This window comes from Diabrotica undecimpunctata, chromosome 2 (assembly GCF_040954645.1).
Source record: "Diabrotica undecimpunctata isolate CICGRU chromosome 2, icDiaUnde3, whole genome shotgun sequence".
NCBI lineage: Eukaryota > Metazoa > Arthropoda > Insecta > Coleoptera > Chrysomelidae > Diabrotica > Diabrotica undecimpunctata.
The window spans coordinates 30,713,741-31,002,098 of NC_092804.1; the positions used below are offsets into that span (position 1 = coordinate 30,713,741).

Genomic DNA, 288,358 nt, shown 5'->3' on the forward strand with positions numbered 1-288,358 from the left:
GTTTGTACCTTTTTGATCATCAATAAAGATCTATTGAAACTATGTCCATTTTTCTTCAGGGATAATGTCCATTTTTCTTCAGTGATGATAATTTTCTTCATATTTTGCAGTAAATTGGAGTTTAAATCGTACCTTTCAAAATAGTAAAGGAAGCTTTGGCATTTGTCGAGAATTTCACTACTTTCTTCAGAGAAAAAACATGAGAAAAAAATGTAGGCCTTAAGACATACATAAAGACTTTGAGGTTGTAAGCAATAAAATAATTAGTTGGAAAAAAAATGTCAGTAAAAGTTTCAAAGTACCAAGATCTTCTTTACAAAGATTACTAAAAATTTAGTAGACTAGAGGGTCAAATGTAGAGAAAATAATTTCAACTTCACTTGGAAGAAAAACAGCATTGGGAAAAAAATCGATGTACAGTTTAGGCCATTCCAGCAATGGAAGCTGCACATTTTGATCTAACACACAAATACATTCACAATATTGCATACACATTAGCTACAAGAAATGGACTAACTCATTAATTTAAAAATAATATTGCAGGAAGAAGCTGGCTGGACGCTTTCTTAAGGCGGCATCATACTTCCCTATCACTTGAACGACCCACTGGAACTTCTTATTCTAGAGCTTTGAGATTCAAGCAAACAAACGTACAAAAGTTTCTAAACAATTTGGAAACCGAATACATATCAATGTCAATTTATTTCGCTCATGTTGATTATCCCCCGAAAAAATCGAAATGACCAGTTACTGTAATGTGATCCATCTGGGTCAATATAAACGATTCACCTAAGTGGTTGGATACAACAGAACATGTTTACAGAATGAAGAAAACATCTTATAAATTCTGTGAAACCAACAAAAGGGTCTCCTGTTCTTCTAATACTTAATGGTCATTATAGCTACACGCACAATTTGGAAGTGATTGATTTGGCTCCAGAAAACTTTCTTTCTATAATCTCCCCACCTCCTTATTCTACACATAAGCTTTAACCTCTTGATAGAACCTATATAGGCAGGTTCAAGACGTACTACAGCGAGGAAATAAGAAATTGGATTTGTGTAAATTAACGAGCTCTCACATAATTTGACTGATTCGAATTGTTAGACAAGGCATGTTTAAAGCCACACTCGGGAAAAATTGCAGTAAACATATTTAGGGTAACACGAATCTATGTCTTTGACCGTAATACTCTTTCTAACGCAAAATTATAGCCAAAAAATATGAAGCCGAAAAAACGTGTAACATGACATCACTAAACGTCATTGTAACCGGAAATGATGCAGAGTTAGGAATCTGCGATGCTGAAAGCAACAAATCTTTGCTCAAAGGAGCAGCTGGTTCTCTGCAAGAGAAGCTGTTGGAACCACAACCTACCTGCTCCAAATTTATTAACAAAGAGTCCATGGAGCCATGAAAGACATGCTCCAGAGGGAGACTTCTGCAAGATTTGTGTCACCTTTTGAAATATTCCCTATATATCACTCGTGGACAAAAAGGTTCCAAATAACAAATAATTACCTAATTGCCCTAAAAAACTTACTAACAGGATTTTCTCGCTAAAACTCCAAGCAAAAGACTGAATAACGTAAAAAGAAAAACACTTGGAAATTCAGTAACCGAAAATTCAACATAGCCGAAAAGAAGAAAATCAGAAAAAATCAAAAACATCCGAAACCGGCAGCAAAGATAGTTCTACAGCATCTGAAGAAGATTTCTTCTCAGTTGACGATGATGTTGACTTTGACAAATTGGGACAAGACACAATAGACGACCAAGATGCAGAATACATATTTTGTGAGTTTTGTGAGGGACGATTTTCAGCAGACAGAAAGGGAAAGCTTTTGATTCAATGCCTTACGTGTAACTTGTGGGCACATAAACTATGTTCAGGAGCTAAGAAATACACTTGCGTTTGCCATTTTTGCAAATAGTTTATTTACTTCTGTTTTTCTGTGATTTTTCTCAGGGGCTCATATTTTTATTACCCCGAGCAATTTTAAAATTTGCACTAAAATATTTTATCTAATATATATTTTTTCCTAAGCTTTTTTTTAAATAAATAACTACTTAGTAATATTAACAAATGTTAAATCTATGTATATCTGCAATTTCACATAATTATCATAAAGGGGAGAAAAAATATTTAAAAAAAAGAAAAAAATGGGGGTCTATATTGGAACCTTCTCCTCTACTTTAAATAAGTTTTTTTTGCTTAGTTTAGAATATTTAGAATATATAGTTACTGCACAAGTCTGACTAAAGACAGATGAATGTTTTTTCCTTTCGGAGGTTCACCTGGTAATAATATCTATGTTTGCCTCAGAATATGATTTGTGGCCGAAGGTACAAAATCCAAATTTCCTGAATTTCTCAGCACTACCAAAAAGTCATGCATTAGAGATGTTTATAAATTGATTTAAAAGTTATTAAAACTTAGTTTATATATATTTTATATTAATTATTGGACAGAAAAAAAAATCAAAAATTGTCAAAAACCTTTTAAATTATAAAAGATGCCCATTAAAAATCGTCCCCTCACTACTCCCAAAATCGTTTGTGCAAAACGAAAAAGAATAAAAGTTAAATTTAATGCTGTTGCCTTTGGATACAATTTTAATAGAACAACACGAAAAAGCAATATCAAAAACGGCTTAGTAATGATGAGAAGCTAAATACCCACTGTTGATTTCGTTCATGGTCAGGAATGACTGGCAATTATTAATATGCACAGATTTTACGATAAGTGTTTTATTGTGTCACGATATGATGCTCACTGCTCTTTCTTTTCTACGTTCAGTCATAATATTTGACACAAAAAAATTGTGTTTCAATCGGCTTTTGTAAAATAAACTTAAATCGTGATAATGAATATTCCAGAGGGTTTCTAAGTATAACAAACATATTTTTAATGTAATAGGCTGGAACAAATCATTATTTGGAAGCAGATTCATTAAAATGTTAAGCATTTAAGGGAGAATACTAAACACAGTTTCACAGTCACAGTTTATTCGACTCTATAAATCGACGTAAAGTGGATTTTTCAAATCACCCATTAAGTTTTCCAAGATAACCTCGACTTGGATAATTATGCTACTTTACATTGGGTGATATAAACAAAACCGCAAATCTATGTATTAGTATTAAATAATATATTAAAATCTTACTGTTGTTTTTATTAAACAACCAAGCTGTATTTATATCATTGTCATAGCAATTATCAACTCTTCTTTGATTTAAATTATTAAATGATACTTTCTAAGAGCTTAACCCTATCTCTTGTTTTATCTAATAACTATGATTCTGATTTTACACTAGTTATTTCTATAAATGTTTACATAGATGTTTACATGACTATGGGGTGAATACTTGCCGTCTTCTCGATAACTTTATATACATCTTCCATATCAATATCCTTGTGGAGGTTGACATTTCTGATATACCAGGAAACATCAACAATGTTCCTTAATACTTTATTATAGAATCTCTGAATGATCGGCATATTTCTTGAATTGATACAGCCCCAGAGCTAGCAACCTTACGTCCATAATGGTCTTAGTAGTTGTTTGTATAACAGTTGTTTGTTATTTATGTATGACGTATGAACAATGTTGAATTTCTATCCATCAGCTAATACATTTTCGTGTAATGGATATCTAGTATTTTCCTTTTTCTTTTATATGAGCTTTCCAGCGAAATCTTGCATCAAGTGTGATACCTATCTATTTTGCGAAAGTTGCATATGGTATTTGGTATCATTTATTTTAATTGGAATGTTTTGGATTTTTTTATTTGTAAAATTTACGTGCATTAATGTAGATTCATTTAGTTGGATTCTTCATTTTTCTAGCTCAGTCTCTCATGTGTGAGAACGTTTTATCGTAAAAGTAAGTCTGAAAAATGAGTTTGCCTGGGACAAATAAACTAAGATATTAACTAATCATATTCATGTATAAAAAAAATAAAATTGAAATTTTAATATCGAATAAAAACAAAGCAAATCCTGCCTACAGCTTTACAGAAATTTTAAATTGATACTTTTGGCGTCATGTGGTTGACAGCATAACTTAGTGATGGCTTCTAATGTTGGTTAGATGGATTGTAGCTGAATGAGTGGATTTTAAGTTATTGGAGATGCCTGGATCGAGCTTGTTATAGTTTTAAGCAGGTATTGAGTTCGGCATGATATCTGTTATGCTGCTGTTGCTGCTGCTATGCATGTGTGGTGCACCACGACGCCCAAGAAAGTTTTACCCAAGAAAGAGAACAAAAATAATTGATTAAAGCCAAAAAAACAGAAATAATAAACCTTGAGTTAGTAACTGCATACGTTTTAAATTTCCTTGCTATGAAAAAAACTATTTTTTGAATAAACATAGCTGATGGCATGGATCACAGGCCTACAGAAAAAAAAAATTGTTTTGGTGCCGCGAATTAGGGACGATAAATCGAAATGTGGATTCCATTTTTTTGTACGAAATATGATTCCATATTTTGTTTTAATATTTGAGATAATGAAAAATATGCTATTCAAAGAAATATACTTTGTTAATTAAACCTCTTCTTCAGTATATCTGTTGTTCTCACTGTATTATGTCTTATTTATGCAAGAAATAATACTTTAATGTCGTACATTACTATTTTCTAAGGAAATAAAACATCTTTGAAAGTATTTTTAAACTTTTAAAATGATACATTTACCCCTTGTAAACCCATTCAGCCTCCACCTAATAAAATACTAGGTGCTTCAAAATCACTATTATTGCTGCTATCTGTCGATGACTAACCCCAGTTAGTTTTTATAAAACAAAGGAAAAGAAACTGCTACCATTCTTAAACCAAGAAGAAAACTTTACTTTTTGTTTGGACATTAAAGGGCTCTTGGAGAAAATGGAACTTTCACACTACGATGCAAATGAATGGAGTCTGTTTATTGATAGCTTCAAGCGCAGTTTGAAATGTGTTCTCCTTCACAATTTTAAAATAAGGTTGGCTCAATACCAATTGCTTATTCAACCGTGATCAAAGAAGAATATGCTACAATAGCTTTAGTTTTACAGAAGGTAAAATACCAGGAACATCGCTGGGTGATTTGTGTAGACTTAAAAATGGTAAACTTTCTTCTTGCACTTCTAAAAGCGGCTTCACGAAATATCCTTGTTTCTTGTGCCTCTGGGATAGTAGGGACCGAAAAACTACTGGAATAAAAAAGAGTGGCATAAGAGAATAAACTTGGTAGTTGGGAAAAAACATTATTGCCCAGTCTTTAGTCGAACCAGAGAAAATAATCTTACCACCCCTCTATATTAAGCTACTCTTAATGAAGTAATTCGTTAAGGCACTTGATTCTAATGGACCATGCTTCGCCTACATAGGAAGGATGCTGCCTCAGATACGTACGGAAAAACTTCTGGAAAAGCTGGAATCTTTGACGGACCACTGATCAGACTTGGGACAGGGACGGACCAGATCAATGAATGAGGTAGAGAAAAAAGCTTAGCTTTCATTTAGGGACATTACGAAAATTTTTCTGGGAAATCCCAAAAGTTAAAACTATGCTGAGCTGGTAAACCGTTTGCTGAATAACTTTTAATCACTTGGATGTAATATAAACATTAAAGTCCACTATCCTCACAGCCACCTGGATCGTTTCCCTGAAAACTTAAGTGAGGAGCAAGGTGAGAGATTTCTTACAAAGAGTTTTATTGTAGTTAAATGGCTTAAAATATACCTATTTTCTAATTGTGTGATTTTTATTTCAATTTAGTATACCCATATTAGCATATTCGTATTTTAATGCATAAATGCTGGCATGACCTACGTTATCTTAAAAACTAGAGGTGATAGGGCAAGACTAAAGCCATATTCGGAATCAGCACCCCAAATATACCTAAAATCAGCTTTAAACATTTTGGCACCAAAAACACTGTATATTGTTCTGAAGCTATTTTCTTGTGGCATTTTAAACACTGTAGGCATGTGGAATATAATTATTATTAAAATAAATTGGTTAAAATAATTTAAAGATTCTAACTGCATAATATAGACGATTAAAACAAGTAAAAGAAACACTTGGTTTGTAGATCAAGGTAAAAAGAAACAAATATAAAAATTACTAGAGAAAGACATTGGATATCCATGAAATATTAACTATAAAGAAGTATTAACTTAGATCAGAGAAGTTTTAACAATGTTAATAAATTTTGGAAAGAAAATCCAGTTTAATTAGATGAAAGATATTATAAAAAATAATTTCCCTTCCATACTGAAGTACAACTAACACGATAGAAGCCAAGAGCTCCCAACTGACAAATAACGTTTTTCTACTGAAGCGGACCATAGAAATTTATATATGTCTATCGCATAGAACATAATGGGTATGCATATAAGGAATTAGGATATAATTATTAAAAGGTTAAAATTAAAAATAAAGATTAAATAGGATATTTCGTTGATCGAAGAGTTGCGCGAACTATTTTTAGAATTAAAATAGTAAAAGAGAGGAGGAAGTTAATAAAAGAATAAATGAATCAATACAATCTAAAACAAAATAATCTATTTCAGTCAACCAAATCACGTCTATCTATATTTGTTCGTCCTACGAGTATACCCGTATTGTAATGTATAGATCACTACTTGTATTCTATTGAAATCATTTTTTTCGTTTCTCTAGTTAGAGCATTTTACTTTAGCACCGATAATAAATATATCACTATATGACATGATACCAAACTGTCCCCACTTGTAAACTTTATACTTCGCCATGTAAGTTACGATAATGCATCGGGTGTCTGGGATATTTGTGAAATATGAATCAAAATGTCAAAATGTGTATTTCTTGAAGTCGCAGGGTGCCAAAAGAATTTTAACGTAGTGTCTGAAAAAGGGTCCGGATGCTGAATAGTTATACAAAGTCTTATCCTCAAACCATTTCTCATTCTGTGTTTGTGTTCTGTTACATTCGACCTGAATTTATTTTTGAAATGTGATGTCGGGTGAACTTCGTTCCTTCTTTTGCGTACTTCGATGTTGGAGTTTTATATGAATGAAATTTGATGATCCCAAAAGGTATTAAAAGCAGGCACATTTTATGTTTTAACAAAATTAATGCTACATAGAACATTTTTTTTCTCTATGAAAGAACATACTTTGTCATAATTACAGGATAAATTTAATGAAAAAAAAATTAGGAAAAATAAAAGTGAATCGTTTGTTTGTTATAACTTTTATATTTTTATAGATTTCACGTGCGACAAGAAACTACCAGAACAAAAATAGTAAAACTAAACTAGTTTTCGAAAAGGATGTCAGAAAGAGATGAAAAAAACTTTGACCGTTTATTAAATAAAGAATTTGACAGCAAATCAGTTGAACTAACGGATATAGCAACAACAATTTTTAATGAAATAAGAAACTGGCAAGTTGCTCAAGCACTTTTTTTTTGGCATAGAGTTTTAGTCATTCAGCCAGACTCCTCAAGCACTTTAAAAAATGAAGAAAGGTGAAGACGAGATAAAACTATAAGATATAATAAATGCGGTGGTTCGTCATAGCGAAATGATCGGTTTACATCTAAACATTTCTTCTTCTAGTGCCTATTCGTTTCGGATGTTGGTGACCATCATGACAATCTGTATTTTGCAAACTGCGGCTCTGAAAAGATTTGTGGTTGTTGTGTTGAACCACGTACGTAGATTTTTCAGCCAGGTAATCCTTTGTCTTCTTGTTCATCGTTTTCTTTTTACTTTTCCTATCTAAAGGTTCCCAAAACTAGAATTATAATATTTTCAAAAGATAACAAGAAAGGTAAATTTGTGTGCGAAGGGGCAAATAATAGAATCTATCAAGAATAGAACAAGCGAGGAAAACACTCATGAACATGAAAACAGTTTTTATATGATCAGTCATTAGTCTAGAGCTCAGAATCTCAATGATCAGATGTTCAGTTTTCTCTCTTTTGTTGTATGGCTGTGAAAGTTGAACAATCAAGTCTTAAACAGGAAAAAGAATAGATGCCTTTAAGATATACATATACAGACAGATGCTGAGAATTTCATGGGTTCAAAAAGTTATCAACGGTGAAGTACTTCGGCGCATGCGTAAGCAGAAATAATTACTAAGCATATTAGCATAATCAAAGAGAGAAAAATACATTACTTGTCATGTGTTGAGAGGTGAAAGATATGAATTACTCCAAATCATATTCGAAGGTAAAGCACAAGCAAAATATCTGTTGAAAGATGCCAGAACTTGTGGCTGAATGTCTTAAGGAGATGGTTTGACCGGTCATCCGCAGAAATATTTTATGCAGCAGTTTTCAAAGTAACAATTACCTTTTTGGATTGCCAACCTTCTAAAGGAACGGAGAAATAATAAGAAGAAAGACGATTGCCATTTAACAATTCACTTCGTTCAACGTTTGTCTTCCATTCTTCTTATGTGTCCCTTTTTGGTTTATTTATCTATAAATTACGTCGAATTTTGTGATATTCGCAATAGTCTTTTAAGTTAAACGTTTTCTAGATTTTCCTATATTTGGTTATTCCTGCTAGCTTGAAAAATGGCGCTAACGCTTTTGGGTTTAAGGCTGCTAAAACAGGGTATAACACACAAGATAACAATTTCAAATACCGATATTAGTAGCCTTCCATTATCCCCGTTATTTCGGCATTTCTTTTTATGAAAACTAATAAATTATAGCTTATTTACTATCATTTGCACTCGGTAAGGAGGGGCTACTTCATTTTTTTGCAGGAGCTTTTGGGCGAGCAACTTTAGTTACAAGTTCATTGTTTTGGGCGAAAAGTAAGTGGTTTAGATATTCTTTATCTATTTTTATTCCATTTGTTAGCCAATTGCAATTCTTAAACACATGTTAGAGCACCGATGTCAACTGAATGGGTCTACTTGTCTAACCCCTGCTTAATTTTTATGCTATTACTATTACTATGTAATTTGGCGCTGGTTGTTGCTTGTAGGTATATATTATATAATAATTTTGTACACCTAAAATCTAGCCTGAATTCTTTAAGCACCTGTAGTATTTTGCTTAACTCAACTGCGTCAAAGGCTTCATGAAAAGCGATAAATATTAGCACGCTTATGTTATGCACTCATGATTTTTCTTTATCTCTATAAATCTCTTCTCTTCAATATTTTCTTTTCATATTACTTAAAGTCGTACAAACTCTCTATGGTCTTAACTTTCCAATTTTAATGGTTTTTTGTTGTTTAATACATTTTCGTTAGTTCTTTTGCTTGTTCAACTTATTCACAGCATGAGCTGATAAATTCACATTTCGAATGCGTTAAATCGTTTGATGCCATCATGCTTGTGTCCATAATTCGCCTTACATACTAAGTACCGTATATAGAATTTGAGCATTGTTAAATCTTAGTATAAGTAGTTTTATGCTGCAGAGCATTTTACGCAGATTCATATAGCCAGAACTTTTAGACCAAGCTATTTAGCTCCGCCTCCTAATTTCTTTAAAATAACCTAATGAGCTATTTATCTCTTTATCCAGATAGATCTAACTCTTTACGTTTTAAACCTGGTGATACCATCAACGTTTGTATTGGGTGTAGGTACTTGATTTGATAAAATTTGTATTAAATAACATACATTTTGTATTAATTTCCAAACCCATCTTGCGGCTTTCTTTCGATAGTATATTCAGTATTGCCGTTAGTAGTTGTTCTGATTCAGCTAATATCATAGTACCATCCGTATATATTATATTATTAATAAAGAAGGATAATTGGTACTACCATTTTCTGTTCTCACACATCCTGTGTGATTCCAGTACACTCGTATGTTACCAATGATCAGTATCATGCCCATCCAGTCATTTGCCCTTTAATACCTAATTGACGTATATAATTCAAACTATTTCAATCTAAAATATTTCAAAAACTATTGATAGGCAAAAAAAGAAAATAGTTTGTTGTATTGTAAAGACGTAGAAATATCATTTATGACAAGCCAAGAAGATTAAACGACATATCGTATAAAATTTTACATTTTATAATTGAGTAGTTTTTATATTGACATTTATATACGTTTTTGAGTTGTTCTTTTTCTTCTTACATTTAAAAAAAAAGAACAACGCAAAAAAGTAGTTTTTATATTGACATTTCTATACGTTTTTATACGCAAAAACGTATAGAAATGTCAATATAAAAACTACTTTTTTGCGTTGTTAACAATAATTATTCATGTATAACCATAAATATCTCCAAATAAATTTAAAAACATGTAATAAATATCTCTTTTAAATAAACGTTAAATTAATTTTTAAGAAACAATAATGTCTACATCATAAAAAAGTTGTTCAACCAGAGAATTGTCTTTCCAAATGAAGTTGTAGATATAGATTGATCAGCTAATTTTCTTATCAATCATAATCAAGGCAGTGGAGCGAATTTCTTGGTTAAATTGCTTCAAGAGTTGCGGGAAGTTTTATCTTCAGGAAGGGAGTTTCGATTCGGGTATCGCAACGTCTCATTCAACTCTCGGAGTTGTGAGTTTTACTATAGAGATAGAAAATTAACGACTCTTATCTGTAACAGTTATTTTTTAGAATAAGTTGCTTATAGAACTAGATCACTTTTAATACTAAAACGATTTTAAAATATATGTTAAGAAAACATACATTTTTATGTTTTGAAAAATTCAAAAACACAACAGGTATCTAGCGAAAAGGCATGTGTTACTCGGAATAATACGGAAAGTAGGAATTCAAAATGAAAAAGAAATATACCTGCAGTAGTTGTACATAAAAGACAAATAAGTATAAACAAACAATTTTGTAACAGTAAAACATCAGTAAAGCCTTCGATAAGGTTTGGCATAAAGGCCTACTTTATAAGATAAAGAAACAATTGCCATATCATTTCTTTCCACTCCTAAAATCCTACCTATCAAATAGATACTTCCTGGTAAAGCAGCACGATAAATGCACTTAGCTCCACCCTATCAAAGCAGGTGTTCCACAAGGAAACTTACTAGGACTTATTTTATTTCTGATGTTCACTCTTCCACCCAGCAGTAACATAGAACGCAATACTGGCCATGGCCTCTAATCCCACAAAAGCATCAGAAAATTTACAAGAAAACCTAAATAAAATAGAAATTTGGCTAAAAAATGGCGAATTAGAGTAAATGAGATTAAGTCAGCACATATAACCTTCACAATGAAACGAGGTGAATGCTCCCGTTTGCACTCAATGGCAAGTGATTAAGTAAGGCGAACGACACAAAATACTTTGGTATCAATCTTGACAAATGACTAATCTGACAGAAGAACATCTTAACCGAAAGAAAACGACTGGGCATTAAATTTAAACATATGTACAGGTTGATTGGTCGAAACTGTAAATTAACATTGGATAACAAACTGCTTATACTGCTACACAAGCCGATCCTCAAGCCCATATGAAGATATGGTTTTAAGCTATGGGGCACCGCTAGCAATCCTCCAACTCTTCTAGAAAAAGTGTTCAGGTCTATAGTAAATGCTTTATGGTATGTTACACCCTCCTCTATAAAAAAGATCTTGAAGTACCTTCTGTAAAAGAAGTTGTAACAAGTTACACTGTTAAATATGGTGAACGGGCACCCCAATGTACTCGCGAAGTACTTATTCGATGACATTAATGAAACACGTAAGCTGAAAAGTTTTAAACCAAATGATCTACCAAACAGATGTAATGTTTAACAAAAACGAACTGTATTTTAAATTCTACCTATATTATGTGATATGTAGTTGTGATTGTGTTTTATTATTTTATTACCTTTAACTTACATACTTTTTAATTAAACTATTCACAATAAATTAGTAATATTTACAGTTGCTGAATAAAGAAAACGAACTCTCCACTGGAAGAGGCTCCTCCACGCTATGCAAACAAACAAATTACTTATTATTGTTTATTTTTGGATAGATTGTAATTTTAATTGGAGTTAATAAAAAAATATTTTATTGAATGATATTACATTCTCTAAATGTAAGTAAAAACTAAAAGTATCAAATGATAAAACAAAATATACTGAAGGGTATGAAACTTATAAGTTTAGAGAAAAAGAAATGATGAAAAATAGAAAGAAAAATAACAAAATACTATAAGTTTTTTGTATTTTGGAAAATATCATGCTATCTTTGAATAACCACTATTCTTTAGAAAGTTGAATATTAGAATTTTTTAAGAATAGCAAATTAAAAATCCTAATATTTATGTTCGAGTATCAATGCCCATCTCTAGTCATATGCCCATTTCTTGTACTTCTCCTTCTCTAGTGATTGATTGATTCCCAATGAAAGTTTCTTCCTTAAATTTAAATCGCTGAGTGTTAACGAGAATGGGAAAATAATTTTATCGAGGGAGGTAAAGTAGATACTGAATAATATTTTATTTTAAAGTTTAAATATATTTTAATCTAGTTGATTAGATAATAATATGGTAGATCTGGTTAGCTGTTTTACACGTTTGTAATATTACACAAAAATGAAATCAATAAAAAACGTTTTGATGATCAAACTATTGCTCTAATTAAGTATACCATAACAATTTTTCTTAGAGTTAATTATAATAGAAAATTTGATAAATAAACGTTGGCTTTGCAATAAGGGATTTAGAAGAAGCATAGCAAACATGAAGACATGGGTCAATATCTATATTTAGCCACAGTAGTGCGCCTTCCAAAAGTTATCTCAAAAGAACTCATTCTAATGCCATTTTTTTATGTCGTCTGTTAACCGCATAAACCCATCTTATTGTAGCTAATTGGCTTTCTGTACATCTTCTATTCATTTATAACACTCACTCCAGAATTCTGGAAACCTGTACCAGCTTGTAGAGGTGTAGAGAATGGTTATCGTATGTTTTTGGAATCATTTGTTAGTAGTCACTATAATAATATTGGAATACTTATATAGCCAAACACTGCGCTTCCGAAAACTAAAGAGAAAAGGATGAGGTACCATTTGATTGCCCATTTTCCTCATGCGACATTTATTAAAGAATAAGCAAATATTGAAATTCTTAGTCGTTTAGTTTATTAGAAATTTAAAATACAGTTCTATGTTGAGTTTAGTACTCAACATAGAGATCGTCAAGAAAACCAAAGAGTCTAGTGAACAAAATAATAAAAAAAATAGAATCAAATGTCAAGAGAACATTATTGCTGCTATTATTTCATTCTCCAATTGTCAACTAACTGTCAAAGTGTAGATACGCATTATTAATTACTCTAAAAACTAATTTTATTTGGCTAGTTTTTTTTTTAATTGTAGTGTTTAATAAAAACATACTCGCATAGTGCTTAAAATTTGTTATTTTCCCCTATGGGGGAAAGCATTTACTCGAGGACGCTTTTAAGTGCCTCTAACAATATTATTAGGTCATCTGAAGTAATGGAGCCTGAAAAAAACAAACTTGGTACCCAATAGAGGATTTAACATCAATCGATTTAACATATTCGTTTATATTGAAACAATAGATAACACCGATCTTGGTCGCTTACATCCAATTACAATAGTCTATATTTTGTATAACTAAGGGGAATTGGTAGAAACAGAATTAAGATGGCAGTAGCTTCTTACATAATAAGAGAAAGAAAATTCTCTCTCCTGGTGCCAACCAAAATGTAGCTTCGCCTATTTTAAATAATTTTAAACTGTTTGTCCTTGTGTAGTTTAGTGTAATGTACAATTTTATGTTTATAACATTCTATGATTGTTGGATAGGCCAAAATTGACGAAATGCACCTGAAGATGCCGTAGGAAGCGAAAGTACTTGGGCAAGATTTAATTAATAAACTGTGCTCGATATCTGCCTTTTATTTAATCAAAGTTAATCAGTAATAGTAAACTAAAGAAAGAAAATTTAAAAGCCTTTATTCCGGGTCACTTATTAGAGAGCAAGGGTTTAATTCGGGATATTAATACTCAATTTAACACTATATGTTTACAAGAAAATATTGAATCTCCTTCACGTATCTTAACCAGACGACTACTTTCGAAGAATGGAGTTTTGTGAAACTCTAATCACGAAGGCTAATGATGAACTAACTTTTATTAAAAACATTTTATTTTTTCTGTTTCGTGAGCAGGGAGACACAATCCTTCTATTACGAGGTATTGGGAGCGGGAAAACCAGCACAGAAGTGTTGTTTACCAAACTCAACGTCCTCAAAAAGTTAAGGTCTGGACTGGCATTTTAGGAGACCACCTAATAGGTCAATTTTTTTGCTAAGGTCAACTTGAATAATAGAGTATACTTCGAATTTTTACAGAATCATGTTCTTCCCGCTATTCTTAATCTTCCTGATGTACATCTGGACAATGTTTGGTTTCATCAAGACGTCTGCTCGGTTCAAAACGCTCGAATAATTGTTCTTCATGTACCATGTCCTTTCAGAACGTTGGTTACCATCATAGCTATCTTAATTTTATTCACTGCCACCCTAAATAGCATGCTTATATTAACACCATACCAATCTCGCAAGTTCTTCAACCATGAGGTTCTTCTTCGTCCTGGACTGCGTTTGCCTACTATTTTTTCTTGCGTGATATTTTGTAGCAACCTATATTTGGGACCTCTCATTACATGTCCGAAATACTCCAGCTTTCTCTGCTTGATGCTTTTTACGATCATAGTAGTCTTGCTGAGACGTTCTAGTATCGTGGAGTTTCGAATCTTCTCCACCCAGGAAACTTTTAAAATTCTTCTATAGCACCACATTTCGAAAGCCTCAAGGCGATTTAGATCGATTTTATTCACAGTCCAGGACTCGTCACCATAAAGTAAGACCAAGAACACGTAGCAGCGAAATAGGCAGATTCTCAATGCCAATTTTAGGTCTCTGTTACATAACACCTTGGACTTCCTTCTAAAAGCCGCTTTAGCCTGCTCTATCCTAGATGTAATTTCGCCGTGACTTTCTGCGTTACAATTTAATTGCCGTCCAAGGTAAACGATTTTATCAACTTGCTCAAGTTTGGTATTATTTACATATATAGACGGTTTTATATGCTGTTGTTTACTTCTTACGGGTATTTTGGTTTTTCGTATGTTCAGATCCAGACCTGCATCCCTACAACTCTCAACAACACTATCAAGTAGTGTTTGCAGATCTTCTTGACTAGAAGCTAGGAGTACTGTATCGTCCGCATATCGCAAATTATTGTTGACTTCCTCGAATAATTACGGAGTACTTAAACAATACTTTCCCGAATCGAGTTATCAATGAAACAGGCGATAATATAGTGTAATAAGTGGCCTGCGCGATCTCCAGATCTTACACCCATGGACTTCTTTTTTGGGAACATTTAAAAAGCATCATCTACGGTCATCTGGAGGCTAAAACCCAAAATTTGGATAAATTAAAAAACCGAATAATAGAAGTCACCAAAACTCTTTCATCTATCCGCAGAAATTTTTGACATATTGAGATACTATTTAGCGGTAGAAGGTCAAATATTTGAATTAATTTTGTGGGACATAAAGAATTATTTCTTATTTTATTTGAAATTATTTTTTATTTTCAATAAGAGTATCTTTTTAAAGAAATGCTCTTGTATTTTAAATTCAACCACAAAAAATTGTTCATATTATTAAAAATTGATACAAATGCACCGCCTTATAAAGGTCAGTGTATTGTTATCGAGTTTATGGTATAAGAAATAAACCGGGTATACGTAATAAAAACTAAAATCGACAAACGGAGATGCATATCTCATGCTTTGTTATGTGTTACTAAATGGTTTTCTCGTTTTCTGCCTAGATGTCGGAGGGAATCAGAGAATTAGAATTACCTCGTACGAAGTAGTCTTGCCGATTTTAGCGCTTTATATAGTGTGCAATATCTAATCCAAAACTTAAAAGTGCAGTATATATATATATATATATATATATATATATATATATATATATATATATATATATATATATACTATATATATATATTTTACCTTGGGTAAAACCAGGGGTAATAATAGACGGTTGAAGCGTAGCACTGGCCATGTTACCTTCCTTGTATACTGTAGGCCCTAGATATAGCAGACTACCCTGCTATACTCCCAAAGCCGCGACAGCAGTATAAAACGGGAGACTATTATATTATATTATATATATATATATATATAAATATATATATATATATATATATATATATATCATTTAAATAAATATCCCAAATCTCCTTTGAAGATTCCAAAGTTTTCTGTCATCTTTTAAATTTTTTAAGACAATTTGAAACCTACCACTAATATTTTTCTATTACAAACTAATGATTTTTAACATTCTATTATACATGGCTTAATGCCGTAAGCGCCAGTTTGTATATTCCTCCATGAAAATATTCTAAAATATGCGGAAAAATAGAAAATTTCCACTAAAATCGGAGCGCTAACCGCTCATATTGATGAAAATTTTCATAAAACTTATTTTCGATGGAATCACAATGCAATTTCGCATCGAGCTCTCGGCGGTTCCCGTTATTGATATTCTGCTGGGTAAAAAACTTATTCAAATAGGGCTGTAATCTCTTTGAAATTGAAAATTGAACGCTAAATGCAAGCCGATATTATTATTCCTGGACAATATGTCGTATCGATCGTGCCGGAATTGGGGGAAGGAATTAAAATATTTGGAAAATGGGGAAAATATTAAACGAATAGATTAAACCTTACATTTTATATTTTTATTGGGGAAGCAAAAGAATTTGATAGTATTACGGCCAACAAAACTTCGCTTTTTTCTTAATTATTTAATAATACTCTAATTGATTTTCTTCAGTCACTGATCAAGTGTACGTTTTTAGTTTTGATCTAATTTATATACCGCACTTAGAAAATTCATTACTTCTCTGTAAACTTACAAAATAGGCCACTAAAAATAGTCAATCAAATATTTCAAATATTTGACATCACCACTTAGATTGTAAAAATGCTGATGTTAATTTTTTTACATGCGAGAAACCATGTCATATTTTCGCTGTATTAATTCCTATCATTCTCTACCTTAATTTTAAAATCATTACCCTACTTTAACTCTTCCTACTCTTACTTCAATCCCACTCCTTTAGAAATACAGACAGTTTTAAAATAGAAACGAAAAAGACACTCTCTCGACTGTTGACTGCCACTGGCAACAGACGTACTCTCTCTCTCTCTCTCTCGACTGTTTACTGCCACTAGCAAGAGACGAACTCTCTTTGACTGTTGACTTTCGCTAGCAACAGACGGCCTCTTTCTTGACTGTTGACTGCCGCTAGTAACAGACATTCTCTCTCTCTTATAGTAACGCGAAAAATACCGCAAATTCTCTTTTGAATCTACCGCGAGACATGTGTTTAAAAACCGATAAAGGCAACTCCCTTCGTACGAGGAACAGCCGCAAGTGAGAGCCTATAAATACCGCGATGTGTGTGTAACAGCAGTATTTTTAGGATTTTTTATAAACTTGATTGGGCTATTATCTGTACAACCCTTTACTCTTCTTCTTCTTTCAGTACCCTGTCCGATTATCGAACGTTGGCAATAAAAACTTTGTTTACGGCGGCTCTAAATAAATTAGCGGTGGTCTCTTGATACCATTCTCAGAGATTTTGAAGCCAGGATATTCTTCGTGGGCCTGAGCCTCTCCTTCCGGCGATCTTACCTTATGTTATGAGGTGTAGAAGGTTATACCTCTCTGGATGTCTCATTACATGACCGAAATATTGTAACTTTCGAATTTTTATCGTTTTTGTTACTTCTGTGCTCTTTTTCATTCGATGTAAAACTATTTCATTTCTTATTCGATCAACCCAACTTATCTGCAATACTCGTCGATAAATCCATATCTCAAAGGCCTCTAATTTTTTCCTTAATGTCTCTGTAAGGGTCCAGCTCTCCATACCATACAGCAATGTGGAGAATATGTAGCAGCGTATTAATCTGACTTTAAGGTTTAACGTAGTATATCTATTAATTAGAATTTTATTTAATTTATAGAAGGCGGCTCTGGCTTTTTCAATGCGTATTCTAATTTTTTTATCCCAGTTATGTTCGTTGGTTGTAACTCCGTTTTGCTGACAACCATAAGTTTTTTCTTAGAAGTATTAAGTTTTAGCCCATATTCATCACATGCTTCGGTTACCCTGTTCATAAGTAGTTGCAGGTCTTCTTCATTGGAGGCAATAAGTAATGTGTCGTCTGCATATCTGAGATTGTTGACATTAATTCCGTTGATTTTAATGCCTGTATCTTCAACTTCAAAGGCTTCTTTGAAAATAAATTCGGACTAGATACTAGAGTAGAGGCGATATAATATATCATTGCCTCACTCCACGTCGTATTTTCACTGCTTCCGTCGTGTTGTGTCCAGCTCGTATGTTTGCACATTGATGTTAATACAAATTTTTGATAATACGGAGGTCTCGGTCATCAATTCCCACCTGTTGCAAGACACCTATAAGTTTGTCATGATTAACTCGGTCAAAGGCCTTTTCGAAGTCGATAAAACACATATATACTGATTGTTTTATATCCCTACATCTTTTAACCATGACCTGCAAACTGAAAAGTGCTTCTCTGGTTCCGAGATTGTTTCTGAAACTGAAACCCTTTACTACCTATCCTAATTTATTTTGAACCAGCCCTATCTAATACAGTCCTCATACACTGAAATTGTATTAATAATTTCAGATGTATACCCTTTTTAAGGCTCTCTTCCTTCATAACCTTCTAATTTTCCATAACCCTCTAATTTTAAATATAATATATCCCATATATCCCATATGTGGCATATAATTAAAAAGACAGTTTAATTCAGTATTCAGGTATTCATTCTTCTTTGCAAATTAATTCATTTTGTGTGCAAAAATATTAATTTGTTAAAAGTGTTAACACCTCTTAAAAATTAAACATAACGCCGATGTTTCGGCAAGGTGTTAAAATGTTTCCATTAGATCAAATTACATTATCATTACATTAAAAATAATTAAAAAAAAAATGTAATAATTAACTTGTTATTTGGAACGTTGGTAGGTTAAACAGTGGCGTTAATTTAATAGTAATTTTTCTGTTTTTTTTTTCATGTTTTTCCATGACGTTTTGTGTATTTTATTTTGCGGAATGTAAATTTTACTTTTTACCTTTTATTTTATAAGGAATGGTTTAAGTTTTCGCAAAAGTGAAAGAAATGTCAAAAAGAAATTATGATATTGAATTTTTTCAGATTATGCCTGGAAAAACTTTTACCTCACAATCACAAAAACTCGTTGTAATTTTAATCAAGTTCTTTAAATTAGAAAAAAGGAATGGGGGACCGTTGAAACCATTGTCATGTGTTCAAGAGGTACAAACAGGACAATTTTCAAATGTGCACTATTATAATATTGCACATTAAAACAACAGCCCTAGCCAAACATTCTCTAGAAAGTAGTCAGTTCTTTAATTTTGAAAATGTAGGGGAGAGTTGTCCAAAACGGGGACGTCGGATCAAACGGGGTCAGGCCACCTCTGTCAAGTGATGCTACAAAGAGCGGCTTAAGTTGGTATTACTAGCAGCAGGCGTTCATATTGCCATTACAAGTTGGTTTTCGAACAGTTAGTAACCTCTGCTTGGTTCAGCGAGTAAACGGAAGTTTTTCTAAATTTATTTAACTATTTTCTTGTGTTTTGTGGGTTCTGTAGGCGGTTAATACTAAACTCGGTAAGAACTTCTTTAAATTTGTTAGATTTTAAGCTTTCAATTTTATATTTATGTTGCTTGATAATCTCACGAGGAGTGCGGTGAACGCCATGTTTTTACAATGTAGCACTGTCAGACAACACGGGGACATTTGAAGTTGTCCAGAACGGTGACGTCCCCATTTTACCCGACGCTAGACTATAAAATGTGTTGATTATTAAATAGTTTTACATCAATGTATAATAGTATTCTAAGATATCCTATGTCTATAAAACTTTATATAGGCATTAATATCAAATAATTTTATTTTTGTTAAATTTTAATTGTGTTTAATGTATGATTATGATTTTTATATATTTACTGATTTATATTATATGTGTTAAAGATAAAGCCTAAGTTATGTGGTTTTTTTTTCAGATCTGACAATGGGCCGGTACAAAAGGACGACGAATAGACAGAGCTGGAATGAAGAGAGCATGAAATTTTCTGTTCAAGCCGTTTTAGATGGGCAAATGGGGTACCGAAAGGCTTCTGCTAATTTCCACGTTCCTCAGACAACACTTGAGAGACGCATAAAAAAGGCTCGTGAACTTGGGTTGTCAGCTAGTGAATCGTCTAGAAAAATGCTTGGATGTTATAAAAGTGTTTTTTCCAAGGAACAGAAAGAAGAATTAGCCCAACATATTGTCAATATGGAAGAGAGGCTTTTTGGCCTTACACTAATGGATCTACGCCATTTAGCGTTTGAATTAGCTGAAGTCAATGGAATTGATCACACCTTCAACAGGAGCAAAAAAGCTGCTGGCAAAGATTGGCTGTATGCATTTCTAAAAAGGAATCCAAGACTTTCGCTGTGCTCTCCGGAGCAAACTTCCTTGGCGCGGGCTAAGGGATTCAATCGAGATGCAGTTAATAAATTTTTCGATCTGTTAGAAGATATATTAAAGAAATATAACATTTCCCCTAAGGATATCTATAATGTTGACGAAACAGGAATCACGACGGTTCCTAATAAGGCATCAAAAATTTTAGCGCTGAGTGGGAAGAAACAAGTAGGTGCTTTAGCTTCATCTGAAAGAGGAACACTAGTGACAGCCGAGACATGTATGAGTGCTGCTGGAAACTACATGCCCACAATGTTTATATTTCCACGAAAAAGGGAAAATCCTGCATTAATGGACGATGCTCCAGCAGATTCTTTGCTTTTTTCCATGAAACAAGGTGGATTACAACAGAAAGCTATTTAGTTTGATTCAAGCAATTTGTTGAGTTTTCAAACCCAAAACTAGACAAGCCAGTCTTACTTCTGTTAATATTGCGAAAGAAAATAATGTTATTATACTCTGCTTTCCTCCTCATACGACTCATCGCCTCCAGCCACTGGACGTTTCTTTTATGGCTTCCCTTAATACCTACTATGAACAAGAACTCAGAAAGTGGTTGATCAACCATCATGGATAAGCGGTTACAATTGCACAAGTCGCAAAACTTTACGGTGCTGCTTTTCAAAGAGCAGCCTCAGTTCAAACAGCAGTTAAGGGCTTTGAGAAAACTGGTATATATCCTTTTAACCGTGACGTGTTTCCTGATAGCCTATTTGCACCAGCTGAAACAACGGAGAGACCCTTAGATCAAAATCACCAACCTAACCTTGCTTCGACATTAAACAACTGTCCTACTCTTCAAACGTCAGTGTTCATGCCTGAACAAGATGGTCAAGGAAGTACCTCGTGTCTCAAATTACCCTGTTTGGGTAATGAGACCTCTTCGTGCCTCAAATCAGTTACCCTGGGCAAAAATACCTATTCGTGCCTCGAATCTGCTACCTTGGATAAAGATACCTCTTCTTGCCTTCTGCCAAATTCTGTGTCAAATACTTCCAATGCTGAAACATTGGTATCCCCAACCCAACCTGATTGGTTCAAATCTGGATTATCCATGGAGCAGCCTTCCACTTCTTTTGCTATAATATCACCAAGGTGTCTGATGTCACCTCCCCAAGAACAAGAAAGAATCAGAAATACAACACATAACAGAAGACGCGGCAGAACCGCAGTTTTGACGTCGTCACCTTACAAGAGAGAACTATAAGATGAAGAAAGAGCAAGCAAAATGAAAAAAGAACCTAAAAAGAAACTGTTTAAAACATCTAAAATGCTGAATAAAACAAGACTGAAGAAATTTGGCAACAGTAGCGATAAAGAAAACCTTCCAAAAACTGATGTTGGTCCCACATTAAAGAAAATGAAGTTCGAAAACCAGAACGAGTCTTCCTCATCTGAAGAAGGGGGCAGTGATGAGGCTTGTATATTTTACAGTGAGATTTTCTCTGCTTCTAAGGACAAAGAAGGGTAGATTCAGGATGCTCTGGTTGGTAACACTTAAAAACTCACAAAAAATTATTTTAAAATTGTTTTGTGTCTATGTTTTATCCTGTCACAAGTGTAATACGTATTTGTCATAAACTTAAAATGTGTGCTATTGTAATTAAAATGTTAAAAAAGATAAAAAAAAAATAAAAATAAAAAAAATCCATTGTTTTTAATGAGGTCCCCATTCTACCCAAACGGTGGTCTAGAACGGGGACATTTACATTTTTTCATAGGTTTAGATTTTGACCAAGTAATAAATAAAATAAGTCTGCCAAAACTTATTTAGTGATAAAGTAATAATCACTAACTCTATTGCGCTTTAAACAATGTTAATTACAGTATTCACTTCTTGTAAATCACTAAAAATACACTAGCGTCCCCATTTTGGACAACTCTCCCCTACAGATTTTGGAAAAAGAACAAAATTACAACAAAAGATGCATATTGGAGATGATTTACATAAGAAAACATTAAAATTTTATCAATAATAAGACTGACATCAAAGATCTTTCCAATATGTATTATAATTTAATAAATTGAGTTGTTTTTAAATGCACTATGGCAGATATTTAAGATACGACCCTGGACCACTCGTGTTTCGAGATACCTGCCAGATGTCATCTGTCAATGTTAGTTACCAATTTTTTAATCCATGTTAAACTTTTAAAGAATTTTAAAGTGAAATATAATTGTTTAATGTAATGTTTGTAAAATAAAGTGCTTATTGAAAATGGCAAATAGCCAAAACGTTTAAGCAATATTTATCCAATAGCAAAAATGTTTATATACAAGATACATTATTTTTTAGTTTTCTACTATTATGTATTTCTTAATTTGGTTTCGATTTAACCTTATCAGCTGCAGATACATATATTACTGACTATCCCCATTTCGTCAGCTATTAGAAAAACATTCAAACGCAGACAGATTGTACGAAGATGATTTATAGAGAGATAATGCACTAAAGCTCGTATCATTTTCATGTCAGCATGGAGTGCAATTTTTAAAGAAGGCGAGTTTCAATTACATGTAAGAGTATTATGACATTGATCAATTGTTTATCATTTATTTCGTATTACCTAAGCTTTAACCCAAAGATAAGCGGATTTCTCTTAGCTGAATACAAAAAAATCCTTAATTCATGAATATTAAGTAGTTACTGTAATACACTAATTGGTTATAAAAATAACACTTAATAAATTATGTAGCAGAGTGTATGTAGATCACGTAATACAAATACAAAAATATTATAGAAACTGGTGAAGAGTTGAACCGAAGAAGTAATAACGAAAATGAAAATAAACATTGAAACACATTTTGTAGAGTTAGAAATTTCAAAGAATTACCCTGAGCTTACTTTTTTCAACTCTACGAGTATTTTCGATCAACGAGTAGTAGGTTGTGGTAACTTTCTGCTTGGGGTTGGCCTGAAATATGTTTCTAGTGGGTTGCAATAATAGAAGATTAACGAAATACTAGTTTCTTATTTCGCAAAACTATCTGTTTAAAAAAACAGACAAGTTGCAAATTTTTTATTCCCTGGCACCCATAACAAAGTTATCTTCTAAGAAGGGTAAAATTGGGGTATATAGACCAGATAATAATAGATTTATTCCTCTATATGTTGATAGATATCGAGCAGCTGGTCATTTTAGCACCAATATATGGGGATGGATTTTATCTAGAGGAATGGGAATAGTATGGCGTTTTAATGTCAGGTTTGTTGGGCAGACTTATCTGAGTATTCTAGAAAACATCGTGTTTCCCAGTGTAGAACAGTTGTAACCAAAAAATAATTTTATCCTCCAACAAGATAATTGTCCTGTTCACGCTGCAAATACGAGGCATGTTTTTTAAGTAAGTACCGTTTTGCGATTCCGCCGCCGCAGCGCTACGGTCGGCGTTCCGCGCATGAGCGCTGGTTACCTACATCTCTTGTCTACGCACTGACGCCATTACAGTCTGATTCTTCATTGTATACTTGTTTACTCCAGTGTTTAAGATGCCTCCAACAATTGTGAGTCACGCTGATTGTGAAGTACGGGCTGTTATACGATTTCTTAGTGCTAAAGGCGTAAAACCGATCGATATTCATCGTGAGATCGTTGAAGTTTACGGACAAAACATTATGAGTGATGGAATGGTAAGGAAATGGGTGAGAGCATTTAAAGATGGCCGCACAAATGTGCATGATGAAGAACGGAGTGGGCGTCCTTCGGTCGTTAATGAAAATTTGGTGCAGAAAGTGGACGAAAAGGTGAGAGAAAACAGACGCTTTACAATTTCATCATTGTCCGACTGATTTCCTCAGTATTCTCGTAGTGTTTTGTATCGCATTGTTACCGAGAACTTAAATTACCGGAAATTGTGTTCACGTTGGGTTCCAAAAATGTTGACGGATTTGCACAAAACCCAACGTTTAGGCAGTGCATTGACTTTCCTTGAGCGGTACCACAGTGAAGGTGAAGATTTTTTAGACCAAATTGTTACTGGTGACGAAACGTGGGTGGCCTACGTCACACCAGAATCGAAACAACAATCCATGGAATGGCGACATTCATCATCACCCAAAAGAGTGAAGTTTAAGCAAACAATTTCTGCCCAGAAAATCATGTGCACAGTTTTTTGGGACAGAAAAGGAGTATTGCTAGTGGAGTTTCTGCCTCGTAACGAGACAATCAATGCAGCGTCTTATTGTGAGACATTGAAAAATCTGCGTCGTGCAATCCAGAACAAAAGACGTGGCAAGTTGACAAAAGACGTGGCAAGTTGAGTAAGGGTATCGTTTTGCTGCATGACAATGCCCGTCCACATGTGGCTAATCAGACCAAAGATCTCATCAAATCATTTAAATGGGAAACTCTAGATCATCCTCCATACAGCCCTGATCTGGCGCCCAGCGACTACCATTTGTTCCAGCACTTGAAGAAACACCTGGCCGGTCAGCGTCTTCAAGACGATAACGAAGTCAAAACATTTTTGATGCAGTGGTTAACAAGTCAGGCGGCAGAATTTTATCAGAAGGGTATTCAAAAACTGGTGCTACGTTATGACAAGTGCCTCAATATTCACGGAAATGTAGAAAAGTAGATTAAGGTACAGGCTTTCATGTAAAAATAAAATTATTGCCATATCTTTGCACGTCTTTTTTTAATTCCAAAACGGTACTTACTTAAAAAACACGCCTCGTATAATAAACCAGTGGCTCCAGAATAATAACATCGAAACCTTACCATGGCCCAGCTATAGTTCAGATTTAAACCCAATCGAGAATGTGAGGTTGCGTTAAGTCGTTTGTTTTATTGCTTAATAATAATAAAAATAATAACAACAACCCTATTTTATGTGAAAACTATCATTTATGTACTCTTTATAAAATGCAGGAATTTAAAATAATATCAAAATTTAGACCTTAATACTTATTACAATTTAAGAATTAAAATATGTAATCAATTATTTGTTGCTTATTTGTTTATTTTATTATTTCATAATAAATATAGTATAATGTCAGAACGATCAAATACACTGCTAAAAATCATCAAATCTTACTAAGAGTCGTATCAGTTTTTTTGGAACCAGCTGTACGTCCCCTAATAAACCAGCATTTATATGAAAATTATGAACTTTGAAGTCATCAATAATTTGCGATATGCAAACGAGACAGTACTTTTAGCTTTTACTCAAGAAGATCTGCAAACATTACTTGACAGTGTCGTTGAGAGCTGTAAGGAAGCAGGTCTGGATCTGAACATACGGAAAACCAAAGTACTCGTAATAAGTAAACAACAGAATATAATACCGTCTATATATGTAAATAGTATTAAACTTGAGCAAGTTGATCAAACTATTAACCTAGGATATCAGTTAAATTGTAACGCAGAGAGTCAAGGTAAAATTAGATCTAGAATTGAGCAGGCCAGAGCCACTTCTAGAAGGATGTCCAAGGTATTATATAACAGGGACCTAAAATTGACATTGCGGATCCACCTACTTAGCTGCTACGTGTTCTTGGTCTTACTTTATGGTGTCGAGTCTTAGAATGGGAATACAAATGATCTAAATCGCCTTGAAGCTTTCGAAATGTGGTGCTATAGACGAATTTTAAAAGCTTCTATTTTAAAAGAGAAAGCTGGAGTACTTCGTACATATAATGGGAGGTCCCAAATGTAGATTTGGAACATAACCACATAAGCAGAATGGGAGCAAGAAATAAATCACTAATCTGCAGAATAACTATCGGACGACGAAGCAAAAGATGGATTGATTGCCACGCATGCTTCCATAGCGGTATCAATCCGTCAACCAACAAACAGATTGTTTATAAAGACGAAGAAGAAGAAGTTTCTGAGGTATTTTTTTACTTTTTAGTACATGAAACAGTTTTACAAAGTCAACTTATTCCATTTTGACTCTTTTCTTATTTCCGTTGTCTGGTTGTCTTTACTCGTATTTAGTTTTACATGTTGGCCCAGATAGACGTATATTCCACGTTTCAAGACGGTTCCCTGCACTGTTATTACAGGCTTTTCATCTTTGTTTGACATAAGTTTTGTTTTGTTGAGGTTCATTTTATGTTCAAGATGATTCAAATATTTTTTATTTATAGAAATTCCTCGACTTCTTTATTTCAGCGATTTGAGAATGTCCTTCAGTGCTGCTGTGAATAATTATCTGTTTACACTACACATCCAGATGCTGAGCTTTAATTAAATGAAGTCCAAGTTAAAACAGTTCACAAACTTAGATATTTGTGAACTGTCATATAGAAATAAAACGAAGAAGAGCAATTACGAAAAGAACTTTTATGAAAATGAAGACATTTGTTTACAATATTCATCTTAGTTTATAACTAAGACAAAGAATGGTTAAGAGCTATATTTGGTCTGTACTTCTGTTTAGAGCAGAAGTGTAGACACTAAAAGTATCAAGTATGAACAGAATTGAAGCATTGGGGAAATGTAGATTCTTAGAAGGATGCTGAAGATACCTTGGACAGCAAGAACAACTAATGAGGAAGTACAAAGTAGGGTCAACAAAGCTAGTAAATTGCTAAAGACTGTTAAACATCGGAAATGTTTTATCTGGGACATATCGTAAGAGCAAATCGAAACAGGATATTACAACTGATCCTTAAAGGCAAAATAGAAGGCCGTAGAGGTGTAGGAAGAAAACAGATTTCTTGGTTAAAAAACATATGTGAATGGACTGAGATATCAAATGCAGGACAATAATTCCATGTGGCAAAAATCAAGAAGCCTTCGCAATGATGGTGATCGCCAACGTCGGATAACTCTGGCATGGCACGTGAAGAAGAAGAAGAAATTCGCTCACTTTTCATATACTTCGTACATATTTTAATCTGAAAGCAGTAATAATTAGGTTAGTTTGTTTTACGATAGCTTTACATAATAAAAACATAGATGACTTTATACATATACATAAACGACCATATTTACAACATATGAACGCTCTGTTGTCATGCCAACATAATTTAATTGTGGCGTCAATAAAAAAAATATAATGTAACAGTTTACCTTGACAATATATTTATTTTTTCAGATTATCAAATATGTCATTATAAATACTTTCTATTATGGAAAATCCATTTATTACACCTTACACATATTTCGTGCAAGATTTGAATCGAAGTCACGTTAAATTCTACGAAAAAGGATTCATCCAACTTTCCATATCCTGAACTGATACATCGAAGACATGTAAGTCGGTAACAAACGACGAATGGACCTCTCGTTGAATAGCAGGGCCTACTGGATGCATAGAGCCGCATCAGAGCATTGTTGAAAGTAAAAGAACACAATTATTATTCATTTGTAAATGTCAGTTGTGCCCGATATTCAATATGGTGGGAGTCACCGGACCACACGACATTTTTGATAAATGATGTTCGATTCTTAGGAATAGAAGTTCTGTTTTTGAACTGTTTTGCGATGCGTTCTTGAATATTTTAAGGCTTGTTTTGTAGAACAGGCTTCCGGTTTTCACTTGTATTAGCGGTGCAATTAACATAAGTGGCCATGCACATTTTGCATTTGCGGGAGTAGCGCAGTTCCATTAAAAAGGGTCGCGGCTAGTAGTGCCGCCAAACGTTTAATGGACTACAAGCCCATAATTACTGCCGTGTGATCATCATAGTAAAGATCAAGTTATTTTAAGGATATTCGTATATAAATTTATTCGCAATTTTAGTTTTATGTGACATATAGCTTAAAAATAATTAACAGGTACTATTAACCAATTATTACTGCCTGGTATTCGAAATAGTCTTGCGATTAAACAAATATAAAAACTGTTTGAATACGGGATGTTTTGAAATGTTTGTCTCTAGATGATCCATAAATATACGGATTGGAGATTGGCGGTTTAGTATTAATTCACTCCATAGTCATATTGAATTTACATAAAAATAGAACAAAGTTTATCCATTCCAACAAAGAAAGGAAAGAAAAAAAAATATAAAATAAGAAAAAGAAAAAAAAAAGAAAAACAAATATGGGTTTTCCGTATTTCATAGACTTATTCATACTGACACCACTGACACTACTAATATATATATATATATATATATATATATATATATATAACGAGTTTATTACAGCTGCCGCAGTTTCTCACAACCTAGCTTCCAACGCTTGCGATCGTTCCAGTCATCTACTTGTAGACCCCTATCTTCCATTGCACCTTTTACTTCTTGTCTCCACGATCTTCGTGGTCTTCCCTTTTTCCTGAGGTTGGTGGGGATCCACTGTAACATTCTCTTTGGCCATCGTTGATCATTCATCCTTTCTACATGGCCATACCATTTCAGCCTTTTGCATTCTATAGTTTCCAGGACGTCAATGTCTATGCCCATACGCTCTCTGATTTCAGTATTCCTTACTCTATCTCTTCTAGTGAGTTAGTCACCATCTTCTCCAATAATTCATTTCCATTGCTTTTATTTTGGATGCGTCATTTTTATTTATTACCCAAAGCTCTGAACCATATGTAGCAATGCTTTCTATGATACTTTTGTATATCCTAATTTTTGTGTTTCGGGTGATGTGGTTATTCCAAAGTATACTATTCAGTTGACGTATTGCTGAATTTCGTTGACCAATTCTAGTAGCTATTTCTTTTGTATTCCGACCATTGTTTGTAATGTTTACACCGAGATATTTATAGCTATCAGTATTTTGAATTTGTTTGCTTCCTAGTTCTAAGTGCTTTCCTTCACCTCCCACTACTACGTACTCTGTTTTTGATGGATTAATTGATAAGCCCCACTTAGTATATTCTTCATCTATTTTTCGTAACATGTAGTGGATATCATCTTGATCTTCTGCAAGTATTACTTGGTCATCAGCAAAATGCAAGCTGTACAGTGCATGGTCTCCAATTTTAACACCCATAGGTTCACATTTTCTTTTCCAAATATCCAAAACCCCCTCCAAATAAATCTTAAAAAGTGTAGGTGCAATGCAGCAGCCTTGGCGAAGTCCTTTGGTCACTTTTATCTTTCTTGTCACTTTTTATCCAATCTTTATTACACTCGTCATATCATCGTACAACTCCCTTACAGCATTAATGTAAATCGGTGGAATATTCTTGTCTTCTAGCACCTGCCATAGGTTGGCTAATGGGACACTGTCATACGCTTTTTGAAGATCAATAAATACCATGTGTGTCTCCATATTATGTTCCAAGCGCTTTTCTATTGTTTGTTTTAGGCAGAACACATTGTCTATACAAGAACGACCAGTACTTCTTCACTCTGATCTTCAGCGTCTTCCCAGCAATCTTCAATTCGACTTTTAATTATCTTCCCGTACACTCTACAGATTGAGTTAGTTACACTAAGCCCTCGGTAGTTCTTACAATCTTTTCTGTCGTCTTTATTTTTGTATAGATTGCTGATATATGCAGTTTTCCATTCTGGGGGTAGCTCTTCTCCTCTCAAGAATAAATTAAAAATTTAAGCCAATAGCTGAAATAGTTTGTCAGGGCCATATTTAATCAGTTCAATGGGTACTCCCCCCGGTCCTGAAGCCTTTCCATTTTTCATAGCGTTGGCGTGTTTTTTAATTTCTTCTGGTGTTATTTCAGTTTCTTCGCGGTAGGAAATATCATATTTTTGGTAGCCAATATCTTGGAATTCTGTTCGATCTTCTGTCAGCATTTGTTCATAATATTCGACCCATAATTCTGGGGCTATTAGAGTTAACCTACTGCATTCTTTTCTATCTGTTCTACTACCTCTTATTGTTTTCCAGGCTTCTTTACTTCTTGCTGTACCCATAAAATTTTCTACGTTATCGCAGGCTTTATTCCACATCTCATTTTTGGCTTTATTTACCTCTTTTTTTACTTCTTTGTTTAAGCTGTTGTACTGTTGTCGATAGTAAGGGTCCTTTGTTGCTAGCCATTTGTTATACATATTCTTCTTCTTCCCCACAAGATCTTCTATTTCTTTATTCCATCATTCATTTCTATTTTTTATGCTATCCACTTCTCCAATAGCTTCCATTGCAGCTTCGTCAAGAGCTTTCATAATTTCGTTGTACATATTAATTGGTGAGGAGTAACAAACATCGTGCAATTTCAGATTCAACCTCATTCGATACAGAAACTGGGTAGACTCATTTTCAAAACCTTGTAGATTATATCTCTTTGTTGAAATGTTTTGCAGTATCATTGAACTTTCGTTTTCATTTTGTCGTTGGCTTCCTTTAAATGTAAATAGTAGTGACGCTTTAAGCAAATGGTGATCAGATCCACATTCTGCTCCTCGATGGACTCTAACGTTATTAACCTTTATTGTGGAGTTTTCTTTGCATATACAGTAATCGATTATTGATTTCAAATTCCTCGTTGGCTGAATCCACGTGAATTTATGAATATCCTTGTGCTGATAATATCCATTCATTATCTTTAAATTCATATGATCGCAGAAACTTATTAATCTCTCACCGTTTTTATTTATTTTTTCTTCTCCAAATGGACCGACCACTTTGCTATTTACTTTTCTTCCGGTTCTAGCATTAAAGTCACCTAGTAGAATTACTAGAATTACACTACTAAACTATACACAATTCATCGTCCAATATAAATTAGCAGCCAACATAACTTAACATTGGTATTTTTTTGTTTTGGTAAAAGTAAAAAATAGAAATAACAATTCTTAAATCTAAAAAAATATTGCCCTGGCATGTCATTGGTCCATCTCTCCTCCACTGTGGAGACGAGATGGAGCACTAGGAGTAGAATAGATTGACCAAGCTAAAACTTTTTGTTTTTAATACCAATAGACTTTCCACACTTGTTACAGAGATTAGCGAAGCCAGTACAAGTTTCATGTAACTAGCGCTTAAAAAAAATATATTGTAACCAGTCATCTTTTTTACACGTTTGGCAATAGTCCTCCTTGCACCCAACACACTCATTGTCAACATCACTCATGTTTTCATCACCACTTGTATCGTTTAGAGTAACATCTTCAGATAGTGAAGATTCAGTTGGCTTTCTTTTACTTTTTCCTTTTTTTTTTTGGGTTTTGGACCTTTTTTAAATCAGTGCGTCCTTCTTTATTTTAATAAAGTCTTTTGCAATAATCTCTCCAGTTATTTTTTACGAACTCTCTTTACTGCTACTAACAATACAGTATGTTAACAATACGTATGTTACCTCATTAAGAGCCTTTCCGGGTGTTATATCTTCATCAGTAATTGATGACTTGTTTGGGCTACCATGCAAGGTTCATTATAAGTATCTAGACAATCCGTTGTGGATCTTGGTCTGCTCACAAAGAAATCGCCACTCCTGTCGATTCCTGGCAACTTCCTTTCATCTTGTGACCCTTAAAACCTGTAGGGTCTTCTTTTTCATCATCAATCCATGTCCTTCGTAGTCGTTCTCTAATTCTTTTGCCCTCTGGTTTTGAAAATGGTAATCTGATCGTGTATTCTTGATCTAAAATCCTAGAAATGTGGCTAGCCCATCAAGTCTATGCACTTTAACGAATTTCACAATATCTGTGATTTGAAATATTCACAATATTTCAAAAATCTTTCTAAGAATTTTTTTATACAAAGATATTGTTGGTCAATATCCGCATTGATATTGACCAACAATATCCTTTGTAAAATGTTTAAATCTTTTAAACAATGCATTGCCGAAGATTTTATACGCAGATGCTAACAGAGTAATGCCTATGGGCTATATGCCTTTTACTCCAGTTGATCACACTTTTTATGCAACGGATATATTATTCCATTTAGCCACTCTTTTGGTATTAATTAATTCTACCATATAAGTACTATCAGTTTATAGATTGCTGCAAAAAGGTGATCACTATCTTTTTTATACATTTCCTAACATATTTTATCGATTCCTAGGGCTTTATTGTCTTGGGATGGCATTTGACACCTCTTCTCTGGTTGGGTCTTCACTGTGTAGTTGACAATGTATATTTTGTTGATTGTCTATGATATAACCTTTTTCAATATCGTTTATATTTAGATGTTCGCTGAAATGTTGTGCTCATCTGTTAAGAACTGAGTTTTATCATGTAGAATTTCAACGCTAGTGTCTTTACAAATTTTTTAATCATACAAGGTTATTTACAGTTAATTTCAAAGGGACCAGATTGAGGAGATTCTTATCTAACTAGAGAATTCATTGTTTCTGTTTATGTTGGGGTATGTATCAAAAATGCATATTCTGGAATAATTTACGGATTATTTTGGACAGTTGCTAAGTTTTTCCATGCTCGACCTAAGAGTTTACCAAACTAAAGGCATTTAATAACCCTATTGTACCATAAAACGGCATTTAGCATAGAATTTGTTTTTAACTGACTTGAAAAAATAGAATATAGCAGGCTTTGGATGCCAATACTGAAAAAAAAGTCAACAACAAGACAATAACACCAATAGCGGAGTAATAGGAGATCGTAAAACATCTCCTATAATCTTATACACAATACATAATATTCAACACATAATACACAACCTAGTATTTCTGAGTTTACGTTACTCAACCACACTTACGATACAGTTTTTACAGAAACATATAACACAGAATACACAGAACTGTCAGAATTTGATGTTTCTAGGGTGAAAACACCACCCTCAGATTCTTTCAGCAATTTACATGCTGTTTGCTTACAAAATCGAGGTCAAGCAAATCAATTTCTGAAATGACATATTCAATAACAAACATCTTTCGTTATACATTTTACCAAAATTTGTGTAATAATCTTTTTTGAAAACAATTTCCGGTGGGAAATCGCTAGAATTTTGTTTTGAGCGTAACAAATATTTCACAAAATAGGTAAAATAAATAAAATAAGACTTACTCACAATCAATTTAATTTTACTACCAAAACGTCCGGTTTCACTTTCTACACTTTCCAAAGCATCATCAGGTCAGACTGTACAAAGTAAATTAAATGCTGAAATTATAAAAAGCCCATAATAGGGTGCTGTCTTATACAGATAAAAAATTACAGTGATTATGCCAATATTACATATCTGTGTTTATTAATATGAATAAAATTGATTAAGCAGACAAAGTAAAAACCCACAAATTGGTAAAAGATAATCTATTGAATTGTAATAAATTAGTAAAAAACAAAATACTACTTACATGCAGGTACAAGAATTATTAGTTAATGATTCGGGAAACATAGTTCAAACTATCCTGTATTGCTGATGATGGGTGATCTTCGGTTTTTATTGTAACTGTTTGATAGTTAGCGGGCAAGTTTATTGAGGGGAGAGATGTTAACAAATGAAATAGGAATAAGGTATTATGTGTTTTTTTGTTAAATGAAAGTGATGTTTTATATTATTTAAATTATTAAAAGTTATTTATATTTATTCAAGAGATATATTTTAGAAATGTGTGTTAATTTATTAAAATTTTATTTACAATAAGAGGGCAGTTGTATGACAATTAATAAAATTAGATGTACAATTTTGTGGGTGTGCAATTTCTTTAACTTGTAATTATGAAATTTTTTGATAAACTGAATTTGATTTCTGTTTTGGCAAAAAATTGTGATGTTAGATATAGTAAAATTATTAAAGCTAAAACAATTAAGGACACTTAGGGACAAACAGAACACAATAATTAAAAGGACAAAATAGACAATAAATGTAAAAGGGGCACTACATCACTTTGTAGGAGAGGAACTGGTAAAATTGAGTTTTTATGTTGTCTACTAGAATTTTAAAAGATAAATTTGACAATCTAATGTAGGTTAAAGTGTGACAGTTCTTCTTCCATTTCTTGGTATTGTAACTGAAGTTAACTAGTTATTGAAGCAAATATATATTACTGAAATAGTAATTAAACATTTAAATGGAAATTGTAAGCTAATATGTATAATATTAGCATACTTTTAACCATCACTAAATAAATTAAATTTAAATGTGACAATCAAAATAATTGAAATAATTTCTTATATAAAAAATTTAAAGAGTCAGAATTACAAAAATTTGTTACCAAATAATCACTTAATTTAAAGAAATTGCACACCCACAAAATTGTACATCTAATTTCATTCATTGTCATACAACTGTCCTCTTATTGTAAATAAAATTTCAATAAATTAACACACATTTCTAAAATATATCTCTTGAATAAATATATATAAAAGGTAAAAGAAATAATAAGTTAGACTTACTCACAATCAATTTAATTTAACTAATCGGACGACCGGTTTCGCTTTCTATAATATGCAAAGCATCTTCAGGTCACGATACAAAGTTAAAATGCTGAAAATAATAATCCCATATTAGGGTGTTGTCTAATAAAGATAAAACATAGGTAGGTGATATAAACTATATAAATTACAGTAATTATGCCAATATTACATGTCTGTGGTTTTATAAATGAATAAAATTTTTAAGCAGACAAGGTAAGACCCACAAATTGGTAACATAGTCTATTAAACTGTAATGAATAAATAAATAAACAAATAAATAAACATTACTTACATGCCGGTACTGTATTAATTGATGGTTGAAAAAACATGGTTCAAACTATCTTGTATTGTTGATTGGAGAACTCAGGTCAAGATTTTATGCTATATATCTGATATATAGCATAAAAAAACTCATTGCCTCCTAGTAAGAAATGTAGTTCTTTTTTAAAATATCCCCCTTTTAAATTAAATGTCTGTTTCGTTCCCCGTTTTTTAAGTGTTTTCTGTGTGTTTCTGTGTGTGTAAAAGTGTCTTAATTTAATTTTAACATAAAAATTTTTTGACTTTACAAAATTTGCCAGATATTGCAACAACTTTATCAAAGAAATTTGATAACTACAAGCTTATATAATTGCACACCCACACAATTTGTACATCCATTCTTATTCATTGTCTTACAACTGTCACCTTCCAAAACAAAACATAAAATCTCAATAAATAACACACATTTCATAAATATATCTCCAGAATAAATATAAATAACTTTAAAGAACTTAATGGTATAGAACATTACTTTCATCAAACAAACAATACATTTCACCTATCTCTACTTCATTGGATAAAATCTGTCTCCTCAAGAACTTCCCCGTTTACTGTTAAACAATTACAATAGTTGACCTGAGTTCTCCAATCAACAATACAAGATAGTTTGAACCATGTTTTTTCAAACATCAATTAATACAGTACCGGCATGTAAGTAATGTTTATTTATTTGTTTATTTATTAATTCATTACAGTTTAATAGACTATGTTACCAATTTGTGGGTCTTACCTTGTCTGCTTAAACATTTCATTCATTTATAAAACCACAGACATGTAATATTGGCATAATTACTGTAATTTACATAGTTTATATCACCTACCTATGTTTTATCTTTCTTAGACAACACCCTAATATGGGATTATTATTTTCAGCATTTTAACTTTGTATCGTGACCTGAAGATGCTTTGCATATTATAGAAAGCGAAACCGGTCGTCCGATTAGTTAAATTAAATTGATTGTGAGTAAGTCTAACTTATTATTTCTTTTACCTTTTGAAATGGACTCACACAAGCAACACATTCATGATTTGAAATATATGTAACTTTTAATAATTTATATAATATAAAACATCACTTTCATTTAACAAACAAACACATAATACCTCATTCCTATTTCATTTGGTAACATCTCTCCCCTCAAGAAACTTCCCCGCTAATTATCAAACAGTTACAATAAAAAGAGAAGATCACCCACCATCAGCAATACAGGATATTTTGAACTATGTTTCCCGAATCATTAACTAAAAATTCTTGTACTGGCATGTAAGTAGTATTTTATTTTTACTAATTTATTACAATTCAATAGATTATCTCTTACCAATTTGTAGGTTTTTACTTTGTCTGCTTAATCAATTTTATTCATATTAATAAACACAGACATGTAATATTGGCATAATTACTGTAATTTTTTATCTGTATCTTTGTAAGACAGCACCCTAATATGGGCTTATTATAATTTCAGCATTTAATTTACTTTGTACCGTTTGACCTGAAAATGCTTTGCAAAGTGTAGAAAGCGAAACCGGTCGTTTTGGTAGTAAAATTAAATTGATTGTGAGTAAGTCTTATTTTATTTCTTTTACCTATTTGAAATGGACTCACACAAGCAACACATTCATGATTTCACAAAATATTTATATGAAATATAGAATCACAGAAACGTACAAATATCTTGGATGCTTCTTATATATTTTTTAAAAATTTAAATGAGGAAAATATCCACTACCTTAGTAGCATCTCGGTATGTTGAAACCAGTACCGACCATCATTATTTATACCCGTGCGTAGATACTTCACGAACAATTTTTTAAATTGAATTTTCTAAGGTGTTAAGTTTCAACGAAATTTTTCGAACTACTACGCCGTAGCCTTTCTAACTGGTGCATCTTTTCACCGGTAATTAATCATGGATGTCGAGTGGTTCGCCAGGTAACATAAATTAATTTTACGTTGTAATGATATTACCGAACGTAATTTTATATATAGTAATTAATAGAGGTCGAAATATAATTCTTGTAGCTACCTGAATGTTTCGACATGTATCAATAAATGGAGAAAAAAGAATGAAACAAAATGAAATTAATAGAATAAGTTTTCATTTTTCGCACAGGTGGTGACAATTAGAATAATCGTGATAAAATTAAAAGAAAGGAACTGAACAGACACATCTAAAATTACAGCCCAACAAAAAAAATTGTCTTGCTAAAGAAAAAAAAATCAACTGATTTTGATTAATGTATCTGTGTTGATTCTAAAAATACAAACTTTTTCTTTGTGTAAGCTGTAGTTTTCGAGGTATAATATAATCATCAAATACTTAATTATTCTTACATTTCTGTATATTCCATAACTTGAACTTAGCGCTAATTGCTTCTTAACTATTGTCCGATAAGTAAATAGTATTTTCTCTGAAATGGCCTTAATAAATTCCTATAAAGTCGACTGCATTCCATTGTAAAATTAGTTTGAACTTGAGTTTCGCTGCAAAAGTTTGTTTTTGACAACTGAAAACAATGGTTTCTACAAGCAGCCGTTGTTGTGTGAATAACCCGGACGTTTTTTGGTACATATGTGGCAAATAAATTGTAAATATAAGTAGAAAACTTGTTTGTGATTTTGTAAAAAAGGCATATTAAGCCTATTTTGGTGTTTATTTAGGAGATCAAGATAAGTCGTGGGCTCCATATGTAGTGTGCAAAACTTGTCTTAAAAACTTGCGACAGTGGACGAAAGGACAACGAAAATTCTTAAAGTTTGGTGTGAGCGAAATGATTGAGCGAACCAAAAAATCATTTTGACGATTGCTATTTCTGTCTTGTAAATATAAAGGTAACAATTTGTATAAATCGTAACAATCGACAAAAGTGGGCATATCCTAACCTGGATTCAGCAATATGACCAATTTCACATCAGCTTGAGCAGATACCCATTCCAATATTTAGCAGTCTACCTACGTTACCAGAGGATAATGTCGAAACGTTATCTGACGAACTACAGACTAATAGATTGGAGGAAGAGCTAAGCGATCTTATTAGATATTTGAGGATTCTTCTGAGTTGCTTGCCTCCAGACTAAAGGAAAAAAATCTTCTTCACTCATACACCAAATTTTTTTTTGAACCTATTCTCTATCCTTCCATTGTTGGATGTAGGTCTCCCCAGTTCTCTCCATCTTTCCCTATCTTGAGCTATTCTCTGCCATGTGGGACCTCCTTGTTTCCTGATGTCATCTTTTCACCTCATCTGTGGTCTGCCTCTTGATCTCTTTGCATTGTATGGACGCCACTTTCCGATGGCATTGTTCCATCGTCCGTCTTGAAGACGTTCATTGTGTCCAGCCCATTTCCATTTCAGTTTTGCTGCTTGTTCTATCGCGTCTACTGTCTTTGTTCTGGTTCTGATCCATTGGTTACGTTTTCTATCTTTAAGTGATATACCCAACATTTGTCTCTCCATTGCTCTTTGTGCCTTCTTTAACCTATCCAAATTGGCCTGTGTAAATGTCCATGTCTGTGCTCCGTAGGTGAGCACCGGTATTATACAGGAGTTATATACCTTGCTTCGTAAGTATAGAGGGATTGTGTGATTTTTTAGAACGTAAGAAAGTTTGCCGAACGCTGCCCATCCCATTCTTACTCGTCTCCATATTTCAGCTGTTTGATTTTCTCTGTTATCTCTGATTGCTTGTCCTAGTTAGATATACTCATTTACCTGTTACCTGTACACCAAAATTACATACTACATAATAGAGAAAAAGATATTTTGCCTTTTTTTTTCTCAGCAGGATGATATGGTTTTTTGTAACAATATTAAAGGACTGTTAGAAAAATACATCAGATCACAGGGTCTTTTTATCAACAGTTCCAAACAAAGTTTGAAGTGTGTCCTTCTACATAATGGCTACAAATATGGAAGTATACCAATTAAGCATTCTACAAAAATTAAAGAAGAATATAAAGTAATATCGCTGGTGCTAAAAAACATCAAGTATGACCAACATCAGTGGGCGATCTGTGTTGATTTTAAGATGGTAACTTTCTCCTGAGACAACAAGGTGGCTATAGAAAATATCCTTGTTTCCTGTGTCTTTGGAATAGCAGGGTTAAGGACCAAAACTGGAGTAGAAGAAACTGGAGTTCTAGAGATGCTTTAGTTTAAGGAGAAGCTAACGTAATTAACGAAGCATTGATCGACCAAGAGAAAATATTATTCTACAACTCTATTAGATATTAAACTAGGGCCGATGAAACAATTTGTAAAGGCCCTAGGCCAGAATCGTCCTTGTTTTGAATACTTGTCCAGCAAATTCCCTGCACTTAGTAAAAAAAAAATTAAAAGCCAGAATGTTTGATGGGCCTTAGATACGACAACTTATAAAAGATTCGCATTTTACAGAATCGATGGCTGAAATTAAATGTAATGAATGGTGCTCTTTTGTGAAAGTTGTGGAAAATTTTCTTGGAAACAATCAATCGGAAAATTACCGGGATATAGTGGAAGAAATGCTCGATTTTAACAAACACGGTTGTCATATGAGTAATAAAATTCATTACCTCCACAGCCACTTAGACCGTTATTCAGAAAATCTTGGTGACCTTAGTAAGGAACAAGGGAAACGCTTCCACCAAGATATCAAAACGATGGAAGAGAGACGTGAGGACACTCGCATGATGACGGATTACTGCTGGAGTCTTCAAAGGGACCGTTCTTTTAAAGCCTTTGCAAGAAAATTCTATAAAAGGAATTTTCTAGGTTACGCCGAATAACAGATTTGTACTGCGATGCTGATTAGGTTAGATGAAAAGTTAAGTTTCTTTGGCAGATATGTGTGATGATTTTTGTAAGTATATTGTTGTACAATAAATATCTTACTTTTTATTCGTGTTTTGTTTATTTGATGGGTAGCAGCACTACATATATATGTATGTTAAATATATGTGATCTGTTGTATTTTCTAAAAACGATCTGATTAAGCAAATCTGGTGGCTTTTTTTGATTCAGCAGACCAAAATTACCTAGAAACAGTAAACAAATTTTCGGCACCAATCTGTATGTTTACCAGTTTATCGATCAATACCGACAGGATGGTTCTGAGTTTGTACTTGGACCTCACGAATATTGTGATAGAAACGAAAGAAGTCAGACTCTTAATGAAATACTTCTGCAACACAGGCTATATGTTATAAACACTTATTTTTAAAAAAGCCCTCAAAAAAGTGGAGTTGGCAATCACCAACCGGCTTAAACAAGAACAAAATTGACTCTGAGTATTTACCAACAAAGAAGACACTTCTTATTTAAATTTTTTTAAATATTTTAAATATTTCTTTTTATGGATCGAAAAGGTTTTATTTCATTAAAGCTTACCATAACCAGAAACAGATCACATAAAAATACTACGTGGAGTTAGACAGGGATGTATCCTATCGCCGTTGATATTTAATATGTACTCAGAAAAAATTTTTAAGGAGGCTCTTTACGGAATAGACGAAGGTATCCTTCTAAATGGTGAAAGAGTAAACAATGTTAGATATGCCGACAACACCATGGTGATAGCAGATAGTTTAGAGGGACTTCAGATGCTAATGGACAGAATAAACGAGTACAGTCAACAGTACGGACTAAACATTAATACCCACAAAACGAATCAAATGATTATCAGCAAGGAGCATATAAATGGGGCTTATCTATACATTAATGGGACGCAGATAGAGCGAGTAAAACAGTATTGCTACCTGGGAACTATTATAAACGAACAGTGGAGCAATGTACAGGAAATAAAGTGCCGCATAGGAAAGGCAAGAACGGTGTTTAACAAAATAAGCGCCATCTTCAAAAGTCACAACATATCCCTAGATACAAAAATGAGACATTTGAGATGCTATGTTTTCTCTGTGTTGTTATACGGAGCGGAGGCATGGACGCTTATAGACACCACTAATAAAAAACTTGAAGCATTTGAGATGTGGCTTTATAGAAGAATGCTGAGAATCTCATGGACAGCAAGGATCACGAACAAGGAAGTTCTAGATAAAATGAAGAAGGAACCAGAGATTGTGTTTACGATCAAACGCATAAAATTGCAATATCTGGGACACGTTATGAGAAATCAGCACCGTTACTCCCTGCTGCAGTCTATATTGCAAGGTAAAGTCAAAGGTAAGCGAGGACCCGGTAGAAGGAGAATATCATGGCTGCGGAATTTAAGAACATGGTTTAAGAAAACCTCAACTGAGCTACTTCGAGCCGCAGCGAGCAAGGTCATGATTGCCAATATGATTTCCAACATCCGAAACGGATAGGAACCAGAAGAAGAAGAAGAAAGCTTACCATAAGGTTGCTCTGAAAAAGCCAAGAGGCCAACTGTCTATTTTATTTTACATTTTACTCTAGTATGTAGTATTAGGAAATGGATTTACGAAGCGGTTTCTGCCTAGACGAATTGGTATGACGTGGTTTTCCTGCTTCTTTAAGGATTTAACATTAAGGACCAAAGGAACTTCCAGATATAACTAAAAAGAAAATTAAAACAGCGTTAAAAGGTTTGAAGAAAAACAAAATACCTATAGAAGATGGCATTCGAAGTAAAATAATAAAACTAGAAGGCAAATGCGTCATAAACGCTTTATAAACTCTTTATAATGCCTGACTCAGTCTTGCATAGCTCCATGTTAAAAGCTCCATGATTGATCATTGATACATAACTCTTCTTCGGAATGTATATAATAGCGCAACAGCTGTAGTGAAAATATGGCAGCTAAAAAGAAAAGGAAAAATATAGGAATCAAGTAATACGTTAATGTGATATTCAGTGTTTTTGAGAAGCGAAACTATCAAATAAAATCTGTACGAGTAATGGAGCTGGTAAAAAAGTTTATTTAGTAGTGATATACACGTGAAAAAGATATAAATACAATATTTATTTGGTTTATTCGATTTACATGACATAATACTGCCCTTTATTTCTATTTTTTATCTTTCATTTTTCCTCTAGGTACTCTATCATCCATTAGATACTATTTGGAAAGGGTTGACCATTCATGTTAATATATAGTAATCTATATAATAATTCTATTGTTCTTGTACAGATATTTTTCTACTATACCATTCCATCAGTTATACTGTCTATACTTTTCCTCCCTCCATCTAGCTAGCAGATTCCATTAAATCGAATTGGCCGAAGTAGATTTTCAGAAGAGTGCATTTAACGTTGAAAATGGTTACTATAAATACCTATGAATGCCATTCAGCCTCAAAACCGCACCCTTAACGTTCCAGAGAGTATTGGAGAATGGACTAAAAGGAGAAACGTGCCTTAGTTTACACGGATGATTTTATTTTATTCTCAACCTCTTTTAAGGAGCATATGTTAAATATTTAAAAGATATTTTATAGAGAAACCTGCAGTTATAGAATAAAACCACACACAGCAAAAATTAGAGGCATCATAGATTATCCTATACCAAAAAGAGCAAAGGAAATTCTAGTTTTTTTAGGATTACTTGGTTATTACAGAAAATTCATAAAAGATTTTGTCAACATCAGAAAACCGCTTACCACATATCTTAAAAAGATTCCAAACCTGAACACATAGAATATTACTTAAACTGTCTTAAAACTTACAAAAATTTATTGATTAGCGAATCATTTCTGCTATATCTAGATTTCACTAAACCCTTCAACCTTATGACTGATGCAAGTAACTTCGATATAGGAACCATTCTGTATAGGGTCCAATAGGAAACGATAAACCCATCGCCTATGCATCCAGAATCTTAAATGAAACCGAATTAAAGTATTTTACTATTGAAAAAGAATGTTAGCAATTGTTTCGGCTACTAAATACCTCCACCTATACATTTTTGGACGAAAATTCCATATTTTAGCGACCATCGACCACTACAATTGCTATTTTTACTCTAATATCCAAACTCAAAGCTTGTCAAATTGAGATTTAAGTTGGAAAAATTTGAATACTTCTATAGAATGGTATAGTATACAAGACCTTTTAATGGCCAAGAATGCATTAGTACAATATTATTCCATATAAAACACACTAGGAAATTTGAACCATGACTTTCATTATATAATGTTAAGTTGCTAATAAACTATTCACATAATCTTCAAAACCATAAAAAATAAAAAAAATCAATATGTTTCTACCAATCACTTGACTTGTAAATTCAGTTTCTCTTGTGTTTCCATGCCATCAGGTAGGTAAAAGATATTATTAAACAAATAATTTATGATGTTCGTAAATGTGAACCGAAGACCGTAAACCGCAAGAAGCAATCACTTTTGTTGCATACACTATGTACAGGAGTCAAAGGGTTATATTGCATTTCTATAATGATTTATTATCTTATTAGTTCCGGCTTTGGATGAATATTGGTCAGGGTTTTTCATAGAACTGTTTCGAATTATAATTTATAGTCAGTTCGACAGTGCCAATATTGACATATCCATTGATGACGAGATTTGCTAGTTGTATTTAAATTTATTGCAATAATTTTGATGCGCACACATAAAAAATTTCTTTTGGATTAGAATTTTATTTGGTATAGAAAATAAGAAACAGAAATACTTCATAGCAAAGAGGAGTGAAAAAAAAGGGAAAATAGGTAGAATTATATATTAACCTGTTTAAAAATTATTTTATATTGCTTTATATTCAGTGGCGGATCTAGAAATTTGCCTTGGGGAAACTTTCAATGTAACACCAACCAAAAAATATAAAAGAGCTAAACCCAAACTACATAAAAGACATTAAGTTCTCTTAATTTTTCTAACTAGCCTGTTTATTGGGTTGAATTTGTCTGGCTGTGGTTTAAATTTCATGTCAGTTAATATATTTTTATGTTTCAACAATTTTTGTTTAAATTTGGACCTTATAGGGGGGAATTGGGCAGTTCTCATAGGACAATTGAATGCTAGAGTGGGAAAAGAAGTAGAAAAATAGAATGAGGTTATATGACCATAAGACGTGGACAAAATCAACAATAATGGAAAACTATTACTTGAATTTTTTTCAGACAATAACATGATAACATGATGATCATAAATACACATTTTCAACACAAAGAGAAACAGAATATCACGAGTGAAGTCATTCACTCACAAGAACAATCAATATTTGACTATACTATAGTGCAAAAAAACAGAGAGGAGCTATATAAGAGATGTAAGGATAAGAAGAAGCTATGAAATAGGCAGTGATTACTACCTACTGGAAACTCCATTTAGCAGTAAAGGAATCGAAATAAAAAATATAAAAACAAATACAAGGAAATAATTAAAATCATAAACTAAGGAAAGAATCAACAAAAATCAGATATAATAAGGAGGACTTAGAGAAGGAAATGGACAAAGAAGAAGAAATGACAGAAATAGTAGACGAAGGATAAGGAAAATTTAAAAATGCTATAATGAATACAGCAAAACTAGTATGTGGGACCACAAGAAATAATAGGCACGAGAAACGGACACCATGATGGAATAAGGAGGTAAAACATCAAATTAAAGAGGAGAAGAAATTATGGAAAGGACATCTACAAGACAAAATCAACAAAAATATGAAAGATATGTAAAATGTTTCCATTTACAATGTATTTTATAAATGGAATTCTTTGTTCTTTCTTGTTCGTTGTTAGCTTTGGTTTTAGATAAAATAGATCTCACTGTGATTGTTCATATCCTTTCAAGTTTTTCTAATAATCCTTTTATGTATGGTATTGCCATTTTACTCTTCCTAGAAACGAATTTTAATCAGAACAACTAATTTTAGCTCTATCATATGGTATGACAGACGGATACAAGTATCTTTTACAAGTCTTTTAGCCAATCTTTGCCTATGTGATAAAGATACCCGAAAAGATAATGAGTTATTATATGCCTTTCCCATGAACCATGTTGTTGACTCTTCTTTATCGTGTTTATTGTTCATTAATGTGTTCAAGAATTTTTATAACTTAAGACAGTGCTGAGGATAACAAAAGTGGTGTAGGAATCGTGATTAAAAAACACTACAAGTTACAGTTGAAAACCCACCCAATAAACATAATTCAAATTTATACCCCCTTCCCCTATCAAGCAGCACCGATGGAATAGATTTCATTCTATTCAGATTTATAACATCCAACGATAAACATAAAAAACATTACGTCAGCATAATAATTGGCAACTTTAAAGCCAAAATCGGTATAGGGAAAGTAGAAGATATTGTAGGAAATTATGATCTAGGAATAATAAACAAAAGAGGAGACAGATTAGTACAATATTGTCAAGAGAAAGAGCTAGTCATGACAAACATCTGTTATGAATTACCACCAAGGAGACTTTATATATGAAGTACACCAGGAGACAACGAAAATAATCTAATAAGAAATCAAATCGATTATGTTCTTGTTAACAAAAGATTTAGAAATGGGATTAAAAGAGTGAAAACATATCCTAGTGCTGATGACGACTTTGACTACAATTTACTTTTTGCGAACGTTAACATTAAACAACAGAAAACAACAGAAAAAAAGTAAAATTGAGACTAGATTTGTTAAAGGTTGAGGGTGAAAAATGTCAACAGCAAATAAATAAAGCAATTGCGCAAGCAGTCACAGAAGCTTTAAAAAAAGATATTAACAACAGTGCCTGGAACGAAATGAAGGCGGCAGTACTCTTACCGCTGGCGAAACATTAATTTGTGGGTAGAAAAGAACCAAGTGTCACCAAAGACTGGATGACACGAGATGATGTAAAGCTCATAGAAGAAAAACGAAAATACAGAAACAAAAAACATGAAAAATACAAGCAAATGCAGAAACTAGTAGAAACGCAGATCAAAGAAGCTAAAGAACGCTGGATTGATGAAAATTGCAAAGAAATAGTGTAAAGCAATATTTTGCTTACCATATAGGGTATAATTATAGGCGGTTTAAAAACTGGGGACAAAAACTACTGGGGGTGGAGGAAAAATGGAGGAGAAACGGCACTTAGAGTTTGTTTGGAGAGCTGGGTCGTGGATAAGTGAATGGCAAGGGGGTTGGATTGGGGCAACTACAAAAATGAAACAAAGGGGTACTGACATGAATCTCCTGGAACAAATGGACAGACACAATAACAGGAAGGACTTCTAGCAATTTAAAATGGACGCCGCTTCGAGGTGCCAAATTATTACGATTACAATAATAAAAAAAGGGTTATAAACTTTTTTTTAAATAAATAAAAAAATGGTTTAAACAAATAAATCAATTATTTATGGTTGTGTCACAACAAACAGTTACAAAAATACAAATGACACAAAAAATATATATTAGTAGTTACAAAGATTTATACCAAAATAATAAAAAGGAAAACTTACATATGTTCTATTCATTTACAAACTCTGTTGCTACAAAACTTACAAATGTTACTGGGCTATAAACTGTGGCAAATAAGAAATTATTACAAGTAAAGAATTATCTTTTTAAATAAAACTATTCATAAAGATTAACCTTTTCTAAAAATAAAACAAGCTAATGTCAAAAATGATAAAACTAGCTGTCATAAGATTTACAATATTAATTATCAAAATTTAAATTGTTATGAAAGCAATTATTATTAAAAAAAAAATGTCTGTCGTTACTTCAGAATTAAAACACAAAAAGTTACCTTAAATTTCACTAAATTTCACTCTGCATAATGTCTGGGGTCGGGAACTGGATCTATTAAATTTTCTGGGGGTAGAACTGGATGGAAAATCTCTGAACACGAACAAATTTATCTCCAAACTGCCAAAAAGCCTGGGATGACAACCAGGGAGAAACAAAACGAGGATGGAAATAACGATTCTTCCAAACCTCACTTAAACTGCAACTGAACCGTTAAACTGATTAAACTGCTACACATTTTCCATGAAAAGGAACAAAATAGAAAACTTTCAAATTCGACATAGAATTTTAGACATAACGCTGAGGCCCACCGCTCTTGGCCGCGCCTCAGCGAGAGTGAACAATTATTTTTCCGGCAAAAACTTCTCAGCGATCTAAATGGATGTTTATTTGAAACGCAGAATATTTGTGATATAAACAAAGTTTAAAATGGTTTACATTAACTTCGGAGACGTAAAAAGAACGAAATACTATTTGGGTTTTACCTCGTACGATAGGAACAGAGAAACTTGGAAAACATTCTTCGTTATTTTAATACATATATGAGGGGATTTCAAAATATATATCAAGGAAAATGCAAATGCTACAATAAAGGAATTTATTTTGAAAAACGACACACATAACCTACATAAAAAACTAAAAGAAATTACGGATAATACACGAAAGAGAATACTACAAGTCATAAGAAACTCCAATGAAGGCTCCAAATATCAGTAGAACAAAAGCAACAAACTTGGGAAAAATACATCAAAGACTTATTTATAGAGGAAAGAAAGAGATACAATATTACCAACTAATGAAAATATACAAATTCTAATATCAGAGGTGAAAAAGGCAATTAAAAACTCAAAAAGTGGCAAAGCGGCAGGTCCTTATGAAAATCCAGTAGAAATATTAATAATCCTGAATGATGAAAATATTGAGTGTCTAATTAAATTATTTATTAAAATATACCACGACGGTTAAAATCTATTTTCCTACCCTTACCCAAGAAAAATAATCCTAAATCTTGCGATGAATACCGATTAATTAGCCTCATGAGCCACACTTTAAAAATGCTACTCAAAGTTATTTAACAGCGTATATATAAAAAATGTGAAGAACAATAATAAGACAATACACAGTTTGGATTTCGAGGTGGAATGGGAACAAAATTGTGCGAAATCACGGTACTATTACAAAAATGCAGGGAATATAATAAAAATGTATTTATATGTTTTATAAATTTTCAAAAAGCGTTTGACAGAGTTCAATATGGTAAACTCATACATGCATTGAAACACATATACCTAGATCACAAGGTTATTAATTTATTCAAAAATCTATACTACAATTAAACAGCGGTGGTAAGGGTGGAAAGACAGTGAGACAAACCAACTAAAAATTCAAAGAGTAGTCAGACAGTAGTATGTGTGGTGTCGCCACAATTATTTAATGTGTACTCCCAACTAATATTTAGCAGGCACTATGGGAAAGAATAGAAGGTGTAAGGATTGGAGAGAGCATCATTAATATCTAACATAAGATTTGTAGACGATACCGCAATCATAGCAGAAAATATAGAAGATTCAGAGAAAGCAAAAAGATGGGTCTAACAATGAATATAGATAAAACCAAATTCATTGTGATCTCGAAAATCCCTGTTGGCAACATACATCTGACATTGGAGGGTCAACCGTTAGAGAGGGTCGTCAAGTATAAATACATTGGAGCAACTATAAACTCACAGTACGATCAAGATGGGGAGATAAAGGTCAGAATTGAAATAGCTCGAAAAGGATTTATAAAATAGAAGTCAATGTTTACAAATAAAAAACTGAGTATGGTTATCAGATTGAGGTTCGTCGAGTTTTATGTATGGTCGCAACTGCTATATAGAGTAGAAGCTTGGACTCTATAAGCCCAATCCGTAAAAAAATTGGAGGTACTCGAAATGTGGCTATCTAGGCATATTCTTAAAATTCCTTGGACTGCAAAAGTCTTAAACGAAGAAGTATTCATACAAATTGGACATGGGAGAAAGCTTATATGAACACAATTAAAATAAGAAAAACATAGTATCTAGACCTCATACTTCGAACCGATAAATACTCACTTCTACATGTCATTATGCAAGAAAGAGCCGAGAGAATAAAAGGCTTGGGAAGAAAGAAGAAATCTTGGCTGAGGAATATCAGAGATTGGACTAATCACAGTGTTAAACAGATAATTCATGTTGCAAAGATAGGGAAGCGTTCAAAGAAGTGATCGCCAACCTTCGTTAGAAGCCGGCACAATAATAAGAGGAAGATAATACGTTAAGGAATGTAACTTTGAGGGTATAATTTGTTAAAATTATTTTTATAAAAAGGTCTGTAATATTGTGACAAAAAATATTAAACATATTTTTTGATTTGCAATTTCGATGCACACTGTTTTTTAGATAATTCGGTAAACTCCATTTAATGTACTACAATCAAAATTTTAACTTTCCGGGAAGAAATTCAACGGTGGTCTGCAGATGACAAGCTTTATTTAACTCCAAAACTTAACAGACACATTCGAAGTCTCTTGATGTGACTAATTAATTCAAGAAAAATTCTTTTGGACGAAATCCAGAACAGTCGTCAACGTTTCTACCGTCGAAACGTCAACTTCTCTCTAAGATCATTAATAACAAAACAGAGCGATATTTTCAAAAACTACGGTGTCTTTTCATTCAATACCACGCTGTCTTATTAAAATTCGTACCCTAAAATAAATGGAAAAAAGATAACACACCCAACTAGGTTTAGAATTATTAATGATCGGTACTATTGGCAGTAATCTTCGTAATTCCAGGCCTAAGTAAACACATGGTTTGTGAGGGAATTCAGACGTTTAAGAAATTTGGAATTTGCTTAAGCATAGGGGACGAACCGCATTGTGTCTCTTTTATAAAGACCACTCCCCATATTGAAAAGAATTTTGACTGTTTATGTTACAAAAGATGGCTTTGTGAAAATTAGAGCAAAATGGTTGGTGCAGATTTTTTAAAAATATCCTGTGTATAAACTTTTAATCCATAGGTATAAACTTAAATTGCTAGTAATCTCTTTCTGACAACAATAAACTTGTTTTAAGAGCTCTAATAAGTAAACATTCTACAAAAATCTATTTAAAAAAATACACAAACTATTTATTAAATGAAAAAACTTTTTAAACAATATATTACAAATATATCGTTTATAATAAACATTCTAATGGTTTGGTTTAATTTGAATAGAATATTGACGAATAAAAATAAAGGAAAATCTGACTTTTAGTTCACTGTATATAACGTATACACATATCAGCTGATGCGAAACCGCCTACTTCTGATTTTTTAAAGCATTTTTTACAACGGTCTCAGATATACCTAATTTGTGAAGAAAAAATAATTTACATGCCTTTATAATTTTACCAATCACCTCAAAATTATAATGAATCGTTTGTTTTCTCTGGTTATCTCTTCTATCATCTACTGGTCTTTTACGTTTTTTTGGTACACTATTCACCCTGGATAGTACAAATTGTTGTTTGAGATCCCATGTTTTAGTTTCATTCCAATAGTTATTAAATATCTGTACTCCCTAAAATTTATTAACTTTATCAGTACATTGTTGTCTGCAATATCTACAACCGGGTTTAATTTCCTTAGCGCTTATTATTTTTCCAGATTTTGAAACATGTTCTTTTCCAGCCAATGTTACTTTAATACTTTTTGTTACCTTCCAATTTTGTTTATTGCTTTCACGCTCTCTAGGCCTCACTGTATTATCTTTTGCTTATTTTCTATGACGTTTTCTTTACCGTCTTCATTTATTCCCTCAGTAAGTATCCTATTTTCTATATTTTTGTCTGCTTCCTTATGAGTACTAGCTTTTTTTTCATTAGATGGAGTATATTCGGGATCGTCATCACTAAAATCTCTGAATTGTTTAGGTTCACTATCAGATTCATATTTTTATTCATATTCAATATTATTTTCTGCTTCTGCACGGCTAATTGTCTGACAGCATTCGGTAATATTTGAACTATCATTGAGCATTCCTAGAACAAAACCGAAATACCTTCAAGTTGTGATATTTAGTTATTAGTTAGTAAGTAGAATGCAATAAAGTAAAAGTGATCAAAAAAATCAGTTTCTATGGATTTTATTAAAAATGTCGATCATCAGAGTGCCTACTACTTGCAGGCAATACAACAGGCAATTCTGAAAATGAATTAAATATTTTAAAGGTAAACAATCCCAAGTCCAACACGTTTTATTAGAGGGACATTAACAGAAACTTAAATGATTTTAAGGGAATATATTTGCATACTGCAGTTAAAGCAAAGCTAAATACTTACTATGTTCCTATTAAAACAAATAATATTCTAATAATATTTTATTAAATATATTTCAGATTATTAAGTAGGTATAGATATAATAAATTTCAAATTACCTTGAGTTGGAGAATCACTACTTGAAACCTAGTACAAGATTTACTAAATGTTTCCCTCTTGATAGCATTTTATCTCACAATTTAACTGACTATCCAGACCGGATGAATATACGATCGTTTACGACTTTTACCTCTACAACAATTGAGTAAACTTAATTTCCGCAAAAATGGGATTTACGATCCTTTATCTCTAAGATATAGATTATATATATATATATATATATATATATACATATATATATATATACATATATATATATATATATATATATATATATATATATATATATATATATATATATATATATATATAATGGTAAAAGATATCGGCATAGCTCGCAACAAAGAAAAAAAAAATATAGTAAAACATGTGTATAAGATGGAAGGCAACCGTATATACGTATTTCTGACTATTAGTCGTCTTCAGTACGGTGCAGCCAAGTTACAAAAGGGGCATATTAACTTGGAAATATATATATATATATATATATATATATATATATATATATATATATATATATATATATATGAGCAATTCCAATACTTTTCACCCACTTTTGTGGGAGGGGTCTTCAAATTTGCTCCAAATTATAGTATGTAATTATACCTTATGAAATAAGACTACAGTTCAAATTTCAGCCCTCTAGGTACACTAGGCAGCAGTACACAAACAGCTCGAACTCTGAATCTACTCAAACACCGTTTGTACAACGTGATATTTAAAGATTGAATCTTAAGATGTGTATGTATATACATAAAAAATAGATATCGATGTCAATAAGAAAGGATGATAATAATAGCGATATCAGACTATAAAACCTCGGACGAGAAAAGTGAAGAAAAATATTAAACGATAACTTGTAATGTAACGTTGTAACAAGTTTATAGTGAGTGACATTAGTGACAAGGAAAAAAACATACTATACGAGCATGCGCAAGAATTAAGAATGCGCGGGAAGGGAAATTCTTGTTGCAAACGTTGTCTTTGTTACTTGTTTAATATATAATATATTTTGTACCATATTATACGCTTTATGATGAAACCACAAGGGCCTTTCTTCACAAATTTCCACTCAGACTGCGGCAGTTGTTTTCACAATAACAATTATTATGTATCGTTCCAATTATACATTAGATGATTTTTTTAAAGTTAAGTTGGCATTGCACTGCGCCGCATAACCGCTGCATAATTATTTCATTCCCATTGCAGTTAGAACCTTATAAATAAGTACTTAAATAATATATATATATAACTATATACGATATAAATATTCTTATATTCTAATTAAGTTTAAAAATTTTCGTTTTATTGTTCGTTTTGAGAATAAACATTTCTGATAAAAAACTTTGATAAAAAGTTTTCCAATGTGAACTAAAGCATAAATGCTATATACTAAAGCATATACTAATGCTATATACTAAAGCTGTATATACTAAAGCATAAGGCATCTACTGTTCCACGCGGCATGTTTACATTATCCTAATAGATAGTGATATTTTTTCAATTTAAAAATTTTCGTTGATAATTAAAATCATTCCCTATTGGCGATTCAAACAGTTTTTTAGGCAGTGTCAAATTTGTAACTATTACTGCCAGGTTCAATTCATATACTATAATTTATTATTTTTTTCAGCGATTTTTGTAAAATAATACGGTAAAACTCTATTGTAAGCTTATTATATTTATTAGAATTCCAAAAATTATTAGAGAAAAAATATTTGTGCACATATGCGTGCACAATTCGTAATAGCATTAATCCTTACACTCTTGGCCGCTCGGCGGTACATTTTTTTTGTGGTTAAAAAACTGTTTCAATTGCTAATAGATTTGAAAAGTAACTAAAGAAGTTTTCTATATGCTACAAAATGAAAGTTGTTCAAAATTTTACATAAACTTACTAATAGGCAAAAACGACTTTTCACAGATTTAATACCCTGAATTATAAAAAAAAAAACGTTTTAACAATTCAAACTTTGGTTTTCGAGCAACCAGAGAATTCTACCATCACTTAAGTTAAAGCTCATGGTAAGTACTTTTATTATCTATATTGAGAAAAAGGGGTTAGTATTATGAAATTGATTCAAGAATGCCAAAACTGCCGAGTACTTTGGCTTACTTCAGATGCATGATACTCGATTTTTCCAATTTTTGAAGCAGTTAGATATGGTCAATAATGGCTAAAACACCAAAAATAAAGAGTTACAGGTTGTTGTACATATGAAGAACTATCATCACACCAAGTTTCGTTACTCTAAATGTTCAAAGATTTTTTTGCTGCTAGCTTGAAAATTCGAAAAAACGCGATTTTCACGAAAATGATCAATTTCAAACAGCTCTAACTTTGAATCTACTCGATAAATTTTAATTTACTAAGTCTCATTTTTAAGGTAATAAGAAAACCTTTCAAATAAGACCTATCAAAAGTATCTCTAATTACACATTCACTATTTATGATTTTTTAAAAATAACCAAAATCTTTAAATTTCGTCGGCACTAATTTAGTCCCCGACAATGTATATTGGGATCTAGGATTTTGAAAATTGTTTTGTAAAAAGCTGACGTTATAACAAAAAAATTAGCTATTATAAATTAAAATCGGTTTATAGGACATCGAGATAGCTTTTTGAATATAGGCTAAATAGGGCCTTTTTCAGGCCTTTGAGAAGATATTTCTGGGGCCCTAGTGTACCTAGAGGGCTGAAATTTGAATTATAGTTGTTTGGCAAACGACCTTTTTCCGTTTCAAACAAAATTATCAAAAAACCTTTGTTTAGAATTAGAAGACATTTTACCTGTAAGTTAATCTTTTCATTGTTTGTATAGTCGAGTAATAAATGACCATATTCTAATCTTTTGAAATATGTATAAATTGTGTATTGACAAAACCAATTTTAAAGTAAGCTATTTAGTTTTTCTCTGAAACCGAAATTAGGCTTTTCCAAAATCATGGTAAACACAATTTGAGCTTTTGATTGGACGGTCGTTTTAAATGGGAATTTGTGAGCCGATCAGGAGACCGGAGGGGTTAGTTATAATTTAGTCATTGAAAGAAAGAGTTTTTTGTCTCAAGATAGAGTGTGGTTCGTGAGTTTGGATACCGGCGTAACGAAAAGAAGTGAATAGTTTGCAGAAGGAGATAACAAGTAGATTAAAAGAGGTCCTTGTATCTACCGTGGGCATTTTGTAAAGTATATGTGAAAGTATTCTTACGGCATCAAGTTGACAAAAGGGGGTCCTTGTGTCATAAATAAGTAGCTGAGTTTGGAGAAGTGAATCAGGTGATTTTGTGTAGTCGGCAGGAGGTTTGCAGAGACGTTAGGAAGGAGCCGAGGTGCCAAAGAGGAGAGATCACATCGTTGAGGAGACTGGACTTTTTTGGGTATGTTCCAACATACAACTCAACAAGAAAATGAGCTGTAAGTGTTTGTACAATTGAATTTTATATCCGTGAAGGATCGGTTTGACATCATGGTCATTAGCATTCAAATTTAGGAACTGAGGTTTTGTTAGGCTAATCAAAAGTTTAAAGTTTTGTTGTTTTTTGTTTCCAGTAAAGAAAAATTTAAGTAAAATTGGTTTTCATTTAATATAAATGTATGTAGATGTAAAATCTTATTATTATAAAAATTTGATTAATTTTTTTTTATTGATAAGATAACGACAGAATTGGATAATTGTTTTATTCGTTCATATAAAATAAAGAAACGTAAATTTTTGTAATATAATATTTTTTATTCTTATCCTTCTTCTCTATCTCGATAAAGGACAACTAGAAAATTTTTGAATCCATCGAACACAGGTAATATAAGGAGTTTATTTTACTTTTGATAACAAATAAGTTATATTTTTTTATTGGCTCAATAAACTAAGATTAAAGTCAAAATAAACAATCATAACAATATATATATTATATATATATATATATATATATATATATATATATATATATATATTCGAATAGAATAGAATTCAGTGAATTCATTTAAAAAATTCTTTAAAAATCAGTAAAAGAAAGTTAGTAAAAGGCCATACTGTTTCATGTCGATAAAAATAGCACTCGTTAAAATCCACCACCTCGTCCTCCCTTAATTAGTTCCTTTCAACTCCTGTACCAAGCCAATATATTCAATATAACAAAATCGAAAACGAGCCATAAATGTATGTTATCAATATCTGTGATGTGCCACGTCAGTGGTGTCAGGAACCTTTCATAATTTCGCTCACCTGCATGACTAAACACTTTCCGTTGTGAAACATAGATATACATTTCAGTTGCAAGAAAGTGACTTGCACGAGTCTCTAGGGATCCATAACGTTTTTCGAGAGAAGTCTCGCTAGATCAATATCGCCGGTTAAGAAAAATTTCGCTTCCAAACGTTTGTTGTGGTGTGTGTTTGCAAACATATCCTTATCGATCAAATGTGTCAAAATATTTTCAAATTCCTTCGGATCAATTCTTCGTGGTTTTTGACTAGTTGATACGCTTAATGCAGGCTTTTATAAATAACAGCAATCAAAGGAGTTCCGCATATATATTAAAATAATAAAAAAAATACGAATCAAACAAATCAATTTGAATATTGTAGACTCTTCTGCACTTTATAGATGGGTGAAATCAAGCAATTTTTTAGAAACGTATTCAATATACGATATGAGTACAAGTTTTCAAAAATTGTCACGATTTTTCTATAAAATATTTCTCTGAAGCTATTGTTCCATATTAACAATTCGAGCTTTCGTAAAATTTATCTGCTTTATCAGGATATGCTAAAATAAGTTTAAAAATATTTTTTCAGTAGATACAAGATATCTACGTTTATACGAAAGTAGATTGTATCAAGGAGCAATAAAAACTTACATGGGGTTAGTTCATAACATTTTTAACACTATCACAAAATACTAAAATTAAAATTCTTAGTCGACCAACAATTATAATGTTTTAAATTTTATTTAGGTTGAGGAAGCACTATGTTTAAATAATTTATTTTTAAATTTAACTTATGTCACAAAGACATCTATATATACAAGGATTTCCACAGTTTTCACTGTATTCCTTCACTCAACCGTTTTCTCCAATTTTTCCTGTTTAGCCAGTCCCCTTCCTGTAGGTTTCTTCTACTCATTGCTTCGTCCACTTCATCTCTGAAAGATCTTCGGGGTCTGCCTCTCTTTCTTCTTCCTATCGGGCTCCACTCTGTTATTCTATTTATCCACCGATTTTGGTCTGCTCTTCTGACATGTCCGTACCAGGTTAACCTCTTCTGTTCGATGTAGTCTATTATGTCGGAGTTCATTCCCATTCTCCTCTTATTCTCCATTTATTCTATCTCTTCTTGTTACTCTGCAGCTTCTCCTTAGGAATTCCATCTCTATTGCTCTTATTTTGTTTTTGATTTTCTTATTTATTGTCCAATTTTCACACCCATAAGTGAGGATACTTCTTGTCATGGTATTATATATTTTTTTATTTGTTTTCATGCTGATGTTCTTATCCCATAGTACCGGGTTCAATTTTTGTATGCAGTCTCTTGTTTGTCCTAGTCTATTTTTTATATCTTCCTCCGTTGTTCCTTTGTTTGATATTATGAAACCTAAATACTTATACTTGTCTGTTCCTTTGATTTGTTTACCTTCGTCTATTTCCAGCTGTTTTATTTCTGGATTCTCCGTTGTTAGGTATTCAGTTTTCTTTACGTTTATTTCCATCCCATTCTTTGTATATTCCTGCTCCAGTTTTCTCATCATAAAACTGAGGTCATCCTCGTCTTGTGCGATCACTATTTGGTCGTCGGCAAACCTTAGCGTATATAGATATTCGTTCCTTACTGGTATACCCATTCCTTCGCACTTTCTTTTCCATGGTTTCAGGGTTTTTTCCAGAAATATTTTGAACAGGGTGGAGGATGTGGAGCAACCCTGTAGTAGTCTCTTTGTCGTCTTAAATGGACTGCATATTCTATTGCCCGTTTTGATAGCTACTTCGTTATCCTTGTAGAGTGCTTTTACCGCGTTTATTAATCTTCGTGGAACTTCAATGTCTTCCATTGCTTCCCATAGCTTGGTTCTAGGTATTGAGTCATATGCCTTTTTAAGATCAACAAAAGCCAGATGGACGGATCTATTTTTGGCCATTCTTTTTTCTATTAGTTGTTCGACCGTGTAAATGTGGTCTAAGCATGCTTTCCCCGCTGTGAAACCTGCCTGGTCTTTTCCGATTTTATCTTGTATATATATTTCTAATTTTTCCTTTATGGTCTTTCCATACAGTCTGTCTATAGACGATATAATGCTGATTCCCCGATAGTTTTCGCAGTTTTTTCTATTTCCTCTCTTCCTCTTCTAAAGACATCTGTGTTTATTATATTTCTCCTTGTTGATAACCAGTTTTCTATTGTTAATCATAGAATTGTGGAGTATGTAATTTGCAACTATTTAGTTTAGCAACAAATTAAAATGGTGCCAAAGAAAATTTACATTTTTGAGTTAGATGAGCAGGCTGTTCAACCGTACAGCGGCAGTGTCAGAAAATATGAGCCTAGAAGAATGATATTAGAAAACATCAAATTGGGAGCATTTCTAGTAGAGAGAGGGGGGTAAATACTGCTGTGGTTTGTTGTGCTAGTGCAGCAGGACAGTTTATACCACCCATGGAAATTCTTAAAAGGAAACATTTTCAACAGGAACTTTCATTAGGTGCTCCGCCTGGCAGCATTGTTACTATTAGAGATACTGGATATATCAGTCGCTATCTGTTTGTGCCATGGCTTAATAATTTCATTGAAACAGTTAAGCCAAGCCCTGAGGCCCCTGTTTTGTTATTGTTGGATGGCCACAGCATCCACAGTAAAAACCTAAAATCTCAACAAATTGCCAGGGATAATGTAATTAGATTATTGCAGTTACTTTATCACATCATACTATGTCAAATAAGGCTCCTTAAATGTTATGTGTACTCAGTGCTTCTGTACGGAGTAGAAACGTGAACATTGAAGCCGAAAACTCTATCAAAACTTCAGACTTTTGAGCTATGGTCATACAGAAGGATCCTGAAGATACCATGGACAGACAAAGTCACCAATGAAGAAGTACTGCGGAGGATGAACACAACTGCGGATTTGGTCAACATTGTGAAGAGCCGTAAGCTGCAGTACTTGGGACATATAATGAGAAATCGAGGCAGATACGAGCTACTTCAATGTATTTTGCAAGGTAAAATTGAAGGAAAAAGGGCCCCAGGATGAAGAAGAATATCCTGGCTTTGAGAACATGGTATAGAAAGACCTCAACACAGCTATTTCGTATAGCAACCAACAAAGTCATCATAGTTAGAATGATCGCCAAGGTTCGGAACGGACAGGCACCCTAAGAAAAAGAATGTCACTTCACACACAGACAATGCATTATGGTTGAGGAATAACGTGGGTCAAAACGTATCAATGTTTTAGGTTTCCGGGATCATTGGAGATGCTTATGGGCTTGCTAATACGCAAGTACAATAAGCAATAATATGCAAGTTACAAATACTTGGGGACTTCAATAAACGAAACTGGAGACCAAAACAATGAAATAAAAAGACGTATCGAAATTGCCAAGGCCACCTTCATAAAGATGAGGAAATTCTTCTGCAACAGAGATATAAGCATCCCTCTATGATTAAGAATGTTAAGGGGCTACGTATTTAACACGCTATTATACGGTGTAGAGGCCTAGACTCTCAAACAGAACAACATAAAAAATATTGAAAGTTTCGAGATGTGGTGCTACCGTCGAATGCTGAAAATAAGTTGGGTTGAAAGAGTCACAAACTTTGAAGTAATGCGAAGGATAGGAAAAGACCCAGAAATTTTGTCAACGATCAAATGAAGAAAACTCGAATATTTGGGTCACCTGATGTGAGGACATAAATACGCATTACTTCAAAATATAATGCAAGGAAAAATAGAAGGAAAACGGAATCCAGGCCATGGTTGCGTAATTTGAGGGAGTGGTTTGGCTGTACCAATAATAAACTCTTTAGGTCAGCTGTAAACAAGGTCAGAATAGCCTTGATGATTTCCAATCTCCGATAGAAGTCGCACAAGAGGAAGAAGAAGATGGGCTTGCTGCAACAGTGAGAAATGCATAGAATGCTTTTCGTGCTGGTGGCATTTGGCCTATAGATGGAAATGTTTTTAAAGAAACTGATTATGCAGCTTCAATGATGTTTGACGTGTATCAAACTGTAACCATGAATCTAACAGGAAGCATCCTCTTCTGAAGAAGATAATATTCCATTGGCAGAACTACGGAAATAAGAATTATCAACTTACCTAAATACTATTTCAGTTCAGGATATTTCGCCGTTACCTATCTTCTTCTTCCTATGCCGTTTCCATTAACGGAGGTTGGCGATCACATTTCTAAAAGTTTCTCTGTCTTTTGCAACGTGAAATAATTCGTCTACAGTCATGTTTGTCCAGTCTCGAATATTTCGCAGCCATGACTTCCTCTTTCTACCTATTCCCTTTTTGCCACCGACTCTACCCTGCATGATGACATGCAGAAGACTATATTTATCATTCCTCAGTATGTGTCCTCTGGTCTGATAAGAGTTCTAACATTGTATGAAGTAATATACATTTGTCGCTCTTTGTACTAGCCTTATTTTTTCTGGGGATTTTTAGCACCCTCTGCTCCAAATCTGTTCCAAGTAGTTTTGTCTTTCATGGAAAATAACTTTTGGGGTTTTAAGCCATTAAAACGCCACGCTTGGCTAGTGCGTGTTGGCGAGTTGGTTTGGAAGTGGGGGAGGAAAGGGTGGAAATGGGAATGCTTTAGGTTTGGAGATGGTTTCCCCGGGGATGGGAGGCTGGGGAAATCAATGAGTTCGCGTGGGCAGGTGTGCTATTCCTGAAGTAGATCTATCCCATGTCGGGATCGCAGAGAAATATCCACCCTCTACCCATTTAACATAACAACAGCATAAAAGTTTAACATGGATTAATAAATCGAAAATTGGCATTGACAGATGACATCTGGCAGGTATCTTAAAATAGGAGTGGTTCAGGGTCGTACCTTAAATATCTGCCATAGTGCATTTAAAAACAACTTAATTTATTAAATTAGGCTACATATTGGGAAGATCTTTGATGTCAGTCGTATTATTGATAGAATTTGGATCTTTTTTTATGTGAATCATCTCCAATGTGCATCTTTTGTTGTAATTTTGTTCTTTTTCCAAAATTTGTACGTTTTCAAAATCAAAGGAATGGCTATTTTCTAGAGAATGTTTGGCTAGGCCTGTTGTGTTTAATTCATTGGTCTCTACACTATGTTTGTGTGCAACAACTCTTCTACGTAGGTATTGGTGTGTTTGCCCAATTTATGTTGAATTACATTCTTTATAATTTTTATTGACCTTGGGTTTAAATTTTGAAAAATATTTTCGAGATGTTTTTGATGATTCATGTCCAACATTGATATCATACTTTGCCAACATTTTTGACATTTGTTTCGAAAATCGATTAATGTATGGTAAGGATAGTATTTGTTTGGGTTAGTGACATTATTATTATTATTGCTAGGTATGGCTTGGGTTTGTTTTGGTTTGGTATTGGAATTTTATTGATTTCTGATAATATAACTTCTTTTTTTTTTAATTAGAGGATTGTAAAATTCTGGCGGATAATTATTTTTTTCTAAAATATTTTTAAATTTTCTCAAATTTGCGGAATGGTATTGTGTACTATATATATGGAAGCACCTCTTTTATCGGCTATGGGTGCGTTGGTATTAAAATTTAGATACCTTCCGGACCAAATATCTTTTGTAAACCAGTTAGTTGTTATTATTCGGCTAGTGTTGTTATATTCTAATCTTAAATTAAGAAAAGTAATTTTATTGTTTTCTTCTAGTTCATAAGTAAATTAAATGTTATTTAAGTTATTGTTAATGCAGAGTAAGCAGTCATCAACATATCGTTTGTAGAAATGTATGTTGTAGGTACTTCAATTTAGATACATCTACTCTGAATTTTCAAAGAAGCCTTAGATTAGCATGCAGGCATAAAAATCAAGGGGGTTAATGTCAACAATCTTAAATACGCAGACGATACGGTACTGATTGCATCCAATGAAAAAGAATTGCAACGACTTATAAACAGGCCGAATATATAAACATATATGGGCCGTAATTTAACACTTATGTGTGTGTATGTGTGTGAGTTTGTGTGTGTGTTTGTATATTAGAGAGAGAGAGAGAAAGAGAAAGAGAAAGAGAAAGAGAAAGAGAAAGAGAAAGAGAAAGAGAAAGAGAGAGAGAGAGAGACAGAGAGAGAGAGAGAGAGAGAGAGAGATGGCATTAGACAAAGAACCTTTTTGCCACAGAAAATTGTTATAAGGATGATTAAGTTTTTATCTTAGAATCGTTTATAAAGTTGATTAAAATATTATATATAGATTTGTCAGAATAAGATAACAGATTGCTGTCGATAAACTGGTAGGTTAATATTGAGATCGATTAAATCTAAATATAGGCTCCGAGTCTGTTTTCCCTATGATTAAGACAATCGAAAAATAAGTGGTTCAAATCTCCGATAGATTTATTATTACACGGACAAAAGGGAGTTTCATAGATTCCAATCCTATGCAGATGTTCTGCAAAGAGGCCATGGTTAAGTTTTCGCCCGGTTATCAACGAGGAATGTATTTTATTATAGTTAAAATTAAAATTGGGAATATTTTTTGGTAAGCATGGATGAATAGAAAAGTAATGATTTCTTGAAGTCTTCTGAACCTCTTTATATTTTGACATCCATCTTTCCCTGCCAGTACTCCTGATAATAGAAAAAATATCTTTAAAGTAGTAATCGTTTGTAATTTCGGATATCTCAGATGTATTTTGTGTCATACTGTCCAAGCTTAACACTTCTAAGATAAAACTTATGGCTGTCAGCAAAACACAGTTAGAACTAATGAACATCAGAGCGTATGGAATAGAGTTAGAAATAATCCACAATATCACCTATTTGGGCGCCAATGTTAACGATAACTGGGATCTAAGCAAAGAAATAATAATACGCAATGAAAAAGCCATAGCCGGTTTCTATAAATTAAAGAAAAAATCTTATTAATAAAGATATTACAATAAACCTTAAATCAGATTAATACGATGCTACATATTCTCCATATTGTTGTATAGCATGGAGAGCTGTACTCTTACAGCAACACTAATGAAAAAACTTGAGGTATTTGAGATGTGGATTTACCAACTAATATTATGGATAAGTTGGGTTGATCGATTAACAAATGAAATAAAAAAATGAAATAGAAAAATTCGAAAGTTACATTCCGGCCATGTAATGAAACATGCAAAGAGGTATAACCTTCTACACCTCATAATACAGGACAAGTTCGCCGGAAGAAGAGAACCAGGCCGAAGAAGAACATCTTGGCTCCGAAATCTCCGAGAATGGTATCTCGAGACATCCGCTAATCTGGTACGATTTGTCGTAAACAAAGTTATTGTTGCCAATATGATCGCCAACGTTCGATAATCGGATAGGATACTAAAAGAAGAAGAGGTAATGTACACGAGTTAAATGGTAATCTTTATTCATAGAGTGGTTCGATTTGTCCAGGAATTATTACACAAAAGATAATTATATGATATACACAATTCATGATTTCAGTTATTTTACCATATACTGTTTTTATATCATATAATTTCCCTAATATTGCAATTATCGCTATATTAGCTGATAAATTAAAACAAATCACTCCACAAAATAGCCGAATAAGCTGTTGTTCATTATTTTGTACTAAAAATCTTAAAAGTTGCTTCTAAAATTTTTCTCCAACTAACTCCTCTATTTTCAATTAATTGTAATCTACCTTCCTACTTTTTCATCCAAAGATCAAAAACTCTCCTGAGACTCACATCGACAAGAAGTAAAGAGCTTTTTTCGATCTCTTTTTCTCCCACGAGACCAGAAAGAAGGATGCGTAAGAGAAAGGTAAAACTGCCTCGATAAGTGCCAACAAAATAAAGTGGGAGGAGTTAAGTGTTTCCAAATCCAATCCTTCTTATTCTGCTACCTCTACTTCAGTCCACAACAATCACTCGAAGTGAGCGGAAGAGTTATTCGTTGATGAATTTTAAAACTTGTGATTTTTTATTTAATTAAAGGAATTGACGAAGAGCGTTTATTTTAATTAAATAAATATTGTTAAAAGTGGTTATTAACTTTAAAATATAAAACTATATTTTCTATTTTTACAGTAAAACAAAGAAGAACTTCTGTGTGTGGATTTTTAGTAAATAATTTCAAGTTTACAAAACGTTTTTGTCATTGTTTTGTTTGTGTTTGAACGAGGCTAGATCCGAATAAGTGTATAAAACGGAAAACAGTGCGATCTGCCGCGTGTTGTGGCCTTTCCCACTCAGGCGCCAGCCAGCCGTCATCCATCATGAACAGTGACGTCACGGATCGGGATTGGCCTTCGTCTCGTCACGTGGTTAGTTAATTCCTCTCTGTGGGCGTTTACGGCGCTCCGAGTAAGAGAGACGAACATATAGTAGGGGATTGGAAAAAAGAACTCCAATGTAATACCTAGTATGTTATAAGTCCCCACCGTAAACTCCGGCGAAATTTATAGAGCTTTTACCGTAGAGCTCAGAAAAATTAATGATCATGAGTTCGTTTTTAATGAACCCCGTTTCTGGAGCTTTGCCGTCGAGTTATCAGCAAGCTCAGCATTTATCAGGTGGTGTAGTCGTCGATCCGAAATTTCCGCCTAGTGAAGAATATAGTCAAAATAGTTATATACCCTCGCCGACCGAGAATTTTTTCGGGAACCATCATTTGAATCAGCCTCAGCATCACCTGCAATATGGCTACCACAATCATCACCAAACTACGTCTTATGGATCAGGAGGCATGCCATTATCTGGAACGGGATATGGTAGTTACGGCAATTATTATCATCATCAACTGCATCATGCACCCCCTATACATTCGCACCAAATTCGACCGCCTATACTGCACGAGAATCAACAGAATCTCGTCAATTGCGGATCGATATCAAATAATCACAACCAATCCTCGGTTGGCAATTCCTCGAACATTTTACAAAGTATTTCGGACATTTCAACGAATGTTACGCAAGCCAGTGATGTGAACTCTAGTGTGTGTAGTCCTGCTTCCGTGGGCCACGGACAAGAATCGAGGGGATCGCCCCCGGGACATTCGTTGCAGGAATTAGGACTCAGATTAGAGGATAATGTGTCTGACGAACCTGATGATATAGATGATCAGGGTAGTTCTACAAACAATGATGAAGAAGAGGATGATGATGCGGATGGTGATAGGCAGATTTACCCCTGGATGAAGAAAGTTCACGTTGCAGGAGCATGTAAGTACCTGAGTTTGATTTTTGAATTGCAGATATATAATTATGGAAAAACTATTTGTTTTATCTTAAGAAAGCTAAAATATATATTTTATTAATTAATAATTGCACGGTTTACCGTAAATGTTGAAGTTTGGAGGCAAAATTTAAATTTTTCGTGATATAATTTACTTCATTTCGATTAATTACTATTTTCTGGATTTATAAACCTTTTCTACACTAATAATTTTTTGCCACATATCTAAAATTTAGTTCTTAACCAAATACATTGTTCATTTTATAAATTCTTCATTTTTTCTTTATGTGTTTATCAATCTGTAGTTAATCAATATTGCAAATAAGAGGGAACTTTCCCATTGTTTGATTGTAGAATTCTATAGGCACATACTCCTGAAACTGAATGTAATTACTGCCAATATTTGTTTTTAAAATTTTGATGTGAACCAGATCTAAAAACTTTCGGGGATTTGCATTTGTGATCACATCATCCGCGTAGCTGACGTAGTTTTTTTTTATAGTTATACCATCGTTAATATTTTATCGTGTCCTTTTATAAATAAAACATCACACATAACGACCATATAACCATATAAATATAATGAAACACTTTTATAAACGAAAGAATGAAAAAAAAGTATTTTTGAAGTGTGAAATTTAATTCCTATAGGAATTCTTTTAGTAAATAAATTTTTTACATACTTCAAAAATATTTTTCTTTTCCATTCTTTCATTTGTTAAGTGTATACAAAAATATACCAGTCTTTTTCAACTTTTATGAACACTTCATATACAAAAAAATATAATCCAAATGTATTTTAATGTCTCTATTATGTATTAGAGAAATACATTATTAAATGTAAGAAAACATATCTATAGATATTATTTGTTTTTAAATTTATCTGGAAAATATTCAAATTTCATAATAAACTATAAAAAATTTCTCATTAGCATAGGTACACGCAAACTCATCACCAGTTAGCATAAATAACCGCAATAAAACCAAGATTGTAAAATAGATCTGGAGAGATTTGCAAACTGATCACTGGTCTACCTGCACCCTGTGGTATGCAAAGACCATAAAACGATCTTTAACCGTTTCTAAAAGCCAGTGTACTTGAGCATTTTGTAGTATTCTGTCATAATACATAAATTGTGTTTACTGTGTCTTCTCAGCGCTTTCTTGGCTTTCCAATCGGTCTCTTTCCCTGCATTCTAGCATTCAATGCTTCTTTTGGTAGCCTCTAATCTCTAATTTTTATCACATATCCGGCCCATTGCAATCTTTGTATTCAACATAAATTGCTAATTACCTCAAATTTAAAACTTCCCGCCAATGATGCTATGAACTGTACGATTGTACGATGTACGTATGAACTGTAGAGCTTAGGGCGTCTGGAAAATTAAGTTTCTTTCGTCTTCTAAATAGTGGTGCACACTGTAGTTTTTTAGCTTTGCCTGTTTTTCAGATATTTTAAATTTACTTAATGTCCAACATTGTGTCTAATTATTTCCAAAAATGTTAATAACACCGAAACACTAACAGACCGAATGTATAATGAAGGCTCAACAAAGTACACCAAGAATTTACCGAGAAATTGAAAAATTTAACGTTGATGAAATAACGAAGTTGGGTACTATTTCCGGTATACCGTCAGTAGCATATGCTTAAAAATATTTTCATTAAAAGTTCACTATACATCAAATACGTCTAATAGGCCACTTACCGTGCGACACCTGATATAAATATATCAATTAAAGTTTTAATATTGTTCTGAAGCTATTTTCTTGTGGCATGTTAAAGTAATTACTATTTAAATGGAAATAAGCCACAATTAAAGGTTAAAGTACGTTAAAGATCCTACTGCATACACAAGAAATAATACGAGGAAAATAACAATACCATACATAAAAGGATTATCAAAAAAACTTAAAAGGATAGGAAATAAATTCAACATTCAAAACAACAAACACATTGAGATCTATTTTGTCTAAAACCAAACCTAACAATGAACAAGAAAGGACAAAGAATTGCATTTATAAAATACCTTGTGAATGCGATCAGTTTTATTTAGGTGAAACATCAAGGCCGTTATATGTTAGAATAAGTGAACATCAATCTTATATTAAAAATAGAGAATTTGATAGATCTAAATATGTAAACAGGCATGGGATAATGAACATAAGGTTCAATGGAATGATTCAAATATAGTCCTAAAAGAAACAAAAAGAGAAAAATCAAAAAAGCGGCTCTAATTATGCTAAATGAGACCAATTATGTCCATATTAAAAGAGGAAGTTATTAAAAGGAAAATACCAGTATTAGTAAGTCAGTAACATATAGAGGATACATCATTTATGTTTTTTTATTAACAAACATATAAAATCAGAATTTGGTGTTTATTGAAAGTAAACTAAATGTACGACCAAATACTTACCATGTCGGGATAGTACTATGAGGTTTTTTTCCTGGTTTTTCCCTCATAATTTACTATGGAATCACTAACAGGAGATTTTTACTGTCATCATGGGATGTGTTTGTCTTTTTAAAGACAAATTACATGCTATAATTTTTTCTGACGGATATTCTCAAGTCAAAGTTGATTTCATGTAATCGAATGAACTATCTTACAAGTAAAGTCGTCCCAGGAACGCAACTCAACAATATTGGCAATATCATTTTAAGGTCGTCTTCTTTAAAATATATAATGTATGTCTGAATTGTCAATATAAATGAGTCAGATAAAATTAAATTATTAGAAGAATTTAATACCAAGTAACAAAAAAAAACAAAATTTGTTTAATTTACTAATGTTTGTATTTTGAGAACGGTTTCCGAAGTGGAAATTGAAACGTCAATAAACGTACTTTAACCTTTAATTGTGGCTTATTCCCATTTAAATAGTAATTACAATTGAATTTTATTGCAATTTGCTTAAATTAATTTCTGAATTTAATAGATTAATTACCCCGTAAACAAGAAGTGTAGCAGTTAAAAAGTAATCCGTTTTAGGTTATACATGATGTGATACTCTATTCTTGTGTACAACACAATTTCTGCTATTTTTGTATATATTTTTCAATATTTTTACTATTCTACTGTCAAAGTCTCTTCTGTGTTTGATACCCTACATTTTTTTCTTGAAATCTTGTCAAAAGCTTTCTTAAGATCTATAAATCCAAAATATATATAATGTTATTCTGTTGTATACTCTTTTCTGCTATTTGTTTCAATGTGAATATATTGTCTTGCACGCTTCTTCACTTCCTAAATTTTATTTGTGATTTTTCTTGAGTTTACTACTTTTATCGGGAATCGGCCACAATTATACTTTAAAATAAGTTTGGTTTGACATTTCGATTTCCATTTTGGAAGTCGTTCTCAAAATACAAAACATTATTAAATTAAACAAATTTTGTTTTTGTTGCTTGGTAAAAAATTCTTTCAATAATTTAATTTTTTCTGATTCATTTGTATTGACAATTCAGACATATATTATATATTTTACAGTAAAATATTTGATTTTAAAGTAAAGATGATATTGTCAATATTTTTGAGTTGCGTTTCTGGACGATTTTATTGGAAGGTAGTTCATTCGTTTACATAAAATCAACTTTAATTTAAGAATACCTGTCAGAAAAATAATAGCATGTTATTTGTCTTTAAAAACCCACATGTATTGATGAGAGTAAAATTCTCCTGTTAGTAAATTTCATAGTAAATCATGAGGAAACAAACAGGAAAAACATCTCGTGATACTATGCCGACGTGGTAAGTGTTTGGTCTTACATTTACTCTATATTAACTTTCTATATTAACATCAAACTCTAATTTTATATGTGTTATTTTAATACATAAATGATGTATTCTTGAGCTGTTGGTAATGGTGGTATTTTATTTTCATTGATTTCCTCTTACAATATGGGTAACCAATTTCTACTACATTCTGCCGAGGAATTTGCTACGAAATTGATTACATTTAACAGTTAAATGAATAGCATAATGTCTAAATTGTCAATATTAATGATTCAGATAAAATTACATTATAAGAAGATTTTTCTTTATAACTCCGCAAACCAAGCATTGCTCAAAACTTTGAATACTCTTCAGAGTTCAGCCGTTAAACTTGCTCTTAGAGCATATTGAACCAGTCCGGTGGACAGTATACCCTCTGAAGCTGGAGAGCCACCCTTAAATCTAAGAAGAAAATACTTAACTCTATCGTATGTCTCGAATATAAAATCTAACCCAAAAAATCCAGCTCTCTATCATGCTGTTGCTAACAGGTTCCAGGAAGTCTATCAAAAAATAAATAAGAGTCCTGTACATTTCTATGAACGAGCTAATACTTAGCTCTTATATATATACTTATTAGATTTTAATATTAAACTACCTCCCATTTATCCTATGTACCTGTGAAATAAACTTATGTTTTCCTCTCCGCCTTGTAACCTTAAACTTACAGCATATAACAAAAATAACGTGATACCCAATTTTTTTAAAACTTACTTTCTCCATGTTCTTACACAGTACAAAAATTACCATCTTATATACACGGACGCATCTAAGACCATAAATGGAGTAGGAGCATCCTTTGTGATATCACATAAACATTCCATCTATAAATTGTCTCCTGTGACCAGTATTTTTACAGCAGAACTATTTGCCATAATTAAGGCCCTAACCTTTATTCCAAAAAAAAAAACTTCCCCAATCTCTTATAATATCTGATTCACTTGGTTGTCTGACATCAATTTCTCAGATTTATCCCTCTCATCCAACATTATAGCAGATTACGTTAATTTTATACCATGTATACCAAACCAATTTGACAGCAGAGTTTCTCTGGGTACCATCACACGTTGAAATATATGGTCACGAAAAGGCAGATAGTCTAGCAGTAACCAGTACAGCCGAATCAGTGAAAAATCTAAAGGTGCATTTAGATTTAAAACCTTACTTAAAAGAAAAATTGCACGTTGTTTTACAAAACCAATGGAATAAAAGCACCACTAAATTGAAAGAAATAAAATCTTCCTTTCTTCCATGGAACTTCTGGCCTTCAAAGCGACAACATCAAGTCCTAATAACACGTCTCAGATTAGGACACACTTCTACAACACATTAATACTTGTTGAAGAGAGAAGAGAAACCAGTATGTTTTGTTTGTGAATGTAAAGTGACAGTGAGCACATTTTCATTGACTGTCCAATATACGCAATTGAAAGACTATATCACCACATTCCAAAAACATTAAAAGAACTTTTAGGAGAATCTAAATACGTAGCTGACTTGATAAAATTTAACGCAATACATCAATAATTAAAATATATATTGTATATCTTATTATATAATTGATATTTTGTATAATATACCTATGTATGTCAAGCAAAATAAATAAAAAAAAATTTTTCTTATCAAGTCACACAACAATTTTTTTATTTAGCGCATCAACCGCTAAGGGTTATTAGCGGAAGGACAAAATATATAATTATAATGCAAAATTAGAAAGTAAATTACAATTTTAGTTGGTGTGTTAATTAAAAATTATAGTTCTATAATATTCTATTATAAAATCTATGAAACTTTTTAAGATTTTGATGTCATTTAGAGAGTTCCTTAAATTTTGAAAAATTACAATTCGGTCCTAAAGTTTGTCATATATTATTAGATATTGAGTGTTTGTCTCTTTCGTTGGTGCATTTAGGACAATCTACCATAATATGCGCTACAGACATACCGTAGTTACAGTAGATACTCACATAAAGAGCGATTTGAGATAGTAACAATTATTTATTATGCTGGGCACTATACGCAAACGAGCCACTTGAATGTATAGCTGACGGTCAATGTTTGTTTCAGAACATGAGTTTATTGTCGGCTTAGTAGTGTGTAGAAACTTAGCACTTTTTGTTTACGATGTACGTATGCTTCACGGGCATGATGATCAGCTCAGTATGAGAAGGGTTCCAAATGAAATTAACTTGTTGTTTTGCTCGTTCAGAAGATGTAACGATTGTTGAATTAGATAGCGTATGGAATACTTTGTATACAATTGTTTTATTGTATGTAATGAAATAAAACTAAAGGAATCAGTAATTATCTCAGTTTTGGAGATATTGTCGTCACTTACATAAGTTAACGCTTATAGAATTGCACATAGTTCCCCAGACAGGATACTACTATTCGATGGTAATTTAAATTGTAATATAGTATGTGAAGTAAAAACTGCTGAGCCTATACCATTAGTGAATTTGGGTACATCTGTATAAATGTGGTAACAATCGGAAAACAGAAAACAGAGAGTTAGGTCACACTGTATAGGGAAAATGGTCCAGGTTGGAGGTAGTGCTTGAGTTGATCCATCAAATAATTTTGGAAATTGGATACTACAAGATGATAACTCCTTTGAATTCTCTCGTAGAATCTGTTTAACTGTTTTCAATATAAGTTTCTTTAAAACGCTCCCTAATGGTATGATTTAGAGAGGGATGCGACTTTAACGCTTGATTGCTTGAAGCGTAAGCTAACGAAAGAACATTCTTCTAAATTTTATAAGAATGAAAAGGTTTAGAAAAAGGTTCATCCGTTAAACATTTTAGTCCTTCAATTTGGCTGGTTGGTAGAAAAAGCTCCTGTAGCTATTATATATGCTGTTTTGTATAATTTCGAGTTGAGAAAGTACTGCTTTCTTTGCAGAAGAGTAAACAATTGACCCATAATAAAGTTTTGATCTTATAAGTGATTTGTAAATGTGGATAAGGCTTTTAAAATCAGATCCCCAATAATTGTTCTTACACAGAGTTTGCACTAAATTAAGGCTAGTTTGGTAACATTTTTTAATGTGCGTTTTGAATAATAGTTTGTTATCAAAAAACATTCCTAAACATTTTTTGTGGTCAACATACTTCAAACTGTCCATATATACGAAGATCTGCATTTGGAGCATGCTCATATTTTTAGAATAATATACACTTTGTCTTGGTTGTAGAGAATTATACTCCCACACATTTAGACCAATTTTCTAGTTGGTGTATTGTACACCGCAGGTTTTTTGAATAGAATAATAACTAGAAAATAGAATATTAATCCCTCTTGAATCTAAGACCAAATCGTCAGCGCATAATTTTGATTTAACGGGTTGAGGTAGATATTCTAATATTTTGTTCATTGAAATCAGAAAAAGTGTTGCACTGATAAGAGATCTTTCAGGAATTCCATTTACTTGGTGTTGTGTGCTTATTACATTTCCATTACATTACATTACCATTTACTCGGACTTTAAATTCTCGTTTGCTTAAAGAATTGTAAATAAAAAAAAATATTACATTTGACGCCACAGTGGCTTAATGTGTTTAAAATATCGTGCTTCAACTCATATCGAATGCTTTTGTTTTGTCAAAAAATACAGCAACACATTTCTGTTTTATAGAGAAGCTCTCATGCATTTTTGATTCTAAATCTATTAGATTCTCCAGGGCTGATCTGTTTTTACAAAATTCACTTTGTTCAAATGAAATCGTAGGCTTCCACGGCCAGAGTCAGAATTATAGTTTATTCGTCTTCCGGGTTTGGACCGTGTCATTTGTGAGTGACCCAAAAGTGGGTTCATCTCGACGTTTCGCTACAATTGTATGTAGCTTCTTCAGGAGAACAAAAAAGAAAAAGAAACAAAAGACAGGAAGATGGGTAGTTAGCAACGGTAACTCAGTTACTCAACGCAACCAGAGGCGAATACTAACTACCAAGATGGGCATTTGGTCACAGTAACTCAACTACTCAACGCAGCCAGAGGTGAAAACCAAATGCCAGGACAGGGATTCACGTCCAACAGCTCAGAACACTAACGCGTCGAGAGGCAGGGAGTGAATCCCATTGAGGCAGGGATTCATTCTATTTCAAAGTTCAAAAACATTAAAATAATTCAGATAAGTAAGATAATAACCAACAAACATTTCGAAGAAGGAAAGTTATTAAATTCTTGGATTACCTGTACTAAACAAAATGTAAGCTATACATAAATTATTTCTTTGTTATACTTGAGTGACCCGCATAATTTTAAGTGAAATCCAAAAACAATTGAACCGGGTTTTCCAAATACATTAATGCAGTGATTAGAGACAATAGAAGAGATTTTAGAAAGAGGTTTTTGTTAGTTTTTAAGAATTATAGAAAAATATTATTTGTAAATAAGTTTTAGGAAATTTTATAATTATAGGTAAAAATTTGTTTGTTATCGAAATGAAAAAATGGGGGAATTGTGACGAGTTTTGATTGGCGGAGATTGAAAAAGGTGGGATAGGTATGTAGGAATGAAAGTTTAGCTAGATTTAGGAGAGAGAAAAGATAATGAGTTGGTTTTCCAAGTCTGTAAGACGAACAGTGATTGTTCTCTGGCGGTTCCCGAGAAGTAGCAAGCAGTAGTGTTGAATGTTAGTGAGTTTTTGTGGAGTTAGTGTATCTGACAAAAGCTGAAGCAGCAAAATATTGTAAGTCATATTTTTCTACTTATATTCCAAGAGTCACTGTTCAGGCCAACGAGAGATTCAGTTTATCGTAAAGAGAAGATATTCCAAGAGTCATTTTTCACTCGGGCCAACGAGAGATTCAGTTTATCGAGAGGAGAAAGGCTATCATAATTTGAATGATTTGTGCTTTTGAAGGAGATCATTAAGGACGATATACTTGCAACAATCTGTTGTAAGATTGCTGATTACATAGGGAGCGGTTGAGAGGAGATAATATAGTCTACAAGGAACAAGGATTTGGACCACTCATCATTGGAGAGAGATATTTTTGTTTTCTGCAGTTTTTTTTCTTTTATTGATAACACAATTTTTACACTAAATTTAGAAAGGATATAAATATTTTGATTAGGAGAGTTAGAATAGTTTGGGATTTTGAGATTTCAATTAATATTGTTTGTACCATTAATTTTGATTGTTCACGTACGTAGAAAAAAATTTTGAGAATCATTATATGAGATTTGATTATTGAAAACTTTTGAGTGTGAATTATTTCATTATTTTTATTTCAATATATAGTGTTAGATCATATGTGTTTTTTATTATTCCGGTATTCTTTGGACCTTACCTTTCACATGTAATAGCATAGATATTGAAGCACGAATTTAACCCTGAGATAAAAGAATTAAAAATTGTGATAGAGTCATAATCATATCATTTAAATAATTTTAATTAATCAAAAAATTAATTAGCTAATTATTGCTTGGCGCACCAAGACTTTAAATATCACAATAATATATATATATATATATATATATATATATATATATATATATATATATATATATATATATATATATATATATCCCAGCGAATTTAAAAAAATCTGCTGGCATCTGTTTGTCCCCAAAGCTTACATATTTTAACGCATCCGTTTTAAATTAAATAATTTAATTGCTGATTAACACAGGTTAGTGATATGTATTCTTTATTGAAATTGTTTTTATCGATTTTATCATAATTTCTAAGCGGGACCCTAGTGTCCCAGTAGTAATTTATACCGGGTCGTATTTATCCCATTCGTATTAATTGGTTGCAGTCTAACTATGGCACGTAGACGGTTTCTAACACAAAAAAAGCTTCAAGAAGAAATTGAAAACCTTTTAAATATTTCTGAAGTACTTGAGAATACTCCTGACTGTGTGGATGTAAACATCACTGCTTTAGACGAAGAAAGTTCTAATAATGCAGAAATATCTTAAGATGAGTCTTAAAGTAATGAATTGACTGCCCAATGGAATATACCAAAAATACAAATTTTTGTCGAAACAAAAAAATAAATTCTCACCCAGAGAAATGAAATAACAATACTAAATATTGATAAAGATTCTCGTCCTGTTGATATTTTTCTAAAATTATTTGTGCATAATTTATTTATGTATATTGCTTCCTGTACAAACTAAAAAACAGCAGCACATCCAAAAAAACATTCAGAAATGACAAAAGCATTTCACTACTTTCATGTCTACTGGGACTTCCAAAATTTCCCAGAGATATTTCTGATGCATCTCAACGTGTCTCAATTTTTACATTGAAGTTACCACGTATGAGAGTTTAGCGAGCATTGTTTTTTCTTATGACTTTAAACACATCTTCGCAAAATTGTTCTACCTCTTTATCACTATGGGTTGATGTTGGTGCGTAGACTTGCATAAACTTAACTGTACATCTTTTGTTTAACTGTATATTTATATAAATATATATTACTCTCTTAGACATTACTTTTATTTTTATTATTTTATCTTTATTATTAACGAAATAATTAATATATTAAAACCAAAAGAGGTTTGAGAACAAAGACTGCATGTTTTGGTCAAATTACAAGTAAAATTGGGAACTATGGGGGACGAATGATAGGCTGTTGGAAGTTGAGAGAAAGAGAGGTAGCGGAAAACCGAGAAGAACATGGAAGGACTGTGTGACGGGAATGAGTGGCGAAGCAGAGTAACGAACAGCGACCCCTAAAAAGGGAAAAGCTAGGGAAGAAAAAGAAAAAGACATATACAGAGTGTGCTTAATCACAGAATTTTAAAAAATAATTAAAGTAGAACCAAAAAGGTAAGCAAAAAGAAGAGAACCATGAAAGAGCTGGAGAACAGGCATCGACAAAAACAAGAAGACCTGGAAGATATAGACAAATAAACAGAAAGGGTGATGAGGAATTTTGATAATCTTCTCTCTTCTGTAACTTCCATCTTCTGTCGAAGGTTGAAAATCATCATGGCTATGCGGACCATGTTGACTGCCGCTCTAAATAGTTCTGCACTACTGCATTCAAACCTCAAGTTCTTAAGCCTCAATATTCTTCGTCCTCCCAAATGCCACTTTCCTCAAATTTTGCCTTAACTAATAAGCTACAGTAATGAGTATCTTTGTCCTCTCATCACATAACCCAAGTTTTCACATTTTTTTCTTTTGATAGTCAATATTATTTCAGCTTCATTTCCTTTTCTTTTAGTAACTTCTGCGTATGACATTCTTTGAGTCCATGATATTCGTACGATTCTTGGGAACAAAAAAAAATTCAAAGGCTGCCAATTAATTTAGATGCACTTGCTTTAATGTCCATGCTTCCAAGCCATAAAGAAAAGTAGTTAATACGTAACATCGAAGCATTCTTAGGCGTAGTCCTAACCTTATATCCCGATAACAAAGAAACTTTTTAAGTTTAAAGAATGATGCACGTGCTATTTCTGATAATAATTTTGATAATAGTCTTTGTTAAATCAAATATATTTTAGTGAACTTTTTACTTAAATAAATTTAAAAATAAAAATCACATCTTATTCTTATTGTGACAGAGCCATAACCATGGTGAATAATGCTATTACTTATTCACTTTTAAATTACATAGTCGAGTTCTTCAAAAGCCCTTAACTATCGAAGAGTATTGACAATACCTCCCAAGACGATTTAAAACGAATGACTAATACCTCTAATCCATCAGTTTCACTAAACCGTAGTCAAAACACACTCAAAACGAAATTTTTCTTCTCAAAAATCCAAACCTCAAAAGTCCCAGCAAGCCGCAATCGATTATTTTGAAACGCAGTCTTCTTGTCGAACATAAAGCTTGGAGCATCACCAATTTATAATCTTTTATTTGTGTAATGGCCGCTATTTGTAACCCACTGACCTTCAGGACGGTGTTTACATCTATCAAATAAGCATCCTATTGTTACAAATAAACGAAGGGATCTCTTTAAGTGGCTGTTAAATATGCCGAAGATCGTTCTGCTAGTGTTAAAAATAAGGCTCTCGAGCGTTGTGACCGAATAATCTATTGGAAAGGATCAAGAGACAAATGGCTGGCTATCAATTTTGTGGAAATCCGAGGACGTGTGAAAGGAATGCGAATTATATGACATAACTTCGGGTCCCACAATAGCTAAATATCTATTTATGGATAAGCCTAAAACGTAGCAGAATATCTCAAGTATTTTTAGGGTGTTCTAAAAGACTTTATTTTATATTATATTACTATAATGGTAATAAGCTTTTAGTAATAGAATACCAACGAACAATTTATATATTATTTATATCTGTCTAACATAGAATATAATAGAAATATGCTTTATTGTCACTGAAAATTTTACAATTTTATGGACAAAGCTTATATAAGTTAAAAAAAAGTAATAATAACAATAACAATTAAAATTTACTAAAATTACATGAATCGTCAATATCACAGAATAAAACATAAAATATACAATCCATTGCAAAATTTCGCTATATTGCAAATTGCAAAATAAAAACTTACGAACTAGTTTACGAATAAGTTTAAGCTGCTGCATATGATACCCAAATATTATATAAAGATACTTTGTTACTTGTACCTAAACGAACTGTACTTTCTTAATTATTCGTTGAGAAACTCTTCCACGGAATAATAAGGTCTTTCAGATAGATAGGCTTTTGTCAATTTACGGAACTTAAAAAAAGAAGTTGCAGATTTAAGTTGCAAAGGGAGATGGTTGTATAATTATATTTTTTTTTGCCGAATATAATATAAATTTCTTTACTAACTCAGTGGATGGACATCAAAGCTTGAATTTCTAGTGAAGTAGTCATGACTAGGTCTTGCTGGAAAAACATGTAGGTGTTTACGAATTAAGCAAACAGTTTTTAGGATATATAGAGAGGGAAGAGTTAAAATCCCGTGATTTTTGAAGTAGTTAGTTATACATATACTATATAGATAGTTTTTGAAGTTAGTTAGTTATACATATACTATATAGATAGTTCTATCTATGTATATAAGGATTTTTACAGCTGTCGCTGCCTTCCTTCTTTCAGCCAACATCTCTAGTCCTATCTGTTCCGCCATTCTCCATATCTAAGGTCTCGTCTTTCCATGGCCTCGTTCACTTCATCCCTCCATGATCTTTGGGGTCTAACTCTTTTCCTCCTTCCTATTGGGCTCCAATCCGAAATCTTTGCTATCCACCTTGTATGATCTGTTCTTCTCACTTCATCTCAAGTAGCTTTTGCAATGTGTTATTGTACTGAGGCCAAAAAGATACCGTATTGGTCTTTTTTGTAATTTAAAAATAACATCAGATTGGGCAGCTGTACTAGAACCCCAAAAAGGAAGGCCATATCGAAGATGAGACTCAAACAAAGAAAAGTATGTTATTTTGGAAGATGCTAAATTCATTTCCTTCGAAACAGATCTTATTGCATAGCAGGCTGAGGCTAGTTTCTTACTTAACAAATCGATATGAAGGGACCACTTACGGTTGCTGTCTATAAAAATACCAAGAAATTTTACAGAATCAATTATACTGATCTGGCTGTTATTAAGAAGAAAGGGTTGAAGAGCTCCTTTTTAGGATAATGCTACTGTCTTATCCACGTTAAAATAGAGTAAATTAGAGTCGGACCAGGTTTTTATTTTAAGTAGATCAGAAGTTATAATTGCATAAAGCGTTGCAATATTAGAGTTTTTCCAGGTAATACTGGTATCATCAGCAAAAAGAAAAATTTTTTCATCGATTTTTAAGTTAGTGATGTCATTTATAAAGATAAGGAAAAGTAGAGGACCCAGTACTGAACCTTGTGGTACTCCACATACAATGCTTTTGTGACTACAGTCAGTATCATTTGCTCGAACTAGTTGTTTTCTATTCCTTAAGTAAGATTGGAACCAATTCAAAGAAATAACTCGAATTCCGTAGAAATTTAGTTTTCTTATTAAAATGTCATAATTTACACAATCAAAAGCTTTGGCATAGTCACAAAAAACAGTGGCAGTATAAAGACTATTGTTTAGTGCTTGATAGACCTCATGTAGTACAGAAAACATAGCATCGCTGGTACATTTATTAGATATAAAGCCGAACTGACTTTGTGATAAAATATTGTTTTCAACGAGAAAGGACATAAGTCGGGCTTTTATAAGTCTATCAATAATTTTGGATAAAACAGGTAGTAAGGCAATAGGTCTATAGTGGCAGACATTAGATTTAGCACCACCCTTATGAAGAGGAACAATAATGGCTGTCTTTAGGCACTCTGGAAATATACCATTTTCAAAAGAATTGTTAATTCGTGAGACCAGGACTTCCAACACAATATTTGTGAGAAAATTGTTATGGACAGTCCACTCAGTACTACAGGAAGATTTGCTTTTGCTACTACTGATTGTTTGGATCAGTTCAGATTTATCAACTGGTTTTATAAAGAATGAATTCGATACCTTTTTTGAATTGGGAAGATAGGAAATAGGATCTTGTTGTGGCAAAACAGCTGATGTTATATTTTTACTCACATTAACAAAGTATTCATTTAGATTTTCAGGGTTTGCAAGAGATAATGTTTGAGCTGTGTTATTTTTATTTCGAAGATCGTTTATTTCCAAGTTTCCCTTGCAACATTTTTAGAGCTTCCCAGACATTCTCCCATTAGTATAATTGTGACTATATTAGTTAGTATTCTGACGATCAGAACGGAAGATATTATTAATGTAGTTGCCCCAAGAAACGTTTTTTTTTTTTTATTTTTTCATCCTACTTTCTCTGTTTTTATAGTGAAGTATAAATTATCCAATTACATAGGATCTTGTTTGAACTTAAATTTGCCTTCTTGTTACCTCTTTCGTCATTTACAAAGACGTTGTATACTTTATTAGCAATTTTAAACTAGAAGATTTTGAAATTGATTTGTGAGCATTTTTAAGGTATATTTTGCAATATTCTTTGAGTGAGGCACAGAAATCAAGATATAATATGATACTCTAGGAGCCAGGGGGGTTTAAGTATACACTTTTATATCCTTTTACTATCTTGACCGTTTTTATTTATTTAAAAAATATGACATGTTTTCTATTCCTATTGTAACTTAAACATCCTAGTCTATAAAGTCAAATAATGTAACTCAAATTTAATTTAATAACATTTAAAGGCATGTACAATGTACATCCAGATAGCACTGATGATGGAATATTAATTCCTAAAACGTTCTGTAATGTAACGCGATAGGGTTTTTAATATTATACCGTTTATAAAGGAATTTTTAAATAATTTTTTTTGATACATAATATACAGCCAGCTACAGGAATTTAGTTTTCTTGTGGATATTCTTCAGTAGGTTTAATACAGCATTGACCTGTAACCAGGAGTGCGGTGAAATTTAAAACAAGGGAAGCAATTTATAACAAAAATGTAAAAACTCACCTATTTATAATGTAATTCAGTTCTTCTACCATTTTTCGCAAACTCGTCTATAACTTCATTTTAAAAACTTGGATATTGTGACATTTCCTTAACCAGATTATTTTCAATTGCCAAAAAAGAACCATTAGCGAGTTGAACTTGTTCTGTCGAGTTTCTTAAGAAGTCTTTATTCGTTTTAGTGTTGAAAAACTACGTTCTACAGAGGCACTAGTAGCTGGAATGGTCAGTACTAACTCACATAATTTCACTACCTCCAAATATGCTTTGTCCAAAGAAGTTGTTTTTAAATACCAGTGAGTTAGTAACTCACTGGTATTATTTTTGGTGTCAATGCCCTCAGTTTCGTATAAAGCGGTTAGCTCCAAACGTAATGAAATCAAATCAAAATATTGTCCATAAAGACGTATCAAAGATTTTATTTGTTTTTCAGGAAAATGTGTGTTTTTAAATGCATTAGAATTGCACAGCTCAAGAAAGTCTAGGTCATGAAAATTCTTAAATCTATTTTCCATTTGTTATTATATTTGGTCTTAAATCTGATAATATAGTCGGCGGTGGCACTATTCAACATCTCCAGCATTATCAGTGCGTATATGTTTCCTTTTAGGTTCAAAACTTCTTGCCATCATATTATTCCAGCATTTTTCAAAGTCATCTCTCTTTTTGTTATTTCATATTTCAGAAAAGAGCAAGATTAAAAAATTAAAATTAAAATAATTTTTTAAATCCTCCAAAAATCCACTGGAGCTATTTATGGTTTCTGTATCCCACTTTTCAACATTCTACAAAATATTCTCAAATAATTCAATTAAAGAATAGCGGTGTTCTAAGACTGTTAATACTAGTCTGCCATTGTAATTCCATCGCGTCACTGCAACTTTTAATAGTCTTCGTTTTACAATTGTATCTAAAGCTTAAGTTCGTTTAGAGGATTTAGAAAAGAAAGCAGCCATTCCACTTAAAGTAAAAAAAAAACTTTGCATGCATTGATCTGCATGACCGATTGGGATAAAACTAAGTTTAGTTCGTTGGCAAAACTGAATTCTAAATTATATTTGAGGTGCCTTGAAACACACTCGAGTGTCTTCTAAAGGAAAGGAAACTTCTAAATGAGTTTTTAAACAAAGATCGTACTTAGAAATTAGTGAAACAAGATCCGTGTAATTGCCCCTATTTGCCGATGTACTGGTTTCGTCGTGACCTCTGAACCAACGTTTATGAAAACATAAAAAATACACAGCGTCAATAAGTCTTTTCAGCAAGTCTCTATTTTTATGACATGACATGTCGTTTTACTATCTTTAAAACTTCTTCTTCTTCATGTGCCTTATCCGTTCCGAACGTTGGCAATCAACATGGCTATTCTGACTTTGTTTACGGTAGATCTGAATAGTTCAGCAGATGACAATCCGAACCATTGCCGCAAGTTTTGGAGGAGTGTCTTCTCCTCCCTGGACACCTTTTGCTGTCTATTTTCCCTTGAACGATCAGTTGTAGTACTCTATATTTATTATGTCTCATAACGTGACCCAAGTAGTCCAACTTTCTTTTCTTTATACTTATTCCTACCTCTCTCTCTTTACCTATCCGGCGTAGTACCGTCCGGTAAGCCCACATAATATACGTCGGTAAGCCCACATTTCGAAGGCCTCTACTTTTTTCATCAATGTTGCGGTCATTGTCCACGCCTCCATTCCATATAACAAAACCGGGAATACATAACATTTCAGAAGTCGAATTTTGAGAGGTGGGGTGAGGCTTTTAGAGGTAACAATTTGCTTCATGCTAGTGAACGATGCTCTTGCCTTTTCTACTCTTATACGTATTTCCTTCGCTTGATCCCAATTTGAGTTAACTGTTGTTCCCAACTAGATGTACGAATCCACGTGTTCAATTCTTTCATTGTCTAATATCAGTTGCTGTGGTGGTTGTTGGGTTTTGCTTACTAACATCCATTTGGTTTTTGTGATATTTAGTCTGAGTCCGTATTGTAGGTTAAAACTACCTTAAAAATTTTTTAAATCGCCAAAACCACAATGGTTCCAAACACCATTTTTATTCACAAAGAGCAAACAACACCAGCAAAAGAGTTTTTTCCTAAATTCACAACCAGTTAGCCACTCGTATTGTTCGTAAGATTTTTCCGAATTATAATGTCTTATGCAAGTTTTTATTTCGGTAGTGAGATTTTTCATTTCAGGTTTCGACCTACCGTTAATTAAAAAAACAGTAATACCTCAGCTTCTTTTATCAATTATTTTATTATTTTTATTAATAATAGTAATTTTTTATTTCGTCCATTATTATATTAAAGAGAAGTGGACTTAACGAGTCACCCTGTTTGACTCCGCTTTGTTCTGGTATACACTGTGTTAATTTTTCATTTATCTTTGCGTGTATTTGATTATGGAAATAGATGTTTTCGATGGTTTGTATACTATTGATTGGTATGTTTCTTTTATACAGTAGGTGTAAGACGTCTTCAACTTGGATGCCGAAAGCCTTTGTCAGGTCTATAAAAAGTAGATATGCTGGTTTGTTGTACTCGATAGCCTTTTCTGTGATTTGTCTTAGTAAAAATACGGCGTTTACGCAGGATCTTCGGAATCTGAATCATTGTTGTTCATCTGATAAAGTTGTTAGTTTATTGATTTTGTTGGTTAGGACTTTTGTGGTAAGCTTAAGTGCGGTGTTCAGTAGTATATCTCTATAATTAATGGGGTCTTCTTTATCTCCTTTCTTGAACGATTCGTACAAGAATACAACACACTAGTCAATTGGTTTTTTAAAATAAAGATCAAGAAATCACACTTTCAAAATTTCAAAATTGATTTTAAAAGTTAATTATTTTTAACAGCTTCAGAAATATTATTAACAGTAGATACACTTAGTTTTAAGACTACTGCAACACACTAAAATACATAAGAAAACATTTTAATACAAAATTATATATTCTAAATTTTAAACTTACTTTTTTTAGAGCATTAATAGTAAAAACGTCCCGCCATTATTTCTGGTTCAATATTCTATTAAAGCTTATCAGCTTTCTACAGACTTTTTTTTTTCGTCTTTATAGAGGGGTGGATTGGAATCTTCAAAAGACATCTCAGTCCAGGACGCCACCTGACTAACTTTAGTGCAGGATTCGTTCTTCGTACTCCCGGCGATAGTTCCCGAGGTACTTTAAAATGCCCTCTCGTCGCCGAGTCTAAGCCGAACGCCTACCTGCTAAACCAGACCCTCCTCTGTCATCCAGCGATCCGGAAGCGGAATGGCCGCTGTAAGGCCGGCATCACTTCCGAATCACTACCTTTATTCATTCATTCTCCATTCATACACATCCACACTCTATTCATCAGCAAGGAGGTTCCCTGTCTCGTTCCAGGTAGCGCGTAGAAGACAGTCATTGCTCCTAGTTCGGCATTATTTCCAGATGGGCATTTCCTCCTTCCCCACAGTCTGACTCACGCATTCCAACTCATACAGTGTGACCCACTTTTCTAGCTTCACCTTTCAGCATCATTCACTCTTACCTTTAGCGTTGGTTTAGCAGTCTTTCTTCCTCTTCCTTTTTCTTGATCACTGCACGGATATAGCTGTGTATGTTAGTCCAAACTAATTTATTTTCAATCATTCTCTAAATCATTTCTCTCACTGTAACAAAATTCACACCTGTCTCTCTCTCCATTCTGTTCCTTTCCACTATCCATCTGCTGCAATCTAACATCGTATGTGTCACAGTGTCCGAGTATCCACAGTATAGGCATTCATCTGTATCAGCCTTTCCGATCCTATAGAGGTAGGCCCTAAAACACCCGTGTCCTGTGAGCACCTGCGTCAGGAAATAATCCAGTCGCCTGTGGCCACAGTCCACCCAATCTCTTATGTTAGGGATCAGCATTTTCGTCCACTGTGCCACATCTTCCGTGCTGTTCCATTCTTCTTGCCAACTTTCAACTGACCTTTCCTCTTTTCTCGGCCACAGTAAGGTTTGGACCTCTTCTGTCATAAATCTCTTTTCTTTCCACCGCCAAAACATGCAACGGAACACATCCAGTGATGGTCCATAAGGCTGCCGCAGACACGTAGCCGTACTATTCGCAGCTTTCTACAGACTATTTAGTTGTTTTGGCATAGCACAATCACAATACACAACACTTTAAACAATTTTGCCAACCGCTAAACTGTCATTAAAATATAAAATATTCCCGTATCAGTGGCGTACGATTGTCTGATCTATTTAATTAAAATTATTATTTTGTGGACTTATTACTGGACTATTAAACTTAATAGTTATTTCATAAAATTTATATTATTAATAATAAAATAGCAAATGTTTTTGGTTATTTAATCAATATAATTCTAAAATTCCTAATACAATCATGATTACATTTTTCCGTTTATTATCCATGTTGACGCCTATGAAACTTCGAGCAGTTCCGAATGGGTGTCGTATTATTAGCTGTGTTAGGGAAATATGAAATGTAAGGTTGATGTTCTGGAAATTTTAAATATAAGTGACGTCACTTTATAGATATTGTGACATGCAACGTTTTTACTTTGAAAAATGGTATATCATTATGCTGTTTCTCTATGCGTCTGTTATCTGGCACTGCAATATTAGTTTTTGTATTCTCTAAGGCTATACTTTCTCCTCCGTGTTTTAGAAGCTCGTTGGTTATTCTGTCTAGTCCTGCTGACTTTCCATTTTTGAGTGAATTTATGGCTATCTTTACTTCCTGAAAACTGATTCCTATATCGTGTCTTCATTTAGGTACGTTATTGTGTTGATTATTATTTTCTTTTTCTTTAAACAGTTCCGTCAGGTATCTTTCCCATTCGTTTCCTGGTATGTTATTGTATTCCTTCAATTTTGCCATTTCTACAAATAATAAATCAATAATAAATAATAATAAAAATATAAATTTAAAAAACATCTATAAACTTTTATGTACCGACCATCAACACCTTTTTTGGATGACGATGCAAAAGGAATATTCTAATCTACCAACTACAACTATACTACTAACACGTTCATAATGATTCAATATCCGTTATATATTCTAGCTGCTTATCAATAATTTGTCATCTATTCAATAAAAAATACCTGAACAGAAGACATCATAATCACTATTATTCAAGAAACTTGTTAAGCGTTCTATTAATATAATGAATGTTTATTGGTAATCCATTATTGTTGTTTCCAAAGCATTAATTTGTAAATGTTTTATGGATTAATTGAAAATTTGTGTAGGCCGAACCACATTTCTATATAACAATATAAAAAATATTATAATGGAATCCAGTGAAAAATTGTTTTCTTAATGCTAGTAATAGATTAAAAAAAAATAGAAGCAAACATTTTTATAGATTTTAAATATTTTCTTGTTATTGTTGTATTATTGCCTTGTATTGTATTATACTACAAAACAATAATATTATTAATATTTTTATTGTACAAAACAATAATACAATATGTAAGAGTATACAGACAAACATAATGTGCAAGTAACCACCGATTAGTAGGTACTAGGGAAATTTATATACACGGGAACACGACAAAATGTATATCCAAAGAGATGAGGAGATGCAAAAAATCGCAAATACGAGATATAGAATAGATTTTCTACAATAATTTAGTATTCCAACACTGCATCAGAATAGGCTGCAGAATATACTAGAATAAGAAGTAACCTCAACAGAAATGTATCAACACCCAAAAGAAAAAATTAACAGCGGCAAACAAAGTGCTGGTTATTAAACAATGCAAGAATAAATATTTGGAGAAATATAGCGATGACGTAGAAGAGATAATTAAAAGGAAGAAAAGATACGTTTTATAAGTAGGTAAACGACAGAATCCCAGGAACAAGAGATGAATATGTTATCCTCAGCCAATAAGCGAAGCAAAGAATAAGGTTTGAGAAGAACTAATACCGAGAGAGAATGTACAGAAACATAGACAACACGATCGTATAACAGATTAACGGAAACATGGAAAAAAAATAAACAAACACCAGAAATAATAAACGTAGTAAAAATATCATACAGACAATTACAACAACGAAGTGGATGCAGAAAAGGAAACGCTGAAATATACAGGTGCAAGGATCGTGCCCTTTATACGAGTGTTGTTCAATAAAATCGAAGCAGTAAAGGAGATTCCAAATAAGTAGAAGCTTTTGAGTCTTTTTTCTCCAACTTTATTACTACATTTTTGCCGTGGACTTCCTTTCATGTATTCTACACTCATTTTCTCAACAGAAATAATTTTGGCACTTCTTCATTTTTCATTTTTTTCTGTATGTCATAACCAACCTACTTTTCAAAAGTTTATAAGTTTATTATTTTTACAACTATAATTTCTGTTCTTTCGTTTTTCAGCTATTTTACCCCATTTTGAATTAGTTAAGTTTTCCATGTCTTCTTTAGTTCTACTCAAATTGCGAGCTTCCAGTACTTTATGACATCCAGCTTGTTTTAAGTCTTCTTGAGTACAGGTTTGTTGCAGCTATTTACACACCAGTAGATGGTTATTGGTTTGTACAACGCCACAGTCACACAAATCATCTTCAGCGTAGCTCTACTTTTTCAGATTATACTTCCAGCGAATCGCTCCCCTCCGCAGCTAGTTTAGAGATTTCCACATAGAAAAAGATAAGTTTTATTCGGCAAATAGTTTCTCTTATAGACGAATAGAGCCATATCCTATCATGCCAGCTGTAAAGTTCTTTCTTTTCCGTCTGCTTTGTTAGCTCTTCATCCCTTTTGTATGAAGAAGGAAGCTACGGCGTAACTTCGGTTCAGTGGGTTGTTCTATAATGGAGCTGGTGACGGAGGTCTTTGACTTGTTTGTTTTTCTCAGCCCCTGAACCAACACCTCTTCTGATCTAAGGTAAAGCTATTCCTGCGACTTCAGATTCCAGATTTCAGATAATACCTATTTTCAAATAATAATGAATTCTGTAAACAAATTTTTGGTCTAGCAATGGGTTCTAGTTTTTATCCATTTTTTGCCGATATATTTATGGACGATTTTAAAAGAAATATTATTTCTAATTAAAATTTAAAATCGACAATATAGTGAAGATATATAGATGATGTATTCTCAATATGGCCTCATAGATCAGAGTTCTTAAAGACATTCTTGAATGATATACACGATAAAGAAGAGACAATAACATTTACCATGAAAAAGGAGCATAATAACACACTTTTTTTCCAGAATGTTTTAATCGCTAAGAACAATACTGGATATGAGACTCAGGTGTATAGAAAACTAATACACACCAACAGATATCTAAATTACAAATCAAATCACAACATCAATATTAAAAAGGGAATCATTAAATCCTTTACCAAAATTACTTGTTCTAACAAAAATTGTTATTAGAGGAGAAACATCTGTTAACATCTACTTTATTAAAAAGCGATTATCATTTTTTCCAGTTATGGAGACCTGGACAAAGAAGTGAGAGATCAAGTACAAAAAGCAAAAAGACTGACAGGCGCCTTAACACTCTATGGCGAAACAGACACATTAACACTAAGATGAAGTCAAGAATTTATAAAGCCAGTGTAAGATCAATAATGACATATGCCTCAGAAATAAGACACGACACAGGCATAACACAAAGGCTACTGGAAACGGCAGGGATGAGAGTACTGAGAGGAATTACAGTAAATACGCTGAGAGATCGAAAGAGAAGTGAAGACATTAGAAGAAAATGTAACGTACAGTGTATAAATGAATGGACACAACATAGAAAAAAAGAATGGAATAACCACATAAGCAGAATGGAGGAGACCGGTGTTGTCAAAATAGCAAGAGATAAGTAACCAATCGGTAAAAGAAGTATCGGACGACCGCGCAAAAGTGACAACCTTCCATAGAGGTATAATTCCGCTAATGAACAAGAAGAATTGCTTATAAAGAAGAAGAAAGAATAGAAGTTTTCTTCAGGGTTGTAGATAAATCATTCTCATAAATTCGATTTTCATATTTGCATGTATATTAACATCTCTGAAATTTGTATATTTTTGATAAAAGATACAATCGTTTGTTCCCTTTTATTCACCAAACTATTGATAAATTCTGGTGTAATATTTCCGAACACAATCTCTTTTGGAATTGCTTGTTTATTTTTGTGCGTCGTCTTTTGTTGTGAATTGTAGTAATTGTTTTTGTAAAAGTTTCTTATAGTGGGTTTTCCAATCTTAATTAGGAATATATTCCAGTTTAAATTTTTCTTTTAAATTTTGTCTCTTTTCTGTTTTTCTTTATTTTTTTCTTTTATCAATTATCCTCATTTTTTCATTGTGCGGCTAAGTAGATCTATATGGCTAAACCGAATTGTATTTTAGTACATCGTTTTTGTTTTACTTTTTTCTTCTTTGTTTTAGGCTAGTTCTATGATTTAATTTAATACATCTACATATCATTCGGGAACAGCGCACATTCTGATGTGCTACTGGCCAATTATCTCGATCAAATATTTATCTCACCACTATTTAAGAAGCGTAAATCTCATACGCATTTTTCATCCTTTTAAACATATTTGTTTTAAAGGCAAAACAATTATGTCCAAAGATTTGTCTGTTGTATTGAACTCTTTTTTATCATCATCATGCAACCTCTTCTGTCCATTGCTGGACATAGGTCACTCCCATTTTTCGCCACTTTTCACGGTTCTGTGCTTCTTCTTGCCATTTCTTGGATATTCGTCCAATGTCGTCCATCCAGCGTGTTGGTGGTCGTCCTCTGCTGAGTTTGTCTTCTCTTGGGCGCCAGTCAATTAGTTTTCTGGTCCATCTTGTATCTTTCAGTCTAGCTATGTGACCTGCCCAATTCCATTTCTTGTATTCCATTGGCTTGTATTGTATTATACTACAAAACAATAATATTATTAATATTTTTATTGTACAAAACAATAATACAATATGTAAGAGTATACAGACAAACATAATGTGCAAGTAACCACCGATTAGTACTAGGGAAATTTATATACACTGGAACACGACAAAATGTATATCCAAAGAGATGAGGAGATGCAAAAAATCGCAAATACGAGATATAGAATAGATTTTCTACAATAATTTAGTATTCCAACACTGTATCAGAATAGGCTGCAGAATATACTAGAATAAGAAGTAACCCCAACAGAAATGTATCAACACCCAAAAGAAAAAATTAACAGCGGCAAACAAAGTGTATTAAATTATTAAACAATGCAAGAATAAATATTTGGAGAAATATAGCGATGACGTAGAAGAGATAATTAAAAGGAAAAAAGATACGTTTTATAAATAGGTAAACGACAGAACCCCAGGAACAAGAGATGAATATGTTATCCTCAGGCAATAAGCGAAGCAAAGAATAAGGCTTGAGAAGAACTTTACTAATACCGAGAGGGAATGTACAGAAACATAGACAACACGATCGTATAACAGATTAACGGAAACATGAAAAAAATATACAAACACCAGAAATAATATTGCACGAGAATAGACCGGAGTATATCTCACAAGAATATAAAAGGGAATATAAAAGGAAACGCTGGAATATGCAGGTGAAAGGATCGTGCCCTTTATACGAGTGTTGTTCAATAAAATCGAAGCAGTAAAGGAGATTCCAAATAAGTAGAAGCTTTTGAGTCTTTTTTCTCCAACTTTATTACTACATTTTTGCCGTGGACTTTCTTTCATGTAATCTACACTCATTTTCTCAACAGAAATAATTTTGGCAGTTCTTCATTTTTCATTTTTTTCTGTATGTCATAACCAAACTACTTTTCAAAAGTTTATAAGTTTATTATTTTTACAACTGTAATTTCTGTTCTTTCGTTTTCCAGCTATTTTACCTCATTTTGAATTAGTTAAGTTTTCCATATCTTCTTTAGTTCTACTCAAATTGCGAGCTTCCAGTACTTTACGACATCCAGCTTGTTTTAGGTCTTCTTAAGTATAGGTTTGTTGCAGCTATTTACACACCAGTAGATGGTTATTGGTTTGTACAGTGCCAAAGTCACACAAATCATCTTCAGCGTAGCTCTACTTTTTCAGATTATACTTCCAGCGAATCGCTCCCCTCCGCAGCTAGTTTAGAGATTTCCACATAGAAGAAGATAAGTTTTATTCGGCAAATAGTTTCTCTTATAGACGAATATAGGTAGTGGGTCATGCCAGCTATAAAGTTCTTTCTTTTCCGTCTGCTTTGTTAGCTCTTCATCCCTTTTGTATGAAGAAGGAAGCTACGGCGTAACTTCGGTTCAGTGGGTTGTTTTATAATGGAGCTGGTGACGGAGGTCTTTGACTTGTTTGTTTTTTTCGGCCCCTGAACCAACACCTCTTCTGATCTAAGGTAAAGCTATTCCTGCGACTTCAGATCCAGATTTCAGATAATACCTATTTTCAAATAATAGTGAATTCTGTAAACAAATTTTTGGTCTAGCACTGGGTTCTAGTTTTTATCCATTTTTGCCGATATATTTATGGACGATTTTAAAAGAAATATTATTTCTAATTAAAATTTAAAATCCACAATATAGTGGAGATATAAAGATGATGTATTCTAAATATGGCCTCATAGATCAGAGTTGTTAAAGACATTCTTGAATGATATACACGATAAAGAAGAGACAATAACATTTACCATGAAAAAGGAGTATAATAACACACTTTTTTTTTCCAGAATGTTTTAATCGCTAAGAACAATACTGGATATGAGACTCAGGTGTATAGAAAACTAACACACACCAACAGATATCTAAATTACAAATCAAATCACATCAATATTAAAAAGGGAATCATTAAATCCTTTACCAAAATTACTTGCTCTAACAAAAATAGTTATTAGAGGAGAAACATCAGTTAACATCTACTATATTAAAAAGCGATTATCATTTTTTACAGTTATGGAGACCTGGACAAAGAAGTGAGAGATCAAGTACAAAAAGCAAAAAGACTGGCAGGCGTCTTAACACTCTATGGCAAAACAGACACATTGATACTGAGATAAAGTCAAGAATTTATAAAGCCAGTGTAAGACCAATTAATAATTGTATTATACGTATATATGTAATAAGTAATGTAATAATTAAATATGCCTCAGAAATAAGACCCGACACAGCTACAACCTAAAGGCTGCTGGAAACGGCAGAGATGAGAGTACTGACAAGAAATACAGGAAATACGCTGAGAGATCGAAAGAGAAGTGAAGACATTAAAAGAAAATGTAACGTACAGTGTATAAATGAATGGACACAAAATAGAAAAAAAGAATGGAATAACCACATAAGCAGAATGGAGGAGACCGATGTTGTCAAAATAGCAAGAGATAAGTAATCAATCGGTAAAAGAAGTATTGGACGACCGCGCAAAAGTGACAACCTTCCATAGAGGTATAATTCCGCTAATGAACAAGAAGAATTGCTTATAAAGAAGAAGAAGGAATAGAAGTTTTCTTCAGGGTTGTAGATAAATCATTCTCATAAATTCGATTTTCATATTTGCATGTATATTAACATCTCTGAAATTTGTATATTTTTGATAAAAGATACAATCGTTTGTTTCCTTTTATTCACCAAACTATTGATAAATTCTGGTGTAATATTTCCGAGCACAATCTCTTTTGGAATTGCTTGTTTATTTTTGTGCGTCTTCTTTTGTTGTGAATTGTAGTAATTGTTTTTGTAAAAGTTTCTTATAGTGGGTTTTCCAATCTTAATTATGAATATATCCCAGGTTAAATTTTTCTTTTAAATTTTGTCTCTTTTCTGTTTTTCTTTATTTTTTTTTCTTTTATCAATTATCCTCATTTTTTCATTGTGCGGCTAAGTAGATCTATATGGCTAAACCGGATTGTATTTTAGTACATCGTTTTTGTTTTACTTTTTTCTTCTTTGTTTTAGGCTAGTTAGGCATTTATCTCGATCAAATATTTATCTCACCACTATTTAAGAAGCGTAAATCTCATACGCATTTTTCATCCTTTCAAACATATTTGTTTTAAAGGCAAAACAATTATGTCCAAAGATTTGTCTGTTGTATTGAACTCGTTTCATCATCATCATGCAACCTCTTCTGTCCATTGCTGGACATAGGTCTCTCCAATTTTTCGCCACTTTTCACGGTTCTGTGCTTCTTGTTGCCATTTCTTGGATATTCGTCCAATGTCGTCCATCCAGCGTGTTGGTGGTCGTCCTCTGCTGCGTTTGTCTTCTCTTGGGCTCCAGTCAATTAGTTTTCTGTTCCATCTTGTATCTTTCAGTTTCGCTATGTGACCTACCCAATTCCATTTCAGCTTGGCTATACGTTCGACGACATCACTGATACCTGTTCTTTTCCTTAAGTCTTGATTCCTTATTTTGTCTTTTTTTGTCACGCCGAGAATTGATGTTTCCATGCGCCTTTGTGCCACTCGCATTTTTACTGCTGTTGTTTTTGTGAGCGTGAGAGTTTCTGCTCCGTATGTCATAATAGGAAGAAGGCATAGGTCAAATGTCTTCCGTTTCATAGCTATCAGGATGTTACTCTTAAAGATGTCTCTTAGTTCCCGTATGGGAACTCGTTTGAACGTCTTTAAATGTTTCTCCATTCATGACAGTCTTTATGTCATTTCCATAATTATGCTTTTAAACAAGTCCATTATCCAACTTATAATTACTTTTCTTAACGCTTCACAATCTTTCACCCCTAGTTTTGAAACACTTTATTTATTCGTTTTTGGACACCGTTGCTGTTACTGTATTTTTCATTATATTAATCTATCTATTTATTGCGTAAATTGTAATATTCATATACATAATGTAATATATACAGGGATGAGTGCCTTAAGAACCGACAAAATAACGCAAAAGATAGAAAACATAATATGTTATGAAATAAAAAGAGATGCAAGTAGTAGAGGTGAGAAATTATCGATATAAACCCATGGTACAATGAATACACAAGGTATGATACATAATGTTCCAAAATCAGTTCGCTTTCGCGCATGACGTAGTCAAGCGTATCTAAAGTATCTAAATTATTTTTCTATTATAAAATAGATGACTCAGTCAGTACTGAGATACTTTAAAATATATTTATTATCTCATAACTTGCAATTTGCAATAGTCACCATTGATAACCGATATTATTGTTGAACTTTTGTTTTTATACAAGCTTCCTGTCTTGCCGGTGTAAAGTCGTCTGAAGTCGATATTTATTGTGTTTTGCGTTTGAACTAATTTGTGTCTTATTTTCATATTATTATATTGTTTGATAAGTAAATTTTGCATATAATAATCGGTAGGTTATAGTAATGTGTATATTTTTTATTTTACTAAATTTCATTATAACTCATCTAAAATACCATATTGAATTCTAAAACAGATTTTTCTCTATTGTACTCTATTTTGTTTTTATTTTAGTAAAACTGCTTGGAAGTGAGTGACAGTGAATCAGAATAAGCAAATCTACTACTATTTACCTATTCACAGTATTTCCTCTGCAGAAAATTTTTAAATTTCAAGGGATTTGCATACAAAAAGAGTACTTATATTATTAGTATATGTATGAAAACAAAAATAAATATTTCGCCTGAATCTCTAGGAGAAGTAAAGGTTTTACGCTACTGAAAATATATTTTTTATTCAATTATAACCAAAACAAAACATTTAAAAAAATTAGATCACTTTTTAACCATAATTTCAAAATTAATGTGTACGTTAAGCTGTAATAATGGGTTCGAGGTGGTTCCGGCGATCTTAACTACGTCACACTCCTGGGCCAGCTGTCAAATGTCATGCGCAATATCATACCTTGTGTATTTATTGTACCATGATATAAACCTATAATTTACTTTACATTACATTAGATCTATCGAAAGTTTCCCACATTTAGACGTTAGCTTATGAGCTGGTTGACTTCAGTCATAGTAATACGTATCACGTAATGTAAGTAAAAACCGTTTAAGTACGAGTATGTTTTTATCCAAAATCAAAATATTGATCAATAATAAACTGTGATTTGTGACGTTGCATACACTCTTCTCAATACAGAATTATCATAGCTTGTTATTCTGTATTCGTCAACACAGAATTAATTATCAAATTACTACTAATTAAACTGTTTACTTACATTTGCTTTATTGCCTTCAATCAGTTTTTACTTTATGCGAAATTTAAAAAATGTTAATGTTCGACGTCATACTTGTAATATTATGACTGAAGTCAACTAGCTCATAAGCTAACGTCTAAAGGTGGGAAACTATCGATAGTCCTAATGTAATGTAATGTAAGTTAGAGGCTTCTATCGATAATTTCCCACCTCTACTACTTTCATCTCTTTTTATTTCACAACGTATTATGTTTTCTATCTTTTGCGTTATTTTGCCGGTTCTTAAGGCACTCATGACTGTATAACTAAATATAACAATATATGTACTTTTTATTACCATTCGGAAGATACGATATAATTATAAAATAAAAGCTTAGCTCATAGTCATAACTCTCTAGGAGACCAATCCCACTCACAAACTAAAAAAAAACGAATGATGTAATAGTAATATTTTTACAAATTAACCTGAAAGGAAGATGAATAACAAAGAAAATTACCTGAACAAACATAAATTAAACTGACACGGCTATCAGAGTGCAATACAATGGAATTGCAGGCTTACATAAGCATATCACGACTCTGATGAAGAAGATAACTTGCCGAAAGAACAATGCTGGGTATTTTACCTAGTGAACCGCAGGGCTGTGTCGCGAATACCCTAACAAAAACTAAATGTATGCATTTTAGAGCTTAAAAATAAGAGTATTTAATTAATTCTGCATTTGTTTAATGCGTGTTTAAAAATATATTAGTATTTAAAACTTAAAAAAAGTAATTATAGTTTGGTATTATGTACTATTTTCAATTTCAGTTTATAATGTGTTTATTTTGACTTTTAGAAGTTGGACATTAGTTTTAATTTTAAACTGAAATTGTGGCTAATTTAAAATAAAAATGTAATGTAGTCCCGATAAGAATTTCCTTCCAAATGGAGAGAATCCATTATATTTCCTATCAAAAAAAAAACAGCTCCCTACCCAACTCTCCAGGTTTAGGCCTATCTCCCTAACAAGTATCCTTTGCAAATTATTGGAGAAACTGATCAACAAGCGATTAATCTGGTATATAGAAAAAAACAATATGCTTAACCCTGCTTAATCAGGTTTTAGACCTAATACAAGTACCCTTGATAATTTAGTGATCCTACAAAGAGATATAGCAAATGCTATGGCCTCCAAGCAAGACGTAATCGCAGTAATTTTTGATATAAAAAGTGCTTTCGATACAACATGTAAATTGGTTATCCTTAAAAAACTGGTAGAAAATAATCTTACGGGCAACATATTATGCTTTATAAACAATTTTTTAAATATTAGAAATTTCATAATCACAGTTAACGGAGTATTTATCCGACAACTATGTCACTGAAAATGGTGTACCCCAAGGTTATACTTTGTATTCTACCCTCTTTCTACTAGCCATCAATGTTATTTGCTCTCATAAAAAATCTCCCGTTAAATTAGCCCTATACGCAGACGACCTTATTGTATACTGCCAAGGAAAATCCACAGCCGCAACATCATCTTTATTACAAAATTCTGTCGAGTCCCTTACTACATGGTCCGAAAAAACTGGCTTCAGGTTCTTTTGCAATAAATCCAAAATAATTAAATTCATCAGGAGATACAGCAGCGCAGAAATACACAAAATAACAAAATAAATAGAGTTAATTGATCATTGCAAGATTTTAGGACTAACTGTCGGTAACAAACTCACTTGGCGTCGTCATATCGATGCACTAAAAGGCAACTCTTTAAGCAGAATGAATTTTTTAAAGACATTGTCCCACCATCAGTAGGGTGCTGATGAAAGTGTACTACTTAAAATATATCGAGCTATAATGCCATCCCAATTAGACTATGGTTGTATAGTTTAATGTCCGCATCCAATAATTTATTACAATCGTTAAACTCTGTTCACAATACTGCTCTCCGAATTTGTTTAGGAGCTTTTCGATCCAGTCCCGCTGAAAGTCTTGTGAATCTCATAAACTCTTCGGAGCAGCAACTACTCCTATCTTATGCTTGCAGAATTTCGTCGAATCCGACTAACCCTGTATTTAATGTTTTGACTTCGCTTACACCTGGACTCGTCTCGCCCGCTCATGTATAATTTCAATACTACAGATCCTACAACCCCGTTGTAAGTCACAAAATTATCTCAAACAATTGTATCTATAAAATTAGAATCCCCTCATGGTCTTGAATGCCTCCTTTTATAAACACTTCCCTCTGTAAATTTAATAAGTAACAAACAAATAATATCATTTTTCGACAAGCTTTCAAGGATATTGTAAATACATCCCACTATGATAAGGTGCTTTATACCGATGGATGCCGAAACGCAGATGAAGTTGGCTGTTCTATCACTACAGTTGATACAGTATTAGGACAATACCAAATATCCGACGAATGTAACGTGTTTTCACGAGACCTTCTTATTATTTCAAAAGCTCTCGAGTTCTCTTTTGATAATCATCAAAGTGTTGGTCTGTGTACCGATTCCTTATCCTAAATTTATTCGTTAAATAATATTTACAATCAACATCATCTAGTGCAAAAAATACTAGAATCGATCCATCTCCACACTTCCCGAACGACTTCAATAACAATAATATAACCTTCTCCTCTCGGTATCCGAGGAAATGAGATGGCTGATAGCGCTGCAAAAGAAGCATCTACATCCAACTTACAGCTCCAAGAAGTTTTAGAATCAAAATTCAAAAGGAATATCCATGATAAGTGGCAGAAACGTTGGAATACCAAAAACACAAAGCTCAGAGAAATACAACCCAATGTTAACAGCTATTTATCCCTAACATCTCTGAACAGAAAAGAGAAGATAGCAATACGAAGATTGAGAAAAAGACACACACGTTTGACAGACGGTCATCTTATGTCCTCTACAGACCAACAGTTATGCTCTTACTGCAACGATATTCCTATTACCATCAAGCACATCCTCACAGAATATCAACACTACCAGGCCACTCGCATTGCCAACAATATATCTCAGTCTAAAAAAACTTCTGAACTGTTCAAGCCGACTCAAAATCCTAATCGACTTTTTAAAGACTACACAATTGTTTAACAAAATATAATTTACATAGTATTGTTATTCTTTACTATTGTAAACTCTGTATAATAACTCTGTAGGTACTATTGTAAACCTTTGCTCCAGTGTCAATGACCTAAGATGCTAAGATGGTACATAATATTTAAATGCCACAAGAACATAGCTTCGAAACAATTGTTAGGTATATTTAACACAAAGAAATTTTAAAATTTTCGATGTTAACTTCATAATTTTAACTAGAAATAAAAAAACAGACATGAAAGTGATTCGTGTAAAAAATGGAAAACAAAAATTTTCGGCTATCTCTGGGAGAAGAATTTTCCTTATACATAGAAAATGAACCGCTCATTTAAATAAATACACATATTGGATTAATCTCTGCATAATTGTCCATCACGTTTATTGTCGTCCTCCTCCACTATTTAATAATATATGATGAGGATATCTTCAGTTAAGCGATGGAGAATAACAGTGGTGATATTTCTGTCAACGACAATAGAATAAACAGTTTAAATACTCTAATGATACTGATGTATTGATTAGCAGTCGTTTGAAGGAGCTCCATAATCTATTGACCATTGCTTATAAATACTATTAATGTAGAATATTTAATAAATCTGGACGTGCGTGCAGTATATCAGGGCTAGAATAGAACAACACTTCAGTTAACCCACTGCATAGTGTTGACAGGGTTGAAGTAACGCAGCAAAACAGACAAAAATTAGCTTACAATAATAGGCTTACTTACTGGATATCTGCCAAACAAGAAACATCTGCACACAATATATCTTTTTCTTACTAACGTAACCTGAGGCATAGAACCTAAATGTAGATATTGTACCACAGCGACGCAAGGTCTTTTGTCGAGATCGTAGTTGGCATGAGCTTTATGGAGAGTACCAAGTGAGTCTATAAACAAATAGTATCCATTCATTAGTAGTGGCCATAGTTCAGTAGTTGTAGAATGCTCAATAACAAACAAATTGGAAAAATAACTGCAATGGCACATCCTTTTTGCTTATCATGTTCAAAGAATGTCAGGTGGCCAAAAAGACTAACAAAATAGGAACTTTCAGAAATAAGACAAAGAAAAAGACCAGCTATAATAGCTATACCGGCTATAACTTCCCGTCACCCTCGGATAAAGTGACGGGAAGCATAGAAAGTGGAGGATTAAAAGGCAAACTCATAAAGAGAAAATGACAAAGAAGAATTTGCCACAACGATACGCATAATTTTGTTTTACAAAAAATCATGGATTAAGTTTAATTCATATTGTTAATGTTTAATGCTGGAACCAAAGATGAGAATTGAAGAAGATCTTTTCGAAAAATAATTCTTTCTTATTCTAAATTATTCAATTTATCAGGCATTCAGCATTCCAGGAAAATACAGTTTTTTATAAAATATCTAACAAATTGTTACTATGATTAGACAATTGTTAATTACAATAAAAAAGTATATTTAGAGTGATCTAATATATTAATTTATATACACATGTATTTGTTAGTAACAATTACTAAAACCATTAATAACGCCACACATGGAATAGATAAGTGTGTCATAATTACCATTTTTATTAATGACTGGTATCATAAGCTTAAGGTGAATAATATTATTTACAGAATTATTTGATAGATGCCATCGTAATGAAACGCATACCTGTAAGTTAGAGGTTCGTATTTCGGTCGGAAGCGAAAGTGGCCATAGGTCACAATAAAAAAATTTTGACACGTGTAATTAATCTAGTTTTTGTGTTTTCAGTTAGTACGACAACAGTCTAATATTCATCTCTTTCATATCTACATTAACAAGTTAGCTTCGCTGTTTGATATATTTATTCAAACCTATACGTGTCTTTAAACTAAAGTAATTATTAGTTTTTTGAGTATTTTTGAGTTTATTTCTTATATGGCAATAACAAAATTAAATGCTGCATTACTATCAACTATGTACAATTCCAACTGTAAAGCTATAAAGCAGGAGTAAAAATTATTCTTCTCTTGTTTTTTTTCTATTTTTCATTTAGTTGTTAATTATTTTACGGTTTATGAATTATTTTTATGTTTTGTTTCGCATGTCTATTACCTGTCCCATTATTCATCTTCTGATGTTATTTTAATTGTTTTCCAATATTCTTGTATATAGTTTATAAAAAATTGCTACGAAAACGTCACTTCTGTATGTATGATATCCTCTTTGCTTATTAGAGTTCCATTCTTCATCTATTTTCCGATCGCTTTGTTTTACCGATCCTAGATATCCAGAAAAATAATATTTTAGTAATCTTAGTTTTCTCCATTTAGTTTTATTCAACATGCCCTGTATGATATGCCTGAATTAATAAATATATTCAGCAAAATATACGTTACCTTTAATCATTCGTTTTTTAAAATTTTGTCATTTTTTGTGGTTGAAAAGGAAGTTTTTGTTAAGGTGATCTGGATAAATTGAATATTCACATATAAAACAAGCCTGTTAAATTGATTGTATTCGTTTTTGGTGAACTGTGGGCTGTGAACTACAATAAGACCAGATCAAGTAGTTCTGCCTAATGATGAGAATTTCAATCGCTATATCGAAGAAATACTTGGCGAAGTACCGAAGTATCGAAGTACAATATCCGATGCTTTAAAAGGGCTTCGAGAAACTGGTTCTTACTCAAGAAGACTTGGACAAGGAAGATCAAGTTCAAAAATCGCCAGGCAAGATCAGTTTCTTAGACTTTAAGTACTTTGAGAGCCAAAAGTTTTGACTAGAAGACTGGCAGAGACATGGTACAACAGTTTCATATGCTACAGGAAACGAAAGATTAAACAAAAAAAATTATCATCTGTACTCGTTACAGACCCTTCATTGGACGTTGCTTATCGATGACAACTCCTGGAATTCTTTAATAGTCATGCAGATTGGGATATGGAACGTTGGAGAAACGTTCTGTGTACATACGAGTCTCGTTTTACAAGATATTCACCTTATGGTCGCCAAAGGTGTGGAAAGGTTCAGGAGAAAGCCATTTTCTAGATGAAAATTTTCTCCTAGTGCTCGGTTGCACATAGCTAGTGTAACAATGCAATAATTTACAGATGTTGTTATTCGGGTAATAGCCTGGCCTCCTAGAAGTCCAGAATTTAACCCCATAGACCAGCTGTGGGACAACTTGAGAAAAGTAATTAGTCAAAATTATGACGAGATTGAAACTGTGGTAGCGTTAGAACATGCGCTGGTAAACGAGTTCGAACAAATACCGCAAAACGAGATTGCAACTTTGATCCAGTCTAAGTGAAAGGAGATAGGAGCTGTTATTCGAGCTCAAGAAGGCGATACTCCATTTTAATATCCATATTTTAAAATTATTTTATAATTTTGATTTAAAATATCTTACTCCGATAAACTGCTACTATTATTATGAGTCAAAGATTTTTATAAATTGTTATTTGTTGTTAAATTAATCAATATTTTAGAAGTTGTTTTTTATTTTGTGGTTTATTATTAACATCAAATAAAAAATATTGGAATTTATTTGTTTTAATAACTTTTGATTTTACGTAAAATAATCGTAGTGTCCGGTTAATTTTGCCGGATGATAGGATATAAAGCAATATGAAATGAAAATTTCATATCACTTATTTTTAAAGAAATGTACATAATATCGCCAGTCTTGAACGATAGAACGCTTTCAATAATATTCAAAGATACATAAGACCAGCTAAAAAAAAGTACATAATACTGTACGTAATTGAATGTTGGGCAGTTAAAAGAAAATAAGAACAACGAATGCATATTGCTGAAGCGGGAATATTTCAATGGATCAGGGAGTTGGTTAGTTCCAGAGTTTTAACCTTGTTTAAGCTTTACGCTTCTTCAAGAAAAGGGTACTCCTTTTGTGGAGTAGTGGTGGTGTAATAAACGTGACGAATGATGTTTGTGTAGAAGAGTAGTGGACTACTAAGGAGCTGGGGTTCAGAAGGTGGCGTGTTTGCGATGTGTTAGAAGCGCGCAAGAGGAATCTGGATGATTTGTGCCTAGCATGTCGAAGGAGGTACTTCAGGGGTTACCAGCCATACAGTGGAACTGCTCTTGATCAACGTTTTTGACGTGCAGTAGTTAGCTGCAACATTTGATGGGGGTTGATTCTAAAATTTCAACATACTCATCAGGGAGTTCATGTCCAGTGTTGTGTTGTGTTGTGTTGTGTCCAGAAGTTTAGCTGGAGGGAACGGAACTTTTCTTTGAGGAAGCCTGGTGAGAATTTGCCCTCGGCGATCGCAAGGAGTCTTTAGTATTCGTTTAGCTCGGTTGTTCGAGACGGCAATGGTTCTAAGGACATACCTTCTGCTGAGGGATATGATTCTGTCTTTAATTGGTGTTATGTTTGCAAGTGTATGTATGTGTGCTGATGGATATAGCCTTCTCCGCCTCATGCAGAATCTAAGGATTTTTCTTTCAGTTGCCATAATCGCGTTGATTTCGTAGGTCTTAAGAGAAGCGTAGATGCATGTCTTGTATTCGATGATGGGTCTGATGAATGTTTTGTAGGTGTGCAATAATGTTAATGTAGGAGTCCTGGTAAAATGAACTCCCAAATAGAAAATCGAGTTTTTGAGAATAAGGTCCTCTTCTCACAGTGTTATTCGGCCCCGGACATCGCGACAATTTGAAGTTTTAACTAAAATTAGTTATGTCGAATCAGGGTTGTAGTAGATCAGGGGAGTGATAAAAAGTGATATATGTACTTAAAACCTACTATGTAAAGAGAATAAACTATTATAAAAGTTTACGTCGTCTTTACGTTTACGTTTACTTTACCTTTTTACGTTTACGTTTACGTAAGTCCTCTCCTAACAGGGTTAATCGGCCCCGGACATCGCGACAATTTAAAGTTTTAAATAAAATTAGTTGTGTGGGATCAGAATTGTAGTAGATCAGGGGAGTGACAAAAATTGATATATGTACTTAAAACCTATGATGTAGAGAGAATAAACTATAATAAAAGTTTACGTATTTTCCATGTTTATACTCATTTTTTCAATATTTTGCAACACGACATACTTTTATTTATTTGCCCTTTTAGATTTTGCTTTTTTTTTTTAATTTCATAGTACCAACTCGTTGGCGTTTTCATGTCAAATATAAGCACTTTTATCCGTTTTGTCACCTCTCTTTTGAAATGATCTGTGTACTTACCAAATCAGTGATTCTCAACTTGTGAGGTGTGTCCTCTAGGTGGCTGTAACAAAATAAATGAAAGGACCAAATATATCAAGAAAAAGAGAAAACAATTAAAAAATTTATTTAATACCCTAAAAAAATTTCGTGTCTGCACTTGTTGATGGTTCACTATTACCTAACCGTTTGCTGGCACCAAGTTAAGTCATTGCAGGTAATATAAGTATTAGAATATATACACCTACGCAAAAGGTAATGTAGTGTGATAAGGAGTATTATTTGAAATGTAAAGTGATTTGGTTCATAAAGTCTTCGTCTCTACTGTGTAAGAAAGGTAAATCTCTATTTCCATTAAAATAGTGAAATATAGTCCAGACATACTGTTGGAAATGCTAGGGGATATTTTTACTTAACCCTTAATTAAAAGCCAAAATGTTCCTACACAGTGAAATTTAGCATATAAGATAAGTATGGGGGAGATGGCTGTAGCTTTTTTCACACTACAAAAATCAAACAAGTCATATTTTTTTCGAAATTCTTATTTTAAATCAATACTAATTATTAAAGTATTAAAAAAACATAAAGCAATTGACAAATTTTGATCGAATTAAATAAAAAAAAAACATAACTAAAACTCTCGATTTTTTCATCGGGAAAGATATCCACGGTAGTTAGGGAATGATCGCCAATCGCCAATAGTTTACTAAATTCTTTTTTCATAGTCATTTTTGTATCTTACGCGCGCGTTACGTATTTTCGGTGTATTTATTTATTATGATAACAGTTTCTGGATACGCGTGTATGATGTAAAACATATTCGACATAATATATAGTAGCATATATCGTCGCATTGATTTGTTTCTAGAGGACCACTAGAATTTTTTTACGAACTATTTTTAAAAAAATCGCATATTTAAAAGTATTAAATCTTCTTATAGATATCATCACCTTTATTTCTGTTGTTTTCCTAAGGTTTCTTGATTTAAGATACACACAACCAAACTTATATGGAATTCTCTGAGATTTTTTATAATTTTAAGCTAATTTAAAAAACCAACCTGTGAAGTCAAAGAATATTTATTTTAAAGCAATTTAATCACCAATACATAAAAATTAAACAAAACCATAAAATCTTAAATAATAAAATTGAAATTATTTGTTTAAAGTCAATAGCATACAAAATTTTAATTTACAAGTAATGATGTTTAAATTATTTTTATTTGTTAATGTTTTTTAGTAGTCACTGTTACTCACAATAGGCCTTATGCAAGCTTCAATTCGTGTGGGCATGCAAACAAATTGTCAACACTTTTTGTGGTAGGTTGTTTCCTTTATTCAAGAGCAGCTTGTACTATCTGTACGGTGTTTTGTAGATTATCCCGGCGAGCTCTAATTCTTTTTTAAGCTTATCCTACAAATGCTCTATAGGCTTAAGTTCGGGTGAGCAAGCAGACCACTACAGAATAGTGATATCTTCTGCTTTAAGGAAGTCTGTAGATTTTTTTCCACCGGACCTTTTCAGAGTCTAACTACAGGTTCTAGCACTAAATCAACATACCTGCGACCTATTAAAGTTGGTTGAATGGAAATTAAAGGAGTTTTTTCCCCGGCCATATTACTTACCCAGAACATAACACTTCCTCCTTTATGACTGAACAGATTGACTGTTTCCGTTTTTGCTTGTCTTCTTCTACCTCTAAGTACACGAATTCATCGGTCATATGATTTTACACAAATAATGGTTTCGTCTGAAAATAGCACATTTTGCTTTTCAATGTTCCAGTTTTGTTATTGAAGACACCAATTTAGGCGATCGATCTTTTGTTGCCTGGTTAACTCGGAAACTCGTACCTATCTACTGCTGTGTAGTACTTGGGCACGAAGTATTCTTCTTATCGTTTTAACTGAAACACTTACATCTGTACCTTCCAAAAGCTGGTTTTGGAGTTGCAGGTGAGGTAATGTTGGGTACCTTCTAGCTACTTGGACAATAAATTGTTACTTTTTGGCGACTTTATCTTGGTCTATTCTTAAGCGTTCCTAATTCCTGATACATATAATAGGTTTTTGACACAACTCCCTGTATTACGCCTACCACTGCAGCTATGTCCCTTTGAGAGATTCCTTGCTGCATAAAACCAATAGGGTTTCCCCTTTGCACATCCGTTAACTCCACATAATGCATATTTTCGTTTTTAAAAGCGAAAGTTAGTTTATTTATCTTTGTTCAATTTGCAACTAAAACAAATAATTTATACCATGCCGGACTATGTTCTCTGATTGTTTTATTGGTTTGTTTATTTTCAATAAAAACCTTTATTCTTCGCACCTATGACAATATTTTTCAGAAGATATAAATATTGGTTTGAAATATATGGTGATTTCATATAAGTTTGGTTGTGTGTATTACTTGCTCGATTAAAGCTGTATGTATATCTGAAGCTTTCACCTTCTGTAATGGGAATGTGTTCATGTGTTTTGCTTTTATTTTTTTATACCTTCGTGTAATATTTCTATTTTAAAACTATTCTCTCCTTTGCATTGCAATCACTTGCACCTCAACTCCTGAATTGGTTGAAATGTTTCAATTTTTAAAAATAGTTAACTATAATGAAGAAAAGCGAGCATGAACAATGTATGTACTTTTATGTTCTCTTGGTGTTGTACACGAACCTAAAATTCATTGCTATATCCTCATTAACTCTAGCGACAATAAAAATATGTCTAACGACCTACTCGTATTTGACACGAGAAGCGATATTTAGGGAATGTTTTAATAATATTTTATTTGATTTTAATTAAAGAAGTTTGGTAAGAAATACTTGTAAACTAAATTTGGCACCTTTCTTATGACAAAAATATAAATTCCATTTTCTATTTTACTGTGGTTTTTATTTGTCAGTAAAATATCGAATGAGTATGATTTTTTTCATTTTTTTGGAGGAGAATTTATGTATGATTTAAATTATGCTTATTCCAATTATTAAAAGCAGACCCGTTTGTTCAACAAAACTGAGAATTCTAGGAAGATTTAATTAGAAGAACTAAGATCATTAATATAAATTAAAAACTTAATTATCTAGTTGCATTTATATACAACAAGAGAAAAAAATATTGTGATTCCTTCTATAAGCCGGTATTCTGGTAAATTTGATAAAAAGTAATTATTTTTCACAGTCACGGTAATTTATGTGTAAAAGTAATTTAATATTCGTTAAAAAACGCGTTAAAGAACAAAAAGAGGAAGGCTTAGGCAACATGGCAATACGGAGTAAAATAGGTCTATGATAGAAAGAAATTCAAAGCGATTGCCAAGAGAGAGAGAGAGAGCGAGGGAGGGTGGGACGGAGGGAGGGAGGGAGAGAGAGAGAGGGAGAGAGAGAGAGAAAGAGAAGGAGAGAGAGATACGGCATTTAAGCATCGGACAAAGTTGAAAGACGCTTTAAACCAATACACACACACACACACACACACACACACACACAAACACACGCACTTATCGACCTCCGCTAAAAAAGAGTCACAACTCAAAAAACGTTGCTTTGAGAAAATTGATGTCAAAGATTTTAGATTAGTTTTGTCAGTTCCATGATTAAATGCAAGCTGATTTGTTATTTTATTGTAAACTGGAATATATTAGCTAAGTATTATTGATGCATTATTTTTCTTAGAAAATTCAATTTTTGTAGTTCGTAGTGAAAAAATAGAAACATGCTGATATTGTGACACTTTTTCAGAACAAGATATTATCATCTTAAAAATCACGTTGTTACAGTATAATAAAATAAACACAAAGAAAAACAGAAAAAACTTTTGTATTTATTATTGCAAAGAGTTATGGAATGCTGAATAACAACTGGGAATGTGATTATTCTTTACTAAATTCAAGAGATCTTTTTTCTTATTGATATTGTTTTTTCTTCTCTTCTATATCTTCACACAATTTATTAAGTAAATGAAAATCCAAATAACCGAATTTATTTAAATGGTAGGGTTCTTTCTTCTTTTTGCCAAACGAATGATTTGTGCATACTGACTTGGCACGTAGAAAGGTCTAGAGTTTAAACTTTTTTTATAGCCTTCTCAATAGTTGAATGAACAGAATCGCCTCCATTCTAACTATGAAATATTTATGGGTTATTGAATGTATTTTAGGGTATTCACTCAGAATATAAATATACATAGTAACTAAAAATCTATTTTTTTTTTGTTGGCCACAACAATTATCTGAAAAGAAAACGAAGTCAAGCCCAGCTTCATTATAAAAAGTACCCAGTTTTTTTTTCTATGAAATTAAGTACACATGAGCCTATTTATAAGCCCTAATAACAAATGACAGAGGGTGTGACAGAGAGATATGTAGAAGGTTGACTATTGCCAGAACAGCTATGATGAAACTTGTAACAATTTGGAAAAATTCTAGCATAACAATACACATAAAAATAAGGCTGGTAAGGGCACTCATTTTTCCTATATATGCATCCGAAACGTGGACCTTAAAGAGAGCGGATAAAAATAAAAACGACGCTTTTGAAATGTGGGTATACCGCCGCATGTTATGAATATCCTTAATTGATCATCGCACTAACGTATCGCCTAACGTGAAAGTGTATTAAGTTGTGTTGTATTGTGTTCTTATATTTGTATCTTTATTAAAAATTTTATGCCTCTCAAAAACTAAACGTAACACCTATATTTTACTAATGCCAATTTCAAACATTAATAGGAAACTATTAAATATAACGTAAACAAAATGAACTTAATTTTAAATTCATAATTCAAAACACTTTGCCAATCAGCTATAATTATTTAATTAAATGTTAAAAATGATATCTATTAACGTTTATAAAATCGCTTTTCGAAATTACGACGAACATTTTGAATCATTTCAGAGGTAACTCTACAACATTCATGCACTATTTGTGATCTTAGTTTTTCCAATTAAGTAGAAATGGTATTATAAATCTTGCGTTTTAATAGCCCTATAGAAAGAAGTTCAGGTGAGTTTAATCATGGGATCTTCCTGCCCATTCAATAAAACCTCTTTGTCAAATCCATTCCTTTTGGAAACCGTTAATTAGGGTATCGCCTTACGTTTATACTATAATGCAAAGATATGCCATCTTGTTGGAAAAACAAATCAACTTCTTAGTATCTGGTATCATTTTTATCATTTTCGATTATATCTGTCATTATAATATCAACTGTGTACTCTTATAATTCTAGACATGCCTTTCCGTTCAGATTTCTAACATCCCCCCAATAACACGATCCCCATAAGTTTCTGTACATACGTGTAATGTCAATGGCTGTTGTACGTCAAAATCGTATAGCCGATTAGATTAAGCATACTTTTTCTTAACACCTATTTTTACCTATGTTATACAAGAACAAACCTATTAGAAAACTCCATTAACTTCTTGTTATATAATCATAATAATTTACAGAGTACCTTTTACATAAAAAATGTCCTAGAAATTATACTTTCGTTATGCCACTGTAATACACCTTGTTCTTAAAATTACTTCTAATAACAATAATTTTCCTAGTAGCAATTTCCTCTTCATGACTGGTCAAATACACTAATTGAAATGGAGAATGTTGGTCAATATTAATTGAAATTGAAAACTCAAAGTAATTAATCAAATCGACAGTGTCACCATTAACACTGTTTACGCGGGTACATTACTTGAGTTGTGATACTTCGACGAAGCCGTTTTTTATTGACTCGAATGTTTTTATCGTCTTTGGTCCTGTACAAAAGTCCGATTGCAAAATATCTATTACATGGTATGTCGTAAGATTTACATATACCCAACAATATACATACAATGAATGAAGCAATTATAATAAAAATAGCTCAACAGTTTATACCCTTTCAGGTCAATTATTAAACATAGTTTTTCACTTACTTTATTAATACGTATGAAACTAATACGATACTGCCACGAGTCAGTCGTGAAAATAGCCGTCACCACTTTTTTCACATAAATAACAGAAACAATAAGAATAAACTTGGAAGAAAAAGTTGTAGTATGTTGGGAGACAAAAAAATCCAGTAAAATTGAAAAAAATCCATAACATATCCATAAGACGAGGTGTGATATACGGCACTGAATGTAAGGCAGTAAAAAGAAAGAAGAATAACGAATCCAATTGGCGAAAATAAGAATGCTTAGATGGATACAGTACGCCCAGGATAGCAATAGACGTGAGCTGAGCGCAAACCGGGGGAGGGATGTTTTATTTGGAGCTTAAATAATAGGGTTGCTACGGTTTCTACAAATATTGACTAATTTCTTTGATAGTATAGAAATGTTGTTTACATTAATCATTATTTTGCAAAATAATCTTTGTATAACCATTTGCATTTAATTATTTAAAATTTGTAAATTTTAAATGGTTATTTAACAATGTTCAGTTAATATAAATTCTGTATACTATAGAAATAGCATAGGACTCCCTAAATCGAACAATGTTATATAGGGCCATGAAAACATTAGAAATTCTACCAATACCAATGGATTAACAATAAACCAAACAAAAACGTCATATATGGAAATGAGAGGAGACATAACAAATAATAATAAATATATTAAAATAAAAGGAGCAGAGACTGTCTATAGTTTTGAAAAAGTGTCAGAATTTATATACTTAGGAGTAACTATAATGAACATGGAAAAAGAAGAAAAAGAGATAGATAAAATAATAATGAAGGGAAGCAGAGTAATAGGGTCAATAAATTCATTTCTGAAAGCAAATAATGTGTCAAGAACAGCTAAACTGCGAGTCTACGAGACAGTAATTAGACCCACAGTGATATAATATTCCAGTGAAACGTGGATTATGAACCAGCAGGAAGAGAAGAAAGTAGAGATCTAGGAAAGAAAGGCGCTCACAAAAATCTTCGGAGGAATAAAGACGGCAGATAATATTTGGAGAAGACCAACAAATAAAGAAATATTAAGGATGTATGGAAAACCAGCAATTACGGCAAAAATACGAGCCCAAAGAGCTAGATGGCTTGGTCACATTGTACAAATGCCAGAGAATCGAAATGTTAAAACAATACTGAATGAAGAATAAATGAAAAAAAAAAGAAGAGAACGTTCAAAGAAGAAATGGTTGGAAGCAGTAAAGCAAGACTTGTCAGAAATAGGTGTGAGAAATTAGAGAGAGAAAGCAAGGGACCCAAAAAAATGGAGGGAAATGAAGTTTTTAGAAGTCAGGGGGCTACAACGCCTGTAGAGTTGTTTTATAATAAATGAACGATTACAAAATACAAAATCATTATTATTAAAAATTATTAAAAATGGATATTTTACACAAAACTACGTCGCGAATCTTTAAAATCTGCTAGCGCGCATAGCGTGTTAACGTCTATTCGTATCGTGGTTTACCTGTAAGTATTGTAAAATTAAGGATGAACTTATAAATAAGGAGAAATTTAGGGGTGTCGTTAGTTCATGCCAAAGTAGGCAGCTAAGGTAAAACATAAAGATATGATCAACACGATTCAATACGAAGAATTGCTGGATTGCAAGTTCATGTAAGGAGTAATTTCAAAAAGACCTGGACGATTACCTAGAAGAGTAGAAAACTAGAGAGATGTTGACGGGCAATGCTTGTTTCATACCAAGAATTTAGTGTAATCTTAATAGTGTGTAGAAACGGTTGTGATTAGTGCCAATCATTTTCCCACACACTTAGCACTTTTGTTTAACGAAACACTTAAAATAGGAGACCGATATTATATTCACTAACACCGACGATGCACTTTATATTCCTTCACATGAGCAATGATCAGTTTTTTCGTTGCTTTGCATACCAGTATGACATGGAATCCAAATAAAACTAACTTGTTGTTTTACTTTGTTTAGAAGATGTAACTGTTATTGAATTAGATAGCCTATGGAATTATTTGTATTCAGCTATTTTATTGTATGTAATAAACTGAGGGAATCAGTAATCATTACAGCTTTGAAGATCATGTGTTCACTTATGTAAATTAATGCTTCTAAAATTGCGTGCAGTTCCCCAGACAGAATAATACTTATCGGTGGTAATTTAAATTGTAATATATTACTTGAAATAACAACTACTGATCCTACACCGTTAGTGGATTTGTATGTATCTGTATAAATGTGGCAACAATGGGAAAATTATTGCATGAGAGGTTGTTTTTAGTGAGATTTAGATCGCATTTTATAGGGGGTATGGACTGGGTTGGAGGTAGAGCTGTAGTTGAATAAACAATTTTTGAAATTTAAATTATTGGGACTATAACTGGGACTTTTCACTAAAAATTCTGCAGATAAAATAATACTCATAATTTATAAAACAATCTGTACCTATATGAAGCATGGATGAAGGTGTTATTTACAAATTTCTATGGAACGGAAACCACAAATTCAAAGAAAATTAAAAGACATTCTTTCGAAAACTATCTAAAATAATGTCAAATTATGCTATTTAGAAGGATATTAACCGCTTGAAATTAAAATAATATAGGTATGACATATTTTGTGTAAAAATATACACTTAATAATGATAGCAATGTATAGTTTTTTTATAATTAGAGATTTTATTTTTTAATCTAAAAATTACAGCATTTTTGCTTTTATATACCACCAACGGCTGTTTATGTACAAGCTCGGCTCGCTTTAATTAGATATGTAAAGTCGATCTTACACCGCGACCATACCTTTCTTGCATACATCAAATTCCGAGACATTATCCAGTAATCAAGGTTTCTCATTTTCTTCTAACGTGTAGTGTTCGTCAAAAACATTATGAATAACATTAACGTTGCAAAAATGAATTACACGCGATATTCACATGTATAATATGTTTAAAAACGTTGATATCTTATTTCCGACATACGTTCGTACTGAGCGGGACTATACATGTAGCGTAATTTAAATAATAATAACCTACACCTCACACTATCTATCATGTCAGAGGCGTGTTCAAGGGGAGAGCTTAACTAAACACATTTTTCAAAGCCCTACATTAAATTTACATTTTAAGAAAACTACCGACTTCCATGTATTGTATATAAAACACTGTTTTTATAATTATTATCGTGTTCAATTAACTAATGTAATGTAACGTGGTGAATATTAAAGAATATGCGGAATATGACAACTACAGGGATATACGAGTAATACAATTCTTGATATGGAACTGATATGGATTGACTAGCGCGGAGCTTAATACTGTGTTTTCTGTATTTTTTAAATTTAAATAATATGTTTAAAATTAAATTAAGTTATTTTATTATTTAGGGGAAAGTGGTACGCAGTGATACATTGTTCATAGTAAAACACCGAAATTTATTTTTAAATTTGGCGCCTTATGTTTTTAAAGCTATGTAGTAATTTAATAAGAGTAGTTAGCATGTATTTTTTATTTATTAACGGCGGATTTCAAGCATTCTTACTATTACAATGGCATTTTACCTATATATATACACTCAGGTGCAAAAAAATCGATCCATTCCTTATTTCTTATTTATTTGAGACATTAAATTACGTATATAAATTTAGGTGTACCTTCGTAAACGAGAAACAAAATAATATTTTTAATATTGCTTTTTATATTTCTTAAAACACATTGGTATTTCAGGTTTTTGTCAAAAAGGGTCTGAAGCAAGTAGATATTTATTGAATGTTGTTTTTAATTCAACAACCATACTAGTGTAGTGATTTTATTTTCAAAACGTGTTATATTGTTATTTAATTATCCTTCCTAAATGTCTCTAACTCTGACAGATGCTGCAAGGGCGGCGACTTTAGTTCAAGATGGTCGTAGCCAATATTATGCAGCTGAATGTTGGGTGTTAGTCGATCTTCGGTTCAAAGAGCAGTTCGGCGTTTTAGCGACACCGGTAACTGCACAAGAAGACCAGGATCAGGTCGTAGAAGGGTAATATCCGAAAGAAATGATCGATTTCTGGTCTCATCATGTTTGAGAAATCGGCATCTAACTTCAGTTGAACTGGCAAATCGTCTGAGCGAAGTGAGAAATGTGGATGTAAGCAGATGGACAGTTCGTCGACGACTTGTAGAAGGTAATTTATTATCCAGAAGGCCAGCCCATATCTCCAATACTATCCATAGAACATAGCAGAGCTCGCCTTGGTTTGCAAGAGAACATTAAAACTGGAGTGATGCAGATTGGAGCAATGTATTGTTCTCAGATGAGTCCAGATTTTGTCTAAGGTCACCAGACGGCCAAGAAAGGGTTTGGAGAAGACACGAAGAGCGATATTTTCAATGTAATATTGCGGAAAGAATAGAAGCCCATACTGATTTAGTTATTGTAGATAGAGGTTCTATGACTGCTGCAAGATACATAACAAGTATTTTAGATCAGCATGTGGTACCTTTTGCTCCTTTCATTGGACCTAATTTTATTTTTATGGACGACAACGCGCGTCCTCACCGTGCTAGAATCGTCAACCAATATATAGAGGAGGTGGGAATTGTCCGTATGAACTGGAAAGCTTGCAGTCCCGATCTCAATCCCATAGAACATCTATGAGAAATGATGGGAAGACGTCATCGAGCACGAGTACCCCGTCCAAAAAACTTGACTGAACTTACAACGACTCTTCAAGAAATATGGGACCAATTAGACCAATTTGATATCCAGAGGTTAATTACCTCAATGCCTAGACGTGTACAGGCTGTTATAAGGGCCCGAGGGGGAAACACTAGATATTGATTTATTATCAATGTTTTTCTTAATTTCAGAAAGTTTTGAATATTCTTGTATTTTTGAGTTTTGGTGTATGTCTATAAATAAATGATTTTTTTGGATAATCTGTAAAAATTATTTTAATCTAACATATACTTTTACATATATACCTGATTTAAAACTAATATCTTCAAACGTTTTCTTTTTTCAGCAAATAATACACATGGATCGATTGCTTTGCACCTGAGTGTATATATATATATATATATATATATATATATATATATAATATACATATATAATATACATATATATAAATATAACCTAAAACACAATTTGTAAGATAGTGATTTTTAATTTTATTGCGTGTTCAGGTTATTAGTACACACTGAAATAGTGTTATGTGATACACAATGATACTCGTTTCACTATGTACCGCATCATTATAAATTAATAAGATAAATTTTTACCAACAATTTGTTATTTCGGTATTTCAGATGGTTAAAAAGCCTAGGAAAATAAAGAATACGCCTGCAGATGTAATGGCTGTTTCCACAAAGTTGGTTTTAGAGGAAAATTATTCTCTACGTGGAGCAGCCGAGAGATATAATATTAGTTTTGTAACTTTACGACGATATGTGCTTAAAAAACGCCATAATTCTGACGCAGATATAAAAATGTCACCCAATTATTTCGTCCGACAAATTTTTACAGAGGAACTGGAAGTAAGATTAGCAGAGTATATTAATACCTGCAGTAAAATGGTATATGGATTGTCCACAAAAGGGTGCAGAAGGCTTGCGTGGGAGATGGTGGATGTAAACAAACGGGATGTTCCTGAATCTTGGACAGAAAACAAGCAAGCTGATGTTGATGGGCTACGACAATTTATAAAAAGACGAAAGAATCTTAGCATTCGTCAGCCGGAAGCCTGCAGTTCACTTCGTTGAACCCACATAATGTGAAAACATTTCTTAATCATCTACACCTAATATTTGAAAACAAACCTTAAGTAGCTAATGCATCTAGAATCATTAATCTTAATAAAACGGGTACTAGCACTGTGCAAAACCCTAGAAAAATTGTAGCCAAAAAGGTTCCAACCAAATTAGTCAATGTAGCAGTGTCGAACGTTGAACTCTAGTAACAACTTGCGCAATCATTTGTGCTGACGGCACATATCTTCCCTCAGCGATGGTGTTTCCAAGAAAATATTTCAAAACTCACATGGTAGCTGGAACATCTCCGAGTACACTGGGATTACCAACGCCCAATGGTTGGATGACGGCCGAACTCTTTTCACATGTTCTTGACCATTTCATAAAGCATTCACATAGTACACCTGACAATCCGTCTCTTTAGATATATGACAATCATGAAAGCCATATATTAGTTGTCGTTGTTGAAAAAGCTTGAGCTACAGGTGTGACTATTTTGTCGCTACCTCCACACTGTAGTCACAAAATGCAGCTCTTAGATATATCGGTCTTTCCACCATTCAAAGCACATTACAATGCTGGTATTGATTTTTGGCTTCTACGACATCCTGCAATTTTCATGACCATTTACCAAAAAGCCCAATGTGTTGGAAAAGCTCATGCAAAATCCATAACTCCTTCCAATATAATGAAAGGATTTCAGAAAAGTGGAATTTATCCAAGATAGATTACTCCAGAAAAAAGGGACACTAGACCATCTAACATAGAATTTCAAATAGAAACAACTATGGATAATAAGCTTATCACATTTGCTAGTCCAGAAGACTTCAGAGGGCATCCAAAAGCACCATCCCGTAAAGCTAACAGGAAGCCTAGAAAGCGAGGTAAAAGCACAAATATTACTGACAAATCCAAGACACATGCGTTCATAGTGACGGAAAGAGAAAAAGGGAAAGCACTAATTAGTAAATTAATTAAATGGCAAAAAAAAAGTCTGACTTAAGTGAAGAAAGTGATATCCAACTTGCCGACTCCTCAGATGATGATGATAATTAGATTCCTCAACAACCTGATGAAGAACCTGATTATTTTCGAAGTGCTAATAAGGGCGATTTCGTGTTGGTACGTTTTCCTAAAAAGGTTTACTATGTTGGAAACCTACTTACCGATGTTAATGGCCAAAATGATTATGACATTTCATATTTACGAAAATGTTAGAAAAAGGGTGGTTTTTTTCGCTTTCCTCTACAGCCTGAGTTAGCTCTAGTGAATAAAGTTAATATACAAATGGTTTTACCTCAACCAGTTTCCATGAAAAATTAAAGCTTGGCAGGTTATTACAAATTTAATATTGACTTTGGATCGTTAGATGTTCGATAAGGGCTTTACGTTTTTCTCTTTAAGTTCTATTTATTTTTCAATATGTGAGTTTTTAGCAAATTTCGCCCTTAGAATGTTAAAAAAGGGTTAGTGTAACATACTGCTTTGAAAATTTTCCTTTTAATTCAAAAATAAATTTTTTGAACTCAAAACCTTTTTTTCGTTTCACTGTGTACTACTCTCCCCTACTTATTTTTTATATTTAAACAAAATCAATAAATAACTATGTTTGCTCCTAACGCCATCTGTTAACGTTTTGACAAAGCATCCGTTTTTTACTTATGACAAACCTGTCAAATTCAGACCAAACATTAATAAAAAAATTATTAAAATTATATAAATTATTTTAAAACGAGAATAATTAAAAAGATTTAAACAGCTGTTTCAATCTTATTACTATTCGAATGACATTTGTGACTTTTATTAAATTTTGACAATCGTTACCAATCGAATCTTTTAGTGACAGATATTCTGTTAATTTTTTACTTCTCATACAATGGCTACATTTTGTTAAAAAATTTTTATGCAGTTTTTAATTTAAACCTGTTTAGAGTAAATATATGTGATGACTAAAACGAATTCGACCTCAAAAATCGCTATTATATGACGCTACGCGACGACGCCATCTTGTGGCGCTAGTTTTGTGACGCTCGCCTCAGAATTTTACTGTACAGAAAAAAAAAAGTAATACAATGCAAGTATAACAGCTTCGCTTCTAAAATTTGTTAGTTAAAAAGAAATTCAAGCAAATTAGTAGAAAAAATAATCTTCCGACTCCTAACATTACTACCAATGATGTCTATTACAGAAGACAACTGATTTTCTACAGCGTCAATATTCACATTCTATCTAGTAGAGATGCAGCCTTCTGCACCTAGGATGAAATTAGTTGCTTGTAAGAAGTCGAAAAATGTATGCTCATATCGGATGATACAATGTTGAGCGTGTATTTATATCTATGCTCAACAGTTTTGTGGTAAAATCTTTGCCTGACAAAATTCGTTAATTAAAATTTTTTTGTGATTCTTGCGGAGGGCAAAACAAAATCTATCTTGTCATTTGCTACCTCCATTATCACGTGACTAAAAAACATCGTTTTGACAGCATTGAAACATTTTTCCCTATTCGAGGGTACTCATATCTTGAGTGAGATAAAAATATCAGCTACATAAACTAAAATTCCTACGAAGAATTACCCAATGAAAGAAGGTATGTTATCAAGCACAGCAAAGAAAAGCCTTCGCCATTCGCTGTGATTGACTGTAAAAAAGCTTTTAAGTGCCCGAAGCAAGTACTTGGTACCAATTACCATTCGTAATTGGTACCAATAGTACCTGTTGAATGCACAAGAGGAATCCTTTTCCCTACCAGACCCATTGCTTTGTTTAAAAGTCGAAGCAGTCTATCCCACAAAAGTTTTTTATTGAAACACATTCTGCGGTACGTACTTGAGCGCAGATGTTATGTGGAAACCAATAAAAATAAAAAATAAACACAGGAAAACTTGCTTCATCAAGATGAAATCTTGAAAATCCAATTTCGATTTTTTTAACCCAAGTTACGTGACCTGAAACATTTAAAACAAGTTTTGATCGACCCAGATGCCAGGACCTTATAGGATAAGTTGCCTACATCTTAAGCCAATGAATAAAACAGTAAAGACCTGGATTACTTTCTAAATGAAGAAGATCGAACGGATATTAAATAAAAAATAAACCTGGTTCTACCCAAAATTGCTCATTTTGAATAATCGTATTTACCATAAGACTCTACAAACTTTATTGAATCACATGTGTACTGCTAGAGTACAGATATTACCAAATAATTAGTTTTTGAACTATAGTTAGGTAGTTATCGAATAAGTAACTTTGTTTTTCATTTTACCGAAAATGCGTCTGGATAGACAGCTGGTTCCTAAAAAAACTGATACGACTCTTAGTAAGATTTGATCATTTTGGATGTGTGACAGTGTATTGGATTGGTCTGACATTATATTATATTTATTATGACAGACAAATAATAAAATTAACAAACAAACAACAAACAATTGATTACAGATGTATATATATATATATATATATATATATATATATATATATATATATATATATATATATATATATATATATATATATATATATATATATATATAGCAAGCGAGTCTTCTACAGCTGGCGCCGCTTCTCGCATCCTAATTTCCAGCGTTTTCTGTCGAAGCAATCTTCAGTTGTTAGATCTCTGGCGGTCATTGCATCGTCGACATCGTCTCTCCAGGATCGTCTTGGTCTACCTCGTTTTCTTCTAGTTGGCGGAGTCCATTCTTCAATTTTTTTTTGGCCATTTATTTTCAGGCATTTTCTGAAGGTGTTCATACCAGTTAAGTCTTTTGGCTTCGACTGTGTTCGTTTCTCACCCTATCAAGTCTAGTGAGCTGGCAACATCGTCTCCAGTAGTTCATTTCCATGGCCTTAATTTTTAATTTGTTTCTTTGGTTTATTTCCCAGAGTTCGGCGCCGTATGATTACAGATGTTAATTCATAAATTATAATAATTATTAATGTCTAAATTTTGATAATATTTTGAATTCCTGCATTTTATAAAGAGTGTATAAATGATAGTATTTACATAAAATAGGGTTGTTGTTATTATTTTTATTATTATATAAAGCAAACGACTTAACTCAACAATATATTAAAGCAAGAATTGTTACCAAATTAAAAGATAACTCGGCACTATCAGAGGCAGCAAAACATATTAACATAAGCAGAACAACAGTTTTTCTATTAATAAAAAACGGAGGAAACAAGAAACTCTCGAAAGAAAGCGAGGGTCTGGAAGACCAACACCAAAACTGAATTTCGGTATGTAAAAATAAAATTCATATTTTGTAATACCTCCATCAGCATTGATAACAGCTTGCAGTCTTCGGTCTATATGCGTGAAGGAACTATGAAATTGTCTTCTTCAGAGAGCTCTTCCCAAAACCTGTTGTATACCGTGCCACAGCTCTCCAGCATTTTGAGGTATAAAATTACGCCTATACAACCGTTTTATAATAACCCCCCACACATTCTCGATTGGGTTTAAATCTGGACTGTAGCTGGGCCATGGTAAGGTTTCAGTGTTGTAATTTTGAAGCCATTGGTTTATTATATTTGTAGTGTGAAAAGGCAATTATCTTATTGGAGGATACAATTATTTTCTGAGTACAGCTGTTCTACACTGGGAAACATGATGTTTTCTGGAATATTTAGATAAGTCTGCCCAACAAACCTGCTATGAATACTTCATACCATTCCCATTCTTCTAGATGAAATCCATCCCCATACATTGGCGCTAAAGTGACCAGCTGCTTGATATCTATCAACATATAGAGGATTAAATCTATTATTATCTGGTCTATACACCCCAATTTTGCCCTCCAGGGCATTTTTACCTCTCCATTTTCTTACCTGAAATGTTACCCTGTCCCAAAAAGCTTGATTTTGTAGCTGATGGTTCAAAGCAAATATAAGTCTTGATTGCTTCTGTTGTGGTGTAAGTGCTTGTTTTTTTGCTGCAGTTCGGTACCTAAGACGAGATGCTTTAATTCACTAAGTTGTTGTCTTTTTTTCCGGAAACTGTGACATAATTCTTGCCGTTTTCGCATCTTCAATAGGATTTTCGTCTAATCTCTCCAAAAGCATGCGATCTTCATGGGCGATAAATATTTTTGGTCTTCCAGAACCTTGCTGTCTTTCGAGAGTTTCTTGTTCTTTGCATCTTTTATTAATATTAACACCTGTTGTTATGCTTTAGTTAAAATGGTTCGCTACGGCAGATAGTGACCAACCATCTTCTAATTTCAGTTCTTCAGAATTCTTGCATTTAGTTCTTTGCAAGCATGTGGAGCCATTTTTTGAGATTGGACAAAATAAGTTTTATAAGTCTAATAAATTTTAAGATTTGGCAGTGACAGTAAGAGTATGTAAATAATAAGTATTTATACCTCAAAATATACTGCTCAATTTTCTACAAAATAAGATTTAAGAGTCGTATCAGTTTTTTCAGGAACCAGCTGGAAATCGTTTTTCCCCTCCCTTGAAATATCACCTATACATTGAAAAAAACGATCAAAATTTATTTTTAATCTACTTACAGATGCTGAAATTAATTCGCTACAATTTGTGAATAAAATTTTATAACTATTAATTATCTGTATAGATAAAAAGTTGGTAAAATTTAATTATATACACTGACCAATATACTTATATTAAAATTTTGGTGAAGTTTTATTGATAAATAAAATAGACAATTTATCAAAGGTTTCCTATTCGATTTATTGTTAAGACTAACAAAAAAACGATCCTCTTCAAAATTGCTATCGTACGCTTTATTCATTCTAACACCTTCATCTATCATCTTATTTATGCATACCTTGAATAGGCGACTGCCACATAATACATCTGAAAAAAAACTCTCTATACGAATGTAATAATTATTTTCATTTTTACAGTTGCCAATTCAAGAGCATTAGCATCCAATGGAAGTAAGTTATTTTATACATTCAGTAACCTTCGATTGTTTGCTTGTTTGTGTCGATTTTTTTCATGGCATTAATTTAATTTGACACGGTCTTTAAATTTAATGAACAAAGTACTCGTTCAATACTAATATTGCTGCTGGAAATGTCGCTGTAGTTAATACAATGGCCAATGAATATTTATTAGATTTTATTTTTTTAGTAGTTTTGTAATAAATAATTTTAGAAAACAACTAATTAAATTAAAACTAGGAATATTTACAGAAGAAAAATGAAGAGTACAAGAATAGGTAACTGTGGCAGTGGCAATAAACATAGAAGCTCACTATTCCAAAACCAAGTCAGGAAACATCGCCCAAAACTGAAAACTTTTGAAAACAGTCCATAGAAGGATATATACTATATAACACTATTATGTATAAGCAACAAGGCTGAAGGTAATAAGTAAACACCTTTGCGACCCAAATTCTGTTTCAAAGTTGCAGGAAGCCAATATCAGAATAGGTAATTAGACAATTGAAGAGATATTTACATATAAGAAGGAGAAATTCTAGTAAGCCAAGGAAGTTCTCGGTGAAAGAAATATAAATAAAAATAAATGGTTCCCAACGCGAATAACACCATGGTTTTGAACAGAAGTAAAGGAAAAATGTAAAGAAAAGAAAAAAGCTTACCTGAAATACATGTCAACTAAAACACAAGAGGCATACCATAATTACAAGACAATTAGAAACGATACACATGTATTTTCAAGAAAAATAAAAAATGATCACTGCGAACGCTTTTCGAAAGAAATTTAACATGATTTTTACGGTCTGTCAAAGGAAATATGGCGCTTCATAAGAGGTGAAAGAACGGAAGTAAAGGAACTAATAGATCCAAAACAAATAGAAAAGGATACGTGGATTGACTACCTGAAAAAGCTCTATGCAGAGGAAAAACAAACGACACTAGAGTTGGAAACACAAGAAATTACAACAAATGGAGAATATAATATATATTCTTCATTAATATAAATGTACAGGAAGTTCGGAAACTACTATTTGAAACCCTGAAGAACAGAAAAGCAGCAGGTAAAGAGGGGGTACCAAACGAATTACTGAAATATTGTGGAGCAGCAATGACAGAACAATTAACAACACTAATTAATAAAATTATAAAACACAATAAAATACCAGAAGAATGGAGAAAGAGCGAACTAATTCTACTATTCAAAAAAGGAGATAAAAAAACAGCCAGACAACTACAGAGGTATAATCTTGTTAAATACTGCGCTAAAACTTACAACAAAAGAACAGATTAGTAGATGAACAGCAGGGTTTTCGTAGTGAAAGATCATGTAGAGGTGCAATATTCGTTATAAAGCAAATTACTGAGAAATACTAGAGTATAATAAACCAGCATTTCTGTTTCTGATTGACCTAACGAAAGCGTTTGACAGAGTAAAACTCAAAGATGTAATCCATCTTCTGTATAATAGAAAATATCCCCTAAATATCATAAAAACTAATGAAAATATCGTGAATATAATTAAACAAAGAAAGCTTGAATATCTAGGCCACATATTGAGACACGATAAGTACCGTCTACTGCAATTGATTGTCCAGGAAAAAATAGACAGTAAGCGAGGGCCAGGCAGAAGAAGACACTCGTAGCTCCAAAATCGGAGGAAGTGGTTCGGGCTCACATCGGTCGAACTATACAGAAGCGCCGCAAACAAGATCAGAATTGCCATGTTAATAGCCAACGTTTGCAACGGACAGGGCACTTGAAGAAGAAGAATCGAAAATATCTACCAAAACAACAAAATGGAAGTCAGAATGGATGGATAACTTACATAACCTATAGAAATAGGCAGCGCAATAAGACAAGGGGATTCATTGCGCCCCATGCTCTTCAATTTGATCATGAATGAAATCATCAAAAGCATTAACAAAGCAAGAGGATACAGAATGGAAAAGAAAGAAATAAAAATACTCTGTTACGCAGACGACGCAATATTGATAGCCCAAGAGGAAGATAGTCTGCAAAGACTGGTCCACAGATTTAACATAAGAGCAAAAGAATTTAATATGACAATCTCATCTCAGAAAACTGAAACAATAGTAGTCAGCAAAGAACCAATCAGATGTAAAATAGATATTGATGGCATCAGTATTGAGCAAGTAATGAAAATAAAATACCTGGGAATTACACTATCTAGCTATGGAGACCTGGACAAAGAAGTGAGAGATTAAGTACAAAAAGCAAATAGACTAGCAGGATGCCTTAATAATACTATATAGTGAAACAGACACATTAACACTGAGATGAAGTCAACAATTTATAAAGCCAGTATAAGACCAATAATGACATCACTCTCAATGACTCAGAAATCAGATCCGACATAGCCACAACGCAAAGGCTACTGGAAACCGCATATATGAGAGTACTTAGAAGAATTATAGGAAATACGCTGAGAGATCGAAAGAGAAATGAAGACATAAGAAGAAAATGTAACAAACAGATTATAAATAAATGGACACAAAATACAAAAAACGAATACAAAAGCCACATAAGCAAAATGGAGGAGAGCCGTGTCGTCAAAAGATGGAGTGACAACCTTCCATAGAGGTAATAATCCGCCAATGAATAAGCCAAATTCCTTATAAAAACGAAAAAGAAGAAGAATAAAAAGAAGAAGAAGAAGAAGAAGAGAAAGACAAGGAAGGAGTAATTCGGAGATTTGTATTGTCTTGTCCTAGCTTTTTTAATATTTATTTCAAAGAAATAGTTAAATTAGCAATGGAACGTCTTAACGTAGAAATCTTGGGTGACGGAAACAGCACAGAGCGAAGAAGGCTTGCAGATATTAATAACACGCATTTTCCAATTTGTATTTTTTAAGAAATGCATAGTGGTAATGAATGTTGCGGTTCTTCCAGGGATTGTATTGCTCTTTTCACGCTATCTCCTTATCTATCCCTATTCTAAGTGGCACGTGTCGCATTGACGAAGTTCATGATTAGTAATATTTTGACTGTATCCATTCATCGGGTTGGTAGTCACTCCCATCTTCATCTCAATATTAATATTTTTAAATATGAAACTGAAAAGTCTTTGTGGATTGTTAACTTCAAAAAGGACAAATATATTTGTTCCTTTGACTGTCCAATATATTCGAAGAATTCTTTTTAACACCACATCTCAAATGCATCGATTTTTTTCTGCCTGCTGTTCAGGATGGTTTACGTTTTATGGACATAACTATATTCTGGAGTCGAGGAAAGCTAGGTAAAACTTAAAGTAAACATCTCAGACTCACTCTGGGTAAAAGAAAGATAAATGAGAGACAATGAAAAGAAAAAAGCTAACCTATAGTACATGTTAAACAAGACACAACAAGCGTACGAAGATTTCAAGAAAATAAGAAATAAAACACATGCACTCGTAAGAAGAATTAATAACGAGCACAATGAATGCTTCTCAAAAGAACTGGAAAACAAATGGCGTTGAAACCGCAAACACCAGAAATTACCATAAACAAAAAAGTTCACATAAGCAAGCACGAAGTACAAAAAACACTTGAAAACTAAAGAATAGAAAATTGCAAGTAAAGATGGGTTACCAAAGAATTGGTGATGATTGTTACTAAATGAAATATGGCGGAGCGACAATAACAAATCAACTGACAACATTAATTAACAAGATTATAACACCCAATAAAATATCAGAACAATGGAGGAAAAGCAAACTGATCCTATTATTTAGAAAGGGCGATAAAAACCACCCAGAAACTACAGAGGTATCAATTTGCTAAATACTACCCTAAAACTTAAAACTAAAATTATTTAAAAACGAATAAATCAGCTCATCAACTTGGTCGTGTACAGATGCAATATTCTTCTTAAAATACATTACAAGAAAGTGTTATAGTGTGGTTATGTGTGTTATCAATAGATCGCAGCGTGGAAACTGCTCTACCAGGTACAACACCCTGCCAGGTACGTAAGTCGTCTACAGACAATTCCGAGTTCCAACATCGAAAAAATTATGATACGGCCTTAGAGGCATTCAGGCATAATCCCACGGATGGTAGCTTCGCACCATTACCCGCTCGAGTAAGTGCGTTAACCAAATGTCCGAACCTGCGGTTCCTCTCGTACTGAGCAGGATTACTATCGCAACGACGAGTCATCAGTAGGGTAAGACTAACCTGTCTCACGACGGTCTAACACTTAACACTTTAACAATAGACCCTCATTCCTGTGTTTGATCGACTGAAAGAAGGCATTTGGTAGAGTAAAACTGAAATATGTAATACATCTCTTGTATAATAAAAAGATCGTGCTGAATATTACAAAAACAATTAATAACGTCTATTACAACAATAAAATAAGAAAAGCCAGAATAGATAAATAACTTAGTTAACCTATAGCTATAGGCAATTGAATAAGACAAGGGAATTCACCAAGTCATATCTTATTTAATCTAATTATGAATGAAGTTACAAAGAGCGCCAATACAGGAAGAGGCTTCAGAATGAGAACCAACGAAATTAAAATTATCTCTCACACATATGATGCAATATTGATAGCCCAAGTAAAGATAGCCTTCAAAGACTAGTTCACAGATTTAATACAAGAGCAAAATAATTGAACATAACGATTTTAACTCTAGACAACTAGAACAATAGTAATCAGTAGAGATCTCATAAGATATAAACTGGAAGTCTATGGAGTTAGCATTGAACAAGTAATGAAATAAAGTACCTTGAGATTACATTTTCCTGTTATGGAGACATTGGAAAAGAAGTATAAATAAAGTATAAAGAGCAAATAGATTAGCAGGATGCCTTAATAATACAATAATACTAGAGTAAGTCCGGGAGAGATGGCTCATATTTTTTTGCCTCCCTGCAAAAACTGTATAGTGTGGCTCGGTAAACACAATAGAGTGATCTCATTTTCGTTTACATACTCTAACAGTTAAACGGAGTTGCAATGACATGCATGACCATCCAAAACCAGTAGGAGTTTTCCTGGGGGCTTGCTAGGAACACAGTTATGTGTTAACCAATTAATAAATTTATCTGTGTTTGTGTAAGCGGATTCTTCATTCACGTAAACCTTTGACCTGGGGGAATGATGTCTTCGAAGTCTTGTTTGCAATTTTCAGCAATGCAACAGGTGATACACGTAATTGTTTCCCCATTCTCCAAAGAAGTTACTGATACTTCATTTTTAGATCCCTTTTGGGCTACAACAAACTCAGGTTTATTATTCAGTTAGAGTCCTGTTTTGTCTATATTAAATAAACGTCTGGGCTTCTCTATCAACTTATTTTTTAGAATAACTTTCTCCAAGAGATCAAAGCAATTACTTACATCCTTTTTGTTCATGCCTTGACTTCTTGCTAAGGATACGCCTTTTGATTTTCTTATACTCCAGTCAGTGTTTCTTTTTAAGAATGTTTGTAACCAATCAAAACCTACTAGTTTATTTTTCTTGGTGAAAGTAGTTTTAATATTTAATTTTTCCGCTAATCTGAAAGCTATTTCTCTAACTTTAGCTCTTGTAGGTGCAAAACCAGCTTTCTGCAACTTTAGGATATGTCTCTTTATTTTATTTTCATTTTCTTCGCCGAGATCACTACTTGCTCCTAATGCACTTTTTTTAATTGTTACTCTTATTCCTTGCCGAAGCATTGATCCCCATTTCTTCATTTCTTGCGGCATGTATGACTGATTGGCAATTTCCTTTTCTTTGGCACGTTGGAAATTTCCTTTTCTTGCATATTTCATGGGCATTGCTGAAAAAAAAAATATTCTTTAAAAATATCCATATATAAGTAACTAAAGAGCTAGGCTATCTCTCCCTAACATTTGCGAGCCAACTCACCCGAATTGTCAGGGTGACATGACTTTAAGAGAATACTGATTAAAATAAGTGCACAATAGTTTTGACGATTACCGCAAAAAGTTTTAAGAAGATGTAAATAAGAATTTTTAAATAACTTACCTTTTAACATTGGGAAATTCACGGAAAGAACAAAGTCTTACTAATACCATACGCGTGCATCAAATAACGCAATGCAACTGACGCCAAATAGGATAAAACTGTGAGATATTTGACTGAGTCATCTCACCCGACGAGCTCTCTCTTCCGGACTTACCCTATATGGCGTAACTAACACAGTAAACTGTCAGATAAAATCAAGAATCTATAAAGCCAATATGAGATCGATAATGACGTACGCATCAGAAATAAGACCAGATACAGCCAAAACACAGAGAGTGCTTTAAACATCAGAAATGAAAATACTCAAAAGAATTACATAAAACACACTGAAAGACTAAATAAGCAGTGACGAGATTAGAGCAAAATGTAATGTGCAAGGTACAAATGAGTGGACACTAAATAAAAAAAGAATGGAACAATAATATCAGTGTTATATATCAGGACCAAATGTAGAAGAAGTGTCGACCGATAGCGCAAGAGATGGAAAGACAATCTTCCATAGAAAACAATCCGACAATAAACAAGCAAAACTGATAATATAAAAAAAGAAGAACAACATTTTTCGGATAACCCACAATGAGTAACAAAAGCCACTGGTTACACTTACCTGCACAAACATAAATGAAAAATGAGACCACTTAATAGATATAATAACAAAGAAAAATGTAAGGGCAGCAATTTACGCCGAAGGAAAAAGAACAAAAAAGTATCTAAAATACTAAAGATTGGCTAGCGGGAATATATCGAATATAATAAGACATCCACAAAAGTCTTACATTCTACACCTCACATGACAAAACATGATCGTCAGAAAAGGAGATTTACGGCAAAAAAGAATATCATGGATCAAAAATATCTGATATTATTAGACGTTTTCTGATCGATTTAAACTGCTAAACCATAATATAACCAATATAATCGCAAATAGAATTATAGGATGACAGTTACTAGACGAAGAAAAAGAAGAAGAACAAGAAGCATTTACCAGACTAAAAATATACATAAAATCAGATATCTACCTCTAGGCACAAAAATCTCACCTACTTATATGCTACGTGTTCCTATTTCTCCTTTACGAAATAGTAACCCAAACTTTCATATAGAATAAAAAAATTGACAATAATTATAAATAATGAAGAAAGAATCGGAAAACATTAGCGCAAATATAGCCTATTACTTATTGTTTAAGAAGAAGTCCACAGGAAGAACAATCTAGGAAAAACAATTTTTTCTTGGCTAAATTTTAGACAATAGTTCCCGTTTAGCACCAGTCAACGGTTGCATGTAAATGTAAATAAAGTGAGAATTATTATGCTGGCTGTCAATACATAAAACAAATAGGTACCATCAAAGAAAAAAAGAATAATTAATCATTACCAATTTAAAAGTAGAAAGACATTACGCAAGATACATGAAGGGACAAAGGACAATGACGGCGTATGGAGAAGAAGAACAAATAGAGCTCTACAACCAACCAAACATCATACAAAAAGTAAAATCACGAAGAGCACGTTGAATGAGATATATTTACAGGATGTCCACAAACAGACATGCAAAAAAGTATTAACAGGAGGAGTAGGTGGAAAGCGCAGACGAGGATGACCAAAAAATAAGTGGTTAAAACCGATGTAAGAAAGCTAAGAATACCGGACTGGGAGAAAAAGACAAAAAACAGAGATGATTGGAAACAAATAGTAAAGAAAATAGAAGCGATAGGCCTCCAGACCTAAAGAGCTGTTATATAATTTAAAAGGAGAAAGACCGAGAAGGAGTAAAATCGCCGAGAGTGCCTGATAGCTTCCTGACGATAAAGGTCCGGAGGGAGTGTGGTGGTTGTCGTGATGTAGTGTATAATCTCCATATATTTTGGTTTCTAGTCATTTATTTTATTTCGTGCATTGATCTTTTTCAAATTTATATAATTTAGTCAATTCATATTGTTGAGGATATTTTTCTTCGTGGTATTCGGCTTTCTAGCTTTTCTTGAACGATAAGCCTCTCGATAATTTCTATGTAAAATCTCATAGAATGTTCAATGTATTTTAATTGTTTTATTTGGACCTTGCCCTGATATTGACTCTTTAGTTCCCTTAAAATCGAATTATTTGGTCGTTTTACAGAATTCATACCATTTTTTGCAGCAGTGTATTTCATTGACGTCTATATTTCTTTTTTTCGATTGTCTTACTGCGCAAAATTCTCGTGCCTAGACGATTATTGGAAATATTAAACAGTTGACCAATCTCATATTTAGAGTTATTGAAATTTGGGTATCATTTCATCTTTTGCTTATCTTTCCTATAGAAAACTATGCTAGATCACTTCTGAGTTTTCTTCTTCTTTTTCTCTGCTTCTTCGTGCGACTAGAATTACTCCTGTTTGTCGGCCTCTTATACTGTTTCAGTCGTTGTTGACTGTACATTATCTTTCCACCTTTTTGACGGCCTTCCAACGGGTCTTCTGCTATACGGCTTGTTGTTGTTACAGATGTTCGCTAATCTATCTGGTCCCATTCGGCCTGTTAATATTTTGAATTTTGCATTGTTCGCGTATACTTTTGGTTTGTCTGTTTCTTAATTATATGCCCGCTATTGATCTTAATACTTTCATTTCGATATTGTTGATTTGTTGTTTCGTCTTTTTTGTATCGGTCCTTGTCTCCGCTGCATATGTTATAATTGGTCTTACTGTTGTCTTGTATACTTTCATTTTGCTTTTCGTGGTCAAATATTTGTTTCTCCATATGGTTTCTCGGAGGCAACCACTTACTCTTGCCGCTTTTGATGCTTGCCTTGTGGTCTCTGTTCTTATATCCCTGTCACTAGTAATCTCTACTCCTAGGTAATTGAATTTCATTACTTGTTCTACAATTTTGCCGTCTATTTCTAGTTTGCATCTACCCGGCTCTTTACTGATCACTATAAATTTAGTTTTTTCTACTGATATTCTCATATTAAGTTTGTTTCCTGTGATATTGAAGGTGTGGAGCTGCCTTTGTAGATCATCTTCGTTATCAGCAATTAGTACTGCATCATCGGCATAGCATAGTATCGTGATTATGCGCTCCCATGTGGTATCCGTGTCGTTTTCTTACTTCGTGAATTATTTGATTCATCACCATATTGAATAACAATGGGCTGAGCGAGTCTCCTTGGCGGATTCCTCCTTTTAGTTCTATGCATTCTGTTTCCCCTATTGGCATTATAACTCTGGTCCTGTTGTTCTTGTTAATTTCATTAATTGTCCTTATTATCTGATGGTCTATTTGTTTAGTTTTCTTCCTCCTCTAGTATTCCGATATTTGTTATCAACAATTTCAGATACAATTTTGAATTTACCACATCTAACTTGGTTATATGTTGATAATTGTTAGTTTGCCTGTTCACTCATCTGATTTTTGTCTTCAACATGTTTAACTGTAGACCAAATATTAAACTTTCATTTTCAATTAGTAGTATGAGATCATTTAAATATCAACTGTTTACAAGATGGGGACGTAGAAAGATCAAGTACAGAAAGCCACTGGAGAGACGTTTTCCGAGTCCATGAGAGCAGCCCAAAATCGCAAGAGATGGAGAGAATTGACAGCCCGCATTGTAGGAAATCACGATCCTCATCAATGAGGAAACGACAAGAGAGAGAGACAAGATGGGGATTTAACTATGTCGTTCGCAAAACGCCGATTATGATCAGCCATTTATTAAGATGCCCTTTTTTTAACCTTCAGTGCTCTTTTCACAATATGTTCTCCCTATATTGTGAATGGTTGTAAAGACAGTATGCATCCTTGTCCAATATCTTGTTCTGGATAGACCTCAATTGCAAGTGTTTCAAGCATGTTTATTGATTTATGGTGTTTTTATACCTCAGTTATAAGAAGAATTAGCAGTATTAGAGGTACGCGTATTTATTTTAGTATCCGTCATAAGTAATGACTTTTGATTTTGTTAAAGAAAAGTATAATGCAGGTGTATAAGGGGATAATAAACTTCTTTCATTCAAAATTGGTATTACTTTTTCTTCTTTCTCTTTATAAGCAATTCTGCTTTTTCATTGGCGGATTGATACTGCTTATGGAAAGTTTTCTATCTTTTGCGCGGTTATTTGATATTTCTTCTACCAATTGGTGATTTATCTCTTTATTTAGATCTTATCTGTCTTATCTGTTATTAGAGCCATGTGATTTGCCTATTTTCACTTTAGTGTTGCTATTCTCTCTACAGCATCCGCCACTTCTGACTAACTTTGTCGTGGCTGGTGGTTTGAGATCCTGTCTCGAAGTGAAACGCCTAATATAGCACGCTCCATCGCTCTTTGAGCCACACGGATCTTTTACACTGTTCTTCTTGTCATGGTCAGTTTCATATAAATACACTTTTAAACGTACATACATGCCTGAAGAAAACAATTTCACTACATCATTTTGTTTGGTAATTTATATCTAAATTTTATGCAATTTTAACACTTCACGCTACAAGAGCGAAAATAGAAATCAAATAATTTCTATAAAAGTTGTACCTACTGCAACTACCGCACTAAATTAAACAAAACATATACATAAAATTAATATCAGTTTAAGATTATTTCTATGTTAAATCGGTTAAGAGAATTATTTATTTAAAATATTATAATAAAACATCATAATAAGCAGAACATCGCATAAGTATAACGTTTCACACCGTATATATTTTTTGCCTGAAAATAAATTTTGTTCCTCATACTGCCACCATCTTGGATAGTTCTACCTAAATTATAATTTTTTACCTGCATAAACACCTGTCATAATTTACTATTTTTAGAAAGAATTGGGCATGGCTTGGATTTCATCCATCTTTGTTAGACATATTTTTGTTCCGCTTTTCTCTTAATAAAATTTCGAGAGTTTGACAAACCGTGTGTTTCTTTTTTTTATAAATTTATTTTTCGTTTTATCAAACGTCACTAAATTATATTGTGGAATTGCTTAAAATCGACGAATTGTGGGGCACAATTTTATATTTAAACCATCTTGTTTTTATTATATTTCGGTTAGATTACATGTTTTATCTGCTACGATCTCTCTATTTCTAAAGTTAGAATGATATTCTCTTAAAGTCTGGTTTATACAATTGTTTTACTTTTCTTTAAAGATACCTGCAAATATTTTGTATCAGACATAAAGTCACATATTCCTTATTTGCACCTATTTGATACACGGTATTACGAGTTTCAAATTTTCGTCCTTCCCACATATCGTTCGGTTTGAGTAATGGACGAGTTTTGTGATCGTTTTCCGACAGTTCACTATTCCTATTTTATATTGTAGATCGTACTTTTGATTCGCTAATTCCTAAAGCATCGCACACGCATTGCCGTATAGACGTTACCGATTTTAAAAGAACTCATTGTTTGTTCCGCAATAAAGTACTTATGTAGGTTACAAATTAGAGTATCTGCATCTAAAACACGCTTAGACATTTTCAGTAAAACAAGATAAGTAATATTTTTGGCGTTAAGTGTCACCAATTTCGTAGTTGTGAGATTTAAATCTGTTCATTTTCTAGAATTATTGAGATATCAATTGCCGCTAACCACCCAAAGCATCAACCTTAATATTGTTTTTTAGTTGATCATTTAAATCGTTGCTTTGATCATTTACTTATAATCCAGAAACCGTTTAAGTTGATCGAATATACAGGGTGTTTCAAAAAGGTAAGTCATAAATTAAATCACGCATTCCGGAGATGAAAATAAATTGATTAAATCTAACTTGCCTTAGTACAAAAGTGTACACAATTAAAGGTATAGTCCTTTGAAGTTACAAAATAAAAATTGTTTTTTGCATTATCTCCTAAACTACTTGACATTTTGTAATAAAAATGGACACGTTACTTTTTTGTTCTGAAAGCATTTTTCTTACAAAAGAAACAACAAAATCTAAGCGCACAGAAAAATTTTAAGGGGGGTGTGCAGCCCTAAATCCCCCCAAACTTTTGAGTATGTTCAAATCAAATGAATTTTGTGGCATCATTAGTTTAACACATTATTTTTAAAATTTTTTTACCTCTTATCACTTTTTTCAAAAAACAGTTTTTATTGAGTTACGGCCCTTTTCATTAACCTTTAAAAATTACGTGCAACTAAATAAATGGCTTAAATGAATTAACAATTTCAATAAATGTTCAAAATGACCCCCAGTTTCTTCAATACACATTCGGTATCGTTTTAATAAGAAAAACCGAATGCGCTGAAAAATCATATTTTTCTGAAAAAATTGATTTGCAGCTTCAATTATTCTAACCCTTAATTGTTGTTCGTCCTCTATTATTACAGAATACACTTCCTCTTTCATAAACCCCCAAAAGCGAAAGTCCATGGGGTTAAGACCTGGACTTCTGGGTGGCCAAGAAATAGGTGCGTCACGACCCCTTCCAATCCACCGACCAGGATACTGTCTACAAAGGTATTCATGGACAGTATTACTGTAATGCGGTGGAGCGTCATCTTGTAGATACCACATATTTTGCCTTATTGCAATATTCACTTCTTTCAAATACTCTTGTAAATCGTTTGCCAAGAACTGCAAGTAATCACCATTTAAATTGTTGGGAAGAAATACTGGGCCTATTAGATTGTTATCCACAATTCCTGCCCAAACAATATCTTTGAAAGTCCTTTGGTGATGAGCCGTTTTTTTTGGCGCGAAGATTTTCGTCGGCCCAAATGTGCTCGTTATGATGGTTTGTTATTCCATTTCTATTGAAGGTAGCCTCGTCGGTAAACACAATATTGCTAATATAATTAACATTTCGAGTGTTTTCCATTAACAACCAGCGCAAAATCCAATCCTTTTGAGATAATCTTCAAACAATAACTTTTGAACCGTTGTTAAGTGATAGGGTTTAAGCAGCTGATCCTTCAAACGTCTTTAAACCCTTACGTGAGGAACATTTAGTTGAGCAGTTATTACCCTTGTACTTGTTCCAGGGACTTTTTCAATGATTTCTAAAATGTCTTCATCAGTTGCATCCATTATTGGACGACCACTATTGCCAGCAACTTGCGGTTGGAATGTACCCGTTTCTCGTAAACGACGATCGATGGTCAAAAATAATCGTGTATCGGGTATAATATTTCGATTGGGGTATTTTACTGCATAACTCCTTGAGGCTGCTGCACTATTTCCTTGACATTCACCTACGATATTCCCGATAGTTTATTGAAATCATAATTTAATCTGATCCAACTTACCCAAAGTTAAATGCATATCTGGCATTTCCTGAAATGTATAGGCCATTGTAATATTATAACTTTTAATATTACATAATCTTATTCACACAATAAATAATAGCTTTAAATTATTGACTATTATTGATGGAACTGTTTGTAATTATTGTATCCGTAGAAACTAATTGTAATTTATGGTCAACTAGGAAAAAACTAGTTTTTCGAAAAAGTGATAGGAGGCAAAAAAGTTTTAAAAATAATGTGTTAAACTAATGATGCCACAAAATTCATTTGATTTGAACGTACTCAAAAGTTTTGGGGATTTAGGACTGCACATTCCCCTTAAAATTTTTCTGTGCGCTTGAATTTTGTTATTTCTTTTGTGTGAAAAATGCTTTTCGAACAAGAAAGTAACGTGTCCATTTTTATTACAAAATGTCAAGTAGTTTAGGAAATAATGCAAAAAAAAACAATTTTTATTTTGATACTTCAAAATGCTGTAACTTTTTTTGTGTACACTTTTGTACTGAGGTAAGTTGGATTCAATCAATTTATTTTTGTCCCCGGAATGCGTGATTTAATTTATGACATACTTCTTTGAAACACCCTGTATATATTAGTAGATGTACCTGCTTACATACAGACTTGACATGCTAGCTAATCTATCGAATTTCTTTTCTGAAACTAGTTTTTTTCTGTTTTAAATATTTATGGATTACTTTCGACACAAAGTCTTCACTTCTACAGTTTCCAGTGCATTTTACAGGGACAAAGAGACAGATAAATTAACTACTTTATTAATTTATCATACTTCTAATGTACATTATCCCATCGTATAATACATTTTCTGCGCTGGATATGTAGAATCTGAAGAATGTAAATTAAGTAATAGTTCTTTGAATCGTATTAACAATAAATTTTCCTATTTGTTTTCGTAACTGTTCGGTAATTACGGCTGTACGATCCTATCTATACTTTACAATAGTTGTTTTGTTTTTTTACTTTATTAAAGTAATATTAGTAGGTCTCTGAACATTCATATGGGTTAAAAGAACTATTATAATGAGAAGTATTCATATAAGAAATACAGTTAAAACAACATTTGCCGAATCATGAAAAGCTCTAGGCGGCAAATTATAGTCTTCTAACATTAACATTAAAACCATCTTGCTAACTAACCTCTAAACCTACCAGTCTTTTGCCGTAAATGGTTCGCAATGAGGGAAATTATATTACCAGCAAAATTTTTAACCTGCATGAGTAACGACACGACGGCATAAAAGCACACTGCAGCTGAGAAATCCGCTTGGTCATTGTCGGTTAATGAATTAAAAAAAAACTGACTAGCCAGTTCGGCACTTCGGCTGCTAAAGGAATTAAAGTTATACTTTGTATTATAATCGAACCATCAATAGTAGCGAATAAATAAACGTTACTGAATAAACATCTAATTAGGGAGTCAACAAATAAAATGAAATCATTGTTGGAGTAGTTTCTGTTGGAGTGTTAGCGAAAGGATATAAATGGTCGTAAATGAATGCATATGAACATGCCGCTGTTGCTTATGGGAGAGACTTCGCCGGCGTTTTTAAATTGTTGGGTGGAATAGGACAGCGGTTCTCAAACTTTTCTATATTCTTTAAGACGTGGGGGCTTCTGTTGATAGGACTATTTATATAAACAAAAAAATAAGAAAATGTTTGAATTTGATTTTTAATGATATATTATTATTCTTTTATATAAACCATTTCTGTTTGTTTCTTCATGAGCTACAATAATCTTGCCGTTATCAAGCTAGATCGAATTTGTCAACAGAAAAAATAAATATATAATATACAAGAATTATATAATTATATTATAAGTAGTTTTTCTTTTTGTTTTTGCCCAATATTCCTGTCAAGTACTGTTTTTGATAAAAGACATCCCTGTTTCTTTCTTCATGAGCTACAATAATCGTGCCGATATTATACTAGATCGAGTTTTTCTACAACAAAACTAAATGTATAATATATAAGGATTATATATTTATATTATAAGTAGGTCTTGGATTTGATTCTGAATCCCATTTCGGTTTCTGTCAAAATTTCAACGGAATTTTCCGTCACAAACTGTAGCCATGGTTAAGAAACTACCACCATATAGGTAATTGCACTGGATATGAAATTCAGTCGGCTGCATTCGGTTTTTCTGCAAACAGAGCTTCCCAAGAAACAGCATCGTAAGTACCACTAGGTTTTCTTCAGCTACTGTGTGGAATATTGGTACCGACGCAGTTTTTTATGCTACAAATGGACTGGAAGTATTTTAATAAGCATACTTAGCTTATTGCTGCTATGAAGTTCCTTCCGTATGTGTGGATTAATCGATTGCGATTCTTCGTCGTAGGATTAGGTCGATTAATGTCCATATTCTCCTAGATCTCTTTTTACCCAGTTTCATAGGACGAGCACGTTGGGTTAGTAATAAGGCTTCCAATAATAATATTCAGTTATTTTAAGCATTCACGGTCATCCATTACGAACCTAGGTAGTAAGTAACACCAAGACGCAAAACCTAACCTCCTGTTGTAAATATCATTTATAGGTCGATCCCAGACACGTGCGTCTTCTAGTAGCAGATCGATTTAGTCTTTTGTTTTCGAGCCAGGCCTTAAACCATAAATACACCATAAATACAGTAGATCAGTCTGTCTATCCCGTTTGAATATCTGACCAACCTTGTCAAACCAGGGAGCAACTTGTAGTCTAACTACAGCAACCGGCTTAGAGCCCAGGATTGCTAGGTGCTTCTCTCTGAGATCCTTTATTCCATTTTTTAAAACTGCTCTATAACCTCTAGATCTCACTTCTATTTTAAAAGATACGCCAGCATATGTTTGGATTCATAAAGATCTTTCGACATAATGTATAGATCTTCCTTAGTAGGTATATATCAACCAAAAAGCAGTTTGAATCTATAAATCGACTTGAAATATTGAGAATTACATGTAGCTGCGTTGATTAGTTCTCTATCTATATATTGCAGATATAGTGGGCACTACTATATCTGCAATTATTTTTCACCTACTTCATCAAGTATTTTTCAACCCCTCCTGAATGTAGTTCTCTTTTAATTGCTTTCGTCTTTTTCTATCTTGCGTCAATCTAATCTACTGTTTGCTTGTCACTGCTCCTATGTCGTCTTCTTATCTCTTTTGAGATCTTCTCATGCTCCCCGTCGTACTCCTTGGTCTCCATTCTCCATATGTCACCAGCTCAGGGCCATATGGGTAGTCCTTGGAAATCAATACACTTTTAATCTTCTTTAAAACAGTTTTAAAACTTCTACCATCAGAATCTTTTGGAATCTAAGTTTCTTATTCCACCTATTCGTTCTTAACTTCACTCTCTTTTGTCTTCCTATCGGTTTGTTTTCTTTTCTATCAGTTTTTTTATGACATCCTGTCTCTAAACATGCCACATTCACTCCAGCCTCCAAAATTTCGCATAGTTCAATTAATTAAATAAAGAAATCTAGATGAACAACAGTTTGGATTAAGGAATGCGATGGATACACGTGAGGTACGTTTTGGCTTAAATGTACTTCCCCAAAAATGCCCGGACCAACGTAAAGATATTTATGTGGCTGTAATCGATTACGAAAAAGCTTTCGGTATGACAGAGCATGAAACGCTTTTTATATATTATTACATATTAAAAACCAAAGACATTCATGATAGAGACCTAAGTATCATAGAAAACTTGTATTGAAAGCAGAAAGCAGTAATACTAGTCGATGTAAAAATAGCGACGAATAGTACATTCAGAGAGGCATCAGAGATGCCTTCTATTTCCGCTGTTATATATTAATTTCTACTCGGAAATAATTTTCAAATGGGCTTTGCAAGATAAAGTGTTTTGAGTGAAAATCAGAGGTGAACTGGTTAATAATCTTAGATACGTTGACGACACTGTTATCTTGCGATAGTCTTTAGGGTCTTCAAGTATTATTGGATTACGTAAACATGGCAGGAAGAGAAACGAGTCTAAAAATTAATGCTTTTTTACTTATGATACTTAGTCGCCAACTTCACGGCAATGCTTTCCTACAAATAGATCAACAAAACATTGAAAGAGTTATTAATTTAAATATCTGTGATGCTACATACGGACCAACTTGACCCAAGTAAATAGATCAAATGCAGAGTTGAAGCAGCTCGCAAAATGTTTCTAAAAATGAAATCATTGTTTTTTAATTACAGCTTAAACCTTAAATTGCGTCAAAGATTAAATGTTATATTTGGTCAGCGTGATTACGTGACACCGGGACCTGGATTCTAAAGGTTTATACGATCAATCGCCAAGACGTGGTTGAGATGTTACATAGAAGAATACTCTGAATATCCTGGTTAGCGATGCAGATGAACGAAGCTGTATTAAATAGAGCAAATGTCATTTGTAAGTTACTGAAAACTCTTAAAATAAGAAAAGTTTCATATCTATAGCACTTTATTAGAGGAGACCGGTACAGAATTCTTAAGCTTATCATAAAATGTAAAATCAAGAGCCTTAGCGGAATTGGAAGGGAGCAGATATTAGGGCTTGAGTACATTTGCTATTGGACATAAATGCGCAGTGCCGAACAATAATTCTAATTAGCTTAAGACCAATGTAATTTCCAACGTTATGGGGACCCAGCATGGCACCGAAAGTAGAAGAAAAACAAATTTTTTTTTCTTTAGTTTTGTACCTGATATATCTGATATCCCAGCACACAAAGAAATGAACATGCTACCTTTGCTGATGATATGCTTACAATAGTATTGACAATCCCCTAGAAAAATTATTATAAACATAATTTATAAGTAAAAAATTAAGGGAAACACTGACACATCATAATTTTCTAAATGTCTTATTGTTTGAATAATTTTGTAGGTACTACTGGGAATTGCTGGATTTGTAATTAAAAGCCAAAAACTAATAAGCAATTTTTACTCGAGAATAGTAACTATACCAGAAAGGATGCGACGGAAAGACTAAGAAACTCAAGTAAAAGAATAAGAAACCTCTTAATTTACACCAAAATCCCTAAGCTTCCTTTTTTAATAAAATAAAAATTATCTTGTTTTAATTGAAAAAGCTCTAAAATTATACATTTTTGTATATGCCTGTTGTCCATAAACCTCGTCCAATCTGAATGAAGAATTTAATGAATATTTTACCCTCCGTAAATAACAGAAATCGCTGTACATATAGAAACCCCACGAATATAATCAATAAAAGTGGTGGTGACTGCTTCCAGCAGTTTATTGATGGCTTTTTAAAAACCAAGGAAACAATTAACAGTGGTTGACTAATGTCCGAACGACAATCAGATACACGCAAACTGTGTATGAAGTATTGATATAAACAGGGAGTAGGCTCATGTTGCTACTATAATTATATCTACATAAAGGTGTATTTATTCGTTATCAGACTAGTAGGTAAATAACACACTTTAGGCAAATGTTTGTTGTTTTGACGGAATATATATTTGTTAAAGACTACGAAGAAGCTAGTTGTTTGGGTTCTTCTGGCCATCTAAGTAGTGCTTTTCTCTCCTAAGTAGGAGGTTTTAGGTATCATGTATTTAGTTATGGTTAGACTTAGGTAAATATGCAAATAAAAAAGTATAAAATATGCGCATAAATATGCAGTATTTTATGCAAAATATGCATATTTATCTAGAAAATATGCAAGTAATAAAAAATATTTACAATATTTTTTTATTTACAAAAATACTTACAATATTATAAATACAAAATATATACAATTATTTTAACATATAAATATTATTTTGAATTGTGGTAACAATAGATTATCAAATGATGTTCAAAAATTTTCTAATAAAAACTTATGGCTTCTATCTGAATACATATATTTGTAAATAGAAAAACTTCTTTCGACATCAACTGATGTAACTGGGGCATTTTTCAAATGTACTATAATAGATGGTTCTAAACTAAGTGGTTCGGAAAATGTCCCAGCTAGTACTTGAACCACTTCAGAAAGAACCTGGTAACCACTATTTTTTTCCATGGTTACTTTAAATTTTTGAAAAATTTCCTTGCCAATAGTACCTTTAACGTTTTGACACAATGACTCAAATTCTTTTATTAAAATGTACTCTCTAACAATGATAATTTGGAAGATTCTAATTGAGTTATAGTTTTCTGGACAAAACTATAATTTGATTTAATGAATGACAGTTGCTGTTGAAGGATATTATTTTGGAAGTCTTGCTTAGCTTCCAATAAAGATTGGCAACTATCATCCGTTAAAAGGTAAATTATTTTTTTTTCAATAAACAAAATATTTAGCATAGAAGTTATCTGCTTCCAATCATGTTCCCCAACGTGTTAAAATGGGTTGCGGTGGCAGTGGAACAGCAGGAAACATATCTCCGTAACATTGTATTCTTATAGGTGATTTCAGGAATACTTTTTTGACGCTCGCTATTAACTGTTCACTAGTGGAAATTTTTTTCTTACTTCCTCCGCAACTCTGTTTATTCCATGCGCTAAGCAAGTGACATGTATTAAGTTTGGATAAAATATTTTTAAATTTTGTCCTGCTTTCAGCATTTATCGTACGGTTTTAGATAAAATAAGCAATAATTTATCATTAGGCACAGCAGCAGGAAGAAAAAAGTTTGCTAATGCTTCTTGTAGAAACGGTGATATTATTAGAGCGTTGGTTTTTTCCACTTGCTTACAGGAAATTAAATACGATTTTGGAAAGGTTTCATTGCTAAGTACACCAATCAATAAGTGCACAATGTATCTTCCTGACGAGTCAGTGGTCTCGTCCACACATATGTAAAAGTAATTATTACCTATTTAGGTTTTTATGCTGTGGATTACTGAGGAGTATAACAAATTCACATTATTTCTTTTTAGAGTTCGTTCCCTGGGAATGTTTTGTTTGCAATATTTTTTTAAAAAAGGACTAAAGTTTTCATTAGATAATTTTGAAAGCGGTATATTAGAAGACACTAATGCACGACACAAGTCTACGATTGTAGAAATTAACTAAAAATGAACCGTTTTTGCATAACAATTAAAATATTTAAATTAAATCAAATAAAAATCGGTGTAGTAATCTTGAAAATGTCGAGAAATGACTGTGCAAGAAGGAAGAACCCCCAAATATTTACAAGAAGCTCTTGTTCTTTTCTGTTTACATTTAACGAAAAAATACTGTGAGCATAAATTAAAAGCACTAAATTAAGTCCAATATATATGTTTTTGTTTTTAGCAAAATTAAAGCAAACTATGCTATTGTTAGAAAAAAAATGTTAGCGAGACTATTGAATGATTTGAATATTTTAATAGGTATCCTATTTTTTATCGCAAAGAGTTTAAAAAATACTTGAACAAAAAATAACTCGATCTATTGCGGACTAGCCTTGTGTCGGTACTTTTCTTAAACATAATCTCCAATTTTAAAATCTTTGTTTGTACCACCGTGTAAGTGTTTAAAATAAAATAAAAAATAATATGTATATACTTTTTTTTTGCCACAACATGAGGAATAAACTTTATCCATATCCATAGATAGCTCTGTGTAAGGATTGGATCTTGGATTTATCCACGTTGAAACATTGCTTATTTTCGGCATTTTCAAAGCACAATAATTATTTACAATTAGAAATACACGTTTTTTACGCCTCCAATTTTACAACCAAAGTGAAACCAAGTGAAACTGACCATCAAAATAAAAATTTTTTACCTAAAGACGTAAACTGGCAAACACAAATCCTTAATTCAAGGACAAAACGTGACAAAACTATAAGCCGCTGTCTTTTATTAGCTACTATATCAAGAATTTAAATACCAAGTGATTATAAAACAAAATTAAATATTGGCATTTTCATGCTATCTGTAAGTTTGAATATAAAAATATATAGTTAACACCAAATTTTTACAAAAATATGCAAAATTTGACATTTTTGCATTTTTTATGCATTATATGCAAAATATGTAATTTGCATATTTGCCTAAGTCTATATGGTCTTTGTCTGTCGTTTCATCTGATGGTCTTTCAGGAAATTATAAACAAATCTTTACCTTAATAACCTTTATATTTAACTCTTGCGAGTGAAAATGGGGACAAGTCATAAAACTTGAAAACGAGAAAAACACTACGTATTTAAAATTTTACAAAAAAAAATGATTTTTTTACAGTTGTTTGAATAATAATCTACTTGAAATTTTGTTCTACCTGTACTTTTCTAAATGGATTAACATTTTTTTACGAGTATTTGGGAAAAAATGTGTTTAAAGCGATATTTGTTTGACTTACCTTGTTTTTCAGAAATAAGCATATGACTTACCCCCCTTTGTAATTGAACATAATAATAACATACAAGATAATCGCAAATTTTATTACGGTAATACAAGTTTATTTAAGTGCAACGCATATTTAAGTACTAAAAACATTAAACATTAAATACATATGCGTACTAATATAGCTAAAAGATACTTCATACTTTTAATCATCATCAGATTTTAATGATTCAGAGAGCACACAGTGATTCTGATATGTACAGCAGGAAGTCCATCTAGTGCTTTTTATTTTCTACTGTTATAGACACAGGCTTATTATATGCCTCCAGGGTAATAAATTTGTAGCGCTTTTTCCCTCTCTCCTAAATGTACGGTCTTGAAAGGTTCTTCTTTGTCAAAGGACAACTTGTATTGAAACTGTTTAGATTTTTCATACCGTAACCAACGAAACTGTCTCTTGTTATCTTGTTAAGTTTATCTTGTTATTCTGAGTATCAGTTTTGTGGTTAACTAGTACGGAATTAACTAATTGATGCTTTCTGCCAATTTGCCGAATTAGTTGAGGATAATCATGTGGATGTTCTATTTGACTACTAAATTTTTTCTCCTTTTTTTCTATTAAACTATGATCCGTTTCGGACTTCATATGTGTATGGCCTGGTACTAAAAACTTATGATCCTTCGTCAGAAATTTTGTCTTCTTCTTTGCTTTTATATCCTTGATCAACTTGTAAATGGTTATCGTTTAACTCTTCTTTTAGTTGTATTTTTCATCCTCATTCTTGCACATATTAATTTTTATTTTTAATTTGTCACTAAACCGCATACCGCATATGTCTTTCTTAGGTTTCTTTATACTGATGTTCAAGCTGTAAAACATATTTTCATATATTTTACGATTAATAAAATTATCTGTGTATATTTTCTTGTAAGCTTCATAAATAGCAGTGAGTGTGTAGTGTGTAGGTAGATATTAGAAGAGAACATCTCATGTAATATTTTTGGTCCATACTTTACCAACTTAATTGGGATGTCTCTAGTTCCTGCTGCTTTACCGTTTTTCGATCTTTTGAGGGCATCGCTTAACTCTTCGGTTGTTATCTCAATTATTTGTGTATGTTCGAATATTTCTTCCATTCTGCCAGTCTATTTGCTTTTTGTACTTGATCTCTTACTTCTTTGTCTAGGTCTCCATAGCTAGACAGTGTAATTCCCAGGTATTTTATTTCCATTACTTGTTCAATACTGATACCATCAATTTCTATTTTACATCTGTTTGGCACTTTTCTGACTACTATTGTTTTTGTTTTCTGAGATGAGATAGTCATATTAAATTCTTTTGCTCTTATGTTAAGTCTGTGGACCAGTCTTTGCAGATTATCTTCATCTTGGGCTATCAATATTGCGTCTGCGTAACAGAGTATTTTGATTTCTTTGTTTCCCATTCTGTATCCTCTTCCTTTGTTAACGGTTTTCGGCTCAATGAGCCTTGTCTTATTCCTCTGCCTATTTCTATACGTTCTGTAAGTACAGAACTGTATAGGTTCTGTAAGTTCTACAGGTTCTGTAGTTCTGTAAATCTATTCTGACTGTTTTGATACATGTTATCGAAAGTTTTTATAAGATTTAGGGAACTTCTCTATTATACAGAAGATGGATTACATCTTTGAGTCTTACTCTGTCAAACGCTTTCTTTAGGTAAATTAGACACAGAAATGTTGGTCTATTATACTCTATTGATTTCTCAGTAATTTGCTTTATAACGAATATTGCATCTATACACGATCTTTCACTACGAAAACCCTGTTGTTCTTTTGCTAAACTTTTCCTCTGATTTATTAGCACTTGTAAAGTTTTAGCGTAGTATTTAATGTGTAAAACAAGTTTACACCTCTGTAGTTTTGTGGCCGTTTTTATCTCCTTTTTTGAATAGTAGAAATAGTTCGCTCGTTCTCCATTCTTACGGTATTTTATTGTGTTTTATTATTTTATTGATTAATGTTGTTAATTGTTCTGTCATTGCTGCTCCACAATATTTCAGTAACTCGTTTGGTATCCCGTCTGTAAACAATTGTGAAGGTGGTAAATGAATTGCAAAAGCTTTGTAGCACACAGTGGTATTTAAAAATTACTTTTTTTATTTTAACCAAAGCTGCCACTAGTTAGTTGGGAGGCGAAAAATTAGTAAAAAGCGTGCAGAATCATGTGGTATTTCAAAATTTTTATTTGAATTAGCTAGCTTAATATTCGAGCTTCCGTTTAATAGCTTAATATTGACTTCCCACAAGGAGTAGTTAAGAAGTGAAAAATTAATAGGGTGGTAATAAATTTGTAAAAACCTATCAAAACACTGTGGTACTTCACAAATATATATATTTTTAATTCTGCTGGCTCGAATATTTAGCTAGCGGGAACGTTTGCAAATAAAATTGCTTTAGTGGTGGAAAATAATCAGGGTGGTGAAAGTGTAGCAAAAACTTACCAGAACACTTTTTTACTTCAATTATAAGTGGGATATAAAAACAATTCGCCATAAATTTTAAACTAACAGAAATATTGATTAATCGAGTACAATAAAATTGTAAAAATAGATTTTTCATCACCTTCAAATTCGTAAAAACCTAGCAGAACACTGGTATTTCAAAAATAATTTTTATTAATTCCGCTGCCTCGAATATTAAGCTAGCAGGAACATTTCCAAATAAGATTGATTTATTGGTGAAAAATTATCATGATGATCAAAGTTTAGTCTAAACTTAACAGAACAGTTTTTATTTCAGTTATAAATAAAGGAGAGTGAAATTGTAAAAGAATATTTTTTCACCTTAAATTTTAAACAAACAGAATTATTGGATTTCCATAAGAGGCAGTTAAGGGGTGAATAATTACTAGGGTGGTAATAAATTCGTTAAAACCTAGCAAAACACTGTGGTATTTCAAAAATATATTTTTTTCTAATTTCGCTGGCTCAATATTTTAGGTCAAACAAGGTTTAGAGGTGCGTGATTATCAAGGTGGTTACAGTTTAGTAACCATTTAAAAAACAGTTTTTTATTTCAGTTATAAGTAAAGGAGAGTGAATTTGAAAAAAAAAATAATTTTTCCTCTTAAATTTTAATTTAGACTTATGGACTTTCCATAAGAGGTAGTTAATGGGTGGAAAATAACTAAGTTGGTAATAAATTCATAAAAACCTAGCAGAGCACTGTGGTATATCATAAATATATTTTCTTAATTCTTCTAGTTTTAACCGTAAGCCAGTAAAATCGCTCCCCTTAAGGTGTGGTTTGGTGGTGAAAAATTATTAGGGTGGTAATAAATTAGTGAAAAATGGGTAAAAAAGCATGCCATAGGCAAAAAGTTTTTTTTCAGAATTCTGCTAGTTTGAAACTTAAGCCAGCAGAATCGCTCCCCTTAAGGTTGGTTCGGTGGTGAAAAATTATTAGTGTGGTAATTAATTAGTGAAAAATGGGTGAAAAAATATTACGTAGGTTAAATTGGATTCCACTCATTTGTCCCCGCTAGCTTAAGGTACCTCTCAAAACATGGACTATGTAAACTAATTTTGTGTAGTTATATAGCAACATTTTACAAGTATAAATACTTATCGTATTGTTTTTTCCACAGAAAAGTCATAAATTCTAATTTGGATGGTTTTTATATTGATTGTACACAGGAATTTCCAAATAAACAACCCTACATTGATCGAAAAATGATTGGAAACTGGAAACTGGAATTAATTATGTGTAATCTACTTACAAATAAAAGAAAATATAATTCTTATTTTTGAAAAATGTTTTCAAAAAATTTTTGGAAAACAATTTCCGGATTGGAAATCAAAAAGTCAATTACAATCAATTGTTGTTTAAGCCATTATAAATACAATATTTGGCAACTAGGATGATAATGAAATCTGGAAAAACTTTTATATTACTTGCAAAAAATTATTTTTCAAACACGAAACTATTTCTGTAAAAAACAATCCATGACTTAAAAATATAGTAGCTAGTCTTGCCTAACGATAAAAATATGGCAGTCGCTTGTAAATTAATTTGTGTAGTCATATACAAACAATTTACAAATACTTATTATGTTGTTTTTTTTACAAAACAGTCATAATTCTAAATTTGATGGTTTTTATAAAACATTCTAAAAAAATTTCTTTGTTACTGTAGTAAATATTATGGGTAATTATTCAAACACCTTTATACCTACTGTGATAACTTATCAAAAGCTAATCTCGTTTCTCATTACTACGTTTTGTGCCTATTCTCCCGCACGCTAAAATAGCACGCATACAATAGCTAAAATCATTTATATAATCAACGCTTTATTATCGATTATATAATAACCTCACACTTTTTTCAAAGTTATAGAAATTCTACACAATGTGATTAGTTGTATTTTTTTGATGATTATTTTTTAATAGAGACGTTGAATTGCTGTATTCATTCGACTGACAGTAGCTCTAAATTCCAGTGTTGTTGACGTAATTAACTCGATTCTAGACTTAAAGCTAGTTACTTAAGCATAAAAACATTGACATAGAAAAATAGAAAGAAATTGCAGCAACATACGTAAAGACAATAACTTTAACTGAGATTTGCACAGAAGTTTGCACCTTTTACTAGCCATGCAATAACTATCATTGAAGAACTTAAAGCATATCATAAACGGAGCCCGCAACTATCCTTATGGAAAACCGTTCTCGGTCAAATTAAACGAAAATTTGGTCAATCATAGTTCTCAATGCATAGAATAAAAAAGTCAATGAGATATAGGTCTGAAAAACTGTTATTCTGAAACTACAGCCTTCTAAAGTTATTGGATTCAACTGCTTAGTGCACATCAAGCGCACTAAGTCACAGTCAAGTGAACTAAAATAGTTATAGACGCATCATATTTTAGTCTTCAGAAAACTCCCAAAAAATCTTCGAAAAACTATAGAACATTGATAGAAAATGCGTTGCTAAAGCGAGAAAAGAATTATCATTTTTCACTAATGCTGCACACTTATCCAACACCTACGTAGCTGCTGTTTTGCCTTACCTTCAGAAAACTACTAAAGCTCCTTCAAAAACTGAGGAACAAACACATTGACATGTGCTGCTAGAGCGGCAAAAGACATCGTATGTTTTTACGCATGCAAAAAACATACCTGACAGCACAGCAACAGCTTTATTTAATTTTCAAAAAAACGCTGAATCATTATTAAAAAAATGAGGAACCGAGGCAGTGATCACGGTATTACGTATGCATAATTTCTTCAAGATTTTTTAGGAAAAAAAATCATCAAATAGACTGTTAATGCAAGAACGTTCTCAGTCCGACCAGTTAAGATCAGGCTATGCTAGATTTCAATCGTTTATAGCAAATTCAGGTTTAGTTATCTTTAACTTTCTGTATGTTAAGATTCTGCTGATTTTTGTTAGACGCATTATAAGTCGTGTTAAGTAATGATCCATCAGAATAGTTAACATTGTTGATGTCTTGCAAAGGCTAAAAACCATAACACACTAGTTATTTGGGCGCTAGTACCCACAGGACTTGCACCAGATAAACAGGTATAGTAGTATCTGATAATCGGGTCTTCTGCAGGCTCATCTTCATTATTATCTTTATCACCATGTAGGAAATGAATATTTGGTATTTTGTAGTTTGTACCAAGAAAATATCGACAAAATATAGCCATCAGGTGCTAAAACTAATGTTGGTTGTAAAATACGCCTACTTTTGTCCATTGAATAAGATTGTTAAAATACTTGAAAACGGTTGCTTTTGTGTAAGTAGGCATATGTTGCATCTAATAATACAATTACCTTTGGTTCATTCGGATTCGGATTGTACAACCCATTAGAGTAATCCGTTACATGTTGCTGAATGAATTGATTCCTTGTTATTGCTTGCCCAATGTTTTGTACAACAAACCTTTGTATTAGTAATATTATAACACGATCTACTATTATACTAACATATTGTCTGCTATTATAACCAAACAAAACCAAGAGAAAACTGTTACTCAAACTTTGTCTCAACTTGTCTAGACACATCAATAAATCCGTTTTGTTAATGAAACTGTATTGATCGTTTTCGAAAACAGACTCACAATAAGTAAATATGTAGTTCCTCAAATTATTCTTTTGTTATTGGAGCCAAACATTGAAAGTCTTTATTATCTAAATTATCAATATTAAGACATTTTATTTCTTTAGTAGCACAAATTCGTTCAAGTTCGTCTAAAAACGATGCTTATTTTGGACCTTTGATTTTATGTGGTCAATTAGTGAAACGTAGACCAGGTAATAAAATATCAAAAACTATTTTTTTTATTTAAATGTCCTACACAGACTCTGATCTTGTTAAGTTTAAAAGTATTTTTTTTTAAAAATGTTCACCCTACAAGACATTGATATTTGCTGAATATTATTGGTAGCATTGCAAAATAAGCATTCAACATTAGATGTTTGTTAAAACATTCAGCCTAAGGCAAGTTGCATCCTCTTCCAGTAACAGCATTTCATTTCTAATGACATTATTACAGTTATTGCACAACTTTGAAGTTTCAATCAATTCTAATGTTGGAAGAATCAGGAATTAATTAACGTACACTGAACACCTGAATACAATACCTTCAGAAGTCTGTAGCTTCCAAATAATAGTTTTTCTCACCTAGGTTCCCTTGAATTTTTTAATCTACTCACTGAGAACTATCATTGATCGAACTTTCGTTTAAAACCAATTGGTCACTTTCTACAGATTAAAAAAAAAGCTTTTAATAAATTAGTAAAAAGACGCATTAGTTAATCCGCTATCACGTTGTACCCAGCCTTGTTAGATTTTGTCTAACATTTTAACATTAAAAGACTAATAACGGCAGTGCGGCAACGTCAGTCCATAAAATCCTAGTTTATCTGTTGATGCACTTCCCTAAATAATTTGTTTCGCCTGCTGCCTTTGATAATATTTCTTTCAGTGCTATTAGGCAAAAGTTCCGAATCTGTTAGACGTTAGATGTTTTTTTGCATTAGTTATTAGAAAGTATCTGACTACGCCAGTAATCTTTGCGTAATGTTTAAAATTTTATTTTTACAAAATGTCATATGAAAAAGAACAACAAAAATTATTAAACCTTTGGGAAGCTTCCGAAAAACAAAAATCTGTTGCTTGCAGTTGAGTCTGATGTCTCAGGAATGGACAACGAACAATCCGATGTTAAGTGCCTAACTGCCTAACATGCAACTGAAACGGTGACATAATAAACTATATTACATTGGGAAAGATGGTTTAACGAAGTGGTTTAAGTACAAAGATGTTTTTCGAAGTGAAACATGTTCTAAAGACATATTAAAAAAACTAACGGGAGTATAAAGTACTGCTAAAAATGTAAAAATGCTAAAGCACATATGGATTGTTGGAAATTATTTTTTCCAAATGACATTATTGGCCTTATTGTAGACTGTAGAAATTTATAACTTGACTTCATGAGGCCTAAGTATCAACGTAAGAGAGACTTCGAAGAAATGCACGCATTATTAAGGGATCTGTACTTAGCTGGAAATAAAAAGCTCTTAACATTTAAATACAAATGAGCTATCTATGTCGGAGTTTTTCGGCAGTTATGTGCAAAAGCCGCTTTTACTTATTAGTACAAGCTATTCGATTTGATCATGAGGAAAACAGACCGAAAATAATCAAAGAGGATAATCTGGTCCCAGTGCGCTATATTTTTGATCATTTTGTTGAAAAATATGTCCAGTACTACTCGTTGGGGAATACATTACCGTAGAAAAAATATTTAGGGGCGCTTGGGGGACTTTGTCGATTAAGGCAATATTGCTAATAAACACGGGAAGTATGGTGTCAAAATATATGCAGCAGTAGATGCAAGAAAATTTTATATACACAGTTTAGAGATGTACACTGGAAAACAACTGAATGGTTAGTTTCAATTACCTAATGATTCGGCAAGTGTCGTAAAGGGTCTTCTCAGGCCAATACCAGAGATATTGTTCTCCAAAGATAATGACTTACAGAGTAAACGAAAAGCTTGCTAAACCTCATTTACTAAAGCGTGCTAGAATTCCATATTTTTCAATCTCCTTAAAGCAAAAAATTCGAAATAGCCTTGGTCGTGAAGAACCTCCAATAGAACGATACAACGAGGTACGAATGGTACTCAACGAAAACCTAGATGCTCTTTTTGTCCAATGCGAAAAAATAGATTTACAAATTACTATTATAGTATGATGTATGCTCCAAGCCTATTTGTAAGGAACATATAAGAAAAACTAGTTTTTTGTCAGGTATGCAAGAAGACAAATAAATTGCCTAATTTATTTTGATTCGTTTCTTTATATTAGGTGTCTTTTTCACTTCGATTTTGTTTATTTCATTTTTTAATACGGATAGATAGAAACGGTTAGATGCTCAATCTATAGAGAGATTCCACATATGAATTACAAACAAAGAAAACCAAAAAAAAAAAGGATCTTTCAGAAGATAGTGACAAATATTACCCTATATGAAGCAGAAGTATAGCCAATGGCAGCATGGATATGAAATAAAGTAAGAACAGTTGAACCTAACTCTATGAGAAGATGTCTTCAAATGACCAGAAAGAATAGAATAAAAACAGAGGAAATATGGAAGAGAATGAAAGTAAAATACTTTCAATACATCAATCTGGTGATGATCATAAGCCTTCTGTTTTTACATTTTATAACCTTACAAAGTGCGTAGTAGACGTTGTTAACAGGATGAAAACTGAATACTCCATGACAAGAGTAAGCAACAGGGGGCCACTTACTCTCTTTTGCTTAATACTAAACATTGGACGAATAAATTTCAGGACTATTTATACCAGCAATACCAGAGATAATGTTCCCCAAAGACAATAACTTACAGAGTAAACGAAAAGCTTGCTAAACCCCATTTACTATAGCGTGCTAGAATTCCATATTTTTCAATCTGCTTAAAGCAAAACATTTGAAATATACTTGGTCGTGAAGAACCTCCAACAGAACGAGCCAACGAGGAACGAATTGGCAATCAACCAAAACCTAGACGCTCTTTTTGTCCAAAAAATAGATTTACAAATTACCAGTGTGATGTATGCTCCAAGCCTATTTGTAAGGAACATACAAGAGAAACTAGTGTCATTAGTAGTTTATTTTGAGGCATTATATATTAGACTAAATCTAATACGCGAGTGACCGCGGGTTAAAAATTAAAATTTTTATTCTGTAAACCAAAGATCAAATAATAATAAAACGGTTAGATATTTAATCTATAGACAGATTTCACATGAATTACAAACAACGAAAGCAAAAAAAGCTTTCTTTCAGAGCATAGTGACAAATATTACCCTATATGAAGCGAAAGTATAGCCAATGGCAACATTAAGACGAAATAAAATAAGAACAGTTAAACTTACTCTATGAGAAGATGTCTACAAATCACCAGATAGGATAGAATAAAAACAGAGGAAATATGGAAGAGAATGGAAGTAGGATACTCAATTACAAAAAAGTTTGAAAACATAGCCCTACATTGGTAAGGACATGTACAAAGAATGCCAGAACACAGGTAACCGAAAAGAATATTAGACTGGAAGACTGGCTATAAAATGGAAAACGTACAAAGGAAGTGCTGTGATAGACATCTCAGAGAATGTGACTGGGAGAATAGAGTGCGCTGTAAAGGACGAAAACGACGATATCCTAATGGGAAAAAGCCGACGAAGAAGAAGATAAATAGAAGTAAATTTGAAGAAAATTTAAACGCAATACATTCCTCAAGGTACTATTTTTTACTCTACATACAGTATTCATAACATTATAGGTATTAATGTGACGAGCAATAATAGACAAGAATGTACCAGTAAAATTCCAAGCTTTGTCATTGCTAAAACAAGCAAGTTTATTGGCGAAATACTTTTTTGTCTTGGTTAATAAATAAACTTGATATTATTCAAAAGGTATTTTCTTATGGCATCTAAATACAATTTAATATTTTTATTGGAAATGAGCCACAATTTTACTCTAAAATAATTTGTTTTGCCGATTCGATTTCCACTTCGGTAATCGTTCTCTAAATACAGAACTATTTCTGAAGTGGAAATCTCACTTATTTTAAAGTAAAATTTAGGCTTATTCCTAGTAAAAATAGAAATTAGTAAATTTAAGTTTCGAACCATTGCAGTGCTGATCTATTAATCTAATGTTTTATAGGGTATATACCAGGTCAATTCTTAACTATGGTTGCTTTTTTTTATGGGTCTGCTACAAATACTAGACTTAAAAAAATTAGACCGAATCCAGTACAAAGCTCTGCGTTTGGTTTTAGGTGTACATAAATCTATACCTACCAAAAATCTACTAGCCGAATGTACGGAACCTCCCTTACACTAAAGACGTCTTTTTTTAGTTGAAAAGTTTATCCTTAAACGTCAAGGTAACCAAACCTACCTATTACAAAAAATATCCGACATATATGTGTCTAACTAAGTTGACAAATGGTGGCATAACAAAAATTCTATAACTTTAGCATTGTTTCTTTCTATTTAGTTATCCCAGCTGTAACTAATTTCTTCCAATCTAACTTCAATATTCTTTATTCCCAAACTAAAGTTTGTTTCCCTACTTTTGATGATAACAACACCATTCAATTTCAGAAACAACTTATAGCTCTATTTGATAAGCCATATAGGATTTTCACAGATGAGTCAAAATCCACTTTAGGAGTTGGTTGTGCGGTGTATATCGAAAACAATCAGGAACACATTATATTTAAATCAAACCAACAATGTTTCATTTATTCCGTAGAACTGTTTGCACTATATCAAGTTCTGGAATAGACTATTGAGAAGAAAATGTGTGATCAACAAATAGTAATCATGTCGGATTCAAAATCTGCGTTATCTGCTTTAGATAACAAAAACAGTATTATCGTTAAAATTTTAGAAAATCAACTAAAGCTACTTAAAAGAAATAATTCAGTTTCTTTTATTTTGGTAAAGAGACATGCTGGTAACTCGGGTAACACCAAAGCATACTATTTTGCTAAAGAAGTGACTTTAAAAGGATTAGAAATTAGTTAGCTCAATAGAAGTAATTTAGTCTCGCTGCGTAAACAAGAATTAAAAGAAAACTGGGAAATATAATTGAATACTTTCTGTAGCAGAAGTAACAACCTTTCTACAAAAGTTCATCTTGTTTTACCTACTTTACTGCAAGAAGTCATCCCAATATAAGAGTATATTCAATGTTTGTTAATCATGCTACTATGAAAGCCTATTTTCATAAATTTAATTTAAGTGTAAATAATTCTGCGATTGTAATGATAACACTGACGATATCAATCATTGGATGTTCGGGTGCATATTTAATATTGCTGCTATTAAGTATCTATTGGAAAATATGATAAAAGAACAAATACCTGTTCCTCAAAGTAAATCTTCTATTTTATATATCTCTCGTCGTAATATGTATTAGGCTTAATCAAATTTTTTAGGGATATTTAAAAAGGACTAAAAGTAAAAATAAGGATAGAATGTCTAATGTGAATGTATAAATCTAACTTTGTGTGCTCTGTCTATCCTTATGGTATATATTTACCTCCTAGCCATTGCCTGTCTTGTGTTGTAGTAAAGTCGCTATGAAAGGCACCATAGAGTGAAAAGTTTCCCTATATTATGTAATCCCTTGTTGGTTCTAAATATTCACTTGAAGTTGGTTAGGGTCCTGAATGTAACGAATGATAGTATGGTTTCTTGTTAATCTACTGATTCTTGTGATACTGATGTTTACAATATATTTTTAATTTACCTCTAGGCGAAGTTCTATTTTGTTAACAAATGCAATATGTCAATATATTATTAACAAATTCAAGTAGACAAATACATCATCGTGGCTGAATGGATCAAGTTATCCAAAGCCATTAATTTTATATAAAAAAACCACTGCGGCAACTATGGCTTATACCGATCAGACAAAGGTGAAAATTTCTATTTTTTAATAGAAAAATTTCCACTTCCGACTGGATTCGAACCCTTGACTTATAAGCTGTGACTCTGATTGAGCGAGAAAGGCTTTCAAAAAATATTTAATAGAAAATATATTTTTCTAAAGGTATTTACTTAATGGTTTTTCAAGTGGTCTATAATTTTGATTAAACTAGAGTACAGACTTTCAGCTAAAGTTTCTATTAAGCGTGGTGTCAGACAGGGATGTGTTATGTCACCGATGTTGTTTAATGCCTACACTGAACCAGTTTTTGAAATAGCGTTAAATAATCGCCGCGAAGGTGTTAAGATCTGTGGTGAAATTATTAACAATATCAGATACGCTGATGACACCGCAATAATGGCAAAGAGTCTAGAAGATCTTCAAACCCTGTTGAATGCTGTAAACAAGGAATGCACTGAAAAGGGCTTAACAATCAACCCAAAAAAAAGCAAAATAAATGGTGGTCGGAAAAATTAATATCGAAGACTCAGTACTAAGATTAGATAATAAAATCCTGGAAAGGGTGGAACACTTTAGATATCTGGGTAGCTGGATTGACTGCAGGGTTGAAAGTGAAGAGGAAATTTCGACCAGAATAGAACTCGCACGGAAAAACTTTATTAACTGGCGTTCTGTATTATGCAGTAGAAGTCTGTCGTTGACCACACGTCTAAGAGTATTGAAGTGCTACGTCTCGTCCACTTTGTTCTATGGATGTGAAACCTGGACAGCAAAAATAAAAAATCTTAACAAATTAAAAGCGTTTGAGTTATGGTGTTACCGTCGCATGCTCAGAATCCCGTGGACAGCACACATATCTAACGAACGCGTGCTAGAGACCGTGCACAAAGAGCGAGCATTGATCAACATCATCAAAATGAGAAAGGTCCAATACTTCGGTCATATAATGAGAGGACCTAAATATCACTTACTCCGGTTAATCATTCAGGGCAAAGTCGAAGGAAAACGTTGGGTCGGAAGAAAACAACTGTCCTAGCTGCGTAACATTAGACAATGGACAGGTCGAACGGTCGAGGAACTGTTTCATCTAGCTGCCGACCGAGAATCATTTCATCAGCTTGTCACTATGACGATAGCCAACGCTTGAATACAAGTACAACATACAAAGAAGAAGAAGAGTGCAGACGTCGCCATCAAATATGTTTCATAATCTATGTAAGTTATATGTAAAAATACTAAAACTGACTATAGATACTGACTGACTAAATTAAATATTACTAGGTATAATATTTTTTATCTAAATGCTTTTATGCTTTTTTATTATATGATTATTATAATTAAAAATAAAACAGTACCAATTAATATTATAATTTTTCAATCTTGTTAACTTGGAAGTGTATGGAAATAAAATGCTAAATTGGGTATACTTCTCTAGTAACATGTGTTAAACTATAAACATAATGTTAGTTTTTATTGTTCTTTCTACAATATGATTATGTGATCTTAAGTAGTGATAAAATCTCTTTTCACATTAAAAAAATAAAGCGTATTATAAACCCTTTAACTAATAGGAGCATACAAACACGTAATTAGATAAGGAATTCATTGAAATATCCTAATTATGACAACGAATAACAGACAAGGTACTTAAATAAACGAAGAAGATATTTCCGTTGAACTTTTTGATTTAAAATATGATCATTATTTAAAAAATATTTAAATTATATTTAATTAAGGAATCAACAGATCTTACTCTAAATTGTGTCGTTGTCTGCCTGTAAAGATTTACTTTACAAGCAAAACAAGAAAAATCAGTTAATGTTAGAAAAATGATACAAAAACATTATGATTTAAACTGAAAAAGTATTAAAGAATTAAGCTATTGTAAACACGTTTTAAAACGAGACAAATTTGTAAAACATCTACCTGCAGACGAAGTTCATAAATAATTAGTTTACTTTTAATTCAATTCAATTAAGCTTTTTTAAACACGTTTTAGAACGAGACAACTTACTAACACATCCACCTGTAGACGAAGTTCATAAATAATTAGTTTACTTTCAACAACAATAATAATAACATAAACAGGTTCCCCTGTTTTCCTGTTTATCGACACGATAGGAATCAGTATCTCTTTGTCAACCATTTTCCATCCACTCCGGAATGTAGGTCCCTCCAATTGCTTCCATTGGTTTCCATTCTAGAATTCTCCGTGTCCCCTTGTTGTCATTATATCGGGCTACGTGACCTGCCCAGCGCCATTTCATTTTTGTAATTTCTTCCACAATATCCCTAATCTTCGTTCTACGTCTTATCTCGGTGTTTCTAATTTTGTCTCTCAGTGATATTCCAAGCATGAGCAATGGAACGACCATTGCTCTTTGCATTGTTTCTAATTTTTTAGCAGATATTTTGTTAAGGGCTACTGTCTCCAAGCCGTAGGTACAAACTGGTAGTATGCCTGTGTTATACACCTTTTTCTTTAATTTTACAGGAATAGAGGTGTTTTTTAAGATATATGCTAGTTTGCCGAAAGTGCTCCATGTCAGTTGTGTTCTTCTTTTAGTTTCAGCATCTTCATTTGGTTTTCCTAGTTTGATGACATGACCTAGATATACAAATGTTCAACATTTTCTATGGTATGATTTTGTATTGTTATATTTGTCTGGTCTCGGCTAAGTATTTTTTTTACTGTAGTTCATTTTTAAGCCTACCGCTCCTGAAACTGCATTTAATTGTTGTAACATATCATTTAGTTGTCAAAACTATGTCATCTGCAAATCTCAAGTGGTTTAAGTATGATCCGTCGACGTTGATACCCTTGTTGTTCCATTCTAGTTTCTTAAAAATGTCTTCTAAAGCAAGGGTAAATGGTTTGGGAGATACGGTTTCTCCTTGTCTTACTCCCCGTTGTAGTCTTATGGGATTAGTTTTTGTGCTTTCGTCCAGCTTTATTTGCATGGTGGCATTTTCATATATGTTTTTTATTATGTTAGTGTATCTTGAATCTATAAGTGCATTTTTTAGAGATTCAAGCACTGCCCATAATTCGATGGAATCGAAAGATTTATGGAAATCGGCGAACGCCATATGAATTGGAACATTAAACTCGGTGCATTGTTCTATCAGTGTTCTTACGGTGTGCAAGTGGTCTATGGTACTAAAATGTTTTCTAAATCTAGCCTGCTCGATAGGTTGATAGAAATCGAGCTTATGTGTTAGGCGGTTGGTTATGATTTTAGTTAGTAATTTATACAGATGTGATAGCAAGGATATTGGTCGGTAATTCTCGATGTTTGATTTGTCTCCTTTCTTGAATAGTAGAATGACTTCGGATTTGTACCATTCTTGAGGAATCTTTCCTTCATCAATTACTTTATTAAATAAAATATTTAATACCTGTTCCATTTTTCTGCCACCAATTTTTAACATTTCAACTGTAATAATTTTATCCTCTCCCGTACATTTATTCGGTTTTTGTTAATTTAGGGCCATTCTTATTTCATAGTCGGTTATGTCCGGTATTTCTTCTGAGCCGGTGTTAATTATTGTTCGTTCAGTACGTCGTTGTTGTGGTTATGTATTTACCGAGTATGATTTAGAGTAGAATTTTTCAATGGCCTCGCTTATTTCCTTTCTGTCTCGGACAGTGACGTTTTTCTCATTTTTTATTTCTATGATTTTTGTTATACCGCTTGAATTTTTTGCTTTCAGTACTTTCATATTGCAGTTATCTTGTATTATATCTTTTATTAGATTGTTAGTATAGTTTCTATGATCGTTCCTAATTTCTTTCTTTACGTTTTTGTTTAAACTTTTGAAGCTGTCCGAAGTTCGATCTGTTCTGTTTCGTCTTTCTTGGAGTAGTTTAATTGTATTAGGTTGGAGTTTAGATGTTTTGGCTGTTTTCGTGTTTGAGCATATTTTCTTAACCGATGTTCTTACAGTTATATAATAAATATAAATAGTCACAAAAACGAATAGAAATATGGACCAGTTATGTCCTAAAATAATACCAAAATATACACTAATGCCCAAAATTAACGCACCACCTAAAATGTACCAAAAGTTTGAAGCTATTTTTCTTCTGAACGAATGATTAGATTTTGATGATGTTTTTTTTATATTATAGGTCTATTCCTAGTTAATCAACGTATTAATGTTTACTGAAGAATATCAACGTTTTTACGGGGTATTTTTACGTATACGGGGTGTAAAAATAAAGTTGTGTTTTTTTATCGTTTTTTGCAACACCCTGTGGAATTTATTAGAAATAAACGCTACATCTTATTATTATTTTGACATAAATTTGTTCTTTCTTAAGATTTTCGTGAAAAAATTATTTCGATATCTCTATTATCAAAGATTATACAGAACTTTAAATGTAACAAGTTTTTATCAACATTTAAAGCAAAGAAAACATTACTTACATAAACTTTATTGACATTTAATACAAATAAAGCCTAGAAAAATATAACCTAAATATTCTTTAACAATTGCCCTTTCCCAAAAACACTTAATAACGAGTATGTCTACCTCTAAATCTAATTACTTCTTCACAGCGGCGAGGTATACTTAAAATCAAGCAGCGTATTTGGTCTTGATCAATTGCATCCCAAACTTCACTCACAATAACTTCTATGTTGTCAAGAGAGACAAGAGATACAAATGCTCATTAAAAGAAAATTATTTCCTATGTAAGGAGCAAATGGAACTACATGGTTAGACAAAATGTCTAATATACCTTTCACCTGTTAAGAAATCTCTTCGTAAAGCAACAAGGTCCGTTTGCGCTGTAAGAGATATTCCTCTCCAAACCATTACAGATCCACCATTGAATAAAGTAATAGGTCGTATATTACACTGTGCATAGCGTTCTCTTGGCCGTCGATTAACTCTCACACTGAGCTATATAAGCAATACCACGATTCATCAGTGAACAACACGTACTTCCAGTCATCAACATTTCAGTCAATGTGCTCTCTGGCAAATTGTAATCTACTTCTACAATGATTTACGTTTAAAGCTCTGACTGGTATCCTTATTTGCAGATCTTGTTCAGCTAGACGCCTTTATATAGTGTTTCTACTAATTTGAATATTATGAACATTTCTCACTTGTATTTGTGAATGTCCCATTGTGAGAAAACGTTCTCTTATAGCACGAAGCCTGATAAACTGATCTTGTCGTGGTGTTGTAAGTTTTTCTCTTCCTTATCCACGCCGTTTCGTATGGTCGTTTGTTTCTCGAAAACGTTGAATAACTCGTGATATTGTAATATGAAATACCCCTAACCTCAAGCCTATTTCACGATAACTTAAGCCTACATCAGCTAAAGTAATTGCCTGAACACATTCATCTTGGCTCAGATTTCTTGAAATTGAATGTTGAATTTTAACAATTCAATAAAGTCACGTTACACTTTGAACGTACTTTTATTTTTTGATAATAAAGATATCGATGATTTTTTTACGAAAATGTTGAAAAAAAAAATGAAACTTTTTTAAAATATTAAGATTAAGATGTAGCATTTGCTTTAAGTAAATTCCACAGGGTGTTGCAAAATAAGATGAAAAATCAAATTTATTTTTAGACCCCGTATCTAGGTGAAATGTTGACACCTCCCAGAAAACAATAATACCGCAATTACTTAGAAATAGGTCTGCAATGAGCAAAAAAAAGTTATTGAAATCCAATCAAGGATACACAAGAAAAATAGCTTAATAATTATGGAGTTGAGGTCGGGCGTTAATTTTGGAGAGAAAAAAAACGCAATGCTTTGAACATACTTTTCTTTTTTGATAATAAACGTATCGTAATGATTTTTTTACCAAAATGTGAAGAAAGAATGAAGCGATCTTAAAATTTTCATAACATGTAGCGTTTGTTTCTAATACATTCCACCGGGTGTTGCAAAATTAGATGAAAAAGCACAACTTTATTTTTACACCCTGTATATAAGTAAAACGTTGACATTTCTTAAAAAACATTAATACAGTCATTAACTAGAAATATACCTACAATGTGAAAAATAAATCATGGAAATCCAATTAAGGGTTCAGAAGAAATATAGTTTTAAAATCATGGTCCATTTTAGGTGGTGCGTTAATTTTGGAGAGTATTATACTTTACAAGTAAAACAAAAAAACGCAGTTAACCTTAGAAAATTGATAAAAAAACATTATGATTTAAACTGGAAGAGTATTGAAGAATTAAGCTATTTTAAACACATTTTAGAACGAGACAACCTTAAAAAAATCCACCTGCAGACGAAGTTTATAATAAATTAGTTTAGTTTCAACAACAATACTAGTAAAATAAACAGGTTACCCTGTTTTCCTATTTATCGACACGATATGAATAAAAATAAATAGTCACAAAAACGAACATATGGACCAGTATTTTTTAAGCTTTTGAATGAATTTCTTTCAGATATTCGAAGTAATTTATCATGCAGACTATTTCTTTTAATTTCTGCAAGTTTTTTTGTTTTTGTCTTGGTTTTATGTAATTTTAGAATACTACGGGACGTATCCCTACTTTTTCAAAGCAATTAATGTATTTTTTTATGCAATTTTTTTATGCAACAGTATCTATTTCCTATAATTTATTGTTCAGCATAATTAAAAATAATTAAAAAAATATTGTGGATTGGAATAATTTTTATTGTTTTAAGACCATTCTCTTATGGCATACTAGTATTTTTATTAACTAGACAAATTGAGAATCACTACAGCTGCAAAATTTGAAGTTGTGTATTTGTCCATTCGATTTCTAAAATAAAAAACAGCATTTTGAAATCGCAAAATAATAATATCATGAAAATAAGAACGCTAAAAAAACTGAAATTTCATGATATACGTTTTAAAGATTAGCCTCTAACAATGAAAATTCTTTAGTGAACGGTCAATGAAAGTGATAAATTTTATTGATCTTGTGAGAATAAAAAAAAATGGGAAATATCGCGCAATGTGTATTTATTTAACAGTTTTATAAACAGCCACTTTATTTGCGGCAAAATACAAAAATTTCATGAGAAAGTTACACTTTTCACCTCTACAACGCATTTTGATTTTTGTCGATAGGACACTCTGTTTAAAAGAAACCGAATTTTTACCTTTGTGTTAATACAAATTTTATTCCCCTTTATCTGCAAAGAAACACTTGCTGAATATCTATAATAATATATGGAGACATAAGTTTCCAAAAATCTGGAATTCATCTATCGTCATCCCTATTTATAAATAAAATGAACCAAAATCTCTGTCACATTCATATAGATCTATTTCTCTAACTTGTGTAATGAGTAGACTTCGGCAAATATGCAAATAAAAATGTAGAAAATATGCGCATAAATATGCACGTGTTTACCCGAAAATATGCAAATATTTTACAAAATATGCATACAAATAAATAAAAAAATCGTAAAATAGTAACAATTTTATTTAAAAAAAAAAGTGTACATAACTAAATATTTCCTACTATTCATTAAGATTTACATTTATTTTAAGTAACTACATCATTTTTAAGTATGAATAAACTTATTTAGAATTATGGTAACAATAAATGACCAAGTGGTGTTCAAAATTTTCTAACAAAAACTTGTGGCTTCTGTCTGAGTACATATATTTATATATGGAAAAACTTCGTTCAACATCAACTGATGTAACGGGAGCATTTTTCAAACTAACCAAAACATTTGGTTCTAAATTAATTGTTTCCGAAATATTTCCAGCTAGAACACTGACTACTTCAGAAAGAATATGGTAACCTTTATTTTTTTCCATAGTAGCTTCAAATTTTTTTAAAATATCTTTTCCAATATTACCTCTAACGTTCCGACAACATGACGCAAATTCTTTTATTAATGCTGTACTTTCGAACAATGACAGTTTTGGTGATTCTAACTGAGTAATTGTTTTTTGAACAAAACTAAAATTTGATTTAATAAATGAAAGTTCTTGTTGAAGCAAGTTACTCTGAAAAGTTTGTTTAGAATCCAAAAGAGATTGGGAACTTTCATCTGTTAACGTATCAATTATGTTCTTTATTTTAACAAAATGATCTGCATAAAAATTAGCTGCTTCTAACCATGTTCCCCATCGCGTTAAAATAGGTTGTGGTGGAAGAGGAATGTTAGGTAGCATTTCTTTATAAAGTTGAATTCTTATAGGAGATTTAAGAAATACTTTTTTGACACTGGATATCATGGTATTTACAAGAGGAAACTTTTTTCGTATTTCCTCTGCAACTCTGTTTAATCCATGCGCTACACAAGTAACATGTATTAAATCTGGGAAAAATATTTTTAAATTTTGTCCTGCTTTCACCATATAAGGAGCAGCATCCGATAAAATAAGCAGTAATTTATTAGAAGCAATAGTTGTCGGAAGAACAAAAGCTGATAATGTTTCTTGTATAAAACACGAAATTGTTAAAGCATTTGTTTTCTCAAGTTGCTGGCATGAAATAAGATGAGATTTTGGTAAGGTATCTTCTTTAAGAACACCAATCAATAAATGAGCAATATACTTTCCTGAGGAATCAGTGGTTTCGTCTACAGATATGTAAAAATAATTATCTGCAATTTCTTCCTTAATATTAATTAACACCGACGAGTATAGCCCGTTCACATTATTTCTTCTTAGAGACCGATCACTTGGAACATTAAGTTTGCAATATTTTTTTAGAAACGAACTAAAACTTACATTTGCTAATTTTGAAAGCGGTATGTTTGCAGACACTAATGCGCGACAGAAGTCTTCATTAAAAGTTTCTTGCTCATCTAATTTTTTTGAAGTAGATTGGAAACATTTAGCCATTGAAGTTTGATGTTTTCCTCCTATTTTTCCTTTTTTTGCAATGTGTGAAGCAGTTCTCACATGTTGGTCTATCTGAAATTTCTTCTCACATGCTATCTATAAATAAAAATAAAAACCTTTATTTTAACCCAACCTTTAAAATATAAAAATATACAAGGCGTTTTTGGTTAATCAAATAACTGGTTTGGAAAAAAAACACTCGCTAAGTGTTTTAAATGCAGTATTAATCCACAAATTAGTTTTTGTTACTAACCATTAGTACATCATATAACTTATTTTAAAATTCAACAAAAGTTTTTTTTTTGTTAATTCAATTACAATAAAAATAATTGTGTTTTAGAATAGCTGACTTCATAAAAAAAAGTAAAGGTGAAAAATTTTTCTAAATACACACCATTGTATTGTACCATGGACAATTTTTTCTCACTAAAGGAAGCTATTTTTCATTTAAAAACAACCTACGAGTACTAAATTTCAAGTAAATACGTTTATTGGTTTTAAAGTTATTGTTGTTATTAACTAAAAGAATTTAATTTTTTTTTAATTTTAACACCCTGTATCTCGAAAAGTAAATAAGTTTGACCCCTCATTAACTATATCGTTTTGTTCAATTTTTCGAGAAGTATCTACAGTCAAACGTTGTAAGTGTCATTTGGAAACACCCTGTATGTATGAAATATTAGATATTTAATAGAAAATATTAGATACTTACAATTTTGCCACAGACTGAACAGTAGATTTTTCCCATATCCATAGACAGCTCTTTATAAGGTTTAATCCAAGTTGAAGCACTGGTTGTTTTAGGCATTATAAAATCACAATCTTCCTTTTTGTTACGCACAACGAGTGTTTACGCTTTGAATATCAAAACAAAAATGATTTACAAATCTGAGCATCAAATTAGAAATGTTTAGGTACCTAATTCAATAAACTGGGAGATTTTGGAAAATCCCTAAATTAGGAACAAAACTATTAGCCGTTTACCTGCTGTTAAGATACAATAAATTGTAGATATATTTGGGGATTAGATCATAAAATGCAAATGAGCGAACCCTTAGCGATTATCCAATAACTGAATGCCTCAGTGACCGAGACTTTCTAAGAATGTTGAGGGCTACTTAAATTGATCTTCTTTGAAATTGTAAATGTTTTGTACCTGTAGAGATTACGTACTTAGATCATTTCTTGATTAAAATGATTACAAAATTTTATACAAGAATTGAAATAAATTGGTATGTTTAAAAATTTTCAAATACAGTATAAAAATCTGAACTTTTATGCACTTTATGCAAACTTTTATACAAATATGAGAAAATATGAAAGATTTGCATAAAATATGCACAATATGCAAAATATGCAATATGCATATTTGCCGAAGTCTAGTAATGAGTAAAGTTCTCGAGAAAATCGTATCCAACAGACTAATGTGGTTTTTAGAAAGTAATAAATTACTTGCCTTGGAACAAAGCGGATTCCGAAAAAATCGTTTAACACTGGACAATCTTATTAGTTTAGAGTCTGAGATTCATGAAGCAATGGCATGTGGACAAAAATGTATCGCAGTATTTTTTGACATAACTAGAGCATACGATACGGTTTGGCGACATGGTATTATTCAAACACTTAGTAGATGGGGAATAAAAGGTAATATAGCACAATTCATAAAAACATGGAACTTTTAATGTACGAGTTAACGGTACTTTATCTAATACAAAAATTCAAAAAAACGGAATTCCCCAAGGATCTAATAATATTACCTCCACTTGTGACTTACCAGTACAAGCTAGACTCTTTTCAGATGACTTAATCATTTTTGTTAAGGGGATAAATGATAAAACCCTTTAGACCCATCTACAGAAAGTGCTATGGAATCTCGAATTATGGACAAATTCCACAGGTTTTCAATTATCAACAACAAAATCAAAGGCTACGTTATTTAAAAAAAAAAAGAAGTTATATCACTCCAAAATTAAAACTATTTAATAAAGAAATAAAGTATGTTGAGAAAATTAAATGTCTAGGCATGATATTTGACAAGAGATTATCCTGGAACCACCACATTCATGATCTAAAAAGTACGTGTCAATCTGCACTTAACATTATAAAAACTGTTGGACACAACACGTGGGGAGCAGATAGTAAAACACTGACCCTTATGTACAAGTCATTGATCAGGTCCAAACTCGACTACGCTTGTATTATGTATGATTCAGCAAAACCATATATCATAAAACAACTCGATCGAATACAAAATAGTGCTTTGCGAACTATACTAGGTGCCTTTTTTACTAGCCCTACTGAAAGTTTACACTGTGAAGCTGGAGAAGTTCCCCTGGAATTCCGAAGAAAACAACTTTCGCTAACATAATCGTCATGCTAGGCTTGACCTTCCTTTTTATGAAAGGATAAATAGATACCTCAATGAAATGATAAATTTCAAGATACCTATTGTGTACCCGATATTAACACTGTTCCCCCTTGGACTGTTCCCATCCCATCTATCAATACCAAACTCTCCATATATAAAAAAGCAGATAACCATCCCAAAGCATTATATCAATATGTCCTCCAAGAACTCAAGACATACAGTAACCATAATCTTATATATACCGATGCCTCTAAAACTATAAGTGGGAGCAGCATTTATGTCTAATAAAACAAAAATATTAATGAAACTCCCTAAATTAACATCCATTTACACAGCCGAGTTAACCGCTATTCTCAATGCAATAAATTTTGTGGTAGAAAATAGTATCAAAAACCCTGTCATTATTACGGATTCCCTAAGTTCTGTAATTGCCCTAAATAACTTATATCCTAGTTATCCAAGTGTACTCCTTATTAAACCAGCATTAAGCCAACTGCAAACTATGAACATAAATGTCAACTTTGTATGGATTCCTTCCCATATCGGAATTGCTGGTAAATGCTAACAAACATTTTTGTTCAAAATTATCTCAACTACATTTTTTATTTGAAACATTTTTTTCTAATCGGCGTACAGATTATTTTAATTATAAATCGATTTTTTCCTCCCGAAGGGGTCCTAGAGAAAAGCCACCGGTAGGATTGGTAAACGTTTTTACATGGTGTCCCAAAATTGATATTTTTAGCAAAATTCTGCTTATTCGTATCATTTTTAGACGCTAATTGGCATTTTCGTCTGACGACTCAAGAATGTAGACTACGAAAATGACATGAAGACGAAGAAATACTCGTAATTATTGTAAACGAGTATGAAATCGAGAAAATATTATTACAGAACAGATATATTAATTGAGGCGTCTGTAAACATTGAAAAGGAAATAGTTATACTAAGTGACATAGAAATCCGAACACCCAGTTTAAATGATTTTATTGTAATAAAATTTTGTATAAGTACTTAATGAAGCATAATAAGTAAATGATTAAAATTTCAAAATGATTGCATTGCTTTAAAGCCCTTTTACCTTTAATAATGTGTGGATGCACCCCGATGTGTTAAGCATTCTCCAACGTACCTAGGCATGCTTCTGGTCAGGTGGTCAATGTCCTCTTGTGGTATCTCATTCCAGGCAACCACCAACTCCTCTCGAAGTGCTTGTAGAGTCTGAGGAGGACGTTGCAAATTGAGCAATCTCCTACCCACCATATCCCACACGTGCTCAATTGGGGATAAGTCGGGAGATCTTGGTGGCCATGCTAACAATGTGACATTATTATGTTGAAAGAAGTCTATTGTGACTCTTGCAACATGTGATCGGGCATTATCTTATTGGAAAGTTGGATTTGCCAGGGTGTCAAGATAGGGTAAAAGGTGGGGTTCTAGAACTTTTTGGATATAACGCTGCGCGTTCATGTTACTTCTGATAAAGATTAAAGGTGACCTGGAACCATAAGCTATAGCACCCCAAACCATAACTCCAACTGTGTGATGAACATGTCTTTCAACAAAAAACTGTGGATTTCTCCTTTCCAAAATCGAGACTCGTCACTAAAGACAATACTGTTCCATTCCTGATTCCAGAGTGACCGTTCTCTGCACCACTGAAGGCGATTACGGCGGTGTTCTGGAGTTAAAGGGAGGACCCAGTGTGGTCGGTATGAAAACAGGCCAAAACTTCTCATTCGTCGGTAAACACTGTGCATGCCAATAGGTCTTCCGTGTTTTGCAAACCATTCATTTGCAATGGAGCTGGTAGTGGAGAAACGGTCTCTTAAGGCCAATAATCTTAGGCGGCAATCTTCACGGTCTGTTGTTCTACGGTGGCGTCCAGTGCCCCTTGCTCTTTGCGTACGGCCTTCTTGAAGCCATGCCTGATAACACCTAACCACGGTGTCTACACTTCTTTGCACTCTAACTGCAACTTCCCGAAAAGAAAGTCCAGCTTCCCGAAGTCCCATTATACGGCCCCTATCAAACTCACTAAGTTTACGAAATCGTACAGGTCTCCGTACTCTAGGCATCGTAACCAATCGTAAAGAATGTTAAGAACACAATCCGCCAAATTTGGATCTTTACTGCGGCTGAAATATTCATTTTTAGATTATTAGTGAATTTAAAAACAAAAAGTATAAAAACCGAAATCTCCAATTGATAAGGCTAAAAACTTTATCACTTGTTTTTTTCAGTACGATAAATAAATTACACCAAATTTTATTGAAATAAAATCATTTAAACTGGGTGTTCGGATTTCTATGTCACTTAGTATATAAACCATATCATGCCAATACTCGAAAAATAGAGTATAATGGCGTAACAACCTTGAAAATATTGTAACCATTTGGTAATGATTGGGGATTTAATAAGATTGCAATGTGGTAATAATGATTTTTTGATAGAGAAACCAAAATTTGCAACTTATATCATAGAGTTCTATAATAAATTTTCCTTGAAAATATTTTTTCTTTTATAATAGGCAGAAACTTGTGGGCGGTAAGCGTAATTGTTCTTGACCTAATAATTCAATAATAAAATCATTGATTTGCATCATCAATTCCTCGACCTTTCCGCTACGCACCGCCTCATAATATTTACAATAAAGTATCAAGTCTAAGCCAACACAGACCAATGAACCATATAATCTTGACTATTTTTTTAATCTGTCTCGATCGTGAAGTTGAAGGAGCCCAGACCACACCAAAAATATCGTTCGGTACTGACCTTGGCTTAACCTAGAAGACTGAGGATGTCGGTGCAATTGTTGTTTACATCAACAATGTGCACAATCATCGTTTGGGTAATAAAATGATGTAGGTTCTTTGAGATCTTTTTCGCCGACCAGTGTCGTATAAACGTTATTTTTGTATATAAGACTGCCTGTCAACTGCTTACATCAAGAAAAAATTGATTAGTAATACCAGAAAAAATTGGAGCTGTTATACCGAAAGGAATCAATAGAAAAATCTTTTAAAAAGCATTATACACTGCTGATAAAAGAAAATTAAGACAGTTAAATTTTTTGTGATTACCACTATGGATTGAACTTTTTGTAAAATATTTATATAAACAAAAAAAATCTTTTATTCGTTAATCGTATTATAATTGAAGAGTGTCCAAGCTAAGCGATCTAAGTGCCAAAACATAAAATTTTGTTTTTATTCAATCAATATGATCTATGTTCCTATGCCAATGCCCCCCTATGAGATCTACGTACTAACTTCACTCTAGTGATTGCAAACGAAGCCCAAAGATGGAGCCGCCTGTAAGTCCGAGATCATGTGCTGTGCTAATTGATCTAAGTGCCATTTGCAGGTTGACGTATTGTCGTTAGAATCGATTGATGCATTTGTGTTTTAAAGTAAATACAATGGATTCTAGTGCGTTTGATGATAAAAAGAAAACAATATCGTCAAGAAAAAAAACAGAGTGAAGCTAGATTGAGTGGAAAACCCTACATTACACAAAAATGTAAGCTGCAAAAACTTGGAAAGGCCATTCCAAAAAATGAGGTTAGTACGAGATTTTTAACAGATATTTCGCTTGAAATTTGTGAATAGCTACCTAAAACTTTTTTTATTGCTACTTTGGCTTTGTTGATATGATATATTATCATGAGATTTTTCTGTTTTAGATCACGTGCAAATGTAAATTCAGCTGTAGAGACGTGGTTGATATGAAAATTAAGCTTTTCGACTTGTATCATGGCCTTGAACTCAACGAGCAAGGCAGCTATCTCATGGGATTATTGCAAGTTTTACCAATCCAACGTCGCCGCAATGGTAGTTCTGGTGATTCATGGAAAGTAGACGACAGTTTACCGTAGCTTTTTTTGTTCCAGATGGGGAAGGTAATGTGAAAAGAGTTTGTAAAAAAACGTTTTTGGAAATATTTGCTATGAGTCCGCAAAAGATTACTACGCTTGTTAGGCGTAAAAAGGAGGGACATACAACCTTTAAGGATAAACGAGGAGGTGTTAGAAAATTTAAGTATACTCTTCATGACAGACAGATAGTAAATAATCACATCAATAGCTTCCCGAGGGACGAGAGCCACTACAGTCGTTCAAAAAGTGAAAAGGAATATCTCAGTCCAGACCTCAATGTTAATAACCTATACAACTCTTTTGAAGAGAAAGTCGAAGATGCACTAAAAAATCTAAAAAGTCGAAAAGCATTTGGGCCACAAGGTATATCGAATGAATTACTAAAATATAGCCAAGTACTATAGGAATTACTAGCGTATGTTTTCACCTTATTTTATAAACGACAAGTGCAACGAAGTGGACAAAAGCACATATTAACAACATCTACAAAAAAAAAATAAAAAAATTACAGGGATTAAAAAATAAAATAAAAAAAAATGACAGATGATGTAAAGGAACTAAATAGCTCTCGTGCAGGCTGATTCTGCAGGGATATGATATTTTCTCTAAAGCAGGGTATTGAAAAAAGATTAGCCCACAACCTTTCAACTCATGTAGTCTGTAAGTATAGATCTGATAAAGGCATACGATAGTATACCACTTTCAATGCTCTGGGTAGTTATGAAAAAACAAGGAACAAAAAAATATATAAAAGCAGTACAACAGCTTTACAGAAATATGACGGTAAACATTAAAACTGAAAACAAAGTAACTAGAGAAATTCCTATCAGTAAGGGTTTAAAGCAAGGCTGCTGCATAGCACTTACACTTTTTAAAATATATCTGAATGCGGTGCTCTCAGTGTAGAGAAGCAAATGCTCCCAATCGAAGACGAGAGATTGTACACCATATACTTTGCTGATGACCAAGCCATTCTAGCTTAGTAATGACGAGAGTGAGATATACTATATGCTAATAAAACTAATAGAGGAGTACACCAAGTAGAGCCTTACTATTAGTATACAAAAAACCGAGTACTTGGTTGCAAGGGAAAAACCAGAAAGCATGCAAATTAAAATAGAAACTATAAAATCAACTGAAAACTTCAAATACTTGGGAGTCCAAACAGCATCAAAAGCAGGAAGTAATACATTTCAAGATTGGACAAGCAAGATTAGGCACCAGACAGCTACACGAACCGTTAATAAAAAAACAAAAGAAAATTCATAAAACAATAATAGAAAGTATTGGGTTGTATGACTCCGAACTCTGGGATATAAATTAAAGGATACAAATAAAACATGCAGGCCACGGAAATGGACTATTGAGGACAATGTTGCTGGCTTACAAGATTGATAGGATCAGGAATAAAGTTATTAGGAAAGAAATGATAGTTAATCTAGACATAATAAATACAATCGAAGCCAAAGATCAAACTGATATGGATACCTGCAAAGAATATAGAACGCCTGCCTGAAAATAAATGGCTGAAAAAGATAGAAAAATTGACTCGCTCACTAGAAGAAATCATGATAGACCAAGACTGTGGATATTAGGATGCGAGAAACGGCGCCAGCTGTAGAAGACTTGCCTATTATATTATATATATGTACGTACCATTACTTTTATGTTGGATATTTATAAGCTAATAAGCGAAACTGCAAGACCGAGTTCGGTAGAACACTTATTTAAATACATTTTCTAAAATATCTTTTTTTTTTTTTTTTTTTATTTACAAAATTGCTTCAACCACTAGGGGTTATTAGCATGGTACAATAAATTACATAAATGTTAATATGTTACACTATATTTTGTGAAGAAGTCTTGCATTTTGTAAAAAGTTTATAGTTTTGTCATTATTGAAGCCGTTTAAGCACTCTTTGGATGAAGTGGGTAATCCAGCTTGAAGTCGTTCTAGGGTGTACAAAGGGCAGTCCACTAGCACATGGTCCACTGAAGTTACACAATCACAACTGTAGCACATGGGAATTTGTTCTTTACTTAGAAGGTAATCGTGTGTTAACTTCGTATGGCCTATACGTAATCTAGAGATGCATACTTGGTCTCGTCGCTTGAATGGGAGTTTGTATACAGCTACCTCTTGCTTAATGTTTTTCATGGATGTCTCTGAATTGTTCCAGTGTAGTTGCCATTCCTCGCTTATTTTGTTTCTAAAATATTGCTTCAGGTCGCTATAAACGCATTTAGTGAATAATGTTGATTGTGGATTCTCTGCTGCTTCCCTGGCCAACTGATCAGCTTTTTCGTTTCCAGTTATACCACAGTGTGACGGAACCCAAAGGAATTTAACAAATCGGTCGTTTTCTTGACATCTCATTAGTTCTGACTTTATAAGCAATAGAATGGGGTGGTTTGTGTATAACTGTTTCATAGAGCTGAGAGCACTTAAAGAGTCAGTTATTATTAAAGGGTTTTGTATGTTTTTATTATTTACAAATGTTATTGCTTGCAAAATGGCAAGAAGTTCTGCGGAAAATATGGTTGATCGTAGGGAAAGTGAGAAGGAGTAGTCTTGGTGTAAAGTTGTAAAAGAAGCCCCTACCCCATTGTCAGATTTAGACGCGTCTGTAAAAATGAGGCAGTTATGAGAGCAGTTCAATTTCTCTGCTGCTTTCTTTTTAAATATACTACGTGGTGTGTCATATTTGTTATTGATAGTAAGACTTGTATCACAAATAGGCAGCTGTATTCTCCAAGGAGGTTGATGATTAAGGTTAGTTACATTGTATATCTCAGGAAAATGTTTAAACTATTTTGTAATTTTTGGATCCGGATATAAAACGGGGGACTTAATCTTTGTGAGGTGTTAAATGTCGAAGTGAATCTGTCAGCAAACGTGTTTTTGAATGTCGGTATATGTGGATTGGCTGACAATTTAGCAGCATACACAAGGCTGAGGTAGTTTCTTCTTAGTTGAAGGGACGGTTCACCTGATTCACAATATAAACTTTCAATTGGGCTAGTATGATGAGCTCCCAGTGCTATTCTTATTGCTTTATTGTGTATTGGGTCTAGTAATTTAAGTATTGATGCTTTGGCTGAATTATAAGCAACTGCGCCATAATCTAGTTTAGAACGGATTAGAGTTCTATAGACAGTTATGAGTGTTTGGAAATCAGCACCCCATTGATTGTGAGATATGCTTTTCAATAAATTTAGACCATTTTGAGTTGTTTGTCGAAGATGAAAAATATGATCTTTCCAGATTAACCTCTGATCTAGTTTCATTCCTAGGAAGGTAGTTGATTCAACATAAGTAATAGGTAACGAGTATAAGGTGAGATTAGGTGGTAGTATAATGTTTTTTGGGCTCTTGCTAAAGAAAATTGCTTTTGTTTTGTTTGGAGATATCTGTAGACCACATCTGTCTGACCAATTTTCTAGTTGATTGATAGCGGCTTGTATATATCTGGTAAGCGTTAGAACATTTTTCCCTCGAGAAAATATGACGAGATCATCAGCATATAAGCGTGCTTTTACTAATGAACTAAAGGATTTAGAGATATCATTAATCGCAATAAGGAACAATACTACGCTTAGTGTAGATCCTTGTGGGATACCATTAATTTGTGTTGTTGGCTCTGAACAAACATTATCTACACGAACTTTAAACTCACGAAATATTAGAAAATTTTTTATAAACTTAAGGATGTTACCTTTGATTGACCATCTGGATAAGTTTTGTAATATGTCGGATCTCCAAATTGTATCATACGCATGGGTTATGTCAAAGAAAACTGCTAAACACTCTTGATTGCATCCAAATGCTTCGTGAATTTCGGATTCTATATCAACTAGATTATCTAAAGTAGACCTTGATTTCCTGAAACCACTTTGAATAGGGGTAAGAAGTTGTTTGTCTTCTAGATACCACAGTAGTCTATTGCTTACTATTTTTTCCAGAATTTTACATATCGAACATGTTAGCGAGATCGGTCGATAAGACTCCGGGTCTGATTTTCTTCTTCCCTGCTTAAGGATTGGAATAATAATTGACTGGTGCCAACTATCAGAAAACACATTTTTTGTCCAGATAAAATTGTAAATTTTTAGAAGGTATTGTTTACCTTCTTCGGGTAATGATTTTAAAAAGGCAACTGGAATGTTATCTGGTCCAGGACTGGTATCTTTTGTACAGTTTAATGAATATAGTAACTCGTCCATTGAGAGTTCGACGTTAAGAGGAGAATTTGTATGATCTTCTAAATCTATATAAGTGTTCTCTAAATTTTGTCTGTGTATTTTGGAATTTGTAGAGATAATGTCATTGCTGGAGTGTCTTTGATACGTATCAGCAAGTATAGCAGTTATTTGTTCTTTCGTCGAGCAAGTAAGATTGTTATGTTCTAGATAATGGATTGTATTGAAGGATTTTTTTCCATTCATTTTATTAATCATTTGCCAAACTTCGGAAATAGGAGTAGATGAATTTAAGGACGAGACATACGCTTTCCATGCTTCTTTTCTGCTTTTCTTCAATATATATCTACAGTAGGCTCGCTTTTGCTTAAATTCAAGTTGGTTTTGGAGTGTGGGGAATTTTTTAAATTTGTAAAAAGTTCTTTTTGACTCTCTGATTGCCATCTTACATTCCTGGTTCCACCAAGGGACTGGAGGATGTTTTTTTGGGAAATTTATAAAACCTACGGACAATTCTGCAGCTGTTGTTATAAGCTGAATAAAACTGGAAACTATAGAATTAATATTTGCACGGTCATCACTAGGAGGAGTTAGCTCTGATACAGATCGAGATATTAAAGAAGAATATAAAGACCAGTCGGCATTCTTTAGATGCCATTTATTAGACGGAGCGGAAGAGGGAGCTGTATTGTTATTCGTTATTAATATTGGGAAGTGGTCACTTCCATGTAGATGAGATGTGACTTGCCAAGACAGTCCAGGTTGTAAAACTGGGTCACATAAAGTTAAATCAATTGCTGAACCGCCACCTGTAGAGACATTAAATCTTGTAAAACTACCATCATTAAGTAAGTTGAGATTAAGGTTAGTTAAAATTTGTTCGATTTTACGCCCTAAACTATCGGATTTATTTGATCCCCATAGAACATGATGTGCATTGAAGTCACCTAAAATAATTCGTGGTTGAGGAATTTGATTAAAAAGGTCTAATAGTTCGCGAACTGAAGGATCAGTACCAGGAGGAATGTATATATTGCAGATGTTTATTTTTTGAGGTCCTTTCAAAGTTATTGCTGTAGCCTCTAATTGTGTATTTAAATCAATTATTTCTGAATCATATTGGTTATGTACATAAATAGCTGTCCCTCCACTAGCCTGGTTTGCATTAAGTCTATTTTTAATATATGGTGTGTAGTTTTTTAGTTTGTAAAATTTCTGCTGTTTAAAGTGTGTCTCTTGTAGACATATTATGGACGGTATGAATTTGGACATTAGTAATTTAAATTCTTCTAGACGGGTGTAAAACCCGTTCAGATTCCACTGAATTATGGAGTTGAATTTTTAATTAATAGGTGTATCACTGCAATCTGTAGAGGAATAGTCATCCTGTAGTTTACAAAGTTTCTTCCTTAGTCTTGTACATCGTGTTTTCAAGTATCTTTGTGATAGCACTGGGTGAAGTTTTTTTAGGAGATCAATTAACCCTTCGATATCTTCCGTGTATGTTTTAGCAATACTAAGCGGATCTGCAGCTCCATGGGTGTTTTCAAGTAAATCTATTATCTCTTCTTGACTTAAACAGCTACTGTTTGACTTGTTTTGGAAAAAATCAACTGTACAGTTAGTAAGATCTTCAGCTAAGTTATGGTGGGTTTGGACGTCTGTTTTTGTTCTTTTGTGTTTTTTATTGGGTTCTTTAAAAGGATTTCCACCCTCCGGTTCAGGAGAATTTGCTATATCAGAAGCATTTCTTTTAGGTGTTTGAGCTTCTGTTTCAGTTTCATTTATAGTTTTATTTATTTTAGTTCAGAAGCATTATTTTTAGGTGTTTGTACTTTTGTTTGAGTTTCTATTTTAGTTTCATTTATTTTATCTGGTACCGTCTCCATTGTTTGGGAGTTATTGAAAGAGGTAGAGTTTTTTGGTGTGGGTGAAGTGGTGGTTTCAGTAGGTTGTGGATTACTGATTTGTTTGGTAAGTACGGGAGAATGTACTGTTGTTTGAGTTGTATTTTGTTGTGAACTAACAGTCTGGTCACATTGTGATTGAGAAATGTGTGTTGTATTGTCTTCGGTGGATTGATTATTATGATTTGGGCATCGAGATGCTAAATGATCAGTTTGTTTACAAATAAAGCACGTTTGTTTTTCTAGTGAGAGAAATATTCGATAGTTCGATTGATCATGGTGAATTAGTATTGAATCGGGGATATTTTCAAGATTTGTAGGGGCTATATAAGTAAAACGTCGAAAACTAATGATATGTCTAAAACTAGGATTTGATGTTCCGATTCGTAAAAAATCTATTGGTGTTATTTGATAGATTCCTATCTTTTTGAGTTCAGTTTCTATTACGTTATGTGGTATAGAAGGGGATACATTAGAAATAATTAGTTTTTCATTTGGATTAATTAGTTTTCTAGCTTGGATACGATGTTGGTTTACAATTATTATCCCATTGTCTGTTTCCAAAAATTTTTGAACAATATTTTCCGAAGTGAAGTAGATACATATACGATCATTAACAATTCTGGATATTGCAAGTATATTTTTGGGGTCAACTAAGTTGGCTACAGCATTCAGGTAATCCTCGATTTTTGAATTTGGAACTGTATTTACTACAATTGCTTGTTTTTTGGAAGGAAATATGTTGGTAGGTTCATTTAAAACTGTTGAATATAATTTTGGTGCAGTAGTATCATTTTTCGGGATTTCTTGTTGTGAAAAAACATTTGATGATGAAGCTTGATTCATGTTGATCTACGGAACCTGAGTACGGTCCTCGCACCAATACGAAATCATTGATAATAACTCGATGTAATTAAATAAACTAAATTACTTACAGTTAATGACCAAAAGTATCAACAATAAATAATTATTGTCAATAATTTACACTTTACTACACTTTTAGCTTTCAATGTTTTTAAACAAAACCACAAAAACTAGGTGCGATTAAGGTAATTAGGTGTTACTTCGTTGAACGCTCGAAGTCGAATCTAAAATATCTTTGTTAATTACAAAGTTAGGAATTAAACTTTGGGCATATGATGAAGTGAAGTACCAACAAGTTCGGGTTATTCTGAAAAAGGAAAAAAAAGCAAATAAATTACAAGATGTAGAAGGATTTTGTGGATGAAGAATATCAAAGAGTGCCGAGTATGACAACCATGCATTTATTTAAAGTAGCTGTCAACAGAGTCATTTGGACTACCGTGACTGCTTAGATATATAAAGAAAAAAAACCAACAGGAAGAAAAATTAATGGAGGTGTCGCCAGAGGTGCTTTGATATATATATTTTTAATTTTATTCCTTGATTCTTAACAATCAAGAGATAGAGGTAGAAATAGGATAGAACGTTTATAATAAAAATTGACCTTCTCTAATTTCTGAGTTTTTAGCCCCTAATTCTTCGAGACACTCTGTATTTGCTACTGAATACTACTTGTTTGAGTATTAAAAACTATGAGAAATATATCAGATTATCTGTAAGATTAAACGATAATTATACAGAAAAACATATGAAAACGTCTAGCAATTCTAGACGATACATTCTTGTAGTCGTGTATCCGGAAGGTTATCATTTTTTATTTATCAATTTATAACACGTCTTTGTATTTTATTAGTCACCTTCGTAATTAATAAAATATCTTACCTAACAAAAGAAAATACAATATACCATTACTCATCAATATTTCCATAAAAATTATCCTATTAAAATTAAAAGTCAAAGAGAGTTTGTAAGTCTTCTTAAAGAAACTAATAGGACCACGCTTTTATCGATTATTCAACCAGGGTGGTCCTGCCTGTCACCTGTACGTGTATCACATCTTTTTCTGACAGCCACTTATTTTAGAAGTGTATAGATAAAACTTACATAACCTTGATTGTTTCTTAGAAATACTAAGATCAAACGTGTATATATTACTGTAAAAGTCCGAATGATGAAGTCACATAATACAAGAGGAAGGTTGTGAAAATTATTGAACAAGTAGATATTATGGTTTCCCGTTCATCAAAAAAGAACTCAGAAACACGTGAAATTTTTTATAAAAAATTAATTTTACTTACGAATCTCACAATACAATTAGATTTACTTAGAATTAGATTAGATTTAATATAAGTCTAGACCGTGCAGTTTTTATACTCACTTATGAGATGTTTGTTATTTCTTTATTCTGTTTTTAAAGTACGCAGGAAAAGGTAGATACTTAATCCAAATAACTAAGGTACTATAATATCCGTATTATATAGCTAAGTTGCCGATATGTACATGGCTTAGAAGTAGACATAGCTTAGTACATAGACGTATAAAGATAAATCATCGAAGATACATTTTTACGAACACCTGCAGTAAACATTAAGAAAATAAAATATATTAATATTAATAAAAGTGTAATGAAAAAAGTTTGTTGTCTTGATAAAATTTAATAAGTAGACATTTGAAAATGTGAAGAATTTAACATAAGTATTAGGAAAACCTGATAGCTATATGTCGAATTCCACAGAAAATCGTCCTTTTTTTGATACCAAAAAAACGCTTTTTCAAATTTGAAGGCACACTCCTCAGACCAATTTTTTTCGTTTTTTATAGCTTAAAAGTGAAGAAGAAAAAAGTATGCCGTCCGCCGGACGGAGGGTACCCATCGCTTTTTAAGCGATTTTTTAAAATTTGCTCATCGAAATTTTACCGTATTTTCAAGAAATACTTAAAATAATTGTGGTATCGCTTCTATAGCACCTATAGAACTCTTTAAAAAATCAAAATCAAGGTCTTTTCTTAAAATTACAAGAAAAGAGCTTCACGTTCAAGCCATAAGGAACGAAAAAAAATTGATCTGAGAAGTGTGACTTCAAATTTGAAAAAGCGTTTTTTTAGCATCGAAAAAAAGGACAATTTTCTGTGGAATTCGACATATAAGATAATAAATTATGAAAACCAAAGCAAATAGGGCTGCTGTGTACAGGCATTGGTAAACTATATCGTATACCTTAAGATCTAGGTTTATAATCAACATATGTGGCTCAAGCACATATATTTGGCAGAGAATTGTTCATATGTTCATAATTATTATATTTAGTTCCGGTTTCTTTGCAAAAGCTCTTTTCAAGTGGATTGCCAACTTTTTCACATCGTTGTATAAATTTTCTAGTAAGTCTTCTTCAATGTAAGACTTTGATATGTTTGTACTAATTATGTAAGACTATTGGCATTTTAAACTGATCTATCTCTAATATATAGTCATGCAAGCAAGACTACACATATGGCGCTCTATCAGACATCTTCAAAGGCAGCACACAAATTATTTGAAAAAGAAGACGTTCGAACAATGTGTGCTTCCAGTCTTGACTTATGGCACCGATTTACTTCCCTTAACATAGGCGGCAGCAACTAAATTTAAAGTAGCCCAAAGACGAATGGAACGCTCGCTTCTTGGATTGCCAAAGTTAGAAACAAAGAAATAAGAAGAAGGACAGGCATCACAGATATCATATAGCATGGCTGAAGTGAAACTGAGTGGCAATATGGCCGAAATGAATGACAGGCGGTAAAAACGAAAAATTAGAGTGTGAATACCACGAGCTGACAGAAGGAGTAGAGGTAGACCGCATACCCGATGGACAAACGATATCAAAAGAGTCGCTGGCAATTGTTCATTCAAACAATTTTATTCCAAAGTTGTACATATGTGCTTCACTTAACTGTTGAAGCGTATTCACATGATTATCTAATACATTTAGTTGTCGTGTTATAGCAGTCCACTCTATTCTGACCGTGATGCTGTAATCTTTAGTACACAACTCTTGCAAGGTGAGGACGGGCATTGTCGTCAACAAGTACACAACTTACTCCGATTGCACCCGCAAATTGTACAATAATTGGTTTTACAACCATATATTTATATCTCTGAGCCGTCATCGTAGTATTTGTCAAAACCACAACTCGGTGCGGCCATCAAAACAAATACCACCCCAAATGCAAATAATGCCCCAAAAACAGTTGTAGGCACCCTATAATGTTCATTATATCTCTCTCCTCGTTCACTTAAAACCAAAATACGACCACCGGAATTGTTTATACGAAATCTAGACTCATCTGTTAACGAACATTTTCTCCATTCGTTGATTCTCCAGTTGCTGTGTACTTCAGCTTATAGTCTTCTGAATCTTCAATGTTCTCTGGTTAGTATTGGATGAGATGAACGTCTTCTTGCTCTTAAGTCAGTGATATGCAACCTTCTGCTAATGGTTTGGTTGAAGTATATGTTGGGTATATGTTGGTAAATGAAGGGGAACTGGAACTGGAACTTACATCAGGGGTTTATCACCACAGATCACAAACCTTTTCAGACAGTTCAACATAGTGATAGCAAGTTGAGTGTACAAAAGATTAAGGACATACTTTACTCACCTGACAGAAAGAGTTAAGAAACTGGATACCTTCAATGTAGTGTATTCTATTTCATGTAGTTCCTGTTCAGAAGTGTATGTCGGTCAAACCAGCCAGAAACTCTCAAAAAGAATAGCTTTGCACAAGAGTGATGTTGTGAGGAAGCCTACTAGTACAGCGTTCCTCACCACTCGGACCAACTGAACATTTTTAATGTAGGTTTTTAAATGTTAACTTCCACCATTTGTACTAAATAAGTTTTCCATTTAGGTGCTGATAAAGGTGACAGCCTATCACCGAAAATTTCACATTTAGAATAAAGTTCTACACCAAACTGGCTTATACCATCTCTAGCCGATCCTTGACTTGACGCTTTCCCGAAAGTTACCTACCAAAGAATTGTATTCTTAGCGTCGTTATATACTCTATATATACATTTAGTAAAGTTAAGTGAATAATAAATACTTGACTAATTCTTTATTAACTAGTTAATACAATACCCACATTATAGCGGGAAAAACTGACTTCCTTCATTTTGCGGTGATTATTAAAACTTTATCCTTACCTTTGCCCTACTACAAATGGTTTCTTCTTATTTTCGGTGATATTTACTATTACAAACCACCAAAGCTAGGTGTCCCTTTTTTATATTTATGACACTCATCATCCTTAAACCTTCTATTTGGCTTTATATACCACCTTTTTACCACAACAATGGCAAACCATACTGGCATACTCATTCTACTTAGCTCGAGATTTAACTTTGTTAACTTTTCTACACTCTCCTTTTTCTGCTACCATCTAAGATTCACTCTCTGCTAGTTCCATGGTTTTGGCAATGGTAGCAGCTTGCTGAAAGGTGAGATTGGCTTTACTTTAGTGAATAACTTTCTAATAATTGATTGATTTCTCAACCCGTGGACAAATCTGAAGGCTCTATCTAGATAATTACTAAAATTGCACGTGTTGGCCAAAGCTTTTAGAGCAGCTACATATTCCGTGGCTCTTGACTCCGTGGCTATGACTCTTTCTGGACCCTGAATATGAATTTATAGGTCTAGCCATTTCAGAATGGTCAGGTTCAACAAGTTTCTGCACCATTTTCACTAATTCTCCATAGGTTTTATCCTCCATTTCTTCTGAGAAGCATAACTCATTATTATACACTTTCATTTTGTTCTTGAAAACATGAGTAATTGCCACGTTGACTTAGTACTATCAAACGCTGACACATATAAGTTTCCTACGGAATTCACTAATTAGTATACCAATGGGTCGCCTGTGGGACCAAATAGTCCTCCTTTCCGTTTTCAGACATATTAATAAATAGGCGTGACACCGGTTTAAAATAATAAGACTGCTACGTAAAACAAACTTCACTGCACATGGATGCTTAATACGGACTTAACTTGTGATATCCTTGTCGCCAATTTTCTACATTAAGTATTTTGTGGAATTATAAGTAGAATATTTTCCACCACCAACAACAACAACCAACAACAATATAGTACTTTATAAAAAATTACTAAATAATGCAAGATTATTTATTGTTAATACTGATATTAATCATTATTTTTGTTTCAGCAACGGGAGCTTTTGCCCCCGGCATGGAACCGAAACGTCAAAGAACCGCCTACACCCGCCACCAAATCCTAGAATTAGAAAAAGAATTCCACTACAACCGATACCTGACGAGGCGGAGGCGCATCGAAATAGCTCACACGTTAGTCCTCTCTGAACGACAAATCAAAATCTGGTTTCAGAACCGCAGGATGAAATGGAAAAAAGATAACAAATTGCCGAACACGAAAAACGTTAGGAGGAAAACGAATCCTGCAGGGGTGACAACTACCACGCCGGGGTCTGGTGCTAAGTCGGCGGGCAAAGTTCGAGGGAAAACACAGAACAGCACTCCGGGAAATAACAATGATAAACGGAAAAACAACAACAGGTCAGTGCATTAGAGTAAAAAAGTTTATATATAAGACGGAACTTTTACCCTGAATTCGAGATAATAAAAAGGCTATTTAATGCATCTCAATACTTTTTTATATAAAGACAGATTACTGTGGTACGTAAAGTATACAGTGAATATATTGTTATTTATTTTTATGGAAACAGTTTACAAATAGAATAAAATTTACAAATATATCTTTTAACAGTGGCTTGTACTGGCGATTATTAACATTATTTGTATGTTTCTAGTCAAATATACACATAATTAATATATTTTTAAGATAGTTTATTCCGTTAACCAATATTTGTATTCCATCAACCGTAACCTTTAAATATAAGAATAATAATAAGGTTACGCTATTCCGTGGCAGTACCTGGTCAAAACTTCCCTTTAGTTTTATACCAATACCATTATATCACAGTGGAGGACATTGTGTCTTCTACATGTTAAAATTTTTCTTTTCCTGGCGACCTCAACTCAGTTATTTCGAGGATTTCTTCTCGAAAATTTCGAGTATTTTGAGGAATAACCTGCCGTGTATAACTCCTTTTTTCATTTAAATTTTCACTGTTTGGAGGTTTTTCTATGCTAGGATTCTTAGCATACCCTGACCATTAAATATTTGCCGCAGACGTGGAGTTATCGTGTTGTCTTTGCCATGACTGCTTGTTCTATAAAAAAATAGTGCAGTAGTTTCCTCTTATTGCCTGCATTGCTGTACAAACACCGGTTTTGTATTTATCACTCTTTCGCTGATTGTCAGTTTAACAAAAATCAACTAACAAAAAACAAAAAAAATACACCTATAAAGAAACGTCACTTTCTCTATGTTTCTCTTCTTTGGCATTCATCGGCTCTTCAGGGCCCCTGACCAACTGCCACTAATGGTAGAAATTTTCCAACACTAGTGTCTAGAACCAAAAATCTGATACCCGCCTTGAAGGGACAAAAAAGTTTGTCTAAATGGTGATGCTTAGACATGCATCCACAACATTCAACACTTTGCTGGATGTTCGGCTATAGTATGGATTATAACTTGTTTATTCATTGCTGGAATGTTGGTCTACCTTGAATACTTGAATAACTCGTTACAGTCCATATCTTGAAGGTATTTTCTCATCCTAAACTTTGGGAAGGCTCTAACGTATTTTTATTTTTTTTTAATTGTTAAAAAGTTTTCCTATAAATTTTTAGATTAAATGACATATCTCCTTAAGAGGAAAAAGAAAGAACTAAAGAGGTCAAGTACCAAGAAATAATTCTGGATTCCAAACTAAATTAGAACACTCATAGTAACCACACAACCAACAGGGCTACGCGATCCTGAAACTACTGCAAACGAGTTGTAGGTAAAACGCGGGAGCTGAAACCAACGGTAATCTGTTGGTTATTCAAATCAGTGATATGACCGACAGTTACATATGGTTAAGTACATTAATAAAAAAGACGGCTTTGCATTCTTGTGTAACTATTCTATAAATACAAATGCTTTAAATTATATCAGAAGCCTAGAATAGTACATTAACTATACCTTTAGAGGTTATCACAGCTGGAATTATATATTTCGGCGGTAGCCTTTATGACTATCCTGACAATTATAGCAAACAATACTTGTAGGCCGAATTATATATTAAATGATCACACAAATAGCATTGGGACTATATTGAGGAACCCACCTTTAACATGAAATCAAATATAAAGACACCAGAACTAATCTTCACTGAGAATATAAATACAATTATACCATCTAACGAACAAAGAAAAACATGTAATTATAACAAACCTTACAGCCGAAGTCAATATAAAAGTATGTTATAGAACAAACAGAGAAATCAAACGATTTCTACCTGGCGAAACCGAATTCAAATTTTTACCACTGCGCTTTCTAAAACTTGCAAAGCAAACAGCTTGATAAATTACTCGGCAAGGGAATCTAAAATTTACTTTTTTCTTTGGTGGCCCTCATTGATAAACTTCTGAATTAAGACGTTAAACGTTAAGCAAAGAGAATCAAAAATTTATACAGATACCCAAGCAGATATTACGGCCGAACAGAAACCTACTCACAAAATCTAAATTGCAAAGTGTCTTTACTGTGGGTGCTGGGCCCTAAAGGGGTGTTTGATATTGAAGGAGCAGATGTGTTGGTAAAAAAAAGCTTGAGAGAAACCTTTGTAGGCCCAAAACAATTGTGTAATATCATCAAAAATACTGCAGGAAACGAGGTTCAGAAGTACCAGTGAAAAATCATCAAAAGAAATAAACATCCACCTAAAAGCAAATCCAAAGTAGGAAAATATTTAAGAATATTAGTAAAAACTCTCGGATAATTTGATGAACCTCAATAAACGAAAAATTAAACACTCACCAATATGGAGACGGAAATTGTCATTTAAGAAAACAAGAAATACAAAATAGTTAGTGAGGTGAATGAACCATAGTGCAGAAAATGCGAAATGGAAGAAAATACTGTCCACAAATATCCATTGCAATAATTGCAATATATGCCATTGCCATGCCCGAAGTGATATTGTATAATCAATTGAGGATTAAACTAGAAGAAATCCCAAAATTACTAATAAGGAAACTGTTGGCCTTTATTTACCATGGAAAAACTACAGAACTTATTGGAGTTTAATGAAAAAAAGAGTAGGTACAAAAGGCTTATGACCAAGTACCAGAGAAAAACACTTTTGCTTAAATTAAATACAAGACATATTTTTTATTGACATTTTGTTAATTTTTTATTTTAAATTTTATTACTTTTCTTGATTTATTCCATAATACCTTCTTCTTCTTCTTCTACTTAGCCTTCTCTCTTCCATTTTTAAACATAGGCCTCTCTCAACTCCTTTCATCGATCTCTATCCTAAGCAACATTCTTCCAATTTGTTCCGGCTATTGTTTGATATCGTCCACCCATCTCATCTGTGGTCTTTCTCTTGGTCGTCTACCTTTGTAAGGTGTCCAATGTTGTATTGTAGCGTTCCAACGTTGGTCTTTTTGTCTGGCGGTGTGACCTGCGAAGCTTCATTTGAATTTTTTCAATTTTTGTTGTGATATTCTCAACTTGTATTTTTGATCTTACCAAGTCGTTCCTTGCTTTTCATTGCTTTTTCCATTGCCCTTTCTATTGTGGCTAGTTTATTTATATTTGCCTTATTTAGGGCCGAGGTTTGACATCCATATGTCATGATAGAAAAGATGCATTTGTTGAACACTTTGCTTCTCAAGTATTGAGGTAACCCTGTTCGAGTTGCTATGAATTATTTATAATTGATTTTTCTTCTAGTTGATTAAGAAACCTATTCCACCGTATGTATAATCTTCTTTGCGTTTGCAGTAGAGCATGTTGCCTAAATGCAAGTCCATACACGCTTCACCTCCTCTTTTAACTTCTGATAGTACCATTATGTCCAATTCAAGTTCCTCAATTCCTCTTCTAGTTCATAGAGTTTTTCATCTTTTGCCATTGCCCCCCTCCCAGAGACCTTGCGGCAGACCGTTGCTTCGGTGTGGAATAAATTTCCTACCCACCTAGGGTATCTTCCGTGTCTCTGTTAAAATTGACATTTTTGATTTTTAGAGGTTTTGGTCACCAGGCTGGCTGGATTGGTTGGTGGGGTAAAAGAATGTGTAATGTCGACCGTTGTATCTAAGATTAGGCGACCTACTCAGTTCAGCTAACACCCCTCGGTTGATACAGTTATTCCCGGTCGTGAGAGCCTGTGTCGTGACCACAGGGTTCACCAAGGTGAAGGTGAGGTTGACGTGAGTAGAAGAGGCTATTTGAGATGCATCCCTACCGCATTAAAACTCTATCATACCTTAAAACTTCATTATTTTATGCCATGAGCATTATCTAACAAAAATAGAAAATATTAGGTAATTAAAGCATTAATTTGAATCTGAAACATTTTAATAAAAGCTACATTTTTCCTAGCTTAAAAAGTAAATTACACAAAAAGTACAAAAAATTATACCTCATTATACGAGTATACTGTATAATACATATTATTATTATTATAGTGCTTATAAACTGTGCAAAGCTTCTTTCCTCAAGTTTGTTCTTTCTTTCAGGGATATGGACGGACTCGGTGAAAATATGCTGGACATGTCACTGAGCGGTCAACACCAGATTTCTCACGGACATCCCGGCCTTCACCACGGAATGTTACACAGCGATCCTAGTATGCATATTGGCTCGTTAGGATCCTCACTTACGCCCCTTTCGTCCTCGCCGGGATGTGGAGTTCCGGGAACACCGCAGCCAGTTATTAAATCAGACTATGGACTCACTGCTCTATAAAAGTGAGTGTAAAGCTCAATGTGTAGGTGTTAAACAGAATTGTGTTGCGTAATGGGAATTTTTATTTGTTTGAAGTAATGTTGTTTAAGTTGTGTAATTTTTTTATTTTAAATTATCGTAGGATGTGGGGGAAAGTAGTCTGATAATAAAAAGCAGATTGATTTTTATAAATTTTGACTTTTTTATATTAAAATATTTAAAATTTATATATGACATACAATTGACTTTTATAGAAAAAAAGAAGTATTTTATGCTGTAAAATAGATCGATCACAAGCCGTTGAAAAAATGGAGCATTACTTACAAGTCGTATGTTTTTTTTAATATATTTTTTTACATTTTCACTTTGGTAAATCTTTTTTATTCTGAACTAAACTTCTAACTAAACCTTTTTTGTGGTATACCATGCAAGAGGGACTCGCATAGCAAGAGAATTGCATGGTCTAAATGAAAAGCTATCTTAAATAATCCATACATTTCACACTGTCAATCGATAACATATCAGCAGTATTTATTAACCCGTAAGTGAAAGTAATGAGATCAGAAGAGTACATATATAATAATTTTGGGTATAAGTGAAATGAGATGGCTCGTGTCTGGCCAATTAAATGTGGATAATTATGAAGTATATTCATAGTCTTAAAGGAGGTTAGCAAATATGTTAGAGCTCTATGTCAGGTATCTGAACAAGTTATTTTGATTCAGTTGAAAGAAAAACTCAGAAACATAAACTTAATACAAGTGGAAAGTAAACTAGAAGAACTTAAAAAGTTTTACACAGATATATCCACCATTGTAAGGAATGACCTTGATGCTAAAATAGGAAAAAACAGACAAAGTAACATTATTGGACATTTTGGACTAGGCGATAGAAATAAAAGGGGAGACTATTTCGCAGATTTTTGCAAAGAATGAATAAATACCTTTTTTAAACTACCTAAACGGAGATTTTATACGTAAAAATCTCCAGCATATACGTTTCGTTGTATCGTAAGAAATTAAAACTATATAACCATCAGTGAGCGCTACAGAAATGCAGTAAAATCTGTAAAAACTTTTTCTGATGCCGATGTTCCATCTGATTAAAGTCTGTTGTTGGTCGAATTAAAATTAAAGCTTAACCGGATAACGGTTTTAGCCTAAAGTAAAGAGCAATTTAAAGAATGACGAACTACAAGAATCCATCGAGGGTCATTGGAACTAAATCAAAAAAATTATGAACAGCTTAACTCCAAACTTAAACGATAACAATCGAAAAAGCAATAGTAGATGAAGGATGAGATTTAAATATAATGGACAAAATACGCAAATTTAAAAATCAAAACGTTGAAATATTATATAAAATAAGGAGATAAGGAATAAAATACGAGCTGCAAAAGAAACATACTTCAAAAATAAATTTAAAAATTGAAAAATTACAGGAAAAACATGATGCATTTAATATGCATCTGAGCATCATGAGACAACAAACTGATTATCACTGATTTTAAAAAACTAGACAGATGGAAAGAATATATTGAGGAACAGTTTCATGATGAAATGCCCAATCTTGAAATTAAAGATATAGAGTTAGAACCTCATGTAACTATGGACGAAAATGAACGAGCAACAAGATTACCAAAGACCAGAAAAGCGACAAGGCCGAATGAAATACCGAGTGAAATAATAAAGCCCTTCGAAAGTTTAGGTAAAAGACATCTGTTTCAACCCTTTGATAAAATTTATGAAACTGCCTATATACCAACGGATTGGCTGCTGTGACGATATCTAGAAAAGCGAATGCGAAAAGATGTAGTAACTAACAATCTACTCTACTACTACCTTGATGGACCATGTTTTAAAAATATTTCTTTGAATTTTTGCACTCAAAGATATTCCAAAAAATACGAATAACTTAATGACACGCAGTGTGGGTTCCGCAATAACCTTGGAACGAGAAAAGCATTATTTAGTGCTTAGGTTATGGTACATAAATAGAGAGATGTCGGTCATCCAGTTTATATGTGTTTATTGATTTTGAGGAGATTTTAGATTAACTAAAACATAGTGAAATTATAGCCATTCTTTAGGAGGTATTGATGATAAAGACCTACGTATCCTTAAAAATCTTTACTGACATAAACGTGCGAATATCAGGATTGGCCAGGGTAATTCTAAAAAGTTTCAAATTCTAAGAGGAGTAAGGGCTGCATTTTCAATGTGGCATTAAAATTAATGGTATCAATACTAATTTGAGGTACCCGGATGATAGAGTGTTAATTGCAAATAGTTACGAAGATCTTTCACATATGATTAATAAGATTGCGACAACGAGTGTTGAATATGGATTAAAGCTAAACACAACAAAGACAAAGGTAATGGTTGCCAGTAAAACGCCAATAAAACCAGAAGTTATAACAGTTTATGTAGAACCACTGAAGAGAACCAATAATATCACTTATCTTGGTTGTAATCTAAATGAGAACTGGGCAAAGAAATTCATTAAAATACGTATAGAGAAGGCCAGAGCTGCAATTTTTGAGATAAAATAAAATCTTATGTGGAAACAAGACTTTGAGACTGAAAATTAGACCAGTAATATGTTAAGTGCGCTTTATTTTTTATATGGTGTCAAAGAATGAACTTTTACAGATACACTTTCTAAACAGACTTGAAGCTTTTAAAATCGGGATGCATGAGAGAATTCTGCGAATAATTTGGGTAGATAAAGATCGTAACGGGGTTGTTATGCAGCGGATGGGAAAAGTTACAGAGGTGGTAACAGTTAAGTAAGAACAGTTAAAAATTGAAAACTGGCAATATAGGTTAACTGAAACAAGATAGATGGAAGAAGGGGGCCAAATCGAAGAAAATAGTCATAGCTTAAAAATCTAAGGAAATGGTTTAACAGATCCCCTGCATCCCTTTTCCAAGCCGCAGTCAACAAAATTACTAAGCCAATTTGATAGCCAACTTACGATAATCGAGCATGGCATAGGAATAAGTAGAAAAATGACATTGTTAAGTAAAAGAAACCTGATCAAAGAGGTATGAACGCAAGATATAAATGTTTTAAGAATCAGCGGACCTATCAGAGATATTAAATGGAAAATCTATATAATTAGTGCAAGAAGCAAAGAAAAACTTATATCAATGATTAATTTTTAGGCAATATATGATATAAATAAATATCAGAGAAGAACTGTGAATACTGCATATGCTGAGGTGGTTTAAATACCACGCAAACGGTTTTAAAGAAATTACGTTAAGAAGATGCCATAAGAGAGGGACAAGGTGAATATAGGAACCCAACACAGAATACATAAACGTAAAGTAAGAAAGTTGTAGTTTGAAATAAAGCTAAACATAAATAATCAAATATTCAATACTACTATTAAATCTCTAGGAAGAAAATTTGTCGGTCAAAGGCGGAATCCTTGGTTGAAGAATCTACGTCATTGGTATCAATGCAGATTGACTGATATGTTTAGAGCAACAAGTTAAAAAATATAAATAGCCATTATGATACCCAATCTCCATAGAGAGACTGCACTCTGAGAAGTGCTATTAAAAGAACAAAAAGAAAATATTACACCACTGACACCAGATAGAGTAGGAAATGTCAAAAATAAAACTTATAAATTTGATAAATAAAATAATAATTGAATACAAATTATTTAGAATCCTTCCATCCTATTTTTCGCTTCTCTATATAGATTAATGTTGAGGTTCCTTCCTAATGTCTTTATGATACTGGTTGAGTTCATTTTTTCCAAAAAGCTTAGTCATTTGGGTCTATAAGAAAAGTAATATTTCATATATTTACCTTGTCTGGAATTCCCTTGTCTCCGCCTCATACTCTACTATTACGTTGATTTTCAGTTTTTAATGTCTGTATTTTTAAAAAGACTGATTGATACGATTTACAGTTTTGTCAAAATCAATGGTCTAGCTAGAGTTTTTTGCACTATCGTCATAATTATGTTGAATACATTCTTGAACTAAATATTCTAAATTAATTTTCAAATTAAAAAAATATTTTTAAAATATTTTATCAGTATAATATTTTCTACAGGGTGAGTCATAACTATTGGGATATAGACTAAGGACAGGTTATTTGGACCAAAATATGGCTATTGGGCCAAATATGCCTTAATAAAATGTTGTTGAGAAAAAAGATACAGGGTGTTAAAGTTAATTTTTGTTTTTCGTTTTTTGCTAATAGTTTCCCTGTATATTTATACATTGCGATCAAAATTGACACAGAGGCATAATCTGAGACAAGAAATAGTATTTTATTTACAATTCCACTATCAAATACCAAACTAATAAACAAAGTTGCAACTAACGTAAGGTTTCCGTTTTTACAATAAATCAAAACTAAACACACTTTAACTTAAAAGAACTCACAAAAACTCAAACCAAATGTTCTACATGGTCTCCTCCGATTTCTATGCCTTTTCTAATTCTTTTTATAAAGGATTTTCGGATGTTAAAAAAAATATTATTCTGTTCCCTTATAAGATTTGCTGCATTTTGAATGTATCTCCAAAGTTCGTCTCGTGTATTAATTTCATTGACATAAACTAAGGACTTCATATGTCCCCAAAAATAAATATCTAGCGGGTTGTACTCAGGACTTCTTGGTGGCCATTGAAAATCACTGCCTCTGCCAATCTATCGTTGAGGAAATACGTCATTAAGATGATTTCTAACAGCTAATGAAAATGAGGTGGCGCTCCATCCTGCATAAACCACATTTTTCTTCTTACATCCAGTGACAGATCATCTAAAATATCACTAAGAGTATTTTCCAAAAAAAAATAAATAAGAATCTTCATTTAAAATCGGAGGAAGAACATAAGGCCCTAGTAGTTGGTCGCCTATAATGCCACACCAAATATTCAATTTAAACTCATGCTGAAAATGTCTAGCGATAATAGCATGCGGGTTTTCTTCTTCCCAATAATGACTATTTCGCCAATTAAAAACCCCTCGTCTGGTAAAAGTTGCTTCGTCGGTGAACATAATATTCTTAATAAAGTGTCTGTCATTGCGATGTTTATTCAGAATACGTTGGCAAAACTGTAACCGTCGTGGAAGATCTGTTGGAAGTAAATTTTGAACAGGAGTGAAGTGATAAGGATGGACGTTCTCTTTTTTTAGAATTCTAACAATAGACGACTGACTTACTCCTGTTGCTACTGACAGATGTCGTAAACTTATTTCAGGATTTTCATCTACTCGAACCAAAAGTTCATCTTCTTGATTAGGTGTGATTTGTTTCGGTCGACCACCCCGATTTTTAGTGTGAAATGACCCAGTTTCACCTAAACTACGATATAATCTTGCAAAAGTTTTGTGATTTGGTTGCCTTCTGTTTGCGTATAACATTCCATACCTTCTGGCTGCCGAGCGACCGCAAAAATTTTCTTGTGCGTATACGCAAATCATATCTCGCATTTCTTCATTAGTAAACATCTGTCACTAAAAAGTTTCATCAGAAAAAGTTTAGACTCAATTTGATCATTAGGAATGATCCACGTGGCGCCCTCTATGACAAAACGTAAAATTGTAAATAAATACTATTTCTTGTCTAAGATTATGCCTCTGTGCCAATTTTGATAGCAATTTATAAATATACAGGGAAACTATTAGCAAAAAACGAAAAACAAAAATTAACTTTAACACCCTGTTTTTTTTTCTCAGCAACATTTTATTAAGGCATATTAATTTGGCCCAATAGCCATATTTTGGTCCAAATAACCTGTCCTTAATCCATGTCCCAATAGTTAGGACTCACCCTGTATATAACGTTAAAAATACTTACGTCTAGTTTTTATATGAGAAGAAAATAAATAATATATACTGTACTATCATATGAACTAAAATGTAATATTTGGAATTTTTGACCCAACATTTATAACAAAATAATCAATGCCGCTACGTTGCCCTCATTTCCCGTTTCAATCAGCATGGCTATAATTTTACAGTCGACTATTACTTCAATATAAAAACAATTAATTATCCCCATTATGCAAAATTCTATTTAATAATTAATTTATAAATAACTCACTGACAATATGAAAAATTATTCGCTCTGTAAACATGAACCATGAATTGTGTCACGAAGAATTATGTAGGTTTGTTCAGTATTTTTGCTGTGAAGTCTAAAACTTTTTTATCTAAAACGAATAATGGGCTGTATCTATAAAAATTATACTGAAACTAATTTTAGGTGACAAATTATATGATTGGGAATTAACTTTCGTGCTGTCTCCCATAATGAAAGCTAGCGACTTAAGAGCAAACTCAAGCAAGCAAGCAAACATCAAATAACGTATCTCTGTTATCAGCTACTATCATTATTCTTCAAAATACGATTTTGGCGCAACAAGAATAAACTCTTTATTTTATATTTAATTATTAAACATGGTATCCAGGATATTCTTAAAATTGTGTGATGTATTACTATGTCAAACTTCAAATTGCTGTTTTGTGAATCACCGTAACTTTAAGAAGCTTGAACAATTCTTCTCCTCTTTTTGGGATTTAAAATCAGTAAAGCGTTCTAGATACTTCTTTTTGTAACTTTTGTGCTTGTTCCAATATTTTTGCTTTTTTCTATCATAGACAATGGAACATAATAGTTAATATACGACGCCCATATAAACCATTTGCTTGTAGTATGATCAGTGGAAAAGAGATGGCTCTTAGAGAAGAAAAACATCTAGGGATTTAGGCAGTGTTACAATAGCAGTATATTATAATAACAAAGTAAAGAAAGAAGAAAGAAAGAACACTAGAACTTTAAAAGAGCAATAAGGTTTTAGAACATACCGACCAAAAGAGTTTAACGTAATACAAATACAAGTAACTATACCTACTATATATAGCAGAAGCACATCAGTAATCATAACAAAATAAATAAAGAGTGTAAAAATAAACAAGAAAAATAAAAGACGGGACAAGTCTGAGAAAATGTGACTTTACAAAATGTGACTGCGCTTCAAACTTACGCTTATAGAAGAATCTAAATTTAAAAATAATTCGGCCTTTAAGCTAGCTAGAGAGGAGCTTCTTCTACGTCAATAATTCTATATTGCTTTCACCTAATTTACAACATTAAAACCAAATGGTGAAAACCTTGAATTATTTATATTCGTCTGTCCGTCCATCTGTCTGTCCATGAACACAACTCCCTAGTTATTGGAACAGATATAATGACAAACGAGATGTCGAATAACAGCTTATAAACCAAAGATGATATTAAAGGTGAGATATGACCTCAGACTTCCGGTTTCAGCTTTGCAACTGGAAGTACTGTTTTAAAGTCGACTAAATAGTACAAGCGATATAATATTCGACGCCCTTAGCAAGACAAGGACAAATATATTATTCCGATTTTTACTACACTTCTGGTTAAGAGGTTATTACCGGAAGTTTGGCAAAAATGAGTCAAAATTAGTGAAATCGTATATAAATCGACGCGAAACTACATGAAGAGTTCAAATATCGAGTTCCGGTTTTACGGTCACGATGGGTAAAAACGTAGGACTTATGGAGTCCAATTGCTTGTTTGTTGATCAAACAACAAACAAACACAAACGCAAAATAAATATATACACCTTAGAGGACGGTGTTGAAACTGTAGAAAGTTTGAGATAATTGCATTTAACGATGGAACAGAAGAACCAGAAATTCAAAGAAGAATAGCAAATAGAAACAAAGCTTATTATTTACTGGCCCATGTATTCCACCCCAAAATCATATACTACATACTTACCTCTACAAATCTATTATCAGACCAATGGATGCGAGATATGGGTGATGACAAAAGACACAAAAAAAGGATTAAAGTTTTCGAAAGAAAAGTCCTAAGGAAGATATTTGCATCTATTAACGAAAACGGAGTATGGAGATTTAGGTACAACTATGAACTCTACACGAACTGAATTTGTTAAACTTTAGAGACTTTAATGGGCTGGTCACGTACTGAGAACTAAGACCAAAAGATTGCCAAAAAGATTCCTAGATAGTGAAATGCATGTAAAACTTGATATACGTGAGAACCTGGAGAAGATCGGAGCAGCTTATATATAGCATCTGCCGAAGTTCCAAGGACTTGTATAATAGTTATTAAACGATGCCTATATAAACGATTAGCTTCAGTGGAAAACAGATTGCTTCCTCAGAAGAACAATATCTAGCTAGGTTCACTCAGATTTCTGTACAAGCTTTATTTATGAATAAGTTTAAAAAAAGAACAAATTATTCCGCATCGTATTGATAATATGAATATCTTTATATATATCATCATCATGTGCAGCTTTATCAACCGTTTCCAATTACGGTGCAGCCTACCTTATTTCAATGTTATTCTATGTTCTTATTATTCTGTATGTATACAGATATGTATTCTCATATGTTTTATGCTGCACAATCCCGAGAGCAAGCAGGCTTTAGAAGTGGCTTCAGCACAATGGATCATATTCAAACATTAAGAGAAGTAATGAGCAGAACAAAAGAATGTGATCTACCACTGGCGCTAGCATTTATAGACTTCGAGAAGGCATTTGAGTCCGTGTACCCAAGAGCAGTCATAGAAGCTCTTGTCGACCAAGGAGTAGACAAACCATATGTCGAAACGCTAGCAAATATATACAAAGAGGCCACAGCTAGAGTAAGCATATATGAAATACCCCAGAATTTCCCACTCAGAAAGGAGTCCGACAAGGAGACACCATATCCCCTAAGCTCTTCACTGCAACCTTAGAAAATATCTTCCGGAAATTAGACTGGAACAACCAAGGTCTATGTATAGATGGAGAATACCTAAACCATCTTAGATTCGCTGATGACATCATTCTAATTGCTAGAAATCCTGAAGAATTACAACTACAAATTAATGACCTTAATACAGCCAGCAATGAGGTAGGCCTAAAAATGAACCTAGCAAAGACTAAAATAATGTGCAATGATCTGCTCGCCAACGTGGAAATAAAAATTAATGAAACCTCGCTAGAAGTAGTAGACGAATACATATACCTGGGACAGCTCATACATAAATCGGGATCACTACTTCCGGAAATCAACAGACGAATAAAACAAGCATGGTCTTCAAAAATTCCATAGTCTTTAAGTCCAAAATGCCACTATATCTCAAGAAGAGAATATTTGATCAATGCATATTACCCGTCTTGACATATGGATGTGAAACTTGGATATTAAAGAGAGAAATAACGTCGAAACTCCAAGTAACTCAAAGAGCAATGGAAAGATGTATGCTAGGGATAACAAAGAGGGATCGTAAAAGAATTGAATGGATACGGAGGCAAACCCTGGTGACTGATGTAATCCAAAGAATAAAATCCCTGAAATGGCAATGGGCAGGACATATAGCAAGAAGAACAGACAACAGATGGACCACTAGAACAACTATGTGGTACCCCAGGAACGCTAAGAGACCAAAGAGGCGCCCGAATCTCAGATGGGATTATGATATAAGAAAATTAACAGGAACAACTTGGTCTCGAATAGCACAAGATAGAAAAATATGGGCGCAAATGAGCGCAAAGAACAATAAATAACTAAGACATCGTCGAATAATCTTATATATATATATATATATATATATATATATATATATATATATATATATATATATATATCAAAAAGGGAAAGATATAAGTACAATGAAATCCAACACACTGACGTTATATGGATCTACTTGGTACTTAATTTTATTCCTCATACCCGTACATACTATTGTTGTTATTGGACTATTATATCATCACATACTGGCACTTAGGTTACTGGCATCATAGTTCATTCCCTTAATTTGCTGATTTTTCGTTGTTTAATTTGTTTGTTTTGATGGTCACTAAATCAATAATTTAATCATCTGCCTTTCATACTAAGTTTGTTAATTCTGCCCGTGCAGCATTCCAAAATTGCAAGATTTAAAAAACAGTTTAAAAATTTAAATAGCAATGAAAACCTGCATGTAAATAAATATAATCAAATATTGTTTATAGACTGTTTCATATATCAGCAAAAATTATTGAATAAACCTTTTTTAGTGTTTACTAGAGGGATATAGGTACATTATTTTATTTATACATTGAATACCCCATCTTTGTTGTTTTATCATTTCTATGTATTGTGTTTTTCTTAGAATGAACGTGTTACTTTTATGTGAATACAAAACAAAAGTATGTTGAGAATACACTGGAAACCAAAGAAATAACTTAATAATATATATTTCTATGTTTTTATTGAAATTAAGTTATAAGAATATAAAGTTATAATTATAAAGATCATAAAGTTATAAGATTAGCACAAACACTTTAATTTAAATAGGATTATCTGTACTTGGTGATATATTCAATGACAAAGATGTTGGTAGTAAATTTCTTAAAGAACAGTAGTGAACGCATATTCGTGGCTGATATGCGGACATCTTTGTTAGTCCAGGATTTGTGATTTTGGCTTACCTGTAATTAACGAAAACGCTTCTTTGAAAATAAAGACAAGCTTATCCAAAAAATTGCTCAAAATATAGTCCACGTCCACAGAACTAAACTGCCATCCAGAAGTCAAGCATAAATTTAGAAATTTATTTTCTGAGCGGGAAAAAACCTACCTAAACCTCGGGTTTTTGGGGAGGGTTTGCTAAGAGTGTAAAACTATAAAATGCTTCATGATCAAATAGTCCCGCATTACTAAGTGCAGAACGGACATCAAAGAGTGAGAAATTTGAGACAATATAATCAATTGAGGCCATCCCCGGAAATAGGGCATATATGCCAAATTGCGCTTTTGAGAAAAACGCAATTGAAAATTTAACAAGTATTTTGAAAACAAAGATTAAAACTTTCAGCTTTATTGAAAGCGAAAATAAAAGTATTGTATTTAAACTAAAGTTACAATAAGATGTTTCAAAGATATAGACACATTTTTATGTAAATATAATTTTTTTACATTAGCTTGTCATGGGACCTTTTTCCACAGATCATTTGCGAAAGTATGAAACTAGTTTAAGAAAATCTTTATTTGGCAAATGACGTAAAAAATTAACATTAAAACAAGTTATTATCATACAAAGAAAGTTATACAGAAACTGTTTCTAGTATCCAACATATCCATTGTTCATCTTCTTGGGACAAAAACAAAAATAGATCTCTCACGTGTTTTTCCTTCGCTGGCTTTATTCCAACCACTGGGACAGTTTGAAGAGCAATGTTTATGTTTATGTTTCTTCCTCTCCAAATTGTCAATGGTACGTTATTTTCTATGTATGTTTGAGAACAAGCTAATATTCCGTCTTTTTTGTATTTCATTTGTACATACTGTTGAATGCTGAAAACAAGTCCCTTTGTTTTTGGCTTATTTAGAACGAGTCCTTCCAAACTTTCAGTCCAATTTTTGATTAGCGTTCTGTCCATGACAACATTAAAATGAGATGGATTTTTCCGACAATGCACTATTGCTTCCAAATATGGCTTTGCCGTCCCTATGTATTCCTTCTTTTTTAAAGATGACTTTACCAGCCCAAAATTGCGATCGCACTGGTTAAAGGAATGGCCACGAACCGGAAATATATGTCGAATATTAACGTTAAACTTGTGTGCTAGCCACATTACAAATTTTACCATTGAAATGTTCTTATTTTGTCCTCCGCACGCATCCGACAAAAATACGATTTCAGTTACATCGCCATTAATTTTTTTGCACAAGCAGTCATAGACGAATGAAATAACAGAATCGGCGCCTTTTTTTCCTTGTTCTTCCATAAATGTATACATAAAAGACGACCCATCATTGTGAATATGTATATTAAAGAGATAACACCAAAGTAGACGTTTATAAAACTGCACTGTTACATTGAGTTTCGGAACTGGTAGATTGTGTCCATAGTCAAATTCAATAACAAGGCAACTACTGTCAATTTTACTTCTTTCTATCAGATTCCTTCTCATTGCTATATGTCGCTTTACTTTCATATTGTGAAGGCGATAGGAAATTGCACAGGCATCGCTAGGATTAATAGAAAGTTTTTGTTTACATTCTGTGCAGAAATCACATACCTCTGTTTTGGGATTGTTAAAACTGTATGAACGCAGTGACTTAAAATACTGAAAGTATGTCTTGTATTTCATCTTTAGATTTGTGCATGTCTTTTCTTCCTAGTATTGTACAAAAAGCTTATACAGTTTTTTAATATTTAATTCGGGATTCGGATTCGGGAAAATATTTTAGTTCGGATTTGTGTTGGGAATAATGACTTTTCTTAAACGGAATAGTTTCCAAATGCTCTTTAAGCCAGTCATGAATGTTGGGAGCCAATTTGTGGGATCTGTTGGCATGTGTCCCTCGCTTTTCTGTAAATGAATCCCCCTCAATTACCTTCTTTTGTACTACACGAATGCGCTCCACAGATACTGGAAAAAGTTTTTGGATCATGGTCCGATACGTTTTTAATCTGTCACCCTTTTGAGACACGAAATATTCCCATGTATACGCTCGTAAAACTTTTGGATTATTCTTGAGTCGTTTACGGTCCACATTAAGTTCTTTCATACACTGAACGAACAAAGAGTCTTGTTGAGGCTTTGCTTGTAAATAAAATTGTCGAAATAAATGTTTTTGATCATCGACACTTAAACGGGTAAAACATTTGTCCAGGCAGTATTTTATGATTAACTGAAATGACTTAGCTGCAACATCGCGACCTACCGAAGTGACGTATATTTTACCTGATTGCCTTTTAACTTTTCTTTTTTCTCGCGCCACATTAATCTTCTTACATCTTGTCAGTTTTTGTCTAACTACCTCTTCGTCAGAATCCATTTTTAAAGCTCAATAAACACACTTACGTTAACGACAAGCAACCGAACAACATACGCGAACACAACTTTGTTAAAATGGTAGTTAAATGTTTTGTTTATCGAATGACACAGGTTTGAGACATTGTTGCCAAACTTGGCCGGAATGAATTTTACATCATGGCGGATTGATTTAAATGATCTGCGGAAAAACGGCCCATAGGCTTATGGGCTCTTTTTCCGGGGATGACCTTAATTATGGTTTTAGTAATTCTTTTAAGAGAATTAACGTGCATTGTGAGACCATATGATTCGAATATAATACCCAAGGACAGTCGATAGAGACCAGCGAAGAAGATAAAGAGATTAAAATGAAGCAACATAGGATAAGAAAAAATTATATTATCAATGTTCTAATAAGGGATCTATAAAAACTTTAAAAATAATAGAATTACATTAGTACAACAAGTACAACATTCACTGCAAATGAGCTGGGTCTTAAATACTGTGCTGTCGATAATTTTTAAACAGATTAAAGACAAATTTGTTTTCTTGTTATTCTGACTTTTTGTTGGTAATTTACTATTTTTTATAAATTAAGCATAATAATAATACAGTTTAAAATATATAGAGAAGGCGTATTGCATGGGGGTACGCAAATATCATTCATGAGAATCTTAGAGACAATTTGGTTAAAGTCAATTAATTTTGTTAAGCGTGGTTTCAAAAGGTAAGATAGCTATAATAATTTTCAACGCTTATGACATAGACAACAACCTTTATTCCAAAGTATGTCGATAAAAATCATGTTTTGAATAATACAAATCGATTTTTAAGTAACTATTATCTTATAATCTGTTACACCTATCATAATTCAAGGTCTCGAGACCGCGCGTTTTAATTTGACAAATCAAAATTTGATTGACGAATAGTTACTCTCGTCTGACGGTGTAATTTCGTGATACGTGATTGCCACTGTCTAGTTGCCGTAACAAATTTACCGCGCGAGTACATTTAGACAGACTGTAAAATAAAATATGAAACGTATTTTATGAGCTGTCTAAAACAAATGTCACAATTATTTAGTGTCTACATATACTTATACATGTGCTATTTGAATAAGTTGCTAACTAACTCCTTAATCTAAAACTACATCTCTGTTGCTATCTGAATCATGCATATAAATTTTTAAGCCATGATGTTTTGCTTATACATTCATCACATCGTCTTAAATTGTGGCTTATGTTATTAGTTAAAATAGTTTTAATTTTTTATTTTTCTTGAAAATATTCTATTTGCCTCTTATAAACTTCCATTCGTTTATTGATATAGCATAATCATACACATGTACACAATTTTGTTCAAAAAATCATACTTTTATGTGTAAGAGCATGAAAGAGCTCATATTCTTTTACACGTAACATCAGCTAGAGCCCATGCTTCAACATAATGAACAATATATTATGAATATGTTAAGGTATCTTCTTCTTCCTATGCCGTCTCCATTAACGGAGGTTGGCGATCACATTTCTAAAAGTTTCTCTGTCTTTTGCAACGTGGAATAATTCTTCTACAGTCATGTTTGTCCAGTCTCAAATATTTCGCAGCCATGACTTCCTCTTTCTACCTATTCCCTTTTTTTCATCGACTCTACCCTGCATGATGACCTGCGGAAGACTATATTTATCATTCCTCAGTATGTGTCCAAGGTATGCAGTCTTGCGTACTTTGATTGTTCAATTTTTACTCAACAATTTTTTGTCTCGACCCATCCTTCTCAGCACTTCCTCATTGGTGACCCTGGCAGTTCATGGAATTCTTAATGTTAAGGTATAATACAAACAAAATAGCATAGAAGTAAATATACAAGAAGTGAAAGTTTCATATCATTATTATAAATACTTTTTCCAATTTAAAAAACCAATTCTGCAACTCTTTAAGAGCGTCCAAATTACCTAAAAGTTATTACTGTTTTGATAAATCATTATATATCTTAATTCTTACATAGGAATTCCTGCAAACTACAATCCTTCTATTGATACCATAGCTAGAAATGTAGATTCTCCATACTAGTAATGAATAAAATAGTATGCCCGTATATTTTAAATTTTTAATTGTACAACCACACATATATGCCTAGTTTGTTTTTGATTTCACTAAAAATAAATTAGAAAATAATCTAGTTCCAACTTATCAAAAACTTATCACTGATTTGGTTATAATCCATCCAACCCTTCATCCTGTCCCATCTTCATATACATTTCCGTAATATTGTTTTATTGATGAAAGAAACATCATAATTTTTGAAAAAAAAATTTTTAAAACCCATTTAAACCCTGTGCAATTTTTTTGTATCCATCGATGTTTGCTTATTTTAAAATTTTTATAGATAAACTGATTATGGATAAAGTAGCTAATATTTTTTCTTTTATTTTTCAACTGTTGACTGAGAACCTTCCACTATCATAGCGAATCACATTTATTATCCAGATTTAGCCATACGGCTCACACTTCCTCTAAAGGGAAAATTCACTTATCCAAGATACCTACGGTATCCAAAGGATTGAGCTGTGGTGGGACTCTTTCCGTATTATCGAGCCCTACGTGACTTAGAATGCTGATGTATCTCCCAAAAATTTTGGTAGCCATCTGGACGTCGCTACGTGTTAAGTATCTCCACGTCAATAAGTGTTATTTGCCTAGTAAATTGGTTAATTAGTATGAGATCCGGTCTAATATGTGCCACTAGTTGGTCTGTGAGCACAGTGTGGTCCCAGTAAAGCGTGTAGTTGTCATTTTCAAGTATTCTGTCAGGGACGTATTGATAGTAAGGAAGATGGTCAGTTTGGAGAAGTCCCAGTTTGTCAGCTAGTTTTTAGTGGATAATATCTTATACTGAGTCTTGGCATTCTTTATAATCAGTACCAACATACGCCTGGTAGCCCCCGCCCGTTAAGATGTTGGATGGTTTCTTGGGTTTGGCCTCCATATCGGCATTTGTCATTTTGGACTTGAAGATTTTTAACAATATATTTCAGGCAATTTTTAGTTGGAATAACCTAATTCTGAATGGCAACTAGGAAATCCTCAGTCTTGGGAAATATCTTTTTTGATGTCAACCAAAAGTTCGACGCTGTATTGTTGACATCTTCTTGGCTGATCCCATTGAGATGTCGCTCATGCAGAGGTTTACCCATTTAGCTGCGGATTTTTTCTGCTTAGTCAAGTGGTTTATGCGCATTTCTTTTTCCGTCAGTTTTAGCTGCGTTGTATCATCTACTGTGCAAATTGCTTAATGTAAAGTAAAGCCTGTACCTGAAAATAAGTTTTTAAATTAGCAGCCTAGTTATTTATTTGCTCACCTATGTCCATATGTCATTTATCCCTTTGATATCTCGTTAATGTTGTTCTCTTTACTGCATTGCGTGGATTGTGTTTTTGCGCCTTTGTGAGAAGTGTTCTTACTTTCCTATGGAGACTTTCTCTATCCGTTTTTGACCACTTGATAATACCAAATGAGTAGCAAAGTGTGGAACAGGTGTACGTATTTATTGCCTCAAACAAATTTTTAATATTAAGATATGACCGATTTAGCTCTCTTACTTTTTGTACAAACTCAGAAGTTAGTTCGGTTTTTATTAGTTTATGGTCAATTTTTCGCGCTGGCTGTACTCCGAGATATCTGTACATATCATTTCCACCCATTGCCTTGATGTTTTGGTCATCTTACATATCGAAACCTCCAGGCTGAACCTTAAATCTGACTATATTTAGTATACGGCAGTCCAAAGTGCATAATAATATCATTTGAGAAAGTTTTTAGTTTTTTAGCATCTGATCTAGGTGGTTTCGAGTGGAAGCCATTAATTTCAAATCATCCATATACAATATATGATTAAGCTTCGCCACAACCCTATTGTTATTTTTTTGATTCTAAAACCCGAGTAAGTAGAGTTCAGTAACTGAGATAGTGGGTTCATCGATAGATAGAACCAAAGTGGACTCAAGAAGTCCCCCTGAAAAAGGCACCGGTTAATTGGGATATCTTCAGTTTCGATATTATTTTCACCAGCTATTTGAAGGTCAATTTTAGTCTTTCACTTTGCCATTGTATATTTAAAAAGGTCACAATATTATTATCGACTTTATATATTTGCAATATATCTATAAACAATTCATGCGGCACTGAATCAAGGCCTTCTTGTAGTCAATGAAGGCATTAAAAAGGTTCCTTTTTTTTGCATGCCTAGTTAGAAATGACTCGATAATAAGTTGTTCTTTGCAATTGATGGAACTCTTAGCGCATCCTTTTTGTTGAGGCTCTATGAAATTGTTTAGAGCACAGTCTTGGTAGATACGAAGGGCTACACAGGATGTAACCAATTTATACAAAGTTGGAAGTCAAGTAATTGGGCGATACTTCGCTGGATCTTGGGTGTTATTTTGATCCTTTGGTATTAAATAAGTGGTTCCTTGTGTAAGAAATGTTGGTATTTCCTGTGGATTAGAGATAACATGATTAATCAACATCGAGAATCTCTTACGAACACTCCAAAACTTCTTCAGCCAGAAGTTATGAACTCTGTCTGGTTCTGGAGATTTCCAGTTATGAAGCTCTTTGATAGTTTTTAGGACCTATTCAGTGGTAAAGAGTTCGTATGAAATAATATTGTAATGCTTATAGTTGTTCGTTATGACTTCCATCTTTTTAGCATTGGTGTTATGAGTAGCTGGCGTTGAAAGTTGACTTCCCCTAAACTCGTGAATTTCTTCTTGGTTTGGATATGATTAATTTTTAATTTCCACAGTGCAATTAAATTTCCTATAAAACGCCTTCTCCGCATGCTCAAAAAGTATATTGTCGCATTTCCTTTTATTGCTAACTTTGTATCTCGTCAGCCGGCCTGAACAAACAGAAAGTTTTTGTTTTAATGTGTCCAGACATTGTTGAGGTGTGTTGTTTTCTGGATCATGTCGTGAGTGTCTTAGAGTGTTAAACAATATTTTTTCAGCTCTCTTGATGATCTTTCTACTTCTTACTCCTCGTATGTTTATAGACTACAAGGCAGCCTACGACTCTGTGAATAGAAGAGAAATGTTCAAAGTAATGAAAGAGCTAGGAACACCAAATCAGTTGGTAAATTTAACAAAACTAACTCTTAAAAAAGTTGAATGTGGAGTACAAATTCAGGGGAACTGTCTGAACCTTTTAAAAGAAATAATGTACTGAGCCAGGGAGACCCTTTCTCCTGTATACTGTTTAATCTGGCTCTGGAAAAAGTAAAACGTATGTCACAAATCACAACTACTAGTTCAATATATAATAAATCAGTGCGAATCCTGGCCTATGCTGATGATATCAATATTGTTGGGAGAACGGAAAACGCTGTACGGGTGGCGTATGTAGCAATAAAAAAATCAGCTACTAAACACCAACAAAACGAAGTATATATAAATCACGCAACCACAAATCCTACGACCACTCGCTATAGAAAACGACGTCATCGAAGCACCTTAGCTCTTTAACACTAAAGCTCCTACTACCGCAAAGATAAACCGTAGAATTTGCACGGGCAACAGATGCTATTTTAGGCTTAATCTCCTCCTTAAATCCCTAATTATATCGAGAAATACAAAAATAAAACTCTACAAAACAATAATACGCCCAGTCCTAATGGTTCAGAGACCTGGACTCTAACAAAAAATAATGAAAACATGTTAGGATGTTTCGAAAGTAAAGTACTAAGGCGAATCTATGGAGCAGTGAATGACAATGAAGTGTCGAGAAGACGATACAATTTTGAACTTTAGAGAATATACCAGGAACCTGATATCGTTAAACATATTAAAATAGGACGTCTGAGGTGGATAGGACATGTAATGCGGATTGAACAAAATGACCCAGCTAGAAACACGCTCCTGGATAGACCCATTGGTCAGAGAAAAAGAGGAAGACCCAGAACAAGGTTCCTTGATAACATCGATGAAGAGATGAGAAATATGGAAATACGTGCTTGGCGGAGAAAGGCGATAGATAGGGACGACTGATGAAAAATTCTTGAGCAACCCATGCAGGTTTGTAAAGCCAGAACGATATGGATGACTCCTCGCATGTATTCCGTTAATTCCAATGTGATATAATTGGGTAGGACTTCAGTATTCACTTACTCACCTATATTTACAGTATTATTGTTACGATTTGTTTATAATTGACGTTTCAACTTCCACTTTAAAAATCGTTTTATTTTTAGATATATACATAAATATAGATCCTTGTCCACTAACAAATAAAGTTTGTGTTAATTTTGATTTGTTTATCTCAAAACTGTGGTAAGTTCCGTAACGAAAATTAATGAAAATTTTAAAGGATTTCACAGATTTTAAATTCCATATGTTGATTATCCATGCGATGGGCTATCAAACTTTGTGCTTAGCGTATTATTAACGAAATCTTTGGTTTCCAGTTGCCTGTAGAGTGCCATTTATTGACTAAGTATATTTGTTTTACAATTTTGTTACCTATTTTTTGTTGAAATTTTGTAGACCTGAAATACATGTCCTAAATCACAATCACGCAATGTTGAATAGAACAAGTAATATTTCACACAATGTATATTTCACATTCGCATTATATATTATATATTTCTCAGGGTATATTTAATTTTTTGTATAAATCGGTTTCTGACTATTTGTTTTTTCAGTGGTACTATTATTATTATTATATTTTTATGTTACCTATTTGATATTGTGCATGTATTTTTGAGGTTATTTAAACCAAGTGTGATCATATGAAATTATAAGTTATGTAGGAATAGATATTGTATATATGAATATTAGAAATAAATATGTATACTTCTATTTTTTGTTTTAATCGACTTAGAATTTCCTTGTAATCAAAAGAAATATTAAAAATCAAGATCTTCTTTATATAATTTTAAAAAAGTTGCTCATTTTTCTGAGTTCTGTCCATTTTTTTGATGTGCTTATTACTACCTGTGCACTACCTATGTTGACCAATATCTTTTTTCCTAATTTTTTTGTACTTCGGAGTTTACTATGTTGTCATTATTAATAAACACTGATCATTTCGTGCAAATTTTTGTTTTTTTGTATTAAACAGTTTTGCAATTTGAAAATGTATCCTTCTTCTCTGACAGTGACATAAAGAAACCGTGACGGCAGCAATGTCTCCAGCAATGTCTCCCCATCTGGTCCTAAATGTGTTTCCTCCTCCTCCTCCTCAACTTCTCTCCTTCGTAACGATGTAGTGGCGTCATGTAATTTGTTTGACTATTTCTGTCCAATCATCTTTTTCCTGTGCATGTTGTTTTGCTTCGGAGAATAAGTAACCAGTCATCTCCTTTATTTGGTCCGAATATCGTACTGGAGATCTTCCTCTGGATCTTTTACCCGCTACGTTACCTTCAACTATCACCCGCTACATGTCTTCTCTTCTTCTAGTTATATGTCCAAAATATCTCAGTATATTTTGGTTGATAGTTGTGATAAGTCTAGTTTTTATGTTAAGTTCTGCTACAATTGAGTTATTTGTGCGATGGGTGATCCATGGTATGCGCAACATTCTACGGTAGACCTACATTTTAAATGCCATTACACGCTTTAAATCTGCTTTTTTTCTTGTCCAAGTTTCTAAAGCATAGGTGGCGATAGGAAATATCAATGCTTGATCAAGGCATAATTTTGTGTTTTTTGTGATGTCAATGTTCTTCCAAATTTTTGTGCACATATTTAGATATTTAATAATTAGATATAATAAATATATTAAATATATTTAATAATTAGATTCTTAAATTGCCTTTTGAAAGCATTCATGTATGGGCAGAAAGGATCCAATAGGAGGTCATTGCGAGAGCTGAGCATTCTCGACAAGGGAAAATGACGAACATAATCAGTCCTATAAAAAGGAATATAAAATATTGCAGTGTGTCGAGTTCTATGTATTGTGTTTAAGTGTACATTGGCTAATAATGAGGGACAATTAATAACGTTGTTTAGAATTTTAAACAAAAATAACATATCAGCTCTTAACCTGCGGTTCTTCAATGTGGCAATGTTAAATTGAGACATTATTATAGAATATGCTATAAAATAATTTTCAGTATTTTTTATAATAATATGTGCTTTAAAAGCTAAATATCTTAGAAACTTCCTTTGAACGCTCTCCAATCCATCAATGTATACTTGATGAAATAGGGACCAAACAGCAGAGCAGTATTCAAGACCTGAGAATACCAGAGAGCAATACAATAATTTGAATACAATAGGTGAGAGATCATGACTGTTACAATAAATAAAACCAAGATTACGAAATCCTGTTTCCTTAATTTTAAGAAAATGGCTTCTAAATGTCAATGCACAATCCAATAATAAACTAAATCCCTAATCTCAGTAACTGAATTCAAGAGTACATCATTAAAAACATATCTGTTAGCTATTAAATTATGTATACGACTAAATGTAATACAAGAATATTTAGTTGGATTTAAGCTTAAACCATTTTTTGACTATAAACATATTATTTACATCATCTTGCAGGAGATCTTTATCCGATTTATTATGTGTATAACAAAATAACTTAAGACAATCAGCAAATAGCAGGAAGTGTGAGTTTTTGATAACCTTACTAATATCGTTAATAAACAAGTTAAAAAACAAGGGACCAAAATGAGACCCTTTTGGTACACCAGAATAACAATGGAATTCTTTTGAAATATAATTGTTAATACGAACTTGCTGTGTACGTCCCATCAGAAAACTTTTATTCCAATTAACAATGGGGTTACCAAAGCCAGATGCATGAAGTTTGTGGACCAAAAGATTATGATTTACCTGGTCAAAGGCCTTTGAGAAATCAGTGTAAATGCTGTCGACCTGAATTTTATTCTCAAATGCACCCAACAAGTATTGTTGGTAATTGACAACGTTTGTTACTGTTGACTTCCCCATAGAAAATCCCTGTTGTTCATCAAGAATTATGTTTCTGCAAGCCCAGGTGAGATTTATCGATACCAATTTATCAAGAAGTTTTGGGATTGCTGATTGAATAGTTACATCTCTATAATTGTTAACACACTCGCGATTGCCAGATTTATAGATAGGTGTAAGAAAACTATTTTTCCAATATTGTGGAAATACAGATGATGACAATGATAAATTGAAAATTTGTTGTAAAGGTTTACAAAGGAAAAAATACAGTTCTTAATAAGTGCTGCAGGTATACCATCAGGCCCTGAATATTATGTAGTTTTTAAACTCATAATCCACTCGTAAACATTAGTCAGACTAAACTTCAGAATCTGAAAATCCACACTATAGTCCAATTTAAAATTAGGTACATTAAACTCACTATCGTTACATATATCTGACTTGATTGACTATTTTATCACCATTCTGAGCTATTACATCCCCACTTTTATTAGACATTACATTAGGATAAGCACTAGACCCACGTGTAGTACTAACATACCTCCAAAAAGAGTAGGGATTACTTGAAAAATTTGCTTGAATATTCTCTAAATAGTTCTTATAACATACTGCTTGTAATGATTTACATGTTTCCCTTAACACCGAAAATTCCTCATATGAGTTGCCTGATGCTTTAAAATTCCTGTGAGCTATTTTTTTCTGTATGACAAGCTCAATTAATTCTCGCAAAAACCAAACTGGAAAGTTTAATGATTTAAACCGTTTGATAGGAACAAACATATTGATGGAATCATATAAAATATGGTAAAAAAAATTTTTTTTAAGCAGTAATTTATATCTGATTCATCTAATACTTTGTTCTAAGAAATTGAAGCTAAATAGTCATTTAAAACTTGATAATTACATTTTTTTAAATCATGATCATCATAAAATATGACAAGACATCATATTTAAGAAACAAATTCAAATTGGCTGCATGTAACAATATAGTATAAGCTGAATGATGTTGCGAAGTATTCAATAGAATATCAGTTGAAATTGACACAACTGCATCCCTCTGAGTACAGAAAACTACATCAAAAATTTATTATTAAGGTTATGCAAAGCATTTACTTGTGATATATTTTGAAAATAGTAGCAAGTACAAATAATATTTGCTGGAGAGTGATGCGGACACTCAACTGTAACACCATTACTAAGATTATCCCAGGATGCTTCAGGTAGGTTCTAGTCACCACAAATACAGAATCTGGAAATAAAATATGTTTAAAAAAAGGAGCAGTAGTTTATTCTAATTTTATGCTTACTATGTCAGATATTGGGAAAAATCGCAAGTAATATTATTAATTGCTAAGTAAAACCACAGCATCTACTGATGTTATGTTTTTGTGGTGTTTTTTCTTAGCATAATGTTAAAGAAAATATAATTAAAAAACAAAATAAGTTTTTAAATAATTTATTAAAAATACATGTTTAATAAAGAAAAAACACATTTATTAGACCGGATAAACCCTAACAAACAAAATTTAATGCAAAAGGGAAAAAATTAAATATAGAAAGAATTTATCTTGTTAATCCTTATTTTCCTGAAGGTTTTGCCAAAATTGTAATCTATTTGAAGGCATTGTGGTTTTAAATTTTTAATAAGGGTTTATTTTTTTATTTTTTGATACTTCACATGGACATGTAAATAAATGCCTGAGGGCTGGGAAGTTTTTTATTTAAAACTTTGTTTTGAAAAAAATTCATTCCAAACATACTATCCGAGTTATTTGTTTACTTGTACTTTAGAGAAAATGATCTCCTGTTTGCAACAATTTCTCCTTTTTCCGTACACTTTAAATCGATTATTAGACTTAGTTATATCATCAGATACATGTCATGTAAGTCGCGATAATGCACCACTTGTTCAAGAAGATTTACATCATCCAGCATTAATGATAAATATTAATGATTTTCAGAAAAAGGAAACCAGTTTTGTGGCTCATTCTAAAACTAAAAGATATATTTTTAAAAAAGCAAATTTTCCTTTACTGTACTCAGAATTTCTTAATTGCGACTGGAATTTTTTAGATATGTCTGATGATGTAAATACAGTCCTAGAATTATTTTATGCTAAGATATATGAATTATTTGATATGTGTGTACCAATATACAGAAATTATAAACATCAATATCCTACAGGGTACAATGCGGAAATAATTAGAATGATAAAGTTTAAATCAAAAAATATCACAAATTATAAGAAAACAGGTAATATACTTTATATGCATGAATTTAAAAGGTTGCGAAAAATAATTAAACAAATGATTAAAGCTCAATATAACGTTTATCTTGAAAAAATATTCGGAATAATATTTCTAACGAATCTAATAATTTCTGGGCATATGTTCATGCAAAGAATAAAACTTTTAGAGTCCCAGGTGAAATGTGTTACAACGGCGATAAATTTAATAATCCTCGCGATATAATCCATGCTTTTAAGATGTTTTTTGAAAAAGTTTATTTACCTGTCCACAACAATGTATTAAATAATCAAGAATGTAGTGATATCTACTTACCCACTATTAATTTTAACGAATCTCAAGAAAACGAAATTTTAGTAGCATTTAAAAGAATTAAAAATAAAATGACGTCCGGACCGGATAATATTCCAGCATTTTTAGTGAAAGATTGTTCTCGGGTATTTGTAAAGCCACTTCAAAAAATTTTTAACTTATCAATAAAAACGGGAACTTATCCCGAATTATGGAAAAATGCAAAAATATGCCCTGTATTCAAAAACGGAACGAAATCTGATGTATCCAATTACAGACCGGTATCTTTGTTGTCCAATTTTTCAAAGGTTTTCGAAGTAACTCTATATAATCGTATTTACCCTTCTGTTAGGGGATGGATATCACCTTATCAACATGGCTTTATAGATAAACGTTCTACTGTATCAAACTTAGCTGTAATAACTCAATATATTTCAGATGTTTTGGATGTACAAGGTCAAGTAGATGTGATATATACTGATTTTTCTAAAGCGTTTGATAAGGTTGATCACAATTACCTTCTCTTTAAATTATCAAATTTGGGATTTGCTGGAAACATTTTAAAGTTACTGGAAAGCTATTTAATAGGTAGGAACCAATTTGTATCCTATAATGGTTTCATATCAGAATTAATCTGTACTACATCCGGTGTTCCACAGGGATCAAATTTAGGTCCATTGTTGTTCCTATTATATATCAATGATTTATTTTTAGATATCAATAACAGAAAATTGTGTTTTGCGGATGATCTTAAAATATACTGTGAAATTAAAACAATTGCTAACTGTATAGATTTACAGAACGATCTAAATTATATAGATACTTGGTGTGTAAAAAACAAACTTTTTCTTAATGTCAATAAGTGTAAAGTAGTAAGTTACTCTAGAAGGGAAAATAAGGTTGATTTTAATTATGTAATTCAGGGGTCAGATCTTGAAAAATGTAATAGCATTAAAGATTTAGGAGTTATATTTGATTCAAAATTAACCTTCAACAACCATATTGAGCAGAAAGTATCCGATGCTATGAAAATGTACGGTTTTATCATCAGAAGCTGTAGAAATTTTAGCAATATAAGACCGATTAAACTGCTGTATCTATCGCTGGTGCGAACAAAACTAGAATTTTGTAGCTTAATTTGGTATCCCATTTATAAATGTTATATGCAACAGATTAAAAAGGTACAACGGAAACTTTTAAAATATTTAGCTTTTAAGGTTGATGGAGTATATCCTGTTCATGGTTATGATTACGATTTGTTATGTAACAGGTTTAATATTGTAAGTTTAGAGTTAAGAAGAATTATATTTTCGGTTTCATTTTTATATAAGTTGTTACACAACTGTATTGACTGCAGTGATATATTAGGTCAAATTAGATTTAATGTGCCAAGAATTACTTCCAGGTCGACTATCGTGTTTACTTGTCCACGTGCGAGAACAAATATGTTACTGAAGTCACCCATTTATATTATGTGCAATAATTATAACAAAATATGCAACCATTGTGATATTTTCTCATGCTCAATTAATCATCTGGTTGATACCGCACTGGTTTATGGTACATTAGATTAAAGAAAATAGCTTCAGAACAATACATTAGATTGTTAATTTTTTTTTTGTTAATTTTTTTGTGTATTTTTTATTTTTTATTTCTTATATACGTAGTGATTTGTTTAATTATATTGTTCTCACTCTTTATTTTGTTTTTCACCTACTTATTTTTTGCACTTATTTTTTTACTTGATATTTTTGTATCACCTACTAATGATTGTATACTAATTAAAAATGTATCTTAAATTTTTACCCTAGAAACGGGAAACTGTTGGGTAATAACGCTATTATTTATTTATTTATTTATTTATTTATTTGTATACTGCATTGTTTTTATTGGAACCTTTTTTGAATTTTCATTTCCAACAGCTGTCACAAAATCGTTAAAATCGTAGGTTTTTTTTTAAGATAGTTTCACTAAATACTAAATACAAATACAGAATACTAAATACAAATATCTTGAGCCGATATAGCGTCCGAATTTACAATATATACAAGGAAATATAAAAAACTCCAATTTTTACTTTGACCTAAGCAGTTATCAACCCAAGGGACAAAATGTTTGGCATACCTGTAATGTAAAAAGAAAGCATTATATGAGCTAATTATTCCTTCTTTTCCCCGTCCAGTAATACCGTCATACCATAGGCATGCAAAAGTTTTTTGTTTTTTTTTTCTTCACCCAGGGGTACAAAGCTTTCGTTGAATGTCGATATTCTTTGGGTGAATATTACTTTCTTAAACATATCGATTCTTAGCAACATTATAATTTTTTGTAAGTCAACATAGACTTTTAGGGTCTTTGATGTATCTGGTTCATTTGTATCCAAATTGTATAATTTTCTTGAATCTCTGGAACGTTGGATGTGTTCTTTCCAGCTATTATATTCACTACAAGTTCTCAGAATTATGCTCTGTATTGTGTAGTTAGAATGCTTCACACAGTTCGCACTCTTCATGGCCCAGATTTGCGAAAGATACATTTTTTTGAGCATTGAGTAGGATAGTAAGTTGCTAAATAATTCTTGTGCATGACCTGTATGGTTAAATCACTAGACAGGTATCTACGATACAGGGCGTGTTCAGGGTTGTAATGGGATATACTGGGATTAAAACTTTCTATATACGAATCAACGTTTAGAGTAAATATTTTGCTTTTACAAGCCGCCTTCACACGTCCATCTTTTTTAGAGCAGATAGGAGTAGACGATTGAAACACATTTTGTCTGACAAATGCTTTTTCCAATCGCGCCAATTACATAGCAAAAACACCGCGATTGTGTATTGCTTAGAATAAACATAGCAACTGCAGGCTCCTTCAAGTATATGTGGGGTTTTACCTAAGTAATGTTGTAGTTTTGGGGTTCTACCTTAGTTCTACGCATATTTTCGTAGATGCTAGGTTTAGAATTTCTTTCAGAATTTATATTTGGGATTTTAAATACTGTACTTTTCTTAAATAATCATGTAATATAAACTCTCTAGATCTAATTTTCAAACCCAACTAAATTTTTGCATATGCGGTGTTTTTCCTAAGGACGGCAGTATAAACATGTTACATAAAAGTTAATTGTTACAAAATGTTATAGAAATGTCGCTAATAAGCAACAACCAACTCAACAAATCCAACATTAAAGGTTATTTACGAATAAGAAACAATGGACATAGGTTGATGGTTACTGATGTCTTTATAAGACAAGGAATTACTTTGATAAATCCATAGCTAAACCTTTGAAATAAACATAATATGTATTTGATTGTATACTGGTTATAAAAAGAACTAAACATATTCAGTTTCGTAATAAAAACAAAGAAAATTCAAAACACACTCTGTATATAACTCCTTTACTTACTGTTTCAGTGGTAAATTGTATAAATATATTAAACGAATGTTACAATGTCGCATAATTATCATGTTTATATAATTACAGACTACAATTAAATTTCTCATGAATCAATCACGAAATATTAGTCACTATTAAATCAAAATTGAGCATTATTGGAGGAAAATAACCAAGACCAATCGCAGTGATAGAAATTCCAGCAGGTTCTACAGTAGAGACACAGATCTGTTTTTCGTATAAACTGTTTTGTTTGAAACTAGCACACAGTTGGTAGACAATATTATTTATCGGTTACCAAGAATATTTCTTAGAATTGTTTTTGATTATTTAAGTACAGCGGGCCAACATTTTGCACACCACAAATAAACGACTGCTTTATACTTTTCGCATCAATCTTCATTTCGTTCTGACAGATTGATAATTTAATGTAATTTCAGGTTAATACTTCCCATCCCTGACTTGGTCGCATCTGTTTGCGGGTTCCTAATTTAAAACGAATCAGGGTACACGGAACAAACTTGGGGATAACTTAATAATATCACTCAGGACTAAGCAAACTGTTATTTTTTATTATTTTAGTAAATATGCTGTCTTATTCTTATAAAATGTGAGAAGAAATATCCAAATAATGACTAAAATTACAAACAATTGGAGATTTCCAGTAGATTAAATGGAAATATGTCTGTCTACATCAGAAAATGGTTTAAATGGTTATAAATATGTCTAAAAACAGAAACAAAGAATATAGTTAAATTTTCTAAAAAATAAAGTAGATAAAATATACAAATTCAACTAAAAATTTGAATAATACTTTCTTTTTCAATCTAGGCATCATATATAAGAAAATGTATTGTGTGTTAATCCAGTCGTTAGATATTTGATGTCTAAAAATGAGACAAACATGCTGAATTTTGATACATTAAAAAGATGCAAAAAGTTTGCCACTCCTACGCGCAAGCTTCTTCTCAAACCCCTTCTCGTAGAGGAGAAAACGGAAACATCGATCTACCAAGAATCTTTACGCCGTAGAAAAAAATGTTTCAAACAAGAAATGTAGCTGAGATAACTTTAAACAAAAAGCACTTATTTATTTGCAATTTTTCTGTAGAATCAACAACTTTGGAAACTACCGACGATTTTGATTCTCAGTTAGGCGCGATAAAATTTGTATCAACTCGGCGGTAAAAATTCGATATCTTCTGATTAGAGTGTCCTATCGACAAAAACTTTCATATTATATTGTGATTCAAGATTTATTTAAATACGTTTACAAATTTTACATTTGTTTGAAGCAAGTCAATTATATGTATAAATAAAAAAGATAATATATAACATACACAAAATATAATAGGAAATGAAAATACATTAATGCGCATAACATAAAATATACAAAATAAGACATATACCAATATAGTGAGTACATCCATGTTCATTTTACTGTCTTGAAGTGATCAAAGTATTCGCTAAATTTATTTATCGAAAGTTGTTTTAAATCCTTAGGTAGGACATTGTATATATTATAGTCAATTGAGTTTTTTGTGATTAACTCAAACGATACTTAACTGTTCTGATGTTATTTGCACCTCTTGTGCTATAGTTATGTAAGTCAGAGTGTTTAATTAAAGTATCAGCGTTTTTATGTATTTCTACATTAACGGTGTATAGCCATAATTTTGCAAGATTCCAAGTAGCAATATTTTGCAATTATTCTTATTGCTTTTTTTGCAATTTAAATATTGTTAGGGTATTTCAAGAGTTTCCCCACAGAATAACACCATAGCTTAAACATGAATGGAAAAGAGAAAAGGACGTTATTTTCAAGGTACCTTAGTTAGCTGCCTAAGGTTCAACCTTAGTACCTTTTAAGTTATCAACTTTCTAGTACCTAGTATAAAAAATAAGGTACTAGAAAGTTTACCTTTGAGATGGTCAATATGGTTATACCAAGTCAATGTGTTATCAACTGTTATGCCCAACAATTTGACATTAATTTTTCTAACACTCACATCGAAGGTAGACGAAAAAATTAAATTTTGAGTTTTGTTATCATTTAGTTTAAGTTTATTTGCTAAGAACCATGATTGAGCATTGGAATTTACATACTCAGACGTAGTTTCTAAAACTAAACGATTTTTATGAGAAAAAACAAAAGTAGTTTCATCTGCAAATAAATCTGTTTTAAATGGAGTCATGAAATTGGGCAAGTCATTAACGTATATTATAAATAATAGAGAGCCCATAACTGATCCTTGTGGAACTACATACTTTATCTGCTTAAATTCAGAGAGACAATTTCCGTACTTGACTGCTTGGTATCTATCCTTTAAATACGATGAAATTAGTTCCAACAGAGTACATCTTATACCGCAAAAAATGGAGTTTTTTGGCAAAATATCATGAAAAACACAGTCGAAGGCCTTTGAAAGATCACACAGCGTTATGGGAGAGTAATTATACTTCTCAAGGCCATCAACTATGGCACTCATCACATCTAAAAGTGAATGTGTTGTGGAACAATCCTTTCTAAACCCATATTGTGAACTAGTTAAAAATTATTTGTTTCGAAGTACGATATAAGACGCTTCTTTAGAACTTTTTCTATTATTTTACTGAATATCGAAACGATGAAAATTGGTCTATAGTTGTCTACAAGGTCACGATCGCCCTTTTTAAAAATAGGAACAATCTTGGAGTATTTAAATGAAGTTGGGAATATCCCGATTAAAAAAATACTATTATTGAGATGTGTTAAAGGTTTAGTAATTATTTCACTAGTAGTGCTATAGTGCTTTTGATAAAAGATGCGTTTAGCTCATTAGTTTCCAAACAATTGGAATTTTTTAACTTTTTTATAACTGCGGATACTTCTTGTTGATTGGTTGGAGACAGATAAAATGAATTCGATGAAGCTGGAAATTTTTGATAGTTCAAAATTGTGTCGTCTTGGGTATTTGGAAGGAATTTTATAATATTCTCAGCAATTTCAACAAAAAAGTTATTGAAATAGTCACAAGATATGTTGGTTGTTGAATTGGTTTACATTTGTTTTATTTCGCTCATATTTAATTACCAGCTTTTTCGTTCTTTTCAACACAGCATTTTTATATCTTTAACGTTCGCTGTAATGTACTCGGTTTTTAGTAGAATCAGCATGTATTTATATGTTTGCAAATGATTTCTCATATTTTTTAAGTTGTCATTGAACCAGTTTATTGGACATCTTCTGTCTTTGATAATCAGTTTTTTTAGTGAAAAATATTGCGATACTGCAAGATTATAATTATGTATTAGAAACGTTGCTAGGTAATGTACATCAAGATTATCATTAAAACTGTTCCAGTCTAACACGGATAAAAAGTTCCGCATTTTTAAGATACCCTTCTGCGTAAAGGCTCTTGTGCAAACACTTGACTTTTGCAGAATTGATGTTAAGCTTATACTGATATACTGGCAGCGATGATCAGAAAATCAAGAACATTTGCCCGAAACTGATCTTCTCCAACATTTGTCATAATATTGTCTATAATCGATCTTTATGTATCGGAGATCTGATTCACTCTGACAGTGCTCTGAGAAGCAAACAACATCGAAGGTAAATTACAATTTACCTTCTCTATTCAAAATATGAATTAGTTTTTCAGGAACTTCTAAACTTCCTAGGTCTCGATCTAGATTGTTTCCATTTGTGCAGACTGCTGCATCTCCACTACAGTTTTGTAAAGTCCCGATATGTTTGATTACAAAGGAGTTTTTTCCCGTGTCTCCGCTGCAGGCATATCTATAGCTGTAATCAAAGTTATGAATTGTCTGCTGACTGAGTTCTTTCCCGAAAATTTTTAATGAATTTGAATCTTCTTACGACAGATTCATTGGGCCATATGGATGGGTTGTATACAATGTATAGACTTTCTAAAGGAAAGGACACTTTATAAGATGATTGCTTATCAGTTCTATTCCATTCCTCACAATCAAAACATATTTCAGGTGCCGTTTCTTTTAAAAAAGCATTTGAATTCATATCGGCACCGACACGTGAAACATGCAGATGCCCCCGTCGAGGGAGTGTATTAAAATTAGAAGGAATTTTGAAAAAAGAAATATTAGAAGAAACTTTTAAGGACGATCTAATGCATATGAATTGTATTTTTGTGATAAACTCTGCACTAACTTCTTGCTTTTGATGGATGGTTCGCAGGTAAATGGGCGAAATTATCAAGTCAAACTTCTTTTAGCACTCCCGGAATATTTCGATAAGCTGGTTTGTTTTGAATTTTGATCAGATGGTAGGCAATATATGATTTAAATTCTAATTGCAAAATTTCAGATTTGTTGACGTGGTGTTGAATTTTCCAGCAATTATCAATAGTTATGCAAAAAGAACACCCATATAACCGTTACATTTGTGAGATAACGTTAGGCTGCATACCTTACACATTTTTCTTTTCCCTTCTGTTACAACGATGTTATAAGATGTGAGCCTCTAAGATCTGTTACACAGAAGATCTTGGAGGCTCACAAGTGGACAATGATTTGTTCTGTTTTCGTGGATTGTACCAGTAGAAAAAAATTCTTTAGATTTTAGATGTATTGTAGAGCGTCGATTATCCGAACTAATTGGGCGACATAGGTGTTCGGAAAACCGATTTGTTCCGATAATTGAACTATATTGATTATAGTCATACATATTTATTCACAAGTGAATGAAAGCAATATTTATATATCTACATATTAAGTTATATATTTAAGAACAAATAGGAATTAAACAAAAAAGTGTAGTGTTTGGAACAACATATTTTTAGATACAACATTGAAGAAGATTCGTTAAAGTGCAGAGACTTAGATGGGCTGGACACATTGCTAGGATGTCAGATCACGAATACACAAAGAGATTAACATTTTCAAAACCATAGGGCACAAGAAGCAGAGGACGACCACGAAGGGTTAGAAGATGGAGGGAAGTTGCCAGGAATCGACAGGAGTGGCGACTTCTTTGTGAGCAGGCCAAGATCCACAACGGATTGTCGAGCCACTTAATTATGATGATTGAAGAAGATTAAAGATATTTTAAGCTAATTTTAAGTTATTTATTAACCCCTTAAAAAAATCTTAAATTTTCGTCTGCCAAAGCAAGCCTATCTATCCGTTTACGAACAGGCTTGCTTTGGCAGACGAGCAGATTAGGTGCCGCTAATTCACGCCGTGATGCAAGAGTTTTTCGTGGCAAAACTTTCCAATTGAGCCCAGTTTCGTCTGCATTGTAAACGTTTTCGAGTGCGTAATTTCCTTCCTTCAGTAATTCACTTAGTTTTATTTTTAATGACTCTGCTGCTCATGAATCAGCATATAGTTTTTCTCCTTATATTTGAAGCTCACGAATGCCATGCCTCGACTTAAATCGTTTTAACCAGCCTGTGCTTGCTTGAAAATTTCACGAACCTCCGAGTTTTTCATTGAATTGAACTGCTTTTTCAGACAGAATCGGACCAGAAATAAGTTCTCCCTGGGATCTTTTTGAGTAAACCACTTATATACAGCATCACCTAAATCCGTGTTTGGGACAATTTTTATAGTTTTACGACATGTGGATCATCAGAATAAACAAGCTGGGACATAAAGTTACTTATGCTCGTCTATTTTTTTTATATCCATAATGGTAAATTTACAAGCTTCATACTCATTAGACATCTTGGTTGCAGATTCACCTTCCTCTAACAGTTTATTAATATCGTATTTATCTTTCACAGAAAGGACATCACGCTTACGTTTAGGCATTTTCTATCAAGAAGTGTTTGCTTTTGACCCGACAAAATTTCGTTTATTGCCTATCGGCTACTCAGAAGTAACTAATACATCTATCTATCTATACAAGGATTTTTACAGCTGTCGCCGCCTTCCTTCTTTCAGGCTTCGTCTCCAGTCCTTTCTGTTCTGACATTCTCCATCTCTAAGGTCTCGTCTTTCCATGGCCTCGTCCACTTCATCCCTCCATGATCTTCGGGGTCTACCTCTTTTCCTCCTTTCTATTGCGCTCCAATTCGAAATCTTTGCTATCCACCTTGTATGATCTGTTATTCTCACATGTCCATACAAAATTAAACGTTTTTCTTTGATGTAGCTGAGTATGTCTTGTTCTACTGCCATTCTTCGTTTTATTTCCTCATTTCTGATGCGATCCATTTTTGTCACTCTGCAGCTTCTTCTCATGAACTATATTTCAGTTGCTGTGATTTTGGACCTGTTTCGTTTATTTATTAATAACCTATAATCTATTATTAATTATAATATATTATTTATTATAATTAATAAATAATATATTAATATTTTATTAATATAATATTAATATTAATTATTAATATTAAATTATTAATATAATTAATATTAATATAATTAATATTAATATAATTAATATTTATTAATATTATAATAATATTAATAGTAACTAATACATATATACGAATATTTACAGCCCAAAATAATTTCAAGTATGTCGCATACACTATTTTGACCGATATTAAATGACTCTCTTATCTATGTTAAATGCCGAGTGACAATAAATTAATAAATCAGCGTCTTGTAAAAATTGTGGGGGTCGGGAGTTCGGATAATCTGTCGTTCTGTCAATCGACGTTCCGATAATCGACATTCTACTGTATAAATAAATCTACAGAAGAAAACAATTGTCAAAAATAATATGATAATTGCTTGGTTTTTCTATTTTTGATAGCAGCTATAACACTGTATCACCACCAAAACCGTATTCAAATTTCTTATCATTTGATACTCCTCCATACGGTATGCTATAAAATATAATATATGGTCATTTGATGAACCAAAGTTTGAAGTCAAATCTTACAGGCTTTTCTTTTACAAATATCTTGCACGAATGTCTTCCAAAATAGAGGACCATCTATTTATCATTTGATAAATTGTGTGCAAAATTTCCCCACTGCATGTTTCCTTCGCTTATTATAAAGGTCTGATTTTAAGATATTTATTATTTTTATTTAGATTTAAATTATCAAAAATATGTAAATATTGTTTAATTTGATAAAACTTGTTCCGGCTTATACAGTTTTGTTTTCTATTTTACATCCGTATCTTCTTGGTTTGTGGTACCCGGAAAATAAAATACTCCCAAGAAAATTGAAAAGTTCGCGTTTGGTAATTTAAAGATCTTGACGATTATTGTCATGAGCATGAGTGTATATTGGCGTAAATTTGAGCACTAAATCAATTAGCTTATCTTCAAAAAAAAATACAGAGAAAAATTCTAGTGGTGTTTTTCTGCAATATCACGTAATGCTCTCTTATTTTCAGCATCATTATTTCAAATCGGCACATTGCTATATTCAATTGGCCCTTTTGTCTTTTATACCTGTCGTATCGGACGTCGCGAGTTGTTTCTATATTTAGATAATAGACGCTGTCTTTTCTTTTTCAAAAACTATTTGTCTGATAAGTTAAAATCAGGTGACAGAGTTGCACTTTAGTACTCATCAAAAGTTTCTGCACTCTTCTGCGAAGCTCTGGTATCTTCAAGATTGGTATACCTGTCGAAGTCTTCTTCATCGGTAATTTCGTCTACTGCAGGAGTGATGTCTACGGCATCAATTACAACTATAAAAAAAGAAAAATAATAAATAACTGTAACACAAATATCATGAATATATATGTTTATCACAAATGATGATATAAAGAAAAAAATATACTTATCGTTAACATTGTTTTAATTTCCTCTTTAAACTTTTTGTATTACGTTTTTTCCCATATAAGTATTTATTCTTGTACAATTTTCTTCTCGTAGGTTTTATATTTCTTTGGCATATTTTTCCTTATTGATTAACTAATAAGATTAAGTAAATACACTGCGCTCCAATATTAACGCATAATTTTAAAATTCTTATTTTGAGTTGTAATGAAAAAATGTTGTTTGTTCTTTTCTGCTTTATGGTTGATTTAGAAGATCTTAAATAAAAAACTTTTCTTTTTTTACAAAAAAAATGTATTGAAATTAACAATATAACATAAATCTAAACATCTAAACAAACAACTGTTCTAAACAAGCTAACATTATAAATTAATGACGAAATTGAAATTTTTAAAGTTGAAGAAAATACTAGTACCGTGTACTTGTATCGAGTATTGCCTTCTCTGGCATTTATTACTGCTTGACAACAATCTCTCATACTGAGAATAATCGTTCTGATTTCTTCTTGATCAATTTGATCCCAAATTTCAACCAACCGCAAAAACAGTTCATCTAATGTGTTTGGTGCATTAGGTAGTTGTCGTAGTCGTCTGCTATGATGTCTCAAACACGTTCTATTGGGTTCAGGTCAGGACTTCTCGCAGGCCAATCTATGGCAGGACTTCCAACCTCCTGACGATACTGCTGCACAACTGTTGCCGTGTGTGGCCTGGCATTATCTTGCATAAGCATGAAATTATCCCCAATAAATTTTTCAAATGGCACGACATGCTCTTCTAAAATGTCTGTTATATACCTCTGCGATGTAAGCCGACCGTGATATATTCTAACTAATTCCGTACGAGCCTCTAAATTAATCCCACCCCACACCCTTACAGTCCCTACTGTGTTACACTATGCGTAGCATTGCCCAGGCCTTCTATACACTCGGTTTCTCCTGTCATCAGAAAAAAGACAGTACCTGGCTTCATCGGTGAACAATATTCTTCCCCAATCGTCATTATTCCAATCAACATGTTCACGAGCAAAATGCAATCTTTGCCTTCTAAGGTCTCTTGTCAATAATGGGCCAATTGGTGCCCTTTTAGGGTGTAGGTCGTTTTCGGCAAGTCTTCTTCTAATCATATTTTGACTGATTCTAAAGTTATAACGATCCAAAAATTCATTTTGTAGAGTGTGGAAGTGCTGGTAAAAAACCTTTGTCTCAATGTACGAAGTGTCAAAAACCGGTCTTGATTAGGAGTTGTAACCCTTCTACGGCCTTGACCGGGTCTTCTCGAGTTACTTCCAGTAACAGAAAAACATGTTAACACTCTTGAAATGGTTGACTGTGAGCTAGTTCTACTTGAGTGTATCCTTCTTCGCGAAGAGTAACGATTCTAAAACAGTGACTTTCTGACAAATTTCGATTTTCTTGCTGCTGGTGGTTCATTTCAAAGAAAAAACACTTAATAAACTTGAAAACCCCCTTTAAACGTTCAGCACTAGGTATTCCAACCCAACTAAATTCGAAATAAAATGAAGCACAATTAGCATGTTTTTAATTTTTTTGCAAAAAATGGTAAAAACATCAGCGTTTTTTACCGTTCTTTCGATAAATTTTACAATATACCGGGGGTAACAATAATATATTAGCACAAAAATCGAAACATTAAAATTATTTGATTTACCAGGGTTTTTAAAATTATGCGTTAATTTTGGAGGGAAGTGTATATGCAGAATGGAGGTTTTTTATTCAAAATATTTGAAAATTATCAGGGCCAAAAATGTGAATTTCGAGTAGAAAAATAATTGCATTGAAATGAAAAACTTTGTCTGAATTTTAATTCCGAACTGTACTTTATATAGTTTAAAATTTGTTTGGAAACAAAATAATTATCGAATCATAAAAAAATCGATTTAAGAATTTATTGTTTTTGTTTTATAGTTAGTCCATCAGATATAGACAGCTTAATTGACACACAGAGTTAAAAATGTAATGATTCTATATTAAAAATTAGTATAAAAAGTCTATAATAAAAATTAATTGAACAATAACACTCATATTTTATTATTGGTTGAGATTTCTTTTGAATTTTAAAACTAATGTTTTTTTTTCAGATTGGTTTTTATTGAAAAAGGTTGGTAAAATTGTTTCATTTCTCTCTTGGAATAAATTTAGCCCTCTCGTTCTCCCTTTTGTACGTTCTTGATCGGATATGAAATTGCCATCGCCGACAAAAAACGTCTTTGTTCCTAACGTCATACCGCCATTTTAGATTGCGTCCTTGTTGTGTAAAAATAGTTCAGTGAAGCATGTTCCCCTAGATTGGCAGTGTGAGTAGGGTGAGAGGGCCCAGAGCAACCCCCTGATTCGAAAATAGCCTGGCTGGCAGACCGAAAGGACGGGGACCGGGAAATCAGGCAAGCGGAAGGGCCGGCAACCATTGTGAATGATTTTGTTGAGTTGAAATGCACATACATAACAACCCGGGGATGACAGCGGCGTAGGATTTGAGTGTAAAAAATGCATGAGATATACATATTTTTAACCGAAATTCAGACTGATATTTCAACCAATACGAATACATACTGTAAAATAATTGTTTGCTAAAAACTGAATAAAATTGTTAATGATATGGTTGAGTAGTATCAAAATATATTTCATCGTTGATGGTGAAAATTAAGAGATCAGCAAAGGTAAGAAATAAAAAGTGACAAAAATTTGGTATAGGGTAAACCATACAGTTATTGGACACTTACGAAAATTTCAACTTTAAAAATTCGTAATTCACATTGTTCTCTCTCTGTGTTTATTACAATATGGCTAAAAGGATTTAAAGAAAGTGTTAAATCTTTTTTGTCAATATACTTATATTTATTAAAAATAGTTACAAAAATTATAGTTATTGGACAGTTTATTTAGTTACAGGACACTCAAAATTAATTATTGGACAACTTCTTTAACACAATAAAAAAACAGAAGCAAATGAAAATTACAAGAAAACCCAAAGATTTCTTTACTGTATGGGGTACCTATATACAGTTGACACAATTAACTTTTATAATTGGTTTTGTGCTTCTTTGTATTGAGTGAAAAGTTCTCACTGTCTTGGTTACTGTTATTAGCATCGGAATCACTATCCTGCAGATTAAAGCAGCTGTGACATATAAATATATACCATCGTTAAGTATATGCTGTCTAATTTTTTTTTTTAACCTATTCTTTATTTTTCCATTGTTGTATGTAGGTCTCCCCCAGTTCTCTCCATCTTTCCCTATCTTGAAGTGTTCTCTGCCATGTGGGATCTCCTTGTTTCCTGATGTCATCTTTCCACCTCATCTGAGGTCTGTTTCTTGATCTCTTTGCATTGTATGGACGCCACTTTCCGATGGCATTGTTCCATCGTCCGTCTTGGAGACGTTCATTGTGTCCAACCCATTTCCATTTCAGTTTTGCTGCTTGTTCTATCGCGTTTACTGTCTTTGTTCTGGTTCTGATCCACTGGTTACGTTTTCTATCTTTAAGTGATATACCCAACATTTGTCTCTCCATCGCTCTTTGTGCCTTCCTTATCCTATCCAAATTGCCCTGTGTAAATGTCCATGTCTGTGCTCCGTAGGTGAGCACCGGTATTATACAGGAGTTATATACCTTGCTTCGTAAGTATAGAGGGATTGTTTGATTTGTTAGAACGTAAGAAAGTTTGCCGAACGCAGGTTGTATTCATTGGTTTTCTCAATTAAGATTTTATGCGCATGTAGATGGTCGATTGTGCTGTATCCTTTCCTGAATCCGGCCTGCTCCATTGGTTGGTAGTTATCAAGTTTATAGGTTAGTCGGTTGTTTATTATTGTTGTGAAGGAAGGAAATGCTGTCTATGCTTAACAGAAATACAACATTTTTGATAATAAAGACTACAGTCATCGCATTATAATTTACTCGATTGAATATCATTTGAACAAATAGAACATTTGACTTTTTTTGAATTCTTTTCCTTGCTACACTGGTTTTTGGTTAATTTTTCATCTCTTTTCCGTTTCCTTTCTTGTTTTTGTTTTTCCTGCTCTTCTTTTAACTCCCCCTTTTTTCGTAACATTTTCTGATATCGTGCAGATGTAATAGCAAAAGAAAGTCGTTCCGTGTTACGTTAATTTTTTCTTTTCGGTACAGTAGGAGAAGTTAAAAAATTACCCAACAATTCGTGTTTAACAATAATTTTACTTGTAGAGGGTAAGTCATTAAAATTAGTTTTATATTGTTAAATATGGATATAATTGGTAATACTACTCTCAGAAATATTTACATTTTCAATACCACTTTATTCTGATTTTTTATTTCAGTATTTTTAACGGGAGATGTGATAGCTATATTTTGAATAATAAGAATGTTTGTGTCTCTATTTTTTAGAACCATTGGGTTATCCGAATGTTTTGGATCATGTTCAAAAAAATTCCAAATTTTGAAAAACAAATTCAAATTATCGTCGCTAGGTAAATTATTCTTTGGATTTTCTTTTAAATTCTCTAAGCTATGAACTTTGTGTTTCTTTCGTTGATCTGAAATGACTAAATTTTTTACTACTTCTTTACCTAAACATTTTGTGTAGTCAATAGCATCTGCTTTAAATGGAAACAATCCGCAAACCTTGAAATCATTTACTACTGTTTCAGTTTTACATTTTTTTTTGTAGCTTGCTCCAATATAGAAGCAAATACAACCTTATTCACTACCCCTCTTGCTGTTCTTCCCATTCCCTCACTGACTGCCGCCAAGCTTTAAGTGGACGGAAATGTGACTCTTGTGCCCATCTACAAAAAGAATAACTGGAAGTTGAATGAAAGAGACAGTCAAGATTTGATTTCACGTACAAAGCGTCTATGTATGTGTTTATACGTATTTCGCCTTAATAAGGCTCATCAGAACAGCTATTCATAGACGTTCTCAACGTGAAAAATAAATCTTTCCTGTCTTTAAAAAGCAACACTAAAATGGCTTCGAAACGGACGCAATAGCGACATCTGGTAATAAATCCGTAAAATAGTTTCGAAACACAATTCAGATTTCTGCCTAATCTTAGCCTTCTCAAAATGGCAAGGCAAAGCAGATACATAGACGCTTTGTACGTGAAATCAAATCTTGACTGTCTTTTTCATTTTATTCGGATCTACTCTGTATGAGTACAAGAAATCAATTCGCTAATGATTTCTGCTTAGTTGAGGAGTCATGTCGTGGAATGCAAATTTTAGATTCCCCATGTCTCTATTAACATCTTTATCAACGTCTGCTTTGCCTTGCAATTTTTAGAAGACTCAGATTAAGGCAGAAATCTGAATTGTGTTTCGAAACTATTTTACGGATTTAATAACTGGAAGTTTAATATTATTTTTAATTAGGTGGGGGTAAAAAACATTCGCAATATACTGATAGAATCTCTCTGCCGTCATCCAACCATTACCGTTTCTGCCCACACACCATTTAGGATTAATGCGTTTAGCAACTTTTTTTTAGATAAGGATAAATAATCACAAATTTTACCGTCTGCTGAAACAGTGACGTTTTCTTTTGAACAGCTTTTTTCATCATTATAAACATTTTTTAAACCTTTCATAGCAAATACTTTTCCAGTAGATGGACATATTTAAAATAACGACTCATCTCCATTAAAAATTCTTAATGGATCAGTTAAAACTTCTTCTAGATGTTTTTCTTTAACACATTTTTCAATATTTTTAAACCAGTTTTTGATGTCTCGTTCAGATACACAAGCGCTAGCTGCCGTCACACCTTCACTTGTCCTTTTAGAAATCTCTAGATGTCGCTTAAAAATCCCTAAAAAAAAAATCAAACGTAAATACAGATTAGAAAACATTTTTTTGGTGGCTTACATTTAACCATCCATCTCCAGGTCGATTATCTCTAAAATTATTCTGGCGCGGATTTTCGGTTAAAAATTTTTGCACGCTGCTTTTTAAATCGTTAGCCTTTTTGGGGAAACCTTTTGAAGCGGTTTCTTGTATCCATCTGGAATATTAAATGTAAAATCAAATAATGATATGGATTCAGATAAATTTAATGAAGTACCTAAGACGGTCCAAATGTATCTTTATGTTCAGGATGTTTTAATTTAAATTCTATAGTGGACTTCGGAATTCCATATATTTTTTTAGCTGTTCTATACGATTCAGTGCAATTTTGGACATTCTTAACAGCTTCTATAAGTTTAATCTTATCATATTTTCTAAGTTTAAGCATTTTACTACAATCCTAAACTAAATTAATTTTACTGCTATCTCCAGTTAATTATACGTAAACCCGTTGAAAATTGTAGAAATATGTGGTAAGTATGATTATCTAGTGATTGGACAGGTGTCCCATAATAGAATTTAGCAAGTTTTCCAGTTTAGTTATTGGACAGCCGTAATTAAATCTGAATTAAAATCCCTATTACTGTACGCGATCTACCTTAGGGACTATAAGTGTCTTTACTACACTCTTCTGAATAAAAATACAATCTTACCTTAAAAATAACACGTAGTTTTGAAAAAAAAGTCAGAGCAGATGCTTAACACAATGCTTAAATGTCACTTCACTCACATAACCTAAAAATATTTACCGCCAAAATCACAGAACCCGTTAAAGGCATAACATAGACATAAGAATGTACGTAATATAGAAACAAGTAGTCCCACCTAGTGAAATATACTCTTGTTAGTACTTGCAGAAATCTTATAATCGTAAGTTAACACTGTAATGTCCAAAAAGAAATTCGACGTAAAATACGAGAAGCAAAGAGTCAACATCTAGCCAAACTGTGTCATGACATTGAAGAACTTGAAAACAAATACGACACGTTTAACATGTATAAAAAAGTGAAAGAATCGGCTGGTATCTTCAATCAGAAACAAACTGCATTGCTACAGGATGAACATGGTAAAGTAATATTTGAAGTAGAGGACAAACTTAAAGAATGGGAAAATTACGTCACGAACCTATTCGAAGACGAGGATTCAAATATATTCCTAAAAGAAATGGATGGCAAGAAGAGAAAAATCAAAGAAGCGGCTCTAATTATGCTAAATGAGACCAATTGTGTCGCAAATTCCTCGGCAGAATGTAGTAGGATCTGGTTACCCATATTAAAAGAGGAAGTTACTAAAAGGAAAATACCAGTATTAGTAAGTCGGTAATATATAGAGGATACATCATTTATGTTTTTTAAATATCAAACATATAAAATCAGAATTTGGTGTTTATTGAAAGTAAACTAAATGCACGACCAAATACTTACCATGTCGGAATAGTATTATGAGGTTTTTTTCATGGTTTTTCCCTCATAATTTACTATGGAATCACTAACAGGAGATTTTTACTGTCATCACGGCATCTGTTTGTCTGTTTAAAGACGAATTACATGCTATGATTTTTTCTGATGGATATTCTCAAGTTAAAGTTGATTTCATGTAATCCAATGAACTATCTTACAAGTAAAGTCGTCCCAGGAACGCAACTCAACAATATTGGCAATATCATTTTAAAGTCGTCTACTTTAAAATGTTTATTGTATGTCTGAATTGTCAATATAAATGAGTCAGATAAAATTAAATTATTAGAAGAATTTTTCACCAAGTAACAAAAAAACCAACATTTGTTTAATTTACTAATATTTATTTTTGAGAACGATTTCCGAAGTGAAAATTGAAACGTCAATAAACGTACTTTAACCTTTAATTGTGGCTTATTCGCATTTAAATAGTAATTACTTTAGCTTCAGAACAATATTATGAAATATACAAGCTTATAAATGATAGCAATGTTTTAGAGGCTTTAACTTCGTTTTTCAATAGCATTTATACCAGCGGACAACTACCTAATAATTGGTCTAATTCACTGTTTATAGCTCTACCTAAGAAGACAACAGCAAAAACCTGTGCTGATTATAGAACCATCAGTTTGTTAAACGACTTATTGAAAATTTTTCTGAAGGTAATACATGGTCGTATCTACAATAAATGCGAGGAATACCTGGATGACGTACTAAGATCGAGTGACGAAAGACTCCTGAACGCCACATTCTGGGAAAGGCCCGATAACAGAAGGTCAGTTGGTCGCCCAAGAAAGAGATGGAAGGACGCAGTAGCCAGTGATCTACGCAAAATGGGAATACAGCAATGGGAAATAGCTGCTCAGGACCGACAACAATGGAGGGAAATAGTAAACGGGGGCCAAAACTCACATAGAGTTGTAGAACCAAATGATGATGATAAAGATGAATACCTGGATGACACACAGTTTGGTTTCCGTAACGGGTTTGGAACGAGAAAGGCACTGTTTAGAATGAACGTACTTGCTCAAAGATGTCGAGATATATCTGTAGACATATACTGTTGTTTTATGGACTTCCAAAAGACATTTGATCGTGTTAAGCACTCTATATTGATCAAAGCTCTAAAAGACATTGGCTTGGACATCAGTTTTAGTAGAAGGTGTGAAATAACAGGCTCTTAATATGAAAAGAGGAGTACGGCAGGAATGCCTCTTGTCACCCCTGCTTTTCAACGTTTACTCCGAAAGAATTTTCAGAAAAGCACTTTCTGAAAAACAAGAAGGAATAATTGTGAACGGTGAAATTAAATTCATCATTAAATTGCGATATGCGGACGATACAGTACTCCTAGTTTCTAGTCAAAAAGATCTGCAAACACTACTTGATAGTGTCGTTGAGAGTTGTAGGGAGGCAGGTCTGGATCTGAACATACGGAAAACTAAAATACTCGTTATAAGTAAACAACAGCGTATAAAAACCGTCTATATATGTAAATTATACCAAACTTGATCAAGTTGATAAAATCGTTTACCTTGGACAGCAATTATATTGTAACGCAGAAAGTCACGGCGAAGTTAGATGTAGGATAGAGCAGGCTAGAGCGGCTTTTAGAAGGATGTCTAAGGTGTTATGTAACAGAGACCTAAAATTGGCATTGAGGATCCGCCTACTTCGCTGCTACGTGTTCTACGCATACTACGCATACTTTATGGTGTCGAGTCCTGGACTGTGAATAAAATCAATCTAAATCGCCTTGAGGCTTTCGAAATGTGGTACTATAGAAGAATTTTAAAAGTTTTCTGGGTGGAGAAGATTCGAAACTGCACAATACTAGAACGTCTCAGCAAGACTACTGAGATCATAAAAAGCATCAAGCAGAGAAAGCTGGAGTATTTTGGACATGTAATGAGAGGTCCCAAATATAGGTTGCTACAAAATATCATGCAAGGAAAAATAGCAGGCAAAAGCAGTCCAGGACGAAGAAGAACCTCATGGTTAAAGAACTTGCGAGATTGGTATGGTATTGATACAAGCAAGCATGCTATTTAGGGTGGCAGTGAATAAAATTAAGATATCTATGATGGTAACCAACGTTCTGAAAGGACATAATACATGAAGAAGAAGAATGTTCCATAACTGTCTCATGTCCAATAACTGGCATTTTACCCTACACAACTACAACTAAAAAAAAGCAGAAAAATATTTATAATACCTTATACTTGTGCAATTCTGCTTTATCCCTTGTACCGGTATATTTACTTTAAAAGATTTTAGTCCTGTCTTTTTACTCAATTCTTTTTTCATAAAATTGGATTGAAAAGCACTATCCAATAATGCTCTACCGTCAATTAATTTTCCGACTTTCCTGTGCCGTAGATGATAAAATTTCCCTTGAATCTGTATTTTCCGGTATCCTAACCGATTTGTAACTATGAACAATATCTTGCTCACTAGTCCGAGTAACTCCCTTATTCCCTTAAGCCCATTCATTTGCATTATAATTATTTCCCGAATTATTTGCTATGTTAACAGTTCCCCTATTATTATTATGAACCGTGTTACTCCCATTAACCGTATTATTTGCCGTATTGTTATTGTTAACCGTGTTAAAAATACGATTTACCGTATTAATTGCCGTATTGCTACTATCAACTCTATTTCAGATCAGAATTATTTCTGTTGAAATTCCCTGGAAAATGTAGAATATTACGGTTTCTACCAGAAGCACGGCAACCTGGTATATTACAGTTCTGTGCCCTATGATTCCGTTTTAAACAATTCCAACATGCGGTTGAGCGCTTAACCTGGTTTCTAGAATCAGACATAAACATATTTGGGAACTTCTTGCACTTAAATAAATAGTGAGATCTTCCGCATATCGAACACTCATTGGAAGCCGCAAAATATGTATTTTGTACTATTGCTTAATGGTCTTCTTTTTGTTGGAGCCCGATTTTCCGCAATTTTACTTAAATTCGGAGTACGGCAAGGAGACACAGTCTCTCCAAAGCTATTAACGACGTTTTTAGAACATATTTGTAAGAAGGCATATCTGAAGGAGCATGGTATCAATATAAATGGAGAGAAGCTTAGTTATTTGAGATTTGCAGATGACATCGTCCTTATATCGGGTGCTAAATCGAAATATTGCTGTTGAGGGAAGGGATATTGTGCAGACTACATCGTATAAGTACCTAGGACATGAAATTTGGATGGGCAGAGATAATTAGACATGTAAGCTCCCACGTCGCATTGCATTAGCCTGGGCAGCGTGTGATAAATTAAACTATGTATTTAAATCGGATCTACCCATATACCCCAAAAGGAAAATCTTTGACCAATGTGTGTTACCTGTACTCACTTATGGAGCGGAAACATTAACACTCACAAAAAAAAGTAGTCAATAAGATTCGCGTGACTCAGATGGCTATGGAGCACCAGATGTTAGGTGTCTCTCTGAGAGATCTAATCCCAAACGAGAAAATACGTCATAGAACAAAAACAACAGACGCTATCAAAAAAATCGAGTCGTTAAAATGGAGTTGGACAGGACACGTCCTCAGATTATTAGACAACCAATGGACAAAACGTATTTTAGAGTGGAGAAGAAGGCAAGAAGCAATACGGAGCAGAGGACGCCCACCAACTAAATGTACTGACGACCTGAAGCGTGTTAGCAATTATTGGATGCAAGCCGCACAAGACAGAGACAGATTGAAAAAGCTAAGGGAGACCTATTTTCAGCAGTAGACGCATACAGGTTGATGATGATGATGACTTAAATCCGCATTATTTGCCTGCATCATATAAAGGCTCCAGATCTCTTATCTTTTTTTTAAGAAATCCAAGAGTTTACTCTCTTTAAGTGATTCTGTGGCTTTGTTATTTTTTTATTTTTAAGTCTTTTCCAGCTTTACCCGATGTTATCGTTTTTTATATTTTATTCTTAGCAATCTTTTCTGATAGCATTTTTCTGTATAGGTAATTATTACGTGGATTTCGTATTTAGTCCTTCGATTTTGATTTTTGTTTTTGTTGGTGCAGCTCTCTTGGGTTTAAAGTATTTCATATTAATACTTATTTTACAAAATACTACGATATTGTCGCTCCCTACATCTGCTAATTTCAGGCATCTTACGTTGATTTTACATGATCCTACTTTGGCGTCAAAATCTTCTTATATTGTGACTAGATAACAATTGGGAATAACGCGAATAGTTTCTTTTAGACGACCATGGCATCTGTTAGTGTCTTCATCTTGTACAACTGTTGTAGGAGTGTATACCTGTACAAAATGTAGAGTATTGGTGAATATTTGGATTTTATTTGATATTATTCTGTATTCGACATTATCATATCTAATTACACACTCGTTTAGTTTCGAGAGTAAAATTATTGCGATTCCATTTATACTTGCATTATCCAAACCCATAAAGTAGACGACATTTTCAGCAGTTGTCTTAAAATCTTTACTTTACTTTAAGTTTTTAGTGAGTTTTTTAAAGTCCCAATACCAAAAGATTGTGGTTATCCATTTCTTGTTTAATTATTTGTAGCTTTTTAGGGTTTTCGATTAATCCCTGAACGTTTCATGTTCCAATTCTTTGACACTTTCTTAAATTTAGTTTAGGTTTGGATTAAGTCCCATAGTTTCTGCAATATGCCCGATTTATCACACCTTGGCAGCCGGTAGTATATTTCCCACCGTCCAACCGCAACCGAGAGAGACTCGTGAAAGTGATCCGACTTACTTTAAGATCAATACAGTGGTTTCCCTTTGCCTTCTGCACCGCAGTATCACAACCATTCAAACTGCGTCAGTTATGCTTGTTGTATTCCAGATTCAAAGGATCATTTCCTTTGCACTTTGAGCTGGTACTGATAATCGCTGCTGTCATTCTTCAGAGAGGGGTAGAAAATAGGTAACTAGATTTTGGAAGGATAAAGGAATAAAACATAGTTTCTCTCAGTATGGAGTTGAGAGCAAAGCTCACTTCTTTTTCTGAATCTATTAATCACGAAGAAGGATATAGGATACTCTTACTCTTACTCCGTGGCGTTACAACCCTTCGTGGGTTTTAGCCGACTCGACAACATGCCTCCACTGTTTTCTGTCTTGAGCAACCTCCATTCAATTCTCCACGCTTATAGTGCTTAGGTCTCCTGCTATATTATCTCGCCACCGGAGACGAGGGCGTCCTTGTGGTCTCCTTCCAGTTGGGACTTCCTCCCACACCAGTCTTACTGTTCGTTCGTCAGAATATCTTCTGAGGTGTCCTGCCCATTGGAGTCTTCTGGACTTTATTTCTTTTATGATGTTGGCGTCTGGGTAAAGTTCTTCGAGCTCTTTGTTAGTTCTTATCCTATATTGTCCTGATGCTTCATCCAGCATAGGACCAAACATCTTCCTAAGGATTTTTCTTTCCCAAACACATAGACTCTCTTCGTTTGCCTTTGCTATCGTCCACGTTTCCTCTTCCATACATCACAACATGCCGTATGATTGTTTTATAGACCTGTATCTTCGTACGTCTTGTTAGTTGTTTCGATTTTATAAGGTTTTGGAGGGCAAAAAGACATCTGTTGCCGGCCTGGATCCTGTTGTTTATTTCTTGTGATCCGTGATTGTCTTTAGTTATTGTTGTTCCAAGATACTTGCATTCTCTAACGCGGCTCATATACATATATTTCGTCTTATTTTTGTTGATTTGGAGCCCCATCTTCTCTGCTTCCTTCTCGAACCTCACGAAAGTCTCCTTCATCCTTAATCGTGTGTTTCCTATTAGATCGGTATCTAATAGGATCACCTAATCACTTCTGATTATTTGTTCCAGAGCTAAGTTGAAGAGTTGTGGTGAAAGTGCTCTCTGTTTCAGTTTATTGTTTATTTCAAATGTCTCCGAGTATTGTTGTCCAACTCTCACCTTACATCGTAACCGTTCCATACACATCCATATCAACCTGACTAGTTTTTTTGGAAAGCCAAGTTCCTGCATCGCTGTCCACAGTCTAGCCCTGCATACTCTATCAAATGCTGGTTTAAAATCTATGAACATCTGATGAAGCTCACGATCAAACTCCCATATAGGATATGTAAGCAAAATCTACAGAAAACTAACCCACACCAACAGATATTTAAATTATCACTCAAACCATAACGAGCATGAATCAATCATACATCAAAAACAGAGACTTTGACAGATCTCAGGTATGCAAACGTAACTGGGACAATGAGCACAGCGTATAATGGAAAAATGCACCAATAGTTACAAAAAAAAACAGAAAATTAAAATAAATCAAACCAGCAGACTTTATCTTTCTAAATGAAGAAAAATGTATAGCAAACCTATCAACAGAATATAGCAGTTTGTTACCATTCTCTTTGTTACATTGCTCTTTGTTTTCATACTGAAAGAAGTCAACGATCAGAATATACTAACAATAATGGGTAATTAAATGTCTTGGACATATTATAAACAATTAATTACTTCTCATACATACCCCCAGAATATCAAAGTTGTTCTATATGCTTAAAAATCGAGATCAAAATAAGTCAACTGTAAAATTGGCAGCTACTTAGCCAGTATATACATATTTACAGGTTAACAGAATTTATTAATTTATATGTCAAAACAAATGTAAAATGTAATTTTCATTACAATCAGTTGAGACTTAATCGCATATAAATACAATACAATAAAAACGTCAATATACGATTCGGAGAAATATCGAAAAGCCGCACAAGAAAAAAACATCTCAAAATAACACTCTAATTCGATCAGGATATTTGTATTTCTATTATTTAAAACTTAAATGTTTATCGTTCCGGTCAACGTATCGATAGACCATTAAATATTTATAGACCAAAATTACAATTGACAACATTAATAAGCCTTCAAATAATTTAAATCTTCAAAAGAGACAACACTATTAAAACTCCTCATTCTTTATTAAATTCAAAGTTTAGATTAACATGTTCATTATTTCTCCTGTCTTCGAGGCAAATGTTTTTCAAAGAGTGATATCCATTACTGCTCCCATCAGGAATCCATTACTTTATTACCTAATGACAATGTTTAAATACACCTTAGAGTTGCAAATGCAGTTGTAGCGGTCATTAAGATTAATTAATAAACAGATATTGAGTGGAAATGTTGAATATCGAGGATAATGGGTATTTTTAAACGTAATTGGAAATTAGGTATTCAATTTATGTAGCCAGATAATGTAATCACATTAGGGGCAAATAATTTGTAGGATTTTTAAATATTTTATCTAGTTAGACATTTTTTTTATTTACAATAAAATTCTTTATTCAGTAAACTGTTCAAGGTGTCGCCACCAATTATACTGGGATGAAATAGAAAAATGGAATTCAAATTCGGAACCTGGAATGTGCTTATCCTCTTAAAGGCAGGATTTATGATTAGTCTGTCAAAAGAACTTGGAAAAATGGAGTTGAAATACTGGCACTGCAAGAAATTAGATTGAAGAGCCAGGGAGAAATTCGTAAAAATAAATTCTCACTATCCTACCCCGGAAACAAAACTAGAAAAGGTGAAAGAAAAGTAGAGTAGAGTAACTTAACAACAGAAAATCTATAATCGGTTCCACTCCCGGAAACCACCTAGATCAGATGCTAAAAACTGTATAAAATTTCTCAAAAGATATCAGTATGCATTTTGGACTAGACAAGTGCCGTATATTAAATATAGTCAGAGGAAAGGTTCAGCCCACAGGTTTCGATAAGCAAGATGGCCAAAACATCGAAGCAATGTGTGAAAATGATATGTACAAACATTTCGGGGCAAAGTAAGCATGGAATATTGGCCATAAACAAATAAAAACCGAATTAACTTCCAATTTCGTACGAAGAGTAAATCGGTCATATCTTAATAGTAAAATTTTGTTTAAGGCATTAAATATGTACGTTTGTTCCGCGCTGAGCTACTCACTTGGTATTCTTCTTCTTCTTCATGTGCCACCCCTATCGGAGATTGGAAATCATCAAGGCTATCCTGACCTTGTTTACAGCTGACCTAAAGAGTTTATTAGTGGTACAGCCAAACCACTCTCTTTTGATATTACAAAGTGGGTAAAAACGAATATAGAGAGTCTTCAGCGGAAAGTAAGAACACTTCTCAGAAAGGCGCAAAAACACCATCCACGTAGTGCAGTAGAGAGAACAACATTACCGCAATATCAAGGGGAAAGAGGACATAGGTGAGCAACTGTATAAACATATTGCTATTTTAAGAACTTATTTTTAGGTGCAGGCTGAGACATCTAACTTACTTCGAGCAATTTGCGCAGTAAATTATACAACACCGCTTAAACTAAGAGAACAAGAAATGCGCATAAACCACCAGACTAAGCAAGAAAAAATGCGCACCTGGATGAGTAAACCTCTGCATGGGCGACATCTCAGTGAGATCAGCCAAGAATATTTCCACAATACAGCGCCGAACTATTGGTTGACATCAGGAAAGACATTTCCCGAGACTGAGGGCTTTCTACTTGCCATTTAGGATCAGGTTATTTGAACCAAAAATTACCTTAAATATTATTGTTAAAGATCCTCAAGTCTAAAATGACAAATGCCGATATGGATGCCAAGCCCAAGAAACCATCCAACATCTTGCCGGGGCTTGCCAAGTGTTTGACGGCACTGATTATAAAGAACGCCATGACTCAGTAGGAAAAATTATCCACCAACAACTAGCTGACAAACTGGTAGTTCTCCAAACCGACCATCTTTCTTATTGTCAGTACTTTCCCTACAGAATGCTTGAAAATGACAACTACAAGCTATGCTATACTGGAACCGCACTGTGCTCACATACCAACCAGTGGCACATAATAAACTGGATCTCATACTAAATAATAAACTTACTAGACAAACAATACTTGTTGGCGATGTGGCTATATCTAACACCAATAATTTGCTTGTTAAATATAACGAAAAAATCGCCAAGTACAGAGATCTAGAAATACAAATTAGGAATACACCTACAATTCTATCTACTACTGGTGTTATTCCCAAGAACCTCCTAGAGAACATAAAACAACTGGGTCTAAATTAACATTTCTATAAGGATATGCAGAAAGCTGTACTCCTCTCGACGTCCAGATGTCTACGAAAATTTTTGGGAAATACTTACCAAGTCACCTAGCGCTCGATAACATGGAAAGAGTTCCACCAGATCTCAAACCTTTTGATACCGTAGGTACTTGGGATGAGTGAATTTTTCACTTAAATTATATTTCCCACAAATCTAAATGGCAAATAGAAAGAAGAAAATAGCTCTCAGTTCGGAGCCCCCCGTTAAATGGAGAATATTCCCGTTATCTACTACTGATGCCCACGGAAGTAAACAGAGAATCTAAACATATAAAGGATAGTACTCATTGCTACTTGGAACGTACACAGTTTGTTTATGTCCGAGAAATTTGCAAACACTGAACTCGAGATGAGAAAAATGAAAATAGACATCTTGGGTATAAGTAAAGTAAGATGGCCTGGTTCAGGAAAACAAAAAACAAAAGATGGTTACATCTATTATTCAGGAGTAACCGACTCAGAACATCAATATTAATTGGCTATATTAGTATCACACAAAATTGCATAGTCAGTCATAGACTTCATTCCTCTAACAGAGTAGCAATCTTGAAAATGTTGATATTAAAAACATCCCATGTTGTGAAGGATATGAATTATTTTAAACCATATTGGGAGGTAAAATACAGGGCAAAAGATCAGTTGAAAGACACCATATCTCGTGTCTAAAAGACCTGAGGAGAGGGTTTGATCGCTTAACCGCAGAAATTTATCGTGGAGCAGTTTCCAAAGCTACAATTTCCATTTGAACCCCAAACTTTCAAAAGAATAAATCGTAATAAGAAGAAGAAGTTATTAATTATCTTAAATTATATTATTATTACGTTCATAAATTGTTCGAATTATAATATTTCTATTTCTTAATATTTTTATTTACTCTAATTGTAAAAATTTTAAATAATGCTATAATTTTGCCCTGAATGTATAACTTTCCAAAGAAATGTAATCTTCATTATTAAGATATTGTTTTTCAGTGAACTGCCGAAGAAGAGACATAATTGCCATTAGTAATAGCCACCAATCTCACCAGACAAACATTCCTCCGACCTAACCATGTTTTCGATTAAGCACCAGAAAATAACAAAAAAAAATCTTTTCTCATTCGACTTCTACGCAATTTATATTATTTTTTATCCATCGTTCGACCGCTCGACGTGGCCGGGTTTCATGCTAGGGTCGAGGAGAATATATTTTCTCTTTGATATGTCTGTGCTTGCCGACCAATTACGTTTGGGGCCGTGTAGGCAGATCCCGTCTCCCTCTCGTCCCGTTCGCTAGAAATGCAGCGCCCGTCACTGGAAAATATTAAATTAACTTTGTTTAATAGAATGAGACTACGGCATATCGGACAGGCTCTGATTGCCCACTGCGAGCGACCAAAAAACAATGGCAAAACAAGAATCACTTTTTTTATCATCTCGTTTATAGTAAGTACCTGGCGACTCTAACTCAAATTTTAAAAAGCGGTAAAACGTAGAACACTACGTTAAAAGTATATATATATATATATATATATATATATATATATATATAAAAATGTATTAAAATATTACTCACAATGCTACTAATAAAGTGTATAGTAAGTACTTCAAGTATTCATTTACTGTCAATTGAGTATTGCCAGAATTAAGAATTGCCAATTAAAACAGGTAAACCACAACATCTGCGATCTTTTACACTTAACACTTACAAGATAAATACAAGATAAATACTAATTATTACAGTTGATTCTACAGAGAAAGATTCGTTGCAAGTGTAGCCTAGTTAGGAGAAGGATTGTCTTGTAAACCTAAAAAAACCTAAAAAATGGTTCACTTGCAGTTCTATCTGTTCTTGGACAAAACTTAGTAAGTTAAAATTGCCATGCTGTTAGCCAACCTTATGCTGTTAGCCAAGAATTATTCCATGATGTGATATATAAAGTAATAGCTACATTAGTAAAGAAAAACTGGAAAAAATAGTAGATAAAATACTTGAGGAGTACTAACCATTTTTCCATATATTGAGATATGTCACAGATAAGATTTTTCTACATGAAGAAGTCTTAGTAAAATGCTAGGATAAACAAAACAAACCAAATACAAAATGAATAAGTTGTAAGTGTGTAAGTTTAAGACCATCGACTCCCCAATAGGATCTTATAATTTTTTAAATCAATTCATTCTAGCATGACTTCACTTTATCTTGCGTATCTAGTTCAAACAATTAAATATTTCCATCCAGAAGAGAGCATTTTAAATGGCCGTGTCACTTGCTTGTAGCAAATCGTGTTCAGTACAAGGTTTGTCTAACAGACGACAATTAATCTGAATCTTGTACGACTTAACATGCACAAAGGGTATCGGGTCAGAGAGCAGCTTTTACAAAGTAAAGGGTCAGAAGGCAATAGTCCCAATTTATCAATGTTGGTTTCACACTTAGATACTTACTCACAGACAATTGAGAGTTCTCCACATATGGGAAGGAAGATTTCCATTTGGAAAGACGAATTTTTTCCGGTGTATCTGGCAAATGTGTTGATCTAAAGAAAGCTTTTCTTTGATTTGAGTCTTTGTAAGGTAGGCTGGTAATCGTGGAGTGGATGTCGCAAATCTAGATTCTGTTTCTTTCGTTCCACATCTCTAGCATATTGGTGTGGGTTACAAATATCCACTGATGGTTCTTTTTGACTCACTAAGAGCTACATCTACGTGTGTAGCGTGTGCTGATGCTTCCTAAATGTACTTTAGAAGCTTGCGGAGAATATTATTTCTGGCCATCACTTTGTCTTTTAGTTTTAAACAATGTTCATTGCCTGAAAACGTGTGATCCAAAGGAACTCTCAGATAATTAGGAAAAGTTACAGTATTCAAGGGTTTCATTACCGTTAAATGTTCAGTCTTCACGAAGTGCCTCTGTTACGAGGGAAGAAAGGAGTACATCTAAGTTTTTCCGGGATTTGTCTTAAGAAAATTTAATTTATAGAATGCTTTCATTTTGTTTACGGTTTCAATTCAATGTTGTCTACACTTTGGCAAAAGTTTTTGTTTATGCAACAATAGGTGGATCGACTGTACATATAATGTCCTAGTATCTATTGGTATGGGTTGGTGGTTTGTGTTAATGTTATACAGTGTAGTTGCCATTACGCTGCCCTAAACGAGACCGTTCTTGTGTGTTCTCTATCTACTATTATTACCATTAAGAGATACAAAAATTCTTCTATTCTGCAAGAAAACGCGATAGAGACAAATAAGTTTACTATCTGATATGATATAATATATTTTTTGAAGAAGTCTTCTGTGATTCTTCTTCTGTCATTCGAACATAAAATTATTAAAAAATATTTTTTTTGCGAATAACAGTTTAACTATAGAACCTTTGAAAATAATTTTCCAACTTAACAATACATTTTAATATGTAAATAGTAACAGTATAGTGTTTAGAGTGTATACCAGTCATAGCTAATACCAAAAGACTCTCTGAAAACCAGGTAGAATCGCACAAGCAACAGATCGACTCAAGACGGTCAAGAAACAACAGACGTGTACAAACTCATCGGTTTATATTCTCCCATAAAATTATTAAACCCTCAGAGATATATCAAACTGATCACCGATATCCTTTGGAGACCCTTAAACTCATCACCGCAGATAGATAAACTCATCAACAGCATTGTGGCCCCAAGTCTCTACTTTCTAATGCGGAAGATTGCTTTTTATCTGTTACACTTTTTTTGTACTTGGTAATCTATTAAATTTAAAAATTATTTTAAGCAAATTGCTTTAAAGTTTTACTAATATATTTATTTGTATAAAGTTTTTTACGGTGACTGGTCTATTTGACTTATTAGAGGTAATCAATGAGCAATTCACTATTCAGGAACAAGAGCAAAGGAAGAGAATTTTTTCTTTTCTCATAGTTTTTGGTAGCTATCAATAGAATTTCGGATTTAAATTCTTCTTTTAAAATATCAAATCTTAGCGGTATCCAAGCATTTTATGATCTTTATGGTTAAGTGATTTGCAAATATCTCAGGGTCTATTTTAAGATTTCTTGTTTTTGTGGTGATGAGTTTGTACTATCTGCGAGTCTATTTATGCTAATTGGTGATGAGTTTACGTGTACCCGACACAAAATCATCATTTTCGAATCCCTTATAGCTCGTCAAGGCTCTTCTCTACGTAGAAAAAGCACTTGAGATCCGTCAAGGATTTGACTAGCTTATGACACAAGAAAAATTGTAAGTCAATAGTGCCATAAAACATCATTTTTGTGTAAATTAGTAATGCAAATCATTAACTTCTTTTCTTTTTTCTGATGTATTTTTCAAGTTTCTCATGCGTACATAGGAATTTATTCTTTAGATTCTTTATTCTCTAGATCAAAAATCTGTAAATTACAATATCATTCCGGTCCTGGTAAGACGATTTGGGCTGAGCACGAAGTTGTTTGTAGGGTATGAATAAACCTTAATGAATAATACTGCCTGCCGCGGATGTTTTGGTCTTTAGATGAACATATTCACTTGTAAGAAATAAAACTCTTAAAATCTTTTCTTCTGTTTTAAAAATGTATTCAAGTTAATTACCTATAACGTGAATGAGACTCACAACACAAGTCACATTAAAAATATAATTTTACTGCTGTTTTAGTATTGATCGGTTACTAGATTTTAAAATAAGATACGGACGTGATTTTGGATACAAATTGTTTATAGTTCACAGTATTATATTTTTATGAAATTAGTTTCTGTTTGTAGACAATTATTATTAGACGCAGTTAAATAATATTAATACACCCGGGTGTATTAGTACTATGAAAAAGCGCAGTCCTAATAAATAAATTTTAAATAACTGTAATATGTACAACTGTAATATATACAACTGTAATATATTACAGTTATACAGTGCTTTTCAGATAAAACTATCCACCTGAAATAACTTTTAAACTTCTAATTTTTTGGAAAAACGCAAAAACTCGTCAATTAATATTTAAAGGGGGAGACATTATATCACAACCCTCTCATCCCCCGTATCATCCCTTTATTTTTTTAATTACTTCTTCCTTTTTTATTTTATATTTGGATTCTCCTTTTTGTACTGACTTAAAAAATGTGCAATACCTTTGGCTTGAAGTGATTGTTTATGAGATAGACAATTTCTCTTTTAACAAGATAATATTTCTCTCACCTTAATTGACTGTAACAAAATAGGTTGTAGCATAATTTACACTTTTTAAATATTTAACCTTACTATTTGTAGTACAAAAAACTTCACTTTTTAATAAGTTTTATCAAAGGTCTTCGATATTATTTGGACATTTATTTTAATCGGCAATGACAATTTGTTATAAATTGTAACAGCATATTTTGATATGTGTGTAATTTGATCGCTGAAATGTTTAAACTTTGCATGAAAGAATCGAAATTGTAGGTTTATACTACAAAAATAATAACTGTGCAAGAGCTGCTTCTAGAATTTTTAATAAAACACACCACAATAGATATGCAACTCATAAGTATGAGATTGAACTCATGCAGAAATTTAGAGCAACAGGATCAGTTTGCAATAAAAAACATAACCGACAGGGACTTGTACAACGTCAACTATAGTGAAGACCCAATAAGAGAAGAAGTGTCAAATGCCATCCTAAAACTCAATGACAATAAAGCCCCAGGAATCGACGAAATCTGTTTCGAAATGTATAAAAAAGGTGGTGATCAACTTTTTGCTGCAGTCCATAAACTAATAGTATTTATACGGCTGAATGAATTGGTACTAGAAGAGTGACTAAAGGGAATAATATGTCCGTTGCATAAAAATGTTGATTAACTGGAGTATAAGAACTATAGAGGCATAACTCTTTTAACATCTGCGTATAAAATCTTCGGCAATGTATTGTTTGAAAGACTTAAACATTTTACAAAGAATATTGTTGGTCAATATCAAGGCGGATTTCCTGCTGGAAAGTCGACTACGCATCAAATTCAAGCACATAGGCAGATTCTAGAAAAGTCACTAGAATATAACATAGATACACACCATGTCTTCGTCAACTTCAAAGCAGCCTAAGAACTGCATTATATAAAGCAATGATAGACTTTGGGATCCCACTTAAGTTGGTTAAGTTGACCCAACTAATAATGCAAAACGTAAGCTAATGCGTTAGAATTAAAGGAGAAAAGTCTAAGTTCTTTGACATTAATAATGGTCCAAGACAGGGGGACCCGCTGGAGTGTCTCCTCTTTAATATTGCCTTGGAAAAGGCAATCAGACAATTAAATATTAGAATAAATGGAATTATTTTTAATAGATCGACGTAAATTCTCGCATTCGCTGACAATATAGTAATAGTGGGCAGAAGTATGAAAGACATGGTGCAGCAAACGAGGAAAAAACTAAATAAGTTGATTTCTAAAAACCCCTGAAATATCCAACAGAGACTTCAAATAACAACCATATCTTTGAGCAAGTCAAAGAATTCACATATCTTGGATCGCTAGTAAAGGCAACAAACACGACAAGCGACGAAATAAAATGGTTGCATAGCAATAGCAAAAAGAACTGTTTACGGTCTCCAGAAACATTTAAAAAATAAAAACATAAAACGTGCAGTAAAGCTCAATATATACAAGACCTTAATAAGACCAGTTTCTTCTTGGTATTTTTGAGAGAACAATTCTTAAAAAGATTTTTGGGGCCGTAAATGAAAATGGGCTATGGCGTTGAAGATATAACTTTGAACTGTATCAGTTATACAAAGATCCAGATATTGCGAAATTCGTTAAAGTGCAGAGACTTAGATCGGCTGGAAATATTGCCAGGTAGTCAGATCACGAATCCACAAAGATATTAACATTTTCAAAACCACAGGGCACTAGAAGTAGAGGACGACCACGAAGGAGATAAATTGATGATGTGGAAGAAGACCTACAGATTCTGAGGGTCAGAAGATGGGAGGTTGTCAGGAATCGAAAGGAGTGGCGACTTCTTTGTAAGCAGGCCAAGATACACAACGGATTGTCGAGCCACTTATGATGATGATGAGTTTTTCGTTTCCTGTTTTATTTGCTGATGTACTTTGTCCTCTTTTATCCTGAAATGCAACTTGAGTTTGTGACTTTTAGAAATCTGAAAGGTTTTTAGAAATAAATGCTTACACATCTTAATTTCAGTGCCAATCCAATCCAGCAAATAGTATTCTCTTGACATCTTCCGTCTTGACTACATTCTATTTTCTAGTTCTATTTTTTTAACACAATCCATACACGCTAATAACCCTGCATTATTGATGTGTCATGTAAGGAAAAAACAGATACACAAATTTGGGTACAAGATTAGTACGGTTTAATCCTTCCGTAGCTAAAATTTCTATTTAAAATCATAATACCTTCTGCATATCTAAGATTAAAATAAGTACTTTTTCCAATCCTTTCTTGTCAATATTGATATCAACATTTTACATGTAAACAAAAATTTTACTATGACCTCCACTATTATTTTACGTCATAAAACACAAATTTTTAAATATCTACTGTAAGTTCATAAAATCGTGAAAATAGAGTGATTATTATCAGCTTAAGGCATAAACATAAATGTGTCGGAAAGTACAACAAAATCCTTTTACCGAGTTGTAAATAAACCGTTTGACAAATTTACGAGTATCAGACCCCTCGGGGAGACTTACTTCGGCTTTAGAACAATTAACACTGCAGTCAACTGTGTCTGCACAATTATCAGGGAGTGACCAAACTGACCGCTCCGATGAAAGGGTTGAACCGGCCCTCGGGGACAACCGAGCCTTTCCAGGAGCTAGCTTTTGACAATTTGCAGATAAGCCTTGTAAAGTATGCAAATTATAAGATTTCGGCTGTTTGAAAAAGATACCGCAAAATAAACTGTATTGTGCAGCGACTGGATAGAGTTAAAAGGATTATTCTTAGGATTAGGTAGAAGACGCAGCGAACAAAGGAAACAAGTAGCGGAAGGTTGTAAAAACTGAAATTTGTCAGATTGAATTGAAATCGGTAGAAACGCACTAACTGTAAAGTGATGTTTTGTTAAAATGCCAAGGGACCGTTACTTGTTAAAAATTATACAACATTTTTGGAATTTTAAGATTTTATAGATTTATTTGCCGACAAGCTTTACAGAAAAAGAAATATTTTTCAAAAAAATGTGTCAAGAGAAAATTATGTATCAATTATATTCCTCACATTTTAACTTTTTGGCTGCATAGACTTAAACTAAACGCTTTTTTCTTACATAGTTATTCAAACTAAATTAAATTAAAACGTTTTAGCAGAAAATAAAATTATTTACAAATAGAATGAACATTCATATTACAAAGTTTACACTTCGACAAGTGTAAACGCAATAATTAAAATTTTATGAAATCAGCAATACATTTTTTAGGTTCTTGTATTGGTAAAGTTATAAATTTCTTAGTAATATTTTTTAAAGGTTTTTTAGTTTTGGATACAGTTGACTAACTAAGGCCTCGAGACCCTAAAATCCGGTCACTTGTTTTACTATCACGGAGAACAACATAAGTCAGTAGGAGGCATCGGATTCTTCATAAACAAACAGCTAGTAGGAAATCTAAAAACTGTCCAATCAGTATCCACTAGAGTTACATATGCCACGTTCAAAATAAATACTAGATATAATCTAAAAGTTATCCAAGTCTATGCTCCAACAACAGAATATACAGACGAGGAGATCGAAGTCTTTTATGATGATTTAAGCACAGCCATCACAAACAACCGTACACATTTCACAGTTATATGTGGAGACTTTAACGCCAAAATAGGAACAAAACTGGATCCAGCAGAAACTGCTCTTGGAAATTTTGGAAGTCAGGGACGGAACGACCGTGGCGACACTCTTTTAAACTTCTTACTAGAGAAAAACCTATTCCTAATGAACAGTTACTACTACAAGAAACCTCACCGCAGATGGACGTGGAAAAGCCCAGATGGGAAGACGACAAACGAGATTGATTACTTTATCACTGATAAAAGATACATATTTACAGATGTGACAGTGCTAAATAAATTTGCGAAATCAAGTGACCATCGTATGGTGAGAGCCACCATTGTGTTAAATACCAACTATGAACGACACAATATGATAAAAAAGAAGCAAATAAACATATGGACACATCCAAACAACGAACAAAATTTTGAAGATCATATCGGTAAATTCCTTCAAGAAAAATCATCAACAAATGATACTAACATCCTAAATGACATAATAGTAGAAGCAATAACAGAAGCTCAAAAGAAATGCTGCCCAAAAAGCGCGAAGGAAGAAAAAATTAGTCTGGAAACACAGAAAAAAATGGAACAAAGAAGAATACTGAGAAGCGACGAAAACTCTAGTAACGACGATATAAATAAAATGAACAAGGAAGTATCAAGAGAAATCAGAAAAGACCTAAGAAAATACAAAGATGAGAAAATCATCAAAACTATAGAGGAAAATATGAGTATGAAAATAATGAGACGCAAACTCACAAATGGAAATAAACAAATAGTCAAACTCAAGGATAGAAATGGCAGCATCACATCAAACAGAGAACATTTGTTACAAATTGTGGAATCATTCTATAAGACATTATATAGCAACCAATCGAGTCTAGATATAGTTGAATATCAGCAGAGGAAGGTTCAAAATCAGGGTTCCGAAGATATCCCAGAAATCTTCTTGGGCGAAATTTACAAGGCTCTAAAAAAGATGAAGAATAACAAAGCTCCGGGGGAGGACGGTGTCGTCACGGGAGCGATAAAGATAGGAGGCTCAGTACTGATAACCAAAATTCAAAAGCTCTTTAATCTATGCCTATGGAATCAAAATATCCCAACAAAGTGGAATAATTCAATAACTGTACTCTTACACAAGAAGGGAGATATAGCAGAACTGGAAAGATACAGACCAATCAGTCTCCTTAACCATCTTTATAAATTATACACCCGAATAATAACGAACAGATTAGAGACAAAGATGGATTTTTACCAACCTCGGGAACAAGCCGGTTTCCGCCCTAATTACGGCACAAACGATCACCGGCAGTGTCTAAAAACCCTGATAGAAAAAACTAACGAATATAACCGTCCCTTGGCATTGATATTTGTAGACTTTAAAAAGGCATTTGATACAGTGGAATTACCGTCCATCTTAAGAGCACTACAAGATTGCAGGGTCGACCACAGATATTGTAATATAGTTAAAAATATATATAAAAATGCCACAACAGCCATAAGTCTACATTCAGCAACTAATAAAATAAAGATAAAAAGGGGAGTCAGGCAAGGTGATACCATGGCACCAAAGCTGTTCATTACCGTTCTTGAGTATGCATTTAAAAGACTAACATGGCAACAGAAAGGAATATCCATCGATGGAGAAAGATTAAACCATCTGTTTTGCGATATCGTGCTTCTGTCAGATAATCTGGGAGAGATCAAAGACATGCTCCAAAAACTGAATTACATACTATAAGAAACTGGGCTGGAGATAAATTTCGAGAAAACCAAAATTATGACCAATATGGTTCCCAGCGAAGAGATACAGATCAATAACAACAAGGTAGAATTAATCGATAAATACACATACTTGGGTCATGAAATCAGAATAACCAGAGACAACCAAACCTGCGAGCTAAATAGACGATTCACGTTGGGATGGGCGGCATATGGAAGGATGAGAGACATTTTTAAAACAAATACCCCAATTCACCTGAAAAGGAAGGCATTTAACCAATGCATCTTACCAGTTTTGACCTACGGAACAGAGACCCTAACTTTAACGAAAGCTACTGCCGAAAAACTGAGTGTAACACAAAGGCGAATGGAGAGATCAATGCTGAGCCTGACCTTGAAAGATCGCGTGAGAAATGAGGAGATACGCCGACGAACTGGCGTAGACGATATTATACTGCGAATCAATAAACAAAAGTGGAGGTGGGCTGGATATGTTGCTAGAATGGAAGACGGAAGATGGACGAAGAGATTATTGGAGTAGAGACCAAGAGCCGACAAGCGAAGTCGAGGCAGACCACCCACCCGATGGACCGACGACCTAAGGAGAATAGAAACAAACTGGATTACAGCAGCTAGAGATAGAGAGAACTGGAGATGTTTGGAGGAGGCCTATATCCAACAATGGATGTGAAAATGGGGCTGGATGAGGATGATGATGATAATGACAGTTGACTAACTACTGATTTAAATAATTCGAATAAATGTAACAGTCGAAAAAATGAAGCAGTACACTATCGATTTTGCGTATTGATAAGATAAGATGATTTTAAATCTGATTTTGGGCATTCAATTCGTAATAATCCCAAAAAACTTGGTGACTGTATCTGGTCATGAAGAAGTGAATAACTGCATTTATGCGTTAGAAAAATAGATTGTAAAAATTCAATTTTAAGTATTCAAAGTTAAAAAATTTATAGCTTGATAGATATTGATAAAAATGAGTTAAATTTGTTAATCGAGGTCACTGAACCCGAATATGACAGCATCAAGAGCCTACGAACTACTTGGTGTTCGATAAGGTTGTTGTTAACACCTTTCTCTAGAGTTTTGTAAAAATTCCATATGTAATTAGCCAAAATTCGTTACTCGGGAGTTTCCGAAGTCGCTAAACATGATTATGATACCGGCAAGAGTCTTCCAAGTATCTGGTGCCCTTTGAGGGTCTTATCAATGCCTTCCTCTGGAGTTTTGTAAAGTTTCGGTATATAATTATTCAAAACTCATTACTCGGGGTGTTTTCAAGATCACTAAAGAGGAATATGATATCGTAAATGGTCTCTGGTGCTCAGTAAGCCCATTATCGACGCCTTCCTCGAAAAAAAAAAATTTCATAGTCAAATAAAACGTCATCATAGGTTATCACAAGTCGTGGACATAAATAGGAAGAACAGTCGTATTCTATAATTTATATCTTTCTAAAATGTTTCGTCAATTAAATATTTTATATCAGAAGAGTCTTTTTGTTCGTCATCAGGTAGTTCATTAAACCACTTTCTAAGCGTTTTCTTATAGTCTTCATTGCCAAAGTTTATTCGCCCTGAGCCAGATGCAAAAAATTTACAACAAAAATAAACTTTGGGTATTGATTTACAAAATCAGTAGATGCGAATAATATATGTTTTCAGTAAGGCAAATTTTGACGAAAATAACACCTTAATATTAAAAAAAAATAAGATAAAAATCTTATCGCGACTCAATCACACATAAACACATAATGTATACTTACCTAATAAAATTAATATTTTCTTGACTGCACTTGTATACGCAAGTATCGTTTTAAAGGACCGCCAACATTTTTAAGTATAATTTCGACAAGTTGGCAGTGAAAATATTAACTATAGCGCCGCCGTTTTACCAATTCGAAAATAATATAATAGTCTAAGATCTCACTGCAAAATCACTACGTTCATATCTTAGTTAATCAAACTCACATTTTTACTTACATTTAAGAACAGAAGAATAGATTGATAACAGGTTGCCAGTCAAAAAGTGGCCACAAATATTTCTAATTTAATTAATAGTTATTTATTAAAAAATATATATATTTCGTTCGTTTTTTCCGTATTTCTTTTTTTAAATAAAATTCATTGCTCGTGACGTGTATTCATGTTTTTTATATCAAATTGAAGCTATTTTTTTTAATATGATGATATAAGTTTGCCTGCGAAAAAATGGTCGCAAATTAGGGTTGCCAGGCACGGTATCAAAGATATAGTAAAATATAAGTGTAGTACCTACATTTGAAAATGATCGATAGCACAAATTTTATTGCACGTGATCTAAAACCCAATAAAACATACGACAGTGACGGAGATTTTCTAAAATAAAATATTCAGTATTGTTCTGAAAATGTTTGGGTTTTACCTAAAATTTTTAAGCATACTAATTTATTTTAATTCTTGTCTCAAATTTTGTAGTCATTTTAATAAAAAATTGAAGTGTGCCATATGCAAAAGGTGGTATGTGCAATTTTACAAATTTTACAGAAGGCGCATTAATTTTTTTTGTTTTAGCTTACTAAGAAATACAAAATATTTGTAGCTATTTCTGATATCTTTTTAGATATAGCCAAGTAATAAAACACATACTTTAATGGGAATATTGGTAATAAATTTGTAATTTGCCATTAACTATGAAAACGTAGTACGTACCAATAAAGTTGCACATGTATAATGGGTGGTAAAAATCGTTTTTTAAACAAAAGATGAACATGTATTGTTTTTCTGACGCCTTTACTATATAAAACGGTTTGTTAAATACAATGTTAATATTATAATGCTAATAAAAAACATTTTATTATAAACTTATAAGTTGTAACTTATTTTTATTCATTTTGTAGGGCCTCCTGACTCTCCACCAGTTTTTGGTGCTACCTCCGAGTAAGGAGGTAATTTGCAATTTCCATCCAGTTAAAAAATCTAATAGTGCATTAAATTACAAATGGATTTTTTAAACGCGCACTTGCCATTATATGCACCAAATCCATAGGTACTTCAGGCTTAAGACTTTTTTTGGGGTTTTTAAAGCCTCCAAAGTCCCAATCACATGATAGGAATGTGTGGCCACTTCGTGGAAACTTATGCACTATCTCGTCGAAATACCCTTTGGCTACCAGGGTAATATAAGCAACCAAAATACCCTGGTTTTTATTCTGCCCTCCGCAGTTATCTGACCTTCTTCTTCTTCTTCTTCAAGTGCCATCTTCGTTCCGAAGGTTGGCGATCATCAGGGCTATACGTATTTTCGAAACTGCTGACCGAAACAATTCGTTGCTGCTACAGCTATACCATTCCCGTAGATTCTTTAGCCAGGAGTTTCGTCTTCTTCCTATGGACCTTTTTCCTGCTATCTTCCCTTGCATAATTATTCGAAACAGTTCATATCTTTCGCCTCTTGTAATGTGTCCCAAGTATTGCAGTTTTCGTTTTTTGATCATACATATGACTTCTTTTTCTTTATTTATTCTTCTCAAGACCTCGACATTTGTGACTCTCTCGGTCCATGATATTCTCAGGATTCTGCGATACATCCACAGTTCAAATGCCTCTAGTTTTTTGGTATCAATATTTTTCAACGTCCATGACTCCATTCCGTAGAACAGCACAGAAAGTACGTAACATCTCATCAGGCGAAGTTTTATTTCAAGGCTCAAATCTCTTTCGCAGAACACTCTCTTCATTTTAGTAAATATGTTATCTGACCATAGAACCAATTTTCGGTTTGTAGTATTAAGCTGAGCTATATCGTATTCATATAAACAACTACCGATTTTGTTACAACCTCGTTTTCCATCTGTTTTATCCCATAGGTACATAAAGCCTTTCTCTTCATCTTCAAAATGTATTCCCATATTAATACAAGTAAACTGCCGACTATAGTACATCTGAGTATGAGTCAATGCTGGAATATATAGCTGCTTTTGTAAATCGTATGACAGCACACATACATCAGATTGAGAACTTTTGCAATCTACTAGGTTTTGGGATCATTTTTTAAGCGCCCTCTGCTTTATGTTGATGTAAGTCTCGCTTTAGTTCGAATTCATTTTTTTTCCACGGGAGTCTTACTAGCAGCTATAGAAATTTTGTACTGGCAAGTAGGGCAGGTGTCCACTCTTGAGGCTTCGAAGGCTAAAATTTCATAAAACCATTGTCGGGAGAATGAGGGCTTTGTCAAGCCGATGTTTTTCAAGAAAGGCATTATATAGCTTATAGACAGCTATAGACAGGTATCTTCGGTTTGTAACTTTTTTCGACTGTAATGGCTTTCTCTGCTAGAAATTGTCGCAATAAAATCAATATTTTTTTGTTTCCATAGGGTTTTGTTACTGGCAGGACGTTTACCACCTCGTCTGTCTTAAAGAGATATGCCGGAGGAGAGTAAGCGCTAACTAAGTATTTCCAATCTTCTTTGTGTAATAGCCAAAGTTAAACACAAAGTACTTTTACATACCTGAACTTCAGATTCTCCTGGAAGTGGTATAAAATGTTTAAATGGGTGTTATCGTCTGCTCTGGTTGAAATTATCGTAATTTCCATGTCTTCTACGTTTGATTAAAGTAGGTCAAATAAGAAAAAGTAAAAAGTTCTGCTGCTTATTATAATCTGCTAGTTTCCCAAACTGCTCAAACACTTTTTTCTTGCAACAACAGTAATTAGTTTACAAGAGTACTGACAGCTACTCTTTACCTTAAAGAATATTTTAATAAAATATATCAATTTTCTTCAGGCAACTGAGCTTTATACGCTCTCAAAAAAAATTTTTTTTCTTTACCTCTTCGCAAGAAAGTTTGCCGGGTATTACTCGCTTTTGCTTTAAAGTTAGGTATGAACTTCCAGAGTTTTTACTGCGTTTTACAGCTTCTCTTACATTTCCAGTAATTTTACTTTTTTTGGCACGTATATCTTCAGGAATATCCATTTTTTTTTCGAAAACAGTACACCCAAACAACGCTCGGAAAACTTTGCTCGGTTATATTAAATGAGCAACTGTTCATTGGCACTTACTACGTTTTGATATTTATTTCCTTAAATATTTAATATAAAATTTGTGCAATCAATATTTTCAAATGAACTATAGCGCGCAACAACACTCATTTAACTAGTGATAATATGTATAAGTATTATTAACATTATCTATCGATGCATGCTTTAAAAACTCACATAACTAATACTAGCCATGTGAAACCGGTGGCTTTGCCCGCTAGTTCTCTTTTTATTTACTTAAAAAAAATAAACGAAACTTTTTAAAAAAATTAATTAACATTAATTCAATTAAAACTATTTGCAGCCACTTTTTGACTGGCTAACTGTTATCAATGTATTCGCTATTCCTAAATGTATGTAAAATTGTAAGTTTGATTAAATACATTATAAACGTAGTGATCTTGCAGTTGGATCTCGTACTATAATATGTATAATCTAGGTGGGGGCTCAATATCAAATGAATATAAATTACAAAAGAAGTATATAAACGACGCAAATTGATGAAATGTATTTGTATCCAAAATTTTACTTTATCTGGTATTCTTATGGCTATGGTTATTTTCTTTTAATAATATTAAAAATCTGTATTAAAAGTTTTTGACCTGGACTATTATTTAAAATCAATCTACGAATTTCGACAACTTCGTTGTTGGTATCTATAAAATAGTCATTTGTAATGGTTACTAACATAATTATACTCGTAGTATCTTTTTTTAGAGAATGACTCTGCAGAAAATCGTCCTGATGGATTCACTTTCGATTTATAATATCTGCATAATTGTTTCAATGTCGGGATACCATCTTTTATGATTAATATTATTTTAATGCCTTGTAGAAAACAATACGTTAGCGCTACCAGATTTGATTTGTGTGAAGCTTTAATCGGTACTAAATTAATAATGTTATATTTGTTGCATTTAAAAAATCCGAGCCTGGTTTATATCATTTGATTTGTGATGAATATATCGAGGAAATAATAACAAAGTTTGCCGAAAAGAATGTTTGTACTCCCCGTAAATACGTCTTAACTTATTAATTGGATGTTTTTCCATTCTGATTGGTTTTAACTTTCTTAAAACATTGCCGACTGGTGACTGCCGACCATCGACTGGTGATATCCCTGAAGATTGGATAAAGTCCTAATTCATAACACTACCAAAAAAACAACGTCCGAAAAACTGTAGCGATTATAGAATAATAAGCCTTATGAGCCACACTTTGAAAATATTTCTACGCATCATCCACAGTAGAATCAGAGATAAATGTGAAGAAGACCAGGATGAAACACAATTTAGCTTCAGAAATGGACTGGGAACACGGGACGCCCTCTTTGCACTAAATGTATTACTGCAGAAATGTCGAGATCAAAGGAAAGACGTCTTTACTGTATTTATTGACTATGAAAAGGGCTTTGATCGAGTAAAGTATCAAAGAGGTGTCAGACAGGGTTGTATACTATTCTTACTGTTATTTAATTTATATTCAGATATAATATTTAAAGAAGTGCTGCATAATTTGGAATGGGGCGTGAAAGTTAATGGAATTCTGATAAATACAATCAGATATGCAGACGATACAGTTATTTTAAGTGATGACATGAATGGATGCCATTGATACAGTGGGAAGAGAGTTTGGCCTAAACATAAACTGTTCAAAAACAAAACACATGGTGTTTAGCCGTTTAGCACATCAAGATGCACGATTATATGTTGATGGTCATATAATTCAAAGAGTGTCCAGTTTTAATTATCTTGGTTGCCATACTACTGAGCAACTAGATCCAGATCAAGAGATAAAACGTAGAATCGAGATAGCCCGGACGACATTTTTAAAAATGAAGTCATTCTTCTGTAATGATAACTTGCAACTTCAATTTCGAAAGTGCATGGTTAAATGCTACACTTGGTCAGTCCTCTTATACGGTGTCGAAGCATGGACATTAAAAATATCCACCATTAATCGTCTGGAGGCCTTTGAAATGTGGCTGCACAGACGTATACTAAAAATTCCATGGACGGCTATGCTGACAAATGTGGCAGTCCTTGAGAGAGCAAATGCTGCTCGCGAGCTGCTTGATAACATCAAATGTAGAAAGATGGCCTATTTTGGACACATAGTAAGGGAAGACCGATATAATATTCGTTAACTTATTATGATGGGTAAAATCGAAGGACGAAGAGGAATTGGTAGAAAGCGGGCCTCTTGGTTGAAGAATATCAGGGAGTTGACAGGAATGAGTAAAGCTAAGCAACTTTTTAGAATAGCTCAAGACAGAGACAGTTTCGCCATGTTAATCGCCGACGTCAAGGGGACTTGATAGGGCACGTTAAGAAAGCTTGTAAGTTTCGTGCTATACTGATCAATTAACGCTCTATGGCTCTACACTATCGGCGGGAAAATAAGCGTACATAATAGCCATTTGTCAGAAAAATAAAAAATGATCACTGGGAATGCTATTCGAAAGAAATGAAACCTGATTTTTACGATCTGCAAAAGGAAATATGGCGCTTTATAAGAGGTCAAAGAATGGAAGTAAAGGAGCTAATAGAACCAAATAACTAGCAAAACGATTTAATATGACAATCTCATCTTATAAAACTAAAACAATAGTAGTCAGCAAAGAATCAACGAGACGTAAAATAGAAATTGATGGCATCAGTACTAAATAAGTAATGGAAATAAAATACCTGGGAATTACACTGTCCAGCTATGATGACCTAGATAAAGAAGTAGGAGATCAAGTACAAAAAGCAAATAGACTGGCAGGATGCCTTAATCACACTATATGACGAAACAGACACATTAACACTGAGATGAAGTCAAGAAAATATAAAGCCCGTGTAAGACCAATAATGACATATGCCTCAGACACAAGACCCGACACAGTCACAACGCAAAGGCTACTGTGATCGGCAGAAATGAGAATACTGAGAAGATACTGAGAAGATACTGAGAAAGAAAAGTGAAGGCATTAAAAGAAAATGTAACATACGGTGTATAAATGAATGGACACAAAGTAGAAAAAAAGGATGGAATAACCACATAAGCAGAATGTAGAAGACTTGGGTCGTCAAAATAGCCAGAGATAAGTCACCAATCGGCAAGAAAAGTATCTGACGACCGCGCAAAATTTGGAGTGACAACCTTCCATAGAGGTATCAATCCACCAATGAACAAGCATAATTGCTTAAAAAGAGAAAGAAGAAAAAGAAGAGTAATGGTAATATCCTACCCGTCGTTCAGAGTCAAACAGTCCAAGTCAGACAATCTAAATATGACTACCAGCTTTTACCAGCGTTCACCTTGCACATATCCTATAATGTTATAAAGCAAAAGTAATAATAATATAAAATTCCAAACACAAAGACCTTTATATAGAAGATTTTGATACCACAACTGGCAATAAATGAAATGTGGAAGTTTGGCCAAAAATATATAAAGTGCATATAGACACGATTAGGGAAAATACAAAATATGAATACAAAAAGTGCAACTGTTAAAGAATTGTACTCCTAATTGTTATATACTCTACCATCCTCTATGCTGCGTCAATATGGAAAGAAAATATATTAAAAAGTCCACAAGTGCCACGTCCATATGAAACAATAAAAAGAGATGAACAACAGATCCGAAAAAAAAGAAGTTTAATGATGTGTTCTGACAACTCTTGCCTGTTTTTAATCTATTGGAAGTCGAAACTAGGTCATTCTTTAATGTTTATTAGCCACGTCTTCTATCATCTACTATTGTCCCGTCTCTCCTTAATCTTTTCATTAATTTTAAACTATAGGAAAGTATATCTCGTGTATCTATGAAAATCACCAATATAAAGCTGTTTTGCGTATTTTTACTATTTCTATAAGTTCATGCATGCGATCTATCCACGTTTGCTTTATAACTTCTTTGTTTTTGATGTGATCCGTACATGGTATCTTCAGTATGTGGTAAAATACCCAGAACTTAACTTAGAATTTTAATAACTTTAAACTTTTATTTTTCGGTGTTATCTACTAAGGTAAACCTTTCACCAAACGGTATCTAAGCGTAAATTGAAGATGATTTGCAATATTATATGGAGCGCAAAGTAGTGGAGTTAAAAAGCTTAAAAGTAGAAAAAATTCATTTATGAATATAGAAAGTTAAAAGTTATAGAAAGAAAAAAAATAGAAGCAAACGTTTAGAAGCAAACAAGCATAGAGTTTAGAAAAAGCGAGGCAAAAGGTAATACTAAAACTGGTGCAAAAGCTCACGATCCGAAATTTTCAGAATACATATAATGAAAGCTAAGGAAAATTTTAACTTAACATTAAGACCAAGAAGCAGGATGTTAAGTATTAAGTAAATCAATAAAAAAAAGAGACCCAAAAAAATAATTTCTGGATAACGGCCTCATAGACAAAAAAATTATAGAAATGGCATATATTTGACTATTATATCACAATTTTCAGGTACACTGAACACAACCATGCACTAGCAAGTTACATTAGTAGGATAATTCCTAGTTTATATGGTACTCTATACCCTCTTTAGAGAGAAATAGTCCTATCCTACCCTATGAGCTACCAGTAGCTCACAGGGTAGGATAGGACTACTACTAGGATAGGAATACTGTACTGGTATGTTGAACTCAACAGTCTATGAGAATATTTATAAAGTTTTTCCTCAGCAACAAAGCATGTTTAGTGTTTCACATACTGCTTGTTTAATAACTGTCGAAAAAAACAAGGAAGGAAAGTTATTCGAATGGTAAGCCTTTGACGTACAGGTGTATGCCAGGGGTCAAATAATAGAACAGGTAAATTTCATAAAATATTTGGTAGCAAATATCAATAGTCAGTGTAATCCAAAAAAAAAAAAGAAATCCTATCAAGAATCGAACAAGCAAGGAAAACATTCATTAGCATGAAAACATTTTTTACAAGATCGGACCTTAGCCTACAGCTTAGAATCCGAATGATCAGATGGTACGTTTTTTCTGTCTAACTGTATGGCTGTGAAAGTTGGACAATGGACTCTGAAATAGAAAAAAGAATAGCTGCCTTTGAGATGTATATATATATATATATATATATATATATATATATATATATATATATATATAGATGAATGTTGTGAATTCCATGGGTACAAAGAGTTACTAATGTTGAGGTACTTCGTCGCATATGTAAACAGAAAGAATTACTAAGAATAATCAAAGAGAGGAAAATGCAATACATGGGTCATGTGTTGAGAGGCGAAAGATATGAATTACTTCAAGTTATACTGGAAGAAAAAGTACAGGGCAAAAGATCAGTAGGAAGAAGCCAGAACTCGTGGCTGAAAGACCTGAGGAGATGGTTCGACCGCTCATCCGCAGAAATCTTTCGCGCAGCAATTTCCAGAACTACAATTGACATTTGGATCGCCAACCTTCGAAAGGACCCGGCGTCATGAGAAGAAGAAGCCTTTGACGAATCCCTGCAGTCAGAAACAGCTCTAGAGATTTGTTTTGAAATTTAGTAAATATTATAATTGATCCTTTTTCCTCGAATTTAATTTTCAGTAACTTGTTTTAATTGTTTTTGCAGTAGTTGATTATAAAGTAATTGGAAATTAAGAAACTATTTTTAAGTCCATGAAATATTGTTGTTACTTTGTTCTTTTTTAATTTAAAATAGTGAAAAGTAATAAATAACTGATAAGATAAACCTATTTTTTATTAACTTTTAATTTTTCATTATGAAAAGTCACCTATCAAACCAATATCGTTAATATCACAATATGTCATTTTGTTATATTAATAATAAATAAAATTAAGTAATATAAAAACGTTATTATTTAATTTTTTTAGTATTATTTATTCATATAAGTCTATTGTTTATTAGATATTTATTTTGCTCTGACTATATTGAGACTTAAACGGTGAACTACTATATACAAATTATTGAATAAAAATATATCAAATGCAAGGTCGTAGTTGATAAAAAGTGTCTATTTAGCTCATATTTATTTAATCCTTAATTTACTGTCATCATATTTTCAAATGAAGTGTGAGTTTTATAAATTTTTTTGTTCTCCCGGAAAATTTGGGTTTTGTAATTGCGTGGTTCACGAAAAAAAGCGATGTTAAGATCCTGTTTGAATATTATATTCAAGTTTGGGAAGAGAAATCCCAGAAAATGTACCGTTGGTATCCTACAGATCTTGCCTCCTAGTAACAGGATAAATTTAACAATATTATGGGTGTCATAGCAGACATTAAAATAAATATCTTGGCTTGTACAAAAAAATTTAAGCGGACGCGATATACTAGTACTGTTCCAGAAATGAACATATTGTTTTAAAATATAAAATAAAAATGTAATTCTTTAGACTTTTCTTAGTGTAGAATAAATAAAATAGTCATTTCATCAAGTTTGCTCGGGACACCCGACTCATTGGCGTCTTAACCTCTTAAATAGTTTTCACACCTAAATAAAAGAGAAGTAATCTTCACATTACGCACCAAGTAGTATTATCAGTTCAATTTATTCTCACACATCGCCCTTGAGGCATGTGCATTTTTAAAACACTCTCAATTCATGTATAAAATATTTCTCTACGCCGAAATCGGTTTTTTATACATATGGTTTTCTCTTTCACGTATTATAAAGAAAGAATTTTTTGACATTGTATAGTACACTACGGCCGTGTTGGGCCTCTCTAATTTAAAAATATTTAATTATAAGTCGATAAACTTAAAGTGATTTTATTTCTCTGGAGCTATATTTGCTCACATTAACAATCCTTATCCTTCAACGGTCACTGAAGAACCAAACCTATGGAGATACATCCATACAATAGTCCTTTGAAGTAAGGCTAGGAATCAAAAGATTTCCAACCCTCGAGTGTGGGTAGCCAGTTATAAGGCTCCTCCTCAAGTACTTATTGACAAAATTGCGCTATGCCCAATATTGATGGGATGTTAAAGGAAAGAAAAGATTTCTTCAATATAACCAAACTATACTGACATGATGGCATCTCCTGAGGAAAATATTCTAGAAGACAAATAAACCTGCCATCAGATTTCTGGTTGGGGAGTATCCCATTTCAGGTTAAAAAAGTAAAAATAGGAGAAAAATTAGTAGGAGCTGTAAAGCAAAGAAAATCGGTAAATGTAGTAGGAATAATGTCAGTGACATTTGTATTAAATAAAGAAGTGCCGAATTGAGTACTAGTTATTGATAATGCAATCATTTTAAATCAGTTGGACAAAACTGAAACTTCCAAAAACACACTCCAGGCAACGTTTATCACACCAGATAACCCTATTTTCAAAATATGGTTTAAACTCGACACCGACAGGAGAGTGAAGGACATACTCTACTACCCTCCTCAGCACTTCGGAGACTATAATATCCACCATCCAATTATGCTTCCGTGCAGAGGACACCGTCAGGCAGATGTGTAACTTCGGTAAAAACAGATCGCCTGGACCACATGGCATACACAAGATATGCTTCAAAAAACTCCCTGAGAGTATAATCCCGCTGCTTACCAACATAATCAATGCATGTCTTTTTTGTGTTACTTTTCTACCCCTAAGAAAGTGGCAAGTACAATCATGATCCCTAAACCAGGAAAACCCCTAACCAGCACTAAATCCTATAGACCAATTTCTCTTCTAAAGATTCTAGGTAAAGTCTACGAGAGAATCCTAAAGGATAAACTCGGAAAATTTCTAGACATAAACAACATCATCCCAAAATTCCAATTTGGATTCAGAGCTGCACACTTCATTTAAAATATATTGACAGAAGCAGCAACCCTTATTTCACGCTCATTTAACGAAAGAGGCAAAATTGCCATAGACATATTTCTAGACGTCCAGAAGGCCTTCGATCAGGTCTGGCATGCAGGTCTGATCGAAAACCGCTGCCTGGTTAAACTGCCAACCACTTTTCTTAAAAAAAAACCATTCACTCATATCTCTCCAATCAGACAATAAGAGTTAAAATCAGCGACCTATACTCTACCCCTTTTACTCCACTTGCTGGAGTACCTCAAGGCCTGATTTTAGATCCTATCCTTTACAACTTTTTTTTTTATTTTGTATTTCTTTTTGTTTCTAATTTACATAGTGATTTGTTTAATTATATTGTTCTCACTATTTATTTTGTTTTTCACCTACTTATTTTTTGTACTTATTTTTGTACTTGATATTTTTTTTATCACCTACTGATTGTATACCTACTAATTACAAATGTATCTTAAATTTTTACCCTAGAAATGGAAAACTGTTGGGTACTAAAGCTATTATTGTTATCCAGATTTAGCCATACGGCTCACACTCCCTCTAAGGGGAAAATTCACTCATCCCAGATACCTACGGTATCAAAAGGATTGAGCTCTGGTGGGACGCTCTGGGATGTTATCGAGTCCTAGGTAACTTGGTATGTCGGTGCATCTCCCAAAAATTTTCGTACGCATCTGGACGTCGAAAGTAACACAGCTTTCTGCATAATCTTATATAGATGTTCATTTAGACCCAGCTTCTTTATGTTTTCTAGGAGGCTCTTCGGGATGACTCCAGTGGTAGAAAGAATAATAGGTATCGTCTGGGTACTTTCCATTCTCCATTGTCTCCTGATTTGTATTTCTAGATCTCTGTACTTGGCGATCTTTTCGTTGTATTTAACACGTAAATTATTGGTGTTGGGTATCGCCACATCAATAAGTGTTGTTTGTCTAGTAATTTTATTAACTAGTATGAGATCGGGTCTATTATGGGCCACTGGTTGGTCTGTAAGCACAGTGCGGTCCCAGTATAGCTTGTAGTTGTCATTTTCAAGCATTCTATCAGGGACGTATTGATAATAAGGAAGATGGTCGGTTTGGAGAAGTCCCAGTTTGTCAGCTAGTTCTTGGTGGATAATCTTTCCTACTGAGTCATGACGTTCTTTATAATCAGTACCGACAAATTTCTGGCAGCCACCGGTAAGATGTTGGATGGTTTCTTGGGCTTGGCATCCATATCGGCATTTGTCATTTTGGACTTGGGGATCTTTAACAATATATTTCAGGTAATTTTTAGTTAAAATAACCTGATCCTGAATGGCAAGTAGGAAACCCTCAGTCTCGGGAAACATCTTTCCTGATGTCAATCAATAGTTCGACGGTGTATTGTCGACATATTCTTGGCTGATCTCATTAAGATGTCGCCCATGCAGAGGTTTACTCATCCAGGTGAGCATTTTGTCTTGCTTAGTCAGGTGGTTTATGCGCATTTCTTGTTCCCTCAGTTAAAGCGGCGTCGTATCATCTACTGCGTAAATTGCTCGATGTAAAGTAGATGTCTCAGCCTGTACCTGAAAATAAGTTCTTAAATTAGCAATTTGTTTATCCAATTGCTCACCTATATCCATAAGTCCTCTTCCTCCTTGATACCACGGTAATGTTGTTCTCTCTACTGCACTGCGTGGTTGATGTTTTTGCGCCTTTGTGAGAAGTGTTCTTACTTTCCGCTGAAGACCCTCTATATCAGTTTTTGACCACTTTATAATACCAAATGAGTAGCTCAGCGCAGAACAGGCGTACGTATTTAATGCGTTAAACAAATTTTTACTATTAAGATATGACCGATTTAGTTGTCTTACTCTTCGCACGAACTCCGAAGTTAGTTCAGTTTTCATTTGTTTATGGTCAATTTTCCGCGCTTGTTTTACTCCGAGATATTTGTACATATCATTTTTACCCATTGCCTCGATGTTTTTGCCGTCTTGCATATCGAAACCTCCGGGCTAAACCTTTCCTCTGACTATATTTAGTATACGGCACTTGTCTAGTCCAAAATTCATACTGATATCATTTGAGAAATTTTCTACAGTTTTTAGCATCTCATCTAGGTGGTTTCGAGTGGAAGCCATTAATTTTAAATCATCCATATACAACAGATGATTAAGCTTCGCTACAACAGTGTTGTTATTTTTGATGCTAAAAACTGAGTCAGTAGAGTCCAGCAGCTGAGATAGTGGGTTCATTGCTAGGCAAAACCAAAGTGGACTCAACGAGTCCCCCTAGAAAAGCCCCCGGTTAATAGGGATATCTTCAGTTTCGATATTAATTTCACCCGGTATTTGAAGGTGAATTTTAGTCTTCCACTCTGCCATTATATGCTTCAAAAAGGTCATGAGATTATCATCGACTTTATTATTATTATTATTATTATCCAGATTTAGCCATACGGCTCACACTCCCTCTAAGGGGAAAATTCACCCATCCCAGATACCTACGGTATCAAAAGGATTGAGCTCTGGTGGGACTCTTTCCATGTTATCGAGTCCTAGGTGACTTGGTATGTCGATGTATCTATTATTATTATTATCCAGATTTAGCCATACGGCTCACACTCCCTCTAAGGGGAAAATTCACTCATCCCAGATACCTACGGTATCAAAAGGTGTGAGCTCTGGTGGGACTCTTTCCATGTTATCGAGTCCTAGGTGACTTGGTATGTCGGTGTATCTCCCAAAAATTTTCGTACGCATCTGGACGTCGAAAGTAACACAGCTTTCTGCATAATCTTATATAGATGTTCGTTTAGACCCAGCTTTTTTATGTTTTCTAGAAGGCTCTTCGGGATGACTCCAGTGGTAGAAAGAATAATGGGTATCGTCTGGGTACTTTCCATTCTCCATTGTCTCCTGATTTGTATTTCTAGATCTCTGTACTTGGCGATCTTTTCGTTGTATTTAACATGTAAATTATTGGTGTTGGGTATCGCCACATCAATAAGTGTTGTTTGCCTAGTAATTTTATTAACTAGTATGAGATCGGGTCTATTATGGGCCACTGGTTGGTCTGTAAGCACAGTGCGGTCCCAGTATAGCTTGTAGTTGTCATTTTCAAGCATTCTATCAGGGACGTATTGATAATAAGGAAGATGGTCGGTTTGGAGAAGTCCCAGTTTGTCAGCTAGTTCTTGGTGGATAATCTTTCCTACTGAGTCATGGCGTTCTTTATAATCAGTACCGACAAATGCCTGGCAGCCACCGGTAAGATGTTGGATGGTTTCTTGGGCTTGGCATCCATATCGGCATTTGTCATTTTGGACTTGAGGATCTTTAACAATATATTTCAGGTAATTTTTAGTTGGAGTAACCTGATCCTGAATGGCAAGTAGGAAACCCTCAGTCTCGGGAAACATCTTTCCTGATGTCAACCAATAGTTCGACGCTGTATTGTCGACATATTCTTGGCTGATCTCATTGAGATGTCGCCCATGCAGAGGTTTACTCATCCAGGTACGCATTTTGTCTTGTTTAGTCAGGTGGTTTATGCTTATTATTATTATTATTATTATTATTACACAGTATACAATAGCGACCTCCCCCGTCCCTACGACCAAAATGAAATCATCCTCCTCTATGCCGACGATACAGCACTGCTCGCTTCAGGCACAGTAGACGGAACCATAAGGAGCCGCTCTGCATTTAGTAAGCCCTCTTCAGATATCTGGGAACCCCTCGGTTTAAGTACAATGGTAATCCGATAGAGATCTGTGGATCTAGAGTATCGTTCCAGAGTTAAGTCATCTAATTGGGCGTTTAATTTTAGAGGAACCTCAATTAGGAAACTGAACTTAACCTTACTTTTAACAGAATGAGAAGAAGGGCTAAGCTCCTGGGAGCTGTATCAGGTAAATCTTGGGGAGAACACAGTAAGACTCTTCTCCACATATACAAAACCTACATCAGACCTATTATTGAGTACAGGGTGGTACTTTTCTCTCTACTGAATAACCGCCAAATAAACTTGAGAAGGCTTGATGATTTTCCGTCGACACTCATCCACCAACTGGAAAAAATATCAACAATAGAGAGTAAAATCCAAACTCTCGGCAAGAGATACACACTTCATACCATTGCTAGCTCCAATATCAGGGCTAAAAAGGTACTAAATTTTTTGTGACCGCCTAGCACACATACTCACCAGGCACCCTGCTAGAAAAGTTCCCTTCCTCCCGGCCAAACTTTTTAACTTGGCAACAAACTAACTTCCTGATGAAGAACGAATTTCAACATCCTAGAAGCGACGCTTTTAAGATATCGTAAATAGTAATAATATACATGCCAAAAATGCTCAATCAAAAAGAATTGTTCCCACAGTATAGCTGGTAACTCGCGAAAGGTACCCCCTCAGAACGGCATGACATGACACCAATCTTCCTTAACTAACACCATCACGCACCATAATAACGCACCACTAAATAACACACACTGACTGACTACTGCTTCTCAGCAAAACCACTCGTCTAACCTTCCTTCAAACTACTAACACAACTGCAATCGCAGACTGGCGTCTGTTAGTGCCATTTCTCTCCCTGGTTAGGAAGGCCATACCTTGAAGAGGCGCCCCGCCTAAACGAGGTTTAAATAACGTTCGATTCGATAATTAAACCAATGAATTTTTGTTTTTTGCGGATTTATGAAAGATTATGTTTATTTCGTGAAAATAACTGTAGTTTTGTCTCATGTTTTGTATTCAGTATGGGTTTACTAAAATTATGGGTGTTGTTTATAGTTGCTTGATGTAAATATGTTACAGGTACTGCAGCTTACGGCCCTTCACGATGTTGACCATACCCGCGGTTGTGTTCATCCTCCGCAGTACTTTTTCATTGGTGACTTTGTCTGTCCATGGTATCGTCAAGATCCTTCTGTATAATTATAGCTTAAAAGCCTGAAGTTTTGATAGAGTTTCCGTCTTCAATGTCCACGTTTCTACTCCGTATAGAAGCACTGAGTATACGTAACAGTTAAGGAGCCTTATTTTTGTTTCTAGGGTGAGGTCATGGCTCTTAAACAGAGAACTCATAGTCAAGAATGCACTTTCTGCCTTTCCGATGTGACAGTTAATCTCTTGGGTATTGTCCCACGACTCATTGATTATAGTTCCCAAGTAGTTGCACTTTGAAGCAAGTCCAATTCTCATTTGATTCACATACAGATTTGCTCCAGTTATGTTCTCCTTGCAGATGATCATTAGCTTATATCCAGTCCATATATTAATAATAGGTGGATAACTTTCTGTAATTTGACCCTGTCAAATGTCTTCTTATGGTCCACGAAATATATTGTATACCCTGTATATCTATATTATTTCCTGTATTAGAGCATAAGTAATCATATAAATTTTTAAATGTGTATGACTTAAAAACATCTGCGACAATGGCACTTTTATCCAAGCTACAAACCATAAATATTACTGTGATAATATTAAATTAACGATATTCTAAAGTTAAAGTTGATTACAGGTAATTAAAATGACCCAATCTGTAATAAAATCCACCCAAGACCCCACCTTCACGAAAAACAGTTTTTAAGACCTATTTTAAAACATAATAACATATCAGAATTGTTTTTAAGTGAGGCTGATAAAATGATGTTATCAACGTAAAAAAAAACAAAATAGTTTGTTTACTACTGCAAAATTTGAATTTAAAAAGGACTATCGACTTAAAACGATAACATCAGATAAAGTGGATAAATAAATACCTAAGCAATAATAATTGTGGATAATTCCTTTTATTTATTAATTATAAAAGTAATGTAATTTAAATAGAAAACTGTTCCACAGAACAATAGATTAAATTATTTTACTTATTGTTTAATTCAGATACATAAATTATAAGGTAGTATTATTTAAATAATTATATTTAGTGAACTAAGTATTTCGTATTTTTTCGATGGCTGTATTGACTAATATGATGTAGAATCCTCGAAACATCCTCATCTCAAATTTTGACGTGCAGGTAAAGGCACAATATCCTCTCACACTGGCCTGCCTCATTCCGTGGGTACGGCAACATATGCCATGCCGGGCAGGCAAGGCATGGCGTGTTTTACTCAGCATCTAATAGGTTCCTTGTCAGTTATCAGCCATTTTACGGGGTTTGGGATTGGATGTTCGGAATTCGAAGATTGACCAAGGAATTCCACCGATGCGCTCAATCCCGAAAAGCAGGTCGGCACAGTGGGGTTTCGCCAAATTGAAAACGCGGACTAATCTGACCAGCCGGCGGTCTTCGACCATGAGGAGAATTGTTGCCTTTACCGGCCTTTTATCAGAATTCTGAATAAAACAAAGAAAGATAACTTAAAAAAATAAACATTTAACGCTTTTTTAATTACGCATGTAGATATTTATTTGTTTCTTGACCTTTTTAGTCCCCGGACCCCTAGAAAATCAAACACAATTTCAAGGGCCCCCTTAATAAAAAACACAATGAAATTAAATATTATATATAAAAAATAAAAAATATTGTATTAATGTGAAGGTTGGTGCTGTTTTCTTGCTACTACATTTGGTATATTTGGGTTGATATTTTTACTTAGTTGTAATCTTAAATCGGATTCCAATTGTAGTCTGTTTCTGTACTTGTTTTTGATATATACAAGTGCAGAGAATCCCTTCTCACAGACGTATGTAGATGAGAAAAGCAGTAAATGTTTCAGTGCTTCTTCTGATAATTCCTAATAAACTGTTTCTAAATTTATCCAAAAACTTGATAAGGAAGATTCTTTGAAATTACGTTTTAAAGCTGAATGACATGATATTTCTATTAATTAATTTTCCTATATCGTTGTCAAACCGATAATATCGGAAACGTCTGCGTTGAAAAGGTCTGATATCTAGTTTTTCGAGCAAAGTGTCGCGATTACACAGTTCGTTCGTATTGATTTAAACTTCCATAGATAAGACCGCGGACCCTCTAACATATGCTCATGGACGCATAGGGGTCCGGGGACCACAGGTTAAGAAACGCTGGTCTAGAGTTTTTTTTTAGGCCGATACGTGTATATCTCTTTAGTCTTCTACTTCTATTTAACGGTCAAAAGTAAGTAGAGGTAAGCAAGCCCTATTACGATTTTGATCTAGTTCCTGTTTATTTTGCGCAGTTGTGTGGGAATTTGGTCTCAGTATTCTTTGTCTTTTCCCCAAATCTAGTCTCTAATAATTCGATTACTAAGTGTACTTTTTGGTACACCTAGAACCGGTTATGGACCGAAGTATTTTGTCACCGATTCTCTTCTGGGAAGTTCATCGGCTCTTGTTTTGCCATCGATTCCTTGATTACCTGGAAACCAAACAAGTTTTACACTATTTCGGTCCTCTAGGTTGTCAAGTTCTTCGCGACATTCCCACACGAGTATGAACGTAATTCTTGAATTGGCTAGAGCTTTCAAGGCTACCTGGCTGTCTGTGTAGATGTGTTTTTTCTTCTTCTATTTTTATGACCATTACCGATCGTTTGATATCAAGTTAGTTACCATATTCGCTGTCGTAACTGTATTGACAGCAGGTCTAAATAATGATGTATCTGATTTTCTGTGTCATTGTCTTAGACTTTTCAGCCATTATATTCTTCTTCTGTCAGGATCACGTTTAGCTTAAATCTTTACCTAAATGATCAGATGCAAGTTCATATTTTTCAGGGTGTCTCATAATGAGACCAAAATATTCCAGTTAACGTCTCTTTGCTACATTGACCAGTTGTTTGATTTAACCATCTAAGGACCTCAACCCACCATGATTGTTTTGGAAAGTCATATTTTAATGTTATATCTTAAGATAAATGCTGAATATATCTCAGACAGGATGCACTACTGTAAACACTACATTATACCCTCTACACTCTTCATTACTAAATAAATCTCATATTATTAAAGGTTTCTCAACTAACAATCATCTGGAAAAAGCAAAGCATAAAACTTCTGGCTAAAGAAGTTGTGTAGATGTCATAAGTGCTTATCAATAATAATTAATCATGCTTTTTTTATTCACAGGAAAGCATTTTTCTTTAGTCAGAAAAACAACTTACTTATTTCCAAAAGATCAAAATCACACCCAAGATCCTGCCAGGGATTCAATAAGTGTTTTTCTTTTAATTTTGTATAAATTGTTCATATCCGACATAGTCCAGTGCAACTATCAGTACTTCGCATCAACAATAATATAAAGCATTAAAAAAAAATACGTCAAAGGCTCCAAGGGCTGCAACAAGTAACTTATGATCGACTTAGTTATCTCTAATCAATGACACACTAAGAAAAATAATCTTTTTACTGTTTTTGGTACATTGCCGCGTAAATATATTATGAATCTTTAAAGTCAAGCTTTCACAAGCAGGCTGCACTAATATTTGCTTTACATCACGCAATTTGTGTAATAAATGACGCAATATTCTTAAACTGGGGAAAAAAGAATTGTGTAGAAAAAATGCGCGACAGCATAGGCACAATCTCAGTAAAATTAGCGTTATATCGACAATAACTGTCGAATAATTGTCTAATAATGGGAAAGATGTTTCTCCACCAGGACAAGGTCATTTCTATTAAAAATTACCTGAAATATATTGCTACATTAGACCACATGCTCCGTTATTGATCAGGATTTTAAAGCAATTCTGATGCTCTGACGTCACGAGGAACCTGACTAAACGTTCTAAGAAGCAACCGCTTCGAGATGATTCGACAGGTCGTCAAAGAGTTTTACGAAGAATTATATGGAAGTAGACGAAAAGATCAAAGAGGAATACAAATATTCATATCAAAGAAGATCATGTATCTAATGCCAGAGACAAAAGTAGATGAGATTTGACAAGCATTAAGAAGAGTGGAAAATAACAAAGCCCTAGAAGAAGATGAAATTGTAATATAAGCTATCGTAAATGGAGAAGATATGCTATTAAGTAAATTAAGGAAACTGTTTAATCTATGTTTGCAGCAAAGAGAGGTGCATAAAGAATGGAATAATGCTATAACCATCCTTTTGCATAAAAAAGAGATAGAACGGACCTAGAAAATTAAAGACCTATTAGCCTGTTGAACCACATATACAAGCTTTTCACTTGGTTAGTAACATCAAGATTGGAAAAAACATTAGATTTCTACCAATCAAAAAAGCAGGCAGGATTCCGTTCAAATTATGGTACCAATGATTACCTTCATACAGTAAAGACACTTATTGAAAATCTACAGAATACAACATACTTAGTGTCCTCACTTTCATAGCCAAACATAGCAAAAATGCCATTATGACTGTTAAGATACATGATAAAACCCGACCAATAAAAATAAAACGTGGGATAGGGCAAGGAGATATATTGTCACCGAAATTCTTCATAATGGCATTAGACTATGCCTTTAAGATGGTCAATTGGGACCACGGAGAAGTAACAATAGACGGCAAAAAGCTTAACTATCTTCATTTCGCAGATAACGTTGTCCCTATCACAGATGATTTAGGAGAAGCCACAGATATGTTGAATGAATTGGACTTTGCATGTTCGAAGGTGGGCCTCAGAATGAACTGGTCCAAAACTAAGTTTATGACAAATATGGTCCCCAATAACCATTTAACTATTTAAAACAAAGTGGTAGAACTGGTGGAGAAACATACGTATTTGGGTCATGAAATAAGAATCAGCAGGGATAACCAAATATGCGAAATCTAAAGACGAATTACTTTAGGGTGGACAGCTTTTGGAAAACTGCGAGACACACTTAGGTCCGACATACCAATTAGCCTCAAAAGAAAAGTTTTTTACCGGTCATGACCTATAGGGCGGAAACTATGACTAACTAAGACTGCTGCTTCAAAATTGAGAGTGGCATAGAGGCGAATGGAATGGTCTATGCTGGAAATGACGTTCCAGGACCGAAAAAGAAACGAAGATTTGCAAAGAAGGATGAGTATTGCTGACTTTGTGGAACGAATAGCAGAACTGTAATGGAACTAGTCAGGCCATCTAGCAAGAATGCACGACTCATAATAGATGAGCAAAATTAATTACAAATTGGAGGCTAAGTGCAGACAAACGTAGTACAGGAAGACCACCTACACGTTGGGCTGACGACATCAGGCATATCACCAAAAATTGGCAATAAAGAGCACAAGATCGTAAAGAATAGAGAAGTTTAAGGGAGACCTTTGTCCAGAATTGAACGTGATAAATGAAGGCTGGATGATATTGACAAAGAACCTACATTCAGAAAGTTCGTCAAATCGCAAAGAATCAAATGGTTGCGATATTTAGAAAGAATGGCAGCGAACAGATGCCTAGACTAGTTATGACCATGAAACTAATCGCCTTCAGAGGAATAGGTAGGCCTAGAACCAGATAGATTATTAAAATTGAGGAAGACCTTAAGTACGTGAAGATGAGACACTGGAAATGTAAAGAAAGAAACAGAATTCTTCTTGTGCTTCTTCTTTGGCTTTATAAGCAATTCTGCTTGTTTATTGGCAGATTAATACCTCTATGGAAGGTTGTCACTTTATCTTTGGCCGGTCGTCCGATACTTCTTTTATCGATTGGTGACTTATTTCTTGCTGTTACTATTTTGATGACACGGGTCTCCTCCATTCTGCTTATGTGGTTATTCCATTCTTTTTTTCTATTTTGTGTTCATTAATTTATATACTCTACGTTACATTTTATTCTAATATCTTCACTTTCGATGTCTCATCTCTGCCGTTTCCAGTAGCCTTTGCGTTGTGACTATGTCGGGCCTTGTTTCTAAGGCATATTTCATTATCGGTCTTACACTGGCTTTATTAATTCTTGACTTCAACTTAGTGTTAATGTATCTGTTTCGCTGTATAGTGTTGCCAGTCTATTTGCATTTTGTTCTTAATCTCTCACTTCTTTGTCCAGGTCTCCATAGCTGGACAGTGTAATTTCCAGGTATTTTTTATATATTAACAGAAGTGAATGGAGAAATATTCTTCATCGCGTCCTTTAAAGCAGTTACAAACTTCCTGTATATACTTTAATTTGAGTTTTAATTAACAAAATTGTAATTGGTTATTATGATTGTATTTTATAAAAATGCCCTATGTGTTATTATAATATTATTTTCCGTCGACCGTCCATTTATGATCAATTTTAAGACCCTCAAAATCATTGATTAATGACCCCTATTAATGAATGATTTTCTATTAATGAACGATTTTATTATAGACAACACAACATACATTGCTTGCATAAATTAATTAAGCGCTCTGTGATTGGCAGTGACCTGTGGTGTAGGCAACCAAACATATACCTATTTATATTCCCACTAAAAATGTAATTTAAAATGAAGTAGCCGCTGTTAGTACTATCTGTCATTGTATGTCATTACTTTTACTTTATTGTTTAAAATTATGTGTATTTGAAAAATCAAAGAATGGATATTGACGAAGAGTTTAATTTAACTCCACCAGAATTTAACTTCTTCTATCACAGAATTTACAGAGGTCCAAGAAGACTTAAATATAAATTTGTCAAAATGCTATACAGCAGATAATCATTTATCAATATCTTCCTTTAATTTCAGTAATTGCACCATTTCGAATATTATTGTTTACTATAATAAAACTACCACTAAGGAAACTTTGAATAAAGTCAATGAAAGCTGACAAAATTGTTGTTTATCGTTAAGTAAATAAATATTTAAACTAAGATATCTTTATTTCTGAAAAGTACGGTAGACGGAAAAGTTTTGTAACGAACTCGTGAATTAAAATGGCGATTAACAATCTCGAACATTAACGCGCTCGGTTCGCTCACGCGTTAAAATATCTCAATTGTGAATCGCCCTTATTAATACACTTGTTAGTTAAATAACTATTAATAAATAAGAACCACGCAAACCAGATTTTTAAAAACTATAATAGTATTTTTCTATCAAACATTGTTTATCTATTCTATAGACTTTCGTCGAATACAAACACAATAAAAGTCAATAAAATCTATCAAAATCACTCCAACTATTCTTTTCGTAAACTTTCTATATAAAGGCAGTGATTTCGGAGCTGATCGAAGTGGCTATATATCCGAAAGTGAGCCGGTCAGCAGCAGACTTGTGTTCTACGGGGAATTAGAATTCAACGAGTGTCCGTTCCTAACCCCCAGTGAGCTTGTGAGGTGATTGCCTGTCAATCGTTGGATCTGCACCCTTCTCAAATTCTTTGTTCCTTTTTTTTCTTAATCAAGTGGTATTTTTGTTCTGTATTCGACTCCAAATATTTTACCGACGCCTGATTGTTTTCTGTATGTAGCAGATGCAGATAAAAATTACAAGATTGGACTAATACGAATCTATTACACTAAAATTAAAATTAGAAACTTAACTGAAATTAAAAAATTTTGTTTTTAGAATAATGTCTTAAACTGTTAATTGTTTTTGAAAATATTTTCTTCCTTTGTAACGTTATAAACTTTAAATTTTTAATTATTATATTCAAATAAATATTTTATTCCTATGTTCTTTAGATTTTTTGTATTGTTACGATAAATAATGACGTGTCATATGACTCAAAACTGTAAACATATTTATTGCTAATATCTTTTCTGTTCTAGTTATTTCGGCGCTCAGTTGAAAAACCAGTTTCAGCCGTCGACCGACTTCTAGTAAATTCGCCGAAAGACCAGTCCTTGAGGGACGTTCTCGTCTATTCGATGGGATCCCGTTCTAATGGAGATGGTCATCGATCTTTCTAGATAACGGCATTTTATATATAAATGGGACATTTTATTTAAAGAGGACAGTTAATTTTTGAAGATTGCGCCGCTTTTTTTAAAATGTAACGCCCGTATTATTATAAATTAGTAATTAAGACTTTAATAAATTTGTAACTGTTATAAATAGAACCTTGAATAAATAAATGAAAACAATAAATTAGAAGAATAATAAAAACATAACAGTATATATTAACTTTGTATTGTTTTACTATTCTTGTTTTAAAAGATCTTGGCGCCTTAATTTTCCTACTACTTTATATCGTTTTTAGTTATTATTTTTCTATTTCGATTTTTTGCAAATTTAATTCAATTCACCCTTTACTATTTACACACAACCAAACTTATATGGAATTGCCCAGTATTTCTTACTAATAATAAGAAATGTATGACAACTTGTTTTGCAGATAAGAGATAAAGGTTTTTGTTGGAAATACGATTCATAATTGATAAAATTTGATCAAGTACACATTGAAAAATTTTATTATTTGTGTCAAGTTGTAAAACCGAGACGTCAGGGTAAAGTTAAGTTTGTGTTCAAAAAAGGTAATATGCCCTACGTAGGCGTGTCAGATGTTCAGAGGGGAAGAATTGTTGCTCTTGTTGAGCAGGGAATGTCACAAAGGCAAATTTCAGCTACGCTACACGTCTCGCAGAGAGTTATTTCAAAAACATATGCAAGATTTTTAGAATTGGGTACACTCAAGAACAGAAATCCAAACAGAATTGGTGTCTGGAACACCAGAACTGGACAAATGAAGATTGGCAAAATATCCCTTTTTCAGATGAAACCAGAATTGGCTTGAGATCAGATAACCGTCAAATTCGGGTTTTAAGAGGTCGAGGCAGACAAGTTAGACTGCAAACTGGCAGATCCGTTCCAAAATATAAAGGAGGAACTGTAATGTTTTGGGGAGGTATTATGATGGGAGAAAAAATACCTTTGCGTCCCTTACGGCAAAGTTTAACGGGTCGCCGGTATCTTGATTTGGTACTAGAAACCATAATTAGGCTGTGGCGAGGTGCAGTGGGAAATATTTTTATTTTCATGCACGATAATGCCCCTCCACATACCAGCAGAGTTGCCACAGACTTTCTGGAAACTGAAGATGTAACTGTTCTGAGCTGGCCTGCCTGCTCACCTGATGTAAATCTCAGTAAGCATGTGTGGAACCTCATTAAAAGAAGGATCAGAGCTCGAAGAGGTAATCCAGATAATGCGGATCAGCACATTTAAGCCGCTCTAGAAGAATGGGCAAACTAACCTGAAGAACAAGTTGACGATTTGATTAGAAGCATTTCCCATCGGACTAAAGCTTGTATTAGAGCTAGAGGTGGTAACACTGACTATTAAAATGAACAACAAGACTTTACCTTTCTTAAGTCAACCATTGCAATGTTTTCATTTGTTCGTGTTTTTTTTGCATTTTTGTTAATTTCAAGAATTTGTAACATTTTCTGATTGTTTTTTTTTGATAGTAATTAAACTGGTTTAGTATAAAATGTAATTAATTTTCCATTCAAAAAACAATTAGTAATACTTTACAAAATCGGAAATACTGGGTGATTCTATATAAGTTTGGTTGTGTACCCTTTGTATATGTTTTTTTTTCTTTTAATGTTGGAAACTTTATTGATTGATACTTGCCAATGAAGCTGTCTATACGTTCCTGTTTACTTATTTTACATCTTAAGTGGCTTATTTCATTCACTGAAGAGCATGCTTAAACGGCAAGTTTTTATCCGCTAGCGTATATATATCCTCCTGAGAACTGACCTGTTTTTTTTGGTTTTTTTATAATAAATAATAGAATTCTTATGATTTTTAGTATAAAAAAACATGTCAATTTTTATTTTTTTGCTAAATGTAAAAAAAACATGTCTATTCAAAAGGACATCAGGATCGAATCAGTACAAAATTATTGTAAATGAAATTATTTAAAGCAATTGTAATTTTCCGTTAAACATAAAAATATGTCACATGATTCACAATAAACTTTTGTTTTACCCTTACAACGTAGAAACCTACATCTAACAGAATTTTTTAACTCCGATGCCATTGCAGGAATGTGTTATATCTATATCTTGGTAGACGTTTGAAGTGATGTTCTAGCTTTGTAACTGTCTCTAGTTATCAGTGTTGAAATGTTCCCAAAATCAGAATTTTCAGAAATGTTATCTTTGTAGCATTTGTAAATTGCTTAGTATATATTGAAATCCACTCGTATGTGTATTAAAACACCGAAGAATAATTTCAGTGTACTTCTATTTCCTTTTTGCGTCGCCGAGATCAAAAATAGACACTTTGCTAAAGCTTTAAACTCTTTTAAATATTCAAGACTAAGACGAGATCTACACACATTAAAAATGTCTAAAGAACGCCATTATTATTCCACTTTTTTCAATAAAAACTTAATAACTTTCTTGTTAATACATGCCATTCGATTTGAAAACTTGTTATCTACAAATCAAGGTATGCCATGTAAATTAATTTGCCAACTGCACTGTTTTATTAAGTCAAAAGTGACAGCGCCTTAAATTCATACGATTAATTGCTTCAAATTGTTAAGAAATAATGTTTCAAATTTTAAAGATAGTCTGTATTTACTTTTACTAAAACAAGATCATTAAACGTAATAATTTGCCCTTTTATATTTATCACATCATTTTATTTTCGTTCAAATACATATCAAATTAAACCATAAAATTTAATGAATTATTCCGTATAAATTATTACAATATTTTTGATCCTGTTTCACCGCACACAGAGTGTACTGACCCACTTAGACTGTCAGTTCGAATCATCTGCAGTCTTTAGAAATTATCACGATTCTTTGAAACAGATCATTTTTCATGATCTTCTTTTAAATAGGTAAGGGTTGTAAAATACCAGTTCAGCAAATGGTTCTTTGTGTGGATAGTTTTTCAATGTCGCATTAAAAGTTGAATACAATGTGGGCAAGCCCTAACATTTAGGTCAAATATATAACTACTGCAACTATATAGATGCAGATAATTGTTCATTATTATAACAACTGAGTTGTTACAACTACTGTACTTTGCAAATATGTAAATAGTGATAATTTTAAGCTTAATATGTATTATATTTTATAGAAAAAAAGATTCTTTCATAACGCGTTTAGTTCATATAAAAATCGTGAACTTTTATTGAGCCATTATCAATGAATTATACGAAGGAATGAGAATTCTTATCGTTTTACGTGAATATATTTTATATGGATAGTATGCTCTTAATTTCCTGTTATGATATAAAAAAGACTGTTGATGTCTTAGAAGAGAGGAAAAACGTATTCATCGACGTAATAAGAGGGAATATAAACAGAACACTCTGTGAGATATAAAGTTTATTCGATAAAAATGAAACGAGGAAATACTACAAATCCTTAAATACTAGCCGTCGAGAATTTAAACAACGATTAAAAATTTGCAAAGACACTAACGGTGAAAATCTAGATGATAAAAACTCAGTTCTTAACAGATGCTCACAACATTTCAGTGAACATTTAAATATAAACAATATTGAAGGAGGTTACAACATAGAAAATCAACAAAATCTACAACGTCAACTACACAGTGAAGACCCAACAAGAGAAGAAGTGTCAAATGCGATCCTAAAATTCAAATACAATAAAGTCCCAGGAATCAATGAAATCTGTTCGGAAATGTATAAAAAAAATGTGGTGATCAAGTTTTTGCAGCAATCCATAAACTAATAGTACTTATATGGCAGAATGAGTGGGTACCAGAAGAGTGGCTGAAGGGAATAATATGTCCGTTGCATAAAAAGGGTGATCAACTGGAGTGTAAAAACTATAGAGGCATTACTATCTTAGCATCTGCATATAAAATCTTCAGCAATTTATTATTTGAAAGACTTTTTACAACATTTTACAAAGGATATTGTTGGTCAATATCAATGCGGATTTACTGCTGGAAAGTCAACTACACATGAAATTCAAGCACATAGGTAGATTCTAGAAAAGTCACCAGAATATAACATAGATACACACCATATCTTCATTGACTTTAAAGCAGCCTATGACAGTGTGAAAAGAACTGCATTATATAATGCAATGATAGACTTTGGGATCCCACCTAAGTTAGTTAAGTTGACCCAACTAACAATGCAAACCGTAAGCTCATGCGTTAGAATTGAAGCAGAAAACTCTACGTTCTTTGACATTAATAATGATCTAAGACAGGGGGACGCGTTGGCGTGTCTCCTTTTTCATATTGCCTTGGAAAAGGCAATCAGACAATTAAATATTAGAACGAATGGAACTATTTTTAATAGATCGACCGGAAATTCTTGCATTCGCTGACGATATAGTTATAGTAGGCAGAAGTATGAGAGACATGGTGCAGTGTTTTACAAGGCTTGCGGACGCAGCACGTGAATTAGGACTTGTGGTAAACGAGGAAAAAACCAAATACATATATGTTGGTTTCTAAAAACCCTCGAAATATCCAACAGATAATTCAAATTAACAACCATACCTTTGAGCAAGTCAAAGAATTTACATGTCTTGAATCGCTAGTAAACGCAACAAACACGACAAGCGATGAAATAAAAGGACGCATAACAATAGCAAACAGAACTGTTCATGGTCTCCAGAAACATTTAAAAAATAAAAATATAATACGTGCACTAAAGCTTAAGATATACAAGACCGGTTTTGATATATCAGGCTGAAACGTGGACTTTATCTTAAAATGATAAAAAACTTCTTGGTATTTTTGAGAGAAAAATTCTTAGAAAAATTTTGGGGCCGTAAATGAAAATGGACTATGACGTCGAAGATACAACTTTGAACTATATCAGTTATACACCGATCCAAATATTGTGAAATTCGATAAAGTGCAGAGACTTAGATGAACTGGACACATTGCTAGGATGTCAGATCACGAATACACTAAGAGATTGACATTTTCAAAACCAGAGGGCACAAGAAGCAGAGGACGACCACGAATGAGATGGATTGATGATGTAAAAGAAGACCTACAGATTCTAAGGGTTAGAAGATGGAAGGAAGTTGGCAGGAATCGACAGGAGTGGCGACTTCTTTGTGAGCAGGCCAAGATCCACAACGGATTGTCGAGCCACTTATGATGATGAATATAAAAAGGGTTAGTAGTATTTTTACGTCAAACCCTTAATCGCCGCTGATGGAATATACGCGACGATTCAATCTATAGCTTTTCTAACGCCCGCGCGGTCGAGAGAGGCTCTACAGGGTTCTGAGAGCATTCCGAACAGCGAGACAAAGTATATATAAGAGCACTTTAGATTTTTAGGGTTAGTCTAAAATATAAATTTGTACATTTCCATAAATAAATGTTATAAATTAATTGCGTTTTAGTGTTACTGTTAGAAGACTTTAATAAATTAAAATAAACATAACAGTATTAATATATTTTTATTTTACTTAATGTGTAGACTCATCCTATCCACTACAGTTGTTGAGCTACAGTTGTTATTTTAGATGTTTTTCAAACTTACTGGTTTATTTATTTATCTCAAAAATTGATTATCACATCACACCATTAATAAAACAATAATTAATATCTCAGTATTAGTTTTAGATTTTATAAAATCATTGTTTTTGGAATATCACTAATATTGTTTCTACTTACTATTAACACTGGTTATATATCAGAGTTCAAAGTTCTGTAATACAGTAATGCAAAAGGAAATCTATGTGTTTATAATTGAGAGGAAAGCTTGCGCCGGAAATTAAAGTTCAGAACTGAGTTTCTGATTTCCTGAGGTCGAATCGACAGCGGATGAAGTTGTCGTTTAATATGAGCCCAACATTCACTAAGGGTCTCCCTTAAGAGATAAAGATATTTTTTTATTTGTGACTGTATGTGTCACGCAATTACCTTTATGTTTTTTGAATTTACATACTTTATATTTAACTATGCTATAAATATACTAGTAAATTATAGAGTAGCGGTGGCCAAGCTTCTTGATAGGTCGAGCTATTTTTTAAAATTTGAAATTTTGACGTATTGAAAAAGTATACAAAAAACGTATTTAATTTTTTTAGAGATGATATTAAATATTAAAAATTAAACATATTTTTTTACTTCTTTTGATAATTCTTTAAAATATGGTGAATAATTGTTGACGGCACTTCTCAGTAATTATTTCATATTGTGGTTAGTTAATACTGATCGGTGTTTGGATTTTACGAATTTTAAAGTGGAATAATATGATTCACATAGGCACTTTGTTTCGAATATGGGAATAATTCGATAAGTGTCCTTTTTTAATTCAGGATACTTCAATGCTGGTACAAATTTACAAAATTCAGTAATCGGCTTATATGTTAATTGTTGAGCTTGATGTTTTTGCATCTCTATTAATCTTAATTTTTCATTTATTTTTTGAATTGTAATTATATTGAAAATAAAAATTTCACCTTAAATTATTGCAACTTTAAATGTTTTTAAAAATAAAATGAAGATTCTTAAAATATTGATTTTAGAATGCTTAAAATCTATTTTAGAATTACGACAATATTTCTTTTAGATTTTCAGATTTAGAGCAAATTTTTGAAACCTGAATATAGACATAAGAAGTCAGATATTATTTGATCTTTAAACAAATCTACATAGGTATCGATTTAATATGTTATATCTGGACAAAAGAAATTATTTTTCTTTAGAAGTTCTTCTTCCCTTGATTCCCCAAAGAAATTTTTAAATTGTCGATGATTTTTTGCATTGGTGCGAATGTAATTTACAATTGAATCTTAAAAGAAGTAAAGTAAAAAATAATACTTTTAACCAAGAGAGGGTTTCGGTGGCTATTATTCATCATTATTTCGCGAAATTGTATTCTTTTATCTGGATCATCCTCGTTTAATTCCTATACAACTGTGCATTTTACTTACTTTACTTACTTTTACGTACTTTGTGTACCGTTGTTTTGCAAACATCGAAGTCACTACTAACCTTACTAACTGAAGTGTGCGCATCTTCTTCAAATGCAAGTAGAACATCTAATGTTGTAACATAATTTACAGAGGGACGACCTGATTTGCGTGCATTTTCAACCGTACCAGTTTTTTGAAATTCAATCTTACTTACTGTTGACTACGTAATGGGTATTTCTGGATATTTATCATTAAATAAATTACACACTTTCATCTGAGTTCGCGATTTGTCTCTATACCCGATCATCATGAGTATTTCAATTCTTTGCTTTACACTCAAATTCATTTCTACTTAAAATTAATTCTAAGCAATAATACAGAACATTCACGAATTAATACAAATATTGTACTATTTAATATTATAATTGTTATTGAACGTTACTAAAAATAATTACAGTTTACCAACAACTAGAAGTAGGCCACTTTTTTCCAATTGATAATAAATAATTTATTTTCTAAGCGCATATCTTTCAAATTATACTTATTAGACCCGAGTATTATACTTTTTTAAAATCAGCTCATTTTTATCGATCTAAAGATGTCGTAAAATACAGGGTGTTACATTTAAAAAAAGAGCCGACGACGTCATCACTGTAATGTCTATCACCCACAGTAAATTTAAAAATAGACGTGTTTTAGATTTTTTTAAAATGACTTTTATTTGCTAAATATCGAATTTATTCCATACTTTACGGACACACTATATATAAATATTTACCTATAATTTAAAACAAAATTTCTGTGTGAAAGGTAAGCAAAAACAATGGGACAAGAAAAGGCAGTAGGAACAACTGTTACAACAACGCTTATTATACATGCAAGGAAAAATAGTGGGCAAAAGAAGTATCGGGAGAAGATGTATATCTTGGCTTAGACATTTAATAGAGGAATTTCGATGCAGTTCAGGTCAAGTGATCAGAGCGGCTGTTTCTAAAGTTCAAATAGTCATGCCGATAACTAACCTTGGCAGCGAAGAATGTACATAAAGAAGAAAAAGAGTTAACTGTATTAACTCTCGGAAGAGAACTAAAACCTAAAGACTTACTAAACTTAAAGCAAAATAAAGTTACCTAAATACAAATCACCAAAGGCCCAGTTGTTGAAAATACCTTATATATATCATTAGTGAAAGCATTTTTGTAATTTCTATATTATAATATTTTCATTTATTTTTTTTCCATAGCTAATGTTAAAGTATCGCTATAACAACTGTTTTGAGTAAAACAGTTGTTATAGCAAAAAATTTACAAATTTAAACATATTAAGGATTAAAAACAACTGAAATTTTACAATAAACATTATTAGAAATATCTATTTTTGGAGCATCACAACTTGTACTCGTTTGCTTAAACACTTGATTCGAGGTACTGGATTGATTTTCTGGTTTGTCAAGTATACACTTGGATACAGCAATCTTATTGACTCTTCAATGTAAGATTCTGCAATAGATGACGATTTCCATCCACCTAAACTTTTAACTTTTACTAGATCAGCTCCAGAATTTGCGAACATAGTAGCTGAAGAACGACGGAAACAATGCCCCGTGTACATTTCTGAATTTGCAAGTTTCAAAAAATCTGCAATCTTCTTGGGGATATTATATATAGTGTTAATCCCCACCGGTTGAGTAGTGCACTTTTGCTGTCGGTAACTTACAAAAAACTTACTGTGAGGTACGTTTTTGGGGCGCAAGGCAATATACTTTGTCACAATTTCCAAGAAACTCAGTACACTTTTTTTGTCAGTAATACAAAATGACCTTTCCTGGTTGGTTTTAGTATCAGATAATGAAACGATTATCACCGATTTTCTGTCGTCCACGTTAAATACTTTTAACTTGTACAATTCATCGAACCTAGTCGCTCCATGCACACCAAAAATAGCAATAACCTTCATCAACAAATAAACATCATCAGGAGCTTCTGTCAGAAATTTAATAATGTCATCTGACTCCAGTATCAACCACTCAGGTTTTTTAGTAAGGTGGTTAACTTGCTGAATTTAGAAATGTCATAATTTTCATTCACCAACAACGTACGCTTCAGCATCGAATAATACGACCATAATGACGATGGCATCGCTTTCTTCGACTTTTCAGAAAAATACGCTAGAAGTATTTTTTCACTCACGGCATTGATATTCCTAATGCTTTTCCACTTTTTAAAACTTTTTAAAAGACTGGTATTCTTTCTCATACATCATCCTAGATTTTTGTGGCAACAATAAACTTTCTGCTTCCAACGCTGCATTTTCTACATCTGATGGCAGGTTTTCCTTTTCTTGTGTCAATTCTTTTCCGTCCATTTCGTATTTATTCACTTTGTACACAAAAGGCAACAATATTCTCCGCAAAAACCAAAACGTAACATTTGTTTGACATTTGTTGACAGAGTAATTCATATCCCTAGAAACGGAGCAACACAATTGCGATTTTTGTGCTAAAATTTACACTTTTCTTTGAAATTTCTTTGAAAAAAATGTTGTATTACACACGACGATAAAATCGCATTATCTTCTCGAGCATAATTCTCGACTGACGTCTCGACGCTAAAAATCGCTCTCGAAGATAAAGTACAATTTAATCGTCTTGTACAATAAATAACTATAGATATTGGCTAATGTAAATACCTATAAACAAATTTTTAAATAGCGTTATTTGAGAAACCACATTTTAAATAGAAATTTTTCATTATTTTCAATATCGAATCATCAAACCCTCTAAAGTATGCACTATTTTAGTTTTGCGTTAGGTAGTAGTAAAGCAATATTACCAATTTCGAAGAGATTTATGAATTCGTAACTTTCAGCAACGTTGTTGAACTTATCTTTAAATGGAATACAAAGGATATCCTTTTTAGATTCCATCTAATAGCAACCATTACCATTACACAATCTATCCAACCTGTAATCACTTTAAGCACGCGAGCCATCTCCCACTTTTTAGTTAAATTTTTAGAACAGAACCTTATCCAATTATATTTATATTCTTGTAATTGGTAAATAAAAAAATCTTAAAAGTAGACCAAAAAACATTAGGTAAATCAGGATGGTGTGGTGAACAAAAAAGTTAAGCCATGAAGAAGATAATAAAGTGTTTATTTAAACGAAATAAAAATACTCGTCTTTAACAAAACATATTGGCAATAACTTAACAGTGTCACAGTTTCTTTAAGACATTACAAATGTTAAAAAACAAACATTAGTAATTTTTATTAAATTAACGATTTCATCCATGTATAAGGGTGAAATGGCGAAGGCACTTGGAGTGAAATTGTGAACTTACTTCTGCTGCTTTTCACCACATTATATTACTCATGGGTTCATATTTTGAACAGTCTTCATGCCGCCAAAAATGGCAGCTTATACATTTATTTCAATCCACGTTCTTTTTACTGTAACTGAACAGTTCACCACAACCTACACAACAACAATCTTTATCGTGCACGTCGTCATCATCGTCTTGCAAGTGGATATCCAGCGATAGGTCGGATTTGGTATCAATGGTACACGCTTTTCGTTTCTTCGGTTACTTGGTTTTGGTATTTCCTTTGGAAGTCTCTTTAGTTGCAGTTTTTTCTTTGATCTTCCTTCTGTTCACCCTTCACTGATTCAATTGTTTAATTTTGTCGTTTTCTGTTTCGTAGGTTGGCAATGTTTTGTGTAGAACTCAAAATCTTAGCTAAAGATCTAGAATTCTTTTCTGCAGATGTCATTCTATGTCAAATGTCAAATTACAAGAAATACGCTAGGAGATTGAAAGAGAAGTGAAGACATTAGAAGAAGACATTAGACGACCGCGCAAAAAATGGAGTGACAAACTTTCATTGAGATATTAATCTCAAGTCCTAGGAGTCCTGGAGCTCCCCCTTCTTTTAGTGATATTATGGCTGCTCTTCTAGAAAAAATGAAGAAGGAACCAGAGATTGTGTTTACGATCAAACGCATAAAATTGCAATATCTGGGACACGTTATGAGAAATCAGCACCGTTACTCCCTGCTGCAGTCTATATTGCAAGGTAAAGTCAAAGGTAAGCGAGGACCCGGTAGAAGGAGAATATCATGGCTGCGGAATTTAAGAACATGGTTTAAGAAAACCTCAACGGAGCTGTTTCGAGCCGCAGCGAGCAAGGTCATGATTGCCAATATGATTTCCAACATCCGAAACGGATAGGAACCAGAAGAAGAAGAAGAAGATGGCTGCTCTTATTTCTGCCACTAGTATAGGTGGTCCAGTTTTCGTAAGTATTGAGGACTGGTTCTCCCTCTCATCAAAAAATAAATTTCGTATGTAATTTTATCAGGTATTATCAATACTTTCTTTGTTCACGATTACCTCTCCATTGTCATTAACAAGTTTACTTACTCTTCTGTTTTTACATTTGCCAGTAATTTCTCTTACCTTTTTATGCACGTTGAAGCCGTGGTATTTACTTTGTGGAATTTCGATTTCTTGGCATTTTTTCTCCAGTTCTTTCTGTTTGGCTTCTCTGATCTTTCTCTGTATATCTCGTTGTAATGTTTTATACATAGAGTTATTGTTCTTGTTTTTCCTTCTTTCTTCCATCAGCTGCAGAATCTCTGTCGTCATCCATGTCTTATTCTTACCTTCTCCGTTCTTCATAAAATTGTCTTTAGTCATCTGTCGTTTTATTAAGGGATTCTATCTTCTCTTCTGTGCTTTTCTTTGTATTATCGATGTTTTGAATTATTTATTTAGTGTTTTACTGACTCTTTCTTTTACTTCACTACATTTTAGTTTTCTCATGTCATGTTTTTTTACAGTATTTTCTTTAACTTGCTTCTATACAAGCCCATGAAAGGATTGTGGTCAGATTGAATATCAGCGCCTGGGTAGGTTTTAACACTATTGAAACTATTTCGATGTCTTTTGTTAACAAGTATATAGTCTATTTGGTTTCTTATAATAACGTCTCTAGGTGATTTCTACGTATACAAGTGTCTAGGTGGTAGTTTGTAAAAGGTGTTTGGCACGATTAAGTCATGTTCAGCTGCAAAGATACTTATTGTTTCTCCTCGTTGATTTCTCTCTACTAATCCATAAAGACCAATATGTTGCCCTTCTTGTCCGTTACCTATTTTGGCATTGAAACCTTCCATGACTATAAGGAGTTCATATCTCGGTATATCTCTTATAAAGTTGCTTATCTGTTCGTAAAATTCTGATATTTCCTCATCACTGTGGCCTGCTGTGGATGCATCATCATCATCAGTGGTGCTACAGCTCTAGTTGAGCCTTGACCTTCCCCAGTCTATTTCGCCAGTCGTTTTTGTTCATCGCCAACCGTTGCCAATTTGCCGCGCCGATTTTCCTTGCGTCCTCGTCCACGCCATCCCTCCATCTCAGTCGTGGTCTGCCTCTACTCCTATTTCCCACTGGGACCGATAATAGAGTTCGTCTGGGTGGGTAATTTTCATTTGCTCTTGACACTATGTTGTCTATGCACCCACATTTGCTGTGGGTGCATAGACTTGTATAATGTTTAGTGTCATTCACTATGTTCGTATGAAGTTGTTGACATGTTTGGCAATACTTTTTTGTGTGATAATTCCGACTCCATTTTCACATTTACCATTTTCTGATCCTGAATAATATACTCTGTATTCTTCTATGTCACAATAACTTGTACCCATTAGTGCTATTTTCATGCGTTCCATTTCTTTGACTGCGCATTGAATAAGCCATAGTCCTAACGTTCCAAGTGGATATTCTCTTTAGACAATTGGATTTTTCTTATAGGTGTGTTATTTAGCATTTCACAGGAATTTTGCATTTTAACGACCCGTGAGGCCCTATGGTCAAGGGAATCACCTCTCTTGCCGTATCTTGGTCTCCGATGTCCATGATCAGTAAGCGAGTTTTACAGCCATTATGATATCATTTAAAAACTTCATTGTGTTTATGAAGATCTAGGATGCTACATTTTACTTAATATTCATTTTTTAGATTAACACTTAATTTTTTTTTCCTGACAATCTGCGTTCCCAATAATAAGCAAGATTAAAGATTACTCCAGGATATAGATGTGAATACACCATGTACATTGGATCGATTGTTGATCGATTATCTGTTGTCTGTTGATCAATTTAGCAAGAAATTACAATTAAAGCAATGAAAAGAAAGAAAACTACAAAATACCTTTATTTTATCATCATAATGAGATAGATTTAGTGAAGCTTTCAGACCTGTACTTGTAAAAACAGTAGTTTTTTCTGTAAAAATTAAACATGGAACTTTATAACTTTTTTCATAGTATTTACTACAACAATAAGGTTTTTTAATTATTTTATTTTCAATGAATGTTGAAAAGCTTTGTATGAAAAAATATGTACTGTATCTATTCCTACAGTAACTTTTGTGTTTAAAACAAAAACGAGAAAAAAGATTTTTTTTTAGAGATCAGTAAATCAGTTTCTGTAGTTTTTTTGCCTGTAGGAACATTTCCATTTAAAATACCACAAGAAAAGACCACAACGCATAATATAATGATTCAATTCCAAAGAAATTATAAAATAATAATTATCTAGATAGTGATTATAGAGTTTTCGGTTTAGAGAAAGTTATTTATCGGCCTCAGACTAGATCGTAAAACAATTTCCATGGGTAAAAAGTATTTTTCCACTAGTAACGTCTACCAGAATTATTAAGTTTTCTTAATTTAATAACCTTACCATGTAGAAAATGTTCATCAAATTTCTTAAACATTTAATTCTAATAATAATATGTTGTGAGCAGAAGGTATAAGAAATTACTAACCGTGCGACAAGCTTGTTGGTGTTGTAGCAATCACGTATAATTAATTATGTTTTAATGATGTTGCCTTAAATTTCGAGTTACCGTATACACTATGCACTCTACTTTACTCGTCGGTCTACGATTACCGCTACGAACATTATTTCATTAACAGACTTAAATTATTTCATCCAATTTTTCGAAGATTTGGAGTGGAATGTAATTAGTGGTTAAATGGTGACAATTCACATATACACGATTTTTTGCATTTTTTTTTCTACAAGAGAGTTATGCACTCTTTTTTAGCTCTAAATATTTAAGAGAAAAATTAAGTGCTATCTATACAATAATATTAATAAAGTAGTATTTAAAGCATGTTCAATAATGTTTATTATGTAACTGCGAACCAAAATTAAAGCTATAATGTATAGTATTACTTGGTATTAGTGATCTTATCTTGTTTAAAGATTTTATAAACGGAAATAATAAGGATCATCTAGAAATTTAGAGGTTGTAAATTAATCTGAAAAAAAAATGTCATAAACTAGCTGCCTAAACTTTTTGTACCTATTTTTTTTAAATAAATGGATTATTCTTTCTGCAAAATATTATGTTTGCTTGGTACTAATCTATGTACTTATTAGTATATTAGTATATTGGGAAAAATATATTTGGTTTTCTTTTCTTAGAGTCTATTAGTAATTCAAAATATTATAGTATAAGATTGGGTACGTCCTTATGTTAAATTATTGAAAGAATATAAATATTTTTGGTTTAGATAACCATCATTAATGTTACTTAATAACGTGACTGTTGTAATTATGTTAAGAAGCTTTAATGATTTCACACTCTAATCCATATTAATCTGATCTGTTTAAGTAAAATCTATGACGAATACCTTTGGTTTTGCTTGATTGTGATCCTACTTAATAATCCACTTGCTCCTTTTATCAGGCTCACTTCATTCATTATTATTTTTGATATTTGATTATGAGTTGAACTATTAACCCTGAGTTACTATCCTGGGGTCAAATCAGACCCAGGAATTAAAATTTCGTGCGCAACTGGTAGACAGTTTGGCAAACGACCTTGTTATTCCATGTATTCTTCCAATTAATGTACGTTATTTAGCATGTGACTTTTACAATTTCACCAGTGACTTGGCGACCTGTTGTAATATTTTCTTGCAATATTCAAATGTATTTTTGCCAGAAGTAACTTAATTACTTCCTATATTACCTGAACTTAAACAACGCAAATTGTCTGACTTTTGTAGGGTCAACATAAAGTATATTTAGTTTAATTATATTTAATTATATAAACCTATAACAATACACTAGTTTCTGTGATAAATTTATTTATAGACCTAAGAAGATAATCACGAGAATATAAAACTATTTACGTGTTGCTAAAATAGAAATGGTGTATGTCACCGGTGCATCCACCAAAATTTTGGTAAAGGTAAGCAGAACTCCGATTTACCGTGTTACACGGGAGCTGAGGTGGTACTGATAATTGAAAATACAAAAAACATACATAAATGTATAATGATGTAACTAACATTAAAATACATAACAGAAAAAAACAGATTTCCAAACAAATTACACTTGTAAAAATTGCACCTTTGATGAGAAATGATTTCCTAAATTTCACAAGATCGACTTTATCCAACAAAGTCATCATAAATACTCTTATTCGAGTCGATTCATTATCTCAGTAAGTAATATTTTGCTCCATCTTCAATAAAACTTTACTCC

The 288,358-nt window shown here is 33.1% G+C and overlaps 2 protein-coding genes across 2 annotated transcripts; both read left to right on the forward strand.

The window, feature by feature from the left end:
• The first annotated feature begins 20,106 nt into the window (after positions 1 to 20,106).
• LOC140433638 (uncharacterized) lies at positions 20,107 to 20,928 on the forward strand. Its single transcript, XM_072521619.1, has one exon. The coding sequence runs from the start codon at positions 20,107 to 20,109 to the stop codon at positions 20,926 to 20,928; it is 822 nt and encodes a 273-aa protein (XP_072377720.1).
• Positions 20,929 to 63,301: 42,373 nt separating this feature from the next.
• Positions 63,302 to 185,369, forward strand: Dfd (homeotic protein deformed). Its single transcript, XM_072522559.1, has 3 exons — positions 63,302 to 64,559; positions 180,352 to 180,718; positions 184,805 to 185,369. Exons 1-3 carry the CDS (start codon positions 63,833 to 63,835, stop codon positions 185,031 to 185,033), a joined length of 1,323 nt encoding a protein of 440 aa, XP_072378660.1. The 5' UTR covers positions 63,302 to 63,832; the 3' UTR covers positions 185,034 to 185,369.
• The last annotated feature ends 102,989 nt before the right edge of the window (positions 185,370 to 288,358 follow it).

Excerpts from the sequence above, each read along its gene's own strand:
- Dfd (XM_072522559.1), top strand. The coding sequence starts at position 63,833 with ATGATCATGAGTTCGTTTTTAATGAACCCCGTTTCTGGAGCTTTGCCG. Across the intron at positions 64,560-180,351 it reads AGTTCACGTTGCAGGAGCAT|CAACGGGAGCTTTTGCCCCC; the intron begins GTAAGTACCTGA and ends TTTTTGTTTCAG. Across the intron at positions 180,719-184,804 it reads AAACGGAAAAACAACAACAG|GGATATGGACGGACTCGGTG; the intron begins GTCAGTGCATTA and ends TCTTTCTTTCAG.
- LOC140433638 (XM_072521619.1), top strand. The coding sequence starts at position 20,107 with ATGGGCCGGTACAAAAGGACGACGAATAGACAGAGCTGGAATGAAGAG.